The 288,358-nt window shown below is 43.6% G+C and overlaps 2 protein-coding genes and 1 long non-coding RNA gene across 8 annotated transcripts in view; 1 reads left to right on the top strand and 2 right to left on the bottom strand.

The window, feature by feature from the left end:
• Positions 1–53,446: 53,446 nt before the first annotated feature.
• Positions 53,447–256,811, top strand: dclk2a (doublecortin-like kinase 2a). 3 transcript variants are annotated; one of them, XM_051928152.1, is made up of 17 exons: positions 53,447–54,470; positions 92,452–92,786; positions 171,075–171,177; positions 174,580–174,684; positions 177,455–177,505; positions 186,674–186,768; positions 198,441–198,513; positions 203,096–203,201; positions 203,396–203,453; positions 209,860–209,979; positions 214,687–214,833; positions 217,336–217,469; positions 220,044–220,121; positions 224,650–224,746; positions 226,607–226,687; positions 234,386–234,499; positions 255,855–256,811. In XM_051928152.1, exons 1-17 carry the CDS (start codon positions 54,068–54,070, stop codon positions 256,035–256,037), a joined length of 2,283 nt encoding a protein of 760 aa, XP_051784112.1. In that variant the 5' UTR covers positions 53,447–54,067; the 3' UTR covers positions 256,038–256,811. The 3 variants fall into 3 exon arrangements, with proteins under 3 accessions (XP_051784112.1, XP_051784111.1, XP_051784113.1); XM_051928151.1 differs by having other exon boundaries at positions 203,093–203,201; XM_051928153.1 differs by lacking the exon at positions 214,687–214,833 and having other exon boundaries at positions 203,093–203,201.
• LOC127527931 (uncharacterized) lies at positions 253,314–254,993 on the bottom strand. 2 transcript variants are annotated; one of them, XR_007935113.1, is made up of 3 exons: positions 254,882–254,993; positions 254,195–254,265; positions 253,314–254,145 (listed from the first exon to the last, which is right to left on the bottom strand). It is a non-coding gene; the product is annotated as an uncharacterized LOC127527931 (long non-coding RNA). The 2 variants fall into 2 exon arrangements; XR_007935114.1 differs by lacking the exon at positions 254,882–254,993 and adding an exon at positions 254,643–254,873.
• A 15,029-nt stretch (positions 256,812–271,840) lies between the features above and the next one.
• The window catches only part of lrba (LPS responsive beige-like anchor protein), an 830,448-nt gene continuing 813,930 nt past the window's right edge, over positions 271,841–288,358 (bottom strand). For all 3 annotated transcript variants that reach the window (XM_051928096.1, XM_051928098.1, XM_051928097.1), the window contains exons 55-56: positions 275,593–275,744; positions 271,841–273,309 (exon numbers count right to left, since the gene is read on the bottom strand). In XM_051928096.1, coding sequence (XP_051784056.1) covers positions 273,219–273,309; positions 275,593–275,744 — 243 coding nt within the window. In that variant the 3' untranslated portion in view covers positions 271,841–273,218. The remainder of the gene's footprint in view (positions 273,310–275,592; positions 275,745–288,358) is intronic.

Genomic DNA, 288,358 nt, shown 5'->3' with positions numbered 1-288,358 from the left:
AAAACATGCGGTTCACCAGGAACAATACGGTAAAAGGGGGCGTGTCCTTATGCAAATATCGTAACTTCGGGGTTATTGAAACAGCGCTTTACCGTTTTACATTTTATAGTTGTCTTCCTTCGCTATTTAACAGTTTTACACTGTAAAATTAACAGTGATTTTTTTCAGTGTAACTGTAATTTATCAGTAAACGGTATGTAGCACATTAGGGGTTAGCAGTTAGGAGACCCGGGTTCGCTTCCCGGGTCCTCCCTGCGTGGAGTTTGCATGTTCTCCCCGTGTCTGCGTGGGTTTCCTCCGGGCGCTCCGGTTTCCTCCCACAGTCCAAAGACATGCAGGTTAGGTGGATTGGCGATTCTGAATTAGCCCTAGTGTGTGCTTGGTGTGTTTGTGTGTGTCCTGCGGTGGGTTGGCACCCTGCCCAGGATTGGTTCCTGCCTTGTGCCCTGTGTTGGCTGGGATTGGCTCCAGCAGACCCCCGTGACCTTGTGTTCGGATTCAGCGGGTTGGAAAATGGATGGATGGTAATGTTCAGTAGAACATAAGGTAACTTTCCTTTTTTCATAAAAGGTACTTTACTTTCAGCATTCACAGTATTTTACCGTTAAGTTTACTGACGTTCTTTACAGTGATATACAGAGGCGGCCTTAGGGAGGACCAACCCCACGCGGGGCCGGTTACGTCAAACGCTGTTACCAGTATGTGTGGACTGTCTAAACTTGAGGGAAAATGTAATAAAAAATAATGTTAACATACACCGGATTTTCTCATTACTGCATTCAGCTAATTTTTTTGCAAGATAATACGCGGACTTTATCAAAATATAACTGCAGAATATAACTTGACAAATCCGCTCAAACGTGACACGCGGACCTCAAAAGCGGGGCTCCCTTACACGCGGGGACTGGGGCAGTCGCCCCACTTGCCACCCCCAAACGTCGCTCTTGGTGAATGGGATGCCAACTCTCGTTTCTCTGGAAAAGAGGACATTTGGGCCAAAAAATGAGGACTTTGGAGGACGCCTTTCCCTATGATGCCATAATACGCCTTTATACAGTCTTATGGTTTTTAAAATGATGTAATAATTTTTAATAATTTTAATTTTGTTAAATGATGTAAACAAACAGTAGCAGTTTTTCACTCTAATTATGATGGCCACAATCACAGTCCTTGGCAAACCCATTCAATATTTTGAATACGTCAAGCCTCTTAAATCAACGGACTTTATTTCTTCCATTCTGGGACAGCTTAACTGTCATAAACCTGTAAATTAATTTCTAGTAAAATACAAATAATTATACTCGCTTCAATTTAGTTTATTTGCATTTATCTACATTCTTTTATATTTTTCCACTGAAGCTATTTTTCTCAGTAAATCTGAAAAATCTGATCAAACGTGGAGATTTGTCATTCATGTAGTCTGTGAACTTGCACTTTCTTTTCAACACAATGGGTATTCCTGAATTTATGTAAATTAAAGAATTATGAAAATATTATTAAATTACTTGAAGAAGTGACATATTACTTGATCAACTGATAACTAAAAAGATATCGCATTTATATGACAGAATAAATGTGTGGTGGGGGGAAAGGTGGCGCAGTGGGTAGCGCTGCTGCCTCGCAGTTAGGAGACCTGTGGTTCGCTTCCCGGGTCCTCCCTGTGTGGAGTTTGCATGTTCTCCCTGTGTCTGCGTGGGTTTCCTCCCACAGTCCAAAGACATGCTGGTTAGGTGTATTGGCGATCCTAAATTGTCCCTAGTGTGTGCTTGATGGGTGTGTGGGTGTGTGCCCTGCGGTGGGCTGGCACCCTGCCCGGGATTTGTTCCTGCCTTGCGCCCTGTGCTGGCTGGGATTGGCTCTAACAGACCCCCGTGACCCTGTAGTTAGGATATAGTGGGTTGGATAATGGATGGATGGATGGATTGGATTGGATTGGATTCCAACTTTTATCAAACTGCGGTCGCTCCCCGACTTTTTGCTGGTACTACAATTCGCGCATGCATCGTATTAATTTCTGAGGACCTGCTCAGAAGACAAATCAAATGAATGCTGTGCACACATGGCTGCTATGATACATGCGCGTATGTGTTCTGAGCGTGAAGTATAAATAAGCCCTTAGAAAAAACAGAATGAGAGCAGCAACAAGTCCTGATATTCAATAACGGTTTTAATCAACAGCAAGAATCGACTTCTAATTAACAAACTGGTTGGAGTTTGAAGCCCCAATGTAGCTGGTCATCTGTCAGCTCGTTTCATATCTCATTTCTGTTTGGCTGCCATTTAATGAAGAAACGAATCAATTCAGAGAACTGAATCTTTAAAAACAGGGCTGTTAAAATGAAGGGTAAAGGAATTAAATAGCAGTGAAAACTGATTAGGAAAAGAGTTAGAATGAAAACCTGTGGCCCTCCAGAAGCGGAGTTGGACACCCCTGGTTTAGGGCATTCAACCAAACCTGACATTACAGTTAATGATTCATTTAATTAGTGTGATGGACGGCCGGCGTTTCAGTCTGGCCGGGACGTCCCTCAACTAAGAGAGAGCCTTTTTAGGACACTACAATCCCCGGGACGCTACATGGCAGCTCCCTTGGATGGAAATGGCTCCCCGGATTCCCGCAGGGCAGCATGGGACATGGAGTCCAGTTCTTCAGCCCTGTTGGGTGCCGCCAGGGGGAGCTCACCAAGAACCCGGGGACTATTATGGAGACGTTAACCCAGAAGGACTTCGAGAAGTCACGAGGACGGAAACCCGCAGTACTTCCGGGACACCTGAAGAAGGCGTTTGACCCGGAGACGGAGCACTTCCGGGTCAAGGAATATAAAAGGACTATGGGAAACCCCAGCTGACTGAGCCGGAGTTGGGAGTTGGGAGCTGGGTGGAGAGGAGGATTGTATTGGTTTTACTTGTGTTATTGATTATTTATTGTGTATAGTGGAGGTGGAGGTGCATTGTGCATATTATTATATTAATAAATTCATTATTGGGACTGGTGTTTTGGCGTATTGCCTGAGGATTTGGAGGTGCGACAGCGCACCCTACTGTCACACTAGATATTCAGAGAGTTGGAGTTGGATACTTCATTCCCTCCATCCACTGACTTGTACTTTTCATAGAGTTGCTTGTTTTGTTCTTTTGTAATCAGTGTGTAGGTTAGCGCATCGTACTGACTCACCACAAGCTGGACTTTCTGAGTCAAGTGAAAGGCCAGACAGGTAATCTCCATTGAACTCATTCTGTGACTTCTAAAACCGATTGGCTGCACCAGTAACGATGTACGTGTATCATAGTAAAGGAAGTGAATACTTTTGCAATCAATTATTTTGTGTTTTATATATGTAATTAATTTCAACATCTTTGAAGAGATCTGATTTCACTTTGACATTACAGAGTCTTTTTCTGTTAAACCTACAGTGCATCCAGAAAGTATTCAGAGCGCATCACTTTTTCCACATTTTGTTATGTTACAGCCTTATTCCAAAATGGATTAAATTCATTTTTTTCCTCAGAATTCTACACACAACACCCCATAATGACAACATGAAAAAAGTTTACTTGAGGTTTTTGCAAATTTATTAAAAATAAAAAAACTCAGAAATCCCATGTCCATAAGTATTCACAGCCTTTGCTCAATACTTTGTCGATGCCCCTTTGGCAGCAATTTCAGCCTCAAGTCTTGTTGAATATGATGCCACAAGCTTGGCACACCTATCCTTGGCCAGTTTGGCCCATTCCTCTTTGCAGCACCTCTCAAGCTCCATCAGGTTGGATGGGAAGCGTCGGTGCACAGCCATTTTAAGATCTCTCCAGAGATGTTCAATCGGATTCAAGTCTGGGCTCTGGCTGGGCCACTCAAGGACATTCACAGAGTTGTCCTGAAGCCACTCCTTTGATATCTTGGCTGTGTGCTTAGGGTCGTTGTCCTGCTGAAAGATGAACCGTCACCCCAGTCTAAGGTCAAGAGCACTCTGGAGCAGGTTTTCATCCAGGATGTCTCTGTACATTGCTGCAGTCATCTTTCCCTTTATCCTGACTAGTCTCCCAGTGCCTGCCGCTGAAAAACATCTCCACAGCACAATGCTGCCACCACCGTCCTTCAGGTGCCTTTTGGCAAACTCCAGGTGGGCTGCCATGTGCCTTTTACTAAGGAGTGGCTTCCGTCTGGCCACTCTACCATACAGGCCTGATTGGTGGATTGCTGCAGAGATGGTTGTCCTTCTGAAAGGTTCTCCTCTCTCCACAGAGGACCTCTGGAGCTCTGAAAGAGTGACCATCAGGTTCTTGGTCACCTCCCTGACTAAGGCCCTTCTCCCCAGTTCGCTCAGTTTAGATGGCCAGCCAGCTCTAGGAAGAGTCCTCGTGGTTTCAAACTTCTTCCACTTACGGATGATGGAGGCCACTGTGCTCATTGGGACCTTCAAAGCAGCAGAAATTTTTCTGTAACCTTCCCCAGATTTGTGACTCGAGACAATCCTGTCTCGGAGGTCTACAGACAATTCCTTCGACTTCAAGCTTGGTTTGTGCTCTGACATGAACTGTCAACTGTGGGACTTTCTATAGACAGGTGTGTGCCTTTCCAAATCCTGTCCAGTCAACTGAATTTACCACAGGTGAACTCCAATGAAGCTGCAGAAACATCTCAAGGATGATCAGGGGAAACAGGATGCACCTGAGCTCAATTCTGAGCTTCATGGCAAAGGCTGTGAATACTTATGTACATGTGCTTTCTCAATTTTTTTATTTTTAATAAATTTGCAAAAACCTCAAGTAAACTTTTTTCAAGTTGTCATTATGGGGTATTGTGTGTAGAATTCTGAGGAAAAAAAATGAATTTAATCCATTTTGGAATTAGGCTGTAACATAACAAAATGTGGAAAAAGTGATGTGCTGTGAATACTTTCTGGATGCACTGTATGTGACTTGTGCCAGAACAGTGGCTAAATTGAAGAATACAAGAACAACATTGATTTACCGTATGTAGCACCTTCCAATACACAGTATAATTCAAGGTGCTTTACAAAAAGAAGACAAATAAAAACAATAATTAAATAAACTAGATATGTAAGTGGTCAGACGGTCAGGGGGGAGTGGAAAACCTGTGAGGTTCGATGACCACAAGCCCACCATGGCATTCTATCGTACATTTAAGATACGGTGGATGTCTGCAGGCAGACCCTTCTCCTGTGTTTCACTGTTCAGTTCTGCTCTCACTAACTCCTAGTGCTCTGCTTGCCTTTTCCCGAACTACAAGACTTGGGGTGCAATTTGTAACCGTTTGCACTAGATGTCACAGTTGATCCAAATTTCCATTTTCCCACTCTGTTTCTTCCGTTATTCCGAGTCATCAGATGTCGGAGCATATCCCAGCACAATCAGCCGTTAGACAGGAATCAACTCTGATTGCTGGATTAATTTAGAGCAGGGGTCTCCAACTCCAGTCCTGAAGAGCTACTATGGCTGCAGGTTTTCTTAATTAGTGACCAGTTTTTGCTGCTTATTAACTCTTTCCCTTTATTTTAATTGACTTTTCTCGAGACTCTGACCGCTGAATTGATTCTTTTTTCCTTAAACGGCACCTAAACATAAATGTGATGTGAAGTGAGCCCACTAATTGACCCACTAAGTTGGGGCCTCAGACTCCAACCGACTTCACTTCATTGAGTTTCTTGAGTTGAAACCAATTCTCGTTGCTAATTAAACCCGTTATTGAATTCCATGACGCTCGCTCATTCTTTCTTTTTTTAAGAGCGCTGGCTGCCAAAATGTTTTGTGGACCTGAGCAGATCAACATTACCGAGTCCTTCACCTTTCTTTATTTTCAGTTATGGTGTGATGGACGCAGGTTGTTGTTTATGTGTTGGTTCATTTTGTGCCTTAATATTGTCAGTCAGTGTCCAACCCGCTATATCCTAACTACAGGGTCACGGGGGTCTGCTGGCCCAGCCAGCACAGGGCACAAGGCAGGAATAAACTCCAGGCAGCGCGCCAGCACACCGCAGGGCACACACACCAAAGAAATTTAGGATCGCCAACACACCTAACCTGCATGTCTTTGGACTGTGGGAGGAAACCCACACAGACACAGGGAGAACATGCAAACTCCACTCAGGGAGGACCCGGGAAGCGAACTCAGGACTCCTTACTGTGAGGCAACAGCGCTACCACTGCGCCACCGTGCCGCCTGGAATACAATATATTTTTGTGTAGCCCAAAATCACACAAGTAGTGGGCTTTAACAGGCCCTGCCTTGACTCTCTAAGATGACAAGGAAAAACTCCCCCCAAAAAAAAACCCTTGTAGGAAAAAAATGGAAGAAACCTTGGGAAATGGAGTTCAGGTAGGTTGGGCGTGCAGTGGGTGCCAAAAAGAAGGGGGTCAATACAATACAATACACAGAACAGAACAAATCCTCAATACGGTATAAAAATAAAGAATATACAAGTATGGAGCAGAATTTAACAGTAGATGATATCACATAATATGATTTGGATTTGTGACATCAGACGTTTTGGAATGTGACGTCAGAGTCTCTCTTTACTATCTACATGTGACAGAAAGCCTCTCTGCGGATCCTCCGGGGTCGATGTGCGTGCTTCGATGTTTGATGAATGGTTCGATGTGGTGAAGCAAAATGCCGACATACAGATGCATTCGTGGTGCTTTTATACTCAAGTGTTGCATATTCCCCATCGTAATGACACGATACGTTTTAAAAGTCTCACATTCCTTCTTCTGTGCCGATTCTTCCTGACCTGACAGCAGCGGCAAACAGCAATAGATCGCCACACAGAACACATCAAACGTACGACATTCCAACTCTCTGCACACTTCGAATCCTTAGATTTATACTTGATATCACTTTCATGATGAAATGCATTAAGGTATGTATGTTACATTTTACAGATAAATCGTGAATTTCATTTAAATAATCCATCCACCCACTGTGCCACCGTGCCACCCCCCCCTTAATATTGTTTGGTTGCTAATTAAGGAAAAAAAAGAAATAATTCAGGGGGCAGAGTCTTAAGTTGTGCGTCAATTAAAATTAAGGCAAAGTGTTAATTAGCAGCAGAATCTGGTCACTAATTGAGAAAAGGGTTAGAATGAATACCTGAATCATCAGTCCTCATCACCACCATGTCTTTAGGATGCAGAAGGAAAACTAGAACACCCTGAGAAAAATGTCTCATGGAAATTAGCAGAACATGCAGACTTCACATTCGTACTGACTAGGTTGGGGTTTGAATTCAGTCTTCTGAGGATCTGAGGCAGATGCACTTCCTACTTTGTCTTTCTACAAGCTTAATTTAGTGTGTCAGTTTATTTTAAATCATTTCCTTTGGAAGAAAGCAGAGCACCTGGAGGAAGCCCAACCAGACACAGTGAGAACATGAAAACTATAGGGGAGCACCAGGGATGTAAACTTCAGTCTCCCATTAAATGGGAAATAAAATTTAACCTGCATTTGTGATGCACCCGGACAACAGTTGTTGTCTGCACAGTGTGTTCAATGTGAGCCGGTGGGACTAAAAGTCACTCGTCTCTTTATGGCCTCCCTCAATTTGGTTTTTGCACCAGAATGCCTCAGTTGTTGTGGATGGCCTCTTCTAGTAGATTTCCGGCCGTGCCATACAAGGTTATTATAGTTAACGAAAACTAAAATCAAAACTGAAACTATTATTCTAAAAACATTTTCGTAACCTGAAATAAAATAATAACAAAAAAATACGAAATGAAAAACTGAAACTAACCAAAACTATTAAAGTAGCTGGAAAGACTAACTGAAATCTTATATATAATTCGCCAGCCTCCTCACTCACTCACTCACTCACTCACTCACTCACTCACTCACTCACTCACTCACGTCCGTCCGAAGCCGAATGCGCAGTCGCCTTCTGCGCAGCTGCCCGAAAAACCTTACGAGACCGACATCGCGGCAGGCGGCGGATTTACGGCCGTGAAAATTCAAAGAGAAAGGCGACTTCGACTAAAGCTCTAGAGGCCTGAAAGGCGATTTCGACTACAGCTCGAGGCCTAATTACGCATTCATTCAATACACCTACCGTATATCAGGTTTGTGGTGCTTATACTTATTACTATTCCACTCGTTTCGACTCTTACGTTGTCGAAATGGGCTCTTTGTCTAGTCAAATAATAATTTACTAAAAATATTTTTCCTTTTCATTTTTGAATGAATATTCTTGCCATTAGTCTTTAACCCTTGTAACTTTTAACTCTAAAAACGAAAGTAATTCACCACGTGAGCCGTCTGTATATATTCATTCAGTGAACGGCGGCTGGTGATGAAGGACGGCTGTTCACAAAGCATTTGCGGTGACAGAGCGAGCTGAATGCGGGCGCGTATAGAAAGCGATTTACTGTGCCGCCTTTCTTTATGTAAGATGTGTGTATATATATATATATATATATATATATATTGTGGAACTAGCCCCGGACACAGACAGGAAGACATGATATAATCACCACCACACGTTTATCAACACTAATATTTACAAAGTCCAAGTGCCACACAAACCCCTAGTCCCCAAAGTCCTGGCCTCTTCACACTGCCTTTACTTTTTCAGGCCGCCTCCTTGCCTCCTCCACCAAGCTCTGTCCTTCTCCTCACCCGACTCCAGCCTTGAATGAAGGGAGGCGGCCCCTTTTATAATCACCTGGATGTCCTCCAGGTGTTTCCCGGCAATCTTGCACCGACAAGCCCCAGTGTGGCGGAAGTGCCGGCTGTATCCCCGGAAGCACTCTGGGTGTCTCATCTCTTCTTCCCCCCAGCACTTCTGGGTGTGGCGGAAGTGCTGAGGTCCAGGGTTCCAAAGCGCCCCCTGGCCCTGGGGAGCTTCAACGCTCTGTACCCATGGCCCCCAAAGGTACCTGGGTGGTCGCCCCGTCATGGTCTGGGGAAGGCACAAACACCCCTCCGGTCCTCCTTGGCCTCTTGGCCGGGTCGCCACCCCAGCCATCTCTGACAATATATATATATAAAGTGGCTGCCCCACTCACTCCATCCTGAGAGCTATGGAGGGGTGTAGGCGGTAAAGAAAAGAGAGAGAAAAAGAAGAAGAAAAGGAACTGAGCCGTAGTGGTAATTGTTGGTGATTTGTGCACTGTGTGCTGAAAAGAAGAAATTTAAAAAAAATGTATTTTGCACTTGTGTCTTTGTGCCTACGTGTGTAGGGGGATGATTGTTCACATATAAATATATATTCAGAGTTCGTGGCCTCAGTCGTTTGCTGATTTTTCCTTAGAACCTAACTAATAATTGTTAGCGGAAATTTCAAATATCCTCCGCAATTTTGTATGTTTTTTTTCGTGGAAATACTGTACTGTAGAGAGAACAGAAATGGGTTGGTAAAAGTAGCCAATCCGAGAGCGTTATTCATTTCTCCTTCCTGCTGATTGGCTGCTGCTCTGTGACGCATCTCCAGCGGAGTGTTCTCGTGTTTTTCATTTTGTTCTTCTTAAAGCCCTAAGATACCGCTGAAACGCCCTGCACCTTCTAAGGCTTCTGGCAATAAACCAAAGCATCAGAAGAAGTTTAAGACACTCCAGGAGAAGGTTGAACTACTGGATTTGCTCCGGGGACTCAAAAGTTATGCTGCAGTAGCGTGCCATTATGACATCAACGAAAGCACCGTACGCTACATAAAGAATAACGAGACAGCGATCAGGAGTACCGTATCAGTAAGTTTCTGTGATACAACGAGAGCAACTTCCCATCACAATGTTCCTCAAACCAATGAAGAAATACCAGCACGAAACCCCACCAGAAGAAGACCTGTATGAAAATACGACTCCTCCTGAAGCGCCTGAAGAAAAGGCGCCACCTGAAGGAGCTGTAAATCTTCTGCATCGTACTGGACAGCTAATTCATCATCATCATCATCAGTATCATTCATTATTAGTGAGTACCCTTACATTTTACTGTATTTTTATTAAATTAAATTAAATTATTACATGTTTACCCTACTTATAACAAAGAAAATGACAGCACATACCAAAGAAAACACGCTTGCGTGAATTACAGTATATATAGTGGTAACATCGGTATTTGACATTCTAGCACTGCGGGAGACATAGCAGTACAGTACTGTACAGTAGACGGGTTTACCTTTACATTCTTTTTTTTAGGTAATGTATTAAGCTGAGTTTGAAATTAAATTAAAGTGTTTTGGGGGCATATTTAGAGTTTAAACTAAAAAAATAGGCATTTTTTTTAACCACATCCAAAATTCACTGTTTTTCACAATTCACGAGTGCTCTAGGAATGTAACCCCTGCGAATTTCAGGGGTCGACTATATATATATATATATATATATATATATATATATATATAAAACTGCTGAAGAAAATTAAAGGAACGCTTTGAAAACACCTCACATCTCAATGGGTAAACAAATCCTGCTGGCTACCTCTACTGATATGGACTGATATGGTAATGTGTTAGGAACGAAAGGATGGCACATCGTTTGATGGCAATGAAAAGGATCAACATACAGAGGGCTGAATTCAAAGACACCCCGAAAATCAAAGTGAAACAAATGATGCGGCTGGCTCGTCCATTGTGCCAAAATTTCATTACAGCAACTCCAGATCGTACTCAATAGTTTATATGCCCTGATGCCTGACAATGTCCTACTGAGACGACGGGATTCTGTCCTGGGGGATCGCCTCCGAGATCTGGACCAGGGCATCACTGAGCTCCTGGACAGTCTGAGGTGCCAGATGGACCCAAACATATTGTTCCACCCAGAGGTGTTCTATTGGATTGAGGTCAGGCGAGCAGAGCGTGGGGGCCAGTCAATGGTATCAATTCCTTCATCCTCTCACCACATGAGGCCGGGCATTGCTGTGCACCAGGAGGAACCCAGGAGCCACTGCACCAGCATAGGGTCTGACAAGGGGTCTCTGACTATCCTACTTTTTCTTTGCCATCCTCTTCCTCTGTATATTCTCCTGTATTTCCTTATTCCACCATCAGGTTTCCTTTTTCTCCTTCCTCTTTCCAGATGTCACGCCAAGCACCCTTCTTGCTGTCACCCTTACTACATCTGCTGTAGTTTTCCAACTGTCTGGTAATTCTTCACTACCACCCAGTGCCTGTCTCACCTTCTCCCTAAACTCATCCTTGCACTCTTCCTTTTTTAACTTCCACTATTTGATCCTTGGCTCTGCCCACACTCTCCACCTCTTCTTGATCTCCAATGTCATCCTACAGACCACCATCCTATGCTGCCTAACTACACTTTCCCCTGCCACCACTTTACAATCTTCAATCTCCTTCAGATTGATTCTTCTGCATAGGATGTAATCTACCTGTGTGCATCTTCCTTCACTCTTGTATGTAACTTTATGTTCCTCCCTCTTCTTAAAATATGTATTCACCACAGCCATGTCCATTCTTTTGGCAAAATCCACTATCCTCTGACCTGCTTCATTCCTCTCCTTGACACAATACCTACCCATCACCTCCTCGTCTCCTCTTGTTTCCTTCACCAACATGTCCATTGAAATCCGCTCCAATCACCACTTTCTGTCCCTTGGGTACACTGCTCATCACTTCATCCAACTCACTCCAAAAATGTTCTTTCTCATCCATTGCACACCCAACTTGCGGTGCATATGTACTAACAACATTCATCATCACACCTCTAAATTCCAGCTTCATAATCATCACTCTGTCTGACACTCTTTTCACCTCCAAAACACTCTTGACATAATGTTCCTTCAGAATAACTCCTACTCCATTTCTCCTCCTATCCACAACATGATAGAACAATTTGAGTCCACCTCTGATCCACCTGGCCTTACTCCCCTTCCATTTAGTCTCTTGCACGCACAATATATCAACCTTTCTTTTCTCCATCATATCGGCTAACTCTCTCCCCTTACCAGTCATACTGCCAACATTCAAAGTTCCTACCCTTAGTTCCACTCTCTTTACCTTCCTCCTGCCTCCGGACACATCTCCCCCCTCTTCTTCTCCTTCTTCTTTTTCGGCCAACAATAGCTCAATTTCTGCCGGCATGAGTCCAGATTGGCCGAAGTGTGAGTGTGGGTGTGTGCATGTGTGAGTTCCGCTGCCTGCCTTGTGCCCAGTGCTGCCAAGACAGATTCTCAGCCCCTGGCAACCCTGTCCATGGATTAATCAGATCTGAGACTGTTATGTTAGGCTATGGACCCACCTGCCTGAGATGAGGCTTTTTTTGGGAATGATTGTGCAGCAGATTGTTTTCAATGTGCACTTTAAGATAGTTGAATGCAAGCAGTGGACTAAAATGTAGCATACGAGAGGAATAAGAGAACTTACAAATGTGTAAATAGCTGAAAAACAGAAGATGCAAGTAATTCAGTTGTTGTATTGTTAGTAAGAATTGCGAAGTGGGTGAATGGAGAGAAATGAGGCTGATGAGGGACACTTCATTGTGGGCAGGCAGTTCTTTTGTTTCTGAAAGCATCAGGCCACGGGAGAGCGATTTTAATGGCAGATACCATGGCAACCTGCTTTCTGAAATTTCTCAAGTCATTCATTTCTTATTGAGGATGCAAAGTGAGTTGGGCTCTGAAACTTTAGTGTGAATCAGAGTGTATCTTCATTTCAGCAATGCAATAGTAACACAAAGATGGAAACACCAAGGCTCTGTGTGTATCGAGTGTTGATTCCAGTCTGGTAAGACCGAGTAACGCTAACTAATCAGACCTAACAGAATCATCACAAGGAGCAATCGTGGTATCAAATATACAGCATACAGTGTCTAAAGAAAAGTATGTCACCTTCATACAACATTGGATCCCAGTGGATTTTCTGACACTGACCAACATAAACAAATTTCTGCAAAGTGATCTAAATTAATTAAAAAATATAAACGAGAAAATAATTCATCTCATTTAATATGACACCCTAAATTATCACTTATAGATAGATAGATAGATAGATAGATAGATACTTTATTAATCCCAAGGGGAAATTCACATACTCCAGCAGCAGCATACTGATAAAACAATATTAATTAAAGAGTGATAACGATGCAGGTATACAGACAGACAATAACTTTGAATAATGTTAACATTTTACCCCCCCCCCCCCCCGGGTGGAATTGAAGAGTTGCATAGTTTGGGGGAGGAACGATCTCCTCAGTCTGTAAGTGGAGCAGGACGGTGACAGCAGTCTGTCGCTGAAGCTGCTCCTCTGTCTGTCTGTCTGTACTGTGTAAAAGAACACACAAAACCACGTGAACGGTTTGGGGATCAACCCTGTACACTTGAAATAAGGTTAGTTAAAGTTGGTCTTCACAGACTTGAGCTCAAAACAGAACTGAGGAAAAAAACAAAAATGGCTGCCATATATAGTCAGTAGACGGGAAGTGATGAAATGGGAAAACGGTATTCTGGGAACCGGAAATGACATCAGAAGGAGGCGGGATCTTGAGGCTGTCTTCTGAGGATCGGAAGGAGGATCGAAAGGGGAGAAAAACTTAGAGGGCAGTGCCAATCCCTGGTCTGGTGGGCACATACGCTTACTCGAGCCCATAAACTGTCTCTCAAGCGCATGTGTATGACAACAGTCAATTGAGTTTAAAAGTCACAGAACTAGATAGATAGATAGAGTGAAAGGCACTGTATGATAGATAGATAGATAGATATGAAATGAACTATATAATAGATAGATGGATAGATAAATAGATGTGAAAGGCACTATATACTAAATAGATAGATAGATAGATAGATAGATGTGAAACGAACTATATAATAGATAGATAGATAGATGTGAAATGAACTATATAATAGATAGATGGATAGATAAATAGATGTGAAAGGCACTATATAATAGATAGATAGATAGATACATGTGAAAGGAACTATATAATAGATAGATAGATGTGAAATGTACTATATAATAATAATAATTCATTACATTTATATAGCACTTTTCTAAGTACTCAAAGCACTATCCACACAGGGAGGAACCAGGAAGCGAACCCACAATCTTCCACAGTCTCCTTACTGCAAAGCAGCAGCACTACCACTGCGCCACCTGTAGATAGATAGATGTGAAATGAACTATATAATAGATAGATGGATAGATAAATAGATGTGAAAGGCACTATATAATAGATAGATGGATAGATAAATAGATGTGAAAGGCACTATATAATAGATAGATAGATGTGAAACGAACTATATAATAGATAGATAGATAGATAGATGTGAAATGCACTATATACTAAATAGATAGATAGATAGATGTGAAAGGAACTATATAATAGATAGATAGATGTGAAAGGCACTATCTATCTATCTATCTGTCTATCTATCTATCTATCTATCTGTCTATCTGTCTATCTATGTGGCATTTTCCATTATAAATAGATATACACACACACACTATAGTTTGAACACAGATTACTTAAGAGGAAAGATAACTTCTAACTTGTCAGTTCCAGTTCCAGTTCCACTGCACAGGTGTACTGTCATTGATTTGAAGGAGGCCCAGCAGCGTTTCCTGACCCGCTTCTGCTGAATAATCCATTGGCTGAAAGTTCTCAGTACTGGTATGACACAGAGAGGATCCCAAGTGTACCCCGTAACTGAGCCTGCCTTTTTAATTTGATTGTTGATTCAGTGGGCCTCACTTGAGGTGATGTTACTGGCCCAGCACACCACAGTGGAGAAAATCACACTGGCCATCACAGAGTTGTAGAAGATATGGAGGATGTCACCTCCCACGTTGAATGAACGCAGTCTGCTAAGGAAGAAGAGCCTGCTCTGCCCTTTCTTATATAGATGCTCGGTGTTCTGAGACCAGTTCAACTTGTGGACTCCCAAGTACTTGTAGGAGTGGACCACCTCTATATTCACTTCTTGAATAGTGACTGGACATAGCCATATTTTGGTGCGGTGAAAGTCAATAAGCAGTTCCTTGGTTTTGCTGATGTTAACTTGCAGACCGTTTTTAAAGTTTCCCCCTGACTTTTCTCCTTTATCTCATCCCCCTTATCAATGCACCCCATACAGTAAGTGTAGAATTATCAGAAAATTTCTGCAAGTGACATGACCTGCTGTCATATTTATAGTCTGAGGTATCCAGAGTGAAGACAAGAGAAAACTCTGAAGTCAGCTGGAAGAAGGTTCTGTGGTCTAATGAGACTGAAATTGAGATTTTAGCCATCAAACTAATAAAAGTGTTTGAACATTAAGGAAAACACAGTGAAGTTTGTTGGTGGCAGCATACATGCTGCGGGGATGCTTCTCTACAGCAGGCCTTGGGAGGCTTGTGAGGTTAAAGTGAAGGCAGCAAACAATGGGGAAATTCTGGAGGAAAACCTGAAGGAGTCTGCAAGACACCTGCACCTCAGGAGAAGATTTGTTTTCTAGCAAGTCAGCAACCTTGAGCTTAAAGGCAAAACTCCATAGGAATGGCTTCAAAAACAAGAATGTTAATTTCTTAGAATGACTGAGTGAGAGTCCAGAGCTTAATCTAACCTAAGAATATTTGGCTGGATTTGAAAAAGCCTCCTCATTCACAACCAGCATGACACCTGACAGATAATATATGAAGTACAGGGAAAGTATTGGTGTAGCCGCCGAAGTATAAGGCGAGTTCAAGCACGGGTAAAACGTGTGCCGAAAGAAATCTCCCAGTCCAAAAGTTTGTTTTAAAACTATTTAGTGAAAATTAAAAGCAAATAATCCACACAAGAATAAAGGAAAAAGTATCTTCTTTAAACTTAGCTTTTCTTGAGAAACTTTAGTTATTTCTGTACTTAAAAGTTCTTAACTTCTTCTTCTGTGCGATTTAAGCGTACGGCTCAGCACTTAAATAAGCACGTTGTCTTACGTGTTACTTCACGCACTCAAAAGGCACGCAGGCACGGTTTAAAGCCATGTGCCCTCTACATCTTACACATGGCAAGGCTGGTCACTAACTGAGAATAATGTTTAGTCAAAGCTGTTAGAAATGGCAAGAATATACCAATTCAATTCTTCTAATGGGGGTTATAGGAACCTCCCATAGATTATGCATTGTCATCTAGTAAAATATTTATGAATCTTATGTAACTAGGATGCCTCGCAGTTAGGAGACCCGGGTTTGCTTTCCGGGTCCTCCCTGTATGGAGTTTGCATGTTCTCCCCGTGTCTGCGTGGGTTTCCTCCCACAGGCCAAAGACATGCAGGTTAGGTGGATTGGCGATTCTAAATTGGCCCTGGTGTGTGTTTGGTGTGTGTGTGTGTGTTTGTGTGTGTCCTGCGGTGGGTTGGCACCCTGCCCGGGATTGGTTCCTGCCTTGTGCCCTGTGTTGGCTGGGATTGGCTCCAGCAGGCCCCCGTGACCCTGTGTTCAGATTCAGCAGGTTGGAAAATGGATGGATGGATGGATGTAACTAGGAAATGGCTCTTACAATTGGAATCGTCCAAAGATTCGATGTCGAGATTTCGATGAATCTCAATGTTTTAGACCTCCCTGAGACCGAAAATACCATTTTTGGAATTATGTCTGTGTGTCTGTCTGTGTATGTAAACACGATAATTCAAGTATGCGTTCACTTAGGTCAACCCAATTTTGCATACAAGTATTATGTAGAAAATGTAGATTTCTATCAACTTTTGAGCTATTTCCGCTAATTGGAAGTGGTACTTTACCTGAAACGTTCCCCCAAAAATATTAAATATTTGATCATTTCACATCATATTATTGTAAAGCACCACATTCTAAGCATTTTTTGTCGATTTGCATCTCTTCAAAAAAACGACTGGTTTTCGAGATAATCGCAATTTTCCATTTGACGTTCAAATCGTAATACGTACATATTTAAGAACGTTTTTGCTTTATGTAAATGAAATTTTGTATCCAAGTATTACATTACACACGTTACTAAAGTCTCTTGCAGCTTTTGACCCACTTCTGCTTACTGAAAGTGGTCATTTACCAGAATTGTTTGCCAAAAAATAAAATTATCATGGCAAATTTTTTATTTATTCAGCTGTAGAGTCTGATTTATTCAACTTTACTTTCATACTAATTGTTCAATGTATTACTAATTTGATTTGATTTGTTGTTGATGGTTCTTAAATGTACATAATAGAGCAGAGTGGTGGCTCTGAGGCTAAGGATCTGTGGTGGTATCCAGAAGGTTTGAATCCCCGTCACTGCCAAAAGAGATCCTACTCTGCTGGGCTCTTGAGTAAGACCCTTAACCTGTAATTGCTCCAGGGACGCTGTACAATGGCTGACCCTGTGCTCTGACCCCAAGGGGTATGCGAAAACTAACAAATTCCTAATACAAGAAATTGTATAAGGTGAAATAAAGAACAAAAAAAATAATAATATAAGAATATAATCATTGTCTTGCGGGTTACTCCTCAAATATCCATCCCCATATCGGAGTACATGGGAAAGTCGAGGGAATGAGACCACTCCTGATTTTTCATGTCATGTTTCTGTAAGCAGATCAAATCAATGTCATCACATACACGCTAAATTTTCTTTGAGTGGCACTAAAACCAAAATAAGTCTCTAGTAACTCTGTATTTAACTTGCCTTTCTGCTAGGCAGCCTACACCAGGGGTAGGCAATGTCGGTCCTGGAGTGCCGCAGTGGCTGCAGGTTTTCATTCCAACCCAATTGCTTAATTAGAAACCAATCATTGCCAATCTCGGGCCTTATTTAATGTTATGGCTTGTTAGTCTGTGCAATGTAAGGCTCTTATATCGTAGATTTTTTTTCCTTTCCAAGGATATCATCCAAAAGATTTGAAGCCTAAAACAGATCATTTTCAGTCTGTCACATTTTTCTATTAAGTGTTTTATTAAATCAAACCGTGCATGATGAACACACACAGATGTAATTGGAAAAAAGCTAGCTGGAGAACTGCTGGCTGCTTTGTCTTTTACATCTTATTGCTAATAAGGAGCAATTAAAACACTGAATGCAGCAGTTTAAGACTGAAATAAGCAATTAAGGTTGGAGAACCTTAACAAGCGAGACCACTAAAATGAAGCATTAAAATGTCACATCAGCAATAATTGAGTTCTTGTTAAGGAACATTGCCCACCCCTGCTCTAGTCTTTTGACTTGTTCCTACCCTTTCCAATACAATTACAGATTAGAGCCCAAAGAGACACCAAGACCCAAAACACTTAATTCTGGAGCATGGTAGAGATCAGTTGACACATGACTATAATTTGTCTTAGAGCAGGGGTGGGCAATGTCGGTCCTGGAGAGCAACAGTATGTGCAGGTTTTTGTTCCACTCAATTATTGCTGATGAAGCACATATTGCTTAAGTGACATTTTAATGCTTCATTTTAGTGGTCTCGCTTGTTAAGGTTCTCCAACCTTAATTGCTTATTTCAATCTTAAACTGCTGCATTCAGTGTTTTAATTGCTCCTTATTAGCAATAAGATGTAAAAGACAAAGCAGCCAGCAGTTCTCCAGCTAGCTTTTTTCCAATTACATCTGTGTGTGTTCATCATGCACGGTTTGATTTAATAAAACACTTAATAGAAAAATGTGACAGACTGAAAATGATCTGTTTTAGGCTTCAAATCATTTGGATGATATCCTTGGAAAGGAAAAAAATCTACGATATAAGAGCCTTACATTGCACAGACTAACAAGCCATAAAATTAAATAAGGTCTGAGATTGGCAATGATTGGTTTCTAATTAAGCAATTGGGTTAGAATGAAAACCTGTAGCCACTGCGGCTCACCAGGACCGACATTGCCTACCCCTGGCCTACACTGCCAACTGTGCTAATATAATGACAACATTCTTCGAAACAGAAGTGTAATGATTATCCCTACCCACGTTCAAGTTCGCACTGTCATTGCTTATTAAGTCAGTCTTTGGCAGGGCATTCAAAGTCTACAGTCGTCTCGATCGTTTCATTTTTACTTTGACACGTCTGTGTCTCATATGCTATGCCAATCTGAGAAGTAATACATTGGCCTCACTTTCTTATCGCCTTCTTTTCAACTTGTCTTTTAGGAAGGCATTCAAATTCAGGTTGTACTTGCTCATGTAGTATTTTGTTAAAAGGTCAGGGTTTAGGACATTGCTTTAACTTTAAACTTTGCCATTAAATTTTAAAAAATTCCTTGGTGTTGATTCTGCATTCATTTTGTGATTCAGTGTATATTTACTTCATGATCTATATAATTATTTTATGTTTGCATGTTTTAATGTTAGATATGATTAATCAAGCTTAATTCCAGTGGTGGCTCTGAGGCTAAGGATCTGCGCTGGTATCCTGAAGATTGCCGGTTCGAATCCCCGTCACTGCCACAAGAGATCCTACTCTGCTGGGCCCTTGAGCAAGACCCTTAACCTGTAATTGCTCCAGGGATGCTGTACAATGGCTGACCCTGCGCTCTGACCACAAGGGGTATGCGAAAACTAACAAATTTCTAATACGAGAAATCGTATAAGACGAAATAAAGAACAAAAAAAAAAAAAATTATGTGATTGGTTCCTTTGTTTTTAATCGATTCTCTCTCTCTCTCTCTCTCTCTCTCTCTCTCTCTCTCTCTCTCTATATATATATATATATATATATATATAATATATATATATAGTGGGGTACAGCCCGGACACAGACAATTAGACATGATGATTTCACCACACACACACACACGTTTATTTACAATATATACAACACAAAAGTGAGCACAACCCAGTGCCGCAGCACCAAGCACCCCTTAAGTCCTGGCCTTTCCACAGTGCCTGTCACTGTCTCTGGTCCACCTCCACTCCTCTCCTCCGACCTCTGTCCTCTTCCACCTGACTCCAGCCCTCGAATGGAGGGAGGCGGCCCCTTTTATGCGCACCCGGATGGACTCCGGGTGTCCCCGATCCTCTTCCCCCCAGCACTTCCGGGTGTGGCGGAAGTGCTGAGGTCCAGGGCTCCCAAGGCATCGGGGTGCCCCCTGGCGGTGACCACGGGCCCCTACAGTGTTGGACTTCCAAGCCCTGCACCCGTGGTCCCCAACACAACCAGGGCGGTCGCCCCCTCATGGTCTGAAGGAGGCACAAGCCCTCCTCCGGTCCTCCTGGGTGTCCCGGCTGGGTACCACCCCCAGCCACGTGCCACAATATATATATATATATATATATATATATATATATATATATATATATATATATTGTGACAGATTAAGGTCTCCGTGACCCCTTGAACCGTCAGACACCAGGTAAAAGTCCAAATAATGGTTTAATAATAATAATAATAGTAGTGCACAAAGCACCCTCCTCTCCACAATACTCAATAATAACAATAATCAATAATAAACACAATAATCCTCCACACTCCCAGACACTTTGCCACCTTTCCTCCCAGCTCAGCTCAAATGTCTGGGCTTACCCAGAGTCCTTTTATAGCCCCTGACCCGGAAGTGGCTCCTGGCCAAACCCCCAAGTCCTTATCCCTTCCGGGTCAGGGTAAACAGTCCTTTTCATCCCAGGAGCACGCTGCTTCCTCCAGTCACGTGACTGTGACGCACTCCCAGGTTATAGGGCATGCAGGAGCCCACTAGCCCCCCTACAGCGACTCCTGGCGGCCCCCAAGGTATCCAGCAGGGCTGTGTCACAACACTACAAAGTCCATGAGGCCCTGCTGGAACTCGGGGCACAAATATGCTGTCCGGAGGGCTCCTCCTAGCGGTCTGGGGGTGGCGACCGGAGTCCATAGCCGGTCGTCCATCACAATATATATACAGTATATCTATTATAAAAGGAAATCCTGAGACAGGACTTTTTCAAAGAGATCGTTTCAAGCCCCGCAAGATGAGACTTTGGCCATGAGATTTGTTCAAGTCCCACCCTCCTCTCAACCATTTCAGGTTAACGGCCCACGGTCCTCTCACCTCTCATTGGTGTGAATGCTTTCGTCACACACAGTTCCTGCACGCTCAGCTCTTATAAATTTTTACATTTTCCTCACTTTAAGTTCCCAACTAAAGAAGACATATTATGTCCAAACCTTATTGAAGAATTTCATCACGAAGGGACATCAACAGAAATCACGGGCAATCCTAGCACTGAGAAACAATAAAGTCAAATGAAAAAAACGTGAAAATTGTTGATCGGTTACACAGAAAATTGGTTAAATGTGTATCGATAAACTATGCTGAAACAGTTGGTGGTGATCGTGCGGAAGATGAAAACATCAACTTACAATATCATGAAGAATATCTACAACCGTTAACGCCGTCCAGTCTTCCACCAGCCGAATTACTGTAGAAAGACGGATGTATCCAAGAAAGTTAATGTAGTCCATCTTCAGAGGATAACAATAGATGCCAAATGAGATCTTGATATGCCATTCGGATTAAAACGTTTACAGTTTCCCATTAGAATAGCTTTTGCAAAGACAATTTACAAATCACAGGGACAAACTTTCAAAAAAGTCATTTTATTTAATAGAGAGAAAGAAACGAAATTCTCTCACAGGCAGTTATACGTTGCGTTGTCGCGATGAAAGTCCAAACACAGAATCAAAATTCAATGTGGTTTTCACAAAAATTGAATTTAAAAAAATTGTTTTTACTGAAGTTTTACAGTAAAAGTGTAAGTTTAAAAAATATTTGCGTGTTAATTTCAAACCCAAACAGAACAAAAATGTATAACGCAACGAATACCTCTAATGCAACATCATTTTCTTTCAATTTATTATGTTTAACTAATTTTTAATACGGTTAATTACCCGCTGCAATGTAAAATAGTTAGTTCTATTATGCAAATGTAACAATTCCCATGAAAATAACAATCTGTCTAAATTGTACATCCCCATCCCCAAACGTTAGCAGCAGAACCGCAAAGTGGCCAGCATGTACCGCTTGCCTGGGGGTTGGCGAGCAAAGCGAGCAGGGGGCAGAACCCCCTAGTCCAGCATTTCTCAACCTTTAAGTATGTGTGACCTGAGTTTTCATAACAGTTTTAATCGCGTCCCCCTAATGTTTTTTTGAAAGAAGCCCACTAATACCAATTTGTTCTTTTTTAATTAATGAATGATATATCATAGATGCATATGTACCAGAATGTAGTTTAAGTTAATTTGTTTTGGTTTCAATAGATGTATTTTTCATATTTTCAATTCTTGTTTTCTTTTTTTCACATCTTCGCATCCCCCCTTTTTGTTACTTCACGCCCCCCTAGGCAGGCCCACCCCACAGTTTGAGAACCACTGCCCTAGTATATATATATATATATATATATATATATAATATACAGTCCAAAGACATGCAGGTAAGGTGGATTGGCGATTCTAAATTGGCCCTAGTGTGTGCTTGGTGTGTGGGTGTGTTTGTGTGTGTCCTGTGGTGGGTTGGCACCCTGCCCAGGATTGGTTCCTGCCTTGTGCCCTGTGTTGGCTGGGATTGGCTCCAGCAGACCCCCGTGACCCTGTGTTTGAATTCAGCGGGTTGGAAAATGGATGGATGGATATATATATATATTGTCACAAAAACGAGACATACTCAGATGAAGGTTTGGGGCAGCCACCCGTATAATATGGTATCCTGGCTGCAAAGTCATTTTTTAGCAAACAAACAGCACTGATGTGCATACAACTGAGTCCAAAACAAGACTGAGGAATTAGGAAAAATGGCAGGGTTTTAAAGGGGAAAACAGTAAATGAGGTCATAAGGATCAGCCCCATGTTCTTTAGCCATTGGTTCGAGCCGTCAGAGGGGCCGGAGCCAGTAAGGTCTCCTTCCATTGGCTCGGTCCCGGAAGTGACGTCAAGAGAGCCAGATGGAATCTACCGTGAATGGTGTACAGGAAAGAGTCGGTGCACTCTGCCAGCTCCCGGCATGCCTCAGAACTGCCGTCACTCAAGCCCTTTAGCTGCCTCCCATGCGCACGTGTGTGACAATATATATAAATTGTGGTGGAGAACCGGGACACTTATCCAGCTTCCATGTTTCCATATATATATATATATAATAGAGAGAGAGAGAGAGAAAGAGAGAGGGGGATGGATGTGTAGAAATGTACAGTAACTGTTGTTGATTCTGAGGGTCTTAAAAGACTTCAGATGGGACTTCTTGTAAATCCTGTACTTTCACTTCGTATAAGAAACTTTAAAAGGAGATTCAGAGAGTAGATAAACCCGCAATGGTTAGTTTTGCACAAGTAACTCAGCAACACAGAAGACGTTAGAATTGGCATTTCAGTCAAGACAGGCTCTCCCTCGGGCCAGAAGCTCATTTAGTTGTCAAATTCCTTTGCTCACTTAGGTCCCCCTCAGGCCATTGCACCGACTGAGTTTTAAGAGACAGAATGCAGACCCTTAAAGATGTTACTTCTCAGTTCAAGCCTGGAAGTTTATTATTGGACATCTTTGCCAATTTTCATATATGTATTTCTTACAAAGCAGACCACATTTTCAGGGCCCCAAAATGGGATACAAGTCATTACTCTAGAGAGCGTGCTAGACGTAAATTAAATCAAACAATGGGAGTGGGGACAGGGGTGTTTTGTGTGCTGTGTGAAAAAGTTCGTCAAAGAGCAGTTCCTCGTTTACGTTTCGCCTGGCTAAAAACGGTAAATTCTGGCACGTGATGTATAAAAACGGTATGTCTGACCAGCCCGCTTCTTGCTTCTTCTTGTTATTTCATTCCTGTTGGTTTCTGTCTCTCGGCATAGCTGTTTTGTCACAAGCAGTAATACTTGTCTCAAAGTACGCCTGGCTGAAAATGAATGTGGAACACTGTTTAGATACTCCGAAGAAATCAGGAGAAGGGACTACTGTGTGGTTTAATATATACTGTGGTCTGACTTGTTTATCCCTGCTAATATAAGAATTATAAAGTCTGAACTAGTCACACTGAGCTCTTGGTTTGTGTTCTTTCACAGGGCTTCAAAGACACTTTTCAAAGAAAATCAGAGGACGGTAAGCTCATTCTCAGCTTGAGATCACTCATCTCTCCAGGTCTTAATGACCAACTAGCTTTTTTATTCATCTTCTCTAATGGCAGTTTCTTTCACACCTACTCTCTCACCTTTTCTTTTCACCTGCCCTAGCTTTGTTCCCCCTTCTATATATAACACCTGCTTTCTGATTTTCAGTTGCACGCCCGATGAAGGTAATCAGCCCAAATGTGGTGTCTTTAACCTTTTTTCCTTTTCAGTTTAGAAATAACCTGTAACTTTCTTTTCCTTTGCAGATGCTTGCTGACGCAACCCTACACTAACTCCATTGTATATTAGCTATGTCCCTATACCTAGAGACAAGTCAAAGAACGAGCAGAGGACAAATCACAAGAGGGCAAAAAAAAAAATAATTCAGTGGCATCCAAAAAGTCACAAGGTAATACTCTAATTAAAAAACAGAGACAGCAATACATGAAACAATAGAGCGACTCGACGAGGTGTTTTTCCAGAGGCAGGATGCACGATGCTAGAACAGAAAACGTTTGCCACTCCCTCCTTCATCTACTTTTCCCTCCCATTATGTGATTGCTGATTGCTTATTGCTGCCTAGCAACAGACACTGACAGGAGGGACCAGAGATAACATTCTGGAAACACTAGGGGCTATGGGTGGAGCCCAAGGCTACGCTTGACAGGTAACACTCACATCACTTGAGTCACAAACAAGTTTTGTCCATGGTCTCAGCTTTCAAATCCCAGCTGAAGACTCACCACCCTGACTAGAGCTGCCGATTAACTGTTGTGGCAGGAAGCTGGGGGCCAGACCCAGCCGGGATGCCTGGAAGGACCGGGAGGCAGTCTATACGTCCCCTGGGCCACAAGGGGGCAACCGCCCTGGATAGTGAGGGGACCACGGGGATGGAGCGAGGAGGCTCAAACCCATTGGGGCCCGTGGCCACTGCCAGAGAGCACCCCGAGCATCATGGAGAGATCTGCACTTCCGACACACCTGGGAAGGTGGAGGAAGGACCTTCCAGGGACGCCCGGAGTGCTTCTGGGTGCTCATGCAGCACTTCCGCCACACCAGGAACTGCCGCCAGAAGGACATCAGCAAGCACCTGGAGCACAACCAGGTGATTATAAAAGGGGCTGCCTTCCTACAGTTGGGGAGTAAGAGTCGGGTGCTGAAGGAGGACGAAGCTCCAGCGAACGGAATAAAGGTGGCCCACGGACATTTGAGATTTGGTCAGGATTAATGGTGTTCTCAATGCTGAGAAATATAGGCAGATACTTATCCATCATGCAACACCATCAGGGAGGCGTATGATTGACCCCAAATTTATTCTGCAGCAGGACAACAACCCCAAACATACAGCAAAGTCATTAAGAACTATCTTCAGCGTAAAGAAGAACAAGAAGTCCTGGAAGTGATGGTATGGCCCCCACAGAGCCCTGATCTCAACATCATCGAGTGTGTCTGGGATTACATGAAGAGACAGAAGGATGTGAGGAAGCCTACATCCACAGAAGATCTGTGCTTAGTTCTCCAAGATGTTTGGAACAACCTACCCGCCGAATTCCTTCAAAAACTGTGTGCAAGTGTACCTAGAAGAATTGAGCACCACAAGGGACTGTACTTTCTCCGGTCCTGTTCAGCCTATATACATCGGACTTCCAATACAACTCGGAATCCTGCCATGTGCAAAAGTTCGCTGATGACACTGCTATCGTGGGCTGCATCAGGAATGGGCTGGAGGAGGAGTATAGGGACCTAATCAATGACTTTGTTAAATGGTGCGACTCAAACCACCTACAACTGAACACCAGCAAAACCAAGGAGCTGGTGGTGGATTTTAGGAGGCCCAGACCCCTCATAGACCCCGTGATCATCAAAGGTGACTGTGTGCAGAGGGTGCAGACCTATAAATATCTGGGAGTGCAGCTGGATGATAAATTAGACTGGACTGCCAATACTGATGCTCTGTACAAGAAAGGACAGAGCTGACTACACTTCCTTAGAAGGCTCACGTCCTTCAACATCTGCAATAAGATGCTGCAGATGTTCTATCAGACAGTTGTGGCGAGTGCCCTCTTCTACGCAGTGGTGTGCTGGGGAGGCAGCATTAAGAGGAAAGACGCCTCACGCCTGGACAAACTGGTGAGGAAGGCAAGCTCTATTGTAGGCACAGAGCTGGACAGTTTGACATCTGTGGCAGAGCGAAGGGCGCTGAGCAGACTCCTATCAATTATGGAGAATCCACTGCATCCACTAAATAGTATCATCTCCAGACAGAGGAGCAGCTTCAGCGACAGACTGCTGTCACTGTCCTGCTCCACTGACAGATTGAGGAGATCGTTCCTCCCCCAAACTATGTGACTGTTCAATGCCACCCAGAGGGGTAAACGTTAACATTTAACATTATACAAAGTTATTGTCTGTTTTTCACCTGCATTATTATCATTCTTTAATTTAATATTATTTATTGTATCAGCATGCTGCTGCTGGAGAATGTGAATTTCCCATTGGGATTAATAAAGTATCTATCTATCTATCTATCTATCTATCTATCTATCTATCTATCTATCTATCTATCTATCTATCTATCTATCTATCTATCTATCTATCTATCTATCTATCTATCTATCTGATGCTGTTTTGAAGGCAAAAGGTGGTCACACCAAACATTGATTTGATTTAAATTTCTCTTTTGTTCATTCACTGCATTTTGTTGATTGATGAAAATAAATGATTAACACTTCCATTTTTGAAATCATTCTTTGTTTACAGCATTTTTTCACACCTGCCTAAAACTTTTGCACAGTACTGTATATCAAATGACAGATGGGAGTCTAACTTGACACCCAGATTTGTAACAGAAGGGGAGAGGGTAATGGTACGGTCAGAAAAGGAAATACAATTTACAGAGGAACGAAGTTGATGGGGGTGCCAGTTAAAAGAGCTTCAGTTTTGGTGCTGTTCAGCTTGAGGAAGTTCTTGGACATCCAGGCCTCAATCTCATCCAAGCAAGAGGAAAAAGTTGATGGAGGTGTAAGAGAAGTCGAATCCAGTCTCACATAGAGCTGCGTATCATCAGCATAGCAATGGAATGAAACTCCATGCTTGTGGATGATGTGACCCAGGGGTAGCATACAGATATTAAAGAGGGTCGGCCCAAAGACTGATCCTTGTGGGACCCCACAGATGACATTGTGGCTATGAGATTTAGCATCCCCCAAGGCCACATATTCAGCCCTATCTGTGAGATAGGACTCGAACCACTCGAAAGCAATGCCAGAAAGTCCAGTTGTATAGTGAAGATGATGAAGGAGAATATTATGATCTACCGTATCAAATGCAGCTGTAAGGTCCAGGAGGATAAGGAGTGCTGGAGAGCCCTGGTCAGCAGCCATCAGGAGGTCATTGATGACTCTGACCAGGGCTGTCTCTGTGCTGTGAGAAGTTCGGAAACCAGACTGAAATTTTTCAAACAGATTGAATTTTTTGAGGTGATCCTGAAGCTGAACCAAAACAACCTTTTCCAAAACCTTAGACAAAAATGGAAGTATTGGAGATCGGACGATGGTTTGCTATCACTTCAGGATCCAAAGAGGATTGTTTTTAAATGAGGTCTAATTTTTGCGGTTTTGAAGGCCAGTGGGACTAAGCCGCTCTGGAGAGAGCGATTAATGATGTCAGCAATAAGAGGGCTTACTGTATGTCTGATACATTAGCTTTTACCAGAGGAGGAGGAAAAGGGTCCAATGAACATGTTGAAGGTCTCATCCCCTGTATGATGTCCTCAACTTCTTTAACTGTTAAACATTAACTATTAAAGCCCATTGCGACACTTCTTGTGTGATTTTGGGCGATACAAAAATAATTTGTATTGTGTTGTATTGTATTGGTCATTGGACTTTCCAATTGGCTCTCATTTTGACAGCTCCGTGACAGCATGCGTGTGTTTCTTAAGTTGGCTGTGTCACGTCTGTACTGTTCATTGTCTCTTGTTCATCTTGTTTATTTCAGGCTGCCTGACAGTAGGGCGGTGATGCATCCTGTTCTGAAATTCACAAGGTAGAACTTTCCCTTCACTCTGTGCATGTGACGATACACTAACTGAACAAACTGTCGGGAGTCCCTGTAAAGCTGCTTATCCATCAGCCAATCATGTGGCAGCAGTGCAATGCATAAAATCAGGCAGATACAGGTCAGGAGTGTCAGTTAATCCTCACATCAAATACCAGAAAATGTGATCTCAGTGACTTCAACTGCTATTGGTGTTAGACGGGCTGGTTTGAGTATTTCGGTCATGGCTGATCTCCCGGGATTTTCTAGACTAGTCTCTAAGAATTTTGAAAAAAAAAAGAAAAGTAGGTGAGGGTGTGCAGGATCTGCACAGTATGAGGACAGTGTGGCTGCGGTGAGGTGTGCGATGGGAATGACAGCCTGGTTCAAGGTGACAGTGAAATTGAATGAAGGTTCGGCTCTGAGCCCTTTCCATGTTTGCAGGGTTCAGACAGGACTCTCCGTGGACTGTGATGTTCATGGATGACATTGTGGTCTGTAGTGAAAATAGGTGGCAGATTGTAATAATAATAATAATAATAATTCATTACATTTATATAGCGCTTTTCTCAGTACTCAAAGTGCTATCCACACAGGGAGCGAACCCACAATCTTCCACAGTCTCCTTACTGCAAAGCAGCAGCACTACCACTGCGCCACCTGTGAGGATATGTGACAAATCTGGAGAGGTGGAGGTACCCACTGGTGGAGAGAAGAGGAATGAGAGTCAGTAGGAGTGAAACGGGGTACATGTGTGTGAATGAGAGGGAAGACCACAAGGAGCAGACACGGTGAAGGTGGACGAATGGGTTCAACAGTCCAAAGTATGGCAGAGAGGTGAAGAAGAAAGAGTGGGCAGGATGGACTGGGAAGCTTATTCAGGCCTGGAATCCCAAGTCTAACCCCTCAAAAAACCAACAAACACCATTTTGTCTTGGAATTTTTTATGAATGAGGAGAGAGCTTTTACACATACATTTCATTCTTAAATATTAGTCTCAATACAACCTCTGATAAAGTGTGGAACAATACGTCATAAATGTAAACACTTCATAAATAGATAAACCATGTAGTTCTATAATATTTATATCAAAACAAATGTGCAAAAAGCACTGAGCCACAAAATGTATTGTCAGTGGAATCCCCAGTGCAGAGATTAGGTTTGTAATTTCAGCCATTAGTCTGGAATCTCCAATGTCGAGCCTCTGTCAGTGCCCGGATGGTGACGCTGAAGATACTCTCCCATAAAGTGTTGGGCAAAATAGACAAAAGACTCAAAACATGTCTCAGTGCCACAGAATTCTGTCAAGCATTTTATAAAGAATGAACTTAGTAAACAAAAAAAATTTCGTATAGCCCATTCAGTCACTCGCACATCACAGCGCTAAGGTTTAACTGTCAGCGCGCGAGAGACGCACTTTTTAAAATAAAGTAAAAACAAGACACGTTCATCAACAAACTTATCATGAAATAAAGAACAACAGGTACATTTAAAAACACAAATCATTCCACTCACATATGTGTTTCAAATAATTCAAAATGAAACATTTTATGTAGCCTATTCAGTCACTCCCTCATCACAGCACTAAAGGTTTAACTGTCAGATCGCGAGAGACGCACTTTAAAAATATTAAAAAAATTAAAACAAGACACGTTTATTAACAAACTTATAATGAAATAAAGAATAACAGGTACTCCAGATGAGGCCTCACCAGTGTGTTGTAAAGCCTCCTGTGACTTTTACTCCACACATCAAGGAGCTATATAGCCTGACATTCTAGATAGATAGATAGATAGATATTGTGAAAGGCACTATATGATAGATAGATAGATAGATAGATAGATAGATAGATAGATAGATAGATAGATAGATAGATAGATAGATAGATAGATAGATAGATAGATAGATAGATAGCAGGGAACCACTTCAGTCACCACCAATGTCTGCCATCCACCTGGACAATGCAAAGGCAGCCATTAGCTATTAGGTGGTGAGAGACTGATTAAGGAAATCCCCAATTAAAGACTGGGGATTATGAGGGGGCGAGAATGGAAAAGACCGTGATGGTCAATTTAACCAGCATATTGGGGTACACTCTACCCTTTTCAACCAATGCCCAGAGATTTTTATGACCACCCACAGATAATTAAGACCTTGGTTTGAGGTCTCATCTGAAGAACACCACCCATTTTTACAGTGCGGTGTCCCCGTCATTGCACTGGGGCATTGAGATCTGCATACGTAGCACAGGTTTAGCGCCGACTGATGGTCTCAACAACACCTCTTCCAGCAGCAACCCACACTTTCCTAAATAGTCTCTGGCCCAAACAGATGGATAACCTGTTCTGACGTTCTGGTGATATGGCTGCTGGTAGCTGGGAGCTCCAGTGCAGCAGTTTTAAGAACACCATGCCACCAGTTTGAAAAATTATGAATGAACATTCCTTCAAATATACGCATTATACTTATGGGAAAGTTAGTATATGAAGAATCAACACTTTACCTTTATTGAAAATTTGGTGTGTGAAGGGTTAAATTAATACCACAGACCCCAGCCAGAGCAGCCCACCACTCACCACTGACTCTTTGTGTCTATGCTAATTAACCCCGCAGTGTTCCAGGTGGTGGAGCGGTCATGTGACCCACTTTGAGGTCGACAAATCTGTCACAGCAGGAGGGGCCTTCGTGTTCCCTCAAGTGGAGAAAAGGTCCCTCTGTCATCGGCTTTGCTTCACTGTCTGTCAGCAGGACTTGTTTCCATTAATGAGACCTCTTTCAGCACTGGATGTCACGGCTGATTCCTCAATGTCGACGGTTTTTTATAAAGTGATCATTAAAGGTTTGGTTTTTTTTTACTACTTAAACAGCCAAAAATTACAGTAGAAAGGTTTTTTTTTTCTTCCTTCAGTTGGCTCATTGCTTCATCGCTCCAATAATTTTTTTGTTCTTTGATCTGCTTATTTTTTCATTACGAAGGAAAACAAAAACTTTTTGCCTTGTAGTTATTTAAGAAAGGATTTTTCTTCGATCTTTTGCTTTGACTTGCTTGTCAGATAGATGTGAAAGGCACTAAATATACTATATAGATAGATAGATAGATAGATAGAAGTGAAAGGCACTATATGATAGATAGATAGATAGATAGATAGATAGATAGATAGATAGATAGATAGATAGATAGATAGATAGATAGATAGATAGATAGATAGATAGATAGAAGTGAAATGCACTATATACTAGATAGATAGATAGAAGTGAAAGGCACTATATGATAGATAGATAGATAGATAGATAGATAGATAGATAGATAGATAGATAGATAGATAGATAGATAGATAGATAGATAGATAGATAGATAGATAGATAGATAGATAGAAGTGAAATGCACTATATACTAGATAGATAGAAAGAAGTGAAAGGCACTATATGATAGATAGATAGATAGATAGATAGATAGATAGATAGATAGATAGATAGATAGATAGATAGATAGATAGATAGATAGATAGATAGATAGATAGATAGATAGATAGATAGATAGAAGTGAAATGCACTATATACTAGATAGATAGATAGAAGTGAAAGGCACTATATGATAGATAGATAGATAGATAGATAGATAGATAGATAGATAGATAGATAGATAGATAGATAGATAGATAGATAGATAGATAGATAGATAGATAGATACTTTATTAATCCCAAGGGGAAATTCCCATACTCCAGCAGCAGCATACTGATAAAGAACAATATTAAATTAAAGAGTGATAACAATGCAGGTATAACAGACAGTAACTTTGTGTAATGTTAACGTTTACCCCCCCCCCCCCCCCCCCCCCCCCCCCCCGGGTGGAATTGAAGAGTCACATAGTGTGGTGGAGGAACGATCTCCTCAGTCTGTCAGTGGAGCAGGACGGTGACAGCAGTCTGTCGCTGAAGCTGCTCCTCTGTCTGGAGATGATCCTGTTCAGTGGATGCAGTGGATTCTCCATGATTGAATATTTCTGATTGCAGCTGTAAATGCACCCATACATGGAATTATAGGTGTCAGCCGTGGGATTTTAACACATATCACTTTAGAAGATAGGGATGGTCTGTAATGTGAAGTCCCGTTCGGATGTCCCCTACCTCATATAGTATGTGGGACCTCCAGCTGTTTCCAGAATTGCGTTTTTAACACCAGCAGTATGTTTAGAATTCAATACTTTCTGGTTTGTTAGTGAAATTAAACTCTCACTTTTTCAACCCCCACACCGCCAGTAAAAGCAATTGATTGCAAGTAGTTATTAAAATGCCAGTAAGAAAACAGAACAAAACGTAAAAGACTAAGAGGAGGCAAACCCCACCATTAAAGACACACAAAGCAGTTCTCTGCCAGATTTCTATAGAAGATCCTCACTCAGAATGAACTCAGCGTTCAGTCAATTGCCGTGTTATTTCTTTTATTAGACTTGGGGCTCAGCATGTCTCTTGTAATTCCATTTTTAGAAAAGATGAGCAGGACATTCCTCCTTCAGTCATTCCAGCTCACTAAAGCCTGCTTATTTAGAACAAAGTAGGCCGTCGGTCTTCAGTCTGTGCTTGCTTTCCATTGTAATGGATGTCATGCAGGAACTGGAATCCTGGCCGGGACTGAACAAGGATCCTTACCTGGCTGGGGGCCAGTATAATGGAACGACACGGGAAAACAATTAATTCGGGTTATTTTCTTACCCAAAATGCTAAGTGGTAGCGCCCCTGGGTAACGGTACCTCTGCGGATACCCATGAGGCATGTTGGGAACTATAGTTTCATGGAACAGCCCTTTTGGGTAACATGGGTGCCGTGTTCTTGTTATGAATCCTTTGTATAAGGTATTTATAAGATGTAAAGGTTTATTTAAACTGGGACTTGTGTCTCCGTGCAGTTGTGTCTGGAGTTTGGGGTGCTGCAATGCCACCTGGTGGTCACACCTTGAATCTCAGGACTTGCGTTATATGGTTGAGATCAATGATGGATCTGAGACTTGAGAGTTTAGCCGATTCATTCCTTTATTGCTTGTGCTACCCTTCACTCCACCCTTGCTTAGTTCAGAATTACGGATCTAGTCTACAGTCGTGGCCAAACATTTTGAGAATGACCCAAGTGTTGGTTTTCACGTGTTTTTAGATCTTTGTGTCAGATGTTTCCATGGTACACTGAAGTAGAATTACAAGAATTTCAGAAGTTTCAAAGGCTTCTATTGACAATGGCATGAAGTTTATGCACAGAGTCCATATTTGCAGTGTTGGCCCTTCTTTCTTTTTCAAGATCTCTGCAATTCACCCTGGTAGGCTGTCAGTCAACTTCTAGGCCCAATCCTGACTGATGGCAGCCCATTCTTGCTGAATCAATGCTTGGAGTATGTCAGAATTGGTGAATTTTTGTTTGTCCACCCGCCTCTTGAGGATTGACCACAAGTTCTCAGTGGAGATTTTTCTGGCCATGGACCCCAAATGTCCATGTTTTTTTCCCTGAGCCACTTAGTTCTCACTTTTGCCTTATGGTCCGGTGCTCCATCATGCTGGCAAAAGCATTGTCGGTCACCAAACTGCGCTTGGATGGTTGGGACAAGTTGCTCCTGGAGGATGTTGTGGTCCCATTCTTTATTCATGGCTGTGTTCTTAGGCCAAATTGTGAGTGACCCCACTGCCTTGGCTGACATGAATGGTCTCAGGATGCTTTACTGTTGGCGTGACACAGGACTGATGGTAGCACTCACTTTTTCATCTTTCCGGATGCCCCAAACAATCGGAAAGGGGATTCATCAGAGAGAATGACTTGACCCCAGCAGTCCTCAGCAGTCCAACCCCAGAATATCAGTCTGTCCCTGATGTTTTTCTTGGCATCTTTGCTGCCCTTCTTGACACCCACCAGGCCATCATCCAAAAGTCTTCGCCTCCCTCACACCTTTGCTGCCATTCCTGAGCAAGCTCCGCCCTGCTGGTGCCCACAGCTGAATCCACTTTAGGAGACACTCCTGGCGCTTGCTGGACTTTCTTGGGCACCCTGAAGCCTTCTTCACAACACTTGAACCTCGTTATTCTAACTCAATCATCATGACAGAGTGATCTCCAGCCTTGTCCTCGTCGACACTCTCACATTTTGTTAATAGGGGGATCGTTGAGATGACGTCAGCAGGTCCTTTTGTGGCGGGGCTGACGGGCAGTGGAAATGGATTTTTTGGGATGAAGTTCATTTTCATGGAAAAGAGGGATTTTGCAATTAATTGCAATTCATCTTATCACTCATCAGAACATTCTGGAGTCGATGCAAATCGCCATCATAAAAGCTGAGGCAGCAAACTTTGTGAACATTCCTATTTGTGTCAGTCTCAGAACTTTTGGCCATGACTGTATATCTGAAATTTATCACCAATACGGGATGGAATGCTAGAAGTGGAGGCCATTTTAATGCTCATTGGAACAGTCCTATCTTCTAAATTGACATCAAGTCAAATTCTGAAGGTCTCTGAAGTCCTACCGTCTTGCCACACTACTTGGTCCCTTATTCCAAGTGTCTGTAGTTCTCTGTGTGAAGGATAACGTAACAATGCTGGTGCTAAATTTACATGAAAACAACTTTCCAACTGTGTCCCCATGTCTCTGTTATGAGTATATGAGTGTGTGTGTAGATCCCAAACCAACTTTTGCACATGGTTGTCTTGGAATTGGCACCTAAAGAACTCTCAGATGGTGAGAAACAAGATTGTCTGGTCTGATGAAACCAACATTGAACAGTTTGGCCTCAATGGAAAGTGTCATGCCAGGAGGAAATCAGGCACCGCTGATCATCTGTGCAACACCTCTCAGATGGTGGTGACAGCATCATGGACTGGGAGACCAGACAGAACATTAGAACAGACTAGAGGAGAACAGGCCATGCAGCCTTACTACAAATGCTGTGCCATCTGTTGGAATAAGAGGCATAGCAACCAGACAGACACAAACAGACTGACGCATATCCTTTTATTATGGTGGATTGGATTGAGAACGGGCCATTCAGCCCAACAAAGCTCCACTTAATTCTTCCAAAATAACATCAAGTTGAGTTCTGAAGGCCTCTGAAGTCTACCACACTACTTGGTCACTTATTCCAGGTGTCTGTGGTTCTCTGTGTGAAGAAAAACTTCCTGATGTTTGTGTAAAATTTACCCTTATAAGTTTTCAACTGTGTCCCCGTGTTCTTGATGAACTCATTTTAAATCTCGATCCACTGTACTAACACCCTTCATAATTTTAAACACCTCACTCAGGTCTCCTCTTAATCTCCTTTTGCTTAAACTGTAAAGGTTCAGCTCTTTTAATCTTTCCTCATAATTCATCCCCTGTAGCCCTGAATCAGCAGAGTTGCTCTTCTCTGGACCTTTTCTAGTGCTGATATGTCCTTATGGAGACCAAAACTGCACCCAGGACTCCAGATGACGCCTCACCAGTGTGTTATAAAGCTTGAGCAGAACCTGCTGTGACTTGTACTGCACACATCAAGGCGCTATATAACCTGACATTCTGTTAGCCTTCTTAATGGCTTGTCTGGCAGTTGATAGTGTCAAGTCCACTGTGACTCCTAAGTCCTTCTCATAAGGTGAACTTTTTGATTTTCAGACCCCTGTTGTCTATTCAAACCTCACATTTTTACTTCCTATCTTATATATAGGGCGGCACGGTGGCGCAGTGGGTAGCGCTGCTGCCTCGCAGTTGGGTGATCTGGGGACCCGGGTTCGCTTCCCGGGTCCTCCCTGTGTGGAGTTTGCATGTTCTCCCCGTGTCTGCGTGGGTTTCCTCCGGGCGCTCCGGTTTCCTCCCACAGTCCAAAGACATGCAGGTTAGGTGGATTGGTGATTCTAAATTGGCCTTAGTGTGTGCTTGGTGTGTGGGTGTGTTTGTGTGTGTCCTGCGGTGGGTTGGCACCCTGCCCAGGATTGTTTCCTGCCTTGTGCCCTGTGTTGGCTGGGATTGGCTCCAGCAGACCCCCGTGACCCTGTGTTTGGATTCAGCGGGTTGGAAAATGGATGGATGGATCTTATATATAAATGTCTACGCGTGGAAATGTGTGCGTCTGTCTGTCCGGTCCCAGAAGTGCGAGGCAGAAGTGCATGACGCTCAAAGAAAGCAACTCTGTTGCCAAAGTGAAACTCACGTAGCCACTAATGCACAAGCGAGGTGGGCACATCGGTAAAATGAAACCTCCGAGGAGAGAGAACCTCGCTTAGCCACTAATGCAGAACCAATGTGATTGATTGATGGAAGTGTCAGAATCCATGGTTTCTAGGAGCCCGGGCTTTTTACCGCACAGGCTTACCCAGCTAGTATTTAATAATTCACATTTACTTACACTACATTTTCCTCTATTTAGACTGTAAAGGCCTGCGGTGGGCTGTCGCCCTGCCCGGGGTTTGTTTCCTGCCTTGCGCCCTGTGTTGGCTGGGATTGGCTCCAGCAGACCCCCGTGACCCTGTAGTTAGGATATAGCGGGTTGGATAAGGGATGGATGGATAGACTCTAAAGGCTCAGCTCTTTTAATCTTTCCTCATAACTCATCCCCTGTAGCCCTGAATCAGCCCAATCACTCTTCTCTGGATCTTTTTCTAGTGCTGTTATGTCCTTTTTGTAGCCTGGATACCAAAACTGCACACAGGACTCCAGATGAGGCCTCACCAATGTGTTATAAAGCTCACCAGTCCTGTCTGCTAAACTCCTCTGAAATGACATCAATTTGAGTTCTGACGGTCCCTAAAGTCCTCCTATCCACCCCACTACTTGGTCACTTATTCTGTGTGTCTGTGATCCTCTGTGTCAAGAAAACTTCCTAATGTTTCTGCCAAGTTTACCCTTAATAAGTTTCCAACTGTGTCTCCGTGTTCTTGATGAACTCATTTTAAAGTCACCGTCTCGATCCACTGCACTAATTTCCTTCATCATTTTAAACACTTCACTCAGGTCTCCTCTTAATTTTCTTTTGTTTAAACTGTAAAGGCTCAGCTCTTTTAATCTTTCCTCATAACTCAACCCCTATAGCCCTGAATCAGCAGAGTTGCTCTTCTCTGGACCTTTTCTAGTGCTGCTATGTCCTTATGGAGACCAAAACTGCACCCAGGACTCCAGATGAGGCCTCACCAGTGTGTTAGAAAGCTTGAGCAGAACCTCCTGTGACTTGTACTCCACACATCAAGGCGCTATATAACCTGACATTCTGTTAGCCTTCTTAATGGCTTCTGAACACTGTCTGGAAGTTGATAGATTAGAGTCCACTGCGACTCCTAAATCCTTCTCATAAGGTGGACTCTCGATTTTCCGACCGCCCATTGTGTATTCAAACCTCACATTTTTACTTCCTATGTGTAATAATTCACATTTACTGACATTACATTTTCTTCTGCTTAAACTGTAAAGGCTCAGCTCTTTTAATCTTTCCTCATAACTCATCCCCTGTAGCCCTGAATCATCCCAATTAGTCTTTACTGGACTTTCTCTAGTGTTGTTATGTTCTTTTTGCAGCCCGGAGACCAAAACCACACACAGGACTCCAGATGAGGCCTCACCAGTGTGTTATAAAGCTCACCAGTCCTGTCTACTTAATTCCTCCAAAATAACATCAAGTCGAGTTCTGGTGGTCCCTAAAGTCCTCCTGTCTACCACCCTACTTGGTCGCTTATTCCATGTGTCTGTGATCCTCTGTGTCAAGAAAACTTCCTAATGTTTGTGCCAAGTTAACCCTTAACAAGTTTCCAACTGTGTCCTCGTGTTCTTGATGAACTCATTTTAAAATCACAGTCTTGATCCACTGCACAGATTCCCTTCATCATTTTAAACACTTCAGTCAGGTCTCCTCTTCATCTCATTTTTCTTAAACTTTAAAGGCTCAGCTTTTTTAATCTTTCCTCATAACTCATCCCTTGTAGCCCTGAATCAGCCTTGTCACTCTCCTCTGGACCTTTTCTAGTGCTGTTATGTCCTTTTTGGAGACCAAAACTGCACACAGGACTCCAGATGAGGCCTCACCAATGACTTGTACTCCACACATCAAGGCGCTATATAACCTGACATTCTGTTAACCTTCTTAATGGCTTCTGCACACTGTCTGGCAGTTGATAGTGTCAAGTCCACAATGACTTCTAGTAGTGCTGCTGTGTCCTTTTTGTAGCCTGGAGATCAAAACTGCACCCAGGACTCCAGATGAGGCCTCACCAGTGTGTTATAAAGCTTGAGCAGAACCTCCTGTGACTTGCAGTCAAGTTTGTTGAAAAGCTGAATGGAGTGAACTCCAGAGACAAACCTTAATGAAAACCTGCTGCAGAGAGACCCTCAGAATGGGCCAAAGGTTCACAAGTCCAACAGGACAACGACCCTAAGCACAAAGCAAAGACAACATAGCAGTGGATTAGGGGGCAACTCCGGGAATGTTCTTGAGTGGCCCAGAGAGAGAGAGAGAGCTCAGAACTGAACCCAACTGAACATATCTGGAGAGAACTGAAAATAGTAGTCCACTCATGATCTCCATCTAACCCTGACCAACCTTGAGGAGATCTGCAGAGAAGAATGGCAGAAAATCCACAAATCCAGGTGTATGAAGCTTGTTGTGTCAAACTCAAGAAGAACCCACGCTGGAAACACTGCCAAAGGAACTTCAGCTAATTACTGGCAGTGTCACAAATATCACACACAGACATCAAGAAGGTTTGGGGCAGCCACCCGTATATTATGTCCTGGCTGCAAAAAAGTTGAAAATAAATCACAGATCTTTACAGATCGGACACCACAACTGAACTGATGATGTGGAGGTAAGATGGTGGCTTTAAAGGCCAGTGGAGAAAGTGATGTCATCAGGGCCAGAATCAGAAGTGACATCATTGGTAGCGTCGGAACCGGACGTGACATCATCAGAGTCGCTGGAACCCGGGAATGGTCTGCAAGGGATTGCGAGAGACAGTTAGTGCACCTCACCGCCCCCTGGTCTGGCATGGAATTATTATTATTCAGGCCCTTTAGCTGTCTCCTATTTGCACGTGTGTGACAGCAGCTTGATGGCCGAGGTCTCCAGGACTCTGAAAAAATCCAAATCTTTTTACGTGATATCATCTACTGCTAAATTCTGCTCTGTACAGTGATTCCCCGCCTATCGCGGAAGTTATGTTCCAGACCCATCAGCGATAGTTGAAAATCCGCAATATAGAAAGACCATATACTGTAAATAAACATTTTTTTTATAGTTTAAGCCTTAAAATACCCCTCCCACACACTTTAAACACATGTAAACTTGTGATGGCGGGCGACGTCCACGTAACGCTTTCCTTCCCGAAGCATATCCAGGAGTTTTACCTTCTCCTGAATGGTCAAGGTCTTCCTCTGAGTATCTTTTTACTACCAGAAAAGATACAGGACACTTGGGAGCCATTGTAGGGCTTAAAACAAAACAAAAAGTTCACAAAAAGTTTGCTCACAACAATCGGACCACAAGCAAGGTACACGATACACAGAGAACTGAGATGCGTCGGGGACCCTTCTTGCAGGATTACACCATGTTAGCAGCAGCCAATCAGAGCCCAAGAGAATGAAAATCACGCTCTGATTGGTTGATTCTCCTCTTTCAGCCAATAACGGGCCTTGTAAGAAATCATCTGGGTACTGTAACACGAAACTCTTTGTCTACCGTAGTGACTGCTGAAAACCGTATGCTTTGTAATGAATTGGCTGCAAAGAACACTACAGGTAGGATGTACTTGTTGAATTTTTTCGTGATATAGCAGGGGCGTGATACAGCAGGGGATCACTGTACTTGTAATATTTCTATTTTACTATTATATTGTATTGAGGATTACTTGTGTTCTGTTCTGTTCTGCTTTGTGCACGATTTATTTGTAAAATAAATAACATTTATACATTCACCTGGTCATCAGAGTGGTACCTGAGGGTTCGAGAGATGGCTCAAAGCAATATCTGCTACACTGGCGTAGTCGGCAGGATACTCTGGCCGTCTGGAGGCAGAGGATCTGCATTTCAAATAAATTTTGTAGTAGCAGAGAACCCTGAGAAGGTCCCTCTTGAAACCGCGGAGGTGCAAACACCCCCCACTACAGAGAAGGCTGTGACGCTGATGAATCTCGCCTCGTACCTGGTCGAGATGGGGAAGAAGTCGGGGAAAAAGAAGGACAACACTGACTGGGTAAAGAACATGACCAACGACGAGTTGGCCTGGACTCGCCTGACTGGGTGTGCCGGCGACAGGGAGCTGGTAAAGGCTGAAGAAGCCCGAAGGGCGCAACAGCAGGAACGCTGCCAGCCAGGGGCCGCGCCGAAAACCCTTAATAAAGTGGGGACACCGCTGACAAATCTGGAGGTATGTGCTGGGAAAAAGCCCTAAGTTTCGGGCTGTTTTTCTTCCTATTTTGCAGAAACTTACCTCCAGAGAGCGGACGGCGCGTCAGATGCCTGCCACATACCTCCCCAAGATGGCCGCGGTACACAGAAGGCAGGCCAGGCTAGGAGTCGTCAATCTACCAGCCCATTTGAGGACAACGACCACGTGACCTCGCGCGATGGAGGCTGGGATAGAGAAGGTCAACAGCGGTCCTTCGGTGAGGTCAGTTTTCCCCCGACGGTTCAGAGCTCCCTGAAAGGGAAGGGGGCGGCGAGCAAAGCAGCGCCAGCATTTAATAAAGGTAAAGAGGGGCAGGAAGTGACTGTAGGGTCTGCAGACAAAACTAAAAAGGCAGACCGCAGCCAGCCGGGGGAGGCTACCCGTTCCTCTAAAGACTCCATGTCCCAGGAGCCCTTGTGCTCATCAGCAGAACACGTGCCAGACGTGGACGTGTCCATTGGCTCCCGGCTGGAAGGTAAGGGGAACGCGGAAGCTACCGTGCCTCCAGCCGAATTAATGAACTATATGACTGTACGGGATCTCGAAGAGGTACTCGACCCCGTAATGGGTTTCTTTCAGGGGATCGAGGACCTGAGGAGACGATTGGAGGAGCTGGGAGCCACGGTCGAAGCGCCGCTGAGGAGACTGCATGAATACCTTCGGCGGTTAGGCCGTGAAGCCCCGGCCTCGATTGATTCAGTGGTGCAGGTGAGTGAAATCTGCGCCGTATATAATAAGGGGACGCAGTGTGAACCGGCACCGTGTTTAAAAAGTAGCGGCTGCCAAAGCACTGTGAATCCGACAGTCGAATGTGGTACGATGACAGAGTGGTTGGGCAGCGATCCGATAGAACCGGGGCGGCGGTATCAGACGCCGCTCCAGGATAATGTGGACCGTAAGAGCCCGACCCGCGTGATAAGGGGGTTGCCGTTGGTTACCGGAGGGGCGGAGGAAGTGCCAATCAAACCGGGGCGGCTGGATAGTGCTGTTACCTGGAGCGATGTGGTACTAATGACGCCGCCTCCAATAATACACAGGACAACGGGCGTGCAAACAGCAAAGAGGCTCTCTCTTTTCCATAGAGAGCCTCACGCTGTGCACAAGCCCCAGAGAAAGCAGGAGATCCCCGAATTAAAACGAGGGTCTCCTGACAGATTAAAGAAAAGGGCAGAGAGCAGCAAAGCGGCCGTTAAACCCTCCTTGGCGGAGGACAGGGTGGAGCTGACGGAATTCCCGAGGTGTTTCCGGTTTCGGGAAGAGAAGCCAACAGGAGAACGTCGGCGGTGCTACAACTGCCGGCAACCGGGCCACGTGTGGCGTAGTTGTCCCCGGAGGACAGGGGAGCGGTGGGATAACAGATACACCGTTCCCCCAAGGTTCGCTGGGGGATCTAGACAGCGGAACCATGGCCCGGATCTCGCGTCCTCCTGGAGGAGGACGTCCCTCGCGGGAATCAACGCTCCGCCCCACTGGTCGTCGCTAAGGGGGAGGGACTGTGATGGACGACCGGCTATGGACTCCGGTCGCCACCCCCAGGCCGCTAGGAGGAGCCCTCCGGACAGCATATTCGTGCCCCGAGTTCCAGCAGGGCCTCATGGACTTTGTAGTGTTGTGACACAGCCCTGCTGGATACCTTGGGGGCCGCCAGGAGTCGCTGTAGGGGGGCTAGTGGGCTCTTGCATGCCCTATAACCCGGGAGTGCGTCACAGTCACATGACTGGAGGAAGCGACGTGCTCCCGGGATGAAGAGGAGGACTGTTTGCCCTGACCCGGAAGGAAATGGACGTGTGGGTTGTGCTTAGAACCACTTCCGGGTCAGGAGCTATAAAAGGACTATGGGTAGCCCAGACATTTGAGCAGAGCTGGGAGGTAGGGTAGCGAGTGTCTGGGCGAGGAGGAGAGTTTTGGTATTTAGGGAATTGTGATTTATATGCGAGTGGTGTGGAGAGTGCTTTGTGCACGATTTATTTGTAAAATAAATAACATTTATACATTCACCTGGTCATCAGAGTGGTACCTGAGGGTTCGAGAGGTGGCTCAAAGCAATATCTGCTACACTGTGAAAACAGAAAAAACCCATCTGAGAAATTGCTACAATATTACGAGTGGCTGGTGAACTCAGCAACGCAAAAAGACCTGGACGTCCACAGAAGACAACAGTGGTGGATGATCGCAGAATGGTGAAGAGAAACCCCTACACAACAGCCAACTAAGTGAACAACACTCTCCATGGGGTAGGCGTATCGATATCCAAGTCTACCATAAAGAGAAGACTGCATGAAAGTAAATATGGAGGGTGCACTGCAAGGTGCAAGCCACTCATAAGCCTCAAGAATAGAAAGGCTAGATTGGACTTGGCTAAAGAACATCTAAAAAAGCCAGCACAGTTCTGGAAAAACATTCTTTGGACAGATGAAACCAAGATCAACCTCTATCTGAATGATGGCAAGAAAAAAGTATGGAGAAGGCGTGGAACAGCTCATTATCCAAAGCATAGCACATCATCTGTAAAACACAGTGGAGGGAGGCAGTGTGATGGCTGCCAGTGGCACTGGGACACTCGTGTTTATTGATGATGTGACACAGGACAGAAGCAGCCGAATGAATTCTGAGGTGTTCAGAGACATACTGTCTGCTCAAATCCAGCTAAATACAGCAGTCAAACTGATTCATGATACAGATGGACAATGACCCAAAACATACAGCCAAAGCAACCCAGGAGTTTATTAAAGCAAAGAAGTGGAAAATTCTTGAATGGCCAAGTCAGTCACCTGATCTTAACCCAATTGAGCAGGCATTTCACTTGTTGAAGACTAAACTTCAGACAAAAAGGCCCACAAACAAACAGCAACTGAAAGCCGCTGCAGTAAAGGCCTGGCAGAGCATTAAAAAGGAGGAAACCCAACATGTGGTGATGTCCAGGAGTTCAAGACTTCAGGCTGTCATTGCCAGCAAAGGGTTTTCAACCAAGTATTAGAAATGAACATTTGATTTCCAGTTATTTCATTTGTCCAATTACTTTGGAGCCCCTGAAATGAAGGGATTGTGTTCATAAATGCTTTAGTTGCCTCACATTTTTATGTAATCGTTTTGTTCACCCCACTGAATTAAAGCTGAAAGTCTGCACTTCAACTGCATCTGAGTTGTTTCATTTAAAATTCACTGTGGTAATGTACAGAACCAAAATGAGAACAAAGTTGTCTCTGTCCAAATATTTATGGACCTAACTGTATTGCTGACTAGAATTAAAGCCCAGCGTATTGTTAAAAAACATTATTGTGATGCCACCGCCACCTCTAGTTTTACTAATATGCTGAACGGTCAGCCTGAACGCAGTGCTTGTCCATCTGCAGCCAGCAATGTAACCAACCAGTATGGTGGAATATCTACGTAAATGGTAAGGTGAGTGCTACAGCTGATGAAAAAATATCTTGGAACTTGTAAGGTTCGGAACGCTCTCCATAAATTTCCAGGATTGTCCTACTATGGTGACCCCCTAGGTAGCCTTGCTATTGTCTTTATTCAATATTTTAAGGGCACTCCACCCTCCATAACATTAACAGGACCCTACACATTGCCTAAAGGGACCACCTGCTGCAACCAGAGGTCATGATGACTTCTTAAATAGAGACTTTTGTTTTTTCTCAAGTCAAACTTATTTCTTCACAAACATATTTACGCATTTGCCACGTGAACTTGTATTCTGAAGTTTGTCACATACTGGCGTCGGAGGTCCACCTGACATTCTCAGTCGAAGTATGTAATAACCTGCCGGGATGACAGGGGGCACTGCTGCTAACACTGCCATCTTTTTCTTTCCCCACTGTGCCGAGAAGCCGCCCGGTGAAGGCATTTAGCCCCGCCCTTTCCGGTCCCGACACTATAAAACCCCCTGGGCATGGCAGAAAGAGTCGCCACTTTTGACCAGGGCACCCTGTGGGATGGAGCTCCGCTAAAGGCCGATGGAAACTTCATCCGATCCTTTGTTTTGAGTTCTCACTGAAGGGACGAACCCCATTTTCAGTTCTTTTTCTTTATTTTTGTGTCTTCCGATGAATAAATCGGACAACCTGGTTGGCGCTCCAAAATTTCTTGCTGCAGTCCTGAGCTGTCATTACTGCACTCAGCCACAAGTTATAAAGTAAATTTTAAAAAAGTCCTAGAATAGCACAACCCCGCTGACAGAAAATCTTGGGCCCTCTGACAATTATGGCTGAGCCCCCTGGCTCCGTACTACGATAATTTTGCCTCGCCAAGCTGATCGAGTGACGTGCAGTGAGGTGCGGTGAGGTTCATGGCTGGTGAGGCACTGAGTCCTTCAGAGTCAGATTTACAAATATATGAACCCCAAAGAGGGCTGCTTGGTGGCGTAGTGGTAGCGCTGCTGCCTCGCAGTAAGGAGACTCGGGTTCACTTCCCAGGTCCTCCCTGTGTGGAGTTTGCATGTTCTCCCTGTGTCTGTGTGGGTTTCCTCACAGGTAAGGTGCATTGGCGATCCTAAATTGTCCCTAGTGTTTGTGCGTGCCCTGCGGTGGGCTGGCGCCCTGCCCGGGATTTGTTCCTGTCTTGCACCCTGTGTTGGCTAGGATTGGCTCCATCAGACCCCCGTGACCATGTGTTAGGATATAGTACAGTGCATCTGGAAAGTATTCCCAGCGCTTCATCACTTTTTCCACATTTTGTTATGTTACAGCCTTATTCCAAAATGGATTAAATTCATTTTTTTCCTCAGAATTCTACACACAACACCCCATAATGACAACGTGAAAAAAGTTTACTTGAGATTTTTGCAAATTTATTAAAAATAAAAAAACTGAGAAAGCACAGGTACATAAGTATTCACAGTCTTTGACATGAAACTCAAAACTGAGCTCAGGTGCATCCTGTTTCCCCTGATCATCCTTGAGATGTTTCTGCAGCTTCATTGGAGTCCACCTGTGGTAAATTCAGTTGACTGGACATGATTTGGAAAGGCACACACTTGTCTATAGAAGGTCCCACAGTTGACAGTTCATGTCAGAGCACAAACCAAGCATGAAGTCAAAGGAATTGTCTGTAGACCTCCGAGACAGGATTGTCTTGAAGCACAAATCTGGGGAAGGTTACAGAAAAATGTATGCTGCTTTGAAGGTCCCAATGAGCACAGTGGCCTCCATCATCTGTAAGTGGAAGAAGTTTGAAACCACCAGGACTCTTCCTAGAGCTGGCCGGCCATCTAAACTGAGCAATCGGGGGAGAAGGGCCTTTGTCAGGGAGGTGACCAAGAACCCAATGGTCACTCTGTCAGAGCTCCAGAGGTACTCTGTGGAGAGAGGAGAACCTTCCAGAAGGACAACCATCTCTGCAGCAATCCAACAATCAGGCCTGTATGGTAGAGTGGCCAGACGGAAGCCACTCCTTAGGAAAAGGCACATGGCAGCCCACCTGGAGTTTGCCAAAAGGCACCTGAAGGACTCTCAGACTACGAGAAAGAAAATTCTCTGGTCTGATGAGACAAAGATTGAACTCTTTGGTGTGAATGCCAGGCGTCACGTTTGGAGGAAACCAGGCACCGCTCATCACCAGGCCAATACCATCCCTACAGTGAAGCATGGTGGTGGCAGCATCATGCTGTGGGGATGTTTTTCAGTGGCAGGAACTGGGAGACTAGTCAGGATAAAGGGAGAGATGACTGCAGCAATGTACAGAGACATCCTGGATGAAAGACTGGGGCGACGGTTCATCTTTCAGCAGGACAACGACCCTAAGCACACAGCCAAGATATCAAAGGAGTGGCTTCAGGACAACTCTGTGAATGTCCTTGAGTGGCCCAGCCAGAGCCCAGACTTGAATCCGATTGAACATCTCTGGAGAGATCTTAAAATGGCTGTGCACCGACGCTTCCCATCCAACCTGATGGAGCTTGAGAGGTGCTGCGAAGAGGAATGGGCCAAACTGGCCAAGCATAGGTGTGCCAAGCTTGTGGCATCATATTCAAAAAGACTTGAGGCTGGAATTGCTGCCAAAGGGGCATCGACAAAGAATTGAGCAAAGGCTGTGAATACTTATGGACATGGGATTTCTCAGTTTTTTTATTTTTAATAAATTTGCAAAAACCTAAAGTAAACTTTTTTCATCTTGTCATTATGGGGTGTTGTGTGCAGAATTCTGAGGAAAAAAATGAATTTAATCCATTTTGGAATAAGGCTGTAACATAACAAAATGTGGAAAAAGTGATGCGCTGTGAATACTTTCCGGATGCACTGTAGGTTGGATAGATGGATGAACCCCAAAGAGTAGCTTATTGACTATTCAGTTGGCAGGCAGCATGCACATTGACTTCTGGTTATGTTTCATATCTCATCAGCATTCTTTACACGCACAGGTAAGGCGCATATTTGGCTAAGAAACATTTCTAGAGAGAGCGGACAGAGCGCATTTGCTCCTCACCCTCCACGTGCTCTAAATTTGCCGTTGCAATTCCACAATTCATACTCATACAATGCAAATGAAAGTATAGAGAGGTGTACAAAAACAGATTTCAATTTCGACCTTGATTTAAATATTTAGTTGCTTTTATAAGCGTTTAACCCCGTGACCCTGTAATTAGGATATAGCGGGTTGGATAATGGATGGATGGATACAAGCGTTTAATTCTGATGCTTTAATCAATTTTAATATAGACTGTTCAAAAAAAGTATAACACGAAAAACAGAACAATAATTTATTTTAATTTTAAATTTTTATTTTAATTTTTTTACGGTCAAAATTTAGTTTTAAAATATTGGATTTTTTTTCTTAGTCTGATCCCATTTTTTAAAAAACTGAAAATCGTTTATGGTCTTAACTTTATTTGTAATGCGCCTAGCCTTCTCCACGAAAATCTCCAATACTTTCTTATCTCAGTCCTCCTTATTTTCCTTTAGTGTTAAAAGTCTTAATCTTCTATTTTGCCAGTCAGTCGGAACAAAAAATACAAATAAACGGCCTGCTGCAGTGCACTTGACTTTCTGATATCGCTAACTTATCGGCGCCTCTGCGTAGAACACTGTCGAGCAACCGGTGCGCTGCCGTGGAATTTTCTAGGGGCGCCGCGAAAACTTTTGTAAAATATTTAAAATTGCTAGTGTTTTTGAAATTTTGGAAGCTCTTATCTCTGTGAGCAAGGTTTTTCAACACTTACGGAAATGAAGTCTAAGAAACGCGAGAGACTCCAAATGATCGACAAGGAAATGCGCGTCTGTCTTTCAAAAATTGATCCTCGCATCAATCTCATATGTGCTGAAAAACAATCTCAACGTTCACATTAGAGCCACCGTACTTTATTCATAAAATGTCTTTCAAACTTGTAAAATTAACTGTTTTTATTGGCGATTGTCCATAGATTGTGTCGTCACGACTTTATTTATGGGCAGTCCCTCAGGTGCGCCGCGAAAGAAAATTTTTGGACTTTGTGCTCCGCAAATCGAAAAATGTTGCCTTTCGCTGTCGTTGAAGAACAGCAACAACGAGCAACTGTTGGGCTCACACGCGCCCCCTTCAGGACAGCACGGAACTGTCTGCCTCTCATTGTGCCTTTCATAGCGGTTTTATGATAGATAGATAGATAGATAGATAGATAGATAGATAGATAGATAGATAGATAGATAGATAGATAGATAGATAGATAGATAGATAGATAGATAGATACTTTATTAATCCCAGGGGGAAATTCACATACTCCAGCAGCAAAAATATTAAATTAAAGAGTAATAAAAAATGCAGGTAAAAAACAGACAATAACTTGAATAATGTTCAACGTTTACCCCCTCTGGTGGAATTGAAGAGTCACATAGTTTGGGGGAGGAATGATCTTCTCAGTCTGTCAGTGGAGCAGGACAGTGACAGCAGTCTGTCGCTGAAACTGCTCCTCTGTCTGGAGATGACACTGTTTAATGGATGTAGTGGATTCTCCATGATTGACAGGAGTCTGCTCAGCGCCCGTTGCTCTGCTACGAATGTCAAACCGTCCAGCTCTATGCCAACAATAGAGCCTGCCTTCCTCACCAGTTTGTCCAGGCGTGAGGCATCCTTCTTCTTAATGCTGCCTCCCCAGCACACCACTGCGTAGAAGAGGGCACTCGCCACAACCATCTGATAGAACATCTGCAGCATCTTACTGCAGATGTTGAAGGATGCCAGTCTTCTAAGGAAGTACAGGCGGCTCTGTCCTTTCTTGCACAGAGAATCAGTATTGGCAGTCCAGTCCAGTTTATCGTCCAGCTGCACTCCCAGGTATTTATAGGTCTGCACCCTCTGCACACAGTCACCTCTGATGATCACGGGGTCCATGAGGGGCCTGGGTCTCCTAAAATCCACCACCAGTTCCTTGGTTTTGCTGGTGTTCAGTTGTAGGTGGTTTAAGTCGCACCATTTAACAAAGTCCTTGATGAGGTTTCTATACTCCTCCTCCTGCCCACTCCTGATGCAGCCCACGATAGCAGTGTCGTCAGCAAACTTTTGCACGTGGCAGGACCGTGCACGTGTTATATGACTGATCAGCAAGACTAAATACATCACACACATTCATATTAAAGATATTAGCCAGAGTGTGGACAGTCAGGGTGTATAATAAACGTGTCTGCACACATTATATTGGCGACATACAGATGGACAGCGACAGGCACGCGCCAACTGCACGCATCAACCCCGTCAGTGTATAAGGAGAGCGCAGTCCGAGGGGAGGTGAGACTCGTCGCTGTAGCATCTCGCGTTTCTCCCCAGTATTTTACCAGGAAATACGCCAATTCAGCGATTTTGACTATAAAAATGATCAAAATTATTGGAATCATACAGAAAACAAATTTATAGCACAGACCAATGAACAAATTTATTGTATGTTATCCTTATTAGTTTTTTTTTTACTTTTGATGACAAGTGAGATTCTGCCTTCTCTAACTGCACGTCCCTGACTAACTCAAGAACTTATCCAAGTCCCTTGCAGTTCATTAGAATGTGCTTGGGCGTTGACGAGCGTTTATATTTAAGGCTTTGCTTGGCTTTGCGATTTATTGGATTTTTTTTTACGTCTTGCTCTGTTTTCTGATTTCTTTGATGGACGGAGGGCGTGGGCTGGCATTTCTCCCATGATGGTTTCTAAATCCTCAGTGAACTTAGGTAGTGAGAGGCTAGGAAGAAATTCAGGGCACTCCCTGCCTCAGCCGCTATGCTGGCAGGGGATGCCAATATAAAAATAGAAGTGGGTGGTATGCTGGCATCTTGGTGGTGCTGGACTAAAGATCCTTACCTGACTGGGAGGCCAGTATAATGGAGAGACCCTCACAGCCTGTCAGGGCTGTAGACTCCTCTAACACACCAGATGGCAGCATTCCTGTGCCAGGGTAACCATATGCACACCTGCAGGGGATGCTTGGAACTATGGTCTTGTGGATCAGCCCCGATAGCTTCTGTGGGTGCCACTAAGGGACAGGGGGGGAGCTACGGGGATAAGCGTTCCCTATTTTGTGGGGCTTACACCTAACATGGAAGTGCTTTCCGTATGCAATGTCTTTGCCTCAGAAGTGCTCCAGGGTCCTGAATAAAAGGGGCCTCTCTGCCTCACTCAGATGACTTGGAGTTGGGTGGAAGAAGGCAACACTTGCCTGGGAGGAGGGGAGGAAGAGTGAATGGGGGGAGAATTGTATTTCTGTTTGGAATTCCACAAGAAACCTGTTTGAAGGTGTTTTATTACAGTAAACCATTTACTGTATTTAAATCTGGGATGTTGTGTCTGTGAGGTTACTGTCAGGTTTTGGGGCTTCGTGGTGCCCACTACAGCTCACAATTTCAGAAAGCTTTTGAATCAGTCACCCCCTCACCAAAGATTAATTCTGAAACAAGAAGTTGTAGGCATCAGAGGTAACTTACAGAACTGGACCTCAAGCTGGATAACCAGCAGGAGACAAAATGGTGCAGATAAGAGGGACATTGTTAGGAGCCTTGAGAGTTTCTAAGCAGCAGTCCCAAAATATGCCAAAGATGTCCAGTAGAAGACGATGTTACCATCAAACCCTGGCTAGTAATGAAAGGTGCTATATAATAGATAGATAGATAGATAGATAGATAGATAGATAGATAGATAGATAGATAGATAGATAGATAGATAGATAGATAGATAGATAGATATTGTGAAAGGCACTATATGATAGATAGATAGATAGATAGATAGATAGATAGATAGATAGATAGATAGATAGATAGATAGATAGATAGATAGATAGATAGATAGATAGATATTGTGAAAGGCACTATATGATTGATAGATAGATAGATAGATAGATAGATAGATAGATAGATAGATAGATAGATAGATAGATATTGTGAAAGGCACTATATGATAGATAGATAGATAGATAGATAGATAGATAGATAGATAGATAGATAGATAGATAGATAGATAGATAGATATTGTGAAAGGCACTATATGATAGATAGATAGATAGATAGATAGATAGATAGATAGATAGATAGATAGATAGATAGATAGATAGATAGATAGATAGAGTGGGTATAGAAAAGAATCCCCCCCTTGAAATATTCTCATTTCTTTTGCTTTACAGCCTTAAATTAAAACACACAAACCAATATTTCTTCCCAGCTTTACTCACTCAATACAATCTTAAACATCCAAGTGAAAGATATCACAGCTACAGTTCAGAAGAATTTAAAAAAATCAAAAACAAGACCTACTGAGATGAATAAAAGATCACCCCCCTCGTAAACTCAATCAGGTGTCAGTGCCCACCATTTCCATTGTGGTTACTGTCTTCCTTCCACCTGTGATCAGCTGTAATCCATGTGATTAGTGAAGCTGTTCCTGGAGCGTTCATTCCCTTGCTTGGTAGTGTGACTGACAGCAAACAACTGACTGTGGGTGGCAAGCAACTTTCAAAAGATCTCAGGGATAGAGTTGTGGACAGACATAAGGCAGGAGATGGAGACAAACAAATCTCAAAGGCTTCATCAATGCCAAGGAGCACAGTAAAGTCCATCATAAAGAAGTGGCAAGTGTTTGGTACTACTAGGACCCTCTCTGGATCCTCCAAACTGGATGTAAGAGCAAGGAGGTAACTGGGAATAGAGGCTACCAAGAGGCCAATGGCCACTTTACAGGAGTTACAGGATTTGATGGCAAAGAGTGGTCATTAATGGTGTGCATGTGACAACAATTTCACAAGTGCTCCACAATTGTGGCTTGTTCAGGAGGGTCGCACTTCTCAAGAAAGGCCACATTAAGACTCGTTTGAGTTTTGCCAGAATGCACCTTGAAGATTCTGATGCCAAGTGGAAAAAGGTCTTATGGTCAGATGAGACCAAAATCAAACTATTTGGCCTCAATACCAAACGGTACACCAATGCAGCTCACCATCTACACCACACCATACCTACAGTAAAGCATGGAGGGGGCAGCATCCTGTCGTGGGGGTGTTTCTCTGCCGCAGGGCCTCGTTAGGATAGACGGAAAAATGGATGGGGCAAAATCCCATCAAATTCTTGAGGAAAACCTGCTACCCTCTGCCAGAAAGTTGAAGATGGGCAGAATGTTCACCTTTCAACACGAAAAAGACCCGAAGCACACGGCAAAATGGACCACACAGTGGCTGAGGGAGAAAAAAGTGAATGTCCTGGTGTGGCCTGTCAGAGCCCAGACCTAAATCACACTGAAAATCTGTGGAGAGATCTGAAGATAGCAGACCACCAACACTCACCATCCAATGTGAGCGAACTTGAACAGTGAAACTGTAAAGAAGAGCAGGCAGATATTACACAATCTAGGTGTGCAAAGCTGATAGAGAAGAATCCCAACAGACTCAAGGCTGTCATTAAAGCAAAAGGGGGGTCAACAAAATGACATTGACATTGGGGGGAGTCCTTTATTAATCTCAATAGGCCTTGTGTTTGATTTGTTATAACTGAACTGTAGCTGTGATATCTTTCACTTGGATGTTAAGGTTGCATTGAGTAAGTAAACCTGGGAAGAAATATTGGTTTGTGTGTTAGCATTTAAGGCTGTAAAGCAAAAAAAACTGGGAATATTTCAAAGGGGGGGATGGTTCTTTTCTATACCCACTGTAGAATGATCAATCTGAAAGGCACTATATAATAGATAGATAGATAGATAGATAGATAGATAGATAGATAGATAGATAGATAGATAGATAGATAGAGATCTGAAAGGCACTACATAATAGATAGATAGATAGATAGATAGATAGATAGATAGATAGATAGATAGATAGATAGATAGATAGATATCTGAAAGGCACTATATAATAGATAGATAGATAGATAGATAGATAGATAGATAGATAGATAGATAGATAGATAGATAGAGATCTGAAAGGCACTATATAGATAGATAGATAGATAGATAGATAGATAGATAGATAGATAGATAGATAGATAGATAGATAGATAGATAGAGATCTGAAAGGCACTCTATAATAGATAGATAGATAGATAGATAGATAGATAGATAGATAGATAGATAGATAGATAGATAGATAGATAGATAGATATCTGAAAGGCAATATATAATAGATAGATAGATAGATAGATAGATAGATAGATAGATAGATAGATAGATAGATAGATAGATAGATAGAGATCTGAAAGGCACTCTATAATAGATAGATAGATAGATAGATAGATAGATAGATAGATAGATAGATAGATAGATAGATAGATAGATAGATAGATATCTGAAAGGCACTATATAATAGATAGATAGATAGATAGATAGATAGATAGATAGATAGATAGATAGATAGATAGATAGATAGATAGATAGATAGATAGATGCCTGACTTGTTTTATAGCAGAGATCAGTCACAGTGAGGCACTGTAAAAGTGTGCTGCTTTTGGTTCAACGGAGCCCCACTAGCGTTTCTTGACGCACTTAAATCATTCACAATTTTATAAATTCGTTGCATATTCGACTCTGATATTTCGAAAATGTTTGCGGGGTTTCTTTTTTAGCATTTAGGGGTCGGCGTTCTAATGAATAGAAGACTTGAAAGGACAGTAAACCACAGCGGCGCTAGGACCCGGGGAGCACCGTTTCGGGGGGTCGGGGCTGCTTCTGGCTAGTTGAATCGCGGCTGGCCCTGCTGCATAAAGGATGCGAGAGGAAGCAGGCTGGTGGGGTGGCTGGTTGCTGATTTTTAATGTTTAACGCATTCGTGTTTGTGGCCAATATGTTCTGATGTACACGACGTTATTTTTGTTTTGCGCTCTTACGCCCCACTGATGGAAGTCTCTTGATCTGCGGCGCTCCGGCAATCTGGATACGAGCCCCGGCTGCCCAATGACATTTTCCTCCTTCGGCGAGAAGTGCGCCTGCCGTGCGGATTGCGTTTGGATTGCCTGCAGACCTCTGTAGCTTGCATGAAGGACCTCGGGGAAGAGGCAGTGTTGGTCGGGGAAGGTTGTAACCCCTCCCTCCTGCCTTTACGGCTTAGGGGACAATAGCCAAAGGAGATTTCCCCCCCTGTTCCCGTAAAAAGGATCATAATTGACTGCAAGCCGCATCCCGATCGCCTTTTTTGATGTACGCCGGAGGACCCTGCGCGTGACGGAATTGCCCACTCATTCATTCTTTGTGCTGCGGGTCTGAGCTCAGCCACACAGCGCGTCTTCACAGGTGCCGCGGACGCGCTGGGTCCTTTTATCCTCCTCCTACTCCTCCTCGTCTCATCTTGTCATAGAGATCGGGGCAGCGATGTCTCACGCCCGCAGTATCGAGCTGGAGCACTTTGAGGAGCGGGATAAGGCACACCGCTCATCTCGTGGTTCCGCGACGAGCTCCGTTTTAGGGTCTCGTGGAAACGGGCTCATTCCCTCCCCGGCACACAGCGCGCACTGCAGCTTCTATCGTACCCGAACCCTGCAGGCACTGAGTTCCGAGAAAAAGGCCAAAAAAGTGCGCATCTACCGCAATGGAGACAAGTATTTCAAGGGCTTGGTGTACGCGGTGTCAGGGGACCGCTTCCGATCCTTCGACGCACTGCTCATGGAGCTCACCCGCTCCCTCTCGGACAACGTGAACCTCCCGCAGGGCGTCCGCACCATCTACACCATCGATGGGACCAGGAAGATCACCAGCTTGGAGGAGATGGTAGAAGGTAAGGGCCGCAGATAATCCCTCATTGTGATCCCCCACATCGGACACCTGCTGCTGCAGAGCAGAGTCCACAACCCCCAACTCAATCTTTAGGCTTAAGGCGGCGAGTTTTGCCATCCACGAACGGTTATGGTGGCTGGCATTCATTCAGGCTTTCACCCAGGGCTTATTCGACTATCATGTCATCTCAGGGATAATCATTAATGCACACTTGAACCCCGGTGCAGTTACAAGAATAATTACTATTGCACATTTGCACCCGCGTCTGTCCGCCGGCATAATCGTTACCACTTGCACCCTTAGGGGAATAATCGTTAGTGCACACTTGCACCCTTCCAGCATTTATGAGCATAATTATTAGTGGACACTTGTATCCTTGTGTATTGGTAAGAATTCTTAGTATTGTGCCCCCTATACATCTACCTTGACGTGCCATTGTGAATTAGTATACTCTTGCCCTCCTGCCCATTTACGGGCATACTCATTGGTGCCCATGTCTATTCTTTCTGAATTTGCAGACATGCCTAACAGTGCACACTTGAATCCTTGTGCATTTACAAGCATAATCATTCATGCACACTTGCACCCTTATTGCAGCTGCGGGCATACTTAGCAGTGCACATTTGCATCCTTGTGCATTTGCAAGAATAATTAGTAATGTACACCTATAACCTTCCATATTGATGCCCCGTGTGAAACAGTATACACTTGCCCTCCTGCTGAATTACAGGAGCATTTATTAGTGCTCACTTGCACCATACCTGCATTTACAGACATGCTTAACATGGCACACTTGCACCCCCCATCCGTTTACTGGCAAAATCATTAGTGCACACTTGCACCCTCATCCATTTACGGGTATAATCTTTAATGCACACTTCCCTCCTTGTGCATTTGCAAGATTTTAGATAAGTATTGTACACCCCTAACCTTCCATATATGATGTCCCATGTGAAACAGTATATACACAGGCATACTCACTAGTGCACACTTGCACCATAACCTGCATTTATTCACATAATCATTAGTGCACAAGTGCCCCCTTGTGCATTTACAGACATACTTAGCTGTGCACACTTGCACCCTCCTCCATTTTACAAGCATAATCATTAGTGCACACTTGCACCCTTCCTGCACTTACAGGCATACATAACAATTCCACACTCCTATACTTCTCTGTTAACTGGCATAATCATTAGTGTACACTTGCATCCTTCTATATCTGCAAAAAAAAATTAGTTTTGTACACCCATATCCTTCCATACATGATGTGTCCATAATAAATAGTACACACTTGTCCTCCTCATTTACAGGCATACTCACTAGTGCACACTTGCACCATAACCTGCATTTATTCACATAATCATTAGTGCACGAGCGCCCCCTTGTGCATGTACAGACATACTTAACTGTGCACACTTGCACCCTCATGTGTTCACTGACCAAATCATTATGCACACTTGTGCCCTTCCTGAATTTACAGGCACACTTAACAGTGTACACTTCTGTACTCATTCATTTACAGGCAGTTTTATCAGCGCATGCTTGCACCCTCACCTGGTTTTTGGCTGTGTTAGTGCACACTCATCAGGAGTGCACCCTTGCACTGTCATCTATGCACACCCGTGTTTCTGTATTTACAGGTATAATTTGGTGAATAGAATTGCTTTTTTTTTTTTTTGGCAGTTCTCATCAAAACTGTTCTAATATTGAAGTTGGGGGTTCATTATGCTTCCTATTTGTAGGTTTCATAGGGTCATTCTTATCACGTGTACAGTGAAACATGTCACATGTTACCCCTAATCACATGCATATTTAGAGCACACTTACACTTTTTGTTCATTCCAAGTCCTAATGCTGTGCACCCTTGTATTTTCATACATTTTCACCAGCACCGTCTTCAGTGTACACTTCCACCCTACACATTCACAGGTAGGGTCAAACAGTGGCGGATTTAGGTATGGGTGATGTGGGCAGCCACCCAGGATGGTACAGGATAATTTCACCAAAACACTGAATGATGATTACAGTGTGAGCCGCTCAATCCATTAGGTGCGCCTTCTGTGAAAGTTAAGGGGCGTGCGCTCCGTGAAGTCCGCATTATGTACCCACAGAGGGGTGCCAAATATGTAACTGAAGGGACGTGCTCTCCAGACACTGATGGGGACAAGATCATCAAAGTCTAATACTGACTACCCTCTGTGGACTCTGAGTGAGCATTGTCCCCGTCCCCCCAGCTAGGGCTTCAAATGGGCTTTGACCGGCACTGGGATCAGTCATACGCATTTACACACTCATGGAGAATATAGTGAAACAAAATCATTAGCACATACTTGCAATGGAGATCCTTCAGTGTCACAATTGTAACATTGTGTATTTGTTTTTGGAGATGTAATAACCATTAGCACACATTTGTACCCTCATGAATTTACAATCATAATCATCACCACATATGCCCACCCTCATTAAGTTATGTAAAGATATTCCTCTGTATCCACATGTGCAAGTGTAATCGGCAGTCCACATTTGCACTCTTGCTCGTTCACGGGCACACTTTCTTATGTCCTTTTGCAAGCATACATGTGTGTTCACACTTGGACCCTTATGTCCTCATATTCACAGGTGTTAATAATTGGCGCACACTTGCACCCTTGTGCCCTTATATTCAAAGGTGTTTATAACTGGCACACCCAAGTGCCCTCATATTTACAAGTGGTAATAATTGGTGCACAGTTGCACCCTTGTGCCCTTATATTCACAAGTGTTTGTAACTGGCGCACCCAAGTGCCCTCATAGTCACAGGTGGCAATAATTAGTGCTCACTTGCACTCTTGAGCCCTCATATTCACAGGTGGTAATAATTGGCGCACAATTGAACCCTTGTGCTCTTATATTCACAGGTGTTAATAATTGGCACACCCTTGTGCCCTCATATTCACAGGTGGTAATAATTGGCACACCCTTGTTCCCTCATAGTCACAGGTGGCAATAATTGGCGCACCCTTGTGCCCTCATATTCACAGGTGGTAATAATTGGCGCACACTTGAACCCTTGTGCCCTTATATTTACAGGTGTTAATAATTGGCACACCCTTGTGCCCTCATATTCACAGGTGGTAATAACTGGCGCACCCTTGTGCCCTCATATTCACAGGTGGTAATAATTGGCACACCCTTGTTCCCTCATATTCACAGGTGGTAATAATTGGCGTACACTTGAACCCTTGTGCTCTTATATTCACAGGTGTTAATAATTGGCACACCCTTGTGCCCTCATAGTCACAGGTGGCAATAATTAGTGCACACTTGCACTGTTGAGCCCTCATATTCACAGGCGGTAATAATTGGTGCACACTTGAACCCTTGTGCCCTTATATTCACAGGTGTTAATAATTGGCACACCCTTGTGCCCTTATATTCACAGGTGTTAATAATTGGCACACCCTTGTGCCCTCATATTCACAGGTGGTAATAACTGGTGCACCCTTGTGCCCTCATCGTCACAGGTGGTAATAATTGGTGCACACTTACACTCTTGAGCCCTCATATTCACAGGAGGTAAATTGGCGCACACTTGAACCCTTGTGCTCTTATATTCATAGGTGTTAATAATTGGCACACCCTTGTGCCCTCATATTCACAGGTGGCAATAATTGGCGCACCCTTGTGCCCTCATAGTCACAGGTGGCAATAATTAGTGCACACTTGCACCCTTGTGCCCTTATATTCACAGGTGTTTATAATTGGCACATCCAAGTGCCCTCATAGTCACAGGTGGCGATAATTAGTGTACAATTGCACCCTTGAGCCCTCATATTCACAGGTGGTAATAATTGACGCACACTTGCACCCTTGTGCCCTTATATTCACAGGTGTTAATAATTGGCACACCATTATGCCCTTATAGTTACAGGTGGCAATAATTGGTGCACACTCACACCCTTGTGCCCTTATATTCACAGGCAGTAATAGTTAGTGCACACTTACCCATGTATTCACACTTACAAGCATATTTTGTGATGTACCATCTGTTTTGAATGACAAACGTGACGATTTTATTACTGCAATGTTTGTAATGCTGCGGTGGGTTGGCACTCTGCCCGGGATTGGTTCCTGCCTTGTGCCCTGTGTTGGCTGGGATTGGCTCCAGCAGACCCCCGTGACCCTGTGTTCGGATTCAGCGGGTTGGGAAATGGATGGATGGATGGATGTTTGTGATGCGGCATTTGTTGGAATGCCAAATGCAATGAATTTTATTACTGCATGCATTACAAAATACGTTCCTATAGATCATGCACTGCAAACGTTGATGCTGAATATACTGAGGTTTACGTTGATTATTTAGATTTCAACCAGTCATAGATGGGTAGCACAGCTAGTCGACATTAATAAAAGGATTAGTGTTTGTGTGTCTGTCAGGATGCTATGTCTCTGTCATTCCGACAGACATTTTTAGTGATAAAATGTATTGCATTAGTCATTCCAATAGATTTTGCATCACAGATATTTTCAGGATTGCATTTTATCAGAACAAATGTTTGTGATGCTCCATCTGTTGGAATGACAAATGCAATGCATTTTATTACTACATGTATTATAAAATACATTCCAATAGATGGTCCACTGATAGCGTTTAAAGCTGAGGTCTACCTTGATTACTTAGGTCTCAACCCATTATAGATGAGTAGCACAGCTAGTGTACTATACACTAGATTAAAATTCTACTGTCAGTTTGTGTGTGAGTGTATGTGTGTGTGTGTGTGTGTGTGTATACTCGCGTATGTCTGGTCCTTCCGAGCAATCTGATTGGTTGGTCAGTTTGGCTTTGGTTGACGTGACCAATGGAGGAAGTGCTGGGCAAGAGAGGTTGAGGCAAACGAGCAGAAGTCAGTGCATAGGAGGCACGCTGAGAGTCGCCTTCAAATACGTTTTCATAGTGGGCAATGGGGACTTGTCTGCCATGGGTGGTAGGCAAAATGGTGGACAGGGGGCAAGAAAGGCATCTTGAAATGACAGAGTCTGAGAAGCGGGCATTACAGGAACATGTTTGAGAGAAGGGGCGCCAGGTAAGAGACGTTGAGATATATGAGGATACCGAGGACAGGCATAGGAGGAACACTGGGTGTACACATAGGGCAGTAGATGTCAATGAGAGTGGCGTCTTCCAGGACTTTGAGGAAGAAGCCCATCAAAGCTGATTTCTGTCATGGCTGATGAATGTTTGTTAGTTAGCTTTCTTGAACTGCCTGTAGAATCGCAGAGGAGGCTGAAATGCAGTCCAGAGTGGTTAATGAAACTTGTAACTGTGGGCTGCTGGGTGGACCTTTGCAGTGGATTCAGTGGGTCTTTCAGACCCTTTTTGAGTTTTTGACTTGCTATGTTCCAGCCTTGAGATAAAATATTTTCAGTTCATTTTTTATCCCTTTAATGACCTCTTGGGCACGGCCATCAGCAGTGTGTCTGTCTGAGGAGAGAGTGTCGACCTCGTCGAGGGGTTTACTTACCTCAGCAGTGACATTCATGTCTCTGGTGACTCTACCTGTGAAGTCAGTAGATGGATTGGGAGAGCATGGGGGGTCATGAGGTTGCTGGAAAGGGGTGTGTGGTGCTCCTGATATCTCAGCAAAAGGATGAAGGTCCAAGTCTTTAGAGTCCTGGTGTTTCCTGTCTTGCTATATGGTTGCAAGACATGGACGCTATCTAGTGACCTGAGACGAAAACTGGACTCCTTCAGAACTGTGTCTCTCTGGAAAATCCTTGGGTGCCATTGGTTTGACTTTGTGTTGCTCATGGAGTCCTGAATGAGGCACATGACCTGCATTGTGAGGGAGCGTCAGTTACAGCACTACGGCCATGTGGAGTGTTTCCCCGAGGGTGATCCTGCTCGTAATATCCTCATTGTTGAGTACCCGAGTGGCTGGACCAGGCCAAGGGGTCGTGGCAGATAAAGGAGGGTGTTACTGGACCGCGTGTCTGCCTGGGGGGTTGCCGAGTTGTTTCGTCGTGTAGTGGGTGCAGCAATGCGCTGTACCAGTGCATGCTCCCCAACTTGACTTGACTTGATTGAGCAACACTCAGTACTTGAGAATGGCAAAGGGAAAACAGCATTTTAAAGATTTTTTGCAAATGTATTAAAAGTAAAACCCTGAAATCACACATTGACACCTGTACTTAGACCCTGTACTCAGTGCTTCGTTGAAGCCCCTTCAGCAGCCCTCCTAGCTGGGAGTGTTCTTGGCTTTGACGTGAAGAGCTTCACACACCTGGATTTGGGTATTTTTCTGGTTTTGCTTTCTGCAGATCCTCTCATGCTCTGTTAGGTCGGATGGAGACCATTGGTGGACCGCCATTGACCGCTCTGTCCAGAGAGGTTCGATTGAGGCTGCAACTGGACCATACGAGGACATTCACAGAGTTGTCCCTAAACCACTCCTGTGTTGTCTGTGCATTGTGCTTAGGGTTGTTGAACCATTGGGCCAGTCTGGCATCCAGAGGGTCGCCATTAAGGATATCCCTCCATACTTTGCTTCGTTTAGCTTCCCCTCAACCTCGTCTAGTCTCTCAGTCCTTAACACTGAAATACAACTCCACGCCATGATGCTGCCACCACCACCGTGCTTCACTGTTTGGAATTATACTGCACAGGTGATGAGCGGTACTTGTTCTCCTCCAGACATGACTCTTATCTTGGCTTCTTCAGAGCATTTCTCACAGTCTGAGAGTCCTTTATGAGCCTCCCAGTGGGCTTCCGTGTGTCTCTTACTGAGCAGAGGCTTCTGTCTGGCCACTTTGCCTTAACTCTTTTAGGGCTAATTATTATTATTTATTTTCCTTTTGTCCCATGGCTGAATATTTTTGCAAATAACACAGTTTTCCAAAATGCACACAAAGCAACGGTTTCACACTTAAATCAACATTAAATACTTATTTATGACAAATGTCACTCTGTTTTATGTTCCATGTAGGGAAATTGACCTGCTTATTACATAACCAGTTTGTCTCGTCACCCATAAGCTGAAAGGCACTTTCTGGAAAACAAAAACAGCTTGAAGTAGTCGAGTGGCTGGTGATCTGTGGTGTCCACTAGCAGGCCGTCTGTGTTGTCCACTCGGAAGGCTGTGTTCTTTGATGAAGTCCTGTAGCCAGCTTGCCTCCTATGGATCTGTGTCTGTGATGTCCTCCCAGATGAACGTTACCGTAGGCGTGTCAGCTCCACAAGTGTGTTCAGCACTACGATCAGCTGATACAGGTACCTGACTATCGTTTTCAATTGCCAGATCGTTTGCATTAAAATTGGAGTTCGATAAGTGTCTTTGTAGTCATCCCACGTCAATGTTACCGTTGATATGTCAGCTACACGAGCGTGTTCAGTACTATGATCAGCTGGGGACCGATCAGCTGATACAGGTGCCTGTCTTTCATTTTCGATTTCAAAATCGGAGTTCGATAAGTGCCTGTGATGTCCTCCTAGGTGAACGTTAACGTAGGTGTGTCAGTTACACGAGCGTGTTCAGCACTACGATCAGCTGGGATCCAATCAGCTAGGGACTGATCAGCTGATGCTGGTACCTGACTTTCGTTTTCAATTTTCAGATTGTTTGCATCAAAATTGGAGTTCGATAAGTGTCTTTGTAGTCATCCCACGTCAATGTTACCGTTGATATGTCAGCTACACGAGCGTGTTCAGTACTATGATCAGCTGGGGACCGATCAGCTGATACAGGTACCTGTCTTTCATTTTCGATTTCAAAATCGGAGTTCGATAAGTGCCTGTGATGTCCTCCTAGGTGAACGTTAACGTAGGTGTGTCAGTTACACGAGCGTGTTCAGCACTATGATCAGCTGGGATCCAATCAGCTAGGGACTGATCAGCTGATGCTGGTACCTGACTTTCGTTTTCGATTTTTAGATTGTTTGCATCAAAATCGGAGTTTGAGAAGTGTCTGTGTAGTCATCCCAGGTGAGTGTTCCCACAGGCACACCAGCTGCATGATCAGCTGGGGACCGATCAGCTGATGCAGGTACCTGTCTTTTGTTTTCAATTTCCAGATCATTTGTATCAAAATCGGAGTTCGATAAGTGTCTGTGTAGTCGTCCCAGGTCAACGTTACCGTAGGAGTGTCAGCTACCGTAGCACATGTTCAGTACTATGATCAGCTGGGGACCGATCAGCTGAAAAAGGTACCCGATTTATCGTTTTCATCTGCCAGATTGTTTGCATCAAAATCGGAGTTTGAAAGTGGCTGTGTAGTCGTCCCAGGTCAACGTTACCGTAGGAGTGTCAGCTACCGTAGCGCATGTTCAGTACTACGATCAGCTGGGGACCGATCAGCTGATACAGGTACCTGTCTTTCGTTTTCGAAATTTTCTGATCATTTTTTATCAAAATTGGAGTTTGATAAGTGTCTGTGTAGTCGATCCCAGATAAACGTTCCTGCAGGCGCACCAGCTGCACGATCAGCTGGAGACTGATAGCTGATGCAGGTGCCTGACTTTTGTTTTCGATTTCCAGATCCTATGTATCGAAATCAGAGTTCGATATGTGTCTGTGTAGTCCTCCCAGGTGAACGTTACTGCAGGTGTGTCAGCTCCACAAGCGTGTTCAGCACTACGATCAGCTGATACAGGAACCTGTCTTTCGTTTTCAATTTCCAGATCATTTACATCAAAATTGGAGTTCAATATGTGTCTATGTAGTCGTCCCAGATAAATGTTCCCGCAGGCACACCAGCTGCACGATCAGCTGGGGACTGATAGCTGATGCAGGTGCCCGACTTTTGTTTTCGATTTCCAGATCCTTTACATCAAAATCGGAGTTCGATAAGTGTCTGTGTAGTTGTCCCAGGTCAACGTTACCGTAGGAGTGTCAGCTACCATAGGGCATGTTCAGCACTACAATCAGCAGGGGACCGATCAGCTGATACGGGTACTCGACTTTTGTTTTCGATTTCCAGATTGTTTGTATCAAAATCAGAGATCGATAAGTGTCTGTGATGTCCTCCTAGGTGAATGTTACCATAGGGGTGTCAGCTATACAAACGTGTTCAGCACTATGATCAGCTGGGGACCGATCAGCTGATGCAGGTACCTGTCTTTTGTTTTTGATTTCCAGATTGGTTTTTTTTATCAAAATTGGAGTTCGATAAGTGTCTGTGTAGTCGATCCCAGATAAACGTTCCCTCAGGTGCACCAGCTGCACGATCAGCTAGGGACCGATCAGCTGATACGGGTACTCGACTTTTGTTTTCGATTTCCAGATTGTTTGTATCAAAACCGGAGTTCGATATGTATCTGTGTAGTCAATCCCAGATGAATGTTATCGTTGGCATGTCGGCTACACAAGCGTGTTCAGCACTATGATCACCTAGGGGCCGATCAGCTGATACAGGTACCTGTCTTTCGTTTTCGATATAAAGATCGTTTGTATCAAATTCGGAGTTTGATAAGTGTCTGTGATGTCCTCCTAGGTGAATGTTGTCATAGGGGTGTCAGCTATACAAGCGTGTTCAGCACTATAATCAACTGGGATTCAATTAGTTGGGATCCGATCAGCTGATGCAGGTACCTGTCTTTCGTTTTCAATTTCCAGATCGTTTGCATCAAAATCAGAGTTCAATATGTGTCTGTGTAGTCATTCCCAGATGAACGTTCCTGCAGGCGTACCAGCTGCACGATCAGCTGGGGACTAATCAGTTAATGCAGGAACCCAACTTTCGTTTTCGATCTCCAGATCACTTCCATCAAAATCACAGCTCGATAAGTCAGAATCGGATTCAGCAATAGTATGCACAAAATAAATCAATGGTACGCACAGAGTATTTTGCTTTGCGCTTTCGCGTTGCACTATCGCCTGATTTCAATGCCATTCTAGACGTCATTTACTCTATGCTGCTCATTCACACGCAGAGATTTGACGTCAAGTCAACTAGTGTAGTAGTCCTCCTAGCAAAGAGAGTCTACCTAAAACGTTTACAGCTTTTATCGCCCTCTGCTCCAGAATGTTGACTTTTGTCAACACCCACCCTCAACCCCTTGTGTTATCAAAAGTCGACATCCGCCCGAAAAGAGTAAAAGCCCAGATCGGTGAAGTGTCGCATTTACGGTTGTCCTTCTGGGAGTTTCTTCCATCTCCACACAGGTTCTCGGTAGCTCAGCCAAACTGACCATTGGGTTCTTGGTCACCTCTCTTACTGTGGCCATTCTCTGTCAATTGCTCAGGTTAGGCAGCTTTAGGATGAGTGGTGGTTCTTCCACACTTAATCCATTTTAGAATTATGGAGGCCATCGTGCTCTTGGGAACCTTCAATGCTTAGAAATCATTTTGTTGCCTTCCCCAGATCTGTGCTGCCTCTAAGCACTGTGGGTAACTCCATCAACCTCATGGCTTGGTTTTTACTCTCCTGGTGGACCTTCTTTAGGCAGCTGTGTGTCTTTCTTAATCATGTGCTGTCAATTAAACTGACCACAGGTGGACTTCAAACAAGGTGTAGAAACATCTCAATGAGGATCCGGAGGCTGGGATGCACCTGAGCCAAAGCAAAAGGTCTCAATACTGGAGTCAGCGTGAAATTTCAGTTTCTTATTTTTAATAACTTTGTACAAATTTCTAAAATCCTGCTTTCACTTTGCCATTCTGGAGTACTGAGTGTTGAACCATAATATCATACAGTTCTCAGTGTTATGTGAGAGTGAGGATGCAAATTTTGAGCAGATGTGGCAAAATCTAAGGAGGACAGACCAGGATAAGCTTTCAAGTGGGGGGACAGTGAAGCAGCAATGGAATCTTTTGCTTGTAACGCAGGACAGGTGCATACCTAAATTTGGAATTAATAGGAAATTAATAAAAACTCCACAGTGGGTGAATATAGAGTTAAAAAATAAGCTGCAAAGGAAAAAACAGACAAGTAAGGCGTATAAGACTAATAACTCCAAAGTGAATCATAGGGCGTGTGAGAACATGAGGGCAACCATTAAGAAGGATATTAGGGAGGCTAAAAGACAGTTGGAGAGGAATAGAGCAGATAAGGCAAAAGATGACCCAAAGAGATTGGAGAAGAGTGTCAGGAGTGATTTGTGACAGACGAGTATCAGCAAGAGTGAAAGGGAAGGTCTACAGGATGGTAGTGAGACCAGCTATCTTATATGGGTTGGAGATGGTGGCACTGACCAGAAAGCAGGAGACAGAGCTGGAGGTGGCAGAGTTAAAGATGCATTGGGTGGGATGATGATGGACAGGATTAGAAATGAGGACATTAGAGGGTCAGCTCAGGTTGGACGGTTTAGAGACAAAGTCAGAGAGGCGAGATTGCGTTGGTTTGGACATGTGCAGAGGAGAGATGAGGGGTATATTGGGAGAAGGATGCTAAGGATAGAGCAGCCAGGGAAGAGGAGAAGAGGAAGACCTAAGAGAAGGTTTATGGATGTGGTGAGAGAGGACATGCAGGTGATGGGTCTGACAGAACAAGATGACGAGGACAGAAAGATATGGAAGAAGATGATCCGCTGTGGTGACCCCTAATGGGAGCAGCAGAAAGAAAAAGAAGAAGAGTAGAAAAATAACAGTCAAGGAGGAGGAGGAGTGCACTGTGAGTAGCAAAGCGGAATTAAAAGATACAGACAATGAAATAGCGGATGATCTAAACTTGCATTTTTCCGAGGTCTTCACAAGTGAGGAAGTGGAAAACCTCCCAGTAGTAACAGGAACTATGAAGTTCTAAGTGGTTTAGAAAATTGTAAAGAGAGAACGGCTGCTGAGATTAAATAGGCTGAAATCAAACAAATCAGGAGATAATATTTACCCCTGAGCTCTTAAGGAGGCTAGCAAGTATAAATATAAACACTTGACGCATATTTTTAGGAGAGATTCTGAAGGACTGGACCGTGGCAAATATTATCCTGTTATATAAAAAGGGTGAGCAGGCAGATCCAAGCGACTATAGGCCAGTAAGGTTAGCGTGCATCACAGGAAAATTAATGGAAGGAATTATTAAGGATAAGAATGAGCAACACCTGACAAGGACAGGAGTTATTAGGGACAGTCAGCATGGGGTCAGTTGAGGGAGGTCGTGTTTTACTAACAGGCTGGAATTCTATAAGGAAGCAACAAAAGGATATTATATGCTTTGATCATATTATTTATCTGGACTTTCAGAAAACCATTTGATAAGGTGCCACATGAGAGGTTGGGCATCAAACTAAAAGAAGTGTCAGTTCAGGGTGTGGTGTGTAGGTGGGTGCAGAATTGGTTCAGACACAGGAAGCAGAGGGTGATGGTGTGAGGAACCTCATCAGAATTGGGTGAAGTAAAGAGTGGTGACCAGCAGGGGTCAGTGCTGGGGCCGCTGCTATTTTTAATATGTAGAAATGATTTAGATAGGAATAGAAGTAACAAGCTGGTTAAGTGTGCAGATGATACCAAGATAGGTGGACTGCCAGATAATCAAGAATCCATTGATTCATCACAGAGGGACTTGGACAGCAGACAGGCTTGGGCAGATTTGTGGCAGATGAAATTGAATGTCAGTAAATGTAAAGAATTACACATAGGAAGTAAAAATGTGAGGTTTGAATACACAATGGGTGGTCTGAAAATCAAGAGGCCATCTTATGAGAAGGAGTTAGGAGTTGTAGTGGACTCTAAGCTATCGACTGCCAGATGGTGTTCAGAAGCCATTAAGAAGGCTAACAGAATGTCAGGTTATATAGCGCCTTGATGTGTGGAGCACAAGTCACAGGAGGTTCTGCTCAAGCTTTATAACACACTGGTGAGGCCTCAGCTGGAATCCTGGGTGCAGTTTAGGCCTCCAGGTTTAGGTTTGAATACACAATGACAGGTCCGAAAATCAAAAGTCACCCTTATGAGAAGGATTTAGTAGTCGTAGTGGACTTGATACTATCAACTGGCAGACAGTGTTCAGAAGTCATTAAGAACGCTAATAGAATGTTAGGTTATATAGCGCCTTGAGGTGCACAGAAGTCCAAGAAGGTTATGCTGAAGCTTTATAACACACTGGTGAGGCCTCATCTGGAGTCCTGGGTGCAGTTTTGGTCTCCATAAGGACATAACAGCACTAGAAAAGGTGCAGAGAAGAGCAACTCTGCTGATTCAGGGCTACAGGGGATGAGTTATGAGGAAAGATTAAAAGAGCTGAGCCTTTACAGTTTAAGGAAAAGAAGATTAAGAGGAGACCTGAGTGAAGTGTTTAAAATTATGAAGTGAATTAGTGCAGTGGGTCGAGACGGTGACTGTAAAATGAGTTCGTCAAGAACACGGGGACACAGTTGGAAACTTGTGAAGGGGAAATTTCGCACGAACATGAGGAAGGTTTTCTTTTACACAAAGAACCACAGACACTTGGAATAAGCAACCAAGTAGTGTGGTAGACAGGAGGACTTTAGGGATTTCCAAAACTTGACTTAATGTTCTTTTTAGAAGAAATATTTTTGTGAATTTCCCCTTGGGATTAATAAATTATCTATCTATCTATCTATCTATCTATCTATCTATCTATCTATCTATCTATCTATCTATCTATCTATCTATCTATCTATCTATCTATCTATCTATCTATCTATCTATCTATCTATCTATCTATCTATCAAATAAGTGGATTGGACTGGCGAGCTTTGTTGGGTTGAATGGCCTGTTCTCATTCAGATTGTTCTAATGTTCCTATGATTTTAGCAGAACACCTCAACGTAACAAAATGTGAAAAAAGTGTGGACTTTCTGAATCCATTGTACACCAGTGGGTATTGACATTTCCATTTCCATTTGTAATATTCATCAATTTTCCTAACCTGCTTATCCAGGGCAGGGTCGCCATCCAACTGGGTTCTGTCCCAGCAATCCTCAGGCGTAAGGCATGAACAACCCATGCAGAGGGCACTTGCCTGCTGTCTATTCAGATGAGTGTGTGTGTGTGTGTGTGTGTGTGTGTGTGTGTGTGTCCTTGAATGGCCAACCAGTATTAAAGCCTGATTATTGAGTTTAGTCCCCAGAGGAAAGTGAATGACAGCTGGCCACTCAGACCCCTTAATGATAAAGTGCGCTGCAGATGAGTCACTGAAGCCACACAGGGTGTTAGTTGTCACTTGCTGATGTTGTCAGTTTGGAGTCTTCAGAGAACTGTTTTATTTCTAAGGTGGAGTGCAGGTGAAGCAGATGTCCAGACGCTATATTTAGAAGAGGGTTGACCACCCCACTTTGATTATATCTGTCCCTGTGTAGAGATGACCGAAGCAACACTGGACATGGACAAGGTGGCAGGTGTTGCAGTCCATTCTTAATAGGAAACCCACATAGCGGTGAAATATACTGCTCAAAAAAATTAAAGGACCACTTTGAAAACCCATCAGATCTCAATGCTGGCTCTCTCTACTGCTATGGACTGATATGGTGATGTGTGAGGAACGAAAGGATGGCAATGAAAATGATCAACCGACAGAGGGACACCCCGAAAATCAAAGGGATAAAATGATGTGGCAGGTAGGCAGACTCGTCCATTTGGCCAAAATGTCATTACAGCAACTCCAAATTGTACTCGGTAGTTTGTAGGCCCCCCCCCCATGCCTGACAGCATCCTAATGAGGTGACAGATGGTGTCCTGGGGGATCTCCTCCCAGATCTGGACCAGGGCATCACTGAGCTCCTGGACAGTCTGAGGTGTCAGATGGACCCAAACATAATGTCCCACCCAGAGGTGTTCTATTGGATTGCGGTCAGGCGAGTGAGCATGGGGGGGGTACTCAATGGTATCAATTCCTTTATCCTCTCGCCACATGAGGCCAGTCATTGTCATGCACCAGGAGGAACCCAGGAGCCACTGCACCAGTGTAGGCTCTGACAATGGATCCAAGGATTTCATCCCAATACCTAATGGCAGTCAAGGTGCCGTTGTCTAGCCTGTAGAGGTCTGTGTGTCCCTCCATGGGTTTGCCTCCCCAGATATACCATCACTGACTCACCACCAAACCCGTCATGCTGAACAATGTTACAGGCAGCATAACATTCTCTACAGCTTCTCCACACCCTTTCACGTCTGTCACATGTGCTCAGGGTGAAGCTACAGTCATCTGTGAAAAGCACAGGGCGCCAGTGGTGGACCTGCTAATTGTGGTGTTCTATAGCAAATGCCAATCGAGATCCACGGTGCCCACTAGAGGACATCGGGCCCTCAGGCCACCCTCATGAAGTCTGTTTCTGATTGTTTGGTCACAGACATTCACACCAGTGGCCTGCCTGCCTGCCTGCCTGCTGGAGGTCATTTTGTAGGCTCTGGCAGTGCTCATCCTGGTCCTCCTTGCCCAAAGAGCAGATAGCGGTGGTCCTGCTGATGGGTTAAGGACCTTCTACGAGGGGCCCTGTACAGCTCTCCTAGAGGAACTGCCTGTCTCCTGAAATCTCCTCCATGCCCTTGAGACTGTGCTGGGAGACACAGCAAACCTTCTGGCAATGCCACTTATTGATGTGCCATCCTGGAGAAGTTGGACTACCTGTGCCAGTTCTGTAGGGTCCAGGTATGGCCTCATGCTACCAGTAGTGACAATGACCATAGCCAAATACAAAATGAGTGACAAAACAGATGAAGAGGGAAAAATGTCAGTGGCCTTCCTCCACCTGTCAAACCATTCATTCCTGTTTTGGGGGTCACCTCATTGTTGCCCCTCTAGTGCACCAAAGCAGCTGAAACTGATGAACAAGCCCCTCTGCTACTTCATTGACCAGATCAATAGCCCAGAAGTGTCATTGACTTGATGCTATACTCTCATTACAAAGTGCCCCTTTAATTTTTGAGCAGTTTAGTTGGATACAGTAGATAGCGCCTTATTTTGCCCCAGGGGGGTATTTGGCTTATTACCGAAGCTGACAAGCTTCATGACAAACAGCAAAGCCCCTCTCAGGTACACATTGTAATGGCTAAAATAAAACTGAACTTCTGACTTTGTCTTAAAATAAAAGGAGCAGTCCCTGCCCCTGTGAGACATTATGGCAGGCATTTAGGAGCCCCAGGTGTGCTTCTTCTTCGTTCCTTCTGTTCAAGTCCTCCACTGTTAGTGTGTCACAGAAAGGATGTGCAGCATTGTTCATGAAGGCACTCAGTTCTGTTTTAATTCTGTCTTCCACGACAACCTCCAGCAGGTCCAGAGGGCATCCCATAACTGAGCCTGCCTTTTTAATCACCTTGTTGATTCGGTGGGCTTCTCTTGAAGTGATGTTACCAGCCGAGCCCACCACACTGGCCATCACAGATTTCTAGAAGATGTGAAGGATGTCACTTCCCATGTTAAAGGGCTGCAGTCTCTTATGGAAGAAGAGCATTCCCTGCCCTTTCTTCTAATAGCTTCTCTGTGTTACGAGACCAGTCCACCCTGTCATTAATGTGGACCACCTCATGATCCACTCCCTGAATAGTGACTGGACATAGAGGCTTCTTAGTGAGGTGAAAGTCAATAAGCAGTACTTGTGCAGTAGACAATTCTCAATGTTCTCCCCCTGACTTCTTTCATCTGTCTCATCTAAAAGTGCAGAATCATCTGGGAATTTCTTCAAGTGACATCACCTGGTGTTATGTTTACAGTCTGAGATGTCAACCATCAACTGTATCCTGGCACTGAGGGTTCTCGTGGAGCGCAAACATGAATATCGGCAGAGTGTCTTTTCAGGCTTTGTTGATTTTCGTAAAGCGTTTGACTCAGTTAATCAAGTTTCTCCGGTGGGACATCCTGAGACTTCACGGGATCCCCTCGAGGATGCTGGATATCATGGCCGACCTATACACTGGTACTGGGAGTGCTGTGAGGAGTGGAGGCAGACCCTCTGTGTTTGTCCCTGTTGACTCTGGGGTTCGTCAGCGGTGTGTTTTTGGTCCTACTGTGTTCAATGTTTGCATGGATTGGGTGTTGAGGAGGGTCAAGGGGTCCAGCAGCTGGGGGCATCTGTTGGTGAAGTGAGATTCAGTGATCTTGACAATGTTGTGATCTTCACAGTGTCATAGGAAGCTCTGATCAGGGGTCTTGAGAGACTGAGCGAGGAGTGTCTGGGCTTACGAGGGTCCTGATAAAAACCAAAGATCCAGGCCTTTAATGATCTCTTGGGCACGGCCATCAGCAGTGTGACTGTCTGTGTAGAGAGTGTCGACCTCGTTGAGAGGTTCACTTACCTTGGCAGTGACATTCATGTCTCTGGTGACTCTTCCTATGAAGTCAGTAGACGGATTGGGGGAACAATGGGGGGGTCATGAGGTCGCTGGAAAGGGGTGTTTGGTGCTCCTGATTTCTCTCCAGAAGGACAAAGGTCCAAGTCTTTAAAGTCCTGGGGCTTCCTGTTTGTGAGACATGGACGCTATCCCGTGACCTGAGATGAAGACTGGACTCTTGTGTCTCTTTGGAGAATCCTTGGGTACCACTGGTTTGACTTTGTGTTGCTCATGGAGTCCTGAATGAGGCACATGACTTGCATTGTGAGGGAGCATCAGTTACAGCATTATGGCCATGTGGCGCGATTTCCTGAGGGTAATCCTGCTCATAGGATCCTCCTGGTTGAGGTACAATCCAAGGGGATGCCCATGTAACACCTGGCTGCGGCTGATAGAAGGTCATTTCTAAAGGGTGGGACTGGACCTGGTGTTTAATACTTGCCCACCAGGATTCCGAGCACTTTCATCATACGATGGTTGCGGCAACACACTGTACCAGTGCATGCTCCCCGACCTGACCTGACCTGACCTGGTGTACAGAGTGAAGAGAAATGGAGACAGGCTTGTTGTTCCTTGTGGTGCTCCAGTGTTGCTCACACAGCCCTTGAGTCTCACAGATGGTGGTCCGCCCAACATATAGTCCATCATCCAGGACACCACAGGCTCGTCCACCTCCATAAGTTTACCCCTTAAAAGAAAAATCAAAAAACACAATCCTAACAGTGCTGCCAACTTTGTCCAGGCTGACATCCAATAGTAAAATGGATCCATTGATGGAGAGGCCTTGTGGTGGAGTAAAGCCATGACAACTTTTACATAGAAGGTGGCACATAATGACAAATGCCTTGCCTCTAAAATTGCTAGGCCTGGCACCTGCCATTAAATTCATTTTAGGGGGACAAATAAGGTAGAAAATGTCTGCATGGTGGGATATTCTGGTGTGTCCCAGAGCTTAAGTTAACCAGCTGTAAAGTTGAGCTTCTCTTCTGTTTTGAGGTCCAAAGCTCCCACGTTTTTCACTCCTCGTCGCTACATTCTGTGCATTCATTGGTTGCCGGCTCTCACACACAGAGCTGCCCAATTTTATCATTGCGAGTTGCTGGGCTTGTCACATTAGGCGATTGGTTTTATGGGAGAAGGCCACCACCTTCTGATGACCCACTAAGATTATGTAAATGAAGGCTGTGACTGAAAATCATGGGGAAAAGTCATATAATGTGACAACAATGGAAAGAGATACCATATTTTCTAAAAGGTAGACCCTATGAGGCACAGGTACAACAAGAGTAATGCGAGACCCAGAATAGACCTTTGGCAAGCCTACGAGTGGGAGGGGTGGATGAGGAGGAGGAGCAATCACCAAGGTGTATCACCACAGGTGGGTGGGGTGAAGGAGGAGCAGGAGGTGGAGCAGTCACCAAGGCGGATCCCATAAGTGGGAAGGGCAGTGGAGGAGGAGAAGTAGGCGGAGCAATCACTAAAGTGTATACCACAGGTGGGTGGGGTGGAGGAAGAGGAGGAATTGGAGGAGGCAGAGCAATTGCCAACTCAGATCCCATAAGTGGGAGGGCAGAAGAGGAGGAGGAGCAATCGCAAAGGTAGATCCCATAAGTGGGAGGGCAGAGAAGGAGGAGGCGGAGCAATCACCAAAGTGTATCCCACATGTGGGTGGGGTGGAAGAGAACCGGGAGGTGGAGCAATCACGATGGCAGATCCCATAAGTGGGAGGGCGGAGCAATCACAAAGGTGGATCCCATAAGTGGGAGGGTAGCGTAGGAAGAGGAGGTGGAGAAATCACAAAGACGGATCCCATAAGTGGAAAGGGAGGAGGAGCAATCACTAAGGCATACAGAATAATGTCTGCCTGTCAGATGCGACCTGAACCAGTAAAAGGCAGTGCCCTGTAGCTTTATACTTATTGCGTTTGAATACTTGTCCAAGTACATTTACAAATCCCTGCCTCTTATTTTTTCCATATTGTCCTGTTTTGGAATTGGGGTTGTAAGCCTACACCCTTCCTTTTTTCTCTGACTGCTGGCTGTTTTTCCATCAAGGACAGGTAGACGTGTAGTTAGCATTGTGCTATTCTGGGAGGCAGCAGTCCAGTTGTGTCTGCCTGCCTACTGTTCATATTTTCACTGCCATGTGCCTCAATTTTACCATTTGAATTCATTTGTACCTGCGCAGCACTTCCAGATGCGCTCAGACTTATTCACATCCCCCCCTCCATGCACACTCACTTGAACTTGTACCCTCTTCCACGCTACAATGCGGTCACACAGGGACAGTGGGCATGACAAGGACAGGTAGGTGCTTGTGATTTTCAGATGGCATACAAAGAGCCGACTCTGTGAGCAAAACCAGGTCGGTGTGCGTCTCACAGACACTTTCGGTTCAATTTAGGTCACCTCTCAGACGGTGTCACTGAGGGACGTTGATCACTTTCGGCTGACTGCATGTATGCATGTCTGCCTGCTTTAGCAACTCCAGCAGCAATGAAAATGAGTCGCCCTTGAAAGACCTGAGCTTGGCTTATGACTCAGATAACTTGGGGTCACATTATTTGTTTAGTTTATAGTTACACTCATGTGAAAAAGTAAATATTAAAATATGTGGATATAAGATATATATATAAAAGATGCACTCTTCACTTAAACAGTATCTTTAGATAACGGTGATATGCAAGGATAATAGTATCTGTGTGCCTGTCTGCTTGGTATATCTCTTCCATTCCAACAGATGGTGCATTAAAAATATTTGTAGTAATAACATGCATTGCATTTTCTACTCCAACAGATGGTGCATCACAAACATTTCTAGTAATAACATGCATTGCATTTGTCATTCCAACAGATGGTGCATCACATACATTTGTAGTACTAACAAGCATTGCATTTGCCATACCACCAGATGGTGCATCACAAACATTTCTAGTAATAACATGCATTCTATTTGTCATTCCAACAGATGGTGCATCACACACATTTGTAGTACTAGCATGCATTCCATTTGTCATTCCAAGTGATGGTGCATCACAAACATTTCTAGTAATAACATGCATTCCATTTGTCATTCCAACAGATGGTGCATCACACACATTTGTAGTAATAACAAGCATTGCATTTGCCATTGCAACAGATGTTGCATCATAAACATTTCTCGTAATAACATGCATTGCATTTTTCATTCCAACAGATGGTGCATCACACACATTTGTAGTAATAACATGCATTGCATTTGTCACTCCAACAGATGGTGCATCACAAACATTTTGTGTTTGTTCTGAAGTGTCTTGGGGTGACCAAAATGTATGCAAGGACCATCAAATGAAAGTCTGCAATGTGCACTTTAATCGCAAATCTAAATTGTTTGATTTGATTTGTTTGATTGTAAAGAAAAATTTGACTTTGACCCAAACATTATGGAGGGCACTGTATGAGTGCAGCTACTTTTCTTGTGATAGGATTAAAGTCACTTCCTGATGCAAAATTACAGCCTGCTCATAGGACAGTTATTTTGTCCATTACAGTTGTCACTCATTGAATTGTACCCCTTTGTTCTGGACTTGGATGCCTGTTTGGCACCTTTTGGTCTGAAGGAGTCTCTAAAAAGATGTTTGTTCATCTCTGATTTACACCATTCTTATTGGATGAAGACCACGGCTGAGGTTGCGCCAAAGTGCAGTGGGGCTTTGTTGAAGCTCGATGTCCTCGTCCCTGTTAAATCTGTGGTCTTATCAGAGGCAGTGCCCACTTTGTTGTTCTAGTTGTCAGGTATTTCAGACTTGCCCGACCGTGAAATGGTGTAGTGTGACATCGACTTTAGGGGACTCACTTTAGGTCATACAAGTAGGGGACCGAACAGCCAATCATGTGACACTGTCGACAATTCTGGAATATTCTGCTCAGTTCAATAGGAGCACATTGGGGTATAAGAGGAGGTCCACAGTCGAGCGGGCCGATTCTGTCGAGGACTAGACTTGGTATAAGGAGCAGCCACTGCTAGTAGGACAGACTCTGTTTTCCCCACAATCCATCTGATATATTAAAAAAAAAAATCAATTATTTATTTGATTTTTCTGGTAAATGTGAAAGTCTTACAAATCAAAAGCAGGCTTTGCCCAGCTGGATTCATTTATTTCCTCCGCTCCTTAATTGCTCTGAGGCTTCAAGAAAGAGGAGAACCTTTGTGTGGCCCATTGATTGGGCAAAAATGAGCTTGGCACGCTGACAGCGGGCTTCCTTTCTTCCAAGCTGTTTAACACGGCGGTGATCCTTTTCTTGCTTTCATTTCTTTTTTTTATTTCAAGTTGCTGGAAAAGATCATAAAGACTCATATGGAGAACACTGATCCGGAAGGAAAATGTGGGCAACCACCCGGCCATGCCAGCTTGTGTCATTTCTTTATTGTTTAACCAGGAGAAAAGATTGCTGATGCAGAAATTAGGCTGCCAACCACCTGAACATTCTGGGATTTGGTTGCAGTCCAGTCTGAGGGCAGTCTCGGGCCCCTAATACACCCCCCCTCTCCTTTACCTTTACATTTGCTCCCCCTGGCAGGCTCTTTTCTTTCAGATTTAACTTCTGTAAGCCCGTGTGGGTAGACGGTAACCCGGCTCACCGCAGTCACACCCTTCTTATTTCTGGCGTATTGTTATTTTCCTAGGTGACAACATTTAAAAAATGAACCCAAGCCCCCCACATTGGTAAAATGCAATTAAGTAGTAACAATGAAAATGTTAGCTGAAAAATGAGCAGGGCTAAAATAAAAACAAAAAAACAATAATAAAACATTAAAGAGGCTCCAAAAGGTGGCCATTGCACTGAGATGGCACTAGATAGATAGATAGATAGATAGATAGATAGATAGATAGATAGATAGATCGATGTGAAAGGCACTATATGGTAGATAGGCAAGATGACAGCATGTGAAACTGTGCACTTGAAATACACTTCATAACTCATAGGAAAGGTGCCATATAACAGATCAACATGAAAGGTCTAAACAGATAGATGGAGGAATAGAAAAGGCACTATATACAGTGGGGAATAAGAATTGAATACATCAACATATTTTTTTCACTAAAGATACTGTATATCCAATGAGGCCATGCACTTCAAATTCTCACCAGACATTGGTATTAACTCAGGAAATCCACAAATATAAAGAATTCACAGCATTAAAGGCCATAGATACTGTACTTGAATAATAGGGATTTCCCCAACTGTAACAGATATATAGAAAGATGGATGGAGGCACAACATAACAGAGACAGATAGGTAGATAGATAGATAGAAGTGAAAGGCACTATATGATAGATAGATAGATAGATAGATAGAAGTGAAATGCACTATATGATAGATAGATAGAAAAGGCACTGTATAATAGATAAATAGATAGGTAGGTAGATAGATAGAACTGAAAGGCACTATATAATCGATAGATTTATAGAAAAGGCATTATATGATAGAAAGATAGATACATAGATAGAAAAGGCACTGTATGATAGATAGATAGATAGATAAAACTGAAAGGCCCTATATGATAGATAGATAGATAGAAGTGAAAGGCACTATATGATAGATAGATAGATAGATACGAAAGGCACTACATGATAGATAGATAGATAGATAGATACGAAAGGCACTACATGATAGATAGATAGATAGATAGATAGATAGAAGTGAAAGGCACTAGATGATAGATAGATAGATACGAAAGGCACTAGATGATAGATAGATAGATAGATACGAAAGGCACTACATGATAGATAGATAGAAGTGAAAGGCACTACATGATAGATAGATAGATAGATAGATACGAAAGGCACTAGATGATAGATAGATAGATAGATAGATAGATAGATACGAAAGGCACTAGATGATAGATAGATAGATAGATACGAAAGGCACTAGATGATAGATAGATAGATAGATAGAAGCGAAAGGCACTAGATGATAGATAGATAGATACGAAAGGCACTAGATGATAGATAGATAGATAGATAGATACGAAAGGCACTAGATGATAGATAGATAGATACGAAAGGCACTAGATGATAGATAGATAGATAGATACGAAAGGCACTACATGATAGATAGATAGAAGTGAAAGGCACTACATGATAGATAGATAGATAGATAGATAGATAGATACAAAAGGCACTAGGTGATAGATAGATAGATAGATACGAAAGGCACTACATGATAGATAGATAGATAGATAGATACGAAAGGCACTAGATGATAGATAGATAGATACGAAAGGCACTAGATGATAGATAGATAGATAGATACGAAAGGCACTACATGATAGATAGATAGAAGTGAAAGGCACTACATGATAGATAGATAGATAGATAGATAGATACAAAAGGCACTAGGTGATAGATAGATAGATAGATACGAAAGGCACTACATGATAGATAGATAGATAGATAGATAGAAGCGAAAGGCACTAGATGATAGATAGATAGATAGATGTGAAAGGCACTAGATGATAGATAGATAGATAGATAGATACGAAAGGCACTAGATGATAGATAGATAGATACGAAAGGCACTACATGATAGATAGATAGATAGATAGATAGATAGATAGATAGATAGATAGATACGAAAGGCACTAGATGATAGATAGATAGATAGATAGATAGAAGTGAAAGGCACTAGATGATAGATAGATAGATAGATAGATAGATTGATACGAAAGGCACTACATGATAGATAGATAGAAGTGAAAGGCACTACATGATAGATAGATAGATAGATACGAAAGGCACTAGATGATTGATAGATAGATAGATAGATAGATAGATAGATAGATAGATAGATAGATAGATAGATAGATAGATAGAAGTGAAAGGCACTACATGATAGATAGATACGAAAGGCACTAGATGATAGATAGATATATAGAAGTGAAAGGTACTATATGATAGATAGATAGATAAAACTAAAAGGCACTATATAGATTGATAGAAAAGGCATTATATGATAGAAAGACAGATACATATATAGAAAAGGCACTATATGACAGATAGATTAGATAGATTGATAGATAGAACTTAAAGGCACTATATGATTGATAGATAGATAGATAGATAGATAGAAATGCACTATATTATAGATAGATAAATACATAAATAGAAAAGGCAGTATATGATAGATGGGTAGATTGATACATATGAAAGGCACTATATGCTAGATAGATGTGAAAGGCACTATATAATAGAGAGAAGCATAGATAGGAAAGACACTATGTAATAAAGAGAGGCAATGCATAATAGATAGATAGGTAGATAGATGAGAGGCACTATTTGATCAATGCAGGACCGTTCTTAGGCATAGGCAAACTAGGCGACTGCCAAGGGGGCCCCGCCGGGCGCTTTTTTTTAACCAAATAGCCTACAACTTGCAGGTCCATATATTTCAGAAGTACAAATTTTCTCTGGTGGTGGAATTATCAATATGGTTACGTGCAAGCAAAGAGGAAACAATGATGACGACAGGCAGAATCGAGGTGACGGAGTGGTGGGTGGGGCCCCAGTGGGAGGGCACAGATCATCCACCTCGCCCGCCTCCAAGTGTCTGCGCAACAAATGGATCACTCTATAAATAGCGGAAGCTTGGAAGATAAAAACCATTCCACAAAGCGACTCGACAGTGGGTGGTTTGCTCCGTCCCTCCGTCTGCTCTGCTATCATTATACATGTAGGCTATCGTTTCCGTCGACTAGTCGCATTATCATTAGCCTGTGTATACATGTTCACGAGTTCTATCTGACACTAATATAATCAAGAACACTGGTCTATCGTCTACTGTACCATCAGTATTTTTGTATGTACAAGTGAGTAATCATTAGCTGATAACGCAACTTGATTTTGTCCTCCCTGTTTGAAAATGAAGCGAGCTCATCAGTCTGGTTGGGCTAAACGTAAGAAAAAGCCGCTGAACAGGCTTTTATTGCTTCACAAAGAGGAGCTCTGTTGAATTTTGTCGCTCACAAAGATGAAGGTTCTAGCCTTAACACTAGTGGCAGGCACATAAATCTCTCGTCTGAGGTCCATTTTGCAACTTCACAATTCATTTTTATTCTCCCCCCTACCTACGCTCCATGCCTAGGGCCCCCAAAAATCTAAGAACGGCCCTGATCAATGGGTAGATAGAACTTTATTTGTCTCCAGGAGGATATGGTCTTAAAACACACCAGAATGACTAAAAAGAAGGAAAACCAAAAAGAAACTTCCTACATAGATAGATAGATTGATAGAAACTTTATTAATCCCAAGGAGAAAGCTCCGTGCCTACAATAGAGCCTGCCTTCCTCACCAGTTTGTCTAGGCGTGAGGCGTCCCTCTTCTTTATGCTGCTTCCCCAGCACACCACCGCGTAGAAGAGGGCGCCCGTCACACCAAGGTATTATGAAGACGTGGTACCGTTGGTATGAAGGAGCCCCCAGTTGTGTTTCTTGAACCACTTCTGCTGAAAGTCTTCAGTGCTGGTGTTTCACAGAGAAGATGTCCAGCGTTGTTCATAATGGCGCTCAGTTTTATTTTCTTTCTCTCCTCTTCTACTACCTCCAGGGGGTCCAGAGTGCCTCCCATAACTGCTCCTCCCCTTTAAATTATTTTGTTAATTCGGTGGGCTTCTCCTGAAGTGATGGTGCCAGCCCAGCACAGCTCACTGGCCAGGTACAGAACATGTAAAGGCTGTCCTTGCCCACATCAAAGAAGCACAGTCTCCTAAGAAAAGAGTCATTTCTGCCCTCTCATCCATAGCCCCTCTGTGTTAGGAGACCAGTCTAGCCTGTCGTTGATGTGGACCCCCAAGTACTTTCATGCGCTTGTATTCCCTGAGCAGTGACAGGACACGGAGGCTTGCTGGTGCGGTGAAAGTCGGTAAGCAGTTTGTTTGTTGTGCTGATGTGCTGAGCGTGCAGCAAATTGCAGACGCCAGTTACGTGACAGAAAGGGGCCGAATGACAGCCCCAGGGTCCACTATGTGCCTGCTGGTATCTCAGAACTGCTGGGGCTGGACCCTTGGTTTTGGGAGGACCGGAGGTCCACGTGTTTTCTAGTTGTATGTCTTGTCTATATGTTGCATGCTTTATGCATGTGTGTCTTTATGTTGGTGATATACTTTTATCAGCTTTTCTAAGATACACATGACGAACATGAAATTGGTGTTGTGGGGTCTACACTCATGACGTGTTACACTGTGGGGGCCCCCCCACCACTGGAGTCATAAGCCAACTAAACAATTCCTAAATAGGTTCCCCAGATTTGGTTTGCTTTCCACACACGTGTTTTATTGTTTTTTTTAATGCACTTCAAAGTGTCGATAAAGCTGGCAGCCCCCTGTGGCATTGACTAATAACTAAGCCCTACCCCGTTGCCCCTTTTGATTTGTGATTTGCAGAGGTTCCAAACACAGAGGCAGTAAAATAGAAAACGTTTCCTACCCTGCAGTCGCCGTGGTGTCCTCCCCTTAGCCGGACACCCTGACTTTCTGTGGAAGTTGTGGGGGCAGTTTGCCACATCTGGACTTGAAGGTGGTCTCATGTTCTGCAGGACGCGGTGGCTTTCCTCCCGCGTGAACTCCTTTGACTTTTGCCCATTTCAGGTCGTACTGTCGGCGTCCATCGGAGGTGTGAATCGATTTTAATGTTGGTGTCTGCCTGTGTCCTTCATGAGCTAAAGGCAGGATGTGCCATCCCTTAGGGGGGCTTTGTCAGTAGCTTTAGAATGTCCTTGAATGCTTTTAGCAAGTGGGCCTGCTCTGTGACATTTTGAAAGTGGCGAGGGCTTTCTGATGCTTTTAACACGATGAATTGAACAGTAGCCTTTAGCGGAGGTCTGTGTTTGAGGCAAAGGGTAGAGCCAGCATTAAGGCGCTTGATTAGATAACAGGGGTCTCGGTTCAAAGCCCGCTCTGCAACTTACTGTGTGGACCTCAGTTAGTTACATAATGGTGGCTCATTCAGAAAAAAACGTGAACAGGGTACGGTGTCAGGGTCACAGTTGAATTTATGAACTTGTGATGTCATACAGTGCCTTTCTTATTATGAGCAAGCCCCCCCAAAGTGCTTTACAGGTATGGTCTGGCGGGTTTCAGTTCAATTGTAAGTAGCAGTAAGTGTGGCCAGGTCCCATTAGCACATACTGTATAGCCCACCAGTACTTCCAAAATGGCCCCCAGTGGTGTCTGGGTTTGCTTTGGTGGGATTTACCATCAAACCCCCAACAACAAACAAAAAGGGCCTTGATGAATCTTTGTAAAGTAAAGGACTGAATCCTCCATGGAGCTCAAAATGGAGTAGCCTGACGAGGAAAGGAAATCCAAGGCCGGCACAGTCCCAGTATGGAATCCCAAGGTGAGGTCACAATATTCCAGTAAGTTACAAGGAGCTCAAAAATGCAGAACTCGCCAAAAACTCGCTCACGCATTCGAAAGGAGCCGCCAGGAACTGTGGGAGACCCCTCCGGATTTATTGGGCAGTGATTGGCAGGTGGCCACGTCTCTTAGGGGGGATTAGAACAATCTGCACGAGAACAGGACATTCAGCCCAACAAGGCTCGCCAGTCCTGTCCACTTATTTCTTCCAAAATAACATCAAGTCGAGTTTTGAAAGTCCCTAAAGTCCTCCTGTCTACCACATTACTTGGTCGCTTATTCCAAGTGTCTATCGCTCTTTGTGTGAAGTAAAACTTACTAATGTTTGTGTGAAATTCACCTTTCACAAGTTTCTAACTGTGTCCCCGTGTTCTTGATGAACTCATTTTAAAGTCACCGTCTCGATCCACAGGACTAATTCTCTTCATAATTTTAAACACTTCAGTCAGGTCTCCTCTTAATCTTCTTTTCCTTAAACTGTAAAGTCTCAGCTGTTTTAATCTTTCCTCATAACTCATCCCCTGTAGCCCTAAGTCAGCAGAGTTGCTCTTCTCTGGACCTTCTCTAGTGCTGTTATGTCTTTTTGGAGACCAAAACGTCACCCAGGACTCCAGATGAGGCCTCACCAGTGTGTTATAAAGCTTGAGCAGAACCTCCTGTGACTTGTACTCCACACGTCAAGGCGCTATATAACCTGTTAGCCTTCTTAATGGCTTCTGAACACTGTCTGGTAGTTGAGTTCACTACGACTCCTAACTCCTTCTTATAAGGTGGACTTTCGATTTTCAGACGTCCCATTGTGTATTCAAATCTCACATTTTTACCTCCTATGTGTAATAATTCACATTTTCTGACATTACATTTTCATCTGCTTAAACTGTAAAGGCTCAGCTCTTTTAATTTTTCCTCATAACTCATCCCCTGTAGCCCTGAATCGGGCGAGTTGCTCTTCTCTGGACTTTCTCTAGTGCTGTTATGTCTTTATGGAGACCAAAACTGCACCCAGGACTCCAAATGAGGCCTCACCAGTGTGTTATAAAGCTTGAGCAGAACCTCCTGTGACTTGTACTCCACACATTAAGGCGCTATATAACCTGACATTCTGTTAGCCTTCTTAAAAGCTTGTCTGGAAGTCAATAATTTAGAATCCACTAGGACTCCTAACTCCTTCTCATAAGGTGGACTTTCGATTTTCAGACCTCCCATTGTGTATTCAAACTTGACATTTTTACTTCCTATTTGTATTACTTTATATTTCCAGACATTACATTTTCTTTTGCTTAAACTCTAAAGGCTCATCTCTTTAATTCTTTCCTCATTACTCATCTCCTGTAGCCCTGAATCAGCCGAGTTGCTCTTCTCTGGACCTTCTCTTGTGCTGCTATGTCCTTTTTGTAGCCTGGAGACCAAAACTGCACCCAGGACTCCAGATGAGGCCTCACCAGTGTGTTATAAAGCTTGAGCAGAACCTCCTGTGACTTGTACTCCACATATCAAGGCGCTATATAACCTGACATTCTGTTAGCCTTCTTAATGGCTTCTGAACACTGTCGTGAAGTCAATAGCTTAGAGTCCACTATGACTCCTAAATCTTCCTCATAAAGTGGACTTTCGATTTTCAGACCTCTCATTGTGTATTCAAACCTCACATTTTTACTTCCCATGTTAAATAGTCAGTCAGCTATTCTCCAATCCACTATATCCTAACACATGGTCACGGGGGTCTGCTGGAGCCAATCCCAGCCAGCACAGGGCACAAGGCAGGAACAAATCCACGGGTAGGGCACTAGCCCACTGCAGGGCACACACACACTAGGAACAATTTAAGGTCGCCAATGCACCTAACAAGCATGTCTTTGGACCGTGGGAGGAAACCCACGCAGACATGGGGAGAACATTCAAACTCCTTGCAGGGAGGACCCGGGAAACGAACCCAAGTCTCCTTACTGCAAGGCAGCAGCGCTACCACTGCTCCACCTTGCTGCCCCCATGTTAAATAATTCACATTTATTTCCATTACATTTTCTTTTGCTTAAACTGTAAAGGCTCAGCTCTTTTAATCATCCCTCATAACTCATCTCCTGTAGCCCTGAAATCAGCAGAGTTGCTCTTCTCTGGACCTTCTCTAGTGCTGTTATGTCTTTATGGAGACCAAAACTGCATACCGTACTCCAGATGAGGCCTCACCAGTGTGTTATAAAGTTTGAGCAGAACCTCCTGTGACTTGTACTCCACACATCAAGGCGCTATATAACCTGACATTCTGTTAGCCGTCTTAATGGCTTCTGAACACTGTCTGGTAGTTGAGTCCTCTATGATTCCTAAATCCTTCTCATAAGGTGTACTGTTGATTTTCAGACCTCCCATTGTGTATTCAAACCTCACATTTTTACTTCCTATGTGTAATTCTTTACATTTACTGACATTCAATTTCATCTTCCAGAAATCTGCCCAAGCCTGTCTGCTGTCCAAGTCCCTCTGTAATGATATAATGGATTCCAAATGATCTGCTGATTCACCTTTCTTGGTATCATCTGCAAACTTAACCAGCTTGTTACTTATATTCCTCTCTAAAATAGGATGGTAATGGTGGTGGTAACCTCCAAGTGAATATTTACAATTGTTTAAGTGAAACTGAATGACTTCTCCACTGTTACAATAAGTGTACAGGCTGACAAACGTGCTGATTGTGTATTTATGTTTATGTAATATAGCGCCTTGCACGGCAGACACCATTTCCCAACCGATTTTCATGCATGATAGTATGTAACAAACTGAAATGAATACACCTTCAGTTAAAAAAATGGATTTTGAAAGGACCTGTGTAGCCTTTTAGGCAAGGTGTTTATGTATATAGCACCTTGCATGGTGATGGTGACCTCAGGGGTGAATATTTACAATGGTTTAAATGAAACTGAATGACTTCTCTATTATTACAGTGAGGTTTCAGGCAGACGGACATGCTCATTGTGTATTTATGATTATGTAATATAGCACCTTGCATGGTGGATGCCGTCCCCAGCTGATTTTCATAGACCGAAATTTATAGGAGGCTGAAATGAAAACACTTTAATTTTAAAGGGGGGCTACGGAAAATACCTTGCTGACTGCTAGTGGACAAGGTAGTGAGACCAGCTATGTTATCCATCCATCCATCCATTTTCCAACCCGCTGAATCCGAACACAGGGTCACGGGGGTCTGCTGGAGCCAATCCCAGCCAACACAGGGCACAAGGCAGGGAACCAATCCCGGGCAGGGTGCCAACCCACCGCAGGACACACACAAACACACCCACACACCAAGCACACACTGGGGCCAATTTAGAATCGCCAATCCACCTAACCTGCATGTCTTTGGACTGTGGGAGGAAACCGGAGCGCCCGGAGGAAACCCACGCAGACACGGGGAGAACATGCAAACTCCACGCAGGGTGGACCCGGGAAGTGAACCCAGGTCTCCTAACTGCGAGGCAGCAGCGCTACCACTGCGCCACCGTGCCGCCCCAGTGGACAAGGTCTTTGTTTATATAGCATCTTACGTGGCGGCTACCATCTCCAAGTGTCATTGTATACAGTTGTAATAATACAAACGACACGGCATAAAGGTTTGGGGTTTTTAGCCCCGTATACTGTAAAGCACGGGTGTCAAACTCCAGGCCTGGGGGGTCGCAGTGGCTGCAGGTTTTTGTTCTAACCCTTTTCCTTATCAGTGACCAATTTTCACTGCTAATTCATTTTTTTCCCCTTTATTTTAACAGCCATGTTAGAAGGATTCAGTCCCCTGAATTGATTCGTTTCCTCATTAAATGACAGCCAAAACAGAAATGACATGTGAAACGAGCCAAACAGATGACCAGCTTAAACTGGGGCTTCAAACTCCAACCAGTTTCTTAATGAGAAGCCGATGCTTGCTGTTAATTAAACCCGTTATTTAATTCCACGGCTTGTTGCTGCTCTCGTTCTGCAACAGCAGACATTTCCAAAACTGTTGATTTTCTGTTTTTTATAAGAACATCGTCAAAGTGTTTTGGTGAGTTGAGAGATCAACCTTACTGAGACCATCACCTTTCTTTATTTTCAGATTTTGTGTGATGTGGCTGCTTGCTTTGTGTCTCATTATTGTTTGGCCGCTAATTAAGGAAAAAGAAACAACTAAAGTGCCTGAGTCAAGTTAATTAAAAAATAATTAGCAGCAAAAATTAGTTACTAATTAAGAAGATGGTTAGAATGAAAACCTGCAGCCACTGTGGCCCTCCAGGACCGGAGTTCGACACCCCTGCTGTAAAGAAAATTCAAGGTCAAACTTTTCCAACGAAAACATCAGATTTACAAGGATGGGTGGACGGACATTATAAAGAGGAGAACGAAAAAAATTAGGAATGTGGAATGCTGGGAAGGCGTGGTGTGTGGATGGGTAGTGGACGTCATCAGTGGGGGACCAGAGGAGAGAAGGGAATCCGGAAGTGTTGTTTTCTTGTTTGTCCAGGAGGAATTAGATAGATAGATAGATACTTTATTAATCCCAATGGGAAATTCACATTCTCCAGCAGCAGCATAATGATACAATAAATAATATTAAATTAAAGAATGATAATAATGCAAGTGAAAAACAGACAATAACTTTGTATAATGTTAACATTTACACCCCTGGGTGGAATTGAAGAGTCGCATAGTGTGGGGGAGGAACGATCTCCTCAGTCTGTCAGTGGAGCAGGACGGTGACAGCAGTCTGTCGCTGAAGCTGCTCTTCTGTCTGGAGATGATCCTGTTCAGTGGATGCAGTGGATTCTCCATGATTGACAGGAGTCTGCTCAGCGCCCGTCGCTCTGCCACGGATGTCAGACTGTCCAGCTCTGTGCCTACAATAGAGCCTGCCTTCCTCACCAGTTTGTCCAGGCGTGAGGCGTCTTTCCTCTTAATGCTGCCTCCCCAACACACCACCGCGTAGAAGAGGGCGCTCGCCACAACTGTCTGATAGAACATCTGCAGCATCTTATTGCAGATGTTGAAGGACGCCAGCCTTCTAAGGAAGTATAGTCGGCTCTGTCCTCTCTTACACAGAGCATCAGTATTGGCAGTCCAGTCTAATTTATCATCCAGCTGCACTCCTAGATATTTATATTTATATTTATGGCGGCGGCGGTGGTGCTTCGTCTTTTCTATGGGAGGAGAGAGAAGGAGGTTAGTACCCCGCCTTTGTCCCCTGGCACGGGTTGTCGCGCCGCGTGTCGGGTCCTTAAGCTGCTCCCCATGTGCTTGTGCATGACACAGTATATGGTGGAATAAATCTGAATAAAATAAAACAAAAAAATGTACAATAAATGATATAAAAACGGAATAAAACTTCTACTGTTAGTAGAAATGCAGTTAACAGAAATGAAACAGTACGCTTTTGACCAGGCAGTGAGTTTTTACAGAATATAGTGCCTTGCATAGTGCCCACCATCCCCAACTGACTTCCATGCATGTTAGTTTATAACATCTATCTATCTATCTATCTATCTATCTATCTATCTATCTATCTATCTATCTATCTATCTATCTATCTATCTATCTATCTATATGTATATAGCGCCTTACTGTGCCTCCATTAAGAGCTGCAGGCAGGGCCAGCCAGTCTTAATTTTCGGTGACGTTGTTTGTCTCTGTGTTTTCAGTCACTTTTGGAGTCCTGTAGGGAATCAGCAGTGGGATTCTGTGATTCTGCGGCACTTGTCAAGTGTGCTTTCCCAGCTTTGGTTTACTTCACTATGCTAGCGAGGGGAGATTGAGGGGGGACTCTGAGTGGTAACGCCAGCCATCTCTGAATTTCTCCAGCCTCCCCTCGGTGTCCCTTCATGGGTGCCCTGCAAGTTCTTCCTTCAGCCACTCCCAGCCTCAGAGGGTTGCTAAATGGGAATGGCACGCATTCCAGAGCTGCCCGCCATTCCCTGGCCGTCAGGGTGTGGCTGAGTCAGAGAGGGGTTGGCACAGCGAATCGGGAATACGGTGACAGGTGCCGGCGTGTATCACCAGCAGCAATGCAGGACAGCTGCTTCTCCCCTCCCCACACGCGGCTCCCATTTTTGTGATCTAAGATCTGCTCACAGGTTGGCGTCATCCATCATGACTTCGTCACCCCGCGTTTTTCCATAATAGTCATCTCTTATTTGGTCCTTCTGCTGTTGTTATCTGGTGGTGAAAAGAACCACAAGAACCACGGAAATGCAGAGTTTCCTCAGGCTACTAATGAAGGTGACTATGACTGTTCCATCTTTTGAGAAGAAGTACAGTTTTGTGCAAAAGTAAGTGCACCCCATGGAGGTCATTGACATTTTCAGCATATTTGAACAAAGATCAGATGTTCTTGCAAACAAGGCCTACAGATAAATGTGATCAACTTGAATAAGTGACGCATAAAATTGGCATGATGAAATCATTCAGATTTGTCACATGGAAAAAGAAGGTCCATTCATATGTTTTCCACCACTTCGATTCCATCAAGTCAGAAACGGGTGTTCCAGATGAGGTGCCAATGATTAGAACCTCCTTGTGGGGTAAGCAGGTGGACCTAATTGTCTGATTTTTGAAGGTCCGGTGCTCTCCTGGCTACTGGCGTATGTGGTGTTACCACACCAAGAGCAAAAGGTTGTGGAGGTCTCAGAGTCTGGCACTGTATTTCAGAAGATCACCAAATTCCTTGAAATCATTCATTCCACTATCAGAACAATCATCATGGCATAGATTTCAAATGACTGCTCATTTGTTTAGGGCTGCCCTGCCCAGCCAGTTCAGACCAAGAGGTGACCATTTGATACCAAAAGAAATCTCCAAGAACCCTAAAATTTCATTATGGGATCTGCAGGTAAATCTTAACAACCGTTGGTGTCAAAGTGACGACAATCAGAAAAAGATGCCATAGATTGTGACCTGACCGACCGTCTGTTGGTGCACTGCAAACATTAGAATATGTCCATCTACTGGCATGTATTTTGTAATGCATGTAGTAATAAAATACATTGTATTTTTCATTCCAACAGATGGTGCATTACACACATTAACACTGCTCTTATGAATCCCATATGAAATGGCATATAACAGACAGCAACAGGATGGATGCATAGACACACAACACACTTATTTTATTAAGGTGGATTAACTGATTTCAGTCCATTTGGCTGTTACTCGGTTTTATGTATTCAGCATTCACATTTGCAGTGCACCATCTGTTGGAATGTATTTTGTAATGCATGTAGCATTAAAATGCACTGCATTTTTCATTCCAACAGATGGTGCATCACAAACATTAGCACTGCTTTTATGAATCCCATATAAAATTGAATATAACAGAGACATAGCGCCCGGCTAGGCACACAGATGCACACACAGACACTTGTCCTTTTATTAAGGTGGATAAGTTGACTTCTGTCCGTCCAGCATTTGCTATCTGTAGGACGTATTTGGGGTTAACATTTGCAGTGCACATTCTATTGGAATGTGTGTTGTAATGCATGTAGCATTAAAATGCACTGCATTTTTCATTCCAACAATTGGCTCATCACAACCATTAGCACTGTGTCAAATGTGATGGTGTGGGTTGGTTTTCAAGCTACCAGTTGCATTCTGGTAGCCTCTTGAATCTGCTACCACCAATAACGGACTGGAGGGATGAGCCAGCAAATGAGGACCCACACTCAAAGCGAGTGATGGGTGCAAAAGTGAGCACAGTGCTTTTATTACAACCAGCAAACAAACAAACAATGTCCAAAAAGTGCAGCGCTCTCTTCATTAAATAAGTAATCCTGAAAAAACAGCTGACAATCCGTGAGATTAAACGCAAGACTTAAAATGAGAATACAAATCCAACAGTCATCGAGTCCTTCAGGCTCTGTCAGACGAGCCCAGCGCGACTCCCTCTTCGTCTCCCCGGCCCTCCCATTGCTCACTCAGCTGGAGGAGACACTAGCAGCCGCAGTCCTCACCTTCTGACCTCCGTCTTAGCTGCCTCGAGTGGCGTAGGTCAGACCTCTCAGGGTCGGTTGTCCTCCTGTCGTCGTCCTCCCTCCCCTGGTGTGCCACGGATCCCTGGGGTAGGACTTCCTCTCAATCACGCCCTCTCCTCACCAATATTCAGTGGGGACAATTAACCCCCGGAGCGCTGCTCCTTTGTGAGACTCACACCCATGCTGCCCTTCCCTGCACTGGCTGGCTGTCTCATCCTGCCTCTTCCTCCTGATGCTGCTCTCATGACTCTGCTCTTTCTTTTCTTTCTCTTGTTTTTTTTTCCTCTCTTTTTCTTGTGCCAGCTCCTTATATGCCTCCGTGGGTGCAGCACCTCAATCGTGCAGGTGTGTCTCGCCTGTCACTTCAACAACCTTCCATAGCTGCGTGAGTACACACACCCACGGAGAGCGAGACGGCCATTTATTTATCTATTTAAAAACGGGCCACTAAAGTATTAATCTGCGTTTACAAATCCCATACCCAATGACATATAACAGAGACTTATGTATTGCATTTGTCATTCTAGCAGATGGCGCATCACAAACGTCTGTTGTAATAAAGTGCTTTACATTTGTCTTTCCAACAGATGGCACATCACAAATATTGTCACTGCTTCTCTGAATCCCTTATGAAATGGCATATGATGGCAACATGGCACACAGATGCAGAGACGCTTCTCTCTTTCTCAATCCATATGCCACTTTAATGGTCTTTTTCAGGGGTTGGCTAGTTTCTCACCCTTAAATTATGCATATTTATAGCTGGATGTTCTTCCTGATGCTAACTCCCTTAAGTAGCCTTTGATGACACCCAAGATAGATGGTAAGTTTATTCTAACCCCCTGAGTCAGGAAGCACCAGGACTCTGAAGACTCGGACCTTCGTGCTTCCTTCCTACTTCCTGTCTGGCTATATGGTTGTGAGACGTGGATGCTATCCAGTGACCTGAGATGAAGACTGGACTCCTGTGTCTCTTCAGAGAATCCTTGGGTACCGTTGGTTTGACTTTGTGTTGCTCATGGAGTTCCGAATGAGGCACATGACCTGCATTGTGAGGGAGCGTCAGTTACGGCACTACAGCCATATGGGGTGATTACCCGAGGGTGATCCGGCTCATTGTTGAGGACCAGGCCAAGGGGACACCCACGTAACACCCGGCTGCGGCAGATAGAGGGTCATTTTTGGAGGGTGGGACTGCACCGTGTGTCAACCTTTGCCAACCAGGATCCCGAGCTGTTTTGTCATGTGGTGGGTGCAACAACGCATTGTACCAGTGCAGGCTCGCTGACCTGACCCCATAGTAACAGGGTTGGTGTTATGATGTGGAGTCTCAAACAGAATTATTTGGGGGGAGGGGGGGAGGGTCCTCCAAAAAAAATATGCCAAGGAGGAGGTCGGAGGATTCACTTGTCAGCCCAGAAGAGGCTCTCCCAGTCCAGCCAGCTCAAAAAGTATGACCTGTAGGGCTCCAAATTACAGTGACATTTACATTTATTTTGCTTGGCAGAGCCTTTAATCCAAAGCGACTTACAAAAGAGGTCAGTATAATTGAGTAAACATCAGTTGTTTGGGAACAAGTGTGACAGGACCAGGGGACAAAATTGATGATCACAAGTGAAGAGCTCAGAACAAAATACAAGCGAGTCACAATTCTGAGATAACCAAACTGAATATCAGTTACAAACAAGAGGGTCTTCGAGGTGGTCCGCTCACTCCATCAGCCAGGACCTACACATGGAAAAAAGTCTGGATTGTGATTTGATACCACCAGACGCTATTCATCAGCTGATCTGAGTGGTCGGGAAAGGAACGTAGGGGCTGTGAAGTGTCTCCATATGTATGGAGTGCTGGCCCACTGACTGCTTTGTACAGGGAGCCAATCTAGCAATCTGAAAAGAGGAGCGACCTGTGCCTGCCTCAGCTGGTTCAATGCCAGAGGTGCCAATGCATTAGGAATCCTCTGCAGTGGCTTGGCAACTGTGATCCCTCGCCACATCCCGAAGACCCGATTGTTTAATTAAATTTGGTTATTCAGAGTTTGTATTTGTTTCTTACGTTCTGCAGCAATGCATAGTAGGCCAATGGTTGACTCCAAACTGGCCCATGTGAGTAAGTGTCAGTGTGTCGTAGGGTGTGCCCTCCTGGCATCCACTCCCAGGTTAGTTCCCTACCTTGCACCTGTGGCTATGGGCTGAAGTCCCCCCATACCTCTAATCAGGATTGGATTACGCACAGATGAATGGAAGACTAGTTGTGTATCGCGGTTAAGTTCAGCTGCGATATTGCGTTTTTATGGCTGGTGGTCGCCACACGTCGTTTTTCCTCTCACTCTTTCCATGCACTACTTTAATGGATGTCCAGACCTCCTCTTCTCTTAAGATCAATGTTTGCTTCTCTGTTGACTTGCAGGTGAAAGCTACGTTTGTGCTTCCAACGAGCCGTACCGCAGGGTCGACTACACGAAGAACGTGAACCCCAACTGGTCGGTGAATATCAAGTCCATGGCCGGCCGCTCGCACTCCTCGCATGGCACCCTAAAGAGTGAATCGCGAGAGAGCAAAGACTTCATCAAACCCAAACTGGTGACCGTGATCCGAAGTGGGGTGAAACCCCGGAAGGCCGTACGGATCCTCCTGAACAAGAAGACCGCCCACTCCTTCGACCAGGTTCTGACGGACATAACGGAGGCCATCAAGCTCGACTCGGGAGTCGTCAAGAGGCTGTACACGCTGGATGGAAAGCAGGTAAGCGTTTGTTACCTCAGTGACGTGCCGTAGTGAAGTGGGTCGCGAAGTGTTTAGGTGATCGCGCTTGATAAACCTTTCCTCTCTGTAGACGATCGCGCTTGATCCACCAAAGAGAACAAACTCTGACGATCAATCTCAATTTACTAAGGGGGGCCCACACTCTGATGACTAGACTTGATTCACCAAGGGAGACCCCGCCCCCTCACGATGACGATCTTGCTTAATTTGACTTGGTGGGTTGCAAAGACAACATTATGGGAAATTGGGAGTGGAATTGGGATGGATATTTGAGGAGTAAGCCGCAAGACAATGATTATATTTTTATATTATGTACATTAAAGAACCATCACAACAATCAAATCAAATTAATAATATATCAAACAATTATTATAAAAGTAAAGTTGAGTAAATTGGACTCTGCAGCTACATGAGTAAAAGGAAAAGTACCAGTTCGGGTTAATGGAAATAGCCCAAGAGTTGACACAAATCTACGTTTTGTACCTAATACTTGTATACATAATTTGGTTGACCTAAGTGAAAGCGTACTCAAGTTATCGTGTTTACATACACACACTCACACACACATAGACAGACACAGAGATATAATTCCAAAAATGGTATTTTCGGACTCAGGGATGTCTAAAATGTCGAAATTCATCAAGATCTCGAAATGGAATTTTTGGAGGTTTCCAATACTTTCCCTGTACTTCGTATACAAGAAGGTCAGGCAGGTCTAAAACGTCGAGATTCATCAAAATCTCAAAATCGTATTTTTGGACAATTACAATACTTCCCCTACGTGAAAGTAAATTGGACTCAGGGAGGTCTAAAACGTTGAGATTCATCAAAATCTCGACATGGAATTTTTGAACGATTACAATACTTTCCCTACAAGAAAGTAAATCGGACTCAGGATAGTCTAAAACATTGAGATTCATCAAAATCTCTAAATTGTATTTTTGGACGATTATAATACTTTCCCTATGAGAAAGTAAATTGGACTCAGGGAGGTCTAAGACATCAAGATTCATCAAAATCTCGAAATCAAAATTGTATACGATTCTAATACTCTCTCTACGAGAAAGTAAATCGGATTCAGGGAGGTCTAAGACATCAAGATTCATCAAAATCGAATTTTTGGACGATTACAATACTTTCCCTACGAGAAAGTAAATCGGACTCACGGAGGTCTAAAACGTCGAGATTCATCAAAATCTCAAAATCAAATTTTTGGACAATTACAATACTTTTCCCACGAGAAAGTAAATCAGACGCACAGAGGTCTAAAACGTCGAGATTCATCAAAATCTCGAAATCGTATTTTTGGACGATTACAATACTTTCCCTATACTTTGTATACAAGAAAGTCAGGCAGGTCTAAAACGTCGAGATTCATCAAAATCTCAAAATTGAATTTTTGGACGATTACAATACTTTCCCTATGAGAAAGTAAGTCAAACTCAGGGAGGTCTAAAACGTCGAGATTCATCAAAATCTCGACATCAAATTTTTGGACGATTACAATACTTTCCCTATACTTTGTATACGAGAAAGTAAAAAAAGTAGGTTGTGACATCAAGAAGGTTAAGAAACGTTGCGTTAGATCATCGCTTTGCATTCATCTTGGTTCAAAAATACGAAAGTACTGGAACAGCAAGGCCAATGAATTTGTTTCTGCTGGGTACTGAGGACATTTGTGTGTGTGTGACACCCTGTGTCGTGGGAAATGGGGAACACCAGACTACACTCTAGGTGTAAGACAGGGAGACATGGACACAAAAGGGTTGGGTTTTGCAAAAATAAAGTGAAATTGTATTTACAGGTGCACATAACAAAAAAAAAATAATGTTCTGCAGAATATATAAACAGGATGGGATGAGGCAAGAAACTCCAAGTCGCCAACATCTAATTATGCAATCGAAGAGAATGTGTATGTCCACGCCGCTCTGAGCCCTGCAACCCACCCCACCCCCAAGGAGTATGCCAGTTTGCTCACACTTGAGAATTGTACTTGTAATTTTAAGACGTAAGTGTAATTCACACATGTGAAATGCAAATCAGCTGTAAATTATTATGAGCTGTTTTTGATGCCGATCTCCCTCCGTAATGTTAACAGTAAACGACGACGCTGACGTCACGTACCAAAACTTGAACACACGCGTGCCACCCAAATTTTACCTGGTACTGCAACTTGCCCATGCATCATGGTAATTTCGGATGACATGCTCAGAGGACATGTCAAAAAGAACACTGTGGCAGCCGTGATGCAGGAGTGTAAGCTGTGGACACTAGAGGGCGCTCCAGCTTCCCAAACCCAACACAGATAGACGCGCACAAAACATTTTTTATTGTGGGAAACTCTTCCCATTTTTGGTTTAGACATGTGCAGAGGAGAGATGCTGGGTATATTGGGAGAAGGATGTTAAGGATAGAGCTGCCAGGTAAGAGGAGAAGAGGAAGGCCTAAGCGAAGGTTTATGAATGTGGTGAGAGAGGACATGCAGGTGATGGGTGTGACAGAGCAAGATGACGAGGACAGGAAGATATGGAACAAAATAATCTGTGGTGGCAACCCCTAATGGGAGCAGCCGAAAGAAGAAGAAGATTGTGAGAAACTCTTCCCAAAGCATTTCCCACCACGGCCACGAATATGTCCAAGCACAACAGCACCCAATTATTCTTCTCTCTCTCTCTTTGTCATTGCCTCCTCCGCTCCTCCCAGCAAGCTTCGTCCACCATCTACCCCACTGTGGCTCATCCCTGTTAGGCTGGCAAGTCCTCTTATATTGGCCAACCCGGAAGTGTTTCCGCTCTTCTGTCCACGTGGTCTGTAAGCACTTCCAGGTTCAAGGCAAAAACCCCATGCTATACGGCCCCTGGTGGCACCCACAGTACCCAGCAGGGAAGAGGTAAAGAACTCCCATGATGCCCTGTGGGAATCCGGGGTGCCGCTGTAACCCAGAGGAGCTGCCATCTAGCATTCTGGGGGAGGCAGTGCACTAAAGAAGCCGCCTTCCCCCATCCTTGTGTCTCTTGGGTGTCCCACCCGGGTTGGGCTGCCGGCCGTCCCTTACAAAGCGTTCTGAGCGTCAAGTATAACCAGGCCCTTACAGTACATGGGGGGAAAAGTGGGTCACAACACCAAAAAGGTTGAGAAACAGAGTGTTAAGAGTATTAAAAAGTTGTGAGTCTGCACTGTGATAATCAGTCATTTGCCTGGCGTGGTGCCCCTTGACCCAGCATAGCTGACAACAAGTAGGGCACACCTGTGGATGACCAAGAAGTGTGGCATCTAAAAACTGTGCCCATGGCAGCTTTGGGTCTGTGTCGGGTCACGTTGTTCCTCAGGCAGGCAGCAACTCAACTGAAATGAAAAGCCCCCTGAGGGACGGCTGCCGTTGCTAATGCGTTATGCATTTTTTTTTTTTTTTTTAAATATCGCCATGTTTCAGAGCCCAAAGCGTTTTTCACAGTTACTGGAACGAGTAGCTCAAATCCCAGAGTGACACTTTGTAAGAAACTGCAGCCTCCCCCCCTCCCCTGTTTTGTATGAATTTATTTTTAATGTTCCCATTTGAGTCGCTTTTGTGCTTGGCTGCCTTCTGCGTAGTGTCATTACATTCGTACAGAAGGTTTCTGAGGTGGGATTTACCAGCTTTGCTGATACTGCAATTGCAATTCCTCCATGTGACCTTCTGTAATGGCAGCCACAATGGAGCCATCCTCACTCAGAGCATCGAAGTGTAAATGGTAGGTCAGCCGAGAATCATTCAGCTTGTAGATCACTTTTGGTTTGGGGCCATTGCAAGTGGTCAGGAGGTAGCATAGACCCTTCAGTTAGGACATATCCTTTTCAAACATGATTAATCCAGTTCAGGATCACGGGGGGGTGGATGATCCTGCACTTATGGGGTGTGTCGATAAGGGGGACGAGACAAAGGAGAGGATTCAAGTGGAGGAGTTTGTTTCTTCGTGCAGAACGAGTTGTCTGCAACTTCACTTCAGCAAAAGCAAAGAACTGCTTATTGACTTTCTCAGCACCAAAGAGCCTCTGTGTCCGGTCACTATTCAATGAGTGGATGTAGAGGTGGTCCAGCCAATTCAAGTACTTGGGGGTCCACATCAGGGACAGGCTGGACTGGTCTCGTAACACCGAAGAACTATTAGAAGAAAGAGCAGAGCAGACTTGTCTTCCTTAGGAGACTGCAGTCCTTTAACTTGAGAAGTGACATCCTTGACATCTTTTTCAACTCTGTGAGGGCCAGTGGGGTGGGGTGGGCTGGTAACTTCACTTCAAGAGAGGACCACTGAATGAACAAGCTGATGAAAAGAGCAGACCTAGTTATGTGACACATTCTGGACCCTCTGGGGGCATAGCAAAAGGAGAGAAAACAAAACTGAGTGCCATTATTAACAGCGCTGCACATCCTCTCTGTGACGCAACAACACTGAGGACTTTCAGACAGATTATCCTATTCTGTATATACTGCCTTTCACATCTATCTATATATTATATACTAGTCATTTAGCCCGTTACAATAACGGGCGCTAGAACAGTAGTGCATAAACATTAGTAGGAACAGTCTATATTAAATGGCAAGGGACTTTGACCTCATTCTTTTTGTTGGTCGTATTTTTCTTTCTTTCAGCCTTTCTTTTGTTGATGTTTACTTGCTGAGCTGACCGTTCTTCGTGGTCTGCCGCCGTGTATTGTGCGTCTTTAATTTTCTGTGACAGTAATACTGTCTTGTATGGCTCTATTCAATAAGGGCGCACACAAAAAGGCGAGCTTCAAAAGGGTGACTTCAATTAAGCGCGGTGAATAAAGGCGTTCGTAGATAATTTAGTTCAAATGGCTCTGGAATATGTGAAGAGCAACAAAGGTGCAGATCTTTATTTACGCGCCTTTATTCGCTGCACCCAATTGAGGTCGCCCTTTTGAGGCTCGCCTTTTTGTGCGCGCTCTTATTGATTCCCTTTCATATCTATCTATCTATCTATCTATCTATCTATCTATCTATCTATCTATCTATCTATCTATCTATCTATCTATCTATCTATCTATCTATCTATCTATCTATCTATCTATCTATCTATCTATCTATCTATCTATCTATCTATCTATCTATCTATCTATCTATCTATCTATCTATCTATCTATTGTGGAGTTTCAGCCACCGTACACAGACAGGCAGACAGACAACAATTGTCCAAAAAACACACACGTTTAATTATCTTCACTGTAACATGCAGCACCTCACGATCTTCTGGCGGCACTTCTGAGTGTGGCGGAAGTGCTGCAATCCAGGGCTCCACAATCTTCCAGGCGCCCCCCTGGCGGTGGACACGGCCCCCGACAGGGTTGAGCTTCTAAGCTCTGGTCCTGATGCAGACCAGGGCTCCTATTCTGTATATATTGCTTTTCACATCTATCTATCCTGTTCTGTATATAGTGCCTTTCACAGCTATCTATCTATCTTTCTTATTCTGTATATAGTCCCTTTTATAACTATCTATTTATCTATCTTTCTTATTCTGTATATAGTCCAGTGGCGTAGTGTAGTGGGGACGGCAGGGGCGTCACTTTTAGGGGGTGGCAAAATTTCACAATAAATAATAATAATATCTTGTAAAAATTTGAACCATACCTAAATAAGGGGGCGGCGGAATTTTCCTCCGCCCCGGGTGGCTGACACCCACGCTACGTTACTGATATAGTCCCTTTTCTATCTATCTATCTATCTATCTATCTATCTATCTATCTATCTATCTATCTATCTATCTATCTATCTATCTATCTATCTATCTATCTATCTATCTATCTATCTATCTATCTATCTATCTATCTATCTATCTATCTATCTATCTATCTATCTATCTATCTATCTATCTAACAATCTTATTCTTTATATCGTCCCTTTTATCACTATCTATTTACCTATCTTTATTATATATATTGCCTTTCTATCCATCTATTTAAAGCTGTTACAAAAAGAGCACAACTCACAGAGATGGGGCAGAGGGAAGTTGGCCTTTAAAGCTGCTTAAAAAAATGTAAAGAGTCACATAATAAAAGCACGTTGGGTCCTGTGGCAGCTGCAAAGCCCTCTGAGCGTTAAGCTTGTAAATGATCTAAAAATGGAAGCCGGCCTTAAATGTTGAGCCGGAGTTCTCGACTCCAGAAAGAAAGAGACCGAGAGGTGACAGTCGCACTAAAGGGCGAGCGCTTGTAACGGCCTGCCATCTGCTACCCCACAATCACATCCCCCGTCTTAAGTGGCATAGTCTCGGGAATTGGCAGTCTCCCGCTGGCTCTGGCTATTATGGGATAATTAGTCTTCTAAGACCCAGGATTTAGTGTGCAGCTGTCAGCTGGCTGAACGCAGACGCCTCTATTGGAGGTAATATGCTGCCCATTGAGTGGCCCATTGGACAATAAAGCAGTTGGGTTCCAGAGAGGAAAATAAAAAAGTGGGATCTCCGCCTTGGTAACTCTCGAGGGAGGGATCCAATGTTGGCCTTACGTCTGTGTGGCTCGCCTAAAATATATCGACAAAATTAGTCGGTTAGGCCGATTGACCTGAAAATATCATCTTTAAAGCTGAAAACAAGTATCATGGTTGGAGCAATGCTGTGGAAAGGGGCTCGTTAAAAGAGATTAGGCAGACATATGCCACAAACCATGCCCATTGAGCCAAAATAAAGGGGTCTTCAAAGTACTAGGAACAGTGTTGGGTATGTGTGAGATTAAGGTGACCATTCTTGAGCTTCTATCCTGTGCGATTCTGGATATGTTTGAGACTGGAGAGGGCAGCCCACCTCATTATCAGTGATAAGTGAGAGTGGGGGATTTAGACTGACCCCAACAGCCTGTGCTGCTTGTGTTCAGGGATGATCTGTAGTGGTCAGGAGCTACGCACAGGGAAAATCTCCAAAGCTCCATCCAGTTAAGCATGGCAGGCTCATAGATGGGGTCGAAGGGGGCCTAATTTCAAGCTCATAAATTAAGGAAGGCTGCCCAATCGAGAAGACATGTCCCAGTTGTTGCAATTAAAAGTCATGAATATGGCAAAATGGGTCTGAGACCTCCTGAAAGGACCATAAAAGCAGGCCGGATATCCTCATCAGCCTACCCAAGGAGACTTACACCAAATCTAGCTAGTCTTCATTGCTAACTGCTGGCTTCGGCCAAAACAAGAAGAGCTGGCAAAATAACTGGAAAAGTCCTAAAATAAAGAAAGAAACCCCACAAAGGAGTGAGGAGACCGTGGACCCTGGGCTTGTGCACAAAAGGACAAACAAAGGACACTGAGGGACAGTGTGGTGTGTTGGGCTGGTAACATCACTTCAATTTTAGTCTGTATATAGTGCCTGTCTATCTATCATATAGTGCCTTTCACATTATCTATCTATCTATCTATCTATCTATCTATCTATCTATCTATCTATCTATCTATCTATCTATCTATCTATCTATCTATCTATCTATCTATCTATCTATCTATCTATCTATCTATCTATCTATCTATCTATCTATCTATCTATCTATCTAGATATTGGTTCTGTACATTACCACAATGAATTTTAAATGAAACAACTCCGATGCAGTTGAAGTGCAGACTTTCAGCTTTAATTCAATGGGGTGAACAAAACGATTGCATAAAAATGTGAGGCAACTAAAGCATTTTTTTGAACACAATCCCTTCATTTCAGGGGCTCAAAAGTAATTGGACAAATAAAATAACTGGAAATCAAATGTTCATTTCTAATACTTGGTTAAAAACCCATACAGCCACCCTAACCCGACACAGACAGGCAGAGACGCGAGTTCCAGCACACAACACACTTTATTTCAGTGGTGGAGCACTTTTTCTTTACTTCCATAGCACAGAACAACAAAGCACAGCACAGTCGGTCTTTCCTTTCTTCTTCCTCTTCTTCTTCTTCCTTCTCTGCTGCCTCCACTCCCCTCTCAGCAAGCTTTGTCCTCCATCTCCCGACTCTGGCTCCTCCAGTGGAGTGAGGCGACTCCTTTTATTCAGTTCCTGGGAGTCCTCCAGGTGGCTCCTCAGTGTTACCTGGAATCACTCCCAGGTGTGGTGGAATCCACTCTAGGGCTCTGCAGCTCCCCCTGGCGGCCCCCACGGAACCCAACAGGGCTGTACAAGACTCCAACTCCCAGCATGCCCTACGGGAATATCCATGGTGTCACAGCCACCCAGGAGGGCTGCCTTGTACCCTGGTAGTGCCTCAGAGATGCTCTCCCACCCGGTCCTTCCATCCTGCTGGTGCTGTTAATGGCCTGTCACACCGGGTACTGTCCACCATCTGGCCATCCTTCCGTTATGGCTTCCCGGCTGGGCAAGAAATCCTCCTCCATCCTGGCCGAGATACCCATCCATCCTCTTCTTGCTGGGTGTCTGGTCTCAGCTATGGAGGTATGGTGAGGAGCACGGGACCCTCTAGAGGATCTCAAAGTAGAGCTGCTGTTTCTCCGTATTGATAGGATGAAGTTGAGGTGGTTCAGGTATCTGATTAGGATGCCTCATGGATGACTTCTGCGGAGTCATCGGGATAAACTGTCCAAATCTTGGTGTACAACGCTTGTAGAGTCTAGGAAGCTGGGAATTGCTGCCAAAGGAGCTTCTGCGAAGTACTGAAACAGGGGTCTGAATGAATAAGAGAAATTTAAAATTTAGCTTTTTAATGAATTTTTATTTTGTCATTATGGGTTATTAAGTGTTTATGGATGGGCACAAAAGGCCAATATACCCATTTAAATGAAATCTACTACACAATAAGCAGCAGAAATGAGGCTTCTTCATGGGGAACCTGGGCTGACACTCCATGGTAGGGTGAGAAAGTCTCAGAGTCGAGTTGCTGCTCCTCTGAATGAGAGGAGCCAGTTGAGTTGGTTTGGGCCTGTTGTAAGGATGCCCCCCCACCCAGGTGGCTCCCCCTAGAGCTGCTCTAGGCACATCTCAGTGGGTGGAGACCCAAGTGGCACACGCAGGACATGCTGAGGGATTATATATCGCTAGGCTGGCTTGAGAATGCCTGGGAATTTCTCAGGAAACAGCTGGCCGCTGTAGCTGGGCACAGGGAAGTCTGGGCAGCCCTGGTGCCACTGTGACCCTCAACAGGAAAAACGTTAAAGAGGGTGAGGTGAAGATGAGAGCTTTCCTGGTGAACCTTATCACAAAAACCTTTAGATTTTTAGTTCAGTGACACATAAAGTGAATTTAATTTGAGCTTCCCTGCGAATGTACAGCCAGGCTTCCCGCTTAGGGTTTGCGCTTGGGATTGGCACCTTCAGCTTTGTAGTGTTCCACCCAGCCTTGTAGCCATACTGCCTACTCAAACATGGCAAAGGTGGTGTCATTCTCAGTGGTCTCCCTGCCCAGCTGTGTGAAATGCAGGCTTACTCTGAGAAGTTTTTGAATGTGCAGCTGTGGCCGAGGTGCCAGGAAGTGACCCGTGGAGGATTTCCTCTGTTTCTAAATCGGGCAGAAATTCCTCCACACTGGCCGTGAGCTCCAAATGTGAGCTCTTTCTTCCGTTTTTTTTTTCTTCATTTTTTTTTGTCTCAGCCATTAGAGGTGTGGGGGGCCTTCAGGACCTCACTCAGGAATGCTTTTAATCTTAGCGCCTGTGTGTTCAATTATTTTTATTAATGTGCTTCAGCTTCTGAAGAACTTTGATTTATTAAGTATGCTTTTGATTTTAAAGCAACACTTCTGGCTGACGTCATCCTTTACAGTCAACCAGTAGGGGGCCCAACTACTTGATGTATGTTTTGGGTTGGCGTCAAGGCCTCTAGTGGTGGGTTAGGAAATGCCCACCACAGCATGATGAGCACAATGCTATTAAGCGAGGCTGATGTCACCCTACACCACGCAGAGTTCAAAAGAATGTCACCAGTGGCGTCTTTGCATTTAGGGCAAGTAGAGCACTGAAATGCGTCCTCCAGCAGATGGCACTCTTGTGCCAAAATTAAGTAATTTGTCACGTTTCTGTTTGTTTTCATTTTTTTTGTTGTTTTTCAAATATTATTTGTTGTGATAATCATTTTATTTGTGGCAGAGTCCTCTCTGTGTTATTTGTGTAATACTGTTATATTAATTATTTTGTTATTTTTTTCTTATATTAAATATATACAGTCGACCCTTGATATACGACCGGCCTGACATGCGAACATCTTGATTTACGACCAAAATTTTTGTTTTGATTTACGACCAACATCTTGCGTTACGACCTGAATGCGGTCACGTGTATCCGCTTGCGCGATTGTAAACAAACAGCCGAGAGCGTTTGTAAGCGTCAGTCAGAGCCCAGATACGTGTGTTTGTGGACGTAATTTCGGTCAGGGCAGTGATTTATATAATTTTTTTCGATAATTGCTAAGGAAGGAAGAGAAGGTAACGAAAGTAAAGAAAGCGATCACAATCAAAACGAAGAAGGAAATTGTGCGGAAATATGAGAGTGGTGTTCGTGTGACCGATCTCGCTAATATGTACAGCATGTCGAAATCCACCATCTCGACAATTTTACAAAGAAAAGATTTGTATAAGGAGGCTCCTTCCATACAATAACCACCTTCCATTTCATTCTCCTCCTCCTCCCTTCCTGCAGCCATAAGATGTCAAATTAAATGGTGAGTACAGTATGAAATTGTTGTTTCTGGTAGGCTAGGCACTTTTTATAACTTTTTGGTTAGTACATTAGAAAAATTATTGGTGTTTTGGTAAATTATGCACATTATACACCCCTTTTTTATTATGAAAAGGTTAAGTAAGTGTTGCTGTGGGAGGTTTGGAACGCATTATGGGTATTTCCATTATTTCTTATGGGAAAAATAGTCTTGACTTACAACCAACTTGAGTTACAACCAGCCCTCGCAAACGAATTGAGTTCGTAAGTCAAGGGTCCACTGTATGTAGTTTTTCTTGTTATCTGCCCTGCCTCCTATATGTGGAGCCTAAGGAGGCTGGGCCATCTAATTAGGCAGCTGGGTTGACAGTATAGAAAAGTGTATTCTTATAAGTGGTAATTTCTATGTATTAGAAAAGTATTATAAACATATAAGAAAAGTAGAAACTAGATCTCTCTTTTATAAAAGAAAATCTTGAGATGAGATGAGATTATTGGCAAGAGATTTTTTTCAAGTCCCGTCCTCCTCTCAACCATTTAAGGTTCACGGCCCACGCCCGCAGTCCTCTCACATCTCATTCGTGTGAATGCTTTTGTCAGTCACAGTTCCTGCACTCTCAGCTCTTACACATTTTTACATTTTCCCTGCTTTAAGTTCCCAATAACAGAAGATGTATTATGTCCAAATCTTATTGAAGAATTTCATCATGAAGGCTTATCAACAGACAAAATGAGTACACAGGCAATCCTAGCACCGAGAAACGATGAAGACAAATGAATTAACGTGAAAATTTTCGAGTGGAAAGTGGATGTCTATCTTACCCCTATGTATTTTGCAGTGATGGCCAAGAAAAAAACAATAATCATCTGATTTAATGCAGAAGTTTTTTTCTTATACTGTATAAGTCGATGGGCACCCATTTTAATAATAAATAATAATAATACATTTTATTTATATAGCGCCTCATGCTGAACACGGACAACAGCAAACAGTTTTAAAATATCCATGAAATAAATCTCCTAGAGGGGCGAGACCACCTGGCAGTCATCGTCACCGTATAAATTAGAAGGGTCTCCCACAGTTCCTGGCAGTTCATTCTGAATGCAGTTGAGTTGAGTTCTTGTGCCTTTTTCTTTGCTTTGTGAGTTTTTAGAGATATTGACCTTGATGCTCCTCATTTCTGGATTTCTGTTTTGGAGTTGTGTTCACCTTGGATTGCCTTGTTTTTCTAGGCAGCTCCATTTTGCCTTTGTGCTCTGTGGAACTTCTCTGTGTGTCATTTTCATGAAGAATAAAACCCCAGGTGAAGTTTCTGTGTTTGCCTGTTTATCTCGCTGGGTTTTGCTGGTCTATCCCCCTCTAGTGATAGATAGATAGATAGATAGATAGATAGATAGATAGATAGATAGATAGATAGATAGATAGATAGATAGATACTTTATTAATCCCAAGGGAAAAGCCAAGCAAAATGACACCTTTTATTGGCTAACTAGATAAAAGGTGTCATTTTGCTTGGCTTTTCTCTACATTCATAATGGCTAACACGGTACAACACCTTAATCCCAAGGGGAAATTCACATACTCCAGCAGCAGCATATAGATAAAAAACAATATTAAATTAAAGAGTAATAAAAAAGGCAGTGCAAGTTAAAAAAGTGCAAGGTGGAGAGTGTGAGGCAGGTATAACAGACAAAAACTTCGTGTAATGTTAATGTTTACCCCCCCGGTGGAATTGAAGAGTCGCATAGTTTGGGGGAGGAACGATCTCCTCAGTCTGTCAGTGGAGCAGGACGGTGACAGCAGTCTGTCTCTGAAGCTGCTCCTCTGTCTGGAGATGATCCTGTTCAGTGGATGCAGTGGATTCTCCATGATTGACAGGAGTCTGCTCAGCGCCCGTCGCTCTGCCACGGATGTCAAACTGTCCAGCTCCATGCCTACAATAGAGCCTGCCTTCCTCACCAGTTTGTCCAGGCGTGAGGCGTCCCACTTCTTTATGCTGCCTCCCCAGCACACCACCACGTAGAAGAGGGTGCTTGCCACAGCCGTCTGATAGAACATCTGCAGCATCTTATTGCAGATGTTGAAGGACGCCAGCCTTCTATGTAAGTACAGCCGGCTCTGTCCTCTGTTGCACAGAGCATCAGTATTGGCAGTCCAGTCCAGTTTATCATCCAGCTGCACTCCCAGGTATTTATAGGTCTGCACCCTCTACTCACAGTCACCTCTGATAATCATGGGGTCCGTGAGGGGCCTGGTCCTCCTAAAATCCACCACCAGCTCCTTGGTTTTGCTGGTGTTCAGTTGTAGGTGGTTTGAGTCACACCATTTAACAAAGTCCTTGATGAGGTTCCTATACTCCTCCTCCTGCCCACTCCTGATGCAGCCCACGTTAGCAGTGTCGTCAGTGAACTTTTGCATGTGGCCGGACTCCGAGTTGTATTGGACGTCTGATGTATATAGGCTGAACAGGACCGGAGAAAGTACAGTCCCCTGCGGCGTTCCTGTGCTGCTGACCACAATGTCAGACCTGCAGTTCCCGAGAAGCACATGCTGAGATCTGTCTGTAAGATGTCTGTAGTGGGCATCACTAGCAGAACTTTTGCAACTTTTTGGGACTTGGGTGTCTTGAGACTCCTACTCTTAACCAGTGTGAGGTTAGGAGGTGCTGGATGTGTCTATATCGACGTCTTTCTTGCTTTACATTTATTGGTTTCTCAGGAGATTGTTATCCAAGTACTGCACTCGATAAAATGGGCTGATCCGCTTCGCAGTTCAGGTTACAACAGTTTGAGTTCATCAGGACTTCCCACGTGTTAAGGTTTCATTTTTATTTTTTTTTTATCATTTACTTATTGTCTGCTAGACTTGGAGTCTGAGGCTCTTCCTCTCAGGCGAATCTCAAACAATGAAAACTGGAGGCAGGAGTCAAAGTCGGAAAGCAGAAGTGCAACTCTCCGCTGTTCAGCTTCTCTGCCAAAAGGGGAACTTGTTTATTTCCTTTTGTGTGTGTTCAGCTGAATTTGGATTCCAGATCTTTAATATCGAACAATGGAGTTCTTAAAGGGAGCGACCCACTTTTATTTAGTGTATCTAGGCTAACCTCATTAGGACAAGCCCACCAGAGGACCACTTATAATAATGAAAGAAATTCACACTAATGAGATTTGGTAATTGAGCGCAGTAAGCGGCGGACCCCCTTGGGCTAGTTTGTGTCTTCAAATCCCATCTCTGGTGGGCCAGATTTGCCCGTTCTCTGCAAAAAAATCCCTCCTGAGGTCCTTTGAGGGGAAAAATAATAATTTTGTGCTGTCAGTCATTTTATGTCAATCCTACTCCACTGGGTCCTTGAGCAAGACCCTTAACCTGCAATCGTGTCGTCCTGGGTGTGATGTTAACCTTCATCCAGCTCCTCCAACTTGCAGGAAAAACTTGTGGGTTGGTGGCAGGATTGGCACTCCAGACAGCATAAAAAAACCTCACACTGTTCAGTGTGGTGCTGAGGTGTCAACCGATGCACTCAGGTTCCAATCTTGGTGGGTGCGGCAAAGTGCTATCAGCGCCCAGTCCCAATCCACCCTCCATCTCCTCCTGTCTCACAATAGATAGTTAGATGGATAGATAAGGCACTATATTAGGTATATAGACAGGAAAGGCATGAGTTAGAAGAATAGACAGGGAAGGTCCTATACAAGATAAATAGATAAGACACTATAGAGAGACACATTAGAGAGACATTTAGACAGGCAGGAAATGCACTGTTTAATATAAATAGAGAGATAGGAACTGGTCAGATCTATCAATAGTGCCTCATCTTATATAGTGCCATTCCTAACCCAGCTAAGCTAACTGTCTTAAATAACGCCTGGCTCTGAGGCTAGGGATCTTCTGATTGCTGCTTTGAATCCCGTAAACGGCAGAAGTGACTCTACTGCATCGGCCCCCTGAGCAAGTCCCTTAACCTGCAATTGCTCCATCCTGGTGTGATGTTCATCTGCACTCAGCCCTGCAAGCAGCTCCTCCAACTTACAGGGAAAACTTGGGGGTTGGTGGCAGGATTGGCACTCCAGCCTCTGTGTAAAAAAAAAAAAAAAAAAAAAAAAAACTCACACTATTCCAAGCGTGGTGCCGAGGTGTCACCTGCTGCCCTCGGGTCCCAATCTGGGTGGTATGATGTGTGGTGGGTGCGGCAATGTGAAATCAGCGCATGTTCCCAATCCGCCCTCCATCTCTTCCTATCTCACAATAGATAGACAGATAGATAAGGCACTATACTGGGTGTTTAGGCAGGAAAGGCGCTATTTGAGTTAGAAGAATCGACAGGGAAGGTCCTATACAAGATACAGTGGAACCTTGGTTGACGACCATAATTCGTTCCAAAACTCTGGTCATAACCTGATTTGGTCGTGAACCGACGTAATTTCCCCCATAGGATTGTATGTAAATACAATTAATCCGTTCCAAACCGTACGAACTGTATGTAAATATATATTTTTTTTAATTTCTAAGCACAAATATAGTTAATCATACCATAGAATGCACAGCGTAATAGTAAACTAAATGTAAAAACATTGAATAACACTGAGAAAACCTTCAACAACAGAGAAAACTAACACTGCATGAGTTTGCGCTATAGTGCTAGGAATCGCTCGCTAAAAACACTTTTTTAAGTTTTAAGCACAGGGAAAAAATGAACATTTGAAAAACCTGTAATTTAATAAACCACCAAGAAAAGTAACATTGCAACAATGCACGCTATGAACCGATCGATGTAAACACAAGTGAAGTGGGGGTTAAAATCCAATAGAAAAAAGTCTTCATTAAATACAACAAGGTTAAAACAATGCTCAAATCAGTATCTTTAAAAACAAGCCCTTATGCGGCCAGCCCTCTCTTTCTCTCTCGCGCGCGTGCGCGTGTGTGTGTGTGTGTGTCTCTCTCGTGCATGCTCGCGCGTGTGTGTCTCTCTCTCTTGCAAGTGGTCGCGCATGTGTGTCTCTCTCTTGCAAGTGGTCGCGCATGTGTGTCTCTCTCTCTCTCTCTCTCGCACGTGGTCGCGCGTGCGTCTCTCTCTCGCGTGTGTCTCTGTTGCGCATGCTCGCGTGTGTGTGTGTCTCTCTCTCTCTCGCAAGTGGTCGCGCGTGTGTGTGTCTCTCTCTCTCGCAAGTGGTCGCGCGTGTGTGTCTCTCTCTCTCGCAAGTGGTCGCACGTGTGTGTCTCTCTCTTGCAAGTGGTCGCGCATGTGTGTCTCTCTCTCTCTCTCTCTCGCACGTGGTCGCGCGTGCGTCTCTCTCTCGCGTGTGTCTCTGTTGCGCATGCTCGCGTGTGTGTGTGTCTCTCTCTCTCACAAGTGGTCGCGCGTGTGTGTCTCTCTCTCTCTCTCTCTCTCTCTCTCTCGCACGTGGTCGCGCGTGCGTCTCTCTCGCGTGTGTCTCTGTTGCGCATGCTCGCGTGTGTGTGTCTCTCTCTCTCGCAAGTGGTCGCGCGTGTGTGTGTCTCTCTCTCTCTCTCTCTCTCTCTCTCTCTCTCTCTCTCTCTCTCTCTCTCTCGGTCGCGCGTGCGTCTCTCTCGCGTGTGTCTCTGTTGCGCATGCTCGCGTGTGTGTGTGTCTCTCTCTCTCGCAAGTGGTCGCGCGTGTGTGTCTCTCTCTCTCTCTCTCTCTCTCTCTCTCTCTCTCTCTCGCACGTGGTCGCGCGTGCGTCTCTCTCGCGTGTGTCTCTGTTGCGCATGCTCGCGTGTGTGTGTCTCTCTCTCTCGCAAGTGGTCGCGCGTGTGTGTGTCTCTCTCTCTCTCTCTCTCTCTCTCTCTCTCTCTCTCTCTCTCTCTCTCTCTCTCTCTCTCTCTCTCTCTCACGTGGTCGCGCGTGCGTCTCTCTCGCGTGTGTCTCTGTTGCGCATGCTCGCGTGTGTGTGTGTGTCTCTCTCTCTCTCTCTCGCATGTGGTCGCACGTGTGTGTCTCTCTCTCTCGGTTGCGCGTGCGTCTCTCTCTCGCGTGTGTCTCTGTTGCGCATGCTCGCGTGTGTGTGTCTCTGTCTCTCTCGTGCGCACGTACGTGGTCACGCGCGCGCGTGTGTGTGTCTCTCTCTCTCTATCTCTCTCTCTCTCTCTCTCTCACACGTGGTCGTGCGTGTGTGTCTCTCTCTCTCTCTCTCTCTCTCTCTCTCTCTCGCACGTGGTCACGCGTGTGTGTCTCTCTCTCGCACGTGCGTCTCTCTCTCTCTCTCTCGCGTGTGTCTGTGTGTGTCTCTCTCGCTCACTGCAGAGGGAATGCACAGGGAGAGCCTGATAACGTGCTGAAATCATCGGCGCGCACAAACTGAAAGGGAAACTAGCTTGTTTGTATACCAAGTGTGTGGTCGTGAACAAATGCAAAAGTTTGGCAAACTTTTTGGTCGTAAACTGATTTGTACGTGTTCAGAGACGTTCGTGAATCGAGGTTCTACTGTAAATAGATAAAACACTATATTAGAGAGACATTTAGACAGGCAGATAGATAGACAGATAGATAGGAACTGGTCAGATTTCTCTCTCTAGTGCCTAATCTTAAATAGTGCCATTCTTACCCAGCAAACTATCTTAAATAACACCTGGCTCTGAGGCTAGGGATCTGCGCTGGCAATAGGTAGGTTGCCGGTTTAAATCCTGTAAACGCCAGAAGTGACTCTACTCCGTTAGGCCCCTGACTACGGCCCTTAATCTGCAATTGTGTTGTCCTGGGTATGTGACGTTCATCTGCATCCAGCCCTGCAAGCAGGTCCTTCAACTTACAGGGAAAACTTAGGGGTTGACGACAGGACTGGCACTCCAGTCACTGTAAAAAAAAAAACTCTCACACAGTTCCAGAGTGGTGCTGAGGTGTCACCTGCTGCTCTCCAGTCCCAATCTGGGTGGCTCGTCTTGTGGTGGGTGTGGCAACGGTCTGTAATCAGCATATGTGCCCTACCAACCAACCAGCTCCAGGAGGGCAGGGCTGCTGGGATGAGGGCAGTTGTTGGTTTACGTACAGCACAGTGTGTGTGTGTCTTCTTCTTCGTCGACTTCTTCGTCTTCATCTTCTTTTGGCTGCTTCCATTTAGGGGTCACCACAGTGGATCATCCATCTCCATCTGTTCCTGGCTTTTACATCATTTTCTGCATTCATCTCCTCCCTCACCACATCCACAAACCTCCCCTTTGGCCTTCCTATTTTCCTTTTGCCTGGTAGTTCCATCCTCAACCTTCTTTTCCCGATGTACCCCTTCTCTCTCCTCTGCAGATTGTCGTACCTATGTTGTCCCTCTAATGTCCTCATTCCTAATCCTGACTGCCCTCGTTACTCTAAGCGAGAATCGTAGTTTCTTCAGCTCTGCCAATTCCAGGTCTGCTTCCTGTATCCTTGTCAGTGCCACCGTCTCCAAACCATACCACACAGCTGGTCTCACTGTGGTTTTAGAGACCTTCCTTTTCACTCTTGCAGGTACTCTTTGATCACAAATCACTCCTGCTGCTCTTTTCCACCCAGTCCACCCTGCCTGCACTCTCTTCTTCACCTCTCTGCCACACTTTGGACTGTTGAACCCAAGTATGTACATTCGTTCACCTTCACCCTCTCTGCTCCTTGTGGTCCACCTTCCCTCTCATTCACACACGTGTACTCCGTCTCACTCCTACTGACTCTCATTCCCCTTCTCTCCAGTGGGTACCTCCACCTCTCCAGGTTTGTCACAACCTGCTGTCTGCTCTCACTACAGACCACAATGTCATCCGTGAACATCACAGTCCACGGAGACTCCTGTCTGACCTCATCACCACTGAAAACAGGAAAGGACTCAGAGCCGATCCTTGATGTAATCCCATTGTCACCTTGAGCCAGGCTGTCATTCCTACCGCACACCTCACCGCAGTCACACTGTCCCCATACATACCCTGCTCCACTCTCACAGACTTCTCTGCTACTCCCGACTTCCTCACGCAGCACCAGAACTCTTCTCTTGGCACCATGTCATACGTACGGTGTGTTTAGTGGGTGTGTAGTCACATGTGGCAGGTCCCCGTGAGTGTGTCTTTGGGCGTGTGGACTTCTGCCTTGTGACTGCACTCAAGGACAGTCAGAAGCCACCCCGCCGTTATCTTGGCAGGTCAACGTTGTCAACACTTTTCCATTGTTTTTATTCTTGGGAGCTCGTTTGGGATCAATTTGAATTTGTTTCAGTTTTCCCATATACAGTATTATTTACAGGAGGCGAATTGCAGGTCACCTGACCACAATCATCCCCTTTGTGATGTAACTGGAAGTCCCGGTGTAAATATGGCCGATGTACGTGACGAGATTATTCTTCAGTTGGATAAAAATAAACAGCAGTCTTCATTGCTAGTTGGCATTGATTGCACGTAATGTGGGGGCTCATTTTCATTTCGTTCTGTTCTTTGGCTTTGACTTTTGAGTTCTGGTTTGCCCCCATGCTTTGGTTACTCGATATCCAAGTTTTGACCTTACCTGGCACTGACTGTGATTCGGGTTCATGTTGTTTGTTATCTCCTGGTCCTTTCATCTCTGACAATAAAACCGGAGACTCAGTCCCACTACAGGGCTGAAAGATGAGCCATTGTCCTAATCTTTAAGTGATGTGCACTCTGGAGTGGCTTTTCTTGAAGAACCGCTGTGGATTTGGCTGACCAGTCAATTCTGACCAGTCTCCCTGTCCCTGCACCTCCATACCATGATAGTGCCACAGAGATTTTATTAGGTGGGTGATGAGCAATGCCTGGTCTTCTAAATTCTACCCAGAGAGGTCAATGCTTGTCTCATCAGTCCAGAGAATCTTCTCCTTGAGCTCTCAGAGTCCTCTAAAGGCCATTTGACCAACTCCAAGTGGGCTGTCATCTGCACCCGATTGATGGAGTGCTGCTGAGATGGTTGTCCTTCCAACAGATTCTCTTATCTCAGCAGTGGACTTTTAAAGTTCTGTTAGAGTGACCATTGGGTTCTTGGTCCCCTCCCAGTTTGAGGTGACGTGCACTCTGAAGCCGGTTGCCTTCAAGGACCCCCTCAATATTTGGCTCCATTCATCCTTCCCTCAATTCTGACCATTCTCCCCGTCCCTGCATCTCCATACCATGATGGTGTTGGCAGGTGATGGGCAGTATCTGGTGTTCTCCAGACATACTGTTTGAAGTTCTACCCAGAGAGGTCAATTTTTGTCTCATGTGACCTGAGGCTCAACAACAAGAATTTATTTCTTGTGCAGCACACAATCACACAAGGAATGTCTCAATGGGCTTTAACAGGCCCTGTTTTTTGACAGACCACCACCCAAGTCTTGACTTTCTAAGAAGACAAATAAAAGAATCTTCCTCCTCATGCTTTCAGATTCCTTTTACTCAGGAGTGGCTTCCCTCCAGACACTCTGCCAGAAACACTTGATTGACGGAGTGCTGCTGAGACGATTGGCATTGTGACAGATTCTGCAGTCTCAGCAGAAGACTTCTGTAGTCCTGTCAGAGTAACCATTGGGTTGTTGGTCTGCTCCTTCACCGAGGTCCTAGTCACCCAGTTACCCAGTTTGGCCAGATTAGTCCTGGTGGCTCCAAACCTCTTCTGCTTCACCATTATTGAGGCTGCTGTGCTGCTGCGAACACTCACAGCTTTAGAAACTGTGTGATCTCCTCACCCTGCTCTGTGCCTCACCAGAATTTGATTGCGGGGGTCTACAGAGAGTTCCTTGGACTTCACGACTTGGTCTTTGTCCAGACGTGCAGTATGAATTGTGGGGTCTTCTATACAGAGGTGCTCATGTGTGCCTTTCTAAATTGTGTCCAATCTAGTAAGTTTTCGACAGTTGGGTTCCAGTCATGTTCTTGACACATGCCAGGGACCATTAGAGCAAACAGGACACAACTGAGCACAATTTAGAGTGCCACATCAAAGGGTCTGAGCACTTCTGTGATGGAGGGAGTTCAGAGGGTCCGTGAGCTGCAGAGTTCATCAGCCAAATGTCAATCTGTGTATTTGTTATACGATGCTCTCTACTGTCATTCACATCACTATGTCTACGTATCTGTCTGTCTGATATACACACACACACACACACACACACACACACACACACATGTTTGTGATCTGTCTGTCTATAGTGCCTATCTATCTATCTATCTATCTATCTATCTATCTATCTATCTATCTATCTATCTATCTATCTATCTATCTATCTATCTATCTATCTATCTATCTATCTATCTATCATATAGTGCCTTTTTTCTATCTCTCTGTCTGTCTGTGCGTTTGTTTTTCACTTTTTCAGTTTATTTCCTCGGCCTTCTGAAGTTGTGAGCTCCTGTTGGTTCATTTGCTGTTTCATGTTTTGCTGTCCTGAGAGTTTCTCATTTGCCTGCTCACGGCTGATCTCACTGGAGCGACTTACGCTACATTTGGTAGCCGCCCTCCCAGCTGCATTAGTATTTTGAACTGCTGACGCCGTCCTCGTGCTTTGACTGCCTTTTCACAGACTCAGCTTTTTTTTTTGTTTCGCTTCATGTTGGCTCGACTGTTCACATTCGTTCTCCTCCTGTGTCTGCTGTGCCGCATGTGACTCAGCTCTGACACACAGAGGTTGTTTGTTTTGTTTTGTTTTTTTCTTTCTCTTCTCGTTTCATTATTTTGTGCTCTCGTTTCTTAATATTTTATGTGGTGCCTTTCACCACGTTGGCAGTATTATGCCTCTTAGATGGAGTCCCTGTGGCGTAATCTCCTTTGCATTTCTAGCAGCTTCCGGACTTGCTGTATTGAATCTGTCACTCAGGTGTCATGCAGTGTGGCAGGCAGGCGTAAGCACAGAGCAGACTGTGACACTTTCTGTTCAAATACGGACTCTATGTTCTTTGTGGGCAAAGGCCGTTAGAACATTCAGGAGAAATGTAAGGTGATCGCATAATCACAATGTCAGGTCAGTGATGGAGTGAAAGACCCCTTGGCCGCATCTCCGCTATGTTCATTTAGCTGGAGCTTTAGGGCTTGTGACGAGAAGAGGCCAAGAACAGCCCAGCAGGCCCATTCACCTCATTGACGTTGATTATCCAAAATGACATCGAGACTCTCCACCACACCGCCAGGTCACTTATACCACACGTCTGTGTTTCTTTGTGTAACAATTGTGCAAAATTGATCCTTCACAAGTTTCCAACCGTGTCCCTGGGCTCTTATTGAAGATTTTATTTTATAGCAACAGCCTCAATCCCCTTCCTATTTTCAAACATGTCACCTCCTGATCTCCATTTGCTTAAACTGAAAAGGTTCAACTCCTTCAATTTCTCCTCACAGCGCAAACTCTGCAGTCCACGGGCCTCATTTACAAAACTTTACGAGGATTTGAGTGTGAAAATATGCACATGGCAAAAAAAAAAAATTAAAAAATTAAAAGAAAATAGGAAAATGTGCACACCAAAAAAAAAAAATGTATAAAACCTGCCGTACACACATTTCTACGCACTTCAGAAATTACAACTAAGTGAGAGTACGTGAATGCCGCCCTGAAATGTCCATATATCAGGCATGCTAATCAAGCTCATACATATGCAATCACCATGCTGCAGAACTTCATTGGCTGGAGGAGCCGCCTCTCCCTCCTGACTCACAGAGAACCCGCCTCCCCTGCATCAGGGCCTTTTCTGACTTGGTGCACCAGACCAGTTAATCTGTTGCCGCTCCCCACCTTTCAACCACCATACACAGACAGTGGTTTGTGACAAGAAGTACAGTGATCCCCTGCCTATCGCGGAAGTTACGTTCCAGACCCATCAGCGATAGGTGAAAATCCGCGATATAGAAAGACCATATAAATAAACATTTTTTTAATAGTTTAAGCCTTAAAATACCCCTCCCACATGCTTTAAACACATGTCAACTTATTACAACACACTTTGTAAACACATATGATATGTGGATGTCGGGCTAAGGATATGAGTAACATCTCTCTATTTTAAAACATTTTAACGTCACGCAAGACAAGGCAGTGAGATAGAAGGACAGCTGCTGTACAGGTTTTTAAATGATTAACACGCAGAGCGACAAGCAGAACAAACATCTTGGCAGAAGCAGCACAAAGCCAGCACAAAGTTCACTTCTCGTACGCGTGCATTCAGCTCCCCCCCTTCACAACACGAAGCGGCAGGAGCGTAGCGCGCCGGTTTGAGCGAAGCGATCGAGACCAGATCATCTCGGATAGACACTTAGACGACACGCCCTACTTACAAACAATTTTAAACAAGTTCACTGACATCTAACCTAGCAGTTGTTGGAATGCTTTTGGCGAGAAGCAGAACATGCAGCTTGCCAGCAGTAGCTGCAGAAACCCAGCAGATCATCTGAGCACTTCTCCTAAAGTTCTCACTTCTCTTGAAGTGCGTTCAGCCCCCAACCCCTTCCCTCCTCCTCCTCTTCCTCCTCCTTCAGAATGCGCAGAGCGACAAGCAGAACAGGCATCTTGGTAGAAGCAGCACAAAGCCAGTAGCTGATCTGTCCACTTCTGGTTAGCGTGCGTTCAGCTCCCCCCCTTCACAACGCGAAGTGGCAGGAGCGTAGCGCACCTCCATGGAGCAGAGGGGGGTTTGAGCGAAGCGATCGAGACCAGATCATCTCGGATAGACACTTTGATGACACGCCCTACTTACAAACAATTTTAAACAAGTTCACTGACATCTAACCTAGCAGTTGTTGGAATGCTTTTGGCGAGAAGCAGAACACGCAGCTTACCAGGAGTAGCTGCAGAAACCTAGCAGATGATCCGAGCACTTCTCCTAAAGTTCTCACTTCTCTTGAAGTGTGTTCAGCCCCCAACCCCCCCCCCTTCCTCCTCTTCCTCCTCCTTCAGAATGCGCAGAGCGACAAGCAGAACAGGCATCTTGGTAGAAGCAGCACAAAGCCTGTAGCTGATCTGTCCACTTCTGCTTAGTGTGCGTTCAGTTCCCCCTCTTCACAACGCGAGCGGCAGAGACGTGAAGTGGCAAAAGGACAGCTGCTGTACAGGCTTTTAAGTGATTGACGCAAAGCGTGACAAGCACAACACGCAGCTGGCCAGCAGCAGCAGCAAGACACCAGCTGAACCGACCACATCTCTTTAGCGTGCATTCAGACCCCCCCTAAACAACGCGAGCAGCGTTACAAGTGCTGCGAGAAAGAGAATTAACCACGCCCGGGGCAAGAAATAAAGGACAAATATTGTTTTTACAAAAGTTTTAAAGTAAAAATGAAAATAATGCAGCAATTCCCATTAAAATAACAATCTCTTTAAATTGTTTATTCGGTAAACCAAACCTGGGGGTGGGCGAGCGAAGTGAGCAGGGGGCAAAGCCCCCTAGTAATAATAATAGTATTAATAAATCCGTGATGCAGTGGGGCCGCGATTGCTGAACCGCAATATAGGAGGGGATCACTGTAGTGCAGTCTCGGTCGAGTGAACCTGGTGGAATCCTGATTGAAGAGGGTCTAGTAGTTTGATGTCGGAGAGGAAAGAGGAGAGTTGTTTGTTTGTGTACCTGAACCCGACTCATTTACAGTTTCTAAATCTATATATATATATATATATATATATATCTTTATATATAATCTTCATTTGGATCTTGATCTTTGTTTGTCCGTGAATTCATGTTCCCCTGACACTGCCTTGGTTGTTACTTTTGTTTAGAAACACTGTCGATACCACTCTTTGTGTTTAGATCTGGCGTCGACTACCTTGAGTAGCAATCGTACCTCGAGTACAAAAAATTAAAATGAAAAGAAACGAACTTGATGAGGAAAGAGAAGAAAGGTTGAGAAGAGATCGTGAGAGGAAACGACAGCGTCGTGAAAACGAGACGGACTGTGAACGGAGAGAAGCAGAAATGCTCCTCCACCACCACATAATTACTATTCGGACAGTGATTCCGAGTAGGCCGTTCCTATCGAATCAATGTCCAAGGGTTTTGTTTTGTAATTTTGTTTCCCTTATAAAAAATCATAATGCTGTGTGACGAAGGGCTCAGTTCACGACTGGCAGCCGCGTTTTAACAGGGAGCCCTTCACAGACAACTTTAACACGGCTAGTATATATATATATATATATATATATATATATATATATATATATATATATATATATATATAAAAGCCAAGTAGCACTGACTCACTCATCACGAAATCTCCCGAACCATGAGGACTTGAAATTTGGAATGTAAGTTACCCTTGGCCCATAGGTGCTCACTAAGAAATGTTTTTTTAAAAATTTCGTGGTCCAATGCTTTTTGATTCCTCTGGATTTTTGACCTCTGTGCTGTATGTGTGTTGACTTCACCTTAGGATTTTAGGATTTCTGTTTTAGGACTGTATTCACCTTGGATTGCCTTGTGTATTTAGGCAACTCCATTTTGGAATTGTGCTCAACGGAGCTTAACTATTGGACAAAACATTTTTGTGAAGAATAAAACCTTTTTATATTTTTCTGATGTTTATGTGTTTTCTCGTTTATCTAGCCTGGGTTTGGCAGTATATCACCTTCTAGGGGGCTTTTGCAACTTTTCAGAGACATCATGTGCCTTGTGACTCCTGCTCATAACACAGTGAGGAAACAGAGTCAGTGTCAGTAAGCTTGAAAGGAAGAAGAGCAGACTTAGTCCAATTAATTTTATACCAAGAAAGAACTAAATAAGTAGAGGACATGAGGAAGGGCCAGAGCAGGGTGTTTCTTAGAAAGAGGAAAACGTCATCAGTAATGACGGACATTTTGTGGTGGGTATCATATAGAATGATAGCAGAAACGAAGACTGAGATTCGAGTGGCAACTGCTAAAGGCTCAAGGGACAAATTGAACAGGAGGGGAGAATGTGGGCAGCCCTGTGTGCCGCCCTGATCGTGAGATCATCGATTTAGTGAGATTGACTGCAAAGTACGATTTGATCATATTAATGTAATATGTGCCAATGCCCATCTGATGCAAAACTTGCCAAACAAGAAAACTTCGGATTCATACAATCAAAAGCAGAACAGGATGCCTCTGGAAGATTAGGAGCAACATGAGCAATGTGCAGGAGACACCATATATTGTCTACTCTTTCACAAGAACAATGAAGCCTGTCTGATCTGGGTGAGTTTATTTGGAGATTACTAGTGGAAGGAGCCTTGCCAGAAGCTTGGGCAACAGCTTTGCGTCTGAGGTTATCAGAGAAATTGGGTGAAAGCTTGAACGATCAGTGGGCTGTTTGCCTTGTTTTAACAGTAAGGTGATCATGGCTGTGTTAACGGATATGACCAGTTCGGTGAAGGACAGAGCAGCTTTAAGCATTCGCTAGAGTGGGGTCGATACTTGTTTCCAAAATGCTGAGAGGAACTCTGGTGGAAAACCATGTGGGCTAGGAGTAGGGTTGCGCGGTATACTGGTACTAGAAAGTACCTAAAAATCCACATTTTAAAACATTACGATACCAGCATTTCGGGATTTTCAGTACCCCCTTCCTCCGACACTTGCTGTTGCAGTTGTGGAAAAAATGTCTGGTTCGTAGACTTCCAGGAATGAAACTATGCGCTTTGACATGATCAGAATTTAATGGGGCACTGCCTTAAAAAGCAGTGACGCGATTCTGAGGTCCTAGAACAGGACATAGTCCCCTCCCCAGCTGCGCCTTGATATCCTGTCAATGAAAGTCACAAACAGGATAGGAAACAAAGCGCGGCCCTGGGGAAGTCCAACACCCACCAAAAACAGTGCTGATGTTTTTCCAAGTATGCAGACATAGCTTTCACTGTGGGACCAAATAGCCCTAATTAGGGGCCCCAGACTCTCCCGGTACCACCCACAGAATCCTTTGAGGAACACGGTCAAACACCTTCACTAAGTCCACAAAACATGTGTAGACTGATTGGGCATACTATCATGCCCCACTCCAGAAACCTCATGAAGGTAATGAGCTGGTCCACCAGTGGAATCCACATTACTGGATCTGAGGTTCCACAATTCCTTTCTAGTAACCTGGCATAAGCTTTTCCAGGGAGTCTAAGGACTATGATCCCCCGATTGTTGGAGCACACCCTCCTGATCCCCTTTTATGCATAAATTCTCAAACTTCCCAATCGAGTGTAGTATCGCATGGGGATGGAGGCCATCTTGGCATCATCAGGGATAAGGCAGCACTGGACAAATAACAAGTCTACTGCACTCACCCACAGGGCCAATATAAAATGAGAAATGAACCTAACCTGCAGCCTCTAAGGGCGTGGGATCAAAACCAGAGTACTCATGCCGGCATGGAAAGTACGTACAAAATCCACACGGATCCGAGAGGCAGTTGCAGCATGAATAACTGTCCACCAAATAATGCAGTTCCATAATGGACCTAAATCCGTGGCACATTTCCAGAAGTTCCAGTTGTTTCTGTTATTTCAACATTAAGAGGGGTGAGCATCTCGCTCAAAATCACCCAGTGAGCTTGTGGGTATTAAATACCTAAAAATCCAAATTTTAAAACAGTATGGTTACCAACATTTTGGGATTTTCAGCACCCTCTTCCTTCGACCCTCACTGTTGCAGTTGTGGAAAAATGTCTTTTTCGTAGACTTCCAGAAATGAAACTACACGCTTCAACGTGATCAGAATTTCATGGCGCAACTTCTTGCTTCTACGACAGTGCTTCCCAAACTCGGTCCTGGGGGCACACTGTGGCTGCAGGTTTTTGTTCCAACCAGCTTCTGTTTTTTAATTGGACTCCTGGGCTAATTAAGTGAACTGTTTATTTCCCAAGTTCTGTGTTTTGGGAACAATATAGATATTAGAAAACTAAGTTTGTTAAAAAATATATATAAATATATATATATTCAAATGTACCAAGCAGTTATATGGGAATAATGTATTTTTTACTTTTTAACAATATTTTCATCTTGATTTTCATTCTACTTTTCTAGGTTGTTCTAATTGTTTAATTAATCCATTATTTACTAATTAGTGGGTCTGATGCTAAAGTATTTGCAGCCTTTGATGATTCAGTGTTGTTTGCTAGCGTGTCTGCTCTGCTCATTTTTAATTATCATTAATAAGATACAACGAAGGGGGAAAAACTGCACAGAGAATCCAAAATATAATCAAATCAACAAAATACAATACAATACAATACAGTTTATTTTTGTATAGCCCAAAATCACACAAGAAGTGCCACAATGGGCTTTAACAGGCCCTGCCTCTTAACAGCCCCCCAGCCTTGACTCTCTAAGAAGACAAGGAATGAACTCTAAGGAGGAGTCTAACTTTAGCATTCATACCACCCTTCAGAGGTAACCAAAGGGGCCTTAGCCATTATCTCTCCTTCGCCAAACTTTATGGTAGGCAATATGTAGTCCAGAATGTAGCGTTCTCCTGGCATCTGCCAAGCCCAGAGTGGTCCATCAGACTATCAGATGGTGAAACGTTATTCATCACTCCAAAAAGCACCTAAGTCTGATGGCGGCATGCTTCACGTCACTCTAGTTGACGTTTGGACACACCTTGGAAACCCAATTCATGAAGCTACCAACACAGGCAGTATGGTCTCTATTGTGAGTGATGCCACAGGGGATAGGCAATTTTTATATTTTTTTTTCCACTCTCGGGCCCAGCCCTGTAAGTTTGCATGGTGTTCCACTTTGTGGCCAAGCTGTTGTTGCTCCTCAAATTTTCCATTTCACAATAACGGCACTTATGGCTGACCGGAGTAGATCTAGCTGAGAAGATATGTCACATACTGACTTGTGGCAAAGGTGGCATCCTGTGACGGTGCCACATTTAAAGTCTGAGCTCTTCAGTATGAAAAAGTGTTTGTCAATGGAGATTGCATGGCCACATGCTTTGATTTGATGCACCTGTGAAGAATGAAACACCTGAAGTCAAATATTTGGGGTTGTATCTATACACTTTTGGCTATACAGGGTATACTCTATGTATTCATTCATTCTTTTTCCACTGGTTATCTGAAAATGGGTTGCGGGGGCAACAGTCTTAGCAGGGAGGCCCTAACATCCTTTTCCTCAGCCACACTTGCCAACTCCAAGGCCAGACCATCTGGGAGATATAGGGAAGACGAGGAAAAACTCCCAAAAAAAAAAAAACCTTGTAGGGAAAAATGGAAGAAACCTCGGGAAAGGCAGTTCAAAGAGAGACCCCTTTCCAGGTAGGTTGGGCGTGCAGTGGGTGTCAAAAAGAAAAAAGGGGGTCGATACAATACAATACACAAAACAGAACAAAACCTCGATACAGTATAAAAATAAAAATATTACAAGTACGGAGCAGAATTTAACAGTAGATGATATCACATAATAAGATATGAATATATTTAGAGAGTAATACAAAAGAGAGTTAAGCATTTAAATCTATAGCAAAAGCAGAAATATTTCTAAATGTCTTATAAATGTAAAAATCATGCTGCTGTGCTTTTCTGAATGTAGAATAAAAGAACAATAATACCAGCTAATTAGATGAGATCTGTGTGATCAGGTGTTGTCACCGAGTAGGAATCTGGTTGGAACAAAAACCTGCAGCCACAGTGTGCCCCCAGGACCGAGGTTGGGAAACACTGGTCTACGAGATCGATAATTCGACAGGGAACCCCACGATTGCTTGTATGCGATGGAGACATCATGGAGTACTCCTCCTATTGGTTCCATGTTCTTGAGACTTCACAGGGGGAACCCCCTTATTGTTTCTAAGGGAGGCGAGGAAATCTGTGCAGTACACTGGAATTACCCCTTATTTGATATCTAACTGTTTTGGTGCCATCGATACCAAAGTCATAATTTGAATACAGATCTGACACTAACCGGGAGCACTCAAAGAATCTAAAGCCTCCTACAGTTCAGTCGCAGTAGTAGGAGCCTCTAAAATGGAGGCTTTATCCTTGGAAAGTCATGGGGATGGTTAGTTTAGTCTGTTAAAGTTTTTTTTGTCATGACCCAATCTTGCCCTCTGTAAGACGCTAGGGGTTGCTGTTGCCCCTTTCCAACCCAACAGACAGACACACTGAACGCATGGTAAAACCAAGAAGATTTTTAATTCTTCTCTTCTGCCCAAAAGCACCTCTGCCACCATTCCCAGGCAATACAACAATAACCCGCACAATAATCAACACAAATCTCTCCTCCGCTCCTCCCAGCAAGCTCTGTCCACTACCTCCCAGCTCCGGCTCGCTTGCTGGGTCTCCAGCAGTTCTTTATATAGTCCTTGACCCAGAAGTGCTTCTCCTCTTCCGTTCACGTGGCTTGCCAGCAGTTCCGGGTCAGATGGAGAACTTGTTTTTTTCTTCAGCCCAGAAATACTTTGTGGTTTCTCGTCCCCGTGATTTGTAAGTACGAATCTCCAGGACCCCCTGCAGTGTCTCTTGGCGGTACCCCCGGTATCCAGCAGGGCTGAGAAGCCGAACTCCAAATCCCATGTTGCCCTGAAGAAATCTGAAGCACCACTATGCTGCAGGGAACTCGCCATCTGGCATCTTGGGGGAGGCAGTGTTTCACAGTAGCTGCCTTCCCCCATCCTTCTCTTCTTTGGGCGTCCCGGCCGGGTTGAGCAGCTGGCAGTCCACCACACCTCTTTAGTGTCTTTCTGACCCATTCCTTGTTGAATGCCTAGATGATTGTCAGTGCTGGGGTGGGATTCACCTCAGAGAATCATGACCGATTGTCAGAGCTGATGGGACGGTCCTCTTGTAGAAGCGTGGATGATCATCGGAGCAATGCCAATTCCTTAATCAAAACTGCAACCTATTATCACTGCAGACAACACTATCAACGGCGGTAACCCACAACCCTTTTTGGGACGCAATCAAAAGTTTAAGAAACCCTAGTTAAGATAAAAAGGGGTCAATTTCCTAAGGGGATAGACTGGAGTGTTCAGAAAATTATTCAGAATACAATTCCACTAAGCACTAATTAATTTAACTTGGGCTGCTAGCAAGGTGCCAGGCGTGACTCCAAGTGGATGATATGTTGGCAATTTTATGACGTTTACGTAATCGAAGATCCAGCAACTTACTACGTCTAGCTGCGGCACAAAGGCCTCTTTTGGCACAGGCAGCTGCTCCTGCAATCTGATAGGACTCCCACCTCCTCCACCCCCAATCCTTGAGCTCGTTATTTGTCTGCGGCTTGGCAATTGCTCCTCATTTACATGAATGCAGCCGCACTCCGGACTTTAAATAATTGAACGCGCCCCCCCCAAAGTCAGACACTCAGCTGCTTGCAATTTAATCACAGGCCTGCTAATTGTATGCAAGACAGGGTCTCAAGAATTTGGTAAGGAGAGCAAAGAGCTCCCCCCAGTCCCCCGGCTTGATGAACTGGTGTCCCCTCGAGGCGTTAACTATTAGACATATTGTAAGGTGCATGAGAAAGGCTCCAGCTGTGTGTCAAACGGTCTTTTCTTTATTGGACTTCATTTCAAGGTACTTTAGAGGCAGGGTAGGAGGAGCGGGCACTGATGAAGTAGTGAGATAGCAGACACCTGGCTTATGGGTGAACAATGCTTGGTATACAACAATGCCAGGTCTGGGCAGAAGGACTGTCATAAGTAAGATAACAAGAGAAGAGTAGTTTCTGACAGTGTTAGAGTTCATCGTCCTACCAGGCAAGGGATGGAATTCAACCCAAAGGTGTTCAGTAGGGCTGAGGTTAAGCCACTTGAGTTCCTCCATGTCGTTATGGACCTGGCTTTGTGCTCAGGGGCACAGTCATGCTGGAACATGCTGGAAAGAGCCTTCCTCAACATGTCTTCGGATCCTTTAGCATTCATAACACCCTTCAGAGGTAACCAAAGGGGCCTAGCCATTATCTCTACTTCGCCAAACTTTGCGGTAGGCAATATGTAGTCCAGAATGTAGCGTTCTCCTGGCATCTGCTAAGCCCAGAGTGGTCCATCAGACTACCAGATGGTGAAGCGTTATTCATCACTCCAAAAAGCACGCGTCTACTGCTCCTAAGTCCGATGGCGGCATGCTTCACGTCACTTTAGTTGACGTTTGGACTCAACCATGGAAACCCAATTCATGAGGCTACCAACACAGGCAGTATGTTCTTTATTGTGAGTGATGCCACAGAGGACAGGCGATTTTTATGGCTTTTTCCACTCTCTGGCCCAGCTCTGTAAGTTTGCATGGTCTTCCACTTTGTGGACAAACTGTTGTTGCTCCTCGAATTTTCAACTTCACAATAGCGGCACTTATGGCTGACCGGAGTAGATCTAGCTGAGAAGATATGTCACATACTGACTTGTGGCAAAGGTGGCATCCTGTGACGGTGCCACATTTAAAGTCTGAGCTCTTCAGTATGAACCAGTGTTTGTCATTGGAGATTGCATGGCCACATGCTTTGATTTGATGCACCTGTGAAGAATGAAACAAAAAAATTTGGGGTGGTATCTATACGCTTTTGGCTATACAGGGTATACTGTATGTATTCATTCATTCTTTTTCCACTGGTTATCTGAAAATGGGTTGCGGGGGCAACAGTCTTAGCAGGGAGGCCCAAACATCCTTTTCCTTAGCTACACTTGACAACTTCAAGGCCAGACCATCTGGGAGATATAATCCTCCCTGCGAGCCCTGGGTCTTCCCTGGGGTCTCCTCCCCAGTTGGTTGTGCCCGTAAAACATCCACAGGGAGGCTTCCGGGAGGCATCCGTAGCAGATGCCCAAACCACCTCAACTGGTTCCTGATGATGTGGAGGGTCAAACCTGTCCCAGTTGTCTTTGCTCCTCCTCACAACATCTCTGTAGAAGAGCTCAACCACCCCACGGAGATAACCCATTTCGACCGCTTGCACCCGTGATCTCATTCTCTCAGTCCTTACCCAAAGCTCATGACCAAAGATGAGGGCAGTGACGCAGATTGACTGGTAAATCGAGAGCTTCACCTTCTGACTCCACTCCTTCTTCACCACTACAGATCGATATAGTGACCGCATAATTGCATTCCCGCACCCATCCATCTGTTGCTCTCACTATCCCTTTTCCCCTCCTTCGTGAACAAGACCCCGAGGTACTTAAACTCCTCCATATGAGGCGGTAACTCACCTCCAACTCGGACAGGTCAGTCCACCCTTTCTCTACTGAGGACCATAGCCACAGATATGGAGGTGCTGATCCTCATCCCTGCCGCTTCACACTCCGATCCCAATCCATGCTGGAGTTCGCAGCTTGATGAAGCCGACAGGACCACGTCATCTGCAAAAAGCAGTGATGCGAGGTCACCGAACTGGACATAGTCCCCTCCCCAGCTGTGCCTTGATAACCTGCCCATAAAAATCTCAAACAGGATAGGAGACAAAGCACAGCCCTGGCGGAGTCCACACCCACTAGAAACGGAGCTGATGTTTTTCTGAGTATGTGCTCTCACTGTGATTATACAGGGACCGAATAGCCCTAATTAGGGGTCCCAGGACCCCGTACTCTCCCAGCACCCCTCACAGAACCCCTTTGAGGAACACGGTCATATGTTTTCAGTAAGTCCTCAAAACACATGTAGACTGAATGGGCATATTCCCATACCCCCTCCAGCATCCTCACGAGGGTAACGCGCTGGTCCACCGTTCCAGGGTCTGAATGGAATCCCCATTGCTGGATCTGAGGTTCCACAACTCCTTTCTAGTAACCTGGCATAAGCTTTTCCAGGAATGTGATCCCCCGATAATTAGAGCACACCCTCCTGATCCCCTTTTATGCATAAATTCTCAAACTTTTCAATCAAGTTTAGTATTTCATGGCGATGGAGGCCACCTTGGCATCATCAGACATAAGGCAACACTGGATAAGCCACAAGTCTGCTGCACTCACCCACAGGGCCAATTTATAATGAGAAATGAACCTAACCTGCAAACTTTAAGGGCGTGGGATCAAAACCAGAGTACCCATGCCGACTTGGAAAGTATGTGCAAAATCCACATGGATCTGAGAGGCAGTTACAGCACAAAGCACTGTGCCACCAAATAAAGTAGTTCCATAACGGACCTCAATCTGTGGCACATTTCCAGAAGTTACAGTTGTTTCTGTTATTTCAACAATGAGAGGTTTGACGGGGTAAGTGTCTCGCTTAAAATCGTCCATTGAGCTTGCGGTCATTAAACTGGTTACCTTGTGCTTTACAATTTACTTGAGTCACTAAGGAGGCCACATACGTAAATAGCAATCAATCTGCTGTCTAGAATTTCATGGTCTGCTCTCATCTAGAGTTGTGTGCGGTATACCATGTAACGAAAAGAGAGGGCAATGATAAAGAGTTAGGGTGCCAAGATGGCTACCCTGTTGTGGGGAACTGCTCGGGCACAGACAGGTAGACATGTTGGTTTCACCACACACACGTTTATTATACATTATTTACAAGTTCTTAAGTGCACAAACCCAGTGCCGCAGCACCAATCGCCCCTTAAGTCCTTGGCCACACAACACAATGCCTTCAGTCTCTGGTCTGCCTCCACTCCTGTCCTCTGAGCTCCGTTCTACTTCCACCCGACTCTTGCCATTGACTGGAGGGAGGCGGCCCCTTTTATACACCCCGGATGGGCTCCAGGTGCTTCCCGACACTCTTCCGCCGACACTCCCCTGTGTGGCGGAAGTGCCGGCAGCGCAACCGGAAGCACTCCGGGTGTCCCTGCTCCTCTTCCCCCTCAGCACTTCCGGGTGTGGCGGAAGTGCTGAGGTCCAGGGCTCCCAAGGCATTGGGGCACCCCCTGGCGGTGGCCACGGGCCCCTACAGGGTTGAGCTTCCCAGCTCCCAAAGCAACTAGGGCGGTCGCCCCCTCATGTTCTGGAGGAGGCACAAGCCCTCCTCCGGTCCTCCTGGGCATCCCGGCCAGGCATGAACCCCACACTGGTGCCACACTGTATAAAAAAAAACACACAGTTATCGTGGAGTCGTCTCTACAGGTGACAGTTCAAAACAGAACCATCCCAAGATGTCGGAGCTTCCGGTTTTGGGGTTTCCGACAGGAAGAGGTGGATCCAGGTGGACGGACTCCGGAAGTGACATCAGAAATGTTCTAGCCATCAATCAACCAGTTTGCAGAAGGAGGAAGTGAGAGAGAGAGAGAGATGGGGGCTGCCAACCGTCCTCATTTTCCCGGACATGTCCTCATTTTTTAACGCGCCATGGACTGTTCCGGAAAGAATTTATAAAATTTTGAAAATATTCAGAATTTTGACTCCTAAAATTTGGAAATCCCCATATCTTTATCATTGGTAAAATTTGAAAGACGTACACCAATCAGCATTTGCAGAAGTCGTGCGCACACTTTTTTTTCTTCCCCAGAATCTTCCCTTCCATTCCGGTAGTAAACAACACAGATATTGACGAGAATAGTCGCTGTTTGTCCAACTTGGCTTTTTCACTTCATCTTTTGAATTCAGCTTTATCTTCTTGGTGAGTAGACACTTCATTATAAATGTTGTTCCTTTCCTTAATTATTTGTAATCCTAATTCACCGCAACTAAGTGAATTTATTCAAAATCGAAATTACAATTTCACGTTTTGTATGTGAGATCTTATTTCGATTCGTCTTTCAGCAGCTCAGTTAAACAAGAAATTTCATACATCCAGGTACTGTCTGATGTATTTAAATCCGAGTGAGTACTGCTTTGTAATATTTCAATGGTAAATATTATTACCACCCGGAATGGATTTATAATTGTAAATGAATGAGTCAACTATTAAAGTTTCAGTTAATTAAAAAAAAATCACACATTTACTCTGACAAATCCATCCATCCATCCATTATAGCCTAACTTCAGGGTCACGGGGGTCTGCTGGAGCCAATCCCAGCCAACACAGGGTGCAAGGCAGGAAACAAACCCCGGACAGGGTGCCAGCCAACCGCAGGGCGCACACACACACACCCACACTAGGGACAATTTAGAATCGCCAATCCACCTAACCTGCATGTCTTTGGACTGTGGGAGGAAACTGGAGCGCCCAGAGGAAACCCACGCAGACATGGGGAGAACATGCAAACTCCACGCAGGGCGGACCCGGGAAGCGAACCCAGGTCCCCAGATCTCCCAACTGCGAGGCAGCAGCGCTACCCACTGCGTCACCGTGCCGCCCAGTAACAAATCTCTTCTTCAAATAATTTAATAATCTTATATATAATTTGCCAGTCTCCTCACTCACTCACTCACTCACTCACTCACTCACTCACTCACTCACTCACGTCCATCCGAAGCCAAATGCCCAGTCGCCTTCTGCGCATCTGCCCGAAAAACCTTACGAGACCGACATCGCGGCAGGCAGTGGATTTACGGCCGTGAAAATTCAAAGAGAAAGGCGACTTCGACCAACATCGCGGCAGGGTCCGTCCGAAGCCGAATGCGCAGTCGCCTTCTGCGCATGTCCGAAGCCGAATGCGCAATCGCCTTCTGCGCACGTCTCCTTCTACGCATGTCCGAAGCCGAATGCACAGTCGCCTTCTGCGCAGCTGCCCGAAAAACCTTACGAGACTGACATCGCGGCAGGTGGCGGATTTACGGCTGCGAAAATTCAAAGAGAAAGGCGACTTCGACCAACATCGCGGCAAGGTCCGTCCGAACCCGAATGCGCAGTCGCCTTCTGCGCATGTCCGAAGCCGAATGCGCAATCACCTTCTGCGCAGCTGCCCGAAAAACCTTACGAGACCGACATCGCGGCAGGTGGCGGATTTACGGCTGCGAAAATTCAAAGAGAAAGGCGACTTCGACCAACATCGCGGCAGGGTCCGTCCGAAGCCGAATGCGCAATCGCCTTCTGCGCAGCTGCCCGAAAAATCTTACGAGACCGACATCGCGACAGGCGGCGGATTTACGGCCGTGAAAATTCAAAAAGAAAGGCGACTTTGACCATCATCGTGGCAGGCGTCGGATTTACGGCTGCAAAAATTCAAAGAGAAAGGCGACTTCGATTAAAGCTCTAGAGGCCTTAAAGGCGATTTCGACTACAGCTCCAGGCCTAATTATGCATTCATTCAATACACCTATATCAGGTTTGTGGTGCTTATACTTATTACTTACTATTCCACTCGTGCCCGTTTCATCTTACATTGTCGAAACGGGCTCTTTGTCTAGTATTTTCATAATTCTTTCATTTACATACCCTTTTTGCTGAAAAGAAAGTGCAAGTTCACAGACTACTTGAACAACAAATCTCCTTGTTTGATCAGATTTATCAGATTTACTGAGAAAAATAGCTCTAGTGGAAAAATTTAAAAGAATGTAGATAAATGCAAATAAGTTAAATTGAAAAGAGTAAAATTATTTTTATTTTACTAGAAGTGAATTTACCACATGTATATTATTTTTTACAGGTTTACAACAGTTAAGCTATCCAAGTAAGAAAGGAAGGAATGAAGTGTGTTAATTTAAAATATTTAATGGGTTATTCGTTTGCCAGGGACTGTGATTGTGGCCATCATATCATAATTACAGTGATCCCTCGCTATATCGCGCTTCGTCTTTCGCGGCTTCACTCCATCGCGGATTTTAAATGTAAGCATATGTGAATATATATCGCGGATTTTTCACTGCTTCGCGGATGTCTGCGGTCTACAGTACGTGTGCTTCCTCAGTTGATTTGCCCATTTGAATTCAAACAAGGGACGCTATTGGCGGATGGCTGAGAAGCTACCCAATCAAAGCATGCGGTTGTTCCTGTGTGCTGCTGATTGGCTCAGCAACGGAGAGCTGCAGTAACCAGGAAGTATAATCTCACTCATTCAGAATTAATGCACGTTACTGCTACTGCTGCAGGATTGCAGAAAAGGTAAAAGTTTTGGATATGTTGAACGAAGGGAACAGCTACACCGCTGCAGGACACCATTACAGCATCAATGAGTCCACGATTCTTTTTATTTAAAAAGGAGGAAAAGCATATAAGATCTGCGGCCGCAGTATCCTTTAATCAGGGCGCAAAACGAGTTGCAAGTGGACGTGATAAGGCAGTAGTCTGGACGGAATCTGCTTTAGGGATGAGTGATGGAAGAAGAACAACGGCGGTGCTAAACAGTCGCCTGAAGAGGCTCCTTTAGAAGAGCTGTAACGCTACCCTTTGTTGTGCAGTAAAATTAAATTCATCGTTATCGGACAAGTCGTCGTGTCATTGTTGGTGAGTAACCATAATTAATTATTTACGTACAGTACTTATTACATGTACATAGTTTAGTGTCGCTGTACACACATTTTACTGTATATAATTTTTCTTGTATTGTACGTATTTATTGCTGGTGGCCTGTCTGTTGTAATGGCTGTAACGTATGTGATATCAGAGACGCTCGATATCTTTAAAATAATATTTAGGTTTTACTGTATGTAAACTGTGTTTACATACATAATTTCAACGAATCTTACCTAATATCTAAGAGAATACAAAGGGTTTATGCTGTACAGTATAACTGTGCGTGAAATGTTTATAATAGTGTGGGAGAGTTTATAAGGGTTTAAAATATATAAAAATAACCATATAAACATATGGTTTCTACTTCGCGGATTTTCTTATTTCGCGGGTGGCTCTGGAACGCAACCCCACGATGGAGGAGGGATTACTGTATAGTGATAAACTGCTACTAAAGGGTTATATCTCTCTATTAAAAAAAATCCTGTAGAGAAACAGTTACGGCTATGATACGTGATCTTCACGTTAAGATCACGGAAAAGACACTTAAAAGACCACCGAGTGTCTCGCGGGAACCTTAAACATGAGACTTTTTGCCCAGAGATTGACCCAGGACCATCTCGCGATGACGTAGAACATGAGATTCTTGCAAGACATGCCCTACTTACAAATAAATAAGAGCAAGGGCAGCCAGCAACATACACACACTCGTGTTTTGGCTTTGAGCACACACAGATCCAGGGCTCTCAGCGCATATAAAGCGTATAAGGACAATACGTTATAAATGAAACGTAGATGACAAAGCGAAGAAGAGAGCAGCACGGAGAAATGAGACTCAAAAGCGTTGGAGAGACAAAAAGAAAAAGAATGATCTAGGTACAAATTCAGAAAATAAGGAAAGTAATTATCAGCCCGGAACAAGTGGAATTGAAAAAAAAAAAAGGCATGTCCAATCCGGACATTGGCACTATACACATGCAGAGCAGGTTAGAGATTATGAAAGCAGTGGAATTGGAAAGGCTCAAAATAAAAAATAGTTGGCGCGATACACATGTGGAGAAAGTTAAAGAATATGAAAGTAGGAAAATTAGAAAGTATAAAAAAAGAAAGTAAAGATCGCTGGAGCGCAAACAAACGGAAATTATTACTCGAAAATGGGAAAATAATCACCACGGACCAGGTCTCATTAAAAAAAAAGCAGGATAAAGCGAGGTCAGAAATAAATGACGGAGTAGAAAACAAAGTAAAACGTCATAAAAAGGTTAAAAAAACAAGGGGGCCAAACACATGCAGAGCAGGTTAGAGATAATGAAAACTGGAACTCAAAAGACTCAAAAAAAACGTAAGCGCGAAACACATGCAGAGCAAGATACAGAATATGAAAGCAGAAAAAAACGACAGTGTCAAAAAAAAGAAAATAAACATCGCATTAGCACAAAGAAAGAGAAATTATTACTCGGAGAAATAACGAAAAGGTGAATAGAGATTGAATATATGGACACAGGTGATATGTCAGAAGTATGTAAATATTGTAAGGCTTTGAAGTTTAAGTCAGAGAATTTCAAAAACGGGGTTTACCTCACATGCATTTATTGGTTACTTTGCAAAAATAATTATTAATTGCTAATGATGTGGATCTCTTTGTCTGTGCTGAAATTCCAAGCAGAGAGAGCTATCCTGAATTATGGTACAAAGTCATTAAACACGTCTCACTGATCTCATTTAAAAGATTCGGCACGTTGGGACTCGAAAGATTCCAAATATTGTTTTTACAGAAGTTCTGAAATAAAAGTGAAACTAATGAAATCGCAACAATTCAAAGAAAAAAAAAATCTTAAAAGTGTGTATCCGGAAAAACAAAAACAGGGGTTGGCGAGCGAAGCGTGCAGGGGGCAAAGCCCCCTAGTCATTTTAAAAAACCGTAAGACAATATAAAGGCATATTATGGCATCCTAGGGATAGGCGTCCTCATTTTTCGACCCAAATGTCCTCATTTCCAGAGAAAGAGAGTTGGCAGCCCTAAGGAGGGAGGCATTGGGACAGAGTGCCAACCCCTGGAGTGGCAGTAGAATTGGGATCACTAGGGCCCTTCAGCTAACCCCTATACGCACGCGTGTGACAGCTGGCACTGCGAAAACCTAAATTTTAAAACGGTACCGGAAGTAAACGGCAGCTTTCCACATGCTTTGATGGAATCGAAATGTCACGGTTGGACCTCCTTCCATTTATTGATACGATGAGGTCCGGACTTCACGGCTGTCAGGAGGGAAGCGACACGAAGGTGAGGTGCACCAGGGGAGGCGTGCAAGTGTGTACGGTCCACTTGAGCCACTGGGAGGCCACATTGTGTTCATTAGATCATCTTGCCTGGAGTAAGACGGTGGGTTTTGGAGCCATCTGTTACATTTGGTACTGATACTAAGGGTCTGAAAGCTGGTATTGATACCAAAGTCAAAGCTGTAGCACCAGTCCAAAACTGAACTTTCATCAAAGCTTTTTCTTACATGTTTAGCCTCACTGTGAGGTTTCACTTTCAGAGACAAGCTCTTTACAGCCTTAACGAGTCTTCTTTGGCTAATGCAGGTTGACGTAAGATGGGATTTGTGTTTTGTTGGCAGATGTAGAACAAATATATATATATATATATAAAATAAAAAAAAGTGTATGGGTAGATCGGATTAAGGTTAGTCAATGCCCATCAATCCGGTTTAGGTTTATAAACCCCAGATTAGGCCCCTTCTAATTTTAGTGGCCTGCTGGCTCACTGCCGGCACCTGATTGGGACACAGAGGGACTGCTCCTTTATGAGATGTTTGTAGGCTCTGTTCAGAGATCACATATCACACTCTGATTTCTTTTCTCTTACATATATCACTGGCGTAATAAAAATATTATTAAAGGGGTCTGTCATAGGGGTCTTGTTTGGAGTTTTTGTACTTTGTTTTTTAGATTAGACCAGAACTTTATTTGTCCCAAGAGGGGGAATCTGGCTTATAGTGAAGCTTGATGAATAAATAGATGCATACAGTACATAAATATTATAACAAATACAAGAATTACTGAAAAGCAAGAACAACTTCTAACTTGGTTAAAGATAAAGAAAGCAGCCATGGTCGCTGAGAAGCACTATAGAAGCATATTGCCATAGGTATGATGGAGTTCCAGTAGAGTTTTATTTTTTCCATTTCAAATTTTATTTGTTACTTATAATTGTATACACAGTGCAAATTGTAGTGAAATGCTTCGTTACACAGTATAAACTTTACAAATTGTTAAATACAGAATTAGTACACATAAAGACACAGGTCTGTTAAAATACACAGGATGACAAAGTAGAATGAGGCCGCATGCAGTAATGACAGGTCGCAACAATGGAGAATAGCTGGGACACCAACCAGGTCATGTCATACTGTATAATCCAGTCAACTCTCTTAACTTAGGGTTAGGTTTAGGTTTAGGCTTAGGGATAGGGTATGATTATACAGTCCTCTTGGGGCAAAACAGAAAAGAAACTCAATTGACTCATATGCCGTCACAGAATAAAGTCCTTCAATGGGAGCTCCGTCTGGTGGTCTGCTCAGCTTGTTAAAAGAGGGGCGGGGCTAAGTGCCCTCACTGGGCGGTTTCTGGGAGCTGCAGGGAGAAAAGAACCCGCCCCCTCTTGCCCCGTCGGGTTATCACATACCTAGAGTGAGCCGGTGAGGAGTTCCTCGGATGCGTATGCGTGATGCGAAGTTGATAAACATAAATTTTAACTAACAACATCTGCCCATTAATGACCTGCTGAACTACAGCCAGCTGACAGTGCAGGAGAGGAAAATAAAAACTCAGCCAACGGCAACATTGGGGAAAATAATAAACCTCTGAGGGTACACGATCAGCTATAACAGACAAAGTCAGACACAGTCACGGCCGACTAGCTGCTCACCCTTTCCTGGTCATTCTGTACTGGCGTCTGCGTTGGCCGTCTTAGAATCTTTCCGTCAGTTGATTCAAAGGATTCCGGCATCTCGGATGACTTTTCCAAGTGCAGGAGAAAAGCGGCTTAGAAGTAGAGTGGTGCCACCAGATGCCACATTGAGATACGCAATAGAGGAACATTAGTAACGTATCAAAATTATTTTATTGCTTATATTTTTGTGCAAATGACTGCCAAACAGATGGACAGCTAATCAGAAGATCTCATCAGGGTATATGAGACCGAAGTGAGACTGAAGGGGCATTTCTTATACAGGCAGGCTGATCAATCCACAGCTTTCACACAACTAGGCCTACATCATAAAATGAGTCAATTATTGCATTGCGTTATTTATATGTAGATTCTGCCCGCCTTTCTTTTTGAAAATAGTCTGTGACCCTGTCACACCAACTGGGGAGTCTTTCCCAGCGACTTGACCAGTTTCCTTTCAATGGCCAACAGAGCAAGGATGCTTAGACAGTTTTGGCCCGCTGTGTTGTGGCTGTGCGACTTGACTCTTGTGAAGCAGGTGAAGCTCCTCTCTACACCTGCTGATGTACAGTAGCTCCAGTTGTTGCCACTAAAGACAATAGCTTGTATAGCTGAGGTGTTGCACTAACTCCATGTCTTTAAAAAACACCAAGAAATCACAGAGCTTACACCTGGCTGGATAGTTCCCCCAAGGATCTAGTTCGAAATAAACGAACAAACTTTACAAAGAATGCACACTCGAACGCTATATTTATATTCTTATTTACAGTAGGATATGTACAAATTAAAATAGTGGACTATATCTATAGCAAATAACAACAGCTTCACTTGCCAAAAATCCCCACGGGACTGAACTTGAAATTCTGTCAGTCAAGAAGAGGTCCTGACCCTTTGCCACTTCCTCCAATCATCACACAGCAGCCCAGTGTCCAGGCCCACCCACTGCCCCATTTACTCCCAGAGACGCCGAGCTTCCCTGGAAATGACATTTGGAAGCATTTGTCCAATAAATGTCGAGCTTTGCAGCACTCAATACATTGAAGTCCAGTGAAGCTCCACTTCAATGGGTTTTAATAGATTGTGCTGCCACGGGAGTGTATGAGGAAAAAAAACTAACGTTAGACGATCCACAAGAAACTATTGCTGATTCGGAATGAACTAGTCATGAAGTTGAATACACTGTAGCATCCATCCATCCTCTTCCGCTTATCCGAGGTCGGGTCGCGGGGGCAGCAGCTTGAGCAGAGATGCCCAGACTTCCCTCTCCCCAGCCACTTCTTCTAGCTCTTTCGGGAGAATCCTGAGGCGTTCCCAGGCCAGCCGGGAGACATAGTCCCTCCAGCGTGTCCTGGGTCTTCCCTGGGGCCTCCTCCCAGTTAGATGTGCCTGGAACACCTCACCAGGGAGGCGTCCAGGAGGCATCCTGATGCCCGAGCCACCTCATCTGACTCTTCTCAATGCGGAGGAGCAGCGGCTCTACTCTGAGCCCCTCCCGGATGACTGAGCTTCTCACCCTATCTTTAAGGGAGAGTCCAGACACCCTGCGGAGAAAACTCATTTCAGCCGCTTGTATTCGCGATCTCGTTCTTTCGGTCACTACCTATAGCTCATGACCATAGGTGAGGGTAGGAACATAGATCGACTGGTAAATTGAGAGCTTTGCCTTATGGCTCAGCTCCTTTTTCACCACGACAGACCGATGCAGAGCCCGCATCACTGTAGACGCCGCACCGATCCGCCTGTCGATCTCACGCTCCATTCTTCCCTCACTCGTGAACAAAACCCCGAGATACTTGAACTCCTCCACTTGGGGCAGGATCTCGCTCCCAACCCTGAGAGGGCACTCCACCCTTTTCCGGCTGAGGACCATGGTCTCGGATTTGGAGGTGCTGATTCCCATCCCAGCCACTTCACACTCAGCTGCGAACCGATCCAGAGAGAGCTGAAGATCACGGCCTGATGAAGCAAACAGGACAACATCATCTGCAAAAAGCAGTGACCCAATCCTGAGTCCACCAAGCCGGACCCCCTCAACACCCTGGCTGCGCCTAGAAATTCTGTCCATAAAAGTTATGAACAGAATCAGTTGTCACACTGTAGCATGGTCTTTGTAATAGCAATGTAAATGCAACAGGTCATATTTCACAAATTTTTTTCGTGACATTTTTGAGGACGCGGAGCTTCCCTTGTAGTCTTAGAGCAGTCACCTCTGCTTTGTGATCTTAGATCTTAAAAATCTTTGGTTTGTAATGTGACCATTCAAGCTGCGTCCTGTTCACTGGTGCAGCTTCAGCCACCTCAGTTTCAGGGATGACAGTCTTTAATACAGCGTTCTAATGCTAAGGAAACACTCTTCTAAATCGCATTGTAGTGCTAAAGAAACACACCTTTAGGATGGCAGTTGCCGGTTCAGCAGCTGCAATACCACGTAAAGCTCTCCTCGTACTACGGATCTTTAAAGTCAGTGCAACTCACCTGTTGTCCTGTTCAGACTGCCTCTGACCTGATTCACCACCTCTGCTGTGCCCCTCTGTCTCTACATTCGACTCCTATCAAGGAAGACATCTACGAGTTCTTCTAAACTCAAGAATTGAAATTGTGCAATCAGAGACGGCTAGGATGTTGTTTGTTTGAATTAAGGCCTTGTTGATGAGTAAAGGGTGAGTGCTATTCCTGCAGGTTCCAAAATAAAAAGTTCTGTTTGCTCTGTCATCTTCTGCATGTCTTTTGTGCAACACGACAAAAGGTACCAGAAGTGGGGAGAGAGATGGTGACCGAGTCAAAGGGAGTCTGCACAGGAGAGGAGAGAACTAAACAAAGATACGTTCAGATAAGAAAACAGGGCCTTAGCAATTTAAGGCTTTATATGTAAGAAGGAGAAATTGGCCCAAAACTTAACTGGAAGCCAGTGTCATGACATGAGGACAGGGGTTATGAGTTTGTACTTTCTACTTCTAATAAAGATTGTTGCAACAAAATTTTTAATTAACTGAAAGAGAACAATTTGAACACCAAACGCAGTAGTCAGTCCTGTTAGAATTAAATGAATGATTTCTTGTTATCCTGCATATTTAGAAAACATTAAAATTTTTAAGATAAAGAAAAAAAACACGTTTTAAACAGTTTTGTAATGTGTGTTTAATAGACATGCTAATGTCAAAGATAACACCTAAATTGCATGCTGATTCAGTAAAATGAATGGTAATTAACTCCAACTGAGTAGAAAAGTGACGGAATATTGTTGGTATCTGCTTTGTTCTCCCCAGTAAATAAAATTCTGCAGAGGAGAGCAACCAAGTGCATCCCACAACTTCAGGACATGTCGGATTCTAACAATACAATACAATACAATACAATACAATTTGTTTGTGTATAGCCCAAAGTCACACAAGGAGTACCGCAATGGGCTTTAAATAGGCCTTGCCTTTTGACAGCCCCCCAGCCTTGACTCTCTAAGAAGACAAGGAGAAACTCCCATAAAAAGCCCTATTAGGGAAAAAATGGAAGAAATCTTGGGAAAGGCAGTTCAAAGAGAAGACCCCTTTTCAGGTAGGATGGGCGTACAGTGGATGTCAAAAAAAGATAAATACAATACACAGAACAGAACACAAGTAATCCTTAATACAATATGATGCAATATTACAATTTAGAGAGCAGAATTCAACAATAGATGATATCACGTAATAGGATTTGGATTTGTTTAGAGTCCCGGAGACCTTGGCCATCAGGCTGCCTCCCTCCTATTGGGCATTCCACAGCTGAGTCAGCGCTGGGCCAGCAAATACAATGAAAGGACCCCTCTACGCGATGATTCCTGCGATCCTCCATCAGAGCTGACTTTACCTTAGGCAGGCAGAACAACATGGCAGGTGGGCAGTGGCACTAAGTGGCACATTTGAATAAAGAGAAGAGAAACAGAATGGGTGAGGGTTAGTAACAAATTAGAACTGTCATATTACGTATGTTTTAGTGCTAATGGCTAACAACAGAGCTGTATAGTTAATCAGCAGCTCTAGTCAGGGTGTGCTAAACTGAAGTTGTGAGTCTTCAGCCGAGATTTAAAAGCTGAGACCGAAGGGGCATCTGTTATAGTAGCAGGCAGACCAGTCCACAATTTAGGGGGGTCCTGTAACTAAAAGCTTGACCTCCCACTGTTATTTTTTTAATCCTTGGAATCATTAGCAGACCGGCATCTTGAGCTCTTAATGTATGTTCTAGTCTGTAAGCCAGGGGTGGGCAAAGTCATTCCTGGAGGGCCACAGTGGCTACAGGTTTTTGTTCAAACCCAGTTGCTTAATCAGAAAACAATCCTTGTCAATTCTTCAATTTCATAGCTTGTTAGTTGCTTTAACTCTGCCATGTCAGGTCATTCTCATATCCAACATTTTTTTTCCTTTCTAAGGATATCATCCAAATGATCTGAAGTCTAAAACAGATGAGTAATTTTCAGTGTTTCACTTTTGTCTCTTCCAAGTATTTAATTAAACCAAACAGTGCACAATAAATACACACAGGTGTAAATGAAAACAAGGTAAATGGAGAAATGCTGGTTTCTTTTGTCATTAACATCTTATTGCTAACTAGTCATTTAGCTCGTTACAATAACGGGCGCTAGAACAGTAGTGCATAAACATTAGTAGGAATAGTCTATATTAAATGGCAAAGGGACTTTTTGTTGGTCGAATTTTTCTTTCTTTCAGCCTTTCTTTTGTTGATGTTTACTTGCTGAGCTGACCATTCTTCGTGGGCTGCCGCCGTGTATTGTGTGTCTTGAATTTTCTGTGACAGTAATACTGTCTTGTACGGCTCTATTCAATAAGGGCGCGCACAAAAAGGCGAGCTTCAAAAGGGCGACTTCAATTGAGCGCGGCGAATAAAGACGTTTAGTAATATTGCGCATCGCACTGTGCCCCGCGCATGCGCACTTCACCAGAAGACACCCACACACGGACACCTGGATACACAAAAGGATTTTATATATATAGATAAGGAGCAATTAAAAACCAAGAATACAGCTGTTTAAGACTAAAATAAGCAATAAGGGTTAAAAATCTTAACGAACGAGACAACTAAACTGAAACAATAGTGTTACTTGAACAATAGGTGCTTCTTATTAAGCAATTGGGTTGGAAAAAAAGCCTGCAGCCACTGCGGCCCTCCAGGAATGACTTTGCCCACCCCTGCTGTAAGCCATGATAAGTTCAGACAGACCTCGGCCATTTAAGGCTTTATATGTTAAAAGGAGGATTTTGAAATCTGCCCTAAACTTAACCGGGAGCCAGTGTAAGGATGTAAGAACTGGAGTTATGTGTTCGTATTTTCTTGTTCTTGTAATAATTCTTGCAGCAGCACTTTAGATTAATTGGAGGCTGTATAAAGAACAGTTTGAACATCCAGTGAACACCGCATTGCAGTCAATCCTACTTGAATTACATGCATTAATTAACAGACTTCAGAGATTTAAACCTGTCTAGGCTGGCAGATGTGACCACATGGAGACCTATTCCAGGTTTTCTAAGTTCTCAAAGGTCTTGATAAAGTAAATTGAATCAGATTCTTTCAACTTAACAGCGAATCATGTATTCGGAGACAACAGTGAAAATGAAGGGGAAGTGCATTTAAGACTGAAGGTAGGAAGCACTTCTTAACGTAAGGAGCTGTGGGACCCTGGAATAAACTACCGAGACATGAAATTGAAGCAGAAAGCTTGTCATCCTTTCAGAGGGTCAGGATGAGATGTTGGGTCAATGTAGCTCTTAGATGATGTCACAAGAATGAGCCAAAGACATCATGAAAGGTTTGGGGCAGCCACCCGTACAATATTCCCTGCCTGCAAATGGGTAATTCTTAGGAGTTGTTTACAGGTTGGCGTCCAAAACAGAACTGAGGCAGGTTGTCAAAGATGGCGACTTTATTTGCTGAGACAGGAAGTGACATCATCAGCAGACTCAGAATCGGAAGTGAAGTCATCAGAGGCGCTGGAATTGTGCAAGATTTCCCGTGGATGGTCTGCAAGGGATTGAGGAAGAAAGATTGTTTTTGTTCCAAACCAGTTTCTTAAAGATCCATCCATCCATTATCCAACCCGCTATATCCTAACTACAGGGTCACAAGGTCTGCTGGAGCCAATCCCAGCCAGCACAGGGCACAAGGCAGGAAAACAAACCCCAGGCAGGGTGCCAGCCAACCGCAGAGTTTCTTAATGAGCAGTCAGTTATTGCTGATGAAGCACTTATTGCTGAAATGACATTTTGATGCTTCATTTTAGTGGTCTCACTTGCTAAGGTTCCCCACCCTCGATTGCTTATTCCAATCTTAAACAGCTGCATTCACTGTTTTAATGGCTTCTTATTTGCAATAAGATGTAAATGACAAAGCAGTCAGAAGTTCACCATCTAGCTTGTTTCAATTTACTCTGTGTGTTCATCATGCACTGTTAGATTTAATAAAACAATCCATATTAATAACCAAGAATGGTAAACCGGAAGGCACAGACGCAGGTCTCGGTAAACCGGAAGGCATGGGTGCAGGTACACGGCGATGGACCCAGGAGACATACTGCGCAGGCGCCTACAGCGCGCGTCTCATAAACCGCATGCGAAGTCTGATCCAGTGCGAACGAAGGAGTTACGGCTCAAACACGAAAGAGCTCAACTAACGTAAATAGGACATGAAGCAACAACGTGCCCATAGCTAACAACTAATGACACAGCCACACAGAAAAGAGGATTCTGTGCTGCACCCCAGAGTCAAACGGAAGAGGCTACGGAGTCCGCAAAGGTCCACAAAGATAGTACGAAAGGCGCAGGCGCCTACAACGCGCTTCTGAACTAAACGTCCACACTACACAGCATGGTCCAGGTAATGAGAATAAACGAACTCTCCGTATTAAACGTACGGCATCCTCACACATCCAAACCATATAGCATATGTGAATCACATTACAGTGATGCATTATTAACGATACAACCACAGAAAATGCTCCGTATTAACAGTAAGTGCAATTATCCATATTACTAACGGTAGACAACGGATAACTAATGGAGTCACGGTCACGGCTCCAAAACGATCCAGCTCAACTAACCGAGCTACAAAAGCGAGCCCGCATGGATAAAAACAATAGACGTAGGCACCTACAATGTGCGTCTGAAACCGCGGAAGCAAAACTGTCTCGGCTCCAAAACCAAACAAAAAAACGAGCCCGCCTAGATAAAATTGATGAACGCAGGCACCTACAGCGCGCGTCTGAAATGCCGCAAGCAGAGCAGGCATGGCTCCAAAAAGAAAGAGCTCGACTAACGGGGTTACAAAAACGAACCCGCCTGGATAAAAACAATGAACGCAGGCGCCTACAACGTGCTTCTCAAACAACGCAACCAAACGAGTCACGGATCCAAAACGAAACATCTCAACTAATGGACATACAGAAGTGAGCCCGCCTGAATACAATTAATAAACGTAGGCGCCTACAACGCGACTCTCAAACAGCAGAGTCAATAGATAAACGGCAAAGAAAGGAAGGACAGACGGCCGCTAAACAATTCCACCAATTAGCTGACAACGCATTCTGTAATGAGTCCACTATTAGTGAACATTCATTAGGATTAATGAATATACTTCCTTTGTTCGTCATCTACACCTTTACACTCCAATATATCTCATACATTCATCAATGTATTTCGGGTTACCCAACACCGGGGGTAGGCGAGCGAAGCGAGCAGGGGGCGGAGCCCCCTTGTTAATTAATAGAAAATGTGACAGACTGAAAATGATCTGTTTTAGGCTTCAATTCATTTTGATGATATCCTTGGAAAGGAAAAAATCTACAATACAGTAATCCCTCACTTATCGCGGGAGATAGGTTCCAAGGCCGACCGCGATAACTGAATTTCCGCAAAGTAGGGACACTATATTTATTTAATTATTTAACGTGTATTTGGACGTTTTTAAACCCTCCCTGTATTGTTTACAACCCACCCTTTACTCTATTAAAAACAGGGACAACTGCTAAGCAATATGAAATCGGTAGATAAGTTTACACTTACTGTATAGCGAAGTACACGTAGCAGCTTGTAGGCGGTCATGACGTCGTTGACCTTGTTGCAAAGATTCCTAAAGCAGATTCCATCCAGACTACTGCCTTATCACGTCCACTTGCAACTCGTTTTGCACCCTGGTTAAAGGACACTGCGGCCGTAGATCTTATATGCTTTTCCTCCTTTTTAAATAAAAAGAATCGATGTCCTGCAGCGGTGTAGCTGTTCCCTTCCTTCAGCATATCCAAAACTTTTACCTTTTCTGCAATTATTTGCATCTTCTGTTGGTGCTTGGACACGGCCCCTGAAGCATTAGCACGTTAATGATGAATGAGTGAGATGAGACTTCCTGGTTAATGCAGCACTCCGTCACTGAGCCAATCAGCAGCACACAGGAACTTAACTGCGTGTTCTGATTGGGTAGCTTCTCAGCCATCCGCCAATAGCATCTCTTGTATGAAATCAACTGGGCAAACCAACTGAGGAAGCAAGTAAAAAGACCCATTGTCCGCAGAAACCCGCGAAGCAGTGAAAAATCCGCGTTATGAATTTAGATATGCTTACATATAAAATCCGCGAAGTCGTGAATCCGCGAAAAGTGAACCGTGAAGTAGCGAGGGATTGCTGTATAAGAACCTTACATTGCAGACTAACAAGCCATAAAATTAAATAAGGTCTGAGATTGGAAAGGATTGGTTTATAATTAAGCAATTGGGTTAGAATGAAAACCTGTAGCCACTGCGGCTCTCCAGGACCGACATTGCTCACCCCTGGGCTAGATGGTCTCCTCTCATTTGTCAGATTTCTTAATGTTCTTATTTCTGTTTTGTCTGTATTGAGAAGGCAGAAGTTTTCCTTCTTGTCTTCCTCCTCCTTCTCTCCTCAGTCCACATCACAATCTTACCAGTCAGCTGCAAAAAGCCCAGATCTCACTGGCCGTGTGATTTGTCTCCCACTAATTTGGGGATTTGGCTTCGAGTCGGCCTCTTTATCATAATTCATCCCAGCGCTTGTCAGCTCACTCATTTATGCTCTGCTACTCTATTATTTTGGGATGGCTGCCAGGGTTTTCCTGCTGATGAAAGCTCTGAATGCATTATTTATGTCTTTTATTTCTGTGATTCCAGAAGAGTGCCTCTAGGGTACCAAATTTATCATTAATAAAGTGATTTTCTTTCTTTATGCACTGTAACAGCTGGATTGTTGCTCATAGGTCCCACCTAGGCACAATTTGTAAGTGTGACACTCCCCAAGTGGCTCAGCCTGTATGATGAGTCTAACATCTTGCTCTTCGTCATTCAATTTCGACATCCTCACCTGCTTTGTCTGCCTTTGGTTGCCCTCCCAAGCCCCAGCTTGCCACCTGAGCCGACACCAGGGTGGATGTCAGGGATTCTAAAGTCATGCCATCTTCTCGGCTCTCATCATTTGCCCACTTGATACATTGCTGTGCCACCTTTGCTCACTTTTTTTCTATATGTTTTACTTCTAGTTGTCCTCCCGTCCGGGGCTGGTTCTCATTTTGCACTGCATGATGCTGGCATAGGCTGCAGCTTCCTGGATCACTGCATTTGGATTATGTTTTGTGAGAAAATGAATACAGTGGGAGAGGGTGCTGCTGCTTTTACTATACACTAGTAGGGTTGCATGGTATATCGTTACTGAAAAATTACTGAAGCAAACAAAGTTTAAAATGGTAAAGTGCCAGCATATCGAGATTTTTGGTACTGTAAGTAAATGTCAGGTTTTCAGTCGACCTCCACCCCAAACACTCGGTAGAGAAGACAAGTAAAACGTGCTGGAGACCTCCTGAAATGACAGGCTTTGATGCGATCCTTCAAGACTTCATGTGGGACCTACCCTCTTACTGCTTCAACACCACTGACATTTCACATGATGCTCCCTCTCTCATTACTCCTATGCGATTGAGACTTCACGGGGACCTCCCAGTTGCTTCGACACTTACGAGACTTGATGGGGAACCCACCCCCTATAACTACCTAATTATGTGAATTGATTCATCTGATTAGATTGATTCATCTTAATACATAATTCGCCAGCCTCCTCACTCACTCAGTCACTCACTCACGTTCGTCCGAAGCCGAATGCGCAGTCACCTTCTGCGCAGCTGCCTGAAAAACCTTATGAGACCGACATTGCGGCAGGTGGCGGATTTACGGCCGCGAAAATTCAAAGAGAAAGGCGACTTCGATTAAAACTCTAGAGGCCTGAAAGGCGATTTTGACTACAGCTCGAGGTCTAATTACGCATTCTGATTCAATTACGCATTTATTCAATACACCTATATCAGGTTTGTGGTGCTTATAATTATTACTATTCCACTCGTGCCCGTTTCATCTTACGTTGTCGAAACGGGCTCTTTGTCTAGTCAATAATAAAAAACAAGACATTATTGTGGGTTCCCTTTGAATGAATCAGAAATTAATAATTTTTTATTTAATTATAATATAGAATTTTTATTTGTTAAAAATTCTGGTAATTCATATCATACAATATTAACCTCTTTGAAAATTTGAAGCATGACAATACAGTGAAAATGTTCAATAATTGTAAATGAACATGAACTGTGTGACTCAGGTAATAATTCAGTGATTTACTTCACGAGTCAAATGAACAAGAATCGTGCGACTCGTTCGTGAGTCAAATAAACTTTAAAACGTGTGACTCGTGTGTGAATTAAGTGAACGAGAATTGTATGACTTGTTCAAGACTCAAACCAAGGAGAATCATCTTCCTTGTTCGTGAGTCAAATGAACAAGAATTGTTCAAGTTGTTCATGAGTCAAATTAATTTAATACTTGTGACTTGTTTGTGAATTAAGTGAACGAAAATTGTGTGATTTGTTCAAGACTCAAATGAATGAGAAGCGTCTTCCTTATTTGCGAGTCAAATGAACAAAAATCAGGAGAATCAGGGGACTTGTTTGTGAGACAGATGAACAAAAATTGTGCGATTCGTTAGTCAGTCAAATAAATTTAAAACATGTGACTCATTTGTGAATTAAGCGAATGAGAATTGTGTGACTTGTTCAAGACTCACATGAATGAGAATCATCTTCCTTGTTCACGAGTCCAATGAATAAGAATCGTGTGACTCGTTCTTGAGTCAAAAAAATTTAAAACGTGTGACTAGGTTGCGAGTTAAGCGAACGAGAATTGTGTGATTTGTTCAAGACTTGAATGAGAATTGTCTTCCTTATTTGCGAGTCAAATTAACAAAAATCAGGAGAATCGGGAGACTTGTTTGTGAGGCAGATGAACAAGAACTGTGCGACTCGTTAGTCAGTCAAATAAATTTAAAACATGTGACTCATTTGGAATTAAGTGAACGAGAATTGTGACTTGTTCAAGACTCAAAACAAAGGTGAACAAGGAAGATGATTCTCGAGTCCCATGAACAAGAATCGTGTGACTCGTTCTTGAGTCAAAAAAATTTAAAACGTGTGAGTAGGTTGTGAGTTAAGTGAACAAGAATTGTGTGACTTGTTCAAGACTCAAATGAAAGAGAATCATCTTCCTTGTTTGCGAGTCAAATGGACAAAAATCAGGAGAATCGGGGGTCTTGTTTGTGAGGCAGATGAATGAGAATCGTGCAACTCATTCGTGAGTCAAATAAATTTAAAACGTGTGACTAGGTTGTGAGTTAAGCAAACAAGAATTGTGTGACTTGTTCAAGACTCAGTCAAAGGAGAACCGTCTTCCTTGTTCACGAGTCAAATGAACAAGAATTGTGCGACTCGTTCATGAGTCATAATAATTTAAAATGTGTGACTTGTTTGTGAATTAAGCGAACGAAAATTGTGTGATATGTTCAAGACTCAAATGAATGAGAATCGTCTTCCTTATTTGTGAGGCAGATGAACAAAAATTGTGTGATTCGTTAGTCAGTCAAATAAATTTAAAACATTTGACTCATTTGTGAATTAAGTGAATGAGAATTGTGTGACTTGTTCAAGACTCAAAACAAAGGAGAATCATCTTCCTTGTTCACGTGCGACTTGTTCGTGAGTCAAATAAATTTAAAACGTGTGAGTAGGTTGTGAGTTAAGCGAACAAGAATTGTGTGATTTGTTCAAGACTCAAACAAAGGAGAACCGTCTTCCTTGTTTGCGAGTCAAATGAACAAGAATTGTGCGACTCGTTCATGAGTCATAATAATTTAAAACGTGTGACTTGTTTGTGAATTAAGCGAACGAAAATTGTGTGATATGTTCAAGACTCAAATGAATGAGAATCATCTTCCTTATTTGTGAGACAAATTAACAAAAATCAGGAGAATCAGGGGACTTGTTTGTGAGGCAGATGAACAAGAATTGTGCGACTTGTTCGTGAGTCAAATAAATTTAAAACGTGTGACTAGGTTGTGAGTTAAGCGAACGAGAAGTCTGTGACTTGTCCAAGACTGAAATGAATGAGAATCATCTTCCTTGTTTGCGAGTCAAATGGACAAAAATCGGGAGAATCGGAGGACTTGTTTATGAGGCAGATGAACGAGAATCGTGCAACTCATTTGTGAGCCAAATATATTTAGGATAGTGTGACTTGTTTGTGAGTTAAGCGAATGAGAATTGTGTGACTTCTTCAAGACTCAAACGAATGAGAATCATTCAAATGGACAAGAGTCAGGGGGCCTCATTCATAAGGCAGATGAACGAGAATCGGGGGACTTGTTTCTAGTCAAGCGAACGAGGATCATGTGACTTGTTCTCAGGTAATAATTTAGTTCAAACTCAAAAGAATCAGTAAATAATGAATGATCTGTGCACTCAATGAACAATAAAAGTATGTGCTAAATTAAAGTTGAAAGCAAATAATTGTGACTAATTTGTTGTATTTTCAGTGGGACATAACTGTATTAGTCTAATAATATGATTATATAACCTGCATAATGAATTGTGCAAAATGATTAATACACTCTAATACAGTATAAATGTGTTGTTACTCTATTGTACTTGTGCGATGAACAAAAGCATCATCAGGGCTCATTCTCATTCGCTGATGATGATTTAGTTCTGTCGGGCAAGAATCATAAGAGAAGTGAATAAGAATCATGAAATTAGACGAGTGGTCCTTGCACATGCTCAGAGGGTTTTTAAGTAATCTACAGAACTTGGGACACCTGAGCAAACTGTTTGCTTCAACTTGCAAGGCTTCATTTACTTTAATTGCTGCAGAACATCTGTAAGTTGTAACCTATTAGTTGTTCCCTGAAGAAGGCCCATTTGTAATATTCTGAAATTTCCCTTTATTCAGTTTTTGCTGAGCTAAACTTTAAATTTAAACCTCTGGCAGTTTACTGCTTGCCCTTTCACCATTTTTGGTCATTTATCACATTTCAACTCATTACATTTGAAAAAAATACTGAGGTGTACTAAAACTTTTGACCTGTAGTGCATTTTGTGGTCAGTATGAAAGACACTATATAATGCAAAGTTAGGCTGACTATATTGTTGTATTGCAATTAAAATGAAATCCGTTCCCAATTCAGGTAAATTGCTCACAAGAGCATCTTATTGCCTTTCATTAAACAGTAGCAAAAAAGAAGCCTTCTCTGAGCCGCGTCAGGTGTAAGCAAATGAAGGTCACACAAAATGATTTGGCAGAAGCTGCGGCGCGGGTCCTCCTCCCAAAATCAAATGTCACCTTCCTTCCTCTCTAGAGGGGAGCTTAATAAGGCAAAGCCTTAACTGGCACTCTGACCTAATTTTGTGTGTAAGCTGAACTTTTAACTCTCTGGATGCGCGATTATGGATGGAGTCTGCATGGACTGGGAGCTCAGAGGCAGTGAGGAATGCATGTAACTCAGCACAAATGTTAAAGTCTGTCTTTGGATGGGGTGACCCAGCATGGCAAAATCACCAGGGTTACTCGAGCTGTTTTAAATGGCGAAGAAGTCCTTAAAACTTCATTTATGGAAAGAGCGATCCCATATGCACACTTTTTAAGTGTTAATTTAACACTGATGATTTTGCTGTGTGTGCTCCATAGATTACTGGCCAAAGTGAGTCTGTGCTCCGTAGGTTTGGGACCATCAATGAGGTTCTTCAGGAAAATCAATCATCGGGGCCTCAGTCAACCTTTATGATGTCACGAACACCAACACCACCTCAAGGCACCTTACAGTCTTTATATAGCAACCTTACAGCCGGGGCTCATCGCAAGACACTTTGAATGAGAACATAATCGAGATGTTAGTGAGTCAGTCTTTGTAAATATAGTCAGTGGTTTGATTGACGTACAGTGGATTCAGAAAGTATTCAGACTCCAGATAGAAGATAAATAGATATGGAAGGCACTATATGATAGATAAATAGATAGGGAGATAGATGTGAAAGGCATTGTATGATAGACAGATGGATGTGAAAGGCATATAAAATAGACTAACCGACGCCTGCCGTAGCATATGGCGGTGTAAGAATTGGAACGGAAAACAGTGAGAAAGGAATTCAGAAATCAGGTAGAAATAAATACTTCTTGAAAGACACAGTGTGCATGTAGAATTTCCGGCCAAGTAGGATTACATGTGAAAGTGATAAATAAATCAGGCTTTCCGAATTTACGTACTATGGCCATGGCATCCTGATAGTTTTGTTGCATGTATCTTGGACTTCCTGGAAATGTGCCTACACGTACATTGTTATTTTCAGCGTTTGCTTGCAGTGCATCTGATAGTCGTTTGTATTGTTCCACGCTCAGATCTTGTTGATGTAATCTGAGATAGTTGAGATGCGCGCCCTCTATTTTAACATACGCATCTACAACGTACTGTTGGAATACTTTGCCGCTGGAGTGCAAAATACTAAATGTATTCCTCATTGCTAATCTGTACGCGTAAAATTGGCATTGAGTAAGCCTTATACGCTTTATCGGGAACATATTGTAAATCTTTGTGCCAGCCAATGCCTCTGTAAGGTAATAAAAGTGGGTAAATCATAGGATATCAATTCATATTGAGCGTGGAAATCTGTTTACAGGAGTTGCCTATGGGATAGATGCAAATGTCCCTTTCGGCAGGCGTTTCGCCATTTTCTCCGATGAAAATCGCTGCAGTGTCGGGGCATTGTATCGGTAGCTTGCGCTGTGTCAAAAACATACAACTGTCCATATCCTGGAGAGGTAGAAGTGTTAGCGTATAGTGGAGAGATTTGGTGATAAATTTGCCCGTGTATTTTAAAACAGTATGGTCCGTGGCCAGGAGGTTGAGTTATCTATGCACCCATGGAAGCAGACGCTAGAGAAGAGTTGTATTCTCGAATGTGTTCACGATAATTTTTAGCTTCTGATGTTTGCTGTGTAAGGAGCTGTTGTAAAGACACAGGTGGCTCCCGCAAAAGTGGTAAAGCTACTTTACCGTTGTGGCAGCACCTCGAGTACTTGTTGGATGTATTACGCTCAGCAGGCCAGTATAGTGCATGACATGGAAGACGACGAACAGGAATCGAGAAATGCCGTGTCGGCTGCGTGTGGGCGGGACCAGTTTTGAAGTGGAAGCAGGACGAACCAGAAGAGAAATATATATGAGATATAGATATGAAAGGCACTATATAATAGACAGATAGATGCAAAATGTATTCATATAATAGATAGATCTATGTGAAAGGCACTATATAATTAATCGATAGATAGATAAATGTGAAAGGCACTATATGATAAAGAGATATTATAAATAGCTAGAAAGGTAGACTGATGGATGTGAAAAGTGCTATATGATAAACAGATGTGAGAGGTAGATAGATAGATAGATAGATAGATAGATAGATAGATATGAAAGGCACTATATAATGGATAGATAGATAGAAACATTCTATCTATTCACATAGATAGAAACATGTGAAAGATGCTGTATGATAGAAAGATAGATGTGAAAGGCAGTATATGATAGGTAGATAGATAGATGTGAAAAGCACTATATGATAGACAGATAGATGCAAAATGTAACATATAATAGATAGATAGATAGATAGATGTGAAAGACACTATATTATAAATAGCTAGAAAGACTGATAGATGTGAAAAGCGCTATATGATTGATAGATAGATGTGAAAGGCACTATATAACAAATAAATAGATAGATGTGAAAGGCACTATATAACAGATAGATAGATAGATAGATAGATGTGAAGGCACTATATAACAAATAAATAGATAGATGTGAAAGGCACTATATAACAGATAGATAGATAGATAGATAGATGTGAAAGGCACTATATAATTAATCGATAGATAGATGTGAAAGGCACTATATGATAAAGAGATATGGAAGGCACTATATTATAAATAGCTAGAAAGATAGACTGATAGATGTGAAAAGCGCTATATGATAAACAGATAGATGTGAAAGGCACTATATAATAGATGTGAAAGGCACTATAAAACAAATAGATATATAGATGTGAAAGGCACTATATAATCAATAGATAGATAAATAGATAAATAGATGTGAAAGGCACTATATGATTGATAGATAGATGTGAACGGCACTATATAATAAATAGATATATAGATGTGAAAGGCACTATATAACAAATAGATAGATAAATAGATGTGAAAGGCACTATATAATAGATAGATAGATAGATATGAAAGGCACTATATGATAGATACAAAGATAGAAAGTATCGGCCAGTGTTTCACAAGAAATGACAACATGATGGCTGTCTATTCACTTTGTTTTGTGACACACACTATGTTCTTCTTATTGTTTCAAAATGTTCTTAACATAATACGTGGCTTTCACTGCCTGGTCTTGGATGGCAAAAAGCCTGGCTTCAGCTGAAGACCTGATGGACTGCCCTTTCATCCATCTAAATGCCCTCAGGCTATCAATGTGTGCCTTCCCAACATAGTTATGGATCTGTCTGTTCATTGTTTTCCATCCATCCATCCATCCATCCATTGTCTCCCGCTTATCCGAGGTCGGGTCGCGGGGGCAGCAGCTTGAGCAGAGATGCCCAGACTTCCCTCTCCCCGGCCACTTCTTCTAGCTCTTCCGGGAGAATCCCAAGGCGTTCCCAGGCCAGTCGAGAGACATAGTCCCTCCAGCGTGTCCTGGGTCTTCCCCGGGGCCTCCTCCCGGTTAGACGTGCCCGGAACACCTCACCAGGGAGGCGTCCAGGAGGCATCCTGATCAGATGACCGAGCCACCTCATCTGACTCCTCTCGATGCGGAGGAGCAGCGGCTCTACTCTGAGCCCCTCCCGGATGACTGAGCTTCTCACCCTATCTTTAAGGGAAAGCCCAGACACCCTGCGGAGGAAACTCATTTCAGCCGCTTGTATTCGCGATCTCGTTCTTTCGGTCACTACCCATAGCTCATGACCATAGGTGAGGGTTTTCCTCTTCCAGTTATGGCCATGTTCTTGAGTTTGTGATCTCTTCACATGTATACTGGGTGTCTTCTCAGCTAGGTGTTTACTATTCAGGGGATGTTTGAAGAAAACAGTCTTTTGAATGGAATATTTTGACTGTTTCAAGTCATGTATTCTGATTACACAGACAACGCCATCCTCTCTTCTGGTAAGCTTTACTGGTTGATCTTTGGTAGAGTGACTGTGGGTTCATAAGTCCTCTCCAGCTCTTCTGTTCTGGTAGCTCTAACCTCTCGATCTCAGCTTTATCTTGATGGCACTGACTGAGCACGAGGAGAATTTCAGGAGACTTCTAATTAATTGACTATTGCGATACTCTCGGTCAGTATGTGGTTTGTGTATGTTTTAATTGCCTTGATCATACCTTGGGAGTTAAAGTTAGTTGTCAAAATCTTCTTTAGCCTTCTGGAATATTCCTGTTGGAGGTTCAAGCGGATTTCTTGGTGATTCATTTTCTTTTATCCCCAGATATACAGTATGTCGGTCTGAATAGGCCATAACGCCTCAGACTCTTGCCCACTGCGTGTGTCACTTGCCTGATATTTCTGCTTTTGAAATGGAGCACCTTGGATTTCTAAAAGACTAAAAAAGACATCTTCATTATTGTCATTCTTATTATTTATTGTTGAATGTTGAATATAATCGCACCTTCTCTCATGTGTGTTACGGAAATCGTTCCAAGGAAATTGGCATTAGGATGGGCATCTGGCCATAGAATATGCACCTTGTGCCTGGGAAAGGTGCTATATAAATAAAATGATGATGATGATAATGATGATGATTATTATTATGATGCTCCTCCTTTAAGATTAGCGAATAGCCCACCTTCATGAACTCAGAAAATGACCATGAAACTGGCAGGGAGATTAACAGCCATAATTACGACATCATTCATCCCATCATGTCCTAAACCAAATGAGTTCATCTGTACATGCATTGATGGGGGAAGCAGCTTCTTCTTATTGTTTCTGATGTTATTGTTGTCTTTTAATTTCATCCATCCGTTTATCTACTAAGCCCCTTTAATTTAGCATTATGGTCATGGAGATGGGAATGTGGCGCATACCCTGGGAAGTTCTTTCTGTATTATTATCATTATTTCTGGGTTATATTCTTTAAGATTTTTCCGATCACGAGGACCACTCGGTGCTCTGGTTGTTGCTATGGCAGCCGCAGCTCCCCTACGCATCTCTTCAGTGTGCTCATTTGTATTCAGGCTGCCTCCTGCTGCAGGAAGCGCTGGCTCCCGACTACCTAATAATTATGTGCTGCAGACAGTAATGGTAATTTATTTGTGCCTTAGCCCGTCCCTTCCCCCTGCCGTCAATCTCACACTCATTACTGAAGCTGCGACTTTCCGAGCTGTCCGGTGTCGGCTCCTTGTACGGCACAGAAGCAGTTTTGTTTTGTTCAGAACACAACATATGAAGACCAAGTGAGGAGATGAAGCTCCACACAGGGGAAGCTGCGGGAGCAGATGGAGGCAGGCCTCGAGTTCTTAAGGCCTGTGCTGACCAGCTTTGTGATGTCCCCTGTCCCCTGTTCAGTTGGTCCTTAAGGCTTCAGAAAGTGACACTGCTGTCACTTTGTTCCTGTTTGTGGCACCTCTTGAGCACCTAATGACCACAGACTTGTGGCAGTTTTGTCTCATATCATGAAGACCTTTGAGATGCTGGTCCTGGACTATACTGTATGAGTCCTCTTGTGGTAGACCACCTGGACCCACCACAGTTTGCCTTTTGGACAAAGAATGGAATGGGGGAAGCAATTATCCGTCTTCTCCACGAGGCTGGACAAAGCTTGGCCACACTGGAAGGATTCTGGTTTTTGATCTCTTCAGTGCCTTCAATTCCATCCAGCCATCTGAGCTCATGAGCGTGTGGTGTCCTTGATGATGGACCTTCTGTCAGGCAGACCACCATCAGTGAGGCTGTGTAAGCAACACTGGCGCACCACAAGGAACAACAGGCCTGTCTGCTCTTCTCTTGATACCTCAGACTAGAGATATAACAGCAGATCACGTCACCTGTGGAAATTCTCAGATGATTCTGCACTTATGGGGTGTACTGATAAGGGGGGCTGAGACAGAAGAGAGGAGTCAGCCGGAGAACTTTGTTTCATTGGTGCAAAGAGAAGTGTCTGCAACTTAACATCAGCAAAACTTACAGTCAGCCCAATGTGCAAGTCCCTTTGTATAAAAATGTCAACTGAGTACACCATGTGGACAAAAGGTTCTGGACCCCTGACCGCCACACCTATACCTATATTCCAAAATCCTGCACATTAATACAGCAATACGTTAAGAGCAAGCAGAGCACCACTGAGCAAATCTTCAGTCTCTTTGTGAGAATTGTCTGCAGCATCAAAAGCACCTTTGCCATGTCTTTGTGGACTTTAACATGAGCTTCGGTTTTTACTCTTTGACGGCAACATGTAAATTGACTATCCATCCATTCTCCATCTCGCAATATCCTAACTACAGGGTCACGGGGGGTCTGCTCGAGCAAGTCCCAGCCTACACAGGGCACAAGGCATGAAACAAACCCCAGGCAGGGCGCTAGCCCACCGCAGGTAAATTGAATAATTTCTTTGAAAATTCTTGCTTTGTTATGCCTGTTGTGAAAGTGTTTATTTGATACCAGTAACGGCGCACTGCATGACACTTGACTTATAGTTATCATCCTCTTTCTCTGTACATTTAGCATTCGTCTGCTCAGAGGTTGATGTGCTTGCTGTTTCCTGAGACGTTTTTCTCTTCTCCACCCTAGAAACCCGCTTATTCTCTTCTTCCGTCGCCATCTTTTTTTGCATTAAACTGATGAAGTCGGTGTTTGTGTTGCACTTACTTAGTACGTTTTTCGTCATTTTTCACTTAAGCTGGCACTTAAGTCTTCAATCTGCCTCAAGAATGATTTAAGATATGAAGAAGTAGGGGACGTGACGGCGAAGGTGGTAGGGAAAGAGAACGGTGCCCTCATTCCCTGCCGAGAGTTGATTCTGCAATAAAATAAAAAGAATAATAAAAATCATCACCCCGAAAGCGGACAGTAGACATCACATAGTATATGTGTACCAAATTTCAGGTCAATAGGTCAAACGGTCTGCGAGCTACAGGTGATTTAAAATCCTGGACAGACAAACGGACAGCCACGGTAGCGTTTTATATAAGAAGATTTGGACTTCAGTCTTCACAAATTATACACTTCACGTCAGAATTTTGTCAATTGTTACAATAATGTGAAAAAAGTTTCTGTTTTAGTTAGGTGTTCAACATTTCTTGCATTGCATTTCCTGTCATCCTATATTTGCTCAGATCGTTGTAGACATGGAACACGCATGAAATGTACGTATTCCAAATGACAATGTAGCGAGTTCCTCTTAAGTTGGATGAGGAGCCCAGCACACACAAAAGTCTCCTAATCTTAGGAAAAATAATTCTATTAGGAACGGAACCAGACAGAACCCTATCCTCAATTTGATCCCCTCAGCTGGAGCTGTCCTTTATGAATTTATAAAGGGAAATAACCACTGCAACAATTATTTAAACAAACACAAAAATATATATATATATATTATAAATCAATCAAACAAAACAATAAAACACCCTTTAACCAATCCTTATCAAATCTGTAACAACTACAGTAAACAAACCCTAATTAATATGCCCACCCCCTTAAACCCTTCTATAATATACTCCCCAGAAAACGACAAAGCAGAAAAGAAAAGAAGAAGAAAAGAAAGAAAGCAAGGAAAAGAAACGGAAATATCCCCTATTTACAGACATCATAAATATATTCACAGTACATATACCTATATATACATACAATGCATCCGGAAAGTATTCCCAGCACATCACTTTTTCCACATTTTGTTATGTTACAGCCTTATTCCAAAATGGATTAAATTCATTTTTTTCCTCCGAATTCTACACACAACACCCCATAATGACAACGTGAAAAAAGTTTACTTGAGGTTTTTGCAAATTTATTAAAAATAAAAAAACTGAGAAAGCACATGTACATAAGTATTCACAGCCTTTGCCGTGAAGCTCGAAATTGAGCTCAGGTGCATCCTGTTTCCCCTGATCATCCTTGAGATGTTTCTGCAGCTTAATTGGAGTCCACCTGTGGTAAATTCAGTTGACTGGACACGATTTGGAAAGGCACACACCTGTCTATATAAGGTCCCACAGTTGACAGTTCATGTCAGAGCACAAACCAAGCATGAAGTCAAAGGAATTGTCTCGAGACACATATCTGGGGAAGGTTACAGAAAAATTTCTGCTGCTTTGAAGGTCCCAATGAGCACAGTGGCCTCCATCATCCGTAAGTGGAAGAAGTTCGAAACCACCAGGACTCTTCCTAGAGCTGGCCGGCCATCTAAACTGAGCGATCGGGGGAGAAGGGCCTTAGTCAGGGAGGTGACCAAGAACCCGATGGTCACTCTGTCAGAGCTCCAGAGGTCCTCTGTGGAGAGAGGAGAACCTTCCAGAAGGACAACCACCTCTGCAGCAATCCACCAATCAGGCCTGCATGGTAGAGTGGCCAGATGGAAGCCACTCCTTAGTAAAAGGCACATGGCAGCCCACCTGGAGTTTGCCAAAAGGCACCTGAAGGACTCTCAAACCATGAGAAAGAAAATTCTCTGGTCTGATGAGACAAAGATTGAACTCTTTGGTTGGGATCCTCCCAGCACTTGGTCGTCCACAAAGTGCCTGAAAGGCTATTCATAGACATCCTCCCAGCCACATTATAAAGTGACGGACAGTCCAGAAGGCCAACCCGCCTGACAAATTATGTAGCCTTGCTACAAGTTTGCCAACAATTTGTGCCACGGGCGCTCTTCTGTGGGATTGGACCAGTCTTCACTCCCCACACACATCAACAAGCCTTGGACGTCCATGACCCTGCTGCTGGGTTACCGGTTGTCCTTCCTTGGACCACTTTTGCTTGGCAGTAAGCACTGCATACCAGCAACACTCCACAAGACCTGCCATTTTGAAGATGCTCTGAGCCGGTCGTGAAGCCATCACAAATTGGCCCTTGTCAAAGTCCTTCAGATCTTTAGGCCCACTCCTAAACATTTTGAACATTTGAAAAAAATGGAGCACACATTTTGATATTTTTTATTTAAATAGGATTTGCACTTTGATGTTTTGGAGTTAATCAAGTGGCTGGTTCACCCTGCTGCAGCTTTGTGAGCCCCAATTGTGCAGGAACAACACACGCTCTCCTTTGCGTGATGGGCTTATTTCATTGTGGAGGAAGTGTGGTCAGATTTTCTATACCATAAGCTGGGTATCGACTTAGCAATAAACAGAAAGGACAAATCGACTTCACTAAAACCGTACTGCCGGCTCTTCTGTAATTTGCTTTCAGTCTTCCCTTTTGATGTTTTGGCAGCCATCATTTGTAAAATTCGCTAATTCATCAGCCTTGTTTTTCCCCTTTGGGTCCCCTCTTCCGGCACGGTGGCGCAGTGGGTAGCGCTGCTGCCTCGCAGTTAGGAGACCTGGGTTCGCTTCCCGGGTCCGCCCTGCGTGGAGTTTGCATGTTCTCCCCGTGTCTGCGTGGGTTTCCTCCGGGCGCTCTGGTTTCCTCCCACAGTCCAATGACATGCAGGTTACGTGGATTGGCGATTCTAAATTGGCCCTAGTGTGTGCTTGGTGTGTGGGTGTGCTTGTGTGTGTGCCCTGCGGTGGGCTGGCGTCCTGCCCAGGGTTTGTTCCCTGCCTTGCACCCTGTGTTAGCTGGGGTTGGCTCCAGCAGACCCTCGTGACCCTGTACTTAGGATATTGCGAGATGGAGAATGGATGGATATTCAATTTACATGTTGCCGTCAAAGAGTAAAAACCGAAGCTCATGTTAAAGTCCACAAAGACATGGCAAAGGTGCTTTTGATGCTGCAGACATTTCTCACAAAGAGACTGAAGATTTGCACAGTGGTGCTCTGCTTGCTCTTAACGTATTGCTGTATTAATGTGCAGGATTTTGGAATATAGGTATAGGTGTGGCGGTCAGGGGTCCAGAACCTTTTGTCCACATAGTGTACTCAGTTGACATTTTTATACAAAGGGACTTACACATTGGGCTGACTGTAAGTTTTGCTGATGTTAAGTTGCAGACACTTCTCTTGGATGGATTGATGGGTCCCCTCTTCTTCAAACCTTGGAGGCTGTTTTAAAACACGGATGCTTACAGTTACCGTCTTCTGCTTTCCCTCTTCCCCACCAATTCTCTCCTGGTGGATCTCACCGCCCACTCGGCTGGCGCGCCACATCTTCCGAAGGTGGCACAGATCTCTATTTGATGCTCGCCGCTGAGAATGCACAACTTAATTAGGTGCGACACGTCGAACGCGAGATGCACAAATGAGTGTTTGCTCCCCTGCAGTGACATTGATTTTTTTTTTTTTTTTTAACGGTGACTTTATTTTCGCGTTCTGTAGTGCCAGCCCACTTTTGGTGACACTTTTTTCTAATTTTTTCAGAGGTAATTCAAGTGTTTTTTCTCCCAGTGGGATCACAGGTTCAGTTCACTTTAATAAACAGTAAAAGCTTTTCTTCCTCGTTTCGATGGTTGCAGTAAGGTCGTCAATTCTACCACTCCATGCAAAGACATTTAATTTTTATAAACATATGGCTTGTATGAAAAGCTTGCAAGATTAAAACGAAATCGCCTGACACGTGACTCATACTCGAGAAGCAGGTAAGGCCGCCTTTTTATTTATACCAGTTGTGCTGTCAGCTCTGGTTCTGCTTATCTGATTATTGATTTATTAGCCACTGAGGCCGTCTTTGCATTGAGACAGCTGATAAGAGGAGTGTCGATAAATTTGCATTTGGCATTTATGGGTTTGGGGAAGGCTGATGATAGAGTGCTGCGTCAAGAGGTCTGGAGGTCCTTGAGAGAGAAAGGAGGACCAGAGAATTGGGATGGAATTATAGAATTATGTTTGAGGGAGCGAGACATGACGTCCCTGAAGCCTGCATTGATTGAGTCAAGCTACTTTACAGAATTGTTAGCGGTGTCGTCCAGTGGCCAGTGGGAGTCTCTCCACCTTTCGCAAACGACATTGGAGTCCACCAATGGATCTGCCCTCTTATGCATGAACGTGGTAACTTCTGATCTCCAAACACCCTTCCCATGGTTGCTCCTCTACACCGACGGCATATTCCTTGCGGACGAAGACTGTGATGATCTGGAGCGGCTAACACAGCAGTGAAAGACTCGCTTGGATGCCAATGGTATGCGGCTTAACATCAAGAAGACTGAGTACATGGAGTGTGGCCCGCAGACCCAGTGGCACCATCAGCGATAGCGGTGAAGACCTGAAGAAGGTCCCCGACTTCAAGTATCTCGGCTCAGTCATTAGCAGCGACGGCAACCTTCTTCCTTCTTCCTGACGCCCATGCAAGGATCAATGCTGCATGGTTGAAATTGCGACAGGTCACCGGAGTCCTCTGTGACTGCCATATGCCAGACCGTCCAAGATATACAAAACGATGGTGTGTCCAGTTGCTTTCAATGGCTCAGAGTGCTGGACAGCTACTGCAAAGCACGAACGAGCCCTTAGTGTGATGGAAACACAGATACTGTGGTGGTGCCTTGGTTTGACGAGATGGGACCATGTCAAGAACACTGGTGTCCGGTAATAGATGGGAGTTCAACCAATCATGGAAAAGATGCGTGAGGCATGGCTATACTGGTATGAGCCCACGATGATGAGAACTCAGTGACCAGAACGGCACTGCGCCTGAGCCCCCAAGGCAGACACCCGCGAGGGAGACCAAAGAAATGTTGGATGGACCGGATCAAGAAGGACATGAAAATCACTAGTGTTGCCCCAGAGGACGCCCTGGATTGCTCCAAATGGAGGAGACGTTGCAAACAAGCAAACCCTGCAATCATGTGGGACTAATGCTAGGAAGAAGTATGAGGGAGTGAGAAGCAGGGTTGGGGTAACCGAGAAGATCGCAGCTTGAAGAGGTCTGCACCAGGGATCTTTCAGAAGTCCTTACCTCTTTGATCTGGTTATGGATGTGTTGACTCGTGGGATGCAAGACCAATCCCCCGGTGCACAATGACATTGTGTTATGTAGCAACAGAGAAAAGAGGAAGTTGGAAGAATGGAGAAGGGCTTTGGAAGACAGAGGGTTAACAATAAATAGGACAAAGAAGATGCAGAGTATCTGAGGTTTAATGATGATAATGGGTTCAGATGTTTGCCTCCAGGGAGAATTTTTTAAAAGAGTGGAGAAGTTTAAATATCGAGGATCAGTGATAGCTTCAGATGGAGGAATTGATGCAGAGATAGCCTGTAGAATGTAGTGTGGATGGAACAATTGGAATCAGGGATCAGGAGTATTGTGTGATGGAAGAATTAAGGTGAAGGTTAAAGGTAAAGCAGTTGTAAAACCAGCAATGATGGAATGAGCAGAGACATGGTGAGCAGAAAAGGGAGCGCAGGAGAAGTTAGATGTGGCAGAAAGGAGAACATGGAGACGGACGTGTAGAGTTACAAAAATAAGAACCGAGACAATCAGAGATATAACAAAAGTGGGAGAGACATCTAAGAAGGTACCGGATGAAGGATGAAGTGGTATGGACTATTGATGAGGACAGACAATGAATACGTGGGCAAAAGAGTGATGGGGATGGAAATCCAAGGAAAGATAAAGTGAGAGAAGGCAAAGTGGAGGTGAATGGATGAAGTAAAAGAAGATCTGAATGGAAAAGTGCCTGACTGGGGAGGAGGTGCAGGACTGAGCTGTAGGGAAAAGGTTGATCAAGCACAATGACACCACATAGAAGTGGGAAAAGATGAAGAGGAAGAAGAAGAAGGACATGTGATTAGGAGAGACAATGAATATGTGGTCAAAAGACTGATGGGAATGGAAGTCCAGGGGAAGAGAAAGTGAAAAAGGCCAAAGATGAGGTGGCTGGATGAAGTACAAGAAGATCTGAAGGGAAAGGGCCTGACTGTGGTGGTGGTGCAGGACCTTATCCAGAGAGAGGACGTGGAGCAACACTCGACTGGAGGAGGGCAGTGCGGTGGTGAAAGGAGAGGTGACTAAGAGAAGATTTGTATAGAGAGAAGACCTGTGGTTGTGCTTGTGCTACTTGGTGGAGGTACTTTTTGATATTAAAACCACCATCCACTATTAAACTGGGACTCTCTGTGTGTTCATGTTGGAGTTAGGGGCTCGCTGACAGCCTGGTTCTTTCAAAGGAGTCATAGGCAAGTACAGAGTCCACACCCGAGGCTGTCATGTGGCTGATGGTCTTTACAAGCTAAGACACACTTATTGAAGTGGTCTTTAAGTGTTGTGTCTGAGCGAGCCTACCTGCCCGCCAAAAGCCGTTCACCAAGCTGTTTGTATATCGACTTCTCCAGGTAGTTTTGTCCTCTCAATCAGGTCTATTTCACCTACTGACTGTACTCTTCTTATTTCTGGACCAAAGGGGCTCTACACTACTCTCCCCTACAGGGCCCCTACAGTCCCGAGTAACACATACTCTATCTGCTGGGACATTTGAGTGGTGCATCTGGTCAGTCCTACCTGAAGCAAGCTGTCATAGGCATGATCAAGGGGTCCACCAGTGTTAGTGCTAAACCAGCCCTCCGTCTCATGCTTGAAAGTCAGCACTGCCTCCCAACTGGTGCCACTAATGTTACCCAGGGGGTGTGAGAGATGGAGGTGGCTGGTGAGCAGCCATAAAATGGACTTTTTTCTTCTTCAGCAGCCTCTTCCACTATGCCGCTCAGGTATTCTGCAGCTCCACATGCTGCTTTGATCCTTTGCACGCTCTTACATGTCATCCGGCTCCAACTGAGCCTGCTCCTCTGGGGTCAGAGGGCAACTCATATGTTCACTCTATCCCTTGGCTCCATGAACCAAATCTGAGACTCACTGGTGACAATACATCAGGTCCGATGGACTCAAACAGCCAGCAGAAGCTCCCAAAGTACCTTCTAAGTGTTGGGCCTTGTGAATCTTATGCTATTATGAGATTTAAATTGTAGATTTTTTGAGAAAGTTGTTTCACTTTGCATTAGCACCGTAGCCATTACAGGCAGCTTCTTGATTTGTGTGGATACAAGCCAGTCCAACAGCCACATGCCGCATGCCCCTCATGTAGCAGCCACGTTGATTTATCACATTACATTTTCTTGGTGATAGAATTCATAAATATTTAGGCTCGTGGCCAATGGTGCGCTGCATGATGACATACAGACCACCTGCCTCCCCAACCTCCCGAGCGTGAGCTTTATTGCAGCACAATGTAAGATAATGGAGGGAGACCTCATAGAGGCAGATGACACTCAGCAAAGTGGAAAGAAGAAATGCTGCAGGCCCCTTTGCTAGATAAGAGGGTTCAACCTGAGGTTAATTGTTCATTTATATTCATTCTGTTGCCTGGGGGGTGCCAATACTGTTTGTGTTTATTTATTTATTTGTTTATTGTGTATTGCAGGGAAATTGATTTTGTAGTCATGGCGCGATCTAGTAAAGAATGTGTCCCCACTGGAGCTCTGGCTTTAATACACAATAAATTAAGACTCAGCATTGGTGCACGGGCATACTGGGAAATGAACAGTCAGACACATTGAAAGTGGGACAAGCCAACTTACTGGTGTTCAGCCACACATTCCGTGCGACAGACCGATTGAAAGCTGAGAAACTCGCTGATGTTCTGACATTTTCATGGACCGTAAGGTACACGGAAACTCTAAACAACAGACGCATCATGGCTGAGACGCACTCACAGAAATATTGGCCAACTGAGCATGGCTCTGCTGACCACAGATGCCATAAAGACAGATAGATAGACTGAGACAGAGTAAGAGGTTGGGTGCATGTGCTGATAGCGCATTGCTGCACCCACCACACAACACACCACCTGGATTGGGACCCGAGTGCAGCAGCTGACACCTCAGCACCACACTGGAACAGTCTAAGGTGATTTATTGGTGGCTGGAGTGCCCATCCTGCCACCAACCCACCAAGTTTTCCCTGTGCTTGCAGGGCTGGATGCAGGTTAACGTCATACCCAGGATGAAGCAATTGCAGGTTAAGAGTCTTGCTCAAGGGTGTTGAACTCAGCCACACCACCTCCTGGCATCTGTGAGCCAACTCAAGTACAGGGTCCACACCTGAGGCTCGCTGATGGACTTTACCAGCTAAGATGCACTGATTGAAGTGGTCTTTAAGTGTTGTGTCTGCGCGAGCCTGCCTGCCCAAAGCCGTTCACCAAGCTGTTTGTATATCGACTTGTCCAGGTAGTATTGTCCTCTCAATCAGGTCTATTTCATCTGCTGACTGTACTCTTCTTATTTCTGGACCAAAGGGCTCTACACTACCCTCTCCTATACAGCCCTCGTCCTCATGAGTAACACATACTCTATCTGCTGGGACAGTTGAGTGGTGCATCTGGTCAGTCCTACCTGAAGCAAGCTGTCTTATACATGATCGAGGGGTCCATCAGTGTTAGTGCTAAACCAGCCCTCCGTCTCTTTACAAGCTGAAACGCACTGATTGAAGTGGTCTTTAAATGCTGTGTCTGCGCGAGCCTGCCTGCCCAAAGCCGTTCACCAAGCTGTTTGTATATCGACTTCTCCAGGTAGTTTTGTCCTGTCAATCAGGTCTATTTCATCTGCTGACTGTACTCTACTCTTCTTATTTCTGGACCAAAGGGGCTCTACACTACTCTCTCCTATAGAGCCCTCACCCTCCTGAGTAACACATACTCTTTCTGCTGGGACATTTGATTGGTGCATGTGCTGATAGCACATTGCTTCAGCCACTACACGACACACCACCTGGATTGGGACCCGAGTGCAGCGGGTGACACCTCAGCACCACACTGGAACAGTCTGAAGTGTTTTAACGGTGGCTGTAGTGCCAGTCCTGCCACCAACCCACCAAGTTTTTCTTGGGCTTGCAGGGCTGGATGCAGGTTAACGTCATACCCAGGATGAAGCAATTGCAGGTTAAGAGTCTTGCTCAAGGGTGTTGAACTCAACCACACCACCTCCCGGGATCTGTGAGCCAACTCAAGTACAGGGTCCACACCCGAGGCTTGCTGATGGACTTTACCACCTAAGATGCATTGATTGAAGTGGTCTTTAAATGTTGAGTCTGCGTGAGCCTGCCTGCCCAAAGCCGTTCACCAAACTGTTTGTATATCGACTTGTCCAGGTAGTATTGTCCTCTCAATCAGGTCTATTTCACCTGCTGACTGTACTCTTCTTATTTCTGGACCAAAGGGGCTCTACACTACCTTCTCCTACAGAGCCCCCACAGTCCCGAGTAACACATACTGTATTTGCTGGGACAGTTGAGTGGTGCATCTGGTCAGTCCTGCCTGAAGCAAGCTGTCTTATGCATGATCGAGGGGTCCACCAGTGTTAGTGCTAAACCAGCCCTCCGTCTCTTTACATGCTAAGACACACTGATTGAAGTGGTCGTTAAGTGTTGTGTCTGCGCGAGCCTGCCTGCCCAAAGCTGTTCACCAAGCTGTTTGTATATCGACTTCTCCAGGTAGTTTTGTCCTGTCAATCAGGTCTATTTCATCTGCTGACTGTAGTCTTCTTATTTCTGGACCAAAGGGGCTCTACACTACCCTCTCCTATAGAACTCTCGCCCTCCTGAGTAACACATACTCTATCTGCTGGGACATTTGAGTGGTGCATGTGCTGATAGCACATTGCTTCACCCACTACACAACACACCACCTGGATTGGGACCCGAGTGCAGCGGGTGACACCTCAGCACCACACTGGAACAGTCTGAGGTGTTTTAACAGTGGCTGGAGTGCCAGACCTGCCACCAACCCACCAAGTTTTTCTTGTGCTTGCAGGGCTGGATGCAGGTTAACGTCATACCCAGGATGAAGCAATTGCAGGTTAAGAGTCTTGCTCAAGGGTGTCGAACTCCGGTCCTGGAGGGCCGTAGCGGCTGCAGGTTTTCATTCTAACCATCTTCTTCATTAGTGACCAGTTTTTGCTGCTAACTAACTTTTCGCCTCAGTTTTAATTCACTTGACTCAGGCCCCTTAGTTGTCTCTTTTTCCTTAATTAGCAGCCAAGCAATAATGAGACACAAAACAAGCCGCCAGCTGTGCCCATCACACAATATCTGAAAATAAAGAAAGGTGATGTTCTCAGTAAGGTTGATCTCTCAGCTCACCAAAACATTTTGACGATGTTGTTAGAAAAAACAGAAAAATCAACAGTTTTGGAAATGTCTGCTGTGGCAGAATAAGAGCAGCAACAGGCTACGGAATTAAATAATGGGGTTAACCCTAACCCTAACCCTAACCCTAATTAACAGCAAGAATCGGCTTCTCATTAAGAAATTGGTTGCAGTTTGAAGCCCCAATTTAGCTTGTCATCTGTCGGCTCGTTTCACATCTCATTTCTGTTTGGCTCTCACCTAATGAAGAAACAAATCAATTCAGAGGACTGAATCCTTAAAAAACAGGGCTGTTAAAATGAAGGGTAAAGGAGTTAAATAGCAGTGAAAACTGGTCACTGATTAGGAAAAGGGTTAGAATGAAAACCTGCTGCCACCGTGGCCCTCCAGGTCCAGAGTTCAACACCCCTGGTCTTGCTCAAGGGCTAAAACGGAGTAACATCATCTCTGACATTTACGGGATTCAAACTGGCAACCTTCCGATTGCCGATGCAAATCCCTAGCCTCAGAGCTACAACAACAGCAATGTATTTCTTGTATAGCCCAAAATCACACAAGGAATACCCCAGTGGGCTTTGACAGGCCCTGTTTTTTGACAGCACCCCTGTCTTGACTCTCTAAGAAGACAAGAAAAAAACTTATAGGGAAAAAAAATGGACGAAATCTTGGAAAGGGAAATTCAGAGAGGGAGAGAGAGAGAAACCCCTTTCCAGGTAGGTTGGGCATTCAATGGGTGTCAAAAGTGGGGTGAATACAACACATGAAACTTCACAGAGCTGGCTGGACAATCCATCATGGCTTCCTCCAAAATACCACACAGCAGTAGAAACGATCTTGCTCTCGCATGGCGCTCCTCATAACGTGCAGGCACAGACCGAGCAACAACTTTCAAGGCAAAATACAAGAATAGATTGTAGCAATCGCCGATACTGGAACGCGATTCCTACACTTCACCACGCGAGAGGGAAGTGGACGATATTTGAAGGATAAAATAGCATTACCATATTCAGTCCTCGGCCCCTCTTGTCCCCTATGCACGCCCTTAAATAACTGGCAAAAAAAATCAAAATCAGAAAAAAATGGGACTGATAAATATATTGAAAACTGCTGATTACCTTTCCTTGCCCGGTGCCCGAGTGCTCATTTGTGATCCCAGATGCCCTCCCCTGCGGCCAAATCCTATCCCCCGGTTTGACACAGACAATAAAGAAAAATAAAAAACTGTTCTCAGAGAAACCAAAAAGAAAGTTTTAACGTAGTCCATATATACGGTATGTAGAAGAAACTTGCAGTTCAGTTTCTACCATAAGGCATGAGGGAACACAACAGTCCTCTGGCGAAAACGGCTTCTCCGCTGGCTATCACGAAGAAACGCACTCACGAGTCCGACTCACCAAACGGGAGCACCCGGAGAAAACCAGACCCTGGCCTCTTCTCGAGGATTCATTACACTGATTATTTCTTCAGAGTGACCACCCACAAATAGCAGACGTCCCTGGGTGAAGTCAGATCCTGATGTCTCTTAAAGCGTATATAGTCGCCTCCTTGCCTTCGGCCTTTTCCTTCCTTTTTTTTCTCCCCTTCCTTGATCCGCCATTCCCCTTAAAAAGAAAAAGTTTCCCGCCAAAACATCTTTTCCCCTCTCGGTTGTTATGGAAACATGATGCCGGCAACAGGCAGCTGGAATGTTTACCGGGCGGGATCCTCCCAGCACAGGGTCGTCCTCAAAAGTGCCTGAAGGGCTATTTATAGACACCCTCCCAGCCACATTATAAAGTGACGGACAGTCCAGAAGGCCAACCCGACTGACAAGTTACAGTGCGTCCGGAAAGTATTCACAGCGCATCACTTTTTCCACATTTTGTTATGTTACAGCCTTATTCCAAAATGGATTAGATTCAGTTTTTTCCTCAGAATTCTACACACAACACCCCATAATGACAACGTGAAAAAGTTTACTTGAGGTTTTTGAAAATTTATTAAAAATAAAAAAACTGAGAAATCCCATGTCCATAAGTATTCACAGCCTTTGCTCAATACTTTGTCGATGCACCTTTGACAGCAATTCCAGCCTCAAGTCTTGTTGAATATGATGCCACAAGTTTGGCACACCTATCCTTGGCCAGTTTCGCCCATTCCTCTTTGCAGCACCTCTCAAGCTCCATCAGGTTGGATGGGAAGCATCGGTGCACAGCCATTTTAAGATCTCTCCAGAGATGTTCAATCAGATTCAAGTCTGGGCTCTGGCTGGGCCACTCAAGGACATTCACAGAGTTGTCCTGAAGCCACTCCTTTGATATCTTGGCTGTGTGCTTAGGGTCGTTGTCCTGCTGAAAGATGAACCGTCGCCCCAGTCTGAGGTCAAGAGCGCTCTGGAGCAGGTTTTCATCCAGGATGTCTCTGTACATTGCTGCAGTCATCTTTCCCTTTATCCTGACTAATCTCCCAGTTCCTGCCGCTGAAAAACATCCCCACAGCATGATGCTGCCACCACCATGCTTCACTGTAGGGATGGTATTGGCCTGGTGATGAGCAGTGCCTGAGGAAGCTGAGGAAGCTGAGGTCCTTCAATGGCACCTGAGGAAGCTGTAGGGTGGTGGGGAAACTCCCCTGCTCTGAGGCCTAGTCTGACCCGGACGTGCTTCTGAGCTGTGGTGAACTGCTACACTGCTTCTGTTACTGTGTTTTTTTTTTTTCCTAATCTCAGGTGTGTGATTAACAGTCGTGTGTATGTCGATTATGTAACTTATAATTGGAGAGTCACCAAATCCGGAGTCAAATTCTTTGTATGCATGCATACTTGGCCAATAAAATCTGATTCTGATTAAAAGGGTCACAGTAAGAATTCGAAAGACCAGAAGATGGAGCCTAAAAATCAGAGTTTAAAAGAGTAAAAAGTCAGAAACCTGAAAAATCAACTCACTAAGGAGATCAAGCCAAGAAGAATATGCAACTCAAAGTTGAAAGAACAATTGTGAAAGAAATTTAAAAACTGGGAAAGATTAGTGTTTAGGAAAGTACCACACGTATTTAATAAGTTTGCTCACAAAGTTGGACAACACCGTCTTCTTGGCATCTCAATAAACAGGCACTCGATAATGATATCATAATGAGCTGCTGGTGAGGATGTCGCCGTTGTGCCGTGCTGTCACCAAGGTAGATAGATAGATAGAGAAGTGAAAGGCACTATATAATAGATAGATAGATAGATAGATACTTTATTAATCCCAAGGGGAAATTCCCATACTCCAGCAGCAGCATACTGATAAAAACAATATTAAGAAGTGATAACAATGAAGGTATAACAGACAATAACTTTGTATAATGTTAACGTTTAACCCCCCGGTGGAATTGAAGAGTCGCATAGTGTGGTGGAGGAACGATCTCCTCAGTCTGTCAGTGGAGCAGGACGGTGACAGCAGTCTGTCGCTGAGGTTGCTCCTCTGTCTGGAGATGATCCTGTTCAGTGGATGCAGTGGATTCTCCATGATTGACAGGAGTCTGCTCAGTGCCCGTCGCTCTGCCACGGATGTCAGACTGCCCAGCTCCATGCCTACAATAGAGCCTGCCTTCCTCACCAGTTTGTCCAGGTGTGAGGCGTCCCTTTTCTTTATGCTGCCTCCCCAGCACACCACCGCGTAGAAGAGGGCGCTCGCCACAACCGTCTGATAGAACATCTGCAGCATCTTATTGCAGATGTTGAAGGACACCAGCCTCCTAAGGAAGTATAGTCGGCTCTGTCCTTTCTTACACAGAGCATCAGTATTGGCAGTCCAGTCCAATTTATCATCCAGCTGCACTCCCAGGTATTTATAGGTCTGCACCCTCTGCACACATTCACCTCTGATGATCATGGGGTCCATGAGGGGCCTGGTCCTCCTAAAACAGACAGATAGATAGATAGATAGATAGAGAAGTGAAAGGCACTATATATAATAGATAGATAGATAGATCTTTATTGTCATTGTCACTTTTACAAAGGAACAATGAAATTGAAGGCATAAGAGTTAAAAAAAAAGAAAAGGAATAGTAATAAAAGCACATTACAAATATATACAAATTACACTTGTCATATGTACAAATTGCACTGGTTGACTTAAGGTCTATATTACACATTTAGAGAATGATATGGAACAGTTTTATTTGAGTTCAGGGCCATGATTGCTTTTGGATCAAAACTGTTTATATAAGGTGGTCTGTCCTGGTTTTCATTTCTCTGTATCTGTTGCCCGATGGCAAAAGCTGGAAGAGGCAATGACCGGGATGGGATGAATCCTGTGAAATGTCTATTGCTTTTTTTGCGGCATCGGGAGGTGTAGATTTGTTCTTGCCAATCGTTCTCTCCACTGTCCTGAAGACCCTGTGGAGCGCTTTCCTTTCTGAGGAAGTGCAGCTGCCATACCACACAACTGCGGCCGATTGAACTTTCCACAAAGTGCAAGCAAAATGCGGACGTAAACAAAGGTACGTGTTACGTGTCAGTAGCGCCGTCTTATTCAATTAAAATTTTGTATTGTAAATCTAAACAAAACAAGTAAAAATAAACTACAAAACATACTTAAAACCCTTGTTAAATAATTCATTGGTGTAAATCTCGTAACACATGACTTTAAAAGGATTCTGGGTTCATTATTTACATTTATTTAAATTATTCTCCATCTTTTTGCACGATTTAACACTCATTTTTTAAGGGGGGTTTAGGGTTCTTGAGTCCTAAAAATCAGACTCTGTCATTAGTTTTTTGAATGATTACTTTTGTTTTTGTTGTTTATTTTTGCCGCTATTTTTGCTTATTCACGACTGCCACCATTTGGACTTCCTCTCGTGTTGTTAGAGGCATGTCCTCAGAGGTTGTACTACGGGTTAAAAAGTCTTATTTGGAAACACTTCATTATCCAAGGTTACGGATTCAAAACATCTCTTTTTGTTCCTTTAAATTCTATTGTTTTTGCTTGTCTGTTTTGTTTTGTTATTGTCTCACGATTTCGCCTGGGTAACACTGCGGTTGACTTCTCGGCTTTCAACTGAGATTTTTGTTTTTTATTCCAAGTTTTTCTCCCAGTAATAGTCAGATATTCTTGCTAGTTTTTTTATCAGTATGCTGCTGCTGGAGTATGTGAATTTCCCCTTGGGATTAATTATCTATCTATCTATCTATCTATCTATCTATCTATCTATCTATCTATCTATCTATCTATCTATCTATCTATCTATCTATCTATCTATCTATCTATCTATCTATCTATCTATCTATCTATCTATCTATCATATAGTGCCTTTCACTTCTATCTATCTATCTATCTATCATATAGTGCCTTTCACTTCTATCTATCTATCTATCTATCTATCTATCTATCTATCTATCTATCTATCTATCTATCTATCTATCTATCTATCTATCTATCTATCATATAGTGCCTTTCACTTCTATCTATCTATCTATCTATCTATCATATAGTGCCTTTCACTTCTATCTATCTATCTATCTATCTATCTATCTATCTATCTATCTATCTATCTATCTATCTATCTATCTATCTATCTATCTATCTATCTATCTATCTATCTATCTATCTATCTAGTTTGCATAACATAATGGAGTCTTCTTACCTAAGCCAGATGAGTCGGGAGCTGAGTAGGGCAACAATTACCTGGTGTGGAGGAAGAGAGAAGTCTATTATTTGTGACATTTCTTGTGGTAGAAGCCTGAGGAAAGTAATTTTGTTACATTAAACTTATTAATTTAAACCGAGGACTTGCATCTGTATAGTTCTGGTTTGGAGTTGGGGCCTGTGACTTCCCCTAGGGTCAAAAATATCTAAAATTCTTAACTCTTGGATGGGTTTATGTGAAGTATTTTGGGACTGAAACTGCACTTCTTGCAATGCAATTCTAAAAAAGTCTGGCAGCCATTGCAATGAAGCCAGAACAGCAGTTACATAGCCATTTACTATCCATGTTTTTGTCTCCCTTCTGTTGCAGATTACCTGCCTGCAGGACTTTTTTGGAGATGATGATGTGTTCATCGCCTGTGGGCCAGAAAAGTATAGATATGCCCAGGATGATTTTCTATTGGATCACAGTGGTAAGGACTTTTTAAAGTCTAATGTTGCTGGGTTTCTAGCAGAGCAGTCAATCTGTGGTTTTTAGTTTAACCCTATGTGCTTGATAAGAACAAAAAGGCTCTAATGAAAGCACTTGATAAGGTGCCACATGAGAGGTTGAGTATCAAACTAAAAGAAGGAGTTCAGGGTGTGGTGTGTAGGTGGGTGCAGAATTGGCTCAGACACAGGAAGCAGATGGTGGGAGGAACCTCATCAGAATTGGGTGACGTTAAGAGTGGTGACCAGCAGGGGTCAGTGCAGGTACTGCTGCTATTCTTAATATGTAGAAATGATTTGGATAGGAATATAAGGAACAAGCTGGTTAAAATGGCAGATTATACCAAGATAAGTGGATTGGCAGATAATGAAGAATCCGTTGAGTCATCACAGAGGGACTTGGACAGCAGACAGGCTTAGGCAGATTTGTGGCAGATGAAATTGAATGTCAGTAAATGTAAAGAATTACACATAGGAAGAGAAAATGTGAGGTTTGAATACACAACAGGAGGTGTGAAAAACAAAAGTTCACCTTATGAGAAGGAGTTAGGAGTCGTAGTGGACTCGTCACTATCAACTTGCAGACCGTGTTCAGAAGCCATTAAGAAGGCTAACAGAATGTCAGGATATATAGCTCCTTGGTGTGTGGAGTACAAGTCACAGGAGGTTCTGCTCCAGCTTTATAACACACTGGTGAGGCCTCATCTGGAGTCCTGTGTGCAGTTTTGGTCTACAAAAAGGACATAGCAGCACTAGAGAAGGTCCAGAGAAGAGCAACTCGGCTGATTCCAGGGCTACAGGGGATGTGTTGTAGATTTCATTTTAAATTTGCCATTTTTGCCCATTAGTCTACACTCAGTAACCCATAAGGATGAAGTGAACATTTGTTTTCAGAAACATTTGCAAATTTATCAAAAACTGAAATGCATTATATGATAGATAGATACTGTATATGTGAAAGACACTATATAATAAATAGATAGATAGATAAGAAAGACACTATATAATAGATAGATAGATAGATAGATAGATGTGAAAGGCACTATATGATAGATATGGAACGCATTATATAATAGATATGAAAGTACCATATAATAGATGTGAAAGGCACTATTTAATAAATAGTGATAGATGATAGCTAGATGTGAAAGGCACTATATAATAAATCAATAGATAAATAGATGTGAAAAGCACCATATAACAGATAGATAGTGTGATATTTGCCCGGACACCACCAGTCAAAGACCACATTTTTATACAAAATATGTTCTTTATTTTCTTCTCCACAACACAACACAGTCCCGCACAACTCACAGTGCCTCTAGCCCCTGTCACCTTTCTCCTGGGCCTTCTCTCTCCTCGTCCCTGGGCCACCTGTCCTCTCTCTCCAGGAGCTTCGTCCTGCTCCTACTCCCGACTCCAGCTCTCTGATAGGAGGGATGCGGCCCCATTTATCCTCACTCGGATGATCTCCAGGTGCTGTACCTGACGTCACGTCCTGGTGTGGCGATGACCCTGGAAGGATCAACGTCCATTGGCGTTGCGGAAGTAAATAAACCCCGGGCTCCATGAGGCTCGGGGCGCCCCCTGGTGTTAGATACGGGCCTCCACGGACTCGAGCCTCCCTGCTCCCCTTCCATGGCCCTCTTCTGCTCCAGGGTGGTTGCCCCCTCGTGGCCCGGAGGACAAATATGCCACCTCTCGGTCCCTCCAGGCATCCCAGCTGGGTCTGACCCCCAGCCATGTACGACATTAGATAGATAGATAGATGTGAAAGGCGCTATATAATAGATAGATAGAGAGAGATAAGAAAGGCACTATATAAAAGATAGATAGATGTGAAAGGCACTATATGACAGATATGGAATGCATTATATAATAGATATGAAAGCACCATATAATAGAAATGAAAGGCATTATACAATAGATAAGAAAGGAACTATATTATCAAAAAACAGGTAGGTACACAGATTGGAAAATTAATACATAACTGATATTAAAAAATAAATGTGAAAATATAGATATGAATGGAACTATGTTTGATTGCAGATATGGAATACACTATGCAAGAGATAGTTTGATATAAAAGAAATAAATGTGAAAGGCACTATATGATACCTAGATAAGAATGTAGTATAAAATTAATAGGTACATAAAAGGACAGTATAACAGATAGGCACAATGTAATAGAGAGATAAAAAGGACCTTTATAATTAATTCTTAGATAGATAAGAATGGCGCTAAAAAATAAATAAATTTTAATGGCACTGAGATAGGTAAAGAATTTAAATTATGGTAATTTCAGTGAGCTGACCCATAATCATTTTGAGTGGAGGTCATCTCAAAAACAAGGTAGGCAGTTTAGGTGCATGACCAGGCACAAAGGAATGGCCACTATTTTCTTGACCATTTGTGTATTGTTTTACATACACATTTCAAGTGTGAGAGTGCTGGCCACTCTACATCTTCCTAGCTAATGCTCGTGAGCCAGTGCTGAGGGGGAGTAGACTCCTTTGCTATCAATAGCCCTGTTGGTGACATAGGTTGATGCCTTCGGCATGGGAAGATAAAGAAAACTCTCACGATAGACAGATATGAAAGGCACTATATAATAGATAGATAGATAGATTGATCGATAGATTGATCGCTGGATCCACAAGTTGAAATTTGCTTACTCCAACAAAAAAACAGAATTTAAAGTCAAAGTACAAATCAATAACAAGAAAGCACAAACTATTCCAGGACGGTGAAACACATGTTCAGTATGTAGTATTCCTGTTATAACTTGCCAAGGTGACGATGGGCACACAAGATGGTGGCATTATACCATCTATTCTGCTGGCCCCAGCAGCGGCCTCTAGCTAACTGAGCCTTAGACTGAAGGTGCTCCTGCACATCACATCATGGGATGGGAATGCACAGCTTTACCACACATAGCCTCTTATTTTTCTCCATCCTCTTTTTCCCCTACATTTTACTAAACTTCTTCTGTTATTATTGACTGACATTTTTAGATGCAGTCCTGTACGTGCTGTGATGTGAAACACAGGATGCTCAAAGATTTTGTGTCCAGGACCCCCTTTATTTCTCATCTTAGGGCTCCCTTTGTCCCAAAGCTGTATGGAGGTTTTCATCTTCCTCCCATGGCAGGTTCTCTCCTTTGCCCTTTGGGCACTTATACTCTTTTTGTGCAAGCATGGTGTCCCTTTTGAGTCTTGTAATTCTATAAAGTATTGAATATAATTGTGTTGGGTTAATATTGTAAAGTCTTAAAATAAGTTGTCTGCTTTCTCTCCCTCCCTATGCCTCACAGTCATGCTGTTCAAAGTGTTTCACAAAGTATTTTCACAGCAACGTCAAAAATTGTGAAAATGTTCTTTCCACAGAGTGTCGCATCATGAAGTCTCCATATTCACGATCAGCTACTCCCGTACGGCCGTCTGGATCCAAAAGTCCTGGACTCTCCCGGAGAATCAAATCTCCTTCCTCAGGTAGAGTTTCTCATTCACGGGTGAGTCTTTTATTGTTTTCAATTCGCCCTCTGAAAGGCCCGTTAAAAAATGTATTGATGGGAAAAGAGACACGCAGCACTTTCCCAAATGCTCAGACTCTCATTCAAGCTTGTGTGCGGCCAAGGCTAGCTGATTGTTAAAATATATATATATAAAAAATATATCTGCTACATGGCATAAAAGGGCCAAAGGCGACCATATCAGCATACTAATAAGAAATGTAATGGACCACAAAAGGTTAGAGCTGATTATGTTACACAGTTAATGGTGTCAAGGCTCTGTTGGAGTAAGAAGAGATTTAACTTGGTTAATTAATTATTCATCTTGCCTTCAGCAATGCCAGTAATTAAATAATTCGGTAAGGCTCTTACTTTATTTACCTTACCTTTCCCTGTTTTATGAGGCGATCTCCAGCCTTTAGGGTTAGGGTTAGGATTAGGATTAGGGTTAGCCATATCAAGGTAACTGAAGACCACTCGTTTTAAGAAACGGAATAATACAATGTCTTGATAAACACAAGGATTATAGAATCATGACAAGTGCAATATACAGTATATTGTAATGGAAAACACACAAGCATAAAGAATTGGGGCATCCACAAGCAAACTGAAAATAAATGTGGCGTGTAAACGCATTGAGAAAGGGGGGGGAAAAAAATGATAATATGGCGATGCTTCCTGTTAAGTATAGGCCAGGTTAGGAAAAGGCGGGTCCAGGGGGACGGACACCAGAAGTGACATCAGAGGTGATCAGGCTGTCAATCATCTGGTCTGTAATGGGAGGAGAGAAGAGGCATTTGTAAACAGTGCCATATTTTGGATTGGTGAGGAATTACCACCGCCAGAGCTTTTAGGCTGTCACAAAAGGACACTATATATTGTGAACTGGCTGAACGGACCCCCAAGGAGACATGGTCGCTCCTCCAAAACACCATCTTAAATGGTGATTCAGTGGGAAACAAATACAGTTTTTTTCTTTCTCTTTGCTCTATCAGCTGCAGGCTTGTTGTTGCTGCTGCTGTGCCGTGTGATCTGCATCTCGCGTGGCACTTCAGACATTTAAAAGCCTGTACTGCAGCTGTCCTTTGGGCTCACTGCCTTGTCTCTCTTGCCCCTCTGCTCCTTTTGGGGCTCCCGCTCCCAAGGAGTGCCCCTATGAAGAAGAAGATTTTTCTGTTCTTTTAATTGAGAGACGGAGCTGTGCCCTCCGGGTACACATGGAGCCCGGTTCACTCCTTAAAGAGACTTCTGTTTGTTTGAAGTTTTTGTCTCTAGAATCTACTGAGTGTGTCTGTGCAACTTTGTGACCCAAGCGTCACAATATGTCAAGTAAAGAGAAGACAAAACAATGCCAAAGTGTTGGGGTACCACCCTGGGGACCCCATATAATTGAAATAAGACAACAATGGAAAAACATGCAACAGGTTGCAGATAACGCCCTTTCAGACGGGAGCTCAGAATTGCACTGACTCAAAACGGCCAAAATTGTGGTAAAATGGGTTCCAGGCAGGAAGGGTCCAGGAGGGCGGATAACGGAAGTGACGTCAGTGGTGGAACAGTCGTCAATCTTCCGTATTGTGACCGGGTGTGGGAATGACAGGTTCTCCAGATAACAAAATAAAGTTTGGTGCCACAACTATAGGACATCCTTTTAATTATTCGCGGACAACATAAAAGCAAAAGAAAAGTAACAGCACTACTGGGGGTGCATCCTATATGTGGGAATTCAATAAAAAAGAGGAGTTGATTTCTGTTGCTTCTAGTGGAGCTCTGTGTGGCGGGTTGCTTCTCGGTGCTGTGAGGGAAAAAGGTGAAGACAAGGTTACCAGCAGTGCCGCTCTTGTCTTGGCGGGTTTCTACATACCTTGACTGAGTCTGTCAGAAGGTCCTCTGATGAGAATGTGTGACAGTATACTGTATATAGACATATAGAACAGGAGAAATGTATAGGCTATTTAGAGTTCATGTTTATTTTAGCACCAGTTTTACGATACCAAGCCTTTAAAGATGGTGTCCTATGTTGTGTGGAGTTGTTGCTGTTGCTGCTCTGGGTTCAATTGGAGGATTCTTTTGCACGTTGGTGTACTCTTTCTCTTTGTGACGTGGTCCTTGGTGGAATGCTGTGCTTTCCTCAGTTACCTCTTTGCTGTGTCGTTAGCAGCTTCATAGAGGGAAGCATTACTCATTCTGGCACAAGAGTTTAGATACTGAAGGTCTCTTGTTGAAGTTGTCCCAGCCTATAGGATGAAGTCTTGGGCTGAGATTGCTGCACACTGCAGTTCAGCCTCATAGTTTGGAATGTTAGTGGGGGGTTTGGCCTGCGTCCCTGTTAAATCAGCTGTCTTGATTTGTCTGGTGTGCCACTAAAGGCTAACAGAATGGGCAATGCCCACTTTGTCCTACAGCTCAAACTGTATAGGCTTATCACTCTGACTAAACGAGCATAAGGATTAATTAGAGATCAGAATTTAAAGAATAAACAGTCAGTAAGATCAGCCTTAAAAAGAAGAATCTGAATTAAGCTTAAAAGACAGACATCGAGATATCTAAGTGGGCACAGAGTAGGAACGGTGCTATCAGAGGTGTAGGTGACAGGAAATCACTCCAGTGTCCACTCGAGCTTTGATGTTATTACAGAAAGGTTGTCACCAATCTTGTTTAGCACACTTGACCTCTGTTTTCTAATTCATCCCATTTTCTTTCCCATCATTCTCCTCTGACTGATTCTCGTTGGCCCTGGATGAGTGCAGTGAGACGAGCAGGACATTTTTCTTCCAGTTATTCTCCAGTCAAGTCACCAGGTAAGCCAATAAAGTGACATGGTATTAATGTTTGTATGTGAGGTTTGTCATATTTGGGTGAAAAAATTCAATTAATATCACAGCTCTGTGACACCCCGGACCTTGTAGTGGGAAAGTTGGCACCAAACTACACACTGGGCATCCTTGTAGTTCAGGACTGAGAGCCACAGGCAAAAATGTTGGGTTTAAACACAAAGTGTGCAATTAGTATACAGATGCAGGGACATAAACAGAGTCCTGTGGGCCTTTGAAACACAGTCTAATAGCAAATACACGCAAAAAACAATAAGGAAGGAAAATGGTGATTGTTTATAATAATTAGAGTGAAATCCCAAAGTCCCAAAAACTAAAAGAATAATGTATACAAACTTCAGAACTAAGGTCATCCAGTTGAACTTTTCATAAAGGCTCAAAACTTATGAATTCTGATCTTCCGTTCATGTGGCTAAGGTGGAGTACCGTTGTACAGTTTTGGTCTTCAGACTACAAAAGGACATAGCCATGCTGGAAAAAGTCCAGAGAAGAGCGACAAGGCAGATTCCAGGGCTATAGGGGATGAGTTATGAGGAAAGATTAAAAGAGCTGAGCTTTTACAGTTTAAGCCAGGGGTGTCGAATTCCGGGCCTGGAGGGCCACAGTGGCTGCAGGTTTTCATTCTAACGCTTATTTAATCAGTGCCCAGTGTGGGGAACAGCCCAGACACAGACAGGTAGACAAGATGGTTTCACCACACACACGTTTATTTATACTATTTACAGCCATTTTAGTGCACATACCCAGTGCCTCAGCACCAATCACCCCTTTAAGTCCTGGCCACAACACAATGCCTTAAATGTCTCTGGTCCGCCTCCACTCCTCTTCACCAAGCTTCGTCCTCTTCCACCCGACTCTTGCCCACGACTGTAGGGAGGTGGCTCCTTTTATTCCCCCCGGAAGGACTCCAGGTGCATCCTGAGGGGCTCCGTAGCCACACCCCTGTGTGGCAGAAGCTCTGACGGTACATCCGGAAGTCCACAATCCTCTTCCCCCCAGCACTTCCGGGTGTGGCGGAAGTGCTGAGGTCCAAGGCTCCCAAGGCATCGGGGCGCCCCCTGGCGGTGACCACGGGCCCCTACAGGGTAGAGCTTCAAAGCCCCCAAAGCAACCAGGGAGGACGCCCCCTCGTGTCCTGGAGGAGGCACAAGCCCTCCTCCGCTCCTCCTGGGCGTCCCGGCCAGGCGATAAACCCCACCGGGTGTCACACCAGTTTTCACTACTAATTAACTCCTTTTCCCTTCATTTTAATAGCCCTGTTTTTAAGGATTCAGTCCTCCTGAATTGATTTGTTTCTTCATTAAATGGCAGCCAAACAGAAATGAGATGTGAAACTAGCCAACAGATGACCAGCTAAACTGGGATTTCAAACTCCAACCAATTTCACTCCAAACAGTCTCTTAATGAGAAGCTGATTCTTGCTGTTAATTTAGCCAATTATGTAATTCAATGGCTTGTTGCTGCTCTCATTCTGCCACAGCAGATATTTCCAAATTTGTTGATTTTTCTGTTTTTTCTAAGAACATCGTCAAAATGTTTTGGTGACCTGAGAGACCAACCTTTCTGACACCTTCACCTTTCTTTATTTTCAGATATTGTGTGATGGGCACAGGTGAGCTGGTCATATGGTGGCTTGTTTGTCTCATTATTGTTTGGCTAGTAATTAAGGAAAAAGAGACAACTAAGGGGCCTGAGTCAAGTTAATTAAAACTAAGGCAGAAAAAGTTAATTAGCAGTAAAAATGGCTCATTAATTAAGAAGATGGTTAGAATGAAAACTTGCAGCCACTGCGGCCCTCCAGGCCCGGAGTTCAACACCTGTGGTTTAAGCAAAAGAAGATGAGCAGGAGACCTGACTGAAGTGTTTAAAATTATGAAGAGAATTAGTCCAGTGGATCGAGACGGTGACATTAAAATGAGTACATCAAGAACATGGGGGCACAGCTGGAATTTTGTGAAGGGTAAATTTTGCACAAATAGAGAACCACAGACACATGGAATAATTGACCAAGTGGTGTGATAGACAGTAGAACTTTAGGGATTCTTCAAATCTTGAAGAATTAAGTGGACAGGACTGGCGAGCTTTGTTGGGCTGAGTGGCCTGTTCGTGTCTAGATTGTTCTAATATTTAAATGGATGACTTCTTTGGCTTGCTTTAAAGTCCCTAGTGTCTGCGCCTTTGACAGTAATGTGCTCACAACTCACCTGCCCTTTTTCACTCTCTTCACATCTCTTTGTGAGATGTTGCTCTGAATTTCCCTACTAGATTTAGGAGAGAAACCTACAACAGCTAAAGACTTATCACTTTTCAATTACAGTGATATCAATACCATAGAATAAAGCCAGCTAATATACTAACTTCTAAGTTACAATAAATAGTTCTTGGGATCAAAGCAGGTGTACTTATGATTAGGTGTAGGTGATGGTCTGTTTCTTTCCTAGTCAGCTTCTCCACCCACATCGATGGATCTTCAGTGCAGTTTCTTTCTTTGTTCAGCAGCTCTTCTCCTTCTCCGTCTTGATCGCACCTTGGCAGTACGCCCATTTTCTCTTTGAGGTTTTTACACACAGTGTCCTCGGTTGCTATTAAAGTTACATCTGCTGGGCAGCTCGTGATCAGTAAGCTTCCATCGTTAGCAAGACCAATGTGTGGCTTTTATGTACAGTTTCTCTCTCTTGCTCATGGACTTGCTATATTTTAACAAGGTTTGGTCAGCCTTGTGCAACTCCAATACAGACAAGTCTTCCACCCTTCCAGTCCAGATGACATTTCTTTGTTGTCAGTCCTTTAGCAGGCATCTGGACGAGGCTGCCCTCGGAGTCAGTACACCACTGTAGGTGCCAATGGGTTTTGTAGGATTTGTTTTCAGCCGGTTCGATCTTGTGCTGTCGCTTTGGCCCCCATTAGGCTGAGTCAATGTCATCCTCATCTTGGTGTGCCCACATTTTTTTTGGCGCATTTTGTTGTACCTTCCAGTTTCGCCATAGCAGTCCATAAGGGAGACGGTTTTCGTCCATTCTCCACACATGGCCAAACCAGTGTAGCCTTCTTTTCTGAATTTCCTCAGCTACACGGGTTATTGGAGCCTTGTGATCCTTATCGTTTCGTTTCATAGGCGGTCTTTCAGCAAGATTCAGAGAATTTTCTGCAGGCATCATGTCAGGAATGTTTTTAGCCTGTTGTGGTCTAGCCTAACTAAGGGCCACATAGGAGATTCTTAAAGGTCGAAGCCCTTTCCAGTTTGGATGTGGCCACCACAAAGATTTTCTCAGCCAACGTGCTACGGAAAGAAATGGAAAAGACAGTGAAAAGTGTCAAGATTGGGTGAGCTGAAAACAATCTTTTTAGTTCTGGGATACTGCATTCTGGAGACTGTGCAAAAAAAGAGCAAAAACAAAGACTACAATGTCGTTAAAGATGGGACAGAACTGTGTGAGCATTGTGTGTTGTCTGTTGTCAAATATTTGTATACTGTATGAATTGGAGTGCTGGGATATATAGTTTACAGGTTCGATTGGTGCCATTTATTTTGTGATTTATTACATTTGTTCTCCTCTTTGTCTGTTGTTCTGGGTCGTTTTCTCTATATGAATTTAATTATGTTATTTAATCCATCAATATCACAGGAAGGGATCCGAGGGCAGTTTAGAGGTTGACCTGCTATCCAGATCAAATACATCAGCGAAAGCATGGTGACCTATAGCGATATCGTCCGGGATAGGGTGAAGTGTTACAGAGTTACAGCCAGACGGAGCAGTGAGTTTGTAGACAGAGCCCAGATCTGGGGTGAGCAAGGGTTTTTAAAAGGAAGGAGTTTGATGTGTTGTCAGTGATTACTTAGGTGTACATACGCCCATCATTTGTGGGTAACTATTGGTGCAAAATTATGTCCATCAAGGTTTCAAATCATTACAGCTCTATGTTTACAGTCAAATGTTTAACTGGTACCACCAGAAGACATATCTGGGGTGTCACTTGGTGATTGATCACCTCAATTAGAAGAGGCTACGTTAGAAGAGGCCATGATAGGATGACTGAGACGAGAGCTTTTTAAGCCAAGGACTTGTGTTCCAGGCATAGCAAAGTGCGTAATGTCAGACTGTCCTGCAGTGTCCCACCTGATGAAAAACCCCTTTAATGTTTTTTTTCCTGCTGGCTCAAGAATTGGTGTGTGCAAATCCCTTTTAGTAGATGTCATTTCTCTGTAAAGCAGAATTGTGTTCTTAATTCAAGTCTAGTCTGCCAATCTCATCTTCTTCTTTTTGGTTCCTTGTAAAATGGCGGCTTCATGGCAGATGCGAGTATAACTTAGTGGCCAAGCTGAGTAGAACTCAACATACCTCATTGGCTCAACAACGTCTGAGCTGGAGAAGAAGCAGACAGTTTTGTGTCTCTTCAGGTCTCCCCCACAGCCATTCCCCATGGATCCAATACGTTTAGATCCCATATGTGTCATGCAAATATTAACACGCTTAACAGTGAGTGTTCGGTCTTTTCTTTTGACATTCCCAGAAGTGTGCAGGTGTAGGTCTACTGGGAATTGAAAATTGGCAACACAAACATGGCAAATAAGGATTTCTGACCTCCTGGGGTGATCCACAAAGAAGGCCAGGACTTTCTCTGGCCTGTCTAGAAATGGCCATACCCCAGGCAGCCAGCCCCCAGCTACCACAAACAGGTTGTGGCCTGCATAGGCCCAAAAATGGCAAGCTGGTTTTAAGAAATTTAAAATCCTCTATTACCCTGAGAGCAACCCAGAAGCGCAAGGGGAAATGTTATGTGATGGATTGTCTTCTTCTTCACCACCTTAATCTTTCACTGGTCAGTTTGTGTGCTGCCCTCAATGGTTTCTTGTGAATACAGAAGTGGATTTCCATCATCAGCTTTTGTGGGGGGGGGGGGGGGGGGGGGGTGGTGAACTTCTATGGGGTATACTCTCCATGCTTTACCATTGACATGGGGATGGAGGTTAATGTGTAGGATGGCCCTTTCAGAGCAGATCTTGTAGGTTTCATCTTTACAGTGACAGAATTGATGGCTCTTTTCTGCCCATCTGTCCCACTCTACTGCTGCTGCTGCCACATTTCCTTATAAAATTTATATTTTTTTATCCAATGCTTTTGTGCTAAGTGACTTGTAAATCGCAATACAATGAAGGAAAACGTGAGAAGAACGTCTTGTGAATTTCCCCTTGGGATTAATAAAGTATCTATCTATCTATCTATCTATCTATCTATCTATCTATCTATCTATCTATCTATCTATCTATCTATCTATCTATCTATCTATCTATCTATCTATCTATTATATAGTGCCTTTCATATCTATCTATCTATCTATCTATCTATCTATCTATCTATCTATCTATCTATCTATCTATCTATCTAAGAACATTCAATCATCAAATCACAGATATTTTGTCACAAACAGGCATCATTTCAGATTAAAAAAATTCCTAATAAAAAATTCAAAAGTGTAAAGATGACAACTAGTGCGTAAAATTGCTAAAAGTGACACCATGATAAGCGAGATGCACTCAGCAGTTTTAATCGCAGTGAAGAGGCAGCCTCACCGCTGAAGTGCTGGTGCTGTGAAGTTGTGTACATTACAGCTTTGGAAGCCAACCACATGCAGTCCCACCACCAGGGGACACTGTAGATTGTGCCTCCCTTCTACTCCAGGTGGTATGGGGGGGTTGGAGGGTCTGGGGGCCTGACCGTTGTTTTGAGGAGTCATACACTTTAGAGCCAGCAGAGGGCTCCATTCACCTGACTTGAGTACCAACTTTGCACTGGGGTTTCATGAGTCTGACTTTGATTTGACAATCTGTGGGGCTCAGAGTGGGGAGGGTACAAAAACAATTTCTGAATGAATTTAATAAAATACAATGCCTTCAGCACATCTTCAAACCCCTTCACTTTTGACACATTTTGTGCTGTTGCAGCCTTGTGCTAAAATCGTTTACATTTATTTGTCACTCATCAAGCAACGCTCAATACCCCAGCATGACAAAAGAAAACCAGGAGTTTAGAAACTTTTACAAACTTAAATTTAAATTTAATTTAATTTACAGCTCAGTTGATCAAGCTGCCCTGTGGGACATCCTGAGACTTTGCAGGATCCCCTCAAAGTTGATGGATATCATGGCCGGCCTGTTCACTGGTTCTGTGAGTGCTGTGCAGAGTGGAGGCAGAATCAATGTGTTTTTCCCAGTTGATTTTGGGGTCCGTCAGGTGTGTGTTCTGCTCCTACTCTGTTCAGTACTTGTATGGACTGGGTGTTGAGGAGGGTCGTGGGGTCCAGCGGCTGTGGGGCATCTGTTGGTGAAGAAAGATTCACTGATCTCAACTTTGCTGATGATGCTGTGATCTTCACAGAGTCAATGGAGGCTCTGATCGGGGGTCTCGAGAGACTGAGTGAGGGGTCTGAGTGTCTGGGCTTGTGAGGTTCCTGATAAAAACAAAGATACAGGCTTTTAATGACCTCTTGGGCACAGCAGTGTGTCTGTTTGCGGAGAGAGTGTTGACCTTGTCGAGAAGTTTACTTATCTCTGCAGTGACATTCATGTCTCTGGTGACTGTTCCTATGAAGTCAGTAGACGGATTGGGAGAGCATGGGGGGTCAGGAGGTTGCTGGAAAGGGGTGTGTGGCGCTCCTGATATCTTTGTAAAAGGACGAAGGTCCAAGTCTTGGTGCTCACTGTTTTGCAAGACATGGACGCTATCCAGTGACCTGAGTTGAAGACTGGACTCCTTCACTCCTGTGTCTCTTCGGAGAATCCTTACAGTAGGTACCGCTGGTTTGACTTTGTGTTGCTCTTGGAGTCCCGAATGAGGCACATGACCTGCATTGTGAAGAGGGAGCACCAGTTACAGCACTACGGCCATGTGGCGGATTACTCGAGGGTGATCCAGCTCATTGTTGAAGACCTGAGCGGTTGGACCAGGCCAAGGGGACACCCACGTAACACCTGGCAGTGGCAGATAGATGGTAATTTCCAGAGGGTGGGACTGGACCGCGTGTCTGCCTGGTGGATTGCCAGTCAGGATCATGAGCTGTTTCGTCGTGTGGTGGGTGCGGCAACGCGCTGCACCAGTGCATGCTCCCCCGACCTGATCTGACAAGTATTCAGACATTTCACACAATGCTGAGTTGAAGCCCCTTTGACAGCCGTTCCAGCTTGGAGTCTTCTTGGGTTTGACACAATAAACTTCCTACACCTGGATTTATGAATTTTCTGCCGTTCCTCTTTGCAGTACTATCAAGTACTCAAGTACTATCAGGCTGGATGGAGACTACTTTCAGGTGTCTCCAGAGTCCAAGTTCTGGCTCGGACACTCAAGAACGTCCCCATAGTTGATCCTAAGCCACTCCTGTGTTTGTCTTTGCTTTGTGCTTAGGGTGATTGACCCTTCAGGCCAGTCTGGGGTCTAGTGCACTCTGGAGTAGATTATCATTAAGAACTCTGTACTTTGCTCCAATTTGTTTTCCCTCAACCCTGTCTACTCTCCCAGTACCCCACACCCCCAGCGTGGTGCGGACACCACCATGCTTCACCATTGGAAAGCTATCATGCAGGTGATCAGCACTTAGAATTGAGTCCAAACAGTTCAATGTTGGTTTCATCAGACCAGAGAATCTTGTTTCTCACAGCCTGAGAGTCCTTCACGTGCCATTTTACAAACTCCAAGTGAGCTTCCAAGTGTCTTTTACTGAGGAGAGGTTTCTGTCAGGCCACTTTTCTATAAACCCCTGATTAGTGGAGTGTTGCAGTGAAGGTTGTCCTCCAGTCTCCACACAAATTCTCTGGAGCTCCTCCAGAGTCACCATTGGCTTCTTGGTCACCTCTCTTACCAAAGGCTTTACTTTCGCCCTTAATTGCTCAGTCAGAGGAGTAGTGGTTGTCCCAAACTTGTCTTTCAATTAAGAATTATGGAGGTCACTGTGCTCTTGGAAAACTCCAATAGTGCAGAAATTTCTGTAGCCTTCCCCACATTTGTGCTTCCACACAATCCCATTTTTAGTTTTGCAGGGCAGTTCCTTTTTACCTCATGGCTTGGTTTTTGCTCAGCTGTGGGACCTTCTGCAGACCAATGTTTGCCTTATCTCCAACTCAATTGCATTTCTCACCGGCACACTCCGAACAAGGTGTGGAAACATCTCAGTGATGGTCAATGGAATGGGATGAACCTGAGACAAATGTCACGTGTTACGACAAAGACTTGTGTGGATGGGATAATTCACTTTTTTTATTTTTAATGCATTTGCGAAAATTCTTAAACTCCTGTTTTTGCTTTATCATTCTGGGATATTGAATCCAGCAGGGGGCGCTAGCTCCCTGGTTGGAATAAGTTCTTTTGTAATTGCGGCATGTTACATAACCAGAAACTATGCAGATATAATATAAAAAGGCGATACACCTCCCTTAGTGATACGGCGGCAAGAAATCACATAGGAGAAATAACGTAGCTTTTTTAATGACGGTTTACGCGGCATAACAGACGAGGAAGCCATGACAAGACCATTACTGAAGTGGGAGCTCGATGTATACAGTCTGCCATTTTCGTCGCTATGCTGGAAGGATTTTCAGGATCGAATGACGTTATCCCCCATCCGTCTGTCGGCTTCAAAAGTGTGCCGGGCCATGTTCCAAGGCTTTATACTCTTTCTCCATGTGCAGGCCCTCACTTAGGTAAATCATGCCATTCCAAACAAGGCAAAGAAGATCCAATGTCATGCTAACTCTGACACACAGAAACAGTACAATGCCCATTTCATAGTTGTCCCTTTCTTGTCTTCTAATGCTTGCCTAGCAGTTCTAAATGATGACCCTCTGTGTGCTAAATGTGGCCTTGTGTTAGCTGTACATGGGAGTGGATTTATAAAATATTTTTTGTACAGAGCACAGTGACATATTAAACTTATGTACTTATTACAGATATTGATTGTCGCATGATGAGGGGGGAAAATTAATTTTAACGATTTAAGCACAAGGGCACAACAAAATGTGACAAATGTGAAGGAGTCTGAAGACTTTCTGAAGGTGCTGTATATCTAAAATAAATAAAAGTGTGTGAAATGACCAGCAGTCTCCTTAACCTTCTTGTGTTTCTTATTTTTTTTTTGCCCTCCTAGTCAATGGGACCCCCACCAGTCAACTGTCCACACCCAAGTCTACCAAGTCTTCCAGCTCTTCGCCCACCAGTCCAGGCAGTCTGCGAAGTCTCAAGGTAAGTTGTGTCCAAACAGTTCTTCCCATCAGGTCGTGCGAGTTTTAATAAACAAATGCTTTAGGTTTGACCACCAGACATGGAGTAGATATTTTCCAAATGAATTCCAATTCCAAAAAAGTTTGGGGACAGCATGGAAAAGGAGTGATTTGTAAATTTACTTTAACTCGTGTTCAAACACAAACAGTTTAAAGACAAGACATTTCACGTTGGACCTAATCAACTGCGTTGTTTTGGGTAGACAGACGTTTATTCTGAAATTGATGGCCTGCAATGCTCTCGAGAAAAGTTGGGACAGGCGTAGTGTAGGACTAACAATGATGTGACAAGGTGAAGTCAGACAGATGATGTGAAAGAGGTGGGGCAGTCACGTTCTAGTATATAAGGAGCCCCCAAAAAGGCAGAGTCTTCAAGACAGGGATGGGTCGAGATTTGCTGTGTCACCAATAGATGGGTCAGAGAATAATCCAGAAGCTTGAGAAAAACATTCTCCAAAGGCACATTGGTAGGATGTTGCACCTTTGACCATCCACAGTGCACAATATCATTGAAAGATTCAAGCAATCCTGTCCAATGTCAGTGCATAAAGTCCAAGGCTGAACACAAGTTGTGAATGCGCGTGATCTCCAATCTTTCAGACATCACCGTCTTAAAAACCGTCATGCGTCTGTAATGGATATCACGACCGGGGCTTTGGGAATCCTTCAGTAGATCTCTGTCAGTCAACCCCATTGACCGCTGAATCCACAGATGCACGTGAAGGATTAAATGTGCCAAGCTGACACCAAACACCCACACTGTTGACAAGATCTGCTGACTTTTCTGGGCTTGAGCTCATCTGAAAGTCGCACAGTGGTGTCGTGTTTGGTGAGCTGATGAGTCAACATTTCATACAAGTCTGAGTTTACAGCATAAGCCACACTAAATCGGGATGTTTATAAGAAATTTAATCATTTACGTCACGAGGTAGAAGTCAGTCATACAGGAAAAAAAAAAAACAGCCGCTGCCTCCGAGGTTCTCGACTGAATCGACCAAATCACTGCTGCCTTTGGGTCACTGAATTGGTGCCTTTAGTGTTAAAACAATATAACGGGGGGCGACTTATTTTCAATCCTCTCTTTTGTAAAAATTGATCTATTTGTATGGAATGATTACAATAAAATTAATAAAAACAAATAAAACAATATAACAATCAAGACTAAGATGCGACTCTTCCGGTGACTTGTCATCCCAGTCCTCCTCTATGGCTCCGAGACTTGGACGCTTTCGCAAACAGACATCAACAGGCTAGAACAGGGGTGCCCAATACGTCGATCGCGATCGACCGGTAGATTGGAAAGGTGGTGCAGGTAGATCGCGTTGCATTCAAAAAAATTTTTTTTAAATGTTAGTCTAACATCTCTATATATAATCTTCATTTGGATCTTGATGTTTGTTTGTCCGGGAATGAATTAGAAGAAGAAGCACTAGATGGCAGCTAAAACATAGGCATTGCATTAAGAATCTCCTCCAGGTTTATAGTACTGAAGACTATAGTACTCCAGTCACACCTCAAAACACAGACATTCAAACTAAACAAATTGTTGTGCTTTAAATTAACTAATCTTTATATATAATCTTCATTTGGATCTTGATCTTTGTTTGTCTGTGAATTCATGTTCCCCTGACACTGCCTTGGTTGTAACTTTTCTTTACAAACACTGTCGATACCACTGTTTGTGTTTAGATCTGGCGTCGACACCTGCTTCATTGTCGAGACTGTGGTTTTTTGTGTTTCTATCGACCGTCATTGGCAGCACTTCATCCAAATCGAATGTTCACCCGCTTTTTGGAGTCGGCAGTCAGAGTATATAAGTCGGACACACTTCTGTGATTTTCCATCAGTCGGCGTTTGGAGTTCAAGAAAGAAGCATTGGTTCTTCCTTACTCTTTGGATTGCCACAAAGCAACCTGCGAGATTGGAGAAAGGTTGAGAAGAGATCATGAGAGGAAACGACAGCGTCGTGAAAACGAGACGGACTGTGAACGGAGAGAAGCAGAAATGCTCCTACACCACCACATAATTACTATTCGGACAGTGATTCCGAGTAGGCCGTTCCTATCGAATCAATGTCCAAGGGTTTTGTTTTATAATTTTGTTTCCCTTATAAAAAATCATAATGCTGTGCGACGAAGGGCCCAGTTCACGACTGGCAGCTGCGTTTAAACAGGGAGCCCTTCACAGACAACTTTAACACGCGCAACGTAGTTGTGGGCACATGGCTAGTACTGTATATCCTCCCTAAGGCATTTGCCACTTGATTGACATACAGGGTGGCCAGTCTGAGATCTCTTTTCTTCTAAGACAATGGTCATCCCGCACACACGATCAAACGCATGAGCTACTGCAAAACTCCGGCTATCTAAGTGATCTAGTTAACCTTCCAATTTATATCGACTAAAGAAGGGATTTAAAAAAAAAAATTTGTTCGGGGGTTTGGGCTGGATGTGGAATCGGAAGAGGATTTTTTTTTTTCTCACAATGTCACAATCGAAGTGCTGATCTGTCAAACTACCATTGCTATTCCAAAGAAGGAAAAAGTGGAAAGGCACTTTTGAACTGTTCATAAAAACTACGAAACTGACTTCCCTTCCAAAAAGCGATTTGAGAAAGAGAAAGGCGAGGGAACTAAAATCGCAGTTAATCGGACAGCCGTCATTTTTCACTCGGCTGAATTCAAAAGCAAAGGCAGACACACCGAAGCAAAAGGGGGCGCGAATGTTGCCATATGTGGCGTAATTTCGCTATTCGTAGGAGAATTTTAAACTTGTAGCGGTGTATTGGCAGCAAAAATTATAGGAACAAATTTTATTAGGGTTTCAAAAAAACGTTGGGGTGGCGCAATTAAAACTGTTATAAAAACTCGGGTCGCAAATACTTAAAGGTTGAGAAACGCTGCATTTAGGGAAGATGTTGAGGGTGATTCACCCACATCAAAAATTGCAACACTGTTTCACCTAAAACTCCTCTACAGTGGAGGATGACATTCAGCTGCAGTATGGGGCTCATGGACAGTTTTGGAACTTACTCACAGAGGAAAAGTACCCAAACATGAGGAAATGTGTGACCTCCTTGACTGAATTATTCAGCTCCTACTTATTTATGCAAGTCAGCCTTTTCCCACATGAAGATTATCCATCCATCCATCCATTGTCCAACCCGCTGAATCCAAACACAGGGTCACGGGGGTCCGCTGGAGCCAATCCCAGCCAACACAGGGCACAAGGCAGGAACCAATCCCGGGCAGGGTGCCAACCCACCGCAGGACACACACAAACACCAAGCACACACTAGGGCCAATTTAGAATCACCAATCCACCGAACCTGCATGTCTTTGGACTGTGGGAGGAAACTCACGCAGACACGGGGAGAACATGCAAACTCCACGCAGGGAGGACCCGGGAAGCGACACATGAAGATTATTAAATCCAAATACTGTAGTGACCATAAATGTATTGAATTGTTACTGTGCCATAAGGGTTATTCAGTTATGCAAGGTATATCAACATATATTTTATGTATAAATTATACTCAATATAAATATATATATTGTGGGGAACAGCCCGGACACAGACAGGTAGACACGATGGTTTCACCACACACACGTTTATTCATCATAATATTTACAGTGGAAGTGCACAAACCCAGTGCCTCAGCACCAATCACCCCTCAAGTCCTTGGCCACAACACAATGCCTTAATAGTTTCTGGTCCATCTCCACTCCTCTCTACCAAGCTTCGTCCTTCTTCCTCCCGACTCTTGCCCCTGACTGGAGGGAGGCGGCCCCTTTTATTCACCCCGGAAGGGCTCCAGCTGCATCCTGAGGGCTCGTAGCCACACCCCTGTGTGGCGGAAGCTCCAGCGGTGAAACCGGAAGTCCACCGGGTGTCTCCAATTCTCTTCCCCCCAGCACTTCCCGGTGTGGCGGAAGTACTGAGGTCCAACACTCCCAAGGCATTGGGGCGCCCCCTGACGGTGACCACGGGTCCCTACAGGGATGAGCTTCCAAGCTCTGTACCTGTGGTCCCCACAGCAACCAAGGAGGACGCCCCCTCGTGTTCCGGAGGATCCACAAGCCCTCCTCCGGTCCTCCTGGGCGTCCTGGCCGGGCACCACAATATATAGCATTTTTAATGTAGGTAGATCATTTCAACCTGGTCATTTTAAAAGTAGCTCGCAAGCCGAAAAAGTGTGGGCACCCCTGAGCTAGAACTATTCCTGATGCGATGCTTGTGGAAAATTTTCGTAATCTCGCTCAAAGAGTGCCTACGAAATGAAACGATAAGGATCAGATGCCTCCAACAACCCAGTATAGCTGAGGAAATTCAGAAAAGAAGGCAACGCTGGTTTGGCCACATGTGCAGAAAGTACAAAAACCGACTCCCTTACTGCCTACTATGGTGAAGCCGCCCAACAACCTGGAAGGTACAACAAAATGCGTCTAAGAAATCTTGGGCGTGTCAAGTTGAGGATGACCTCAGACGACATTAACTCAGTCTAATGGACGCCAAGGCGATAGCAAGAGATCGAACCAGCTGGAAGCAAATCGTGCAGGATGTCTAAAACACACTGGCACCTACAGTGGCATACTGGCTTAGAGGGCAGCCTTGTCCAGTTCCCCACTAAAAGGATCAACAATGATGAAGATCCTGGTAAAAGTTGAACCCCTGGGGTAGGTTGAGATGCCATGCGTAGCTTCAAGCCCTTTTAATCATTTTTGCTGAAGACCCCTATTGGTTTACTCTTTTTCATAAGGGTGTCATTTCCTGCACAAAATATGACCCAAAAATGGCCAAAAAATGTGTTTTTTTGGGGTCTAGATGGCCAAAAAGCCATATATCTTACATAATAAACATGAAGACGCGTCCAGTGGTATGTCATATATGAAGGGTTTTCTTGTACCTGTGAGTCAGGAGATGCCACACAAAGAAAACTGAGGTAAATTCCAAGTGTCCAGAAGGAATTCATTTGGACACAGAAATGGAAACCAGTGTTGTGTGAGTAATAATTCTACACAGATGACAGTGAGAGTGGTCTCAGTGCATCAATTAAACAAAAACCCACGGCTAAGGAATCACCGTGGATCTGAAGTGCAATCAGGAAAATGAGTTAAAAAGTTAAGAAATAAATTATTACAAATGCAAACAGCAGGGAAAGGGAAAACAACATCACATGTCTGGATGGCCCACATGTCACTGTTAGGTGTAATCATCAGGGAGACCACCCTTCCAACCTTTCTGTGCAAACAAAATGGAGACTTGTGAGAGAAGAGCCCAGTGATCACTTTGAAAGAGCTCAGGAGCTCAGGAGCTAAGACTGGAGGACTGGTGCACCAGTCAGCCATGTGAGGAGTCCTGATCTTCGTGGAAGAAGCCATTACTCAAAAAGGACCTGGAGAAGTTTTCCCAGAAAGCGTGAGAGTTACCTGATGTTAGGACAGTTTGGAGTCAGATGAGACCAAGAAGGAGCTCAAAGAGATATCCATGATCCAAATGTGACACCAGACCTGCAGTGAAGTATGTAGTGGTTGTGTTATGAGCAATGACAGGGCAACTTGTTAAGAGAAGGTAAATGTAAGATGGAAACACACATACAAATACTGCAAGAACACCTGTTGATGTTTGCTAAAAAACACTGAATCTTGGATGAAAGTTCATTTTTGAGCAGGGTGCTGAGCCAAAACACCAAGACAAAGCAACCTTGGCGTTGTTCTAGCGCCAAAGGCTGAATATCCTCCAGTGGCCCAGTCAAGCCCTGATGTCAATCTCATTGGGAATCTGCGATCCTACTGGAAAACTGCAGTGCAGTGTTAGTCGTCAGACTAACCCTAACACGCTGGAGCAAATCTGCCTGGAAGAGTGGGCCACGTTCACTGCAAACAAAGTTGGGACCGACTTGAAGATAGATATGTGGAATAAGCGACCAAGTAGTGTAGTAGGTAATAGGACTTGAGGGTCCTGCATAACTCAACTCGATGCTATTTTAGAGAAAATGACATGGATGGGCTGAAGGGCTTCATCAAATCGGTTTGAACGCTCAAGTGTTGTGTGGTGACTCTTTTAGGTGAATAGTGACATCTAGTGGGAACTTAGTGGAAGTGCATTCAATACACATTAGGGAAGCAATTCTTCATACAGAGAGAGGGGTGGTGAGAATCTGCAGCAAACCTCTTCCTCATCTGTTTGATGTTCAGACTCTAAAAGCTTTAAACAAAAAAAAACAGTAGTGGGGTAGCTTATGAGATTCAGTGGTCTTCTGTTTGGTTTTTATTTGGTTTCATTTGAGTAACTCCATGAACTGTGTGGTTATATTTTTTTTTTAACTTTATTAATCCCGAAGGAAATTACTTAGTTTTCGCATAGCCCTTGGGGTCAGAGCGCAGGGTCAGTCATTGTACAGCGTCCCTAGAGCAATTACATGTTAAGGGTCTTGCTCAAGGGCGCAGCAGAGTAGGGTCTCTTTTGGCAGTGATGGGGATTTGAACCAGCAACCTTCTGGATACCAGCACAGATCCTTAGCCTCAGAGCCAATTATTAGACATTTTATCGAATATTCTTAATGGGTAACAAATCTGAAGAGTTTCAGATGTTATCCAGACAAAGCATTACATTGTCAAACTCAGTTAGTCCAATTCAGGGTGTCGGGGACAGGAGCGTAAACGGACATTGCTACAGTGGGTTTAGAAACTAGTGAGACCCCTTCACTATCTGCACACTTTATTGTCTTGTAGATTTCATTTTAAATGAATACATTTGACATTTTTGCCCATCAACCCACACTCAGTAACACATAATGATAAAGTGAAGACATGTTTGCAAATTTATAAAAATCGGGAGTGGGCTCCCCTCAAATTTCTTGTATACTGAGATTGTGGAAAAGGTCATCAGAGCCACTTCAAGTTGCACACTATTTCTTAAATATCATATCTCTTTGTTTCTCATCATAACTAATTGATAGTATCGATACACAGTCGTTTATCTCTATTTATAATCAAACTTTACATTAAAACTAGTGTAAAAAGCCCGGGATCCTAAAAAGTATTGAAACCATCAGAAAAAAAATTGAGATGCAGAGATGTCAGGCAATTGTAAGGAACTACTCTGGGCGTCTCTCTCCTAAGAGGATTTGTTTTGCCGATGTGCTCACATCACTTGTGTTATTAGCGACTAAGCGACTTTGTCTTTCTTCGGATTTTTCGATTTGCCAATGTGCTCACATCACTTGTGTTATTAGCGACTAAGCGACTTTGTCTTTCTTCGGATTTTTCGATTTGCCGACGTGCTCACGTCACTTATGTTATTAGCGACTAAGCGACTTTGTCTTTCTTCGGATGTTTTGTTTTGCCGATGTGCTCACATCACTTGTGTTATTAGCGACTAAGCGACTTTGTCTTTCTTCGGAGGTTTTTGTTTTGCCGATGTGCTCACATCATTTGTGTTATTAGCGACTAAGCGACTTTGTCTTTCTTCGGATGTTTCGATTTGCCGATGTGCTCACATCACTTGTGTTATTAGCGACTAAGCGACTTTGTCTTTCTTCGGAGGTTTTTGTTTTGCCGATGTGCTCACATCATATGTGTTATTAGCGACTAAGCGACTTTGTCTTTCTTCGGATGTTTCGTTTTGCCGATGTGTTCACATCACTTGTGTTATTAGCGACTAAGCAACTTTGTCTTTCTTCGGATGTTTTGTTTTGCCGATGTGCTCACATCACTTGTGTTATTAGCGACTAAGCGACTTTGTCTTTCTTCGGAGGTTTTTGTTTTGCCGATGTGCTCACATCATTTGTGTTATTAGCGACTAAGCGACTTTGTCTTTCTTCGGATGTTTCGATTTGCCGATGTGCTCACATCACTTGTGTTATTAGCGACTAAGCAACTTTGTCTTTCTTCGGAGGTTTTTGTTTTGCCGATGTGCTCACATCACTTGTGTTATTAGCAACTAAGCGACTTTGTCTTTCTTCAGAGGTTTTGTTTTGCCGATGTGCTCACATCACTTGTGTTATTAGCGACTAAGCAACTTTGTCTTTCTTCGGATGTTTCAATTTGCCGATGTGCTCACATCACTTATGTTATTAGCGACTAAGCGACTTTGTCTTTCTTCGGATGTTTTGTTTTGCCGATGTGCTCACATCACTTGTGTTATTAGCGACTAAGCGACTTTGTCTTTCTTCGGAGGTTTTTGTTTTGCCGATGTGCTCACATCATTTGTGTTATTAGCGACTAAGCGACTTTGTCTTTCTTCGGATGTTTTGATTTGCCGATGTGCTCACATCACTTGTGTTATTAGTGACTAAGCGACTTTGTCTTTCTTCGGAGGTTTTTGTTTTGCCGATGTGCTCACATCACTTGTGTTATTAGCGACTAAGCGACTTTGTCTTTCTTCAGAGGTTTTGTTTTGCCGATGTGCTCACATCACTTGTGTTATTAGCGACTAAGCAACTTTGTCTTTCTTCGGATGTTTCAATTTGCCGATGTGCTCACATCACTTATGTTATTAGCGACTAAGCGACTTTGTCTTTCTTCGGATGTTTTGTTTTGCCGATGTGCTCACATCACTTGTGTTATTAGCGACTAAGCGACTTTGTCTTTCTTCGGAGGTTTTTGTTTTGCCGATGTGCTCACATCATTTGTGTTATTAGCGACTAAGCGACTTTGTCTTTCTTCGGATGTTTCGATTTGCCGATGTGCTCACATCACTTGTGTTATTAGCGACTAAGCGACTTTGTCTTTCTTCGGAGGTTTTTGTTTTGCCGATGTGCTCACATCACTTGTGTTATTAGCGACTAAGCGACTTTGTCTTTCTTCAGAGGTTTTGTTTTGCCGATGTGCTCACATCACTTGTGTTATTAGCGACTAAGCAACTTTGTCTTTCTTCGGATGTTTCAATTTGCCGATGTGCTCACATCACTTATGTTATTAGCGACTAAGCGACTTTGTCTTTCTTCGGATGTTTTGTTTTGCCGATGTGCTCACATCATATGTGTTATTAGCGACTAAGCGACTTTGTCTTTCTTCGGATGTTTCGTTTTGCCGATGTGCTCACATCACTTGTGTTATTAGTGACTAAACGACTTTGTCTTTCTTCGGAGGTTTTTGTTTTGCTGATGTGCTCACATCATTTGTGTTATTAGCGACTAAGCGACTTTGTCTTTCTTCGGATGTTTCGATTTGCCGATGTGCTCACATCACTTGTGTTATTAGCGACTAAGCGACTTTGTCTTTCTTCGGAGGTTTTTGTTTTGCCGATGTGCTCACATCATTTGTGTTATTAGCGACTAAGCGACTTTGTCTTTCTTCGGATGTTTCGTTTTGCCGATGTGCTCACATCACTTATGTTATTAGCGACTAAGCGACTTTGTCTTTCTTCGGAGGTTTCGTTTTGCTGATGTGTTCGCCTCGTTTGTGTTATTAGTGGCTAAGCGAGTTTTCTGTTTCCTCGGAGGTGGAGCTCTTACCCCGACTCCACCTATCACTTCTAGGCCGGACAGACAAAACCCCACACACTTCCATGCATAGACATTTATATATGAGGTCGAAAGTGGTGGTGGAGGTTTTTCATGATTAAATATGCGTTACCTAGACTACGTGCAAAGTAAAAAGAGTTATCTGAAAACATAGAAAAAGTGTATTATATAATATTATATAATATCTTTTATATATTATATAATTTGTTGCAATAAATTGCTATAGGTAAAACTGCATTTAGCTACATTTAATTATGATAATGATGGCGGAAAAAAAATATAAAAGGAGATATATTACCAGGAACACGACGGACATGTAGCAGCTTATTGTTTCCATTACGTCTTTATATTGGCATGTTCAATGTTTACACGTCATTGTTAAACTGATCATGTATAAATTAAAATAAAGTTAATAGTAGCTGTTGAAAGAATATGCGTTATATTGAATTCAGTCTTTAATATGATGTGCACATTTATATTTCCATGATACAAAAAATTCAGATGGTTGTTTAAATAAAATACTACTTCCGGTGGAGTAATTTTCCTCAAGTTTCATATCTGTTTGCTTTTTATCATTATACATATCTATACAAAATCTGAATCGTCTATCTGTAACCATAGTTTACTTGGAAACTTGTGAAAGTCTTCAGTTAAAGTACCACTTTCGGTTGCCGTAAGTGGCCCAAAACTTGATAAGATTCTTTATTTTTGATATAAAGTAGGTGTACAAAATCAAAGTGTTTTCAAGTTATTGTGTTTACACACAGACAGCATTTCAAAAGTGCTATTTTTGGACTCAGGGAGGTCTAAAACGTCAAGATTTATCAGAATCTCAAGGTCTAATTTTTTCACGAATCCTATACTTTCTCCATACTATGTATACAAGAAAGTAAAAAATCTAAATCTGAAATCTCTCATTCCTAGAAGTATTCAGACCCTTTGCTGGTTCACTATAGATTGCACTCAGGTCCCTCCTGTTTGCTTTCTCTTTGAGATGGTTGTAGAATTTGATTGGAGTCCACCTGTGGCCAGCTGAAATGGCTGGACATCGTTTAGGATGGCACACACATGTACCTGTGTGCAGAAGGTCCTGCAATTCTCACCACATCAGGACAGAAACCAAGCTTTGAAGTCCAAGGGGCTCTCTGTGGACCTCTGTAATTAAATGGTGGTGAGCTACCGATCAGGGAAAGGGGATACAAACCAATTCTAAAGCTTTCAGTGTTCTCAGGAATGCAGCGGCCTCAGTAATTGTGAAATGGCAGAAGTTTGGGACCACCAGGACTTTCTCTACAGGTAGCGGTGCCACATAGTGGGGTTTTATTTGTGTGTACATAGGTCCTGTTGAGTGATTGTTAAATTGTGAAGAACACCACTGGTTGTGCTGATTACTGTTTATAAATGAGGGTTGGTGTCTTTAACAGGTTTGTACCGATGCAGGGGGGCTTGTGGGATTTGTAATTTGGGGCTTGTATTCACTGTACCGATAAAACCGGAAGAGAAGGATATGGCAGGACATTTTTTTTTTTGTCAATCATCATCATCCGGAGCAGCTCCTAAACCTTTCATTTACTGGACATTGGTAGTGGAGAAGGATGATGCTCGGCCACTGGATTTAAGGATGGCGCTGGGTTCTTTTTCCTTCCAATCCAATCCATTGATGCTCTTGGAGAAGAGGCGCGCCCCTGAAGGCTGTTCTTCTGGACTCTGATGGCAGGACAGTATTTCACTATCCAGGTTCCGAGAAGCAGTTTATTGAATAGGATCATTTCTGCACTTCTTTCCATCATTTAACCATAGTTTCCATCCCTAGAATCACTTCCATCACTTACAGTAAAGACTTCTTTCAGGACTGTAAATATTGTTGTGTGGGGGTTTGTTTGTGGTGTTTGTTCAGAACTTTTTGGGCAAGAAGGTCCTGTGTCAGGGAGGTGGCTGAGAACTCAATGTTCTCTCTAACAGTGTAAAATAAACTTAGAGTGTTACCTCTCTGGCAGATCGTACAACTCCATTTCCTTGTTCTCATCAGATCCAAAGAGAATTTGCTGCCATGAATGCATTCGTGTCGAGAAGATGGCTAAAGTGTCACTACAGAGAGATGATACAAATATCAGGTTTCTCAATCACTTTGCTTTGATTCAGTTGTAATTTCTTTTGTGTTTTCAGATTTCTCAGCATCATGGATCCTCATCTAACGTGAATGGCACCTCTGACCAGGTCAACTGCTTGAGTCCAGAAGGTAGGTATCTTTCTAAAATTATTATCCCTAAATGAATTGAGACAGTCAAGCTCAAGAAAGGAGGAAGTGGAGAGGAAGTGGGAAGAATGGTGAAGGGCTTTAGAAGATAGAGGTTTGAAGATAATAGGAAGAAGAAGACAGAGTATATGAGGTTTAATGATGATCAGGATTCAGAAGTTAGCCTGCAGGGACACAAAAGAGTGGAGAAGTTTAAGTATCTAGGATCAGTGGTAGGCCAAGAAGGCCATGGAGAACTTGATGCAGAGATAACCCACAGTGTGCAGTGTAGAAGGAACAATTGGAAGAATGTATCAGGAATATTGTGTGATCAAAGAATTATGATCAAAGTTAAAGGTAAGACTGTGGTAAGACCAGCAATGATGGATGGAGCCGAGAAATGGTGGGCAGTAGAAGGAGCACAGGAGAAGAAGTTAGATGTGGCAAAAATGAGAAGATTGAGATGGATGTGCGGAGTTACAAAAAGAGGACAGAATAAGAAATAAGAAAGACAAGGTACAGGAAAGTAGGGTGAAGTGGTATGGACATATAATGACCAGAGACAATGAATGTGTGAGCAAAAGAGTGATGGGACTGGAAGTCCAGGAGAAGTAGAAGTGAGGGCCAAAGTGGAGGGGAATGGATAAAGTACAAGAAGATCTGAAGGAAAAGGAGGTGCAGGACCAAGCTGTATGGAGAAGGTCGATCAAGTACATCAACCCCACATAGAAATGGGAAAAAATGAAGAGGAAGGAGAAGTCAAGCTATGCTTAAGTGATAGAGGATAGGAGCATGCGTTCATACGCCGTGTTGCTGCAGCCACCAAAAGATAAACCACCTCAATGTCCCAGATTAGGACTCGAGTGCAACCATGCAACGGATGACACCTCAGCCCCACACTAGTGTAGATGGAATGGAACAGGAATGGAGGGTCTGCTTGCAGGGCTGGATGCAGGTCAACGTCATACCCAGGATGGAGCCATTGCAGGATAAGGGCCTTGCTCAGGAGCCCAACGGAGTGGAGTCACTTCTGGCATTTACGGGATTTGAACTGACAACCTTCCAATTACCAGTGCAGATCCCAAGCCTCAGAGCCACCACCCTTGTCCTAAGTGATAGGATGGACGTGAAAACTGAACCAGGAGCTTCATGCGTGATCAAGTGTAAACAACTCACCAGGAGACTGAATTTGTTTGTGGTGATTCTAAGATTTTGGAATATACTGATTTTGGTGCAATTAGAAAGTTTCAGCAAAATGATTGTTATGTTCATGAGGTCACTGCGATGGAATTTTGCATTATACTTTGAGTTTGTACGCATTGCCGTGGGTGGGTGAGTTATAATTAGCATTGATGTTTGAGTGCCAACACATAACAGCTAGATAATCGTGTCGTTATTGTTGCACCACTACGGCGTTTTCAGAAAGTCTTTGGACTCCTTCACTTTTTTAACATTTTGCTATATTGCAGCCTTGTACTAAAGTCGTTTAAATAAATTTTTTTCACCCTCATCAAATGACACTCAATATGCCTGAATGACAACATGAAGCGAGGATTTTAGAAATGTTTGTAAATGTATTAAAAATAAAAAAACTGAACTATTCCATTGACACAACTATTCAGACCCTTTACTCGGTACTTAGTTGAAGCCCCTTTGGCAGCGATTCCAACCTGGAGTCTTCTTGGGTTTGATACAACAAGCTTCACACACCTGAATTTGAAAAATTTCCACCATTCTTCTCCACAAATCCTCTCAAGCTCAGTCAGGTGGACAAGTTCGCTGTTTTCCAGTCTCTCCAGAGATTTAAGTACGGGCTCTGGCTGGGTCACTCAATGATATTCCCAGAGTTGACCCCAAGCTACTCCTGTGTTGTCTTTGCTTGGTGTTCTGTTGGAAGGTGAATCTTCAGTCCAGTCAAATGTCCAGAGAGCTCTGGAGCAGGTTTTCATTAAGGTTTCCTCTTCCAGCTTTACCCCAACCATGACCAGTCTCTCAGTTTCTGCTACTGAAAAACAACCCCACAGTATGATGATATCAATGATATAAGATGTTCTGAGCTGCTTGGCATGTCACATGTTCGACTAGAACTAGTAAAATGGGGGATTGGAGGTCAGCGTGGGCCAAAGGTGTAAAAGCACAATTTATGTCCTGTGAGACTGCTGTTGTGGATAAAACATGGACTGATGGAAGAATTGAGAAGGAAGGTAGAACCTGGACAGGATTGGTCGAGAGACCTGAGGCCACAATGGGAAAGGTGTTGGTGCATACTCTTCAACCCAAAAAACACCGCATGGAAGTGTGAAAAAGTACATTACAACCAGGGCCAGTCAACAATCTGAGTTCTGCCCCGGCCTTTGCAATTGGAGACCTGGCCAGAAAGAACTTACACCAGTTCACTGTGTAAAACACAAGATCACCCTCCAGCTGAGCACCAGGATCATCTAGCTGTCAATGAGAAGCTCTGCTATCCATCCAGGTTGAATTTAGATGGAATGGAACAGTGGGAGAATTTTTTTATGGTGGCTTAAGTGCCAATTCTGCCACCAACCCCCAGATTTTTCACTGCTGATCGGATGGGTCTACATGCTTAGGGCTGGATGCAGGTTAACGTCATACCCAGGACGGAGCAATTGCAGGTTAAGTGAAAGTGAACTTTATTGTCATCTCAACCATATACAAGTATACAAGATAGATGAAATTGAGAAGCTCAGGGTCCACAGTGTAACAACATGACATGCAAATAATAAATTAAAAATAGAATTAAAATTTAAATGTAAAATTAAAACATAAACAAGACAAGACATTGTGCAAAGACGAGACAAAGAAGTAGTAGCAATATTGACGTGTAGTTAGCAATATGAACATTGATGCAATGTATGGTATTTGCAATCTAGATACACACAGTATATAATATAATAAATAAATAAATAATAGATATAGATAGTACAGAAATTATCAGTGTATGATAATAGTTGTTTAAGACACGTAAACAATGACAGCTCAGAATGTTTCACTGCAGAAGGATATCAAGAGTGTCAAAATCCTTAAAGGTCAGTATGAGATTTTCAGTTCTTCTCTACATGTACACTCGTCTTCACAGGTCAGTGGCTCACATGTATAAAAGTTCTGTTTTTCGAGGTGGTTGAGGCCGTGTGGAAGATCACAGGGGGCAGCATGGTGTTAAGGAGTCTGACAGCTTGGGGGTAAAAACTCTCCTGCAGCCTGGCAGATCTGGCTCTGATGCTGCAGTATCTTCTCTTGGATGGCAGAAGTGTGAAAAGTCCATGTGAGGGGTGTAAGGGGTCCTGCACAATGCTGCAGACCTTGTGGACACTGCGTTTGTAAAATATGTCCTGTAGTGAAGGGAGAGGCACCCCAATAATGTTCTCTGCTGTCTTCACTATCCTTTGCAGGCGCTTGCGGTCGGATATGTTGCAGTTGCCATACCAGACAGTGATGCCGCTGGTCAGAACACACTGAATGGTGCCTCTGTAGAATATGGTGAGGATGGAAGGGCAAAGACTTGCTCGCTTCAGCTGCCTCAGGAAGTGTAGTCTCTGCTGGGCTTTCTTGATTAGTGATGTGGTGTTATGTGTCCACTGTGAGGGATGGCCGGCCGAATATTCCGGTCCACACCTCCAGGCCGCAAGATGGAGTCCTCCCAGCAGCATGGAAGGTCCCCAAATTCCAGCAGGGCATTATGGACGGTGTAGTTTTTATAAACAACCCTGCTGGATACCATGGGGGCTACCAGGAGCCGCTGTAGGGAGGCTTACAGAGTGCTACGTGCCCTATAACCTGGAAGTGCATCGTAATCACATGACCGGAAGGAACAACGTGCTTCCGGGTTGAAGAAAAGGACTTTTAATCTGACACAGAAGTGATAAGGAATCATGGACTGTAGGATTGGAACCACTTCCAGGTCGGGGAATATAAAAGGACCATGGGAAAGCCCAGACGTTGAGCTGAGTTGGGAGGCAGGGTGGCTAAGCATCTGGGAGTGGAGGATTGAGTATTGTTTATTGTTTATTAGAGTAGTGGGAGTAGTGGTGCTTTGTGCACATTTATTATTATAATAAACCATTATTTGGACTTTTATCTGGTGTCTGACGTCTGGTCTGAGGGTTCAAGGGGTCACGGAGACCTTAATCTGTCACACCACGTAAGTTCCTCAGTTATGTGCACACCGAGGAACTTGGTACTCCTAACAGTCTCCACATCTAAACCGTTGATGCTGAGTGGGATGTGGGCCTTGCTCAAGGGCCCAACAAAGTAGAGTCACTTCTGGCATTTACGGGATTTGAACCGACAACCTTCCAATTACCAGTGCAGATCCCTACCTCAGAGCCACCACTCCACCCCTGTCTTCAGATGTCCTCAGAAAGAATTGAATTCCTCTCAATGAATGTGCTTAAGGTTCTTGACGTGAAAGCAGCAAGTAATGGGCTGGTGGTGCAAAGTGAAGGAATGAATTAGTGACTTACAGAAGCACCCATCAGTGTTCTAGCACATCGAACTTTGACAATCCCGTCTCGACCCGTGTCTCGTTTCTAAACAGAGTTCTTTTTTTTTATGTTTATAGCAGTTAATGGGAACAAATGTTTAGCAGCTTCTGTTATCCTGGAGAAGTACAAAGTCGGGAAGGTCATCGGAGATGGCAACTTTGCTGTTGTGAAGGAGTGCGTGGAGAGGTAAGCGAGGTCCGAGGCCTCTGGTGTGATTGTGTAACACCCCTGCCTGCACATGACTCTCACCCAAGGGGCTCTCATGAGCAAACCGAACAAACCAAATGTCGAGGCTTAACAGAAAAAATGAATCGACAATGCTACAGAAACACACAGCAACTAAGAGGAAGGACATTCATTAATTTTTGTTTGTTTTTCAGATCTACTGGGAAGGAGTTTGCATTGAAAATAATTGACAAAGCGAAATGCAGTGGTAAGGTGAGTACTGCTTGTGCTATGGCCGGAGCAAATGAAATGGGATTATGCGACGCCTGAAGCGATTCCGTCATCAATTTTAAACTTAATCTAAGGGGTTGCGATCAATGCTCTGGAAAGGTAGGAGATGGTGTTCAGGTGGTCTTCTCCGATTTTGTTTTGGTCGCACATTATGGTTGCGGGTGGTCCTGCAGTTTTCTTTAAGGTTTCACAAATAGTGGTCCTCTTTTGCTAGAATAGAGTTAAGTCTTCTGGGTAGCTGGTGGTCAGTCAACTCGCATCTTGCTTGTGCACCTTTCTTTGCTTTAGCAAGGTTTGGACCAATGGGACCCTCATCCAACTCCATTACAGATGGTCTTTCACTCTTCGGACTAGCATTCAGAGTAAAAGGGATCACTCCAGCCTTTGTGACACCCACACCTTAGGAAACCAGGGGGTCCTTCTGTGGAGTAGAATTATGGAGAGGCCGAGACTACTGAGCTTATACTGAGCGCAAAGTCTGGTGCTTGAGATGGATTATAAAAGAAGGAGTGGACATTTCTAGGGTGCACATAAGCCAAACCTTGAGGCTGGCAACTGGTATAAAGTTTGCCCATCAAGGTTGCCAATCATTCTTTGTTCGCTGTCCAAGTGTTTAAATGGTGCGTCATAGGGACATCTCTCTAGCTGTCACGTTGTCTGTGACTGATATCTCTTATCAGATGAGACAGAGAAATTGACTCCAAAGAGGCCTTGGCAGCAGAAGCGTCTCCTTACTGCGCGGCAGCAGCACTACCACTGTGCCACCGTGCCGCCCAGTAGGTTTGTTATTAGGTACAAATGCTTGTAAAGTCATGGAGCCATGGCAAATCTCATCTATATGCTACACCGATCCCTCTCTCACTTGGACAGAGGCAGTGGTGCTGTAAGAATTATGTTTCTAGACTTCTCTAGCGCCTTCAACACAATCCAACCTCTGCTCCTTAGGGACAAGCTGACAGAGATGGGATTAGATTCATACCTAGTGGCATGGATCGTGGACTATCTTAAAGACAGACCTCATTATGTGCGTCTTGGGAACTGCACGTCTGACATTGTGGTCAGCAACACAGGAGCGCCACAAGGGACTGTACTTTCTCCAGTCCTGTTCAGCCTATATACATCGGACTTCCAATACAACTCGGAGTGCTGCCATGTGCAAAAGTTCGCCGATGACACTGCTATCGTGGGCTGCATCAGGAATGGGCAGGAGGAGGAGTATAGGAACCTAATCAAGGACTTTGTTAAATGGTGCGACTCAAACCACCTACACCTGAACACCAGCAAAACCAAAGAGCTGGTGGTGGATTTTAGGAGGCCCAGACCCCTCATGGACCCTGTGATCATCAAAGGTGACTGTGTGCAGATGGTGCAGACCTATAAATATCTGGGAGTGCAGCTGGATGATAAATTAGACTGGACTGCCAATACTGATGCACTGTGCAAGAAAGGACAGAGCCGGTTATACTTCCTTAGAAGGCTGGCGTCTTTCAACATCTGCAATAAGATGCTGCAGATGTTCTATCAAACAGTTGTGGCGAGCGCACTCTTCTACGCAGTGGTGTGCTGGGGAGGCAGCATTAAGAGGAAAGACGCCTCACATCTGGACAAACTGGTGAGGAAGGCAAGCTCTATTGTTGGCATGGAGCTGGACAGTTTAACATCTGTGGCAGAGCGAAGGGCGCTCAGCAGGCTCCTATCAATTATGGAGAATCCACTGCATCCACTTAATAGTATCATCTCCAGACAGAAGAGCAGCTTCAGAGACAGACTGCTGTCACTGTCCTGCTCCACTGACAGACTAAGGAGATCGTTCCTCCACCAAACTATGTGACTCTTTAATTCCATCCGGGGGGGTAAACGTTAACATTTAACATTATACATAGTTATTGTCTGTTTTTTACCTGCATTATTATCATTCTTTAATATTATTTATTGTATCAGTATGCTGCTGCTGAAGAATGTGAATTTCCCATTGGGATTAATAAAGTATCTATCTATCTATCTATCTATCTATCTATCTATCTATCTATCTATCTATCTATCTATCTATCTATCAAATCGTACATAGTGAAGGTGACGGACCTTATGCAGCGAGAACAGTTCTGGGATGGATTGTTAATGACCTAATAAAGGGGTTAGACAAAGAAAGACTGCAAAGTTATTCAGCCAATCATGTGACAATAATGGAGGTAGAGCAAATGTTACTCCAACAATACAATACAGACTTTCCAGAGCGCAGTTGTGAGGAGAAGGAGGAAATAGATAGATAGATACTTTATTAATCCCAAGGAGAAATTCCCATACTCCAGCAGCAGCATACTGATAAAGAACAATATTAAATTAAAGAGTGATAACAATGCAGGTAAAATAACAGACAATAACTTTGTATAATGTTAACGTTTACCTCCTCCCCCGGGGTGGAATTGAAGAGTCGCATAGTGTGGGGGAGGAACGATCTCCTCAGTCTGTCAGTGGAGCAGGACGGTGACAGCAGTCTGTCGCTGAAGCTGCTCCTCTGTCTGGAGATGATCCTGTTCAGTGGATGCAGTGGATTCTCCATGATTGACAGGAGTCTGCTCAGCGCCCGTCGCTCTGTCACGGATATCAAACTGTCCAGGTCCGTGCCTACAATAGAGCATGATTTCCTCACCAGTTTGTCTAGGCGTGAGGCGTCCTTGTTTATGCTGCCTTCCCAGCACACCATCGCGTAGAAGAGGACACTCACCACAACTGTCTGATAGAACATCTGCAGCATCTTATTGCAGATGTTGAAGGACGCCAGTCTTCTAAGGAAGTATAGTCGGCTCTGTCCTCTCTTGCACAGAGCATCAGTATTGGCAGTCCAGTCCAGTTTATCATCCAGCTGCACTCCCAGGTATTTATAGGTCTGTACCCTCTGCACACCTCTGATGATCACGGGGTCCATGAGGCGCCTGGGCCTCCTAAAATCCACCACCAGCTTTTTGGTTTTGCTCATGTTCAGGTGTTTTAACAAAGTCCTTGATGAGGTTCCTATACTCCTCCTCCTGCCCACTCCTGATGCAGCCCACGATAGCAGTGTCATCAGCGAACTTTTGCACATGGCAGCACTCCGAGTTGTATTGGAAGTCCGATGTAGATAGGCTGAACAGGACTGGAGAAAGTACAGTCCCTTGTGGCGCTCCTGTGTTGCTGACCACAATGTCAGACGTGCAGTTTCCGAGACGCACATACTGAGGTCTGTCTGTAAGATAGTCCACAATCCATGCCACCAGGTATGAATCTACTCCTATCTCTGTCAGCTTGTCCCTAAGGAGCAGAGGTTGGATGGTGTTGAAGGTGCTAGAGAAGTCCAGAAACATAATTCTTACTGCACCACTACCTCTGTCCAAGTGGGAGAGGGATCACAATGTCACAGGAGGACATTAAGTTCATGCGCATAGCTTCAGATTCTGCCAGACTACTGGATGGACACTATTGTATTAGTCTGCCTTTTAAAGATGAGACACTTAAAGTGCCAAACAATTGTTGTGTTGCAGAACAACAAGCTATTGGACTCAAAAGGAAACTTACAAAGCATCCAACATTCCATGAGGATTACAAAATTTTCATGAAAGACATTTTAGACAAAGGATATGCCATCAAGGTACCCACTGAACAGCTGACCCTTGAAAGGGAGAGAGTGTGGTACGTCCCTCACCACGGAGTATATCATCCAAAGAAAAATAAGATCAGAGTGGTCTATGACTGTACAGCCACTTACCAAAGCTTCTCCCTAAATGAGCAGTTGCTGAAAGGACCTGATTTAACTAATACATTCATTGGAGTTCTTACTGGAGATTCAGAGAGGAGCCAACTGCTCTCATGGCAGACATTAAATCAATGTTCTATCAAGTGAAAGTTCCAGATGAAGACACTGCTCTTCTTCGTTTCCTGTGGTGGCCTGAAGGTAACCTAGACAACGGACTAGAGAAATAGAAAATGACAGTGCCTCTTATTTGGTGCTACTTCATCACCCAGTTGTGCCTCTTATGCCTTACGAAGAACAGCAGAGGATGCCAGAAGCACAGCTCCAGAAGAAGCAGTTAACACCGTGCTGCACAACTTCCATGTCGATGGCTGTTTAAAGTCAGTTGCTACAGAAAAACAAGCCGTAAAAACTGGCCAAAGATCTTCAAGCCCTGTGCCTAAAGGGAGGATAATATCTTTCAAAATGGATAAGAAATAGCAGAACAGTCTTGTTGTCCATTCCTGAAGAAGACAGGACAATAGATGAAAAGGACTTGGACTTAAGCCATGCTCTGTTACCAGTTGAGAGAGCCTTAGGTGTCCAATGGTGCACACAGACTGACAGTTTCAAGTTCCAGGTAAAGCTGCAAGACGTGGTATTCTGGCAGTGGTCAGTTCAATATACGACCCACTTGGATTCTTAGCACCAGTCATATGGTCTGCTAAGCTTATTTTGAGAGAACTGTGTAAAGAGAAATATGCGTGGGATCAAGAAGTGGAGGTTAAGTATGTCTGGCAATGGAAAAAATGGATGGACGATTTGCAGCTACTCGTGGATTTCAATGTAGACTGGTGCATTAAACTGCCTGGGTTTGGTCACATAATGACTGCACAGATGCATCATTTTGGAGATGCTTCAGAAAACGGGTATGGCACTGTTTCCTACCTCCTCCTGACTAATAAAGAACATAAGAGACATTGTTCATTTCTAATGGGGAAATCAAGAGTGGCACCACTAAAACCGGCCACTACACCAAGGTTAGAACTTACAGCAGCAGTGGTAGCAGTCAAAATGGACAAAATGTTAAAACAAGAACCGCAGATTCCCCCAATCTTTTGGCCTGACAGCACCACAGTACTAAGGTACATTGCAAATGAAAGGGCAGGCTACAAAACTTTTGTTGCCAACAGAATCGCAGCGATAAAAGAGCACACACAACCCTCACAATGGAGGTATGTTGCATCTGCACAAAATCCTGCGGATCAGGCATCAACAACATTTATTTCTAGAGCACATTGTCATACAAAGAATGTCGCTCAAAGTGTTTTACACGATGAAGAAAGAGAAAAAAAGACAAAGTAAGAATTAAAATCAGAGAAAACTAATTAACATCGAATAAAAGTAAGGTCCGATGGCCAGGGAGGACAGAAAAAACAAAAAAAAACTCCAGACGGCTGGAGAAAAAATAAAATCTGCAGGGGGTCCGAGGCCACGAGACCACCCGGCCCCCTCTAGGCATTCTACCTGACATAAATGGTCAGTCCTCATGGCATTCAGGGTTCTCATGGAAGGACTTGATGTTGATGACGGTCATGTGGACTTTTGGCCTTTAATCCATCAATGGAGGGACATCACGGTGCTTTGATCAGGTGGTGGTGTTGCAGGTCGCCACCACAAAAAAACGGAAAAAGAACAGAAGAGAGAGTTGGGGTTAGTATGGATTTTGGAGCCACCATGAATAGCAATGATAATTAATTGAATATGTAGAGCATTGGGATTAAATTAAAATGAAGTTATGAGAAGGCCATGTTAAAGTAATGAGTTTTTAGAAGTTTTTTAAAGTGCTCCACTGTATCAGCCTGGCGAATTCCTATTGGCAGGATATTCCAGATTTTAAAATTTTTTTTAAATTTTTTTTGGATTTTCCTTACCATCCCAACCTCTTTCTGATTTGCTATTGTAGTTCTGGGTGAACGCTCATTGGTTCTCAACCCTCACCTACACACAAATCCACCATTATGACTTCAGACATCCCACCGGTTCGTTTTTGTCGGGGTCAGTCACACAGACGGCTTGAATTGGGTCACCAGGAATGGCAGACTGCATGATTGATTTCTCGGCCCCCCTACTCTCCAAGATGATGTAAATGAAGTCCGCGGCTGATAATCACTGGAGAAATCCTGTCATGTGACCAGGGCTGTCTTAACCGCATCATAAGCCCCCAAGCAAAGTAGAGCACTGGGGCCCCTGGAGCAAAACAGAAACATACATAAGCATCAGAAAAAAACAAGGGGCCCCCAGGCAACTGCCCAGTGTGCCCAGGCATTAAGACGGCCCTGCATGTGACGACGGGGCCTTCAGGAAGAAATCAGATAGAAATGCAGATCACAATCTTGTGACTAGGATGTCAGAAAACACCCTTACTTGGGGGGGGGCTATGAAAAGAGGTCTCTCAGATGAAGATGTTATGACACTGTTTGGTGTTCATCAGAAGAAAAAGTTGGTAAGCAGGGAAGGGTTGAGAAAAATCTAATGAAAGAGAGAAGACAAAAAAAAATGAAAAGAGAGATAGGGGGGACACAAAAAGAAGCCTTAAAATGTCCGAGTAAACCCACCGGCCTGCTTAGTTCACGTCTTTAAAGCTTCTTAATATTTGACTTTGGGTTTTCCTTCATTCAGGAACATCTGATAGAGAATGAAGTGGCAGTGCTGCGAAGAGTCAAACATCCCAACATCATCATGCTGATTGAAGAGGTGGACACTGCGACTGAGCTCTACCTGGTCATGGAGTTGGTGAAGGTGAGGTGTGGCTGGTGTAACACAGAACCCTACAGATTCCCACCGGTAGCCCACGTGTACCCTCTACTCATACAGCATCTAATGTCCTCGATGCCTTATAGGCTCACAGGGTCCTCATTGCCGAGGACGCCAAGCAGCTGGATCAGGCCAAGCGGGGACGCCCACGTAACACCTGGATAGACGGTCATTTCCAGAGGGTGGGACTGGACCGCATGTCTACCTGGGGGGTTACTAACCGGGATCTCAAGATGTTTCATAGTGTGGTTGGTGGCGTAAACACACTGTACCAGTGCATGCCCACTCAACCTTATAGACTCGGCTGTATATTCCCAATTTGAAAGACTGAAACCTCTCGCCAGCCGTGTCCCATCATTCTAAAAAGTATTTCACCGATAGATTTGTCTTGATATGCAGAAGGTGTGACGTGAGTATCCCCTCAGTGCGCCTCTTACTGGCTGTACAGAAGATTCAGAAAGTCTTCTGACCCCTTCACTTTCACCCATTTTGTTATGTTGGAGACTTGTAATGTTAAGATCATTCACATTCAGGTGACCATACACAGCGCTTTGATGACGGAGACGGAAATTTTACTCCCTTGGCAGAGAAACTCAACCGAAAACCTTTTGTGAATCCTTCATTTATCAAATAACGAATTCTCTCGCTACAAAGTTTTAGTACAGCGAAGCTAAACTCCAAGTATGGCTGAACTGCGGCGTCACTGATGATGCACAGCGTTCTGCATAAATAGCAAGTGTTTAATGCGTATATTACGTACGATGAACTGCGTCCCGACATTTCTTTATGTGCGTTGCCATATTTCATGTTTTTTTCAGTAATATTTCGCCGAGCACAGAAAAGTTGATAGGTTTAGTTTCAAATTTAAGTAATAATTATTATTTTATTTGTTTTGCATATCAGACTCTTGAAAAACTTTGCTTGAAACAAAGATTATTAAGCATATGAACATAAAAGGTGAACATAAGAAATTTGACAAATGAGAGGAGACCACTCAGTCCATCCAGGCCGCTTGTTTAGCTAATAGCTCAGCTGTCCCAACATTTCATCCTGATTCTTCTTAAAGGTTGTCAATTCATTGACTGCACTCCCATGTTGTCCCAAACTCCGAGATAGAGCTTGAAGAAATGATCAATGTGATCAATAACGATTGTTAATGAAACTATTTGCTAACTGATTTTGTTATCGAGTAGCTGCCTTGTTAGATAAGAACAAGAAATTTGACAAACAACATTAGGACATTCAGTCCATCATTCCCATCTGTTTAGCTAACAGCTCAGCTGTCCCAATGTCTCCTCCAGAAGCTTCTTAAAGGTTGTCAAGGTTTCTGCTTCAATTCCATGTCTTGGTAGTTTGTTCCCGAGTGTTCCCGAAAACTCACTCTGAAATGCACTTCCACCAGCGTCCTTAAGCACGTGATTTACCTTTTAGGTGAAAGGAATGTCGCTGGATCTCGTTTATCGATGCCTTTCAGAATTGAAATACCTGGATGAGGACCTCACACAGTTTCCTCTGCTCGAGACTAAACTGGTTTAAATTTTCTGAGTCTGTCACAGTACGACATGTGCATTTGGTTGCTCACCTCTGCACAGCTTCAAGTGCTGCTATGTCTTTCTTGTACTGTGGTGACCAGAACTGCACACAGGACTCCAGATGAGATCTCACTAGTGTGTTACATCGTTTGAGCGTAACATCCCTTTACTTATATACATTAGTTTTTATGATATAAGCGAACATTTTGTTTGCCTTTTCAATTAATTCTGTACATTGCTTAGTCAATGAAAATATTGCGTCAACATAAGTCCCTAAATCCTTTTCAGAGGTTTCTTCCTGTAGCTCAGCGTCTCCCATCTTGTATTTATAATTGACGTTCCTGTTGCCCACATGTAGCACTTTGCACTTTTCTAAATTAAACTCCATTTTCTGAGTGTTCGCCCAGTTCTGAAGCTCATCCAGGTCTTTTTGAATTCTTTTTACTGCCTACTCAGTGTCTGCCATCCCATAGTGCCATCTGCGGGTTTGACAAGTTTATTAACTACACCAGAATCAATGTCATTAACATAAATCTGAAAAAGGAAAGGAGGGTCCAAGGACAAACTCCTGAGGGACTCCACTGATGACCTCACTCCATTCTCCTCTTCTCTGTGCTCTTTGTCTCCTGCTGATTAACCAGCTAGAGATCCAGTTTTGTAGGTCGCCACTGATGCCTACAGCTTTGTGTGTCAGAATTAATCTTCGGTGTGAGATGATGGAGTCAAATGCTATTCGAATGTCCAGGAAAATTCTGTGGTATGTTTTATATTTGTCAACTGTTCTGGTTGATTCTTCCAAAATATCTAAAAGATTGGTTTGGCAGGACCTTCCTCTCATTAACCCATGCTGGCAGCTATTTAGAATATTATTGTTGTTTAGGTAATTTTCTAATTTATTTCTTATTAGTTTCCATCATTTTCCATGGCATAGATTTATTGTTCTGTAATATTAGGATCCATGCTGTCCCCCTTCTTGAAGACTGTAGTCACATTTGCAGCTTTCCAATCCTCAGGTACTTCTCCCTTCTCAGTTGACTGCTGAAATAGGCCTAATACGAGTTTATATATGACATCTTTCATTTCTTTCAACTGGTGAGTCTCCAGCAGGTCCATGGATTTTATTGGTCTTCAATGTATTGATGGCTTGAAGCACATCTCACTCTTCAGTTTTAAAATCTATGAACTCCAGGTTTGTTTTTCCTTCTTTTCCTTTCTTCTTGTTTCTTCCTTTATAAATACTCGGGTGACATATTTGTTCAGTTCATTTGCTTATTCCTTGTCATTTTCAATGATTTCAAGTGTAATATAGCGGCATCTTATGGGGTTGGCACAATAAAATGTAACACTCTGTTAACCGCCTTGGTGTTAACTCCAAGTATGACTCGGACTTGGAATTCTACGTAAGTATGATAAAGCCCAAGTCGGACTTAGGGCGACGTTCAGCGATCCATCATTTCTTTGAACTTTTATTAGTGTCAACATATTGCAGTAGTTTTATTAAAAATAAGTGTCACTCGTTCTAAAGCCGTTCACATGTGAGATGCCTGTGCACTGTGTCATTCCCGGGAGCCCGAGAATGACATGCGGGATTCCCGAATTCCCAGGAATGGATTCCCTAATTACTACTGTCTGTCTGTTTATAATATTACAAGGGGGCTCCGCCCCCTGCTCGCTTCGCTCGCCTACCCCCGGCGTTGGGTATCCTGAAATACATTAGTCGAGCTTGTTCGTTTTGGAGCCGTGCCCGCGGCATTTCAGACGCGCGTTGTAGGCGCCTGCGTTCATTGATTTTATCCAGGCGGGCTCATGTTTGTATATCCGTCAGTCGAGCTCATTCGTTTTGAACCCGTGCCTGCTTTGCTTCCGCAGTTTCAGACGCGTGTTGTAGGCGCCTGCGTTCATTGATCTTATCCAGGTGGGCTCGTGTTTGTATCGTTGAGCTGTATTGTGTTTGAATTAGGTGTAAAGCGTTCAGCGGTTTGTACAATCCCAAGCAGCACATTATTCCAAACTTCGCTCCGCAGTAGTGCCACTCACAACATGGCGGTGATGCCTGCGCCTTCACTCCGCAGTAGTGCCACTCACAATATGGCGGTGACGCCTGCGCCTTCACTCCGCAGTAGTTCCGTACTCTCTTTGTGGACCTGTGGGGCCTCCGTAGCCTCTTCCGTTTGAATCCGGGCTGCAGCGCAGAATCCTCTTTTTGGCGTGGCTGTGTCGGTAGTCGTTAGCTATGGGGCCTTGTTGCTTCATTTCTCATTCACATCAGTTGAGCTGTTTCATTTTTGGGCCGTGAGTCTTTCGTTCGCGGTGGATACAACTTCGATTGCGGTTTATGAGACGTGTGCTGTACGCGCCTGCGCAGTACGTCTCATGGTCCCATTGTCGTGTACCTGCGTCCATGCCATCCGGTTTAGTTAGTAAACCTGCGTCCATGCCATCCGGTTTACCATTCTCGGTTAGTAATATGGATTTTCCACAAGCCATTGCCACCAACAAAATAAAAATTATATGGCTATCCACTAGATGGCAGCACTGTAGTAGGTAACTGAGACATGGCAGCATGCCGGCTGCATCTCTAGTGGCAGTACATGGAGGTCTGTGTTCTGTCACACCTTGACCAGCTCAATAACATACGAGTTAACTCGTACCTCGCGCTTGAAGTTTTAAAGGTAGGCCATACCCATTCGTCATGTCCTTACTTTATATTGCTTGAACTGTTTGTGAGTTGACATAAAAAACTGAAAAAGGAACCAATTAAAAAAATGGTGGAATTTTGGGCCCCCTAGTTCCCTACTTTAATCAATACAATACAATACAATTTATTTTTGTATAGCCCAAAATCACACAAGAAGTGTCACAATGGGATTTAGCAGGCCCTGCCTTTTGACAGCCCCCCCCCAGCCTTGACTCTCTAAGAAGACAAGGACAAACTCCCAAATTAGGGACAAATTGAAGAAACCTTGAACTTGAACTGAACTGAATTGAACTAAAAGGCAGTTCAAAGAGAGACCCCTTCCAGGTAGGTTGGGCTTGCAGAGTGAAATGGGGCATTGGTGGATACAAAAGCCACTCTCTTGACATACCAATAAATCCTAAGGTTTTAGAATTCAATTTTTCAACGACTGTGACTGACCTGACGGCTTTTCTTTTCTTGAAGGGTGGAGATCTGTTTGATGCCATTACCTCTTCAACGAAGTACACGGAGCGGGATGCCAGCGCCATGGTGTACAACCTGTGCAGTGCTCTCAAATACCTGCACTCACTGAACATCGTGCACCGAGACATTAAACCGGAGAACCTCCTGGTAAGGATGCTGCCAAGACCTTGACTTATGGCTTGTGTGTGAATTGACCAACTGCTGGTTAGGTAGACTTTACTGTCCCAGAGAAAAATTTGTTTTGTAGCAGGTGAGTACAAGACGCAGTACAATGGTACACACATACAAGAAAATATGCCAGCGTTTCTGTACGCACACCTTCATAAGACTTCTGCAAACACACAGAATGAACAATACACACAAATTCAGAACCCAACAGGATCTCCCTTCACCTACTGGCAGCCCCTGGGTTCAAAGAGAGTTCTCTTCCTGCCGACATTCATCACCCATTCATCTTAAAGGGGATGAAGCTTTTTAAATGAAGGCAGGACTATTAATCGATGAACGAGGGGAGAGAGGCGAGAGGCGGGTCTTTAATCCAAAAGCTCAATCCTGTGTGAGCGCACATCCTGTACATACACTCTTGTGATCTTCTGGAAGCATTTATCTAACAGTACTTTAGCAAAAAATGAATGTGTTTTGCATGTTGTGAGCATAAAACTGGATATCTGATGTGTGGACTACGTGACACAAGTAATGTGAGATTTCCTTTATGGACGTTTTTGATCGTATTTGCTGTTGTCTAGCATTGGACTCCATAGATGTCTTCTATCAGAAACTTTGTATCTTTGTTCTCCATGAAAAAAAGATTAAAATGTTGTGATTTTTGGCAATCATTACAAACTGCATGAGATAAGTAAATGTAATGTTAATGTAAAAAAAAAAATATATATATTTTTTATATATATGTATCTATGGCTGTATCTTCTTCTTCTTCTTTCAGCTACTCCCATTTAGGGATCGCTACAGCAGATCATCCGTCTCCTCTTGCCTGTCAGTTCCATCCTCATCATTCTTTTCCCGGTGTACTCCACATCTCTCCTCTGCACATGCCCAGACCATCTCAACTGAGAGTCACCAAACTGTCGTACACCCGTGTTGTCCCTCTAATGCCCTCATTCCTAATCCCATCTATCGTCGTTACCACAAGCAAAAATCATAGCATCTTTATCTCCGCCACTTCCAGCTCTGCCTCCTATGTTTTCGTCACTGCCATTTTCTCCAACCCATACAACATAGCTGGTCTCACTACCATTTTATAGACCTTCCCTTTCACTCTTTCTATCACAAATCACTCCTGACACTCTTCTCCACCCAGTCCACCCTGCCTGCACTCTCTTCTTCATCCTTCTGCCATACTCTCCGTTGCTTTGAACTGTATTTATATTTGTCTACCTTCACCAACCCCCTTGCAGTCGCACCCTTCCAACCACCTTCCCTCTCATTCACTCCGTCTCACTCCTACTGACTCTCATTACACTAGTTTCCAGTGCAAACCTCCACACCTCTCCAGGTTCATCTCAACCTGCAGTCTACTCTCACTCCAGATCACAATGTCATCCGTCAACATCGCAATCCAAGGAGACTCCTGTCTGACCTCATCTGTCAACCTGTCATTCACCATCACAAACAGGAAGGGGCTCAGAGCTGATCCTTGATGGAATCCCACTGTCACCTTGAACCAGGCTCTCACAAACCTCACCGCAGTCACACATGTCCTGCACCACTCTCACAGACTTCTCTGCTACTCCTGACTTCCTCATACAGGACCAGAACTGCTCTCTTGGCACCATACGCTTTCTCACAGTCCACAAACACGAAGTGCAATTCCTTCTAACCTTCTCTGTACTTCTCCATCAACACTCTTAAAGCAAACATCACGTCTGTAGGACTCTTTCCTGGCATGAAACCATGTTGCTGCTCACAGATCGCCACCTCAGCCTGGCATCTATCATTCATATATATGATTGATATATATATATATTTATATATATATATAGTGGAACTTCGGGTCATGACTTTAATTCGTTCCAAAACTCTGGTCGCAACCCGATTTGGCCGTGACCCAAAGTAATTTCCCCCATAGGATTGTATGTAAATACAATTAATGCGTTCCGGACCGTATGAGCTGTATGTTAATATAAATTCGTGCGCTCTCTCTCTCTCTCTCTCGTTCTCTCTCTCCCGCTCGCTGTGTCTCTCATGCTGTCTCTCTTGCGCTCTCTCTCGCTCGCTCTCTCGTGCTCTCTCTCTCTTTCTCTCTCACGCTCGCTCTCTTGCTCTCGCTGTCTACACAGGGAATGTACAGGGAGAGACTGAACACGTGCGAAAATCATCGGCGTGTATGAACCAGAAGGGAAACTGGCTTTTTCGTCACCCGAGTGTGCGGTTGTGAACAGATGTAAAAGCTTGGCGAACTTTTTTGGTCGTAACCTGATTTGTACGTGGTCTGAGACGTTTGTGACCCGAGGTTCCACTGTGTGTATATAATATATATATAAATTCTGGAAGGAGTATTCCTTTAAGCAGTTATTTCACTTCTGCTCCTCGGGAGAGTTGTGTATCCTGACCAACTTACGAGTTAAATTTGACAACATGTATTTTTTTTTAAGACTCCTTTCTTTTTTTTTCTATCTTTTATCTGTTCAGGTTTGCGAGTATCCCGATGGCACCAAGTCATTAAAACTGGGCGACTTCGGACTGGCTACTGTGGTGGAGGGTCCGCTCTACACAGTATGTGGCACCCCTACCTATGTAGCTCCAGAAATCATTGCTGAGACGGGGTGAGTATGGAGAAGTTTTAAAAAAAAAAAAAAAAAAAAAAAGCCAGCCCTCCATGAGTGTGATGGAGGAATACTCCAGTTAACACATTGACTGCTGGACCATTTATGAGCAATGACGCTGCAGTAAAAGTCCATGCATATGTGATAGATAAGAGACTCCATCAAAAAGAAATGTATCAGAAAGCAGTGGTTTTATTATCCACAGCAACTCTGTCAAAACTCTGAAAACATAAATATATCCAATGATCAAAGTTAATTGCTTTATTTCCACCAGCAATGTGACTAAAAGTCTCCATGTAAGCGAAAGTCCTTGAAGACTCTTGCAGCACGCAGAATGCAGGCCTAGAAACACGTGTGCCATCAATGTAACTTGTGTCTCTGCACCATCCATGCTTATCACACACGGCCCTTTTGGTAGCTGGTGACTCTTTGTGTCCATGTACTGCTGTCCTGACAGTGGTGACAAGTCGGGCACCTTCTGGGCAGCGATCTGCAGCTGTGCCAGAGCCTACAGGTTTCACATCATCTGTTAGAGCAGGGGTGTCGAACTCCAGTCCTGGAGGGCCGCAGTGGCTGCAGGTTTTCATTCTGACCCTTTTCCTAATCAGTGACCAGTTTCACTGCTAATGAACTCTTTTTCCCTTCATTTTAATAGCCCTGTTTTTTAAGGATTCAGTCCTCTGAATCGATTCGTTTCTTCATTAAATGGCAGCCAAACAGAAATGAGACGTGAAACGAGCCGACAGATGACCAGCTAAATCGGGGCTTCAAACTCCAACCAATTTCTTAATGAGAGGCTGATTCTTGCTGTTAATTAACCCCATTATTTAATTCCATGGCCAGTTGTTGCTCTCATTCTGCCACAGCAGACATTTCCAAAACTATTGAGTTTTCTGTTTTTTCTAACAAAACTGTCAAAATGTTTTGGTGACCTGAACAGATCAGCCTTTAGTGAGACCTCCACCTTTCTTTATTTTCCGATATTGTGTGATGGGCACAGGTGAGCTGGTCGTGTGGCGGCTCGTTTTGTGTCTCATTATTGTTTGGCTGCTAATTAAGGAAAAAGTGAATGAATACTGAAACAAAAGAAGTTAATTAGCAGCAAAAACTGGTCACTAATGAAGAAGATGGTTAGAATGAAAACCTGCAGCCACTGCGGCCCTCCAACACCCATGCATTAGATTGTCACTATCTCGATCACGGCCATTATCATCAAATATCATTATTAACAAATCTAGTTGTTTCAAAACATTAGCAGCTTTATGCCTTTTCAACATCGACATAACTATGGACTGTCTACTTATAACTATCTTCTGCAAACTGTTGCCACCAAAATAAAATAAAATAAAATAAATTCTACGGCTATCCACTAGATGGCAGCACTGTAGCAGGTAACTGAGACACAGCAGCAGAGCTTTGCAGTATGCTGGCCGCGTCTATAATGGCCGTACACTGAGGTAGGAGTTCTCTCTTACTTCACACCTTGACAGGCCAAATGAAATGCAACTCAACTCGTACCTCCGAGCACTCAGAGTGTTAATGTGTCCTGGCACCAAACTCTCCTGTCACTGCGGGCGTGAGTGCCACCGGTCTATGGGCATTTGAACAGTCCACTTTTTTTTATCTGTGGCACAGGTGAGGCACTGAATGATGCCAGTAAAAGCAGAAGCCATCTTGACTGTGGTATTTTGTATACTGGTTTTTCTCCTTTTGTTATGTTTTTTGGTTTGGCCTTGATGGTCTCATTTCTTGTACTCTTTCTATATTTTTGGTCAAACCTGCAGTAAAAAAAAAAAATATCATGAAACACAAGGCCAGCTAATTGGCTTCTGCTACAACAACAACATTTATTTCTATAACACGTTTTCATACAAATGATGTCGCTCAAAGTGCTTTCTTTACAAGGTGAAGACAGAAAAAAGAGAAAATATAAAAATAAAATTAGACAATACTAATTAAGAAAGAATAAAGTAAGGTCTGATGGCCAGGAGGACGGACAGAAAAAAAAACAAAATCTGCAGGGTCTCCGAGGTCACAAGACCACCCAGCCCCTAACATAAATGATCTCAATCAGTTTCTCATGGTGTTCAGGCTTCACGTGGAAGAATTTGACGATGATGAGGGTCATGTGGACCTCTGGCCCTCAATCCATCAGTGGAGGGACTGCATGGTGCCCTGATCGGGTGGTGGGGGCGAAGATCGTTACACACAGAAAACCGGAAAAAGAACAGCAGAGAAAGTAGGGATTGTGGAAATGTGATAAAAAACGATAATTCAAGGTATATCCAAAAATATCAGGGTTACACTAAAATGAAGCCATGTTAAGATAACAGCTTGTTAGCGAATTTCTATCGGTAAGCTACTCCAGATTTTAGGTGCCTAACAACAGAAGGCCACCTCTGACACTCCAGGTCTTTTGTGGGTGCTAACTTGTAAAAACCACGGAGAATCCTTCAGGGGTAAATCACCCTTGGATGTAAAGCCGTGCTTTCATTATTTTATGGCCTCACCTTGGAGATGCTTTGCTCGTTTTTGTCAGACAAACGTAACTTGCTGTCTGTCTTCATCCCACAGCTACGGCCTGAAGGTGGACATCTGGGCAGCCGGAGTCATCACGTACATCCTCCTCTGTGGCTTCCCCCCTTTCCGCAGGTTAGCCTTGCCGTTTGTATTGCTGTTCATCCTTACGGGTGACATGACTGCTGGGTTTGTGTTTGCACGTTCTCTTCCTTGTGTTTATTGTCATCTGTACTCCATGTTGTGTACTCTCAAGTCAACGTGTACACAGTTCACCAAAAATACAACTCGAAAAATGAATAAATAAAAAGTATACTTAGAATTCTGTGGTGGGTTGGCGCCCTGCCCGGGGTTTGTTTCCTTCTTTGCGCCCCGTGTTGGCTGGGATTGGCTCCAGCAGACCCCCCGTGACCCTGTAATTAGGATATAGCGGGTTGGATAATGGATGGATGGATATACTTAGCATTAATGCATCTGTCTATACATGTAAAACTGAACTTCTGTCTCTCTGTTATAGCGTCATGTGAAAACCGCTGCACCTACAGTGTTTCTACACACATTTGCAGTTAATTCTAGTACCGCTTAACTCTTTTAGGGCTAACTTCTTTTTTTCCTTTTGTCCCAGGGCTGAATATTTTTCTTAAAAGCATGCAGAGCAAAGGCTTCACACATAAATCAACATGGTTATTTATGACAAATGTCACTCTGCTTCATGTCCCATGAGCCTCTGCAGTATGTACAGTAAAGTCTCATTCTTATTACACGTCTGTTTGTCTCCCTACTCATAAGCTGAAAGGCACTTTCGAGGTGGGGGCAGCTTGAAGTAGTTGAGTGGCTAGTAATCCGTGGTGTCCACTGGCACGCCATGCTGCCAGCTTGCCTTCCACTGATTGATGTCTGTGTAGACCTCCCCAGTGAACGTTAGCGTTGGTGCGTCAGCTACACGAGCATCTTCAGCACTGCGATTAGCTGATGCAAGTTCCTGACTTTCATTTTTCGATCTCCAGATCACTTGCATCAAAATCGGAGTTTGATAAGTCAGAGTCCAATTTGGCAATAATCTCTCTATTATAGAAAAAATATCTTTCGACGCGACAAGACTTTTTAGGAGACGAGACGAGACTTTTTGGGAAAGATTTTTTCAAGTCCCATGAGACGAGAATATTGCCTTGATAGTTGAAGTCACGTCCTCCTCACACCCATTTTCAAAACAAGACCACGGTCCTCTCACCTCTCATTTGTGTGAATGCTTTTGTCAGACACACTTCCTGCGCTCTTATAAATTTTAAAGTTTTCCCCTCAATTAAAGAAGATGTCAATTTTATTGAAGAATTTCATCATGAAGGGTTATCAACAGAAAAAATGAGTACACGGGCAATCCTAGCACCGAGAAACGATGAAGTCAAACAAATTAACACGAAAATTGTCGATCGGTTACACGGCAAATTGGTTAAATGCGTATCAGTAGACTCTGCTGGAACAGTTGGTTGCGATGGTGCAGAAGATGAAAACATCAACTTAAAATATCATGAAGAATATCTACAACCGTTAACACCGTCTGGTCTTCCATCCATCCATCCATTTTCCAACCCGCTGAATCCGAACACAGGGACATGGGGGTCTGCTGGAGCCAATCCCAGCCAACACAGGGCACAAGGCAGGAACCAATCCTGGGCAGGGTGCCAACCCACCGCGGGTCTGGTCTTCCAACACATGAATTACTGTAGAAAGAAGGACGTATCCAAGAAAGGTAATGTAGTCCATCTTCAGGGGATAACATTAGAAACCAAAGGAGATCTTGATATGCCATTCGCATTAAAACGTTTACAGTTTTCCGTTTTATTTAATAGAGAGAAAGAAACAAAATTCAATCACAAAATCCCCTAGTATGCATAAAAAAAATTAATAATAATAATACACATGGAGGGCGGCATGGTGGCGCAGTGCTGGCGCTGCTGTCTCACAGTTAGGAGACCAGGGTTCGCTTCCCAGGTCCTCCCTGTGTGGAGTCTGCTTGTTCTCCCCGTGTCTGCGTGGGTTTCCTCCCAAAGACATACAGGTTAGGTGCATTGGCGATCCTAAATTGTCCCGAGGGTGTGCTTGGTGTGTGTGCCCTGCAGTGGGCTGGCACCCTGCCCAGGGTTTGTTTCCTGCCTTACGCCCTGTGCTGGCTGGGATTGGCTCCAGCAGACCCCCGTGACCCTGTAGTTAGGATATAGCGGGTTGGATAATGACTGAATGACTGATGGATACACATGGAGTATTTTGCTTTGCACGTTCGCTTTGCTGTGTCGCCCAACATCGATGTCATTTTAGACGTTTACGTTACTCGCACAGACGCAGAGATTCGATGTCAGGTCAGCGAGTCTGACAGTCCTTCAAGCAAAGAGGGTCCTACCTGTAACGGAATGGTAAGTTTTATTGATGTTTACATCTTTTATTGCCCCTCTGCCCCTGGATGTTAACTTTAGTCAGGATCTGCCAACATCCCCTTGTGTCGACAAAAGTCGACACCCGTCCTAAAAAAGTTAACTTAGAATACAGGCTAATAATTTTTTTAGATTTTCTATGTATAAACACCTAGGGAAAAAAATAAAAACTAACATAAGTTAAGGCTGCCACATTCAGCAGAAATGATCCTCAATTAATAGCACTACTGTAGACATCCACTAGATGGCAGCAACAGGTCCATCGTGTCAGTCAGTGATTGTCCAACCCGCTATATCCAAACACAGGGTCATGGGGGTCTGCTGGAGTCCATCTCAGCTAGTATAGGGTGCAAGGCAGGGAACAACCCACAGGGAGGACCGCCAGTCCACCACAGGGCGCACACACACACACACACACACACAAACTAGAGCCAATTTAATATCGCATATGTGTTTGGACTGTGGGAGGAAACCCACGCAGACACGGGGAGAACATGCAAACTCCATGCAGGGAGGACCTGGACGTGAACCCCTGGTCTCCTTACTGTGAGGCAGCAGCACTACCACTGCACCACCATGCCACCCGGTCAATAATGTGCCTTATTAAAACAGGAATGATACTTTGTTTATTTAGAATGTATCTTTTTTTAGTTTATATTTAATTGTTATATAAACACATTATTTACAACTGAATTTCTGTCTGTCTGGTAGAGCATCACATGAAAACCAGAGTTCCTATTTCTGCAAAACATTGCACTTATTTCCAGTACAGTCTAACTTAGAGTATCTATCTATCTATCTATTATATAATAAAATGCTAAGGTCTGTGTGCCTGATCCCTCAGAGCAATCTGATTGGTCAGTTTGGCTTTGGTGACACAACGAAAGAGGAAGTGAGAGTGTGAGACGCACAAGGAGGAGTAAAGGCGCACACTGAGAAGGTCACCTTCCAAAGGTGGAAAGTGTAGAACTGGACAGGAGGGGTGAGAAAGTCGTCTCGAAAATAATGACGGAGTCTGAGAAAGCAGGCTCAACGGGAATGTGATCGAGAGAAGGCGCGCCGGTTACGAGATTTTGAAAAAGGCATACGACACGTGTTGACAGAGTCGCCTTCAAAGATCGAAAGTAAAAACCGGACAGGAGGTGATAAAGTCGCCGCAAAAATAACGGCAGACTCTTGAGAAGCAGGCTTTATGGGAAAGCGCTGGAGAGATGGAGCACCGGTGAGGAGCCGTTCAGACACACGCGAATACGGAGGTCCACATAGGGTGAGAGATGGCAAATATTTTTAAACATTCTGTTACTCGTCTTTGACAGGTCACATGGCCAGTATACGTCTAAAACACTAAGCTCTGCCTGTTGGGTTGGACGGGCGTCCCAACCAGGAAAGGGGATGGGTCCTTACCTGGACGAGGGGCTTCAAACAGGCAGAAAGACATCCCAGCTAGGGGAAAGGAAGGAGCCAGACCCAGGAGAGATGGCCAGACAGCTCATCAGTTGTGAAAGATGCTGCAGGGGATGTGCTTGCCCTTCGTGTAGGCGACTGTTTAGGTACCAGCAGGAAATGCTGGGAGATGTAGCCCATCAACAGAGCCCTGCTGAGGACCATGGGTGCTGTTGGGAGATGTGCTCCCCAATTTATGAGATTTCCATATGACCCGGAAGTACTTCCATTGGGCAGTGGCCCACTCCTGTTCCTTAATAAAGGGGACCGCACTCCCTTATCCAGGTGAGTCGGTGCTGGGAGGACGTGGAGCAACACTCGACTGGAGGAGGGCGGTGAGAAGAAGAAGAGGGAAAGTAAATCTGTGCTTTGTTACATCTGGAGGTATCGGTTAATGGAAACCATCCTTCATTTGAACCCGGGACTGTGCTGGTGTGATCGTGTTGGGGCTCGCTGATGCCCTCAGTTCCATTACACTGTATATCACATGATTACTCATAAAGTAGAGCCTCGTGACCCGAGATGTTGTGGAAATTCAAAACCGTTTAGATAGCGGCGACATTGTGGGCAGAAAAGTTTATTATAATGAAAGAACATGAAAATGGGAAACAAAAATGGCGTTGAGACAAAATCGAATGAAGTCGACATTCTCAACACAGGTTTTAGACAAAAATCAAACCACATACTTGAATTGCTTGGGTCTCAAAACAACCATATCACCCCTATAGAGAGGGACAGGAGCTGCAGAGGAATTCAAGTTGGACGTCATAACATCTGCTTTCTCAATACAGTGAGAACAATCTCCAGGAGGACCTCTTTGACCAGATACTGGTGGGACATCTGGAGTTTCCATCGCCATACTGGGACAGCATCACTGATTCAGCCAAAGTAAGTGCACCTCCAAACTGTCAGACATCACAGCATGTGTACCCTGTGGTCAGACTCGGCCGAGGGGGTGAAAAGAAGACCCTAAATGTGGAAACATTTATAAGCTTTTAGCTCCATTCAGGGGTCTTATCGTGTCATTGGTGACACGGCCCTCCACTGGTATGCAATGCAAACTGTGCCTGACCAGAAGGTTTGGGTACTTAAATCACATTTCATGAAAAGATGCATTTATGATTTGTGACAGGAGGGACCCACATGGTTGCCCCCCATACCCAGAAAAATGTACTGTTGCGATTAGAGTCACAAAAATATATATATTTTTTTACTCTGATGAACCATAAAGCTCCAAACAGGTCTTGAACCCGTGCCTACCCACTGGGGTGGCGTGCCCATTTGCCCACCACAGACCATTCCATTCCCCTCAGATGTTGGCCTCTCTTTTGCTTGGCAGCTGAACATTTGCCCCTCTCTCCTTCCAACTTAATATGGTGGTGGCTTTAAGCTCCACACTAAGGTGACTTCCAGGGACAGAGGTGACCTTCCGTTTCCTCCAGAGATACCCGTTTAGAACTCCCTCTGGGGTCTTCTGGTGCCACATTCTGGAACTAATTACCCTTCACTTCATTAAATTTGTGATAGGAGGGGCCCACCATAGCCAGACAAATACCAAGGAGGCAAACGTTGTGGTAAGTAAGCACAAAAATGACGACACAGAGTATCAAATGGGTTTTGAACCCGTGCTGACCCATTAGGGTGACTTTGCCCCCTTTGCCCATGTTGTGAGGAGGAGTGGGATGTGAATTAGTTTTAATTATTTAATCCATTTTATTGGCGACACGCCCCATGTTTTGACGCTCGTGAGGGATTGTCAGTCAAAAGCAGCGCAGCAATCATGCAGGCACCGGCTGAGGACGATGCAGTGCATAAAAAAAAGGAGTGGGGTCCGTGCAGAGGGGGACACGGAGAACAGAAAGGACAGAAGCAACAGGATCAGGGGAAAGGTGGGTGGTGGAGGATGAGTGGGTCAACAGCAGACCGTTGAACAGCACGGAGGGCTGGAGGACCACCCGAGAGTCGGCTACACAGTTGGTCTTCACCAGGGTGGAAGAGCAGAGCTGGCGACAGTGGGAGAAGCTACGGGAGCTGAGGAGAGAAGGGGTCCGGACGCAGTGGCATCCAAAGAAGGGCAGAGACATCACCGTCAAAAGCCCAGGTAGTAATGGAGCAGGCGCAGAAGTCTTTATGAATAAAAGGATTTGAACTTCACACAACTGGCTGAATCAAGAATGAAGTTCCATAAGAGGCACCAAAGGCGTACTCAGATATTCAAAGAATCGGCGAAATACAGAGAAGGGGGTCGGAAATCTAGAAGTCCAATAAAACAAACAAGTAAACCCTCCATTGCCAGACACATTTAAAATGAACCCCCGGGAACGGTGGGAGACCCTCCGGATTTACTGTATAAGGCAAAGGGCAGTCCCTGGCAGTGAACATGGAACACAACCTAGGCAGCTTACCTACTGTACATTAACACAACAAGCACAAAGAATAATTCTCATAATCCACAAAAGTAACATTAACATAATCACCATAAACCATAAATGAACAAAAGTGACACAAAACACATACCGTATTTGAACCGCAGGCTGAGACGTGACACCGTCAGGGCTGTCTTAACAGATGGGCACGCTGGGCAGTTGCTAATCTATGTGTGCTGTGACTTGCTGAGTGGTTGTGTGGGTTGGGGTCCCAGTGCGCTGCTTTGCCCGGGGGTCTGTAATGCTGTTAAGACGGCCCTGGACGCCATACGCCTCGCCTGTGATCGTTCCATGATATATGTGTGTGTGTGTGTGTTTACAGGAGCTGATTGGACAGATGCTGCAGGTCAACGTGGAGTCGCGGTACACGGCGGAGCAGGTGCTGGCTCATCCCTGGGTGGCGGTAAGTGCTCAGCCGTTCACTGCTGCCTAAGAGAATATCTTCACAATCCTGTCTTTGACTTTTAAGCGTTGATTGTTCACGTCTCTCAGACCACATTGGTATCACGTGAGGCAGATGGTAGCCAATGAATGAGTTATTATTACTGGGCAGAACTCCAGACTGGCGTTGATCGGTGATAATTCACCAAAGCGGTTGTTCGGCAGCGAATTTGCTGGGTTCACTGGTGACCCTGTTCACAGAATTTGTTTCCTGAAAATTTACTGTGCAGCAGGCTTAAGCAAACTTTTTCTTTTTTCCTAGCGCCCCATGATGCTTTGCAAGGCCAGCATGACATTACAGCATTATAGAAGCCATGTTGGATGGGGATGTCACTACCCGATTTGGGATACTGAGTGTAGATTGCTGGGCAAAAATGGCAAATGTATCCATTTAAAATTAAATATCTGCACAACAAAAGAGTGTGGAAAGTGAAGGAGTCTGCATACTTTCTGAATCCACTGCATAATTCTATAATATTTCATAAAAAGGTTGAATGAATTAGAACAATATGGACGAGAACAGGCCCTTCAGCCCAACAAGCTCGCCAGTTCTGTCCACTTAATTCCTCCAAAATAACATCAAGTCGAGTTCTGAAGGCCCCTAAAGTCCTCCTGTCCGTCACACCACTTGGCCACATACTCCATGTGTCTGTGGCTCTCTGTGGGAAGAAAAACTTCCTAATATTTGTGTGAAATTTCCCCTTCACAAGTTTCCAACTGTGTCCCCATATTCTGGATAAACTCATTTTAAAGTCACCATCTCGTTCCACTGGACTAACACCCTTCATAATTTTAAACACTTCAGTCAGGTCTCCTCTTAATCTCCTTGTGTTTAAACCGTGAAGGCTCAGCTCTTTTAATTTTTCCTCATAACTCATTCCCTGTAGCCCGGAATCAGCTGAGTGGCTCTTCTCTGGACCTTCTCTAGTGCTGTTATGTCTTTATGGAGACCAAAACTGCACCCAGGACTCCAGATGAGGCCTCACCAGTGTGTTATAAAGCTTGAGCAGAACCTCCTGTGACTTGTACTCCACACATCAAGGTGCTATATAACTGACATTCTGTTAGCCTTCTTAAAAGCTTGTCTGGCAGTCAATAATTTAGAGTCCACCACGACTCCTAACTCTTTCTCATGAGGTGGACTTTCGATTTTCAGACCTCCCATTGTGTATTCAAACCTGACATTTTTACTTCCTATTTGTATTACTTTATATCTTTTGCTTAAACTGTAAAGACTCAGCTTTTTTAATCTTTCCTCATAACTCATCCCCTGTAGCCCTGAATCAGCCGAGTTGCTTTTCTCTGGACCTTCTCTAGTGCTGTTATGTCCGTTTTGTAGCCTGGAGACCAAAACTGCACCCAGGACTTCAGATGAGGCCTCACCAGTGAGTTATAAAGCTTGAGCAGAACCTCCTGTGACTTGTACTCCACACATCAAGGCGCTATATAACCTGTTAGCCTTCTTAATGGCTTGTCTGCCAGTTGATAGCTTAAAGTCCACTACGACTCCTAACTCCTTCTCATAAGGTGGACTCTCGATTTTCTCACCGCCCATTGTGTATTCAGACCTCACAGTTTTACTTCCTATGTGTAATTCTTTACATTTACTGACATTAAACTTCATCTGCCACAAATCTGCCCAAGCCTGTCTGCTATCCAAGTCCTTCTGTGATGATATAACGGATCCCATTATCTTGGTATCATCTGTACGCCTAACCAGCGTGTTATTTATATTCCTATCTAAATCATTTCTACATATTAAAAATAGCAGTGACCCCCACACTGACCCCTGCTGGTCACCACTCTTAACATCACCCAGTTCTGATGAGGTTCCTCACACCATCACCCTCTGCTTCCTGTGTCTGAGCCAATTCTGCACCCACCTACACACCACACCCTGAACTGACACTTCTTTTAGTTTGATGCCCACCTCTCATGTGGCACCTCATCAAATGCTTTCTGAAAGTCCAGATAAATAATGTCATCTGCTCCATTCTGATCGTATCCTTTTGTTGCCTCCTCATAGAATTCCAGCCTGTTAGTACAACACGACCTCCCTCTTCTGACCCCATGCTGACTGTTCACTGACACTCCTGTCCTTGCCAGGTGTTGCTCAGTCTTATCCTTACTATTTCCTTCCATTGATTTTCCTGCGGTGCATGTTAAGCTTACTGGCCTACAGTTATTTGGATCTGCCTTGTCACCCATTTTATAAAACAGGATCATATTTGCCATTTTCCAGTCCTTCAAAGATTCTCCAGTGTGCAGTGACTTCCTATAAATGTGTGTCAGGGGTTCATATTTGTACTCGCTAGCTTCCTTAAGAACTCAAGGTTAAATATTATCTGGTGATCCTGGTGATTTGTTTGATTTCAGCTTATTTAATCTCAGCACCTCTTCTCTCTCTACAATTTCCAAATCCCTCAGTACCTCCTTAGTAGTCCCTGTTACCGTCTGAGGTTATCCACTTCCTCACACATGAAGACCTCAGAAAAATGTGAGTTTAGGGCATCCGTTTTTTCACTGTTTGTATCTTTTAATTCCCCTTTACTATTTCTGATGCACTTCACCTCCTCCTTGACTGTTCTTTTACTACTAAAATACTAAAAGAATCTCTTCGGGTCGTCTTTCGCCTTATCTGTTCTGTTCCTCTCCAACCGTCTTTTAGCCTCCCTGATATCCTTGATATTAATGGTTGCCCTCACGTTCGCATACACCCTATGATTCACACTGCAGTTATTAGTCTTGTACGCCTTGTGCTGCTACTGCAGGCTGTGTTACTATTGTTATTAGACTGTTTGGTACATTCCTACCTCCACCCCCTATTTAATTAATACATATTGGTATGTCCCTAGCTCCATTTTTGCTATTGGCGCTGCTTTAGTCTTTACTTTACCTTCCGCCATGTTGTATTTTAGGTTAAGGAAATTATCGTCCTTTTACCTTTGAGTTGTCAATGGTTTTCACGTCCTAATACTTGTATGACTTCTTGCCAGAAATCTATATTAAAGTATACAGATTCTCAGCCTTGAATTTCTTGGTGAGTAAAACTATCTGTCCACATTCACTACAACCAGTGGGGCGACGCACACTCCGTACGGACTGGGTCTTGGGAGAGAAGCCTCGCTAAGATGGCGTTCGGGGACAGAATACACCTTATTCAGCTGTTTTTTCCTTTGCAGCTTCTTCTTCAACTCACCACTGAGGAGTTTCTTTTGTTTTCCTACTAATTCCAAATTAGCCCTGCATTACGTATAAAACATTATTAAACCTGTTCCACTGCTCCTTGACTCTCTCTCCGCACTTAAAAGTTTATCCCGGTCTTCCTCCTTAGAGTTTTCCCCATCTACTCCACCAAAGTTTTACTCTTAGCATCCGCACTCTTCCAAAACCCTGAGAACTGGTTACAGTGGGGCAAAAAAGTATTTAATCAGCCAGCAATTGTGCAAGTTCTCCCACTTAAAAAGATGAGAGAGGCCTGCAATTTTCATCATAGGTATACCTCAACTAGGAGAGACAAGATGAGAAAAATCCAGAAATTCACATTGTCTGATTTTTTGAAGAATTTATTTGCAAATTATGGTGGAAAATAAGTATTTGGTCACCTACAAACAAGCAAGATTTCTGGCTCTCACAGACCTGTAACTTCTTCTGTAAGAGGCTCCTCTGTCCTCCACTTGTTACCTGTATTAACACTAGAATTACCAGAGCCTACGAAAAAACTCGTATATCCGGCCCACCTTAAATCGCTTCTTAAAACCTTTCTCACCTCTCTGCCAGCGTCTTTTGTCATCTAAATGTACTGATAAAGACAAGCTGCCAGCAGCCGGCTATTCCATCCCTCCAACGACTTAGAACGTAAACAGGCTTTTCCCAGCTCTTGCCTTGATTGATTACCTGGGAGTGAAGTGGAGTTTTAGAGTAGAAATAATAAGATTGTTATTTGAAACACACGCATTTCATATGTGTTGCATTTCTGCAGTAATCTGTGTAAACACATTGTTAAAACAGAAACGTGTTATATATTCTAGTAGCAATTGACAAAATGTAGGCATAAACTATGTAATGTATGAAGCCTGAAGTCCAAATATCAAAGAAACACTTTCACAAAAGGTAGAAAAAAAAGCCACCGCCAAAAAACGCGCCTTAGTGTGAGACATTGATATGAATTAATTATCACTGCATCCGTGGTGTAACAGTATCAGTTGCTGACTGGGATTCAGAAGGTCATGAGTTCGATCCTGCACAACTCCCATTTAAGAAGTGTTCTTATTTTCACTATTTTAGAATAAAAAGATACATTTGATTTCAGTCTGTAACAGCTGGTGTAATTTATGATATTTGTAAAGGTTAGCTTTAGTTTTTTAAAATTCACTTTTCATTGTCTCAGTCGCGTTCAGGATCCATCCCTACCGCCCCCCACCTGACACTGCTGTTTTTACATAAAGACGCGCTATAGTTCTGCAGTGTATCACGATACATACGACCGCGTGTTTTTTTCCCCCAGTATTGCCAGTCCCCACGTGTTGCCGTATGCTGTTTCTTTTGTACTCCAGGACATGCAGAGGAAAGCATAGTAAAGAGCAGTAACTTCAGCGCTATATGCAATCATCAGACACTCCCCATCTGATACTACTGTTTTCACATAAATTAATTCATGCTTTTTTACTTAGAGTCAGAACATGAGCTTGTTCAGCTTATTCAGCTTCTGATCTGACTCAAACAGCGCCAGTATAACTTCACACCCAACCTGACGCTGTTCGTTTTCAAATAATATTGCATTACTTCGATGATGTTTTCTGATTGGTACTATTCGCGTCATAAAATGATTTCTTCAAAACGTCACATATATTTGTCTCTTTCTTTTTTTAAAATGTGCGTTGTAGCACTCAGCAACTGGCCACCTGCATGTTCTTGCGTACACTAAATCAAGACAGCGCTATATGCAATCATCAGATTCAAATGTTGTTATATAGCACAGAATGGAAATCAGCAGTTCTTAGCATTCCACCATGCAAGCTGTCATATCAACCGCCTGCTGTAACTTGCTTTCTTTTTTCTTCGGTTATAGTCTTGAATAAAAGTGCACTTGTTTTGTTACACTTTTACATCAACATATGTTCCTGTGTTTGAGCTACATGGGCATGCTCAAAAAATACACGTATAATGCCACGAAAAGTGCATGCAGACACTTCAGTTCGCAAGCATTGGTACAGCAATGCAGTCACAAGTACACTGCAGAGCTTTAGCGCGTCTTTATGTAAAAACAGCAGTGTCAGGTGGGGGGCGGTAGGGATGGATCCTGAACGCGACTGAGACAATGAAAAGTGAATTTTAAAAAAATAAAGCTAACCTTTACAAATATCATAAATTACACCAGCTGTTACAGACTGAAATCAAATGTATCTTTTTATTCTAAAATAGTGAAAATAAGAACACTTCTTAAATGGGAGTTGTGCAGGATCGAACTCATGACCTTCTGAATCCCAGTCAGCGACTGATACTGTTGCACCACGGAAGCGGTGATAGTTAAGTCATGTCAATGTCTCACACTAAGGCGCGTTTTTTGGCGGTGGCTTTTTTTTGTACCTTTTGTGAAAGTGTTTCTTTGATATTTGGACTTCAGGCTTCATACATTATATAGTTTATGCCTACATTTTGTCAATTGCTACTAGAATATATAACACGTTTCTGTTTTAACAATGTGTTTACACAGATTACTGTAGAAATGCAACACATATGAAATGCGTGTGTTTCAAATAACAATCTTATTATTTCTACTCTAAAACTCCACTTCACTCCCAGGTAATCAATCAAGGCAAGAGCTGGGAAAAGCCTGTTTACGTTCTAAGTCGTTGGAGGGATGGAATAGCCGGCTGCTGGCAGCTTGTCTTTATCAGTACATTTAGATGACAAAAGACGCTGGCGGAGAGGTGAGAAAGGTTTTAAGAAGCGATTTAAGGTGGGCCGGATATACGAGTTTTTTCGTAGGCTCTGGTAATTCTAGTGTTAATGGCACCTGTTTGAACTCGTCATCAATATAAAAGACACCTGTCCACAACCTCAGACAGTCACACTCCAAACTCCACTATGGCCAAGACCAAAGAGCTGTCAAAGGACACCAGAAACAAAATTGTAGACCTGCACCAGGCTGGGAAGACTGAATCTGCAACAGGTAAGCAGCTTGGTGTGAAGAAATCAACTGTGGGAGCAATTATTAGAAAATGGAAGACATACAAGACCACTGATAATCTCCCTCGATCTGGGGCTCCATGCAAGATCTCACCCCGTGGGGTCAAAATAATCACAAGAACGGTGAGCAAAAATCCCAGAAGCACACGGGGGGACCTAGTGAGTGACCTGCAGAGAGCTGGGACCAAAGTAACAAAGGCTACCATCAGTAACACACTACGCTGCCAGGGACTGAAATCCTGCAGTGCCAGTACATGTGCAGGCCCGTCTGAAGTTTGCTAGAGAGCATTTGGATGATCCAGAAGAGGATTGGGAGAATGTCATATGGTCAGATGAAACCAAAATAGAACTTTTTGGAAAAAACTCTACTCGTCATGTTTGGAGGAGAAAGAATGCTGAGTTGCATCCAAAGAACACCATACCTACTGTAAAGCATGGGGGTGGAAACATCATGCTTTGGGGCTGTTTTTGTGCAAAGGGACCAGGACGACTGATCCGTGTAAAGGAAAGAATGAATGGGGCCATGTATGGTCAGATATTGAGTGAAAACCTCCTTCCATCAGCAAGGGCACTGAAGATGAAACGTGGCTGGGTCTTTCAGCATGACAATGATCCCAAACACACCGCCCGGGTAACGAAGGAGTGGCTTCGTAAGAAGCATTTCAAGGTCCTGGAGTGGCCTAGCCAGTCTCCAGATCTCAACCCCATAGAAAATCTTTGGAGGGAGTTGAAAGTCCGTGCTGCCCAGCGACATCCCCAAAACATCACTGCTCTAGAGGAGATCTGCATGGAGGAATGGGCCAAAATACCAGCAAGTGTGTGAAAACCTTGTGAAGACTTACAGAAAACGTTTGACCTCTGTCATTGCCAACAAAGGGTATATAACAAAGTATTGAGATGAACTTTCGTTATTGACCAAATACTTTTTTTCCACCATAATTTGCAAATAAATTCTTCAAAAATCAGACAATGTGATTTTCTGGATTTTTCTCATTTTGTCTCCCATAGCTGAGGTGTACCTATGATGAAAATTACAGGCCTCTCTCATCTTTTTAAGTGGGAGAACTTGCACAATTTGTGGCTGACTAAATACTTTTTTGCCCCACTGTATGTGACCTGAGTAGTCCAATCATCTCTACACCCTCAATTCTTTCCTGATTATTATGAAATACTAAAACCAGACAGGCTTACCCCCGCGTTGGCGCTTTAACATACTGTGCTAAAAATCAGTTGCCGATTATGTCTAAGACCCCCTGCTCTTGGCGAGGTCAGCCCAGTTAATGCACAGACCACACAGAATGTCTCTTCACCTCCATGGCTGCCTACACCCAGAGATCCACTCGAGCGGACTGCAGGACTGCATCCAAGGCTGGCACTTGGGATAGGCTGAGGACACAGAGACCCCTTTTTTCATTTTGCTGCTGTCTCTTTCCTCGATTATTAAGGGGGCTGCTTTGTGTTTTCACAGGATGACGCTGCCATGGAAAACAACGTGCATGTGGATGTTACAGGTAAATTAAAGAAGCACTTTAATTCAGCGCCAAAGCAGAATAACACAACAGCCGGCGTCTCTGTCATCATGGTAAGCACGGGGTCGGTCTTGGGTTCTGAGGGTGGGTGGGTAGAAACATGTGGGTCAAGAAAGGCCTGCTGGGACACGTGAAGGAGCTCAGCAAGGACGACAGCAGTAAAGAGAGGAGTGGTGGCCACACTGACCCATCAGTGGCCTGGCGTTCCGGTGGGCCGGCAGTTTGAGCTCCAACAGGTTGCAGTATTGGGAAATGTAAAGGGCGTGAACGAGCAGGAGTAGCCACAGAAGACACAGAACAGTTCAGACGGTGGGCCGCGACTTTATGAATTAAGAGCAGATCTTATAGTGACTCCCACATCGAGCCTTTTGGGAAGAAAGGATGGTGGGATTTAGAAACAAAAAAGGGCGGGGGGAGACGTGTCATTGTGTCTGAGCAGCATTGCAATTTGGTGGAACATTAAACGCAGCTTTACACTTGACACACGTCTGCTCTGCGTACATCAAGCCAGCGTTTAATAGTAACGTACAGCAGAAAAAGAGCTACACTAACCAAACACATGACAAGTTAAAGGATTGTCGCAGTCGGCGTGTGTGTATAGTTTGTGTGATTAGAAATGTCTAGAAGTTCTGCTCCGTCACTACAATCTGCTGGGTACGGCCAGACCAACGTGAGGGGTTGAAGTGGGGTGAGGTGGCATAAGCCCGGGTTATACTTGAGGGTTCAATAAATAATGTCCGACGCGGAGACGTGCCACTTCATGTGCATGGAATTATTTCCTCGACTGCACCGTGCTGCATACGTGGCACCGATTATCCAAAATGGCACATTGTGAGGAGAGGCTGGTGACAGATATGATCAGTGGGTGCCAGAATGACAAACAAAGGGCTGAACATGATGCAACAGGCCATCAAATGCACAAGGAAGACGTGCAAAAATATTTGAAGTGCGCCTCTTCATCATGCAGGCCGCCTACTCCTGAGCGTATCACACTCACCCTCCCTACACCACTTCGGGTCCTCTTCCTTATTTCATAAAGACTGTAATAGCAGGCACTGGCACCACCCGATCTGTGCGACATGCCCACTACCGTTGACGTCTTCCCATGCTGTGAAATGATAGGGTAGGAGACATCGACGGACCCCTGTTATCTACTGACTAGGAGAATATCAGCGCTGTCACAGGCCGCCCAGGTGTCCTGCTAGTAGATGGGGAGCAACTGGGACTGAAAATGAAGAAAAACCAAAATAATCCCAATAATGTAAATACCCCACCGGCACTATTAACAAGAAAGGGAAAAGCACTCTGTGAAATCCCAAATGAAAATAATAAGAGTGTTACCCTAAAAAAACAAAAATAAACGGCATCCAGGGCCTTATAAGCAACATCCAGAATAACTGTGCTATATGAGCCCACTGAACATGGCAAATCTCCTCAACACTCCGAACGTCAGGAGCTTCCACTGGCTAAACAGGAGTATTCTAGAACTCCAGCCAGCCATGGGGCCCCCAGCCTCTCTTCTGCCTTCCCTCCATTCCAACCTCACTGCTACTTAACTACCACGCCAGGTAAACCAACCCCTGCTGGACAGCTCTTGGTCCATTATAGAGATAGAGAGTGCTATTTCCCCCCACAGACTACCCAGAAACTGAACAAATCTAATTACATCCCTGAAGGGGAAATGGCCTGTTGCTAAAACCCAACACATAAAAGCTCCAAGAAATCTTGCAAAAGGAGCCGACCCCAATGTGGACAAAATCCCAGCAACACCTTGTGTGGACATCTGATGGTAAGCACTGGGCTTAATTTCCATACTCCTTACAGTGGGACAAGAAAAAAAAATTACTGTAACTGCTTGGCCACGCGTAGAGTTTGGGTACACTCAGTACACAGTGTCACAGACGCACGGATCAAACAGGCCTCCCCAAGTGTAAATGCGTTCCAATCACCGACAGCGTACGTACACGTGCTTTGCGTTGTGGTCGGTGTGCCAGCTTCACGCAGTAAGTATAAACAAGGCCTTACGGTGCCAGCTTGCTTGTATCTAACAGTTACAGATTTAGCAGGCTCATGCCCAACAGTTCAAGTAGAAGGCCACCAGGTCAGTGTGTTTTTCCACATTGGACTTCTAATTCCTTATAAAGTAAGACTGTAAAGAGTCTTATACATTCAGCCATAGCATGAACAACAGTCTCCAGGAGGGTCTCTGCCTAAATGAGAGTCAGGAGGCACCACACAGTCACACAGACTGTGCCACCCGGTGACACTACAGTCTGAGATTTACATTTACTTATTTGGCCGACGCCATTATCCAAGGTGACTTACAACATTTGAGATAAAATTGGTGAAATTTGTTTTTGGTTTTCTAATTGGAGCACAGCCAGCTCAAGTGACTTGCTCAGTGCCACATGGTGGCAGTAGTGGGATTTGAACCTACAACCTCAGGGTTTGAAGTCCAAAGCCTTAGTCACTGCGCCACACTGCCTGCGATAAGATAAGAATGAGATAAAATGAGATTAAGGTTGGCACACCACTGGAGCGGGTGTATAATGTCAAATGTAAACATCTCTTAAATTTTATTATCCCATAGTTTCTCCGTGACCCGGCTCTGGAAAGGCAGATTTAGAAGATTTCATTATCTCATATATTTTATTATCTCCTCAAACAGTAGGACAGGGGTCCTTAAACTTTTGTTTCTCAAAACCCACTCTCGCCCTTGTTAGTGTCTTCAATGCCTTTTTCCTTAAACGATCATCAGGACTTCCCCCTTCGAGATTCACTGACAATCATCAGAGTTAGCCCCCCTTTGAGGTCGTCATAGTGGAGCAATTTCGATTGCTTAATCAATCCACGGCGAACCCCGCTACAGTGCCCTACGCCAATCATACGCGACTCATTCCCGTTCAATACCACGGTGACTCCAGCGGTGGCCACTGTAGTTTAAGAAACCCTGGAATAGAAGAAAGTCATTTATGGGACTGGACTGTCCAATCTTTTCTGAACCCACTGGTTGCCAGGATGGAAGCCCCTGCCTGGGACGCCGGTCACAAGGCAGTGTGAAAGGAAGCTGGAGGTCTTAGAGAAAAGCAATCAGCAGAAGCGGAGAACACGTAAACTGCACTTAGTCAACATCAGGAGCAAATTTAGAGCTGTGAGTGACGAACAGATGGACAGCAGTAATCGGTGGGAAGCGATTAATGTTCCACTTGAAGGCGTTACTACTTCGTGACACCCTGCCATGCACCCCCCAAAACTTTAAATGCAGGTTGCACCCAATCCAGTAAAGCATATCATGTTGACCCCCCCACCCACTGATGAAGAGGGCCACCAATGGCTCGCCACATTAGCCCCCGGACTCTCTGGTATGGCACTCGTGTGGCCCATTGCCGTATTTCAGAAAGTTCCTGGTATTTTTTTTTTATGTATTTCTTCATTTTTTTTCCCATTCCGTTTGTTATGTCAATCCATCGCTTAGAAGCTGGCTGCTTTGTATTTGAAGGACGCCCGTCCCACGGTGGGTGGGCGACACTTCAAAGTGACAAATCAGAAATATGATAGAGCTGACTGATTAGTGGCTTGCAGGTCATTGCATCTTGGGGGCAATCTGGGGGCAGCTGCTATCTTTAACCAGGTTGGGGTTGTGTGGGATTCAGGGTGGTGCTGGTGTTGGATCTCTGATTCTAAATTTTGTTTGACAGTTTGAATTGTAAAGAGAGAATTGCGGCCTCCTGCCTTGCCTTTACTCCCAAGACTGCAAGATAAGCCTGGAAGAGAAGCCCCGGTACACACCAGCCATGTTTCTCAGTGCTGCTCAGCTCGTGACCCCAAAACGGGTCTGCATGGCTTCTCCCCCTCCAGGCTCTACTGAATCATGTGGCTTTTGGGGGGTCTTTGCTGTTGGCCTCCTGCCCTCCTTGCTACCTGTTGCTGCTTCTGGCTTTGCACTTTAGTTTATTCGTCAACCGGACTGGCACCCATGCCCAGCCCTGTTCACCTGACGTTGGGCACGTTTTGCACTTTTCTTGCTTGACCTGTACTTTGTGTTTACCCTCCAAAGATGAAAGTGCAGGCCTTGAGTGGCCAACAAGTTCCTGGCATCTGTCATGGTGCCCACCTTGTGCTCTGTGGCAGCATCAGTTGCTCCACTGTCACTTCCCTTAGACGCAGGGGTGTCAAATTCAAGTTCCTCATGGGCCACAGCAGCTGCTGTTTATTTATTTTTGTTCATCTGGTGCCTATCCTGACAGCACGGTGGGCACCCGCACTCACACAGGGGCCGTTTAGAAATACCAGGACACCTAACATGAAAACAGGAGCACCACTTGACATAAACTCACACTGCCTCGGGTAAGAGCCATGTCCCCGTCAGCCATTCGACACTGAGAGGGCACAAGTGGGACGTGATCTCAGACGGGCCGTTCTAAAGGGAGACCTCTTATGGCCCAGCGGCCACTTGGACTCCTGTCTTCATGGGTGCCTCTTTCTCTTTCTGTTTCTCTCTCAGCCTCTACTGTACTTGTTCGTCTCGTTATGTTCACTGCTTGCCGAAGTGACTCGAGGTCATGGCACCGAGTTGTCTCTTTTTAGAAATTCACTCAGAATAAAGCCCACCGTCAGCCACTCGTCCTCTCTGAGTGGGCCAAGGTGGGATACAAACTCAGACTGCTGGATTTCAGATTGACCTCCTTAGTCTGCTGCTCTAAAGGAGAACCCCTTTGACCCACTGGCCAATTAGGCTACTAACTCCGGGGGTATCTCTTATGCAGTGCCAGGCTCTCTCGCTCTCCATTACACTTGCTTGTCTCATGTTGAATGATTCCAGTTTACAGCACCGAATCATCTCTGCTCAGGAGTTCACTCAGGGTGATGCCCCCTCTCAGCCACTCCTCCTCCTTGAGATGGTTGCACTAGGCCACAAACTCGGGTTGCTGGATTATTAGAACAATTATACACCAGTGTAGCGGACATCTCCGTTGCTTCAGTGGCAAATCCAGCTATTGGCTGTGAGGGTGCGTCTTGTGTAGTGGTGGGCTCTCTCTCGGGCTCCGTTGTGCTTGCTGGTCTCGTTACGCTCGTCCCACTCCTGACTGATTCCAGGTTACAGCAGCAAGTTGTCGCTACTCAAAGTCTTAAGTTAATTCAATGTGACGCCCCGTCAGCCATTTATCCTCTCTGAGAGGGCACTAGTGGGATGTGATCTCAGACCGCAGGATTACAGACGGGCTGCTCTGAAGGAGAAGAACTCTTATGGCCTAACGGCCACTTGGACTCCTGTCTTCATGGGCGCCTCTTTCTGTTTCTCTCTCAGCCTCCACTGTACTTGCTCGTCTCGTTATGTTCACTGCTTGGCAAAGTTACTCGAGGTCATGGCACCGAGTTGTCTCTTTTTAGAAATTCATTCAGAATAAAGCCCGCCATCAGCCACTCGTCCTCTCTGAGTGGGCCAAGGTAGGATACAAACTCAGACCCAGTTTCAGTTAAAACACAACTTGAACAAAAAACTCAAACCACTGTGGCCCTGCAGGACGGAGTTTGCCAGTCCCTGAGTACGGTGTGAATAGGGTGGGACGGTGGAGGTATTGTCACTGACTGTCACTCAGACATTTTTAAGTTTTATTCCAGTTAACGAAGTGACCACAGAAGCAGCAGCTGTGATTTTTTTTTCCCCCCTAAAGTGGTGCTGGTCCAAAGCGCACCAGTTCTGCTCACCTCTCAGAGCGCAACCTGATTTGTGGTCCTCTTACCAGGTGAACCTGAGGAAGCCGATTTGGGGGTGGTTAGGTTTAGCACCATCTAGTGGTTACTGTAGAAGCTGCAGTTAGCTCTTCTACTATTCGCTGAAGCTGTCCCTGAAGTGGGTGGGCCGAGTGGTGAAGCTCCAGTAGGACTTGACAAAACGTAGAACTGGAAACTGTGGTGGGTGGCTGTCATCAGAGATGATGGAGTCGGCTCTCCTCAGACATCTGCTTGGCTAGACGGTATGAAGCAGTTATTTTACAAGCTGTACGGATGGTTTGTGTTCCTGGCAAGTCAGGTTACCAGACCACACTGTGGAGGACCCTGACAGGATACTGCTAACTGGACAGGGGAGCCATTGAGGTGGAGTGGGATGGACTGCCTTTGTCCTTTCTGAAATCAACAATCTACTTTTGTGCTGTTGCCATTCAGGGAGAGGTTGTTGTTATGGCACCATACATACGCTCAGTTACTATTCTTAAATTATTACTTCCGTCACTCTGGATAGAAAGACAAAGCAGTAATTTACTGCAATAAGCCATTTATTCAAGTATAATAACGTCAGTGGAAGTATAATAGAAAATATTTGGTATGTTCAAAATTCTAAATATTCAAGTCTGCAACCTGAGGAAGCTGCTGTGACAGTGGGGTTTTTAGCACCATCTAGTGGTAACTTTAGAAACTGCAGTTAGTTCTTCTACCGATTGCCTTGGGCAGAATGAAGGATTCAGAATTCTGTCGCAATTAGAACTTTGGTGATGAGAACATCCCAACAGGCTCATCCCAAATAGCATCGGGTGCCTCAGAGTTGAAACCTCTGAGCTTCTACGTGCTTGGAAACGATGCAACTGTAATGGCGTCACTGGTTGTTTTTTGTTTTTTTTTTCCTTACAAATGTGTTTTTCTCTCAATCAATGTGTGTGCTTTTTGTGTAACTGTACTTGTTCTGCTTTTAGTAAGACTCGTCTCTGTCCCTTTGCTTCTCTCCTCTTCCCTTCCAATGCCTGCATTTGCTTTCCTCCGATTAGCTCCAAGGTAACGGTATGTACTAACGTCAACCGCATCGCTCGCTGTCTTCTGTTGCTCATTTTTAACATCCAAAGAGAAATCACAACTTTCTGAAATCCGGGGAAAATGAGAAATCATTTCAAACATAGATTTTCCTGACGTGGAGGGAAGCCACCAGGAGCCCAACGGTGGGCTTACGTGTCTCCGACTGGCACCCCTAAAGTAGATTCTAGCAAGAGATGGGTGAAGAGTGGCCAGAGGTGGCCAGCGTGAGAGCAGAATGGAGGACGGTTTGTGCTAAAATTCAATGCGTCGACTCTTCTTCATCCCCTCCTTCCATTCCTTCATTTGTTTTCTTTCCTCCTCTTCATCACTTTTGTTTGTCTCAGCAGGGATCAACACGTCTTCTTAAGAATCAAAGGACAAACACAGCACTTGTCATCACTCGTCACGATCTTCATCAATCTGGTCGAGAGTCGTTTGTTCGTTTTTGGGGATTCATTTTGTTGTTGTTTGGATTTTTATTGTTATTTCTGTGCCATCACTGCGTCTCATTTTGTTTAATGTTGGGCGATGCCATTTTATACATTTTTTTCATTTTCAGTTGTTAATGAGGATATCGACAGGTTTTGTTTCTTCGTACAGAAAGAAATTTCCAGATCAACAAAACTAAAGAGCTGCTTATGGACTTTTACCACACCAAAGATCCTCCACGTCCGGTCACTGGTCAAGGAGTGCATGTAGCGGTGGTCCACTCCTACAAGTACTTGGGGGTCCACATTAATGACCGGTTGGACTGGTCTCAGAGTACAGAGGAACTAAATAAGAAAAGGCAGAGCAGACTCTTCAACCTTAGGAGATGACGGTCCTTTAATGTGGGAAGTGACATCCTTGACATCTTCTACAACTCTGTGATAGTGAGTGTGGTCAGCTGGGCTGATAACATCACTTCAATAGAGGCCCACCGAATCAACAAGCTGATTAAAGGGGCAGGCTCAGTTATGGGACACACTCTGGACCCCCTGGAGGTCATAACGAAGGAAAGAATTAAAACAAAACTGAATGCCATTATGAACAACACTGCACATCCTCTCTGTGACGCAACAACACTGAGGACTTTCAGCCAATGAATCAATCAGAAGAAGTGTGTGAAGAAACACAACTGGGGGGCTCCGACATACCAACAGTAATACGTGTGTATAGTGCCTCACTGGGACTGCCAACTCAGAAGTTTTCTTTTCCTTTCTTTTTACTCGTTGTGGTGTGTGTGTGTAAATATGGAAATGTGGACGTCACTAAGCCTTACACTGTAGTACCCCCAGGGCCAGCGCCACCATTAAGGTGAATTAGGCATCTACCTCAGGTGCAGATCATAAGGTGAAGGGGGGACCCCAACTGTACAGGTTTGCTGCCGAACGTTCAGTTGGCACACTAATAAGCTTGGCCTAGGGCACAAAATATCACCTGGCACTGGCACGGGGCAGCACACAATAACACAAGGGGCACGTCAATTGTGCAGGTCAGCCACTGACGTTCTACCCTCTCATTGTTGAGCAACAGAAAAAAATGTAAAAAATACGTGCATAGTAACCCACTTCTGCTGTCCTGACTGTGATGTCACACGGTGCGTTGGTGACCGTCTCCAAACATGTCACACAGAGGACGTGTACGAAATCGGGATCAGTACAGTGGCAAATAGATAAATAGATAGATAGATAATGAAAGGCACTATATAATAGATAGATAATGAAAGGCACTATATAATAGATATATAGTGCCTTTCATTATCTATCTAATAGATAAGGTCGATTTGAAAGGCACTATATGATAGATATAGATAGATAAATGAAAGGCACTATATAATAGATAGATAATGAAAGGCACTATATAATAGATAGATAGATAAATGAAAGGCATATATAATAGATAAGATCGATTTGAAAGGTGCTATATGATAGATAATGAAAGGCACTATATAATAGATAAGATCGTTTTGAAAGGCACTATATGATAGATAGATAGAGATAGATAGATAATGAAAGGCACTATAGAATAGATAAGATCGTTTTGAAAGGCACTATATGATAGATAGATAGATGATGAAAGGCACTATTGAATAGATAAGATCGATTTGAAAGGCACTATATGATAGATAGATAGATAGATAGATAGATAGATAGATAGATAGATAGATAGATAGATGATGAAAGGCACTATAGAATAGATAAGATCGTTTTGAAAGGCACTATATGATAGATAGATAGATGATGAAAGGCACTATAGAATAGATAAGATCGATTTGAAAGGCACCTATATAATAGATAAGATCGATTTGAAAGGTACCTATATAATAGATAAGATCGATTTGAAAGGCACTATATGATTCATAGATGATAGATAGATAGATAAGGCACAATATAATAGATCAATTTTGATCTATTTATCCCAAAAGGACAATGTATCTTTTATAAAAGGTCAAGAAATGCAGAAATCCACAAGAATTCGTAAAAGCAGAAAACCTCGGCCTTGGTCGATGATCAGCGAGCAGGCCCAGTCAGGCTCTATAAAATTGTGGTACCGTTGGTATGAAGGAGCCCCATTTGTGTTTCTTGGCCCACTTCTGTTGAAGTCCTCAGTGTTGTTGTTCACAATGGCACTCAGTTTTGCCTTCCATGTCCCCTTCTCTATTACCTCCAGGGGGTCTAGAATACATCCCATAACTGAGTGTGGCCTTTTTAATTATTTTGTTGATTCGGTGGTCCTTTCTTGAAGTGATGTTACCAGCCCGGCCCACCACAGAGGTATTGAAGATGTGAAGGTTGTCACTTCTCACATTAAAGGAACACAACCTCCTAAGGGAGACGAGCCTGCTGTGCCTTTTCTTCTTCATTTCCATTTCATGAACTCATTTTTGAACAGATGACTTCTTCAGTGTGTCACGTGTGTTTTTATGTCAAGCCTGTCTCTGGCTCTGTCATTACGGTTAGAGGCGAGTTAGGCTCAGGGTGACGTGTAACGTTCTGCTGCCATCTAGTGGATGAAATAACATCATGCTGAAAAAAAAAAACTAAAAACAAAAACACAGCAAACGATAAAAGCGTAAAGGCAGCTGTAGAATGAACTGAAACTGAACTGAAGTGATGACACCGTGAACTGGTCATGAGAAGCTGACAATGATAGTGAAACTGATGCATGATGGGGCACCATATGACCAAACCGCTATGACATGCTCAGTGCATTCAGTTGTGTGAAGGTTCATGCGGTGTGGCATCAGCTTCATGACAACAAAATAAAATAACTGCAATCAAGTGCAAAGGCAAGCAAGACGTTGGCCCCCCTGTGCATGGTTCTCAATGCGCCGCCTGTCAGTGTTCGTCACTAAGCCTCGTGCTGTGGTAGCCGAGAGTAACACCAGGTGAGCGTCGGCCAAATGGATGAGCATCGACTTTCTACCTTCTCATACACAAGCTACAGAAAAAAAATATCAGCAAAGTGCACAGAGAAACGCAGTTCTAGGGGTCCTGATTGTGACGTCGGGCTGTGTGTTGGTGACTGTTTCAAAATATCGGAGGCTAAGCACATTCAGGCCCGGTCAGTACTTGGATGGGAGACCATCTTGGAGAAGCTGATAGAGGTGTTGGTGAGGCCAGCAGGGGGCGCCTACCCTGTGGTCTGTGTGTGGATCCCAATGCCACCAATGCAGTGACAGGGGACACTGTGCTGTAAATATGGCGCCGTCTTTCAGATGAGATGTAAAACTGACGTCCTGACTCTCTGTGCTTTCAAAAGATCCCTGGTCATCCTTCATAAAGAGTAATAATTCTTTATTTCTTTATTTGTCACATACAGGTGCTGGTCATACAATTAGAATATCATGACAAAGTTGATTTATTTCAGTAATTCCATTCAAAAAGTGAAACTTGTATATTAGATTCATTCATTACACACAGACTGATGTATTTCAAATGTTTATTTCTTTTAATGTTGATGATTATAACTAACAACTAATGAAAGTCCCAAATTCAGTATCTCGGAAAATTAGAATATCAATTAAGACCAATGCAAAAAAAGGATTTTTAGAAATGTTGGCCAACTGAAAGGTATGAACATGAAAAGTATGAGCATGTACAGCACTCAATATTTAGTTGGGGCTCCTTTGGCCTGGATTACTGCAGCAATGCGGCGTGGCATGGAGTCGATCAGTCTGTGGCACTGCTCAGGTGTTATGAGAGCCCATGTTGCTCTGATAGTGGCCTTCAGCTCTTCTGAATTGTTGGGTCTGGCGTATTGCATCTTCCTCTTCACAATACCCCATAGATTGTCTATGGGGTTAAGGTCAGGCGAGTTTGCTGGCCAATCAAGAACAGGGATACCATGGTCTTTAAACCAGGTACTGGTAGCTTTGGCACTGTGTGCAGGTGCCAGGTCCTGTTGGAAAATGAAATCTGCATCTCCATAAAGTTCATCAGCAGCATGAAGTGCTCTAAAACTTCCTGGTAGACGGCTGCGTTGACCTTGGACCTCAGAAAACACAATGGACCAACACCAGCAGATGATATGGCACCCCAAACCATCACTGACTGTGGAAACTTTACACTGGACCTCACGCAACGTGGATTCTGTGCCTCTCCTCTCTTCCTCCAGACTCTGGGACCTTGATTTCCAAAGGAAATGCAAAATTTACTTTCATCAGAGAACATAACTTTAGACTACTCAGCAGCAGTCAAGAGGCGAGACGCTTCTGACGCTGTTTCTTGTTCAAGAGTGGCTTGACACAAGGAATGCGACAGCTGAAACCCATGTCTTGCATACATCTGTGCGTGGTGGTTCTTGAAGCACTGACTCCAGCTGCAGTCCACTCTTTGTGAATCTCCCCCACATTTTTGAATGGGTTTTGTTTCCCAATCCTCTCCAGGGTGCGGTTATCCCTATTGCTTGTCCACTTTTTTCTACCCCATCTTGTCCTTCCCTTCGCCTCTCTATTAATGTGCTTGGACACAGAGCTCTGTGAACAGCCAGCCTCTTTAGCAATGACCTTTTGTGTCTTGCCCTCCTTGTGCAAGGTGTCAATGGTCATCTTTTGGACAACTGTCAAGTCAGCAGTCTTCTCCATGATTGTGTAGCCTACAGAACTCGACTGAGAGACCATTTAAAGGCTTTGGAGTTAATGAGCTGATTAGAGTGTGGCACCAGGTGTCTTCAATATTGAACCTTTTCACAATATTCTAATTTTCCGAGATACTGAATTTGGGACTTTCATTAGTTGTCAGTTATAATCATCAACATTAAAAGAAATAAACATTTGAAATACATCAGTCTGTGTGTAATGAATGAATCTAATATACAAGTTTCACTTTTTGAATGGAATTACTGAAATAAATCAACTTTGTCATGATATTCTAATTTTATGACCAGCACCTGTACATAGTTATACAGGACAACACGCAGTGAAATTAATCTTTTCGCATACCCCTTGAGGTCAGAGCGCAGGGTCAGCCATTGTACAGCACTCCTGGAGCAATTGAATGTTAAGGGCCTTGCTCAAGGGCCCAGCAGAGTCGCATCTCTTTTGGCAGTGACGGGGATTCGAACCGGCAAACTTCGGGATGCCAGCGCAGATCCTTAGCCTCAGAGCCATCACTCCGCCCCAGTGATGTAGACGTCCTGGCTAAATTGCCCACCACGGTCAGGTGATTCCCTATCTTTCGAATTGTCCCGCTCTGTCACCCCTTCACCTCCTAACCGCTCACGTGTGGTAAGCATATGGCTGCCGTCAGATCACTCAGGTGGCTGCTACACATTAGTTGGTGGTTGAAGTGGCTCCCCACTCACTATGTACAGCACTTTGAGTAGTGAGGAAAGAGCTATAGAAATGTATTATTATTATTATTATTAAGTATTAGCTGGCCCCCGCGGCTCCACCTGCGTAGTAGTGAGACAGGACAAACTTTAAAAATCAATAAACAAACAAGTATCGCTAGCTAAGCGGAGGCCAGACACTCTCCAAAACGTGGCCAGAGGTAGAGCGATTGGCACGGAGGCTGGTGCATGAATGAGTAGGGCCCGCCCGGCTCCCCATTCCTGACGTCACACTTGCCCTTCCTCTCGGCCCACAGCCTCTGCCTCAGATTAGCGCGAATAAATCCCTCCCGCAAGCAAACTATGATGCTTAGCGTGATGAGAGAAGTCGCAAAATCAACCGGAATGTTCAAGAAAATTCTAGAAAAGCAAAACCAATTTAAATCCATTAAGTAGTTCTCTCATTCGCTAGCTAAGCAGATGTAAGATACGCCCTGAGGCTAATGTGTGAATGAGAGCCCCGCCCCCTTCTCTTGGCTAACAGCTGCCTTTTTGGATTCGTGCAAATAAATCGTTGCCAAAACCGAACTCTGATTCTTAGCGCAATGAGAGAAGTTGCAAAATCAACCGGAATGTTCAAGCAAATTCTAGAAAAAAAAAAAAAAAACGATCTAACTCCGTGAAGTAGTTCTCTCGTGAAAAGCGGACAGCCAGCCGTTGGATTTTCTAAACAGACAGATGACGCATTGTCGCAATAACGAGACATCACACAGATAAAGGTTTGGGGCAGCCACCCGTATAAAGAGGTATCCTGGCTGCAAAGTCGAAAATGCAAAATATAGAGCACTGATGTGCTTACAACAGAGTCGACAACAAGACTGACACATAGAGGAAACGGTTAGACTTTTAAAGGGGAAGACAGGAAGTGAGGTCATATGGGTCTGGTTCAGGATCATCTGCCATTGGTTCAAGCCCGGAGGTGACATCACAGGGGCCGGAGCCGGTAAGGCCTTCTTCCATTGGCTCGGTCCCGGAAGTGACGTCATGAGAGCCAGGTGAGATCTCCCGGGAATGGTCTACAGGTAAGGGAAAAAAAGAATCAGTGCACTCTGCCACATCCCGGCATGCCTCAGAACTGTCTTCCCTCGAGCCCTTTAGCTGCCTCCCATGCACACGTGTGTGACAGCGTCTCATGAAGGACGTTTACCAGATCAGCGTCAGCCCAGCGGTGGACACGCGACAGGCCTTTTCCTACTCTGCTCGTGTCGACGTTTTTGTATTCACACATTTCTGTTACACGTGGTGACACTTTTTCTTGTTGACAATAACTTCAGTGGTTTTGGCTGTTTTTTTTTGCTCCTGGGGGGTAAACAAAAACGCTAAGGGGGTTAATAATTTTGGCACATCCAATCCTCCATAATGCACTCGTGTGTAGGTGAACAAGTCAGAGAGGTTCTGCGTCCCCGAACAGAGTGAAGGATTGGGTATCAGAAGGTGACGAATGCTTCATCGAGTAGAATGACAATGACGTGACGTCGAGTGCACATTTGAATTTATTTATTTTGGTCGAGTTAAATACGCTTGGCCTCCGAATGAAGCCTTCGTCAACTTGTGACGATCAGTCCACAGGTTTTGTGTTCTTTATTATGACTGCATTTCAATGAAACAATCACTAAAGAAACACTGGATGACTCTTACTCTGCCCCAAAAAAAAGGCAATGGCACGCACCTCTGCCACCTGGCAGGTCTCTGTGTTCTCACATTCATGTTGGCACAACGACATCTGCAAATTCTACTCACATGTCCTTTTCTCCTTTTCCTCATACTGCATGCTTAACATTTAAAATAAACTCTGATTTGCTCCAGGAGTTTGGGTGGTTATGGGGGACTGTTGGTTTGTTGGCATGGTGGTCAGTCGATTTCATTGGTGCACAAACAAAATCACCAGCTTATGAAATTGAGGATCGACGTTCCAGCTGGCAGTCTGATGCCCTCAAAGACGTCGTCAAGGTGAGTGAGAGGAGTGTGGAGAGGGTGAAGGTGCCCGGGGGGCTGTGGTCATCCGACCTCTGCCTTCTCCATGACGCAGGTCCTGGAAGGCTGTGCCCCCACCTTGGCAGCCAAATTTCATTTCAACCAGGGTCCCGGTCTTTAATCAGGTCTTCGTTTGAAATGACTGGTGGAATAAAAGGCTGAAATCAGAATAATTGGCACCTCCGAGTCCTCCTTAGCTGACCTTACGTACCCCGCAGTTAACACAGCGGACAGTTTATGGGACCGCCACTCTGGTTCTTCACAGCTGGCTTTATACATCCTTTAGGTTTCGTAGCAGAACACGGTGAATGCCTAAGTGGGCCTCTTCTGGTTATTTCTAGGTGGTCTGCAGTGGTTGAGGACACCAGATGAAGATGACCCATTACTTTGACACTTTCTGGTTACTGTAGTTTTTATCTTTCATTTGTAAAAATCACAATTTGTCAAAAAAGATCTTAAATATCTCACGCGTAACAGTTAAAGAGCACACTTGGTGTATCCGCTAATAACAGACTTTATACACCCAGCCCTTAAACAAAGCAGATTTTTGTTTTTTTGTTAATTAGAAGCCGATGTTCGGTGGTGGACCACTTACTGTTCAAGTCTCGTTTTTTGCCCGTCACGTTTCATTAACTCGCTTGCCGAGATTCCCAACAGAATCTTAACCAGCTGCCAATGAACAAGGAGATGCAAAGGACAAAGAAACCGTCAGCCAGCTGCCAGCTCCCTCGGTCCAATTAAAAGCTGTGGGCGTCACGTAAAGTCTGCTCTAATAAGATATTAGGAAAAATAAATGACCTGCAGACAATTATGAATCTGGGCCGGGCCACAGAAAGAGAAAGTCCACAACATAAAACGACTCGACATGGCAGGCAGAAGATTGGATAACGAGTTCCGTTAGCAGCAAAGACCAACTTCTCACGACGCACCGGGGCCACAACAAAAACCTGCAGCCCTGCAGGACAAACGCAGACTGAGATTCACTCGTCCGTGTGACGCAAAGTTTAACTTTCAATGTTAGATTCCTGATCCTCGTACACACACAAGTTAACAGCGACGTACAGCAGTGAGAACTGGCTCTCCTTCATAGTCGGCTTTTCATTTGCCTAGTAGTTAAATACATCGGGCAGGTCTTCATAAAAGGCCTTGTATTTTCTATACTTAAATAAGTTCTTCATAGTTGGCCTTATACAGTACATCTGGAAAGTATTCACAGCACATCACTTTTTCCACATTTTGTTATGTTACAGCCTTATTCCAAAATGGATTAAATTCATTTTTTTCCTCAGAATTCTGCACACAACACCCCATAATGACAACGTGAAAAAAGTTTACTTGAGATTTTTGCAAATTTATTAAAAATCAAAAAACTGAGAAATCACATGTCCATAAATATTCACAGCCTTTGCCACGAAGCTCAAAATTGAGCTCAGGTGCATCCCGTTTCCCCTGATCATCCTTGAGATGTTTCTGTAGCTTCATTGGAGTCCACCTGTGGTCAATTCAGTTGACTGGACCTGATTTGGAAAGGCACACACCTGTCTATAGAAGGTCCCACAGTTGACAGTTCATGTCAGAGCACAAACCAAGCATGAAGTCAAAGGAATTGTCTGTAGACCTCCGAGACAGGATTGTCTCGAGGCACAAATCTGGGGAAGGTTACAGAAAAATTTCTGCTGCTTTGAAGGTCCCAATGAGCACAGTGGCCTCCATCATCCGTAAGTGGAAGAAGTTCGAAACCACCAGGACTCTTCCTAGAGCTGGCCGGCCATCTAAACTGAGCGATCGGAGGAGAAGGGCCTTAGTCAGGGAGGTGACCAAGAAGCCGATGGTCACTCTATCAGAGCTCCAGAGGTCCTCTGTGGAGAAAGGAGAACCTTCCAGAAGGACAACCATCTCTGCAGAAATCCACCAATCAGGCCTGTATGGTAGAGTGGCCAGACGGAAGACACTCCTTAGTAAAAGGCACATGGCAGTGCGCCTGGAGTTTGCCAAAAGGCACCTGAAGGACTCTCAGACCATGAGAAAGAAAATTCTCTGGTCTGATGAGACAAAGATTGAACTCTTTGGTGCGAATGCCAGGTGTCACATTTGGAGGAAACCAGGCACCGCTCATCACCAGGCCAATACCATCCCTACAGTGAAGCATGGTGGTGGCAGCATCATGCTGTGGGGATGTTTTTCAGCGACAGGAACTGGGAGACTAGTCAGGATAAAGAGAAAGATGACTGCAGCAATGTACAGAGACATCCTGGATGAAAACCTGCTCCAGAGCGCTCTTGACCTCAGACTGGGGCGACGGTTCATCTTTCAGCAGGACAACGACCCTAAGCACACAGTGAAGATATCAAAGGAGTGGCTTCAGGACAACTCTGTGAATGTCCTTGAGTGGCCCAGCCAGAGCCCAGACTTGAATCTGATTGAACATCTCTGGAGAGATCTTAAAATGGCTGTGCACCGACGCTTCCCATCCAACCTGATGGAGCTTGAGAGGTGCTGCAAAGAGGAATGGGCGAAACTGGCCAAGGATAGGTGTGCCAAGCTTGTGGCATCATATTCAAAAAGACTTGAGGCTGGAATTGCTGCCAAAGGGGCATCGACAAAGTATTGAGCAAAGGCTGTGAATACTTATGGACATGGGATTTCTCAGTTGTTTTATTTTTAATAAATTTGCAAAAATCTCAAGTAAACTTTTTTCACGTTGTCATTATGGGGTGTTGTGTGTAGAATTCTGAGGAAAAAAAATGAATTTAATCAATTTTGGAATAAGGCTGTAACATAACAAAATGTGGAAAAAGTGATGCGCTGTGAATACTTTCTGGATGCACTGTATGTCCTTGTTTTTAAATACAGTTGGCATTTCTCCATACTCAGCCTTACATTAACCCATCACCAGCCTAAATGATTATCGCCCTGTGGCCCTCACTCCGGTAATCATGAAGTGCTTCGAGAGACTGGTTCTCCAGCACATCAAGGACTATGTCCCCCAAGACTTTGATCCCCACCAATTCGCATATCACGCGAACAGATCCATAGAAGACGCCATCACTGTAGCTCTCCACTCTGTGCTGAGCCATCTAGAGCAGCAGCAGAGCTACGTCCGGATGCTCTTTGTGGATTACAGCTCAGCTTTTAATACAATCATTCCTGACATTCTCATCACCACACTGGTCACTCTTGCCAAAAGAATGTGTCTGAATAAGAGACTTTCTTACCAACCGGCTCCAGACTGTGAGACTCGGCTCCCACCACTCCTCCATTCACGCACTGAACACCGGTACCCCGCAAGGCTGTGTGCTGAGCCCCCTTCTGTACTGTCTCTACACCCATGACACGACTGCAGTCCGGCCCACAACAACCACCTCATCGTCAAGTTTGCAGACAACACCACAGTGGTTGGACTCATCTCAAAGGGAGACGAGGCAGCTTACAGAGAGGAGGTCCTGAAGTTGGCAGCCTGGTGTTCAAAGAACAATCTGGCTCTGAACACCAGGAAAACCAAGGAGATCACTGTCGACTTCAGGAGGCACAGCACCGACTTAGCCCCCCTTTACATCAACGGCGAGGGTGTGGATAGGGTCCATACCTTCCGGTTTCTCGGCATCCTTATCTCTGCTGACATCTCCTGGACAGACAACATCACAGCAGTCATCAAGAAGGCTCAGCAGCGGTTACACTTCCTGAGGGTCCTCAGAAAGCACAACCTGGACTCCAACCTGCTACTGACCTTCTACCGCTCGTCCATCGAGAGCCTGCTGACGTACTGTATCACGGTAATGTATGGCAGCTGCACCATGGCAGACGGTGAGAGGCTTCAGAGAGTAGTAAAGGCAGCACAGAAGATCATCGGCTGCCCTCTCCCCTCCTTGATGGACATTTACACCTCAGCAGAGCAAAAAACATCATCAAGGACAGCGCCCACCCTGGCTCTGATCTGTTTGACCTGCTGCCCTCAGGGAGGCGCTACAGGGGCATCACAACAAGGACAAACAGACTCAACAACAGTTTTTTTCCGAAAAGCCATAACCATTGTAGACTCACACGGGCACTGACTACACAGTCTAACCCCCCAACCCCTGGACTTCCTTCTATCCATCAACTGTGCAATATCCAAAATCTAAATGGTACTGAATAATAACTGGGCAATATCTGTATACTGTACAATATCATTACTCTCAGGGTCCAACATCCACTACTCACTGCACATGATCAGCATTATTGTGCTATATTTCAATTATGTGCAATAACCCAATAGTGCAATAGTTATTATTCTTTCCATCTGTATATAACGTCGCAGAACTTTTTTGCAACTTCTTTGCACCATTTGTTTATTTACTTGTTGTGTTCTACATATATGTCGACACTGAAGGCGCTGCTTTTAATCTCATTGTGCATGTGTATAGTGACAATAAAAGGCATTCTAATTCTAACCAGTAATCAAATGCACCGGGCAGTTCTTCATAGTTGGCCTTACTGTATTGGTCCGTGTTTTTAAATACAGTTGGCTGTTCTTCATAGTCGCTCTTACATTTCCCTGTATTTAAATACACCTGGCAGGTTTTCATAGAAGACCTTATATCTTTCTATACTTAAATACACCTGGAAGTTCTTCATAGTTGGCCTTATATGTCCTTGTTTTTAAATACAGTTGGCCATTCTCCATACTCAGCCTTACATTAACCCGTAATTAAATACACCGGGCAGTTCTTCATAGCTGGCCTTACTGTATCTGTCCATGTTTGGAAATATAGTTGGCCATCTTTCATAGTCAGCCTTATATTTCCCCAATTACAACTGGCAGTTTTCATAGTTGATTTTTCATTTGTCTTATATTTAAATACACCCAGAAGTATTTCACGTTTTGTCTTATATGTCCATGTTTTTAAATACAGTTGGCCATTCTGCCTAGTCAGCCTTACATTAACCTGTAATTAAATACACCAGGACAGGTCTTCGTAAAAGGCCTTGTATTTTCTATACTTGAATACACCAGGAAGGTCTTTGTGGTTGGCCTTAGGTGTCCCTGTTTTTAAATACAGTTGTTGGTTCTTCACAGTCAGCTTTTCATATGCCGTGTATTTTAAAAACACCTGGCAGCTCTTCATAGATGGCCTTACTGTATCTGTCTGTGTTTTTAAATACAGTTGGCCATTCTTTATAGTCGCTCTTACATTTCCCTGTCATTAAATATACTTGGCAGGCTTTTATTGAAGGCCTTATATCTTTCTTTACTTAAATACACCTGGAAGTTCTTCACTGATGGCCTCATGTGTCCTTGTTTTTAAATACAGCTGACCATTCTTCATAGTTGGCCTTGTATTTAAATAAAGTTGGTCATTCTCCATAGTCAGCTTTTCATTTGCCCGTTACTTAAATACACCTGGAAGTTCTTCATAAATGGCCTCACGTGTCCTTGTTTTTTAAAATACGGTTGGTCATTCTCCATAGTTGGCCTTGTATTTAAATAAAGTTGGTCATTCTCCATAGTCAGCTTTTCATTTGCCCGTTACTTAAATATACCTGGAAGTTCTTCATAGATTGCCTTATATTTTCCTGCATTTAAGTACAGCTGACATTTCTTCATAGTCAGTTTTTCATTTGCCCGTTACTTAAATATACCTGGAAGTTCTTCATAGTTGGCCTTACATGTCCTTGTTTTTAAATACAGCTGACCATTCTTCATAGTTGGCCTTGTATTTAAATAAAGTTGGTCATTCTCCATAGTCAGTTTTTCATTTGCCCGTTACTTAAATACACCTGGAAGTTCTTCATAAATGGCCTCACGTGTCCTTGTTTTTTAAAATACGGTTGGTCATTCTTCATAGTCAGCTTTTCATTTGCCCGTTACTTAAACACACCTGGTAGTTCTTCATAGTTGGCCTTACATGTTCCTGTATTCAAGAACATGATATGGAATGCACAAATGTGTCAGGCTGTGGAATGTTCCAGTTAAATGGCCTTATTTTGGATGTCATGCCCAACTGGACACAGTAAAATTACCGACATCCACAGGACTGTCCTCAGTTCCACTACAAAGGCGTTTTCATTTTTTTCTTTTCCATTCACTTGCTTATTTGAAGTTTCCTCCACTAACGGTTAGTGACGAGCTCCGTCAGGCCAGCTCCTCTGCCACAGGGGTCCAGCCTCCTGGTCGCCATCGATGTTGACTGGGCCTCCTCTCACCATGTCTCTGTGGCTTTTCCTTCCACATCCCAAAGCCATGCTGTGTTGATACTAAATTAGCCAACTTGTGGCCTTGTGGTCACTGCTGCTGGGATATCCGGCCATAGCCCCCCACGCTGACCCTGGACTGGATTCAGCAGCTTGACTTTATTTTTTTTTTAGTAGCCTTGGTCTAAAGGAGAGACCCTCCAGGATATTTAGATGTGTGTGCCTAGAAAACAAGCTGCTGATTTTAGGGTTGGCAGGCCTTACGTGAGCAACATCCAGTAATTTAACTTTTAAATGTAAAGCTTACGATAAAGAAACTGGTTGGAATGAAATGCTAGCAGACCCTCCCCTCCATTTGCACTCCTCCACAGAGGGTCCTCGCTGTTGGGGTTCAATTCCCACTGCTGGCTCTCTGGTCACCTGAGCAAACCAAAAAAATTGGCTAACAAAGTGTCCCAGTGAGATGTGCTGTGCCCACCATATGGGGGGCATGGTGAACACTGTGTGAAGGTAGATTCGGGGTCCACTCCCAAAATGGGCCACTCATCACACTTTTCGTATCCATTATGTATTTATTTATTTTATTTTTCCGGGGCTTTCTCGTCCACGTTGATTTTTCTTTCTTCTTTTTAACTGACTGTTGCTTCTTTCTCACCTCAGACGACAGCTCTAGATAAGGAGAAGCAGATGCTGGTCAACAAGCGCTACCACGAGGGCAAGGAGCCGGGCACCAACAAGACCCTGCAGCATGGCCAGGAGGCTGCCTCCCCCGAGCCTGGCACGCAGTCCACTTCGCCCCCTCCTCCGGACGTCAGTGTTGCCGCTCCACCGGCAAAGCAGTGAGCCCTGACATGGCCAGCCTCCGCCAGCCCGCCCATCTGTCTGTGCCACCCGACCTGCACGCCTGACACTGAGCTGGCACACATCGTCTGCTCTGCTGCGGCCTTGTTGGCGTTGATTTTCTTTTACATTTATTTTTTTCTTGTTCGTCTTGTTTCCTTCAGTTTTGTAGATATTGATTTGTATATAAGCTACGGTCTCCAGTTTGGAATTCTGCAACCGCTGTCATATAGTGCCGGACTGATAGGACTGGGAATCAATGAACCCGCCAGGGACGCACTGGGAACTCGTCATGTCTCTAGATGGGCGGGAAATAAAAAAATTAATTTTACAGCGCCACCAAGTCAAAGTGGAAAGTCAGACCCAAGGTATTTATTTGTAAAGTACTCCAGAAGCCCTGCAGGAGAACTTCATTTTTCTTCTCTCCCGTTCCTCAAGTGTCGCGTTTCTGGCTTGCGCGCCGCTTTTTGACTGTCAGCTTGAAAACGCGCAGCTTGCTGCACTGCAGGCCGCTGGCTTCGGTTTTCTGCCTGTTTTTAATCGTCTCCTCTCTACGTGTTGGAAAAACAAAACAAAAAAAAGGCAGAATCTCTCTTCCACTAGGCGAGTCCTGAACCTCATTCGTGGGCACTCGTGGATGGGCCGTCAGGGGCCTTGTAGCTGTTGGTTTGACTTCTTTTCAGGCTGATCCCTGTTTTCACGTGAGCTCTCATTTTATATTAGAAATAAACTGGAACGATGAAAAACAATGCAATAAACGTCCTCCTCATCCGGAAAGCGTCAAAGTCTCATTTTTGTCAGCCTTGATTAACCAGTGAACTGTTTAACAAAATCTTGAAAAGCGAGATGATGGCCTGCAGAGTGGAGAAGAAGTACAGGGTGGCACAGGGAAATAGGAAACTTTCAACTGACGTTCAATGCACGGATAAACACATTACAAAATGCATACAACAGTAACATGTATCGTACAGGATATGCAATTAATGATGGCAATCAATATTCATTTTATGTATCATGAAGGTGTTGTCCATTTCTCCGTACACATTCTGACAATCTGTTGTAGAAATTCTGCAAGAACAGCAATACCAGCAATCTCCTCTTCGATTCTCCTTTTTAGTTCAGCAGCAATGGTGGCGGGACATGTGCGGTACACTTGGCATTTAAGACGTCCCCACAGGAAAAAAAATATCACAAACAGTGAGATGAGGGGATCTGAGAGGCCATGGAATGTCATCGTTGCGTGAAATGGCGCACCTTCGAAACAATCGTCGATCGTCAGGCAGCATGTGAAGTGGCTCTACCTGGAGGACTTCTTTTTTTACAGTTTCTTCGAAATTACGCACCCATGTTGTAAACGCATGTGCAGACGGGACACAATCGTGACGTCCTAACTGGTAATGACGCTGAAATTCCTTTTGCGCAGCAGTCACATTTATCACCATTCTTATAAAAGGCTTTCACAGTGAACGCTCGTTGTGCACCACTGCACTGCTTCATTATAACTAACTAGTTGAATACCCAGAGGCTTCGCTCACTGAGTGCAAGGGACAAAAATAAAATGTAGTCTATAAGTTATTAAACAGTAATACATTAACATTTAAAGAAGTAAAGATACATTGAGCACTACTGGAGTGGTTTCGGGTAAACTACATTTTAAAGGCGCTATAACACAACAGGTAAGTAGTAGATCCCTTGTGAAAGGCGCTACTGTGGTATAGAAATTACATTTTCTATGCGATTGTCCAAATTTTTGCCTGACAACCTTGCACTACGTGCCTGTGATTTACTTGTTAAAATAATTGATCACAAAAGCAACCTTGAATGTTACGGGGTTTTAGTGACCCGAACTCACCTTAAGGGACAGTAAAGTAGTCATGTAGGGCAATTTACAAACAGAGTCCTGCTTTGGTGGCGCCGATTACACTCATTCGCAAAGATTTCCACTCTCCCAGGAGCCGATCGGGCACTTGAAGTGTCACAAACAGTGCGAGAAGAGAGGACGCTGCCCGAAACTGCGAAGCACTCGACCCGGCGGAGCAGCCCGACATTCTGTGCCTCCCAGCATCCACTTTGTTCTCCCGACCCCTCGCCGCTGAAGGCGGTCTCGTCTTCACATTGTTTACAGCTCGGCGCAGTTAAAAAGTAGAAAGACGCGAAGCTGTTTTCCTCATCACTTCTACTATCAAGTACTGCCAGCTAAAAAAAAGTTACAATGTGGCAGTTTCAGCGACAGTCACGTGGACGAATAAATAAAACTTCTCTGTCAGAATGCGCCTGGCTAGTTCCTGTATTATAATATGTTCTGTGGTCATAGGTAATTTCCATAACGTGTGGTCATACGTAATTTCCGTTTCATATGTAATTTCCATAACGTGTGGTCACACGTAATTTCCGTTTCATATGTAATTTCCATATCGTGTGGTCACACGTAATTTCCGTTTCATATGTAATTTCCATATCGTGTGGTCACACGTAATTTCCGTTTCATATGTAATTTCCATAACGTGTGGTCACACGTAATTTCCGTTTCATATGTAATTTCCATATCGTGTGGTCACACGTAATTTCCGTTTCATATGTAATTTCCATATCGTGTGGTCACACGTAATTTCCGTTTCATATGTAATTTCCATAACGTGTGGTCACACGTAATTTCCGTTTCATATGTAATTTCCATAACGTGTGGTCACACGTAATTTCCGTTTCATATGTAATTTCCATATCGTGTGGTCACACGTAATTTCCGTTTCATATGTAATTTCCATATCGTGTGGTCACACGTAATTTCCGTTTCATATGTAATTTCCATAACGTGTGGTCATACGTAATTTCCGTTTCATATGTAATTTCCGTTTCATATGTAATTTCCATATCGTGTGGTCACACGTAATTTCCGTTTCATATGTAATTTCCATAACGTGTGGTCACACGTAATTTCCGTTTCATATGTAATTTCCATATCGTGTGGTCACACGTAATTTCCGTTTCATATGTAATTTCCATAACGTGTGGTCATACGTAATTTCATAACGTGTGGTCACACGTAATTTCCGTTTCATATGTAATTTCCATATCGTGTGGTCACACGTAATTTCCGTTTCATATGTAATTTCCATATCGTGTGGTCATACGTAATTTCCGTTTCATATGTAATTTCCATATCGTGTGGTCACACGTAATTTCCGTTTCATATGTAATTTCCATATCGTGTGGTCATACGTAATTTCCGTTTCATATGTAATTTCCATATCGTGTGGTCACACGTAATTTCCGTTTCATATGTAATTTCCATAATGTGTGGTCATACGTAATTTCCGTTTCATATGTAATTTCCATAATGTGTGGTCATACGTAATTTCCGTTTCATATGTAATTTCCATATCGTGTGGTCATATGTAATTTCCATTTCAAATGCGAAAAGAATTTTATATATTGTAGCAGTAGGGGGCGCTAGAGCTCCCTTGAACCCTCAGGTACAACGCCAGCCACGAGGTAAAAGTAAAATTATTCTTTATTAAATAATAATACTGTGCACAAAGCACCCTCCACTCCACACTACTCATACAATAACCACTATTCTCAATACAATAATCACAATACCAATCCTCCTCTCCCAGACACTTCGCCACCCTACCTCCCAGCTCAAACACAGACCTAACAATTACAGCGAAACCTCCACATTTCTCTGGAGCTGCAAGTTATGGAAGGAGTCGCCTCCATTAAAGACACAAGCTCATTTGGTGCTTGCCAAGTTTCACTTAAACATATCAGATCAAGGTCACAGTCTGTAATGAATTCTGAACCCCACACCATCACACTTGCCATTGATGGACCTTGCGTTAAACAAGACGATGTTAGCGGCTGAGAGTTTGTTGTGCCCAGATCTTTGTAGGACTCTGGGACAAACTACCAAGTCATGGAGTTATTGGAGAAACTTTGACAATCTTTAAGAAGGATCCGGATGAGATGCAGGGACAGCTGAGCTACTATAGATAAATAAACGGGCTCGATGGACTGAATGGCCTCCTCACATCTGTCAAATTTCTGGTGTTCTTATCTAACCAGGCAATGACTCAATAACAAAATCAGCAAATATTTTCATTACCAATCATAATCGATCACATCGGTCATTTCTTCAAGCTCTGTCTCGGAGTGTGGGACAGCGTGGGCTTGGAGTGTAGTCAATGAAATGACAACCTTGAAGAAGGATCTGGATGAGATGCTGGGACAGCTGAGCTATTATAGCAAAACAAATGGGCTTGATGGACTGAATGGTCTCCTCTCGTTTGTCACATTTCTTGTGTTCTTATCCACATCTAAAGTTTATTTCAATATAGTGCAGACTTGATACACTGACAGCCCTATTTTCCGAAACCTTGAGTAGGAAGGTGTACTTCCCATCGAAGCCTGGCGATTTGTAAATATAACACCAAAGTCTTAGGACGTTCCAGTCTGACCATTTGCTTTGGACAAATTGATTTATCGCAAGAGCATTTCAGCATTGATAGAGATGGATGATCCGCTGTGGTGACACCTAAATGGGAGCAGCCGAAAGAAGAAGAAGATTTCTGCATTGCGGAAAGCCAATATGGAAGAGTGGCACAGCAGAGCTGAGAAGGTGACATGGGGTGGGGGTGGACAGGTGAGAAGTGACAAGAGAGCAGCAAGAGCCCAGAAGGAACACAAACCAATGGCACTGGAGGTTCGATTGATTAAAAACATATGAAGTATTATTAAGATTCATCGCAGGGGAAATTGCTGTGGTGCCTCAAGATCCCGAGGAAGGACGGGCAAATGACAAAGAGGCAACGATCCACACAAACGTCTTGGAACACAGCATGAAAAATAATCAAAGCAACCGAAACAGGACAACGGCCTTGGCGAAAGACTTGCAGGTGAGTGCGGCCATTGGTTAACTTCTCCAGTTGCAGGATGTATGGATGGCGCTGATCAGGGGGTAGACAATGTCGATCCTGGAGAGCCGCCGTGGCTACAGGTCTTCATTCCAACTCAATTGCTTAATTAGAAACCAATCCTTGCCAGTCTCAGACCTTTTTTAATTTTATGGCTTGTTAGTCGTTCTTATATCGTAGATGTTTTCCTTTCCATAGATGTCATCCAAATGAGCTGAAGCCTAAAACGTTTCATTTTCAGTTTGTCACATTTTCTATAAAGTTTTTTTATTAAATCAAATAGTGCATGATGAACCCACAGAGATGTAAATGGAAACAAGTTAGATGGAGAACTGCTGGCTGCTTTATCATTTACATCTTATTGCTAATAAGGAGCCATTAAAATTACTGAATGCAGCAGTTTAAGATTGAAATAAGCAATTAAAGGTGGGGAACCTTAACAAGCGAGACCACTAAAACGAAGCATCAAAATGTCACTTAAGCAATGAGTGCTTCGTCAGCAATAATTCATTTCTCATTAAGAAACTGGGTTGGAACAAAAAGCTGCAGCCACTGCGGCTCTCCAGGACCGACATCGTCCACCGCTGTGCTAGATTAAAGAAAACAGAACATTCCCAGGTCAAGTCTTGATCTCCACGATACCAAGAAAAACGTTCACAAATCAGCCGTGCAAAGAAGAGCATTTCATCCATTGAGCTACACACAGATTCAAATCAACGGTCCCCAAGGCCACAAACCCAGCAGCCAAGACATAATCTGTCAAAATAAAAATCCAAACTTCAAGAGAAAAATTAACGATTGCCACCCAAGAACAAAACTCGCAGCAAGAGAAGGTGAAAAGTAGTGGAGAAAGTGCACAAATTTCAACAAAAAAAGTGTTCTTTACAGAGAGGGGCGGCAGCTAACAGCCTAACAAGTTCTGCCACCTTATGCCATTTACACTACTGGTCAAAAGGTCTACATTATTACACTATTTATGGAAGTGAATGCAGTTTAATGTCTTAATGCTTCACGAAATCAAGGCATAGGACAAATAAAAATAAGTCAAGGAATCATTAAGAGTACAAAATTGCATTCAAACGTTTGATTCACCTGCTGCTGATATAACAGCCAAGCACACACGTTGGCCTTAGTTCTATAAGGGAAATCAAAGATCAGTCAGAAATATCTTCCTCAAAACTCTTACAGAGGTTCCCCTAAATGTGTTGCACTTGTTTTCCTTTCACCCTTCTGTCCCGTTCATCCCAAACTAACCCAATGGGGTTTAAGTCTGGAGACTGTGCTGGCCAGTCCATGTTTTGAAGAGCGCCTTCTTGTTCTTTTCTTTGAATGTAGTTCTGGACCAACCTGGAGGTTCGTGTTTAATGGGTCGTCGTCTTGCTGTAGGATGAACCCCAGACCCACTACAGGCAGACCAGAAGGCATTGTGTGGTGCCTGCAAAATGCTGTGGTAACCCTTTGGATTGAGAATGCCAGTCACTCTGTGCAAGTCACCAACTCTGCCTCCAGCAAAAGAACCCCAGGCCATCACACTTCTTCCTCCATGTTTGATAGTTGGTGTCACTCACTGAGGAACCATCGTTATCATCAATTGGACAGGGCACAAACACCCTGCAGTCAGTCCATAAGCCTTTCTTCCAGTCTGCAGTAGTCCACAGACCCCCCTATTTTGTCCTTTAAGGAATGGCTTTCTGCCTGCCACTCACCCTGTGGACCCTGCAGCACAAAGTCTCCTCTTCACAGTGCAGACTGACACTCAGCTTTTTTTGAACTCTTGAAGCTGTTGTGCTGTGAGGTGCCTGTGATCACATGATAGATAGATAGATAGATATGAAAGGCACTATATGATAGATAGATAGATAGATATGAAAGGCACTATATGATAGATAGATAGATAGATATGAAAGGCACTATGTGATAGATAGATAGATAGATAGATAGATAGATAGATAGATAGATAGATAGATAGATAGATAGATAGATAGATAGATAGATAGATAGATAGATAGATAGATAGATAGATAGATAGATAGATAGATAGATAGATAGATAGATAGATAGATAGATAGATAGATACTTTATTAATCCCAAGGGGAATTTCCCATACTCCAGCAGCAGCATACTGATAAAGAAAATATTAAAGAGTGATAACAATGCAGGTATAACAGACAATAACTTTGTATAATGTTAACGTTTACCCCCCCTGGGTGGAATTGAAGAGTCACATAGTGTGGTGGAGGAACGATCTCCTCAGTCTGTCAGTGGAGCAGGACAGTGACAGCAGTCTGTCGCTGAAGCTGCTCCTCTGTCTGGAGATGTTCCTGCTCAGTGGATGCAGTGGATTCTCCATGATTGACAGGAGTCTGCTCAGCGCCCGTCGCTCTACCACAGATGTCAGACTGTCCAGCTCCGTGCCTACAATAGAGCCTGCCTTCCTCACCAGTTTGTCCAGGCGTGAGGCGTCCTTCTTCTTTATGCTGCCTCCCCAGCACACCACCGCGTAGAAGAGGGCGCTCGCCACAACCATCTGATAGAACATCTGCAGCATCTTATTGCAGATGTTGAAGGACGCCAGCCTTCTAAGGAAGTATCGTCGGCTCTGTCCTTTCTTGCACAGAGCATCAGTATTGGCAGTCCAGTCCAATTTATCATCCAGCTGCACTCCCAGGTATTTATACGTCTGCACCCTCTGCACACAGTCACCTCTGATGATCACGGGGTCCTTCATGAAACTTGTCTTCTGACTTTTTCTCTGCCAGATCTTTCAGTTTCCAATTGCCTTTGGATTGTGTAGGACACCACTGGGATCGTTGACACTTTGATTCGTTTTGCAATTTCTCTAAATAAAAGGCCTACACTTCTAAGGGTAATAATGTTCTAACTAATTTCATTTGTTAATTGCCGCTTTCTTGCCATTATCACTGGAATATTAATAATAATAATAATTCATTACATTTATATAGCGCTCGCTTTTTATTACAGTGTAATGTTTTCCAAGTCGTATTTCAGAGGGTGTAACAGTAACACAGTCCGTTCCAACTCTGCTTTAAGACACACAACTTGCCAGGCTTCATTTACTTTAATTGATGCAGATTATCCCTGAAGAAGGCCCATTTGTAATATTCTGATATTTCCATATTTTTCTGTTTTTGCTAACCTAAACTTTAAATTTAAATCTCTGGCAGTTTACTGCTTACCTTTACACCATTTTAGGTCATTCATTGCATTTCTACACCTTTAAACCAGTAATGTATTTATTAACTGTACATTTACATTTACATAAAAAAATGCTGTTCTTTTAGTTTGTTTGCTGTCAATGTTGTATTTACAATATATTTTTTTTTTTATTTCAAATGTCAACATACTGTATATGTAATATGGCTGGGGCTGTCCAGACTTTTTTTATGGAACTCTGTGTATCATATGTAATAATAAGCCAAAACATTTTGACGACCCCCACGTGAAGCGGATGATGTGGACCACCTATGGCACATGTTAAGGTCAGGGACATATCAGAAGGTAAGCCGGCATCAGTTACTCGTAGTCATTGGGTTGAATGCAGAAGATATGGGCAGGTGTAAAGACCAGAGCATCTTTGATTTGCGCCACATCATTATAGCCGGACGACTTGGTCAGAGTATTTCCAGAATGGCAAGGCTTATCGGGAACTCGCAGTCAGTTGTGGAAACAGTGGTCGAAAAAGGGAAAAACCACAATTGGCTGACAGGGTGGTGGGCGTCCAGGACTCATGGACGTGAGAAGTCACACCAAAGGCTATTCTGTCTTGGATGCATCAACTGACGTGCTACTGCGGCACAAATCACACATAGTTTTAATAATAGTTACTTGAATAATATGTCACTGTGCGTCAAACCCTGCTGTATGTGGGACTCTATAGCAGGCCCAAGTACCTACAATGGGGGCAAGTTAAACACTGAAACTGGACCTCGGATCAATGGGTGGAGGTTGCCTGGTCCAATGAATCCCACTTCCCGTTTCCTCATATAAATGGCCGGGCAAATGGGTGTTGGTCACCTGGGGAAGAGATGGCAGCAGAATGCACAGTGGAACAATGATGAGTCAGTGATTCTTTAGGTAATGTTTTTCTGGGAAATCGTGGTTCCTGGGATTCATGTGGACATTAATTTGACACGTACCACCTTCCTATATATCATTGTAGACCAGGTACAACTCTTCATGGCAATGATATTCCCCGATGACAGTGGCATCTTTCAATAGAGTAATATGTCCTGCCGCACAGCACAGATTGCACAGGAATAGCTTGAGGAACATGATGATGAGTTCAAGGTGTTGCCCTGACCTGCAGACTCCCCAGATCACAATCTAATCTAACATCTGTGGGCTGTGTTGAAAAAACAAGTCCAGTCCATGCAGCGGTTCAACCTCACAACTTACAGGAGTGAACGGAGTGAACGTCCAGATACGGGACACCTTCATTGGTTTTGTTGGAGCTGTTTTGGCAGCACACAGAGAAGCAACATATTAGGCAGGTAGTCATAATGCTTTTGCTCATCAATGTACACATAAAATATCTTTATATACACACACAGATAGACACATACCCAGTAACCCAACAGCGATGTCGCTGGGATAGAACCTTGGACCGGCTCCTGGTCGTTGGTTACAATTTCAAAGCAGTTTTGCATGTCCTCCCAGTGTCTCTGTGAGATTTTCTCCTCAAATTTTTGTCTCCTCTCACAATCTTAAAATGTGGTATTGGAAGGAAAAAAAATGGAAAATGAATGGAGCAAAGCTGAGAGAAGTTGTTGAGGGAAACCTGCCGCGTTTTAACAAGAGAGCCAAAATACTGATTGGCCTTCCAGAATGATGAGAAATAAAAGCGCAAACAAGTAACATGTGGTCGAGGGGCTCACCCTAAATCCAGTCATAAAGATCCATAGTATGATAAGAGGTGGGCTGTCCATTATTGCTCCCTGTGAAACGTCAAGTGCAACAGGTTCATCATGGAAGCTGCCAATCACAAATCAGCATGAAGGTGAGGGATTACTCACCTATCAAGTCTAGTTTTAGATTTAGTACAGACACGCCTGGCAGAAAATAAATCTCACTTCTAGATATAGTAAAAAGGAAAGAAAAAAAAGACTATATTCATAAAAATGAAACTCCAAGGCACTGGCATGGCATTCAAGAGGCGGGATGGCAGGGTGAAGGATACAAAGAGCAGGGAAAGGACTGGCAACAAATCACGTGCGGGCAGGGGACAATAGAGGGCAGCAGAGAGACTGCACCACACAAGCAATAAGATGGCACCTCTGTAACCCAAACTGAAACAGCAAGGGCCACTAAGGGGTGCAACAGTGGCAAGCATGGCACCCCAAATATGAAACCCACAGGAGCACCAAAGTGATGGACAGAGATTGTGACACCCTGAGGAAAAATATGCACTCTGACCCCTGGATGTCAGAAGGCAACTGACCTAGCAGGTAATTACTACAAGAATGGGATAGAGGGCATGGACAACAATTTTCATTATTTAATTTATTGCTTTAAAAGGAAATTGCTTACCTCTTTAGCCTTCAACTTCAAAATAATTTCCAGGTAAGATGAGGATCTAGGGATACATGCTCCTGACCACAGTCTTCCTTCAACCTGGGTACGGTTCCCTTATGAAACTTTGATGAACTGAGAGGTCCTCTCAACCTCTGAGGCTTAGACCAGACATGATCCAATAACACCAAGTTGTCACAGAACAAAAGTTGCATTCTGAGGTCTTCACATGTAACGAAGTGCATAACATCCCAGCAGTATCAGGGACTACTAAGGAGGTACTGAGGGATTTGGAAATTGTAGAGAGAGAAGAGCCGCTGAGATTAAATAGACTGAAATCAAACAAATCACCAGGACCAGATAATATTTATCACAGAGTTCTTAAGGAGATTACCGAGTACAAATATAAACCCTTGACGCATATTTATAGCAAGTCACTGTGTACTGGGGAAATCACATTATATAAAAAGGATGACTGGGCAGATCCAAACAAGAGGCCAGTAAGCTTAACATGCATCGCTGGAAAATTAATGGAAGGAAATATTAAGGATAAGATTGAGCAACTCATGGCAAGAACAGGAGTGTCAGTGAACAGTCGGCAAGGGTTCAGATGAGGGAGGTCGTGTTTTACTAACATGCTGGAATTCTATGAGGAAGCAAAAAAAAACATATGATGCATAGGATAATATTTATCTGGACTTTCAGAAAGCATTTAATAAGGAGCCACATGGCAGGCTGGGCATCAGACTAAAAGAAGTGGCAGTCCACGGTGTGGTGTGTAAGTGGGTGAAGAATTGGCTCAGACACAGGAAGCAGAGGGTGATGGTGTGAGGAACCTCATCAGAATTGGGTGAAGTTAAGAGAGGTGTCCAGTAGGGGTCAGTGCTGGGGCCACTGCTATTTCATATATAGTATATAAACTTCTACATGTGGAAGTGTGTGTCTGTCTTTCTGGCCCGGAAGTGCGACGCTACAGCATGAAGCTCAAAGAAAGCAAAGTGAAACTGCCGAGAAAACTCGCTTAGCCGTTAATACACATGCGAGGTGAGCACATGGGCAAAACGAAACCTCAGAGGAGAGAGAACCTCGCTCAGCTGCTAATGCACAACCAAAGCGATTGACCGATTGAAGTGCCAGAATCCATGGTTTCTAGGAGCCCGGGCTTTTTACAGCTAGTATAAATATATATATATATGTATGTATAGGGTGGTCCAGATCTAATTATGCATTTTTCATTATGCTGTAACTTAAGTTTATTACAAAGAGAAATCACAGCACCTGCCCTGCAAATAGACATTTAACTTAAAATTCTTTTTGTTGATGATAGATGGCAGCACCTGCATTCCAAAATGGCGGGGAGACGGTTGTCAGTCGAACAGTTGCATAATTAGATCTGGAGCACCCTGTATATATGTACAGTGGAACCTCGGGTCACGAATGTCTCGGACCACGTACAAATCGGGTTATGAGCAAAAAGTTTGCCAAACTTTTGCATCTGTTCACTACCACACACTTGGGTGACGAAGAAGCCAGCTTCCCTTCTGGTTCGTACGCGCCGATGATTTCTGCATGTGTTCAGTCTCTCCCCGTGCAGCGAGCGAGCTAGCGAGAGAGAGAGCGTGAGTTTGAGCATTTAGATAGATAGATAGATACTTTATTAATCCCAATGGGAAATTCACTATCTATCTATCTATCTATCTATCTATCTATCTATCTATCTAGATAGATAGATAGATACTTTAATAATCCCAAGGGGAAATTCACATTTTTACATACAGCTCGTACGATCCGGAATGGATTGATTGTATTTACATACAATCCTATGGGGGAAATTACTTCGGGTCAAGACCAAATTGGATTGCGACCAGAGTTTTGGAACAAATTACGGTCGTGACCCAAGGTTCCACTGTATATGTCAGGGGTCGGCAACCCGCGGCTCTGGAGCCACATGCGGCTCTTCAGCCTCCTTGTAGTGGCTCCCTTTGGCCTTGACAAAAAAAAAACCATGAAAATGAATAATGGCAATTTCTTAATTTAAGTTGTATTTATATATATGTTTATTTACGACTACTACTGTTATACATTTTAACATCTAATTTAGAGAGTTTAATTCTGCGTGGACAGCAGCATTTGCCTTCACCGCCAATGACACTGGCTTACCGGTGTGCTTAATATGTGGCGATAAATTATCGAACAACAAAAAATGTAACGTTGAAATACATTTTCGAAACAAGCACTCAGCATTCAAAATACCCAAGTGAAGATAAGCGAAAGAGAGCAATTTCGGAACTGCAACGGAAAGCTGAACAGAGCAAACATACTTTCAAAAAGTGGATCACTTCTACACAGTCAACTACAGCTGCTAGTTTTGTGGCAGCTCAAGAGATCGTAAGGAGGGGTAAACCGTTCACAGACGGAGAATACATGAAAAAATCGTTCATAAAAATATCAGAGCATCTATTCTCCGACTTTAAAAACAAACGGGAAATTGTTCAGAAAATGCAAGCTGCATTTAGAGTAAGGTTCAGTGAGTATGGAACGGAAAAAAACACTCTCTCCTTCCCTGTCACACCCCTGGACATCGACCCATTCCTGCTGAACACATCCGCATTCACAGGAGTGAGTATGTAAGCCCGATCTAGAAATTGAACTGGACGACATAGCAGATAAACATTAATGGGTGTCCAAGTTCAAATGCCTGACAGCGGATCTTGAAGAAGTCACCCGTCAGAAGGCTACTCTCACTAAAGAGCACAAATGGAGTGATATTGAAAACCTCCCCAAACCCGACAAATTTGTTTTCGACACGTGGAGTGCCATTCCTGAAACGTATATGAACAGGAAAAAAATATGCATTTGGAGTCCTGTCCATCTTTGGCTCAACATACTTATGTGAGCAAGTTTTCTCAAGCATGAACTTCATAAAGTCCAAATATCGCTCCTGCCTCACACATGAGAGCCTGCAGTCCTGTGTGAAGGTCAAAGTCACATCGTACAGCCCCGACATAGAGATGATCAGCAGCGAACTTCATGAACAGAAGTCACATTAAACAGGTGACAACAATAGCATTTAATGTGCTATTATTTTTCAGAAAAAAAAACACATTCATTTCGGACCCGGAGCTGATGTAGGTTTTTTTGTATGTTCAGGTGCTTCAGTTGATTCAGCACACTGAAATGGAATTTAATGTTTACTTTTTTAAAGCTGCTAAGCTACAGCTAAATGTTTTATTTATATTAAAGTGGACTAGTTTTTATTTTAATTTTACACAGGTATAGGAAGGACCCAAATAGGCCTGCATAGTTCAGTTTAATTTATTTCAAAGTAGGCCTACACATGCACACTGCACTTCTGTTTGTTGTATTCCGTGGTTGTAACAAGTAAAATCTAAAAAAAGATTAAAACTTTTAAAAGTTTATAAGCTGTGTTATGTTTTGCGGCTCCAGACTATTTTTCTTTGGAGGAAGGGGGGGCAAAATGGCTCTTTTCATAGTGAAGGTTGCAGACCCCTGGTATATGTAATATTTTGGATAGAAATATAAACAACAAGCTGGTTAAGTTTGCAGATGATACCAAGCTTGCTGGATTGGCAGATAATAATTGAGAATCCATTGAGTCATCACAGAGGGACATGGACAGGAGACAGACTTGGGCAGATGAAGTTTAATGTCAGTAAAGTATTACATGTAGGAAGTAAAAATGTGAGGTCTGAATACACAATGGGATGTCTGAAAATCAAAAGTCCCCCTTATGAGAAGGATTCAGGAGTCAAAGTGGACTTGACACAATCAACTAATTTCCAGACAGTGTTCAGAAGCCATTAAGAAGGCTAACAGAATGTCAGGTTATATAGCGCCTTGATGTGCGGAGTACAAGTCACAGGAGGTTCTGCTCAAGCTTTATAACACACTGGTGAGGCCTCATCTGGAGTCATGTGTGCAGTTTTGGTCTCCAGGCTAAAAAAAAGACATAACAGCACTAGAGAAGGTCCAGAGAAGAGTGACTCTACTGATTCAGGGCTACAGGAGATGAGTTATGAGGAAAGATTAAAAGAGCTGAGCCTTTACAGTTTAAGGAAAAGAAGATTAAGAGGAGACCTGAGTGAAGTGTTTCAAATTATGAAGGGAATTAGTCCAGTGGATCGTGGCTGTGACTTTAAAATGAGTTCATCAAGAAGATGGGGACACAGTTGAAAATTTAATAAGGGTAAATTTCACACAAACATTAGAATGTTTTTTTCACACAGAGAACCACAGGCACATGGAATAAGTGACCAAGTAGTGTGGTAGACAGTAGGACTTCAGGGGCCTTCAGAACTCAACTTGATGTTATTTTGGGGAAGTGGATAAGACTGGCGAGCATCATTGGGCTCAATGGCCTGTTCTCATCAAACTTTTTCCATTGTTCTAATGGCCTTGTTCTCCAGTTAGGCCATAAGGCCTGTCCAGTATTTCTATCCACAGTTAGTCTGACATGCAAATAAGAATTTCACTGTACCCATGACAATGAACATAAAAACTTGAACTACTACAGTGCCAATGTTTGGAAATGCTGATCTTGTGCCCCTAATTAAATTTGCATTATTTTGCCCATGACATGTAAATGGTGTCTAACGCGGTCTGTGAGGTACGTTTATGAGACCATAAAATGATAAATCCTGGTCTGAATGATATTTGTGTTACGCAGACTACATATGCACAGAAGAGATCTCGCCTCCTTTGGTTTAATTAGGGAGAGGGACAGGGACCACAAAACAAATGAGCAGCTTTATGCTTTATAACCGCAACTACCCCAGCTAATAAATACATAAAAGGACACAATATGAAACGCATCTGGAAAGCAAGAATTCCACGACCTAAGATGATTTTTTCCCCTCACTTGAATAATTCTGGAATGGTTTTGAAGTACGCCAGTAATCAACAAATTCTGATTGCATGTATCCTTTTCAATGATGTTGTTTATTTAGGTCAGCTTGATTGGAAGATTTCATAAAAGAAGAATTTCCATGTGGTTTGGTTTTTCCACTGAATGCCGTGCCTCTTGCCATGTGAATCCTGGGCAGGCTCATCCTGTTTAGTGTAACTGCCATTAAAGAGTTTTGCTCAACTGCAAAAAGAATACAAAGCAGGTGTGTTGATCCAGAAATGTAGCCCCCTAAATGTCTTTATTATATTCTTTTTTTTATTATTATTTTAGGGAGTAGAAACAACTGCACGTAAAAGAAAACTCTGGAATCCGAGCCGTCGCTTTAAGCCGTGTGATAAAGACAAGACCTCAGATCTCACACTGCCTGATTTTAAATGAAGTTTAAATGTTAAGTGTAGTCTGTTCACCCCTCAAAAATGAGACAAGATACCCAAGTGTTACTTTCAGTTACAAATCTCTTATTTAATTATTTAAAGTCACACACTGAAATACCTCATTCCAAATCAATTACCAAAAATTGCAAAGATACTTAAAAATACAGTAATTTATTTCATTACAGCTGTGTCTGTAGGACTGTAGTCGATCCTTTTCTCACACGCAGCAGACAAAAATGATGAAAAGCAGCTTCGGAGGGAATGTTTATCGTGTAAATTACAGCAACAAAACGCAAGGCCTTCACAGTGTGGGCTGCAGGTGTACAGATGCACGCTTTTCACATAAACACCTCTGATAACCCCCCCCCCCCATCCTCACATACACATCTGATAGGCGTCCCCCCCCCCATTAAACTCCCAAACGAAGTAACACATTCTGTCTCATTCTATTTTATTGCTTCTTAAAAGCGCTGCCAGTCTTTCGATGGATGAAGTCTCCGGGAAGGAGAATCATCGGATCTCCATGTTTCGCTCCAGATTTCACAGCTTATTTTCCATGAACTCTTTAGCAAACGATTTTTCATAAATATGCATTCTGCAGATAACGGAATACGCAAAATGAAGCTGCAAGTTTCTGTTCATTCACGAGCCAAACGCTTTTTGCGGAAATGAAGGGTTGTGCAAACATCCTATGCCAAATAGCTTCAATAAAGCCGCATAAACTTCATCATCAGAGATACAAAATCATGCGCACAAACGTAAGACACAGCAGTCTTTGAAAAGAAACTATGATTATTACCCCCCCCCCCCTTTTCCTTTTCACAAATTGGAGCATAAAAAGGTGTGTAAAAAATTCAGAAATCCCTTAAACAAGCCAATTTCTGGCCGTTGAACAGTACTGATTACAGGATGACAAAGGTACGTCACACTGTCATATAGCGATATATTGCTCTTTTTCCCTTAGCGCTACAGGACGCCACAAATACTCGGAAACTGAGTGGCCAAACACAAGAATTCTTGTGTAACCCAAATCCTCTTCCTCTCCCTCCTCTCCCCAGTAACAAAGCAGACGAGCACATCTTAAGACCATCAATGTAAATAAAATTACCTAACTAATGACAGTTTCACCCTGTTAATATTTCCCCCTTTGCACAGCGATGAAAAATAGACTTTTACCACTAAAAATAGATTTTGCTTTTTTCATAACTATAGAACCCACCCCAAAGATTTATTATATATGAAATTTATAAGGATCTACAAAATATAGCCGTGACTATTTAAAAATAGTTGCTTTTTTGCCAGTATTTAAGCTACATTCAGAACTGCATTGTGTTTTTTTTTCTGTCTTTCAGTATATAACAAAAGAATAAAGTAGTGCCTTTAGAACAAATGGTGAGACGCTCCACCACCATTCACACAGCAATCCTATCAGCTGGGAGCTTCAGTATCTCGTCTGATACTCGTGATGCCATCGGTTAAAATCGTTGTAAAACAGTACTATGCTCCCAGACGCCATGCCAGTTATGATGCACCTGGAAAGACAAAGACAGAAGTGAAGCCCATTGTTAGTTCTAATAATGGCCTTACAATACAAGTGTCAGTTTCCTCTAGAAAATCTTCATAACTGATTAGTCCAATCCCAAAATGGGACCCAATGGCTCATGTATGCAATTAATTATATTATATGAGATAAACTTTACAAATCCTTAGGGGAAATTTAGATGCACACAACAGTAGAAACATAGAAAACAAAGATATGGATTCATGGACAGATAATACAGCCAATCAATCAATAGATAGCTAGATAAGTAAATACATAAATAATAGGTGGATAAACAAATTTATGTAAATTGTCCAGAAACAGTAAAATTAACTTAGAGTACAAAACATAAAAGAAGGATACTAGATAGATAGATAGATATGAAAGGCACGATACAATGATAGATAGATATAAAAGGCACTATATAGCAGACAGACATACACATAAATATGAAAGGCACTATATAATGATAGATAGATAGATATGAAAGGCACTATACAATGACAGACAGACAGACAGACAGACAGACAGACAGACAGACAGATAGATAGATAGATAGATAGATATGAAAGGCACTATATAGCAGACAGATAGATATGAAAGGCACTATACAATGACAGATAGATAGACAGACAGATATGAAAGGCACTATATAGCAGACAGACAGATATGAAAGGCACTATATAGCAGACAGACAGATATGAAAGGCACTATATAGCAGACAGACATACAAATATGAAAAGCACTATACAATGATAGATAGATATGAAAGGCACTATACAATGACAGACAGACAGACAGGAAAGGCACTATATAGCAGACAGACAGACCGACATGAAAGGCACTATATAGCAGACAGACAGACAGACAGGAAAGGCACTATATAGCAGACAGACAGACATGAAAGGCACTATATAGCAGACAGACAGACAGACAGACAGATAGATAGATATGAAAGGCACTATATAGCAGACAGATAGATATGAAAGGCACTATATAGCAGACAGACAGATATGAAAGGCACTATATAGCAGACAGACATACAGATATGAAAAGCACTATATAATGATAGATAGACAGATATGAAAGGCACTATATAGCAGACAGACAGACAGATAGGAAAGGCACTATATAGCAGACAGACAGACATGAAAGGCACTATATAGCAGACAGACAGACATGAAAGGCACTATATAGCAGACAGACAGACAGACAGACAGACAGACAGACAGACAGACAGATAGATAGATATTTTATTAATCCCAAGGGGAAATTCACATACTCCAGCAGCAGCATACTGATACAAAAAACAATATTAAATTAAAGAGTAATAAAAATGTAGGTAAAAACAGACAATAACTTTGAATAATGTTAACGTTTACCCCCAGGGGTGGAATTGAAGAGTCACATAGTTTGGGGGAGGAGCGATCTCCTCAATCTGTCAGTGGGTTGAAAATTGGGGTTTTTCATTACTTTTTTAGTACTGATATACAATACAACCCTAGTCCATGTGCCGTCATATTTACAGTGTCATATAAGGTGACGTCAGCAATGTAACAGAAGTGTTCTCGGGACGCTAGATGGAGCTTTGCAAAGACAATTGAAGCACACTACAATAAAAAGAAACCTCAGAAACAGTTCTGCAAAGTGAAAAAAAACTGAAATACACACAAAAAATGCCCATAAAAAGGCTATATTACACTAATGGCCTCTAACATCCGGCGCCGCCGTGAGTGGCAGCCTTTTCAGCAGCTCCGTGTATGACTGTATATGAATGTGTACTTTTCTACTTTTAAATGTGAATTTCCCATTGGGATTAATAAAGTATCTGTCTGTCTATCTATCTATCGTACCCAGTTTCCTTCAGTTTATGCAGATTTTCTCACATTCTTTGTCTCCATCAATTTATTTCAAGTGTGTTTTTCCAATTAATCCATTTTTTTCCCCACTGAACCCAATATGATGGTGACATGGGCTTTGAGTTTATCCTAACAGTATTGGGATTATGCCAAAGGATGCTAGTTTAATTTTCTTTAATTATGTTAGGCTAAAGGTATTTTGTGGTTGACACTTGGCACTGGGCTACTTGGCACTTCATCAAACATACCGCATGGCTAATAACAGTAAGCACATCTTCACAAGTTAAACTTTCCCTTCTTCTAGATGTTAATGTTCTGTATGGACTTAAAGAGCACATCTCAAGTTATGCCACCTTACAGTGGCCCAGGGATCTTTGATGAAGAGTGATCTGTACTGTTATCAAGCAAATTCTCACCTTTGGTCATGTGACATTGCCATTGATCTGATCCCAGCGTCACAACCTGGGTATACGAAGAGCTGCTTAAGATCGTGGATCTGCCAAACCGTCAGCACTCCTGCATCGCCTCCTGACAGCAGGTATTGTCCATCTCGGCTCATTAGTATTGCCTGAATGAAAGAAAAATGTTGATTTGTTAAGAAGACTAGTACACCTTTTAAACGCAGTTACTCCAAGTTTAGAGTTACAAGGACTATCCTTGCAGCACCAGGAGAAAGGCTGAAGGAAAAAACCTGCACATAATCACTAAAACCTGAATACTGTAAATTGCAAAATATCCATCAACGTACAAAGAAAAACAAACACTTTCAACTCATAAGTGCATCTTCTACTGAGATTAATGGTAAGAAACTCCACCACAGGTGGGTCCTTTAGCCATCTTCAGAAACTGAAAATGGGTTGTGATGACTGAAGTGGTCTCAGTATTCAAAGATGAAATCAGTAGATGTGCAGTCCTTCAGCAATGGCGCTATCAGATACTTTCTCTATGGGAGAGTTGGGTAAGTGTGAGCGGTCAGGAAGGAGGACAGAAAAATACAAAGACACCATATGATTGACAGAGAGGTTTTTTTTGAATAGTCACGATGATAAAAATGAGTTAAAAAATTTAAACTGGCTGCGTTTTGATTTATACGTTGCTGCAGGCTGCTTAGGTTACATTTGGACTACACTTGAAAGTGACTAAATTCCGAATTTTGGTTCATACCATATTTAGTTTTTTTGGCTGTTCAAAATAATTATGCAAGCAATTCAAATCTGATATGACTGTGTACAGATACCTATCCTAAATCTGCAAAATTAATAAAAATGAATTAATCAGATTGTTGTGACCACTTATACAACCATGAATATGAGCTACATGCTGATTGTTGATATGATGCCTGCTGACATTATGACTTCAAACTGTTCACAGTGCAGGACATGGGTGAATTCTTCAGCTCACTATGACAAGAGCTCAAAGATGTTTTAAGAGGAATCATCACTGCCAGATCCGTAAAAATCTGTGGACCAGTTGGAACAAGATGTTACAACTTGAGAATTTCAAAATGTTGAGTACATTTAATTATTGCAATGTCTGACTGCAAGACCCCATCGAAAAAATACACACTTGTGGCACAACATTTCAGAAAACACATACCGTATTTACTCGTGTACCACGTGCCCTGATGTAAAACGCGCACCCTAATTTTTACAAAGAAAATCACGAAAAAAATTTTCCCCGTGTACGACATGTGTTGTGATTGTACAGGAAGGGTTTAGGGCACGTTTTCCGCGAACGAACGAGAGAGAGAGAGAGAGAGAGAGAGAGAGAGAGAGAGAGCGCGAATGCGAGAGAGAGAGTGTGCGCGAGCAAACGAGAAAGAAAGAGAGCGAGCGAGAGAGCCCAAGCAGAAGAAGTAAACATTACAGAAAAGAATTTCCTCGTGTATGATGCGCACCTGATTTTCTAATGCTAATGTTCGGGAAAAAATGTGCGCGTGGCACACGGGTAAATACGGCAATACTTGGTCTGTATTGATAGGTTTTCTTTTCCATTTTTTTTTTTTACATTTCAGATATCTCTAAAAAGATAAAGTCTTTGTCACATGAGTGAAAAAAATCTTGAATATATAAATACAAATTGTAATTTAGGTAGCTCACTACTTAACCCAACACCAAAATAGGTACTGTACATACTCACGTATAAGTTGTGTTTTGAAACCTGAAAAATCGATAATAAAATCAGACCCCGACAGCAGCTTGAGAGGGATTTTTATGGATTGATCCTGACTGTTGTTATCCTTTGATTTTACCCATTTTTGGATGATTATTTATTTATTTGCATTTTAACCTCCACCAAACACTATTAGATTATTGATTGATTTATTTAAAATTTATTCATTAATGCACTGCATTTTATGAATTTTTTGGACACTTTGTAAATAAAAGTATAAAGCACTTTGAACCATCCATATCGATCTATCTATCCCTTTCTGTGAGTGTATGTCCTCACTGCTCAGTCCATCCTTGGTTATGACTATCGATGTCCCAGGTTCAATAATGGTAATGCCAGCTATAGGTAACCTGGGCATCACATTCTTATGGTATGCCACTTAGAGGATTATTGTTGGTATTGTTGGATTATTATCTGTGTTGTATTTTATAATCTTTTGCCCCCTCCGATATTTATGACAACTAGACAGATGTAGATCAAGGGTGTCCAACTCTGGTCCTAGTGGGCCAAGTGGCAGAAGGTTTTCATTCTAACCATCTTCTTAATTAGTTTAGTTTTAATTGACGTGACTCAGACCCTTTAGTTGTTTCTTTTCTTTAATGAGCAGCAGAACAATAATGTGACACAAAATAAGCCACCACATGACCAGCTAACCTGAAAATAAAGAACGGTGAAGGTCTCATCCTATTGGTCTGCTCAGGTCATCAAAACATCTTGACGTGGTCTTAGAAAAAACAGAAAATCAACAGTTTGCTGCGACAGAATGAGAGCTGCAGCATGATATTCAATAATGGTGTTAATTAAAAGCAAGAATTGGCTTCTCAAGTTAGCTGGTCATCTGTTGGCTCGTTTCACATCTCATTTATGTTTGGCTGCCATTTAATGAAAAAACAAATCAATTCACAGAACCGAATCCTTATAAACAGGGCTATTAAAATAAATGGAAAAGGAGTTAATTAGCAGTAAAAACTGGTCACAGAACAAGAGAAAGTTTAGAATGAAAACTTGCAGCCACTGCGACCCAGCCGGACTGGAGTTGGACACCCCTGATGAAGATTGATATGCTATATGCACCCCTGATGAAGATTGATATGGCAAAATGTTTTTAGACACCTGATCAGCACACCTATATGAACTTGTTGGACATCCCATTCCAAAACCATGGGCACTGATACGGAGTTACTCCCCTCCCACTCTTCTATGGAGTCTTTCCATAAGATTCTGGACAGCGTGTGAAGGAATTTGTGGCCATTTAGCCAAAAGAGCATTTGTGAGGTCAGTGATATTAGACAAGAAGACCTGGCTCGCAATCAGCATTCCATTTCACCTCCAATGGTGTTCAATAGGGTTGAGATCAGGGCTCTGGGCAGGCCACTCGAGTTCATCCATATCTGTATGGATCTGGCTTTCTGCACAGGGGAACAGTCATGCTGGAACAGTAAAAGGACTACAATAAACTGCTGGAACAAAGTTGGAAGCTCACAAAAGTCTAATATGACTTTGTCTTCTGTAACATTAACAGTACCCTTTATTGGAACAAAGATGCTTAGGCCCAAACCCTGCTATTCTAACTCTTCCACCAAACTTGACAGTAGGCACAAAGCAATCCAAAAGGTAGTGTTCTTCTGCCAAACCCAGTTTCATCCATTAGACTGCAAGATGGTGAAGTGTGATTCATCAGTCCAGAGAACATGTTTCCACTTTCCAATGGTGGCATGCTTTAGACCACTCTGGCGGATGTTTGGCACTGTACATTGAGGTTTTAGGCTTGTGTGAAGATATTCAGCTATGGAACCCCATTTGATGAAGTTCTCTACGCACAGTTTTTGTGCTGATGCTGTTTCTGGGGCAGTTTGGAAGTCTACCGTAAGTGATGCCACAGGGGAAAGGCCTTTTTTACTTGCTATGCACTTCAACAAGCCGTGACCTCACTCTGTAAATTTGTGTGGCGTACCCAGTTGTGACTGAGCTATTGATGCTCAATACTGATTCTCTGTGCAAGAGAGGACAGAGCCGGCTGTACTTCCTTAGAAGACTGGCATCCTTCAACATCTGCAATAAGATGCTGCAGGTGTTCTATCAGATGGTTGTGGCGAGCACCCTCTTCTACGCTGTGGTGTGCTGGGGAGGCAGCATAAAGAAGAAGGACACCTCACGGATGTACAAACTGGTGAGGAAGGCAGGCTCTATTGTAGACATGGAGCTGGACAGTCTGACATCTGTGATGGAGCGACGGGCGCTGAGCAGGCTCCTGTTAATCATGGAGAATCCACTGCATCCACTGAACAGGATCATCTCCAGACAGAGGAGCAGCTTCAGTGACAGACTGCTGTCACCGTCCTGCTCCACTGACAGACAGAGGAGATCGTTCCTCCCTCACACTATACGACTCTTCAATTCCACCCGAGGTGTTAAACGTTAACATTATACAAAGTTATTGTCTGCTATACCTGCATTGTTATCACTCTTTAATTTAATATTGTTTTTATCAGTATGCTACTGCAGGAGTAGGTGAATTTCCCCTTGGGATTAATAAAGTATCTATCTATCTATCTAGAAACACACACAGTTGACCTGAGTGGATCTAGCAGAGCAGAAACTGCAGGTACTGACTTGTGGCAAAGGTGGTATCTTATGACACTGCTAAGTTTAAAGTCAGTATGAGCCATTCTATTGCCAGCATTTGTCAATGGAGATTGTATGGCTGTTTGCTTTATTTTATGCACCAGAGATGAAACACCTAAACTCAATAATGTGGAGGGGTGTCCACATACTTTTATATACATTGTCACACACACGTGCCTTGAGGACAGCTTAAAGGCTCTGGTGGTGGCAATTCTTCACCAGTCTGCAGGGTGGCCCTGTATACTAACGCCTCTTTCTCTACAGACCAGATGAGAGTCAGTTTAACCACCTCTGATGTCACTTCCTGTGTCTGTCCACCTGGACCCTCCTCTTCCTGCCTGGTCTGTACTAAAGGGGAAATGTCGCCATCTTGTAGCAGTCACACTTTAGACTTGGGTCCATGAAGACTTTTTTCCCCCCTCTTTAACATGTTTATACTTCACGTCTGTTTTCAATTATACAGGGTTTGACTACGGGTGCCCCAGCTCATTATGATTCTTTGTTTAGAGTTAAATGAGTTCTTTATTGACTCCCAAAATTGATTTGCCCCAGCAGCAATACACAATACAAAGTAATGACTGAACACCAATAAAATGTACAAGTCAATGCCCAAGTTCAAGACAGTGTGGTGTTTTCACCACATAATAATACACATTTAGATAGATAGATAACAATAAGATGCTGTAGATGTTCTATCAGACGGTTGTGGCGAGCGCCCTCTTCTACACAGTGGTGTGCTGGGGAGGCAGCATTAAGAAGAAAGACGCCTCATGCCTGGACAAACTGGTGAGGAAGGCAGGCTCTATTGTTGGCATGGAGCTGGACAGTTTGACATCTGTGGCAGAGCGACGGGCGCTGAGCAGACTCCTATCAATTATGGAGAATCCACTGCATCCACTAAACAGGATCATCTCCAGACAGAAGAGCAGCTTCAGCGACAGACTGCTGTCACCGTCCTGCTCCACTGACAGACTGAGGAGATCGTTCCTCCACCACACTATGCGACTCTTCAATTCCACCCGGGGGGGGGGGGGGGGGGGGGGGGGGTAAACGTTAACATTACACAAAGTTATTGTCTGTTATACCTGCATTGTTATCACTCTTTAATATTTTCTTTATCAGTATGCTGCTGCTGGAGTATGGGAAACTAAAAGAACAGCATTTTTTTATGAAAATGTAAATGTACAGTTAATAAATACATTACTGGTCAAAAGGTTTAGAAATGCAATGAATGACCTAAAATGGTGTAAAGGTAAGCAGTAAACTGCCAGAGATTTAAATTTAAAGTTTAGGTTAGCAAAAACAGAAAAATATGGAAATATCAGAATATTGCAAATGGGCCTTCTTCAGGGATATTCTGCAGTAATTAAAGTAAATGAAGCCTGGCAAGTTGAAGCAGTTTGCATACATGTCCCAAATTTTGTAGATTACTTAAAATCATCTGTGTGTCTTAAAGCAGAGTTGGAACGGACTGTGTTACTGTTACACCCTCTGAAATACTACTTGGAAAACATTACACTATAATAAAAAGCGAGCGCTATATAAATGTAATGAATTATTATTATTATTAATATTCCAGCGATAATGGCTAGAAAGCGGCAATTAACAAATGAAATTAGTTAGAACATTATTACCCTTAGAAGTGTAGGCCTTTTATTTGGAGAAATTGCAAAAGGAATCAAAGTGTCAACGATCCCAGTGGTGTCCTACACAATCCAAAGGCAATTGGAAACTGAAAGATCTGGCAGAGAAAAAGTCACAAGCCAATCAGAAAAGTTTCATGAAGGACACGTGATCATCAGAGGTGACTGTGTGCAGACCTATAAATACCTGGGAGTGCAGCTGGATGATAAATTAGACTGGACTGCCAATACTGATGCTCTGTGTAAGAGAGGACAGAGCCGACTATACTTTCTTAGAAGGCTGGCGTCCTTCAACATCTGCAATAAGATGCTGCAGATGTTCTATCAGACGGTTGTGGCGAGCGCCCTCTTCTACGTGGGGGTAAACGTTAACATTACACAAAGTTATTGTCTGTTATACCTGCATTGTTATCACTCTTTAATATTTTCTTTATCAGTATGCTGCTGCTGGAGTATGGGAAATTCCCCTTGGGATTAATAAAGTATCTATCTATCTATCTATCTATTATATAGTGCCTTTCATATCTATCTATCTATCTATCTATCATATAGTGCCTTTCATATCTATCTATCTATCATATAGTGCCTTTCATATCTATCTATCTATCTATCATATAGTGCCTTTCATATCTATCTATCATATAGTGCCTTTCATATCTATCTATCATATAGTGCCTTTCATATCTATCTATCTATCTATCTATCAATTATTTAATGTATGGTATCCCTACGCCAACTAGTCTGTTGATATGACTAAACTGAGGGTGGGCATGATGGTCTGAAGGCATATTAGACAAGACCTTTAAGCAGCTCTCCCGAAATAATCTTAAGGAGAAAATTTTTGATCCACTTTGTAATAATGTAAATGCAAGTTTTAACAAATTAAAATTATTGGCTACAGGAAATCAGGACTCATTCTACACAGGCTTTTAAAGAATTGACGAGAGTAAGACAAAAGTTTCAATCTCTTGTTTAACTGCACCCAAAAATCAGTGGCTTAACACCAAAAGTGTTTTCACGTTAAGCTAAGTTAATAGGAGATCTTAACATTTTTCTAAAACACTACATAAGAAAGAGATGTGTGTATGTTAGCCTTAAACCCATCAGATTTCATGTGGAGAAAAGCCTGAAGAGAGCTGATTTATTTTACAGCGGCTGCCTTTCCTTGTGCCATAAGGATGGTATTACACTTTAAGAAGCTCACGGCAGGAAGGATCTTTTAATGTTTGTTATTCTCCTCATAACTTCTACACCACGTTACATTCAAATTCAGAACTTTCGTGTCATAAATACTAATTAAATACACATAAGTGCAAATATAACCTCAATTCTAAATCAAAATCCAGGTCAAGAAAAACAGATGTCAAAAAAGAGACCTATAATTCCTTGACATTTCTCCCTAGGATGTACTTTGGCAAAATATCATGAGCAGCAGAGGCAATACATAAATCTGTGTAATGAAGCAATAATCAAGTAACAGCTTCTGACACACACTTCAGGGGAAGAAAAGTAAAAAGAAGGCCACTGTGCTCCACTGCTGAGGGAATGCCGGCTTTACAACGATTCCCAGACGTTTATTTGCGGAACGTGAGGAACGAGGGTGAAATGAATCCCACCTTTCCCCGGAAAGGATGTAGTCTGTGTCAGACGTTGCACTCAATAAGCAAGGCGCCACAGTTGACGGTTTTTGTTGAGTGAATTCCATTTCTCTTTCACAACTTTATTATCTGAAAGAAATTGAGCAGACTTTCTGAAACGCAAAACTTGAAAGATGCCAATGAGATTTGGATTATTAAATGCAATCTGGGACTGTGTAAAACTTTAAAACGAAAGCAAGTCCTTGGCGTCAATATTAAAATAACTGTTGAGAGACTTCCTGCTATATATGGTTTTGAATATAAGGCATTGATTATTTGAGGGACTGTTTTTAACCGGGAAATATAACGTTGATTCTGACAAAAACAGCAGAAAAGTCTCACAGAGCTAACTAAGTACCAGAAAATTCCTTCTTATGATAATACAGCAATAATAACGTGTAAAAAATCGATTGGTTCCAATGAAATGTTAATGATGAGGAAGGAATGATGTGAACGGGATTATATAGCTCTGTACAGTGAAATAAACAAAAACAAGCCGGACAGATGGCACACATTGCACCATGTGTTAATAAAATGGCCAAACCGCACTACATGTTAACATAACAAAAAAGACGAACTGCCCAAATCACATTACGTGTTTCCAAACTGGACGAATCACATATGCGGCATGCTGTGTTGACAAAATGACTGAATCACACACATCCCACCATGCGTTTACAAATTAGAGAAATCGCACAAGTTTCACGCTGTGTTAGCAAAACGAACGAAATGCACATACTCCAAGTTGTGGTAACGGAATGAACAAACAGCAAACATTCTACGCTGTACTAACAAAATGAACGAATCGTACATGTTCCATGTTGTGTTAAAGTGCACGAATCGCACACGTTCTATGCTGTGTTAACAAAATAAACGAATCATACGTTTTATGTTGTGTTAACAAAATGAACAAATGGAATAAGTTCCATGCTGTGTTGACAAAATGAATGGATGGCACACATTCCACACTCCATTAACAAAATTAACGCATCTAATATTTCACGCTGTCGCAGACTTTCCACACGGTGTTAATAAAATGAACGAATGGCACATGTTCCACATTGTGTTAACAACACAAATGAATTTTACACATTCTTCACTGTGTTAACAAAGAGAACGAAATGCACACAATTCTACACTGTGTTAACAAAATGAACAAAACATATATGTTCCTTGCTGTGTTAACAAAATAAACGAATGGCACACATTCCATGGTGCGTTAAGAAATTGACCAAATCATACACATTCCATGGTGTGTTAGTAAAATGAATGAATCGCACACATTTCACGCTATTTTAGCAAAATGGAAGAATCGCACAGTTTTGGACACTGTGTTTGTGGCTTTACGTGTATCTTTCCACTTTGTTTAGTGCTGATCCAGGTGGTTTTCCAAGTTTTTTTGTTGGGTTAGATCAGCGTTTCTCAACCTGTAAGTATTTGCGACCTGAGTTTTCATAACAGTTTTAATCGCTCCCTGCTAACGTTTTTTTGAAACCCTAATAAAATTTATTCCTATATTTTTTGCTGCCGATACACTGCTACAAGTTTAAAATTTTCCTACGAATAGCGAAATTACGCCACATATGGCAACATTCGCGCCCCCCTTTTTGTTACTTCGGGGGGCACGCCCCACAGTTTGAGAACCGCTGGGTTATTAGACAATGAAAATCCTGATAACTCCACTCATCACTCCCCTTCCTCTTCTAGTTAATTTACAATCAACTTCAAAGCGTCTGGCCATCACATAAGCAGGACACATTGTCTTCTCAAGGGAAGAAAAATTATGAACTGTTAATGATTTTTTAATTTATTACTTTACTCGTGCACTGTACTGTATTACTTTTGAAAGGATGCATTCAAGAGAAAATCTCCAGTGCTAAGCCCACCTTAAAATTTATTACAAGACAAATTGCCCCAGTAACACTGGTTCACCATACTTTTCTGGTCTGTTTTAGTGTGTTGCATAGCTGGAACTGATGGTGTTTATAAAAAATGGCCAGTTTGACACCACAGTTATCAACTCTGTTACCTCATGAGTTTGAATCCCGACCCTGACACAGCTGGTATGGATTTTGCACATTTCTTCCCAGGTTTCCCTTCAGTGTCTTAAGATGTGGTTGTTAAGGTGACCAGACACACAAAATCTGCCCACCGTGAGTGAGCATGTTTTATATTGGACCAGCCTGTTTAATGTTGGTTCCTGATTTGCCAGGATCGGCACAAGTCCTCCACTATGGATTAATTGTAAAAATGGATGGATGTATGGGAAGAACTTACAGTTAAGACCGTTGGTAGGTGGAACTCCCACCTTCTTCAAAGTGTTGTTTCTGGACTTTTCATTTCACAGTGAGACATACTGAGTGTTCAGGGGGGTAGAGGAGACCTTTTCTCTATGTGCATCTCTATATATAATCTTCATTTGGATCTTGATCTTTGTTTGATTGTGAATTCATGTTCCCCTGACACTGCCTTGGTTGTTACTTTTGTTTACAAACACTGTTGATACCACTCTTTGTGTTTATATCTGGCGTCGACACCATGCTTTGTGTTTAGATCTGGCGTCGACACCTGCTTCGTTGTCGAGACTGTGGTTTTTTGTGTTTCTATCGACCGTCGTTGGCAGCACTTCGTCCAAATTGAATGTTCACCCACTTCTTGGAGTCGGCAGTCAGAGTATATAAGTCGGACACACTTCTGTGATTTTCCATCAGTCGGCGTTTGGAGTTCAAGAAAGAAGCATTGGTTCTTTCCTTACTCTTTGGATTGCCACAAAGCAACCTGCGAGATTGGAGAAAGGTTGAGAAGAGATCGTGAGAGGAAATGACAGCGTCGTGAAAACGAGACGGACTGTGAATGGAGAGAAGCAGAAATGCTCCTCCACCACCACATAATTACAATTCGGACAGTGATTCCGAGTAGGCCGTTCCTATTGAATCAATGTCCAAGGGTTTTGTTTTGTAATTTTGTTTCCCTTATAAAAAATCATAATGCTGTGCGATGAAGGACCCAGTTCACGACTGGGAGCCGCGTTTAAACAGGGAGTCCTTCACAGACAACTTTAACACGCGCAACGTAGTTGGGCACACATGGCTAGTTAACATATAATGTTAAATTAGGTTTCCAGTGAGAAAAGCAGCATGGGTAGGCAGCCTATTTTCAGCAAACTCAGCGACCATCCCCTCAGATAGAAATCAATTCAGTTTTACACGACTTCCAGCTAATTTCCTTTCTGCAGGCTTTTGATTATAGAAAACACACAAACACAAGGGACGTTATGTAGTCTGGGAGTGGCACAGAACAGGCTGCTGGCATTGGGCAACTGCATTGCTAATATGCAAACATTTTGGAAGATCCTCAACTCTTTCAGGGTGGATGTCGACTTTAGTCAACAGGGAGGGACTGATGGCGATAACTGTAAACGGTGACAAACCTCGGCGTTACATTTTTGTTCCACTCTGTTTGGTAGAAGGAACGTTAGCTTTGTTGGTTTGACTGAGATTCCCTGCGCTTGCATGAGTAGTGAGGAGCAAACAACAACAAAAATGGCATCGACATCTGCCGAGAGGTTGAAGCGCACGTGTAAAGCAAAATACTCTGTGGACAATGATTTGCATATTATCGCTGAATTGAACTCCAATTGTTGATACCAGTGATCGAAAGGAAATGTCAGATACCAGCTGATTGGTCCCCAGGTTTGTGTAGCTGACACAACTACGGCAACGTTCACCTGGGAGGACCACCACTTACAATGATGAGAGGTACAAACCAGACTACGCTGCGCTGTGACTGCTGCTGCTGCTGCCCCATCCCAACACTACGTGAAGACAGCCTGGCAGCCAGCCTGCTGCCCGTGAGTGGCTTGAGCCACAAGAGATGGCAAACTGGTGGCCACCACATGAAGCAACAGATGTTTTATGTTGATTTTTCTGTGAATTTCTCCTTGGGGATTAATAAAGTATCTATCTATCTATCTATCTATCTATCTATCTATCTATCTATCTATCTATCTATCTATCTATCTATCTATCTATCTATCTATCTATCTATCTATCTATCTATCTATCCATCCATTGCTTTGTGTTCTCTGAAAAATAATATTCAGCCCTCAAAAAGTTAATATCTAGACGAAAGGGCGGCACGATGGTGCTGTGGTAGCGCTGTTGCCTCGCAGTAAAGAAATCAGGGTTCATGTCCTTTGTACTCCCTGTGTGTAGTTTGCATGTTCTCCCATGTCTGTGTGGGTTTCCCCTCAGGTGCCTCGATTTCTCGCACTGTCCAAAGACATGCAGGTCAGGTGAATTGGCCGGGAGACACTAAATTGGCCAAAGTGTGTGTTTTCACCCTGTGATGGCCAGGTGCCCTGTCCGGGGTTTGTTTGTGCCTTGCGTCCTATGCTGGCTGGGAGAGTCTCCAGAAAAAAGCGACCCTGGTCTGGATTAAGTGAGTTAAAAAGAAAAAATGACATGACTTAACAGACATTAAGCTGTCAAAGGGACATTTCTTGGGTAACAAATTAAAAGGTTTTCTAAGGTGCCTCTCTTCAGTATACTGTGCCCAGTACAAAGCCCATCTTCCGCCTGGTTGCAACAGAGATAACCGCAGACAGGACAGCACATAGCAGACAGAAGAGTCTGCTCCTGACAGCGGGGGGAACATCACGGCTCAACTTCCTCCTGCTATGGAATTAAAATGAGAAACTTCCAGGCCAACCTGCCATCATTGCTACGAGAAGTCATTTAACTTAACAGCAGGTGGTCATCCTCACCAGAAATCATCATTTTGGGTTTTTACAGTTTCCCAGACTCGCACGTCTAAGAGTGACTTCATTTATACAGTATCAAATTTCCACTGTCAACTATGAAGCACCCTGGACATTTGGAGTAAATTCAAATACCAGGTAAGCAGTGGTTTCTAGTCAATGCCATTGGTAAATAAAAGTGGCTATGTCTAGGGTTGGGTTTAACACACCGCTGTCAGGAGAGTGCACAGGCACGAATAACTACAGACTGTGAACGACGCCATTATTTACAGTGCGTCCTCTGGTGTGATTACCAAGGCAGACACTCAAGCTGAAGCCAAGGAAAACAGCCACTAATTAAAAGTCG

This window comes from Erpetoichthys calabaricus, chromosome 5 (genome assembly GCF_900747795.2).
Source record: "Erpetoichthys calabaricus chromosome 5, fErpCal1.3, whole genome shotgun sequence".
NCBI lineage: Eukaryota > Metazoa > Chordata > Cladistia > Polypteriformes > Polypteridae > Erpetoichthys > Erpetoichthys calabaricus.
This window is presented reverse-complemented; position numbering and strand designations above follow the sequence as displayed.

What these genes read in the sequence shown, in the direction of transcription:
- dclk2a (XM_051928151.1), top strand. Translation starts at nt 54,068, where the DNA reads ATGTCTCACGCCCGCAGTATCGAGCTGGAGCACTTTGAGGAGCGGGAT. An exon ending in CAACTGCTTGAGTCCAGAAG is followed by an intron (nt 198,514 to 203,092) that starts GTAGGTATCTTT and finishes TTATGTTTATAG; the next exon opens with CAGTTAATGGGAACAAATGT. An exon ending in TTAAACCGGAGAACCTCCTG is followed by an intron (nt 214,834 to 217,335) that starts GTAAGGATGCTG and finishes TTATCTGTTCAG; the next exon opens with GTTTGCGAGTATCCCGATGG.